Below are 219,071 nucleotides of genomic sequence, written 5' to 3'. Positions count from 1 at the left end.
CCTCCCGCCGGCCGCTCGCGCTCGCCGGGCCGGCGCGAGGCTGTCAGTCAGCCGGGCAGCGCCGCGCGCGCCCCGCTTCCCGCCGGGATCCCAGGGACACGGCCGGGATCCGAGGGACACGGCCGGGATCCGAGGGACACGGCGCCCGCCGCCATGAAGATCTGGAGCTCGGAGCACGTGTTCGGGTGAGGGGACCGGGCGGGGAGGGCCGAGGGACCGCGGCGCTTCGCCGAGCCGGGCCGTGAGGGGAGAGCCGGGTCCCGCCGGGGTGACGGCGGAAATGGGAATGCTGCGGGAGGAGGAGGAGGAGGGAGGCCGGGAAGGGGCCTCGGTGGTGCCGGTCCTGCATCGCCTCGAGCTGCTTCCTGCGCGGCCGGACCCCGCGCCTGGCTTCTCCTATCGGGAACAGCATTCCAGCAGGATGGAGTGGCAGAGCTGGCCGCGCAGCGTGGTGGCTTGGTAAAGGGCTGGGTGTTTAGGAAAAATAGCGTTCACACCATAAGTAAAAATAAATCCCAAGCTGCCGATGTAGCCTCTGATGTATTCCAGGCGGTGCGGGCAGAGTGACGGCGTCCCTCGGGCTCGGGCACCGCCGCTGGGAGCCCGGCAGCCAGCTCGGGGTCCGTGTTCCTTCCTCCCTTCCTTCCTTCCTTCCATCGCTGCTTCCCGCATGGAACGCGGCGCTGGCCGCCCGCTCCCACCGCCGCGTAACGAGGGAGAGGGACCGGGAGTGTGTAGGGAGCTGTCCCGGGAAGCAGCAGGGAGAAGGACCGGGAGTGTGTAGGGAGCTGTCCCGGGAAGCAGCAGGGAGAAGGACCGGGAGTGTGTAGCGAGCTGTCCCGGGATCTGAGGGACACTGGCGTGCAGGGCTCCGCAGCAGCTCTGGGAATGCCACCGCCGATGATTCCCCTGCTACAGGTGTTCCGAAAGTCTTGAGGCGCGAAGAGCACCGGGGGTGATGGTTCTTGAAATATTTACAAAATATCCCTGATGTGTCACTCTGAATGTCTTTAATTACCTCAGCGCTACTGAATTCCTTGCACTGATGCAGGTACTTGGTGCTCCGCTTCAGCACTGCTCTGGTGTAAGTGAACTGTGGTTTCCAGCAGGAAATATCAGGCAGAGGCTGCTCCAGCATGACACAACTCCCGAGTTTCAGTATCTGTCACCTAGGGAGTGCAAAAGCTATTTTTATTTGACATTTTCTCATCAAGTTCTGTATTAGAACATCCCCGTCTTATGGCGTAATGTGTGTGGGTGTAGGTAGTTAATTTGAATGGTTAATAAAATGTTGTTGTGCCTTACCAGATATCTGACTCAGTCCCTTAGGGACATTTAACAGAATTTTGTAATTTTCAGTTTGTGTATCTTCTGTTGATGGAGGTGTAAAGTCACCAAAGATGGAACAAGGAACAATCCTCCAGCTCTCCTTCTGCTGCAGGAACTGAGGGCTCTTATTTCTCCTGCTTGCACCAGTAAAGCTTTCTGACACTTTTCTTGTTAGAAAAATAACTTATTTTTCCAACTTTCTGTTTGTCCTTGTAGTGCTGTGCTGTCAGTGCCTTTCTGTATCAGTCTATTTTCAGACTAAAATAAAATCCATTTAGGGCCCCAAGTGCAACTCCTAAGTGCAAGTTGGCACCCCTAAGCCTTCTTAAGTTAGATACCAATTGTTGAATTTTTAAACATACCTTTAAAGGCTTTAAGGCTGCTCTGTCAGGACAGTCAGTATTCTGAATATAGAAATAATTAGGGACAGAATTTCTCTGTTGGATCAAGTCCATGGTTTCTGTAGCCTCCTCTGTTCCAGAAGGAAATATGTGAAGTACCCCAAGAGCTGCGTGGACAGCCTGGCCTTGAGTAGTAGGACTGCTCCAATCCCAGGAATTTGAGGTTATCAAAATTTGTTTTGTAAAAACAGTTCTGAGAGGACTATCCATAACTGGAATTCATGCTAACAAACTGCTGGAAGCAGTAGTGTAGGTGCAGACATCAGGCTGTGAGCTGGTGAGGTTTCTAAAAATATGTTTCTTTATTTTGAACTTCCCAATCATCCTTTTTTACTAGAATTTAATTTCACTTTGCCTTTTTTTTGATATAAGAAGGAGCAGAAGCTAGTGATGTCCTCTTCAGTTTATTTGGTATGCGTAGAGTTACAGAAAAATGTGTGGTGGAGTGGACTCCTGGAGGTCATGTAGTCTAGCCCTCTTCTCCAAGCAGGGCAAGCTTAAGTGTCAGGTGAGGTTCCTTTCCTGGTGGAGTTCTGGAATGAGCTGAGAGTGCCACCATCTCTGTGGGCACTGCTTGGAATGTCACTTGTAGCAGTGAGTGACTGTTGCCCCTTGCCTTCATTTTTCTTAGCCTTGCGTTAGTAATTCCTTGCTTCAGTCTGGAGAGAAGAATTTATTGTTTCTTCTGTTTTTGTGTCAATACTCTCTGATTGCCTTTCCAAGCATAACTGCATTCCAAAGGGACTTGTGGGAGCTCTGAAGCTGTACAGCCTGCACCATACTGCACAACCTATATCCTGATTTAGTACTGTGTGATTGCTTTTCAGTACTAAATACTTACAAATCCTCTCACCTCTTCCTTTCGCAGGCATCCCTGGGATACTGTGATCAAAGCTGCTATGAGGAAGTACCCCAACCCCATGAATCCATGTGTGGTAGGAGTAGATGTCCTCAACAGGAGCCTGGACAAGCAGGGGAGGCTGCACAGTCACCGTCTTCTCAGCACGGAGTGGGGGTTGCCCAGTATTGTCAAAGCGGTACATTTCTGCAGCCTTCCTTCTTTATTAAGGGTGTGATCCCTTTTGTGCCCTCCTGTGAATTGGAGCTGACTTCACAGTAAAAGCTGAAATCTGTGAATGTAAATGTCTGTAAACGCCTTCCGGGCTGGTCTGTGCCATGCTCTGTGGCTGATACAATCTAGACAATGAAGTCTGGCCTGATCACAATCCTCTGGTATCCGTGAATTTGTATTTATTTGGGGTCACTGAGAACTTGGCGTTTATGTGTTTTAAGGTTCTGTTTGTTTGTTGGATTTTGGGACTTAACTTTTTTTTTCCCCTTTAGATATTAGGAACCAGTAGAACTCTGACTTACATAGAGGAGCATTCTGTGGTAGATCCAGTGGAAAAGAAGATGGAGCTTTGCTCAACTAATGTGAGTGGTGGCTTAAGCAGTTTCTGATAATTAGTTCTGGAAGTTGGATGTTTTGCTCTTAACATTTAGATTAGAAATGTATCTGTGTCTTTCATTGGAGGCAACAAGTTACAGGTCTTAATTAGTGTCTCAGATGACTCTTTTTCCCATCCCTTTTTCTTCTCCTAATTTAAATACTTCACCATCAAACATTTGTGATTCTGCTTTTAATGTAAGATTATTTCTCAGACTGCATGTAAAATCATTTGACTTTTAGATGAATGAGTTCTGTCATTTCCAACTAAAGTTTTAATGTGAAATGCCTTTTTTCATGGAATGTAAATGAAGCATTGTGCTACATTTTGGTATCCTGGTAACTCGCAAGTCTCAGATTTAACGTGGGGTTGTCTGTAGGAGAGCCTTGTCTCTGTACAAGAGGCCTTGTCCTTCCTGAGTGTTAATTTTCTGTCTAGTCCAGGTGGGTCTGGAAGAGCTTCTCTTAATTGCTGGCCATAAATCTGAATGGACATTCAGAGAGAGCTGTTGGTGCTCTTCCTGTGAATGGGAACTTTGATCTAATTGGATCAAGGGTAGGAGAAGATGCATCACCCTTTGTAGGTCTTTTTATTGACTGTGTTCTGGGGTTTATATTCTGTGTACAGTATTTTGACATTAAATTGAGTGCTCTGCTGTTGAGTAGTGCTGCTTATAAGAGAAGAATGAAAGGTGGGAAGTGAGGATTTCAGCTCTGTTTTTGTTTTTAAGATTACACTCACAAATTTGGTGTCTGTTGACGAGAGACTGGTTTACACACCTCATCCAGAAAACCCAGAAAAGTAAGTAGGGAAATTTGTGTGTGTCTTTGTGTCTAGGAGGCAGTTTGTTAGTCCAGTTCAGCTTAGGTGTTAACCTTTCTTTATTCCCTTACAGGACTGTGCTAACCCAAGAAGCAATTATTACTGTTAAAGGCATTAGCTTGAGCAGTTATCTGGAAAGCTTGATGGCAAACACAATATCTTCTAATGCCAGAAAGGTACGTCTTTGTTCTGTTTTCTCCCCCTCTTCCCCACCCAATCACTCTTTCTTTTGAAATAGTAATTGTCAATGCTGTGTGTTGAATGTTATATGTAATTTCTCTAGATTTTGTGTGCAGTGTTTCAGTAGATTTTTTTATAGAACCTCAACAACCCATTTCTAGGAGTTAGTGCTAGTAGAAAATGTAACTTCACTTTCAGCCTTTATAATGTGGATTTATCAGTTAATACCAGCATATTTTCTATGCTGCTTTTGTCAGTTGTTCCAGTTCATATCCATTTTTGAGCTGTCTCCTTGCCTTTGGCAAAAGTAATTTAGTGTAAGCAGGAGCATATTCTTTAAGGAGGTGAGACTGTGCTGGCTCACCTGGGTAACACTGCACTGACTGCTCTGTCCTGTGCTTGCTTTTTCTGTTTTGCCTGCAGCCGTGGAGCTGCTCTTCAGCACAGGCAGAGCTATGGGAGTGTTATTCTTGGGCACTTTGTCCTACAGTTCTTTGGGGAAGAAATGGAATTGCTAGAGAAGCACAGGCCTTGCTGCCTAAGAGCAGGATGAGTGCTGTTAGGAGTTTGAGACTGTGTTCTGCATTGCTGGAGGGGTTCAGCACAGTGGGAGTCTGGGCCAGGTAACTCCTGCTATGCCAGAAATCCTGTTCTTTGGCCACCCCTTCATCCTTGGGAGGGATGCTCCGTGACCAAGCCAGTGTAAGCCAGCTTGCTAGGACCAACTAGATCAGAGAGGAGAAAGTCTCCTTTTCCACCCTTCTGTGTGCCTCTCCTAAGGTGAGAGGAAAACATGTTAAAATCATGGGATGGGGAAGGAGTGATGGGTCGTTTCTAGACACTGAAGAGTACCTTTACCTAGCTGGGTGCTCTCTGTTTGAAATGGAAGGTATTTCAGTTAAATTATGGTTCTGTTCTGATCCAGTTTCCATTTAAAAGTCTGTGTGGAGTGTATATTCTTGAAAGAGAGGAACAAACCCTGGCTCACAACCAAATTTCAGGCTGACCCAGAGGTAGCAAAGCATTGTCTAGTTGGCTTGTGTGCCAGATCAAGTTAGGCACACTTAAAAATGCTGGCAAAATTCCCCTTGAGGCACTGGTTACATTTACATGTCTCTTTTGAAATCGGAGAAACTGTAACTATTTCTTGGTACCTGTTGAGGTGTTGCCTGTGAGAGGGCTCAATTTCTTTTAAGATTGTTCCATTCTGCCATTTCCAAGGAACACACTGGCTTACAAGCTTCTTGCAAATCAGAAAGATCTTCTTGTCCTGTGTATTTTACTGAAAAGTCTCTACAGATTTTGAACTTGGCAGGAATTTGTAATTGCTGTTAGCAGCCCTTTCCTTGCTAACCAGTACCTACTGTGCTGCTACTAGCTCTTCTTGCATGCTCTGCTGTGCCTCTGTGCTCCAAACACCCCTCTTAAACTTCATGACAGTTACCAAAAAATGTTTTGGAGTTCTGAAGAAATAGGAATTATTGAGACTTTGCTCTGAGGTAGCAGTGGCAGGTGATGCATTATTATTATTTTTAATGACGATGAAAGAATCATTTGCTGTTTGTTGTAAATCTTTTTGTGTTACTCTAGGGGTGGGATGCTATTGAGTGGATAATTCAAAATTCTGAAAGCGCTCTAAGCTAGCAGTTCTCCACACCTGCAGTTTGTACTAACTAGTGGTAATGCCAGCCTTCTTCTTCTTGGTACAGCATTTCAGCTTTCTAGCAAATATCTGCATGGACTGTTGTGTGGATTTCATAAATTCCCCTGCATGTCTGTTTCACACACCTTGCATACAGGAATGGCAGACCTGATCCTTGCCCTGCAGCTGTGGAGGGTGAGCACAGCCCCGTCCAGGCTGCATCCATGAACCCGTGCTTGTGCCACAGGGCAGCCAACGTGCTGCAGCCATGTCTTGTGCCACAGTCTGCTTGTAGCTTGAAGACTGCAGACAGCTAGGGATGTGAGGAGTCCCTCCACTGACTGTTTGATCTGGGTTCCTGAGGTTTCAGTATATAAAGCTGGTGCCTAAAGAAATTAATAAATTGGCTAGTGAGTGGAATTGGCTTTATAAAAGTGAAACAGAACTGTGTTCTTAGGATATAAAATTGATTTCTTGTAACAGAAATTGTTGCCTAACAGGGATAATGTTTTGCTTAGTGGAATTGTATTTGTTTTTCTTCTGCCTAAGGAATAGTGTTGCCCTTCTGAGGAAATCTGTGCAAAGCTTGAAGCTGTCAGGATGCCAGACTGTTCCTGTTTTTCATTGGTCTTGTAGTTATATTCATTTTGGTAGTGACATGTCCCTGCAGTTATATAATTATGAACAAATCCTGAGTTCAGGGTTGAGAGAACTGAGTGTATTTGCTTTTATGAGTCCTCTGTGCAGATTGTTTTTCTTCCACAAGTCAGTGTAGCCTGTCCCTGTCATTCCTGTATTGGCTTCTGCTTCAACCAATAAGATTTCTTAAAAAGAAAGAAATCCATTTTGCTGCTTCTCCTAGTTAAGAAAGTTGGGCTTTTTACACTGCTTATTTTGAGAACCATGTATGCCATGAGTGTTTGCTTTTACATTCTCATTCCACTAAGCTTTTATGGCTGTTTTTCTGGAAAACATCAACTACAAAGGCTCAGCACTTATCAGTCATTAAGCTCTACCAACAAATCTTCATATGCAGCGCTTGTTCTGCCAGCCACGTCATGCTGCTGACACCTGCAAAATGAATAACACAACGTGCATGCCTGGGGATGAGTGTGCTTGCTTAATGACTGACTGCAGAACTTGTACAGTATGACACTTTACAGACAGTCCTCTGTCAGATTTTTGCTTATAACTGGGTAGTTTCGTGGCACTTGGAGGCTTTGCATCTGGTTGAGATTTCTAACTTAATTTCCTGTGCAGAATGTTCCTGAAGTCTTCCTTGCCAAAATCATGAGTTTATTCTTAGCTGCAAAATATGGCATATAGTGTATGCAAGTCTAAGGAGATATACACAGATATGTGCTCTCAAAAACTGGAGGAAATATCTTGGTGCTCCAGTTGAATGTCACAGATTTTTAAAATTGGTTTATCTCATCCACGGAGATACCAAGTAAGACACAATGATGTGGTTGTTTCAAGTCAGGGCCTGAAAAGAATCTCAGTGTTTTTCTACTGATTGTTTTCTATGGCCAGGGTGTTTGACCTTCTGACAAGCCTTCTTTCAGCAATATAACAATTGTAACATCCAAGCTGTTGCTGTCTTAGTTCTGTGTGCCTCTGCCACCTCAGAGAGGATATTTAAACTTGACTTTCAAAGGTCCAAATGCCTGCTTAGTGAAAGATGATTCCCCCTCCCTGCCCCCCACTTCTTCCTTAGTGGGCACTCCGTTAATTCACGGCTGGTTACAACTTGTTGCTGTGCAGTAGCTTGCCCATGTCTGGGTGCTTTTGTTTGCACTTTGCTGGCATTCCCAGGTCTTGCACAGCCTGTGGAGAAGTTGGAAATTACTCCCTGCTGAAGAACAGTTACTTTGGTGCTCAAATGGGAGGAGCTCAGAAGTTAAATCTTCCCTTCTAAGGTTTGCTATCAGCAACCTGTACGTAAAGTGGACAATTTCAGTCGTGCTTCCTTGAATATTATTAGTATCTTTTAAAGGCATCTTTTGAACTAATTAACTTAGACATCCTTGTTCTTGAGGTAATTTGGAGTGGAGCTTAATCTCCCTTTCTGAGCCTTGACCAAGAGCTGAACACTTTGTTGTGATACCTGGATGACTTTTCTCAGTTTAACTGCCTGCCAGTGCTGAAGTAGCAATTAGTGCTTATTCTGTGAGTCCTGGAATATGGAAAACCCAAAGAGAAACCAAGTCAGCCCTTCACTGACCTTAGTGAGTCATCTCAAGAGAGTCCTGAGATAACTGTGCTCCTATTCGCAGTAAAACTTCATTTCTTGTAATAGGTTACACTTTGCACTCTGGATCTGGGCTTTTCTTATTATTCCAGACTGATGTTTCTAGCCTGGCAAAACAATCCTTGCAGTGTGTATGAGCTTTCTTCTGACATTCTTTTTTCCTTACGTTTTCAAAGCTGCTTATGCAGATTCTTGTTCATGCTTAGTAGTCTGTAAAGGACAGCAGCAGGTTCTGGACACTGTGATGTTTCTGTGCACTTTATCACCTTTAATGAATACAACAAAATTAGCACATCACAGTTTGGAACAAAACTCTGTCAATGTCTTCACAAGGCTTGAACACTGACAATGGCTCTCCTGAGCATTTATGACTTTCTGGGCTCAAACCTATATCTGCAGAATTCTAAACTTGGCCAGAGCCACATGGCTCCCACTTACTGCTCTCCACTGTTTGTATTTCTTATTCTTAGTAGAGCAATAGAGGTGAATGTCTCCTGACTTCTCTCTAAGTGAAAAAAGGCCAGGTGTTCTCCAGATCTGATCCCATCTGCTTGCTTTGACAAAAGCTGCTACTCTGAGCTTGCAGAGTTACAAAATCTTGACTTTTGTTTAGTTAAAGTCTTTCTCTTTCTTGACTTCATTGTGCTGCTGGCTGCATCTTTGGTCATTGGGGTGCAGCTGCTGCAGAGTCTTCTTCAGGTAAAACATTTTTGCCAGGCTTATTACCCTGGGTTCTCCAGCTCTTACTGAAGCACTGGCTGTGGGTTCTGAGCCTGAGACATTCCCATACCTTGATGTAAAATGTGCAACTCTCAATTAGTCTGATTTAGCTGCTGAAAAGTTACTGTGTACTAATGTAGAATTCAGTGTGAGTCCACTTCTGAACTCTTGATAGGTGTCAGATCACTTAGCTGCTACTTCAGAGAGCACTGGAAGACTTTCATTTTCCTTGATCTTCTCAAAAACTTTCTATGTAACTTGGCTAATAAAGCTGAGAACAGTACCTGGATTTTGCCAGGTAATATTTTGTAATATTCTTTGGGTGGTGAGAGCAGCAAACAGCAATTCTCTTAGGTAAGGAAACTTGACTGCTGAATTAGGCCTTGTGCTACTGGGAGCTCACACCAGAATTGCATTTGCTTCTGGCTTAGGGGTGAAGCAAATGCCTTGCAGTGAAGTTTCCCTAAGATGCTAAGAAATTATCAATGTAATCTGGTGTCAAACTATGCAGAGCATGAGATTGATTTTAAAACAAGTTTCATGTCTGACAGAGGAAGAACTATAGAAACATGAGCAGTGGTGGTGTGTCTGTTGTGATCCTAAATTCTGGTATTTTTCTGGCAGGGGCGGGATGCCCTGGAGTGGGTGATCAGCAAACTGAACACAGAACTAGAAGAGCTGAAGTCCACGCGCGAGGGGATCAAACCAGCCATGGCAGCAGCGTCCACGGAAAAATAAAGCCAAATATTTGGGTTCACCAAATAAAACCAAGCAACTGACAGAAAAGTCTTATTCTGCAGACTGCTCCGTAGAGCTCCCTCCCAAGGCTGATCTGCAGAGGTTTTGTCCATTTATAAGAATACTGGATCAGCAGAGAAGTAACCTCATCTGTCATCTCCACAGCAGCTCTTGTTGCCTACTGAAGTTTAAACTGACCTCCTGCTGATGCTCTTTTCATTTGAACAATTTATGTTTAACACTGGAAACAAAACATTTAGCACATTCAAAGCAGCCTAAATGTACCTTTTCAAACAAAGGTAGAGGGCATGTTATATTTACCATCTCAAACTGAAAAGCTTGAAAAAAAAGCATCTGTGGGATTAAGGGTTTTCTGTGTGAACTTTTGTTCTGTAAAGGGCTGATAGGTCCTAGAGCACTGAATTTTGTCTGGTTTGTAATCTGATAATGTCTTATGGCCAGTTAAAGGGAACTACATGAGTCAGAACATGATACTGTAGAATCTGATATTTATCTGGAGGATCATCTTGAAAGGCTACATCTTGTGTGGAACTAACTCTTCTTGGGTTGTTTAAATGTGCTGCCTGAACATGACACACAGATACTTTACCTCCTAGATGTTTGTATCCAAACAAAGATAAACTTTCTATTGATGTTAATAGCCTAAAATAGTTTTTCTGGTGGGGAGAAGGGTATAATTTATTTTCTTATTTATTAATTTGTTCTGGTTCCTCCCCTCCCTGTGGGGACAGGGGTAGTGATTACTGGAAGGTGCTGGAAAACACTTACTTATCTCTAAGAAGGGTATTTGTAGGCTGCTGGAATGAAGAGACCGTGCTGTTCCATTGGTCCTTGCTCTTCACATCACATCTTAACTGAGGGAGAAACTGATGCAATAAACAAAAGAGCTGAAATGAGAAATGAGCAGAAATTTTTAAATCCAAATGATAAGGTTTTATAAAGAGAAACTTCTAATTTCCTGAGTGGTGAAAACAAGAGTACAAGAACCACAAATGGACTCTCATTTCTAAATGCTGTCTGTTAACTCCTGACTACCAGTGTAACTGAACCTTTTCAACTCTTTTCCACGTGGGTACAAAATGGTTTTAAAATCCTTTGAAATGCTTCTCATTATCTGAACAAATACTCCAATGACTGCAGAAACTTTCCTATTAAATATGCATAAATATATATTGGTGATGACTCTAGCCTTGTCTGATGTTTACAGAATTGTCATGTTTGGTCCAGATGTAGTATATATTTCTCTGACAGAACCCTCTGTTAGGACATTTTAACTTATTTCTTGGTGTGCACACAAAGTGAAACAAGTGTTGCAAGGATGTTTACTTGTTCAAGTGGCAAGCATGTGCTCAGGAAGCTGTTAAAGAGCATGAGTAACTTCTGAAAAATTGAAGAGTAAAATGTTGGTCACTGTTTTGATCTGATAATTTTAAAGTGTTTGTAGCTTAAGGGAGTTTTCAGCATTCCTATTCTGGTTGGTTTGAAAAAACTTGAATTTGGATGTAACTAAATTACATTATTGTAATGAATAAAGCTACTTTAAAAATATGTCTATTGGTTGAAAGCAATTAAATGAATAGCAGATATTTAAATTGCTCTTTTTATGTGGACTATATCCCTTCCTATTTTGGAACAGAAACTCAGAGCTTAAAGCAGCCCATGTCTGGAAAAGAAGATGGATGGCTTTGATGCAGGTCAGTTGTCCCCTTTTCAGAACAGCTCCTGGTGCTGTTCTGCTAGGCAGGGGAGTGTAGCTATGGCACAGCTCTGCAAAAAAAGAGGGAAAAGTTTGTGGCGTGTGTACATTTGGAAACCTGTGGGGCAGTATTTCCATATGTCAGTTTCCTGGATTACTTTCTTGACACTGCTTCTTGCAGGAACTAATCCCTATCTGCTTCTGTTGCAGCATCTCCTTTCCGTTTTGTTCCTCACTGGTTTTGGGCTGCTTTCACCCCACCATTTCCTGCCACTTAGGAAGTATGTGGTTAAATGCTTGGTTTTCCAGTCTGTCTGCTGCTGCATCTGCCAGGCATCAGCACCTTTCCTACTTGTGCTCAGTCCTTTCCTGCTCTTCTCCAGGCTAAAGGAGAGCAGGGACGCTTTGGGTAGGAAAAAGACAAATTTCTTCTGGAGGCCTGTTCCGTCACTTGGCTCCCTCTCATCTTAGGGGCAGGTGCCAGTTGTGCATCCATGGGATTATTGATCTTCCTGTGGCTGCTCATTTTGCCAGTGTGTGCAAAGGACCCTGCAGTGGGTCAGACTGGAACCAGGCAGGCTCCAGTGTTCAGCAGATGAAGTTGTTCTTGATTTCCTGTAAGCTTTCCTGGGCAGTTTTTACCCTGCTCTCTGTCATTGTTGGAGTATCCTTCTCCCTTGGCCATGTGACTGGGATGGGGTCATCACATGGGATCTGGTGGGGTCTCTAGCTGTCTGTGCTGTGCATAACACTGATTTTGAAGCTTCTCAATTCCCATTCCAGTTCTTAGACAGTTCTAGACTGAGGTGGCCCTTGAGGCACAAAAACCTCCTGCCTCTGGAATTGTTTATTTTTGTTGCTCCCTAGAGAAATTCCCCCATCTTCTCTTTCTTTACTGGAAATGGCTAAAAAATATTTCTGGAGTTGGTTTTATGTCACATGCATTGGCTGAGGTGTCTCAAAGACAGAAAGCTGCACGTGAGGGAAAGTGTTAGGCTCCTTGTGGGAGCAGCAGAGCGCAGCTTTTTGGATTGCAGCAGCAGGAGGAAAAGGGATATGTAGGAGGAAAAAAATGTGTAAAGCAGAAATGGTGTAAAGTCAGCGCTGATTTACTTGAAGGGATCTTGAAGTGCTGGGGGCCAAGCAGAAGAAAGCTCAGAGCTTGTAACCGTGTTGATTAATAGGCAGCAAGTGCCATCTCGAGTAAGAATTCTGCACTTTGAGACTTGAAAGTGGAGCTGAAGTTGGGTTTTTGAGTTGTGAGAGGGAGGTTGTGTACAGCAGTTGTTGAAGCTGCAGTTTGGTGTTTCAAGCTGCTGGGTTGCAATCCAAGGGTGTGATGTGTAGGGAGGTGGTTGGATTTTAAGCATTTGGTGCCAGCACACCAGGTCTCCACGCTGCATAGAAGTGTGGCTGCTCTCCCTGTCCCTACAGCTGCGTCACACACGCCTGCTGTGGAGGGAAGGAGCTGGGAAGAGCTGGTTCCTGACTGCAGGGGAAGCAGTGAGGCAAGAGAGCAGCAGTGGTTCCCAGAGCGTGGCAAACTGGGCACGATGGTTCTTGGCCCTGAAGGATTCTAAGAGGTTGAAGATCCCACACTCCAAATAGACTGGCTTCTGGTTGATGTCTGGTTTTTGTGCTGGTGCAGGCTCATGTTAGCAACAAAGGTATTGACTTAAGACAGTGTAGTCAAATGGCCTGGTGTCTAATTAATTTGGTTTGTTTTGACTATCCTTTCTTTTTCTTAATTTGGCCTTATCCTAGAGTGAGTCCTCCATGCTCCCCCATGCTTCTTATTTCTTTTCCTCCATCAGGTCAGCAGGCATGCTGGAGGAAGGGTTATATTTGTTGGGACAACAGGCAATCCTAGTGAAAGCTCCCATATTCTTGAAAGTTTTGCTCAGAGTAAGCAAAGGCATTGAGCAGCAGTGGGTGGTGTCAGGAACTGCTGCAGAGCTCAGACTGGGCACTGATAATGTAATAACTGAGCACTGAGTAAATGACCAGCCATGTTCCTTGATGAGACACTTTTCATTCAAATCCTCAGGTGGAGCAGTGGTGGGTGGGCAACACCATTCCTGCTGCTTTACCTCCCTAGACTGAGAGCTGTGAAGGCCAGGGCTGTAATGTGTCTATGAACTCTGTGGTGCTATCCAAAATAAATGCCATGTGCAGTTTAAAAAAACAGTTCTGGGTGTGACTGTGGTAATATCTAACACACTGTTGAATATCTGAGAAAGCTGCAGAAAAGCAATTTCCATTAGTCTGTGCTGGGTAGGCAGCAGGATCCAGTATGAGTTCCCCTGAGCTTGCTGTAAGCCACACACTGCTCAAAAACTCTGCAGGGGTGCTCTGGGCCTGGACTGGTAACTGCATTTGGGACTGGTGGCTGCTTCATTTTGCATTAGAAAGGAAAGACTCGTCTAAAATCACTAGCCTTGACTTGTAAATAAGATCTTATTTAGCTCATAAATACCTTCTCACCTCACCAACACTGCTTGCCACCTGTCAGAATCATGCAGGTTATGGGCTAAGCCTTTTAATGGCAGCTCCAGGGAGCAGGTCATGCTTTCACTATGGATTTGTTCAGTGAGAAGGCATTTCTGTGGAACACAAGTCCTGTCCTTTTAATTTTCCCGCAGCTAAGGTGATTGAGGTATGATTCTCATTTTACTGGAAGGCACCTGCAAATGAAATGATCAGTAAGGGCTCCTAATGTGGGGTCCTGATGGTACAATACCTTCTCTTTTACTTTGCTAGAATTCTGTTTCTGACCTTGCTAAGATCTGCAGCAGCTAAAGCTCAGAGCTCTGCCTGGCCAAACAAATGTGGGACATGGACAGAGCTGTGCTCTGTAGGAAAAGGTGCCCATGGTCTTTACAGTTCCCTCAAGAAAGTGAGAGCAAGGCAGTAATTTTAAAGAGCTTTTAATTAGTAATGCATGAACAAGAAATTGCATTTCAGTACCACATAACATGGAAACAAGCAGAAGACAATGCTGTGGCCTTTTGCTGTTAGAGCTGCTGCCCCTGGTGTCCCTGAAGATGCGCAGATGGTGCATGCAGTGACAGCACAGAAGCAGGGGGAGCTCGGAGGGGGAAGGTTTGTGCTCTAGGCCTGTTCATGTCCAAAAGTGCACCTCCTGTTTGGGATTATCTTTTTTCTTTATTAAAGAAGGGGGTGAGGGAGATGGAGCCAGCTTTAACAGAAATACAGCTCAAAAACCCTTCTCCTTATCTTAATTTTGTTTTTGATTCACAGATAGTGTAGCCAGCAGCCCTTCAACAGGAACATGCCCACCTGAAATGTCTCAGCTGAAGCTGGGCCGGGAGTGCTGCCTCTCCATAGATCTGTGCCAGCTGAACTGGTCCTCATTTCCACCAAACTTTGGAAGCCTACCTCCTGCAGAACTTACATCAACTCATGTCCGTGCCCTTTAATTCTAGATTTAGCAGATTTCTGAACTCGGATTTCTGAAATGCAGTGTAAAAAATCCCACACTGCACTGTCTGGCCCAGGACCCTGTAAAAGCCAAAGCATTGCTGGCTCCCATTTCTAAGCACTGGTGTCACTGGTTAGAGAAATGCAGAGAGGACTTGAAGCTTAGTGGAAACATCTTCAGCTGCATTGGAGGGACCAAGAATATGTTTTTTTTATACTTGGTGCTCTTATGGGTTGTTTTTTTAAAAAAATCAAATATATCCAGGTGTCACTGGTTAGAGAAATGCAGAGAGGACTTGAAGCTTAGTGGAAACATCTTCAGCTGCATTGGAGGGACCAAGAATATGGTTTTTTTTATACTTAGTGCTCTTATGGGTTGTCTTTTTAAAAAAATCAAATATATTAATAATCAAACAGGTCCTTTTCAGCTCTGAGTTTACAGTAGCAGCCTGGCACTTGAAATATGATCTGCTTACAAATGTATTTTTAATTAGCTACAGTAAGGTCTGTTCTGAAAGGTCTGTTCCAAAGGGCTGTTCCAAAAATCTAGAAATGTTCTACAGAACCCATCTCCTGTTACCTCAGGACACGGAGCCTGGGCTACCTCACATCTGACACTCAGTTCAGCCAGGCACAGCCACTGCAAAACAGCCTGACCAGGGAAAAACCGGAACATCACTGAATTGATTTATTGCAAATAAACAAACTAAGCTACTACTGTATAAAATTTGATACCTGTTTAGCTCCTTCTCCTGATTATGCCCCATGACATTTGTTGAGTGCAGACCTACCATAGAAAAATTCATTCACAAGTCTTTGCTTGTCAGAGTATTGTCAAGTTTCACCTCTGGAATTTGTTTCACCTGGAAGTAGGGCTAATTGTTTCAAGTACTGAAAGCAGATGGAATCTTGCACTGCAGGATCCTTTCAGCTCTAACATCGAGCACTCAGCTCTTTAGCAGCAGCTCTCAAAATTCCTTACACAGTTTGTAACCACTTTGAAGTGTCTTTTTGCAGCTGGGGACTCTGGGACACAGAGCAGCTCACAGCTTGTGCCAGGGCAGCTGAGCAACATGGGCAGCTCTGGGATTTTCCAATGTCAAGGTGAGGGAACAGGGAAAGCCCCATGCTGCCTCTGCTCCGGGCTGCAGGAGCTCACAGGTGCCGCTCAGCACGGGGGTTCTGTGCTTTGAGTGTCACATCAGGCTGAGCTCATGTCCCCCTGTCATGGTGCTCCTACAAGGAAGCTCTGGGGAATAGTAATTCCAGGTACCCAAGAAGTCTAAACCACAGTAGTAAAAATCAGACAGAAACAACGAAAGAGGTTTCTATAGCTGGAATTGGTATTCATAAACATTCTCAGACTGGCCTTAAGATACACATATACAAAAGAAGAAATAAACCAGAGCAGCTCCAAGTTTTCAACATGGCAACAGTATAAAATTTTCTGGTAACATGAACACAATCCATGTGCTGTAGCACCAGTGTAGAGTTGCAGCACCTTTCTCTCGTGCCTGTGTGCTGTCACTGTTTCACAGATGAGACTGAGCTGTAAGACAGACATTCCTAAGAGTTGTGCAGAGCTGCTGGATGAAGTAAAGCAGGAAGGTAGCAATCAGGAGTTTCAAGCTGGAGGTTCTAAATAAGTTTTAACCTGTAGAGCATGCAGCCAGTAACAAACCAGGGAAGCTGATGCTGAACTTGACTGGGGAAAAAGGGATGCTCAGGAGAGAAGAGAGAACAGTGTAAGAGTTGTGATAATAATGTTCTCTCCACTTCTGGTTTAAAAACTAAACCAAATTAGTCAAAAACCTCTCCAAAAGACTGTCAGCATTTCTCTCCCAATGATGAGGGAGGGATGGAGATTTCCCAAAGCCTGTGTTACATGCAGGACAAATGTGCTGCCTGGTACAGCCCGCCAGTGTTGGAAAAAGCAGCACACTGGTAACAGAGGGAGTTGGCTGCAGATGATGACAAGGAGCTAATCACATCACTGGGGTTACACAAGCAGTTTTTATTGCTATTCTAAAGGTACTTCGACAGGTTTTCATCCCTTCATGCAGCCCAGCCAGTGTTCAGCTGTTATGCAATCATTTTTGTTAACAATTCCTTGCCAAAAGAAACATCTGACTGATCTTACAAAACTGTAAAAGCATAAAAAGAGAGAAACGGAACCTTTAAATCAGCTTCCCCATGAATAATTAACACAGACAAAGGTTATAATGGAAAGGTATTTTATTTATAGCAGGTAACACCCCTCCCTGTATAAAGGAAGCAATGGAGAAAGGGGAAAAAAAACCCAACAACCCCTCAAAACACTACTGTCACCATGAACACTTGAAAGGTCAGGTCTGAGAGCTGCAGCAAAAGCCTGCTCACATCCTCCATCACCGCCGTGAGGCAGAGCTGGTTTTGCATTCCCCACAACCAGGTTCACATACAAAACAAGACTGATGCTGCCAGAGGAAATTTTTAGCTCCTTGGGTCTCCTATAATATATTTTAACAGACCTTGGGCATACTAATAAAGCTAAAAAAACCCAAAGAAAATAATTTTAAAATTCGTGGAACAGAGTTCACTGTGCTAGTGCCGCGTTCTTTTCAGCAGTAATTTGCTCTAAGATGTGCAAACTGTATTAGGGGGCTGAAAGCGTTAACTCTAATAAAAGATAACAGCCAATACACATATAAATAAGACTCGTTTCCTTTTTAAAACATCATGGGAAATTCAATTCCCATTGCTTGATTGATGGAGACTTCCTAAATATTAATAAATATATTACAGATATTTACAAGCTTCTGATTTCCCCCTGTGACGCTGACGTGAAGTTCAGCCCGTAACTAGGACATGCTGGGCAGCACCACGGGGTGCTGGGCCAATGGCTGCAGTGGATTTGGGATGCTGGTGCAGGCAGGGAGGAGATGGAGAGCTAAAAATAGCCCCCTCTGCAGAGCCAGGCAACAGCGAGCTGAGCTCCTTCAGGCTGCCTGCGATGAACCAACCCGCTGCCTCTCCGCGTGCGGAATGAAACACCGGGATAACGTGGAGCAACCGTGCCAGGGAGGAAAGGATGGAGCCAAGGGGAGAGGCTGCCCTCCACACCGTGTCTTCTGGAGCCTGCCACAGCACGTGGCAGCAGCTTGGAGGGTTTTTCCAGGGAAAGAGGGAGGTTATCCAGGCCCTGGCCCATGGCAGCTCTGTGTGAGCCATCTGTACAACCACTGCGTTGTTTTGCAGTGTTTGTGCCCTGCTCAGCACAGCAGAGCCTGCCCTGAGCCAAGGACTTGTGGGACTTCTGGGAAGGCACAGGCTGGATCACAAGGCTCTGCCACTGCCCCAGAGCCATCCCCGGACACTGCCAGAGTGGAGCAGGGCACAGGCATGAGAGACCTGTTTGCCTCCACATGCTCAGGAGTTACTTAGTCCTTCATCCTGCCTGCCCTACAACATCCCAAATTCCGCTCCCAAGAGGAAAATAAATGTGCTGGATGCCCTGCACCTTGTGGCTTGAGGACACCAGGGAAGCAGACTGTGAGCAGAGGACTGCACAACTGTAACATGGCTGGGGCATCTTCATGAAAAAATCCTGACAACAACAGGGCAGATGCAAAGTGAGATTTCCTGTGTTTGTTTCTGCCTGGTTCCCCTGGTGCACTGTGCAGCAAACACACGGCCTGGTTTTGGCACAGGAACAAGAAAAAGTGCTGATGTGACTGAGATCAGGTGACCCTTCCAGCAACAGCAGAACCTTTCCCACCATCCAGCCTGTGCTGCTCCCCTGCAATCCTACATCCCTATCCCATGCCAGTACTCCAGGTGCCTTAACAGGCAAGACACTTTCCAGAGGTACCATGAGGAGAGGGCTGTGACACCTGACCTTAAACGGGACAGCAAAGAGGGAGAGTTAGCACTGAGCCCTGCTTTTCCTGTTTGCATTGGTTCAGAAAAAAATAGAAATTATTTCAATATGTGAAAATTCTCATTTCCCAAGGGGGGTTTTAAGAAAAAAATAAGGATGGCTGACTCCCTGGGAAGGTTTACAGAGACTTTTGCATGTGCTTTTCAAATCAGCCTAAAAGGGACGATATGGATGGCTGCTCCAAAGGCTGCCAAATGGAAGCCAAGCAGCCCTGGTGCCTCCCAGCCCGGGCACTGTGCCTTGTCAGGGCCAGAGGGGCTGTCTGCCCTTGGGCTTTTTGGACAGAGGAAGCCGTTTTGTTTAATACACCTTTAAAATTATGTTATGGAAGTCCAGTCCCAGCTACTTTGGAGCAGTTCTGAGGTATCTCTCATTAACTCGAAGAATAGAAATGTTAATAAATAGATCTGAAACTTTTCTGCTATGTCATTCTATAATACACTGCTATATAGATATTAAATATGCCTCAGGGTATTAAAAAATTTATGAAAAAAGTTACAGTAGTTGATTTCAAGTATTAATAACTTGGCTATGTTAGGTTTTAAATACCAAAAAGATCTGGCCCCAAATTATTGACTAAACTCTGGCTATGACTGAATTAAAAAAAAAAAAGTATTTTGAATATAAAAAAAGTGCAAAAAAGCATGAGATGTCAGTTAACATTGTAAAATTGTTGGAACTTCTAAACAATTAGTCTAGCACTCCCTTGTGAGTGAATTAAGAAGGGGGAAAGACTGAAAAAAAGATTAAAGAAAAAAAAAGCGATCGCTCCCAATCTGAGAGAGCACTGTCCCAAATTTCAGCCAAACACAAATTTTTACAGCCAAGTTATAAACCCCAGAAAAAATGGGGTCACTAGTGGATATGCTGTCAGACAGAACTATAGCAGTATCTGTGTGCTCCATTATAATACAAATTTACACCTTACTCACTGCTTTCTCTGAGTAACCACGAGAACAATTTTACAGGTATTCAGTTAAAATTAGAAGCCTCCCTTATTTCCCGTCCTCCCCATAAACTGTACAACTTTGTCTACTACTAAAATTCACTGCTACTAGTAGTCATTATCATACATTCAAGATAGAAAGTAAACTACTAAAACCTGCTCAGGAGTCACTCAGAAGGACACTAAGGCTTAAGAAGTACAGCAGCTCAGGGGTACGGCCGACCACACGGGCGAAGAGCTTTGTCACCTGCTTTGCCCCAGGACACTGCCACTGTAGAGTCCCGTGCTGAACCCTGACCTCAGAGCAACCAAAACGGGTCAAAGGAAGATGGATTTGACTGGAGCTGCTCAGGCTGGGTGCCTGCTGTGCGAGCGGCCCTTGGCTGCCTCAACAAGGGCGTGAGCATGCCGAGGGTGGGAATGCAGCAGGACCTACTGTTTGCTAGGGTGCTGACACTGACACTGTGCTAGATCTGGTTCTCCACCAGACACCTGCTCTCAGCTCATCTCCTGAAAAATTATTCAAAGCATGGTTAAAAAAAGACTGAAAGCAAGAAAAGGCTTTCTCATTTCAATGCACACGTACAAGAGGCAACAATTTCAAACTATTGATTTCTCCCAGTGTGAGCAGCTGCCCCGTTGTGTATCGCCCTGCACAGATCCACACACAGAGCTCTGCGTCTCCAGGAGCTGCTGGAGCAGGAAATCCTGTGACCCAATGCAAACCCAAGCCAGTCAAGTGGAACGAAGCAACGGGGTGACAATCCGGCTCCAGTGACCTCGCTGATGGGTGATGACCTCATGGAGATGAAGCAAAGCAGAAGGCACAGGGCTCAGATCTCATTGATCGTCCTTTCCGAGGGGCAGTACTCCGAGGTTCCTGGAGAGGACATGTAGAAGGACTGCGTTTTCCTTTTTAACCTGGCTCGCTTGTTGGCCAGGGACAGGCTGCGCCGGCTTGAGTTGATGATTTCTGAGATGAACTTCTTGCAGTCCACGCAAACCTCCATTGTGCTCCAGTCCTCCATTAATTCTTTGGGAAACTCTTCGTGTGACTTATCCACAGACTTGGACCTTGAGGTCAACCTGAAAGGCAAAAGAGCAGGATCTGTCACATTATTTGTCAGCTTGGCTGCAGGCCCCAGAAAAAATCACATCAGAAAGGTCTGGATTTAAATTTTCCTTCCTCCTGTCCCCAGTTACTCCAAACACTGGAGAGGGCAGCTTCTGCCTGGATTGGCAAGATTGCAGGGTCACTGACTGAGGGCGTGCGTAACATTTACATCCTGGCAAAAAACAACCTTCCTAGTAACTAAAAATAGCTGATGTCTTTGGCTAATCTACACAGCACCATAGCAATGGTGATCTGTGCACAGGGTTTATACAGCAGATTCCCTCAAAAAGGAGAATTTCTTTTATATTTTATTAGCTTTGACAGCCATCCATGTATAAGATATAAAGCCAACAGATAACTTCACAATACTAAAGTGAAAAAATTATGAAAATTGGACTAAGAAAAATTAGGGGAAAAGATAAATCTGTGCACTAGACATCACTGATTTCTCATTCAGTGGGTGATTTCAGCCTGTAAAATTTATCTCCAAGAAGTCCATTCACACCAGAAAAAGACATGTTAAGGATATTTTCTCAGAGGTCCTACAGAAATACAGTTGTCCCAGACTCTCGTTTTTCAGCTGTAATGTGAAAAAGGTTTAAGACTCTCTTAGGTTGCTATTTCTGTAAATCAAAGCGATGACTGGAAGACACCTGGCTTTTCAGGCCTCAGAAAAGTTACTACAGGCATTAGAAACATGGCCAACTACCAGCAGCATCTTCATGATTGATAACCCAGCCTGAAACATTTGGGGGGCATTTGCAACAGACACAAGCAAGGCCGGGCTGTCCCTCACCTGCTCCGCAGGGAATGGTGGTGACTGGTAGAGGGTTTCTCTGGCCTCATGAAGCTTTCTCCCCTTTGCAAGGTTGAAGGTCCCAGGGAGAAGATGGGGAGGGTGGAGTATGGCTTCGATGGCAGCCGCATCTGTGGGGAACAGCACAAGGCACATGCAGCATCATTACAAAGGTTGCAGCTTTTTAGAAAGGCTCCAAACATAAATTTCCTTACTTACTTTTTTGCAACACTGTGAGCATACAGGCCTGTGTAAAAAAGCAAGAGCATGAATCAGTCCATTGGGAAAACTTATGTTTAAATCAAGAATAAGGGATTTCAGGGATAGAAACCCACCCCCCCTCCATCCTCCCCTTAAACAAACATTTTTATTTTTAAAGCCTCTTCAATATATCAACTTCAATCAGAACATGAAGCCAGAAGGAAGGAGAAATGCTGAACAAGAATGGCTCCTAAATTAAAAAACAGGGGGGAAAAAAGAAAAATATACGGGTTTGTCTCTAAAGAAACTTATTCTGGTAAATGAGATCAAAAGTCAGTGATTGCATAGATCTTCTGACTTATTGTCTCACTGTTAACTTAAAATTTATCATTTTGCCTGCAAATATTCCTTCCTGCATTTCCCCTTCCCCAGTACACCAAAAATAGCCCAAAAAGTAAATTGCCTCGAAATGTTTTCCCCAAACACAGAGACTGTAAAACTTTTGAGTGGGGAGTCTGAGTAAATTCCATCTTGCTTTCTCATAAGCATTAAAAAAAAGAAAAGAAAATGAATGTTTATCGCTTTTAGTTGAGAGTTTCAGTCCAAGGAAGCAATTCAGTCACTTACAAATGACATGTTTCTGTATACTTTTTTTTAACACAAATTGTTACAGAAATATACCCAACCAACAGTATGCAGCAGAAATTTTTTAGGGTTTCTAATGTATAAATCAATAATTTTCCCTATGAAATTGTACTCATTTATTAACAGACATAAAATATTTACCTCTTGCAGAACTGACAAGTGTAAGACCAGGTAAAGAAAGAAAACCTTCTTGTTCGACAGCAAAAGCAGAGCTAGAGGAAGAAGAACAGAGGAGTTCACAGTGTTAAGCAAAGTCCCACACAGTGATGACTTCACTGACCAGTTGCTGTTGGCAAGGTCACAGTGGCAGGGCTACATCCAGTTCTGGCGTCTGAACTTCTAAGATGATATTGAGAACAAGGTCCAGAACTGTATCTTCATATATTTAGAAATAAGCCTTTAATTGTTTTCCCTAAATTAAATACTTGCTCATTAACTAGATAACTTTGGTTAGAAATAAAAGCAAACAATTTTAATAGTGGGGTAAATTAATTAAATCCTCAACCTACTTTGAGATTTGATAAAAGCTCCTTACTAAGCTTTATATGTCATGACAACAGGCAACAGCTGACTCTAATGAATGACATTATAAGATTATTGTTTCTCTGCCTTAAATGTATTAAACCTTTAAAATAAATCTGCACATTTGACACAGGTAGGCCTGTAGATAAAACACACAGTGAAGTCAAAGTAGGCTTTCTGGAGGTGTCCAAGAAGTACAAATTAAAAGTGGGAGAAAAGGATGTTGCTTCTGCTGGGAAGTACCTATCTCCAATCTGCAGTTTACAGAAAAATGCATTATTTAAGGGGTCTCTAATATTAAACCTCCTTCTAGTTGCATCACTTCTCTGGAGGCTTTAATTCCCTCTGTGCTTGATAGTAAGGGTTCATATATGAAGAACTTGTAGTTTTCTGTTGCTATCTGTAATTCTATTTTCTGGAAGAGAAAAGGTAACCAAACATGCAGAAGGCATGGGGACAGAAATCACCTCATTCAATGAAGTTCAAACCAGACACATACAGATACATTCTGATAATTGCAAATGTTACTGCATTTTTATAGGCAATCTGAACAAACAAGGTGCTTCAATGAAAAGTTTTGATGTTTCTGGACACCACTCAAGGAAGTTGACTCATGTGTCACACATTTAGGGGGATGTTTGGTGGATAACTCTTCTTTCTCTCCAATAGAGGATAAGAAACAAGTGTGTAAATGGGAAGCTTGTGCAACTGGCCTCCCTCAGTACCCTTCAGAGCCTCCCCAGACTCAGCCCTACCTTTCCTTTCTTGAGAGCAGTGTAGACATCTTTATATTGCTGGTACTTCTCCAGCTCTGCCTTCACAAGCACCTGACGGATGTGCATGACCTCCTCCACTGTCAGAGCCAGACATTCCACGGGGTAACAGAACTCCTCCTGGAAGCCAAAACCCCCATATTATTTCAAAGACAAAGGGCTTCTTCCAGAGTTCAACCTAGACAACCAGCCACCTGGTTAGTAACTCCAGAAACAGGGGATTGCTCCCATCAAACTGGAATAGCACTGGCTCATTCATGGGCATCACATGGGTGCCAAACCACTGGAAGCTGCATAAATGTCATGTAAATGATTTTATGTTCAGATTTCACATCAATGACAGTTTTCTTCATCTTTCCTCTGAAATCACTTGATCCTTCTCTCCATTTGTCTTTTATTGTGAACATTTGTTTCAAGCCAATCAACATTCAGATTTATAATTTGAAAGGGAAAACATAATATGGTAGATGGCATTATTTTATGTATACTGTTTGAGGTATACATCAAATAATTTCTCTCAGACATTGTGATGCCCAGAGTGGCCAAGGAAAGTTGTTAGTAGCCCATTCTAGCAAAAAATTTTTATTCAGTGGTACCACATCTTGGTGCTCACATGATCAGAATCACACCAAGACTACAAAAAGTTACATCAGCTCAGGCAGAAAAGTTCTTCTTTCTGCCCCAGAAAATAACAGCAGCAATTTAAGCTTTACAGAATAATGCTCCAGTGTCAAGCAGGTGAACTGGTTACCCAGTGTTGCATTATAAATGGTAGAGGCTCAAATAGAGGATTAACAGCACAACTTTCCACTTACAAAATTTTGTATTTGTTCCATGTTGCAGCATTTAGGAGAATATTGAGTGCAAAACTCCTGAATTTGGTACCAGGGAATAAAAAGCACCAACCCAATTTGTAATTCAGCCCAGTAGTTGATTATACATTTCCAAAAGAAAGACAGAAACCTCTGTGGGAACTCCCATTGCTTAATGCTTAGTGAACCTTTTCAGTCAGCCAGAGGGGCTACTGTGCAGTAATGACAATGACAGGCAATGCTCTCTGAATAAACGAAGGAAATTTCTCCTGCATACACAAAGACGTGGCTGACAGTTTGGAGATCTCGTTTACAAATTGAAGTGATGAATCGGATTAGTACGGAAATGCTCCATTTCCATGTACTCAGAGTTCTGTCTTTCCATCAGATTAAAAAGAAAATCCTTCTACATTGCAGACCTGGCAAACATTAGCATTTAGGAACCACCACATTTTTAAAAACTGTTGTCTTACCTATCTAGAAAGGGAACACAAAGAAACGTCACTCTGTTTAGGGTACCCCACAAAAGACTAGAATTAAGTTAACTTCGTTAGATTTGCCAGCTAAACCTTTGGGGAATGGAAATCTAGTTTTCTGGAAAAAAACAAACTATATCAAAAGCAGCTGCAGTTTGCTCTGAGGTGTAAAACTGCACAGCCAAAACAAAGTATCTTCTGTTCCTTGTGAGCAACTTTACAGCTAACCAGCAGCTCTCAGCATTTCCTTCTGGGTTCTTCCCATAGCAACTGCCTTGCTATGGGGAAGGCACGGCTGAAGGCTGGGGCGGCACGGCAGAGGAAGTGGGTGGGAAAGCGGGATGCACACAATGCCAGCAAAACCCCCCAGTCTGCATCGTGGGAGACTCAGGGAAACTATCCGAGGTGAATGAGGCTGACTGAATGCTTGCAATCAACCAGAGCTTTAAGTCCTTTAGAAAGACATTTCTTACTTGAAGCTCTTCCTTCCCCCTCATGAACGCCCATTCCTTTAATTTACAGAACGATGACGTCGGGGAATATTGCTCCTTTGAAGAAATTCTGCGGATCTGCTATAGGTGTAGAGCGCGTACTAGGGGAATAGTGTGGGCCTGTTGTTGTACCAATCGAAAATGAATACCATTAAAACAGAAATAGCCAGCAGGCAGCAGGGGAAACATAGAAAATATTCACATGTTTAAATGCTAATGTTTTAATTCCAGTGGTTACACAAGGACAACAAAATGTTAATGCAACATTAAATGAAAGATAAATAATCCGTTTTCAGAAAACTGCTTGGGTTTTTTTTCCCCTTTCAGAATATAAATAAGTACACAAGAAAATATTTTTTTCTACACTACCTCTAAGGCACTGAAATTAAATTTTGCTAAGCACTGGCTAAACTTCATTGAACAATGATGCTTTGGAGTTACTGCTCAAACTTCCAAACCTGCACCCAAATTCAGCAGCTCCATGTGAAAGTACTCTCTGCAATACTCGCATGTGACAGAACATGGTAAAGACAAAATGTGGTTTGAATGGTCTTGATTTTCCAGAATTACACTCCATACTCTTTTTAATATTAAACACAAGCCAATACACTTATTTTTAAAGGGGAAAAAATATTATTTGCAAATAGTATTTTGAACTTGAAGTGTCCATGATCCTCTTGGGGACTGGCTTAACTCTGACTATGCAATCATTTTGTAAATACTATACCTCAAAGTGTGTATGTGTAATTTTTTATGCAGGAAAAGCAGGTAGTAAGAATTGCATACCCATAATGTGCTTTGTAGGTCATTCTCAGTGTACACACACCTAATAGGTTCTTATGACTAACACATTTTTACTCTAATGTATTCCTTCTTCTCATTAAAGGATGTCACTAGACATTCAAACGAGTTGCATTAGTAAACTGCAAAATGAATGAGCACCAGAGTGGCCTCTAAATTCTGCAATTCACAATTAGTCAGCACTCTGAAGTCTTACTTCTTTTGCAGACTACAAGTTTCTAAAAGATCAGCTGTGTATCTCAACTATAAACTCTCCTACAAATTCCTTCCTCCTTTCACTTATTGGTTAGGACAACAAAAAGAAGGAAAAATTAAATAATTCATCTTCAGTTAACATACGGGTAAATTAATTATTTTTTATTTTCAGTGGATTTGCTGTCCCTGATAGATGGATATGAGCTATCCTGCAAGTTCTGATATATACGTGTGCTGAGGACCAAAACAATACATGGGTTTTCAAGTAAAGCAGATTGCAAATGCCCTCCCATTCTACGTAGTGTACATTGGGAGAAACATAAAACCTCATTCTGTTCAACATAGTCCAAGGATCACAATAGTTTTGCTGGATTTTTGCTGCAGGATCTTCATGTGCTGTAATATTTAAGGTCTGTCCCATTGATAATCTGGTGATGTTGCATTTTTAGTTTGCTGTCCTTTCAGAACTGATTTCTTTTCCCCGTGAGGTGATTGAAGACACACAAATATCCTACACACATTGAAATCAAAGTCAATCAGGTGCAATGTCCCAGCCTAAGCTGTAATTCTTGCCACAGCTGAGGAAGTGCTCCCCTAGGAGGGAACATGCTGGTGAAGGTGATTTCCAAAGCCAGCAAAAAGAGGCAAACCTTTGCGGGTTTCCACCTGCTGGCAAAAGCTCTCTCACAGAGATAGTACATAGCCCCTGCCACCCCACACATGGCTGCTTCAACGGGATGGGAGCTGAGCAGAGAAGCTGTTTGCATAGTTGAAAAAAGTGGTCTGAAAGTCATCCTTGGAAATAAACTGGTTATCCTAGGAACCTGAACAATAGATAGGAAGCAGAGAAGCGAATGCTGTGTATAAATGAAACCATTAGCTTTGGTCCTCTGGGTCATGAAAAAAATAATGATAATAAAAATAATAATTAAAAAAGCAAACAGACTGCAAAGGTGCCCACACGTAAATCTCAGGACACTGAATTGATCTCACTGATTAAGCACCAAATCAGCTCACTACAGCAACCACCAGGGCTGACCCCCCCAAAATCACTGAGCCACCCTGCCTTTCCATGTACCACTGGCAGGGTGACATGTCAAAAGGACTGTGTTTGGCACTTTCCCAAGTTTGTTTCCCCTCCCCACCTACTTGGACCTAACTACCTCTGTCTGATGAGATGCCAGTTTACAAAACCATCGTTAGTATGCAAGACAGAGCAGTTTCTTGCTAATCCTGCTAAGAGACTGTAGCAAACCCCTGCCTGGTTTCACTGGCATTGACAGCTATTTGCTGACAAGGCCTCTTTCACCTTGGAGAGAAACCAGGGTCACAGGAGCTGGTGATAAGAAGTGAAACTCCATCAATCCTGGAGGAAGGGATAAAGAAGCGTGAGGTCAAATAAAAAATAAATAATACTCTGCACTTATTGAGAAGCATTCACTCTGGGAATGGCAATTTCACAGGTGCAACATCTGGCGCAGCCTCTGGAAGAGGTTGGCATCCCTCTGGGAAGGAGAGAGTTGCAGAAAGCCAAAGCGTGGAACTGGGCCAGTGCCAGCATAGCAGAACACATCTCCCAAAATGAAAAACAGGAGTGTCGAGGGAGGTGCCTGTTACACCCTAGAGGGCACTATTGCCAAGTTAAAGAATCAGCTCTCAAGGCGTCAAATAAAATAGGTTCTTATTAACAGAACATCATTTCACTACCAGCTTCCTTCTTTTTCACTTCAAAGACAAAACCGAGCTGGTGACAGTTCTCTAGAGATTAAAAAAAAAAGACCAAAACAAACAAAAAAATGCCCCTAAACACAAAAGAAATTATAAAACCCTTCCCATCTGTTCCCAAATTAGCCTGACTTATCTAATGGCTTTTTCTCCCTTTTCCTTTAGTATTTTTCAGGGGGAATGGAATAATTGAATTAATTTTTCTGCAATGGTTTTATTTTTAATGTATTTTTCTAGGCATATGTCAATGAACAAACTGACAGAGTGAGAGTATGTATGTGGTCAAGAAGGTTCTGGTAAGAACTTGACCTATTTAAAATAACAGCCTCATATAAGATTTTAAGTTGCATGATCCTCTGAAAGACACAAGATTAATATTACAATGTAGCACACTCAGACACACCAGAAGTGGGATGGAGCAAATGTCTCCCTTTGAACTATTTGTCTGTGAATGACACTGGGCTTACCAGAAAATAAAGTCTCATTTTCCACATACAGTGAATGCAGCAGGAGGTGACAGAGCAACCCATTTTATGTGACAGGGACTTCAAACACATGCTGAAGGAGCTCTCCAGTATGGGTCTGCTGCAATACATCCTGCTCCAAGTTCGCTTTGGCAGGAGATGTCCACCTGGGCCGTGCATTTATCAACGTGTTACTACCTGACCTGCAACTGGAATGAGAAACTACATTCTGCTTGGAAGGATGTCATAAAATCCAGCATACCTCTGAAAAGGAAAAGCCTGTTGTGGGAATATTTGGAGGTATTTTCACTAGAACAAATCAGCTTCATCATCGAATAGGTAAAAGCCCATTGTGGGAATATTTGGAGGTATTTTCCCTAGAACTGATCAGCTTCCTCATCTAATATGTTTGGATCCCAGCTGTCATCTCTTGGGCTGATAAAAATGCTCTTCAAAGCCCTTTAATACCACTGCACTACAAGACAGGGCAAGTGAATATTCCCTTCCTTTCAAAACTCAGATGTGTTCATTGATTTCTCTATTCACCAGCACCTCATGGGGCACACCTTGAAACCCTGCTGGTAGGAAAAGAGACAAGGAACATACCCTGCATGAAATTACAATGCACTAATCAGTATGTCAGCATAAACCAACCAGGATTTCATACCCTTTGCTGTTTGTACTCTGCTGGAAAACAGTTCTCAATTAAAGCTAATTGATCAAATGCACTGCACTTTCTTTTCAAGCAGTAAAACAGGTTTTTGCCTCAGTAACTTCAACAAAGTAACACAGACAAATCGTGATTTGGATTACTGAAAGAGCTCTCGTATGTATAAACATTACCAGGCAAGTCTTAAGGTGGGAAGAAAAGAAATCATTCAATTCATCCAGTTATTAGCTGCAATACTTCCAACAACTACAACAATTCCCCCAAATCCCAAAATAGATCCACTGCTTTGGAGTTGTCTCTATTCAAGTGGAATATCAGTAAGGTGAAGTTCATCTGTTTTGGTAACATTCTGAAACAAAAATCAAGACACGTGGTTTACCCGGAGTCCTAATCACAGTGCAAATGTTTTCTGAGGCACCTGTACCTGGGATTTTGGATAAATATGTTAGAGAGACAAAGTTCAAATCTTGATTTCAAAACACTTTTAGTAGCCAAGAGCTGTTTGTGAATTGAGGAGTTTTCTTTGGGTCATGTTCTAATCACACTGAAGCCAAGTTTTAATTTTCATTATACTCTTAGCATTCCTCTTTTTCTCTCTCCTACCACCCACTCCACTTACAAGTGACCTGGAGCTCTGTTTTGAAGGGGGTAGGAACTGTCTCACATTGGTTGGTGTTTCCTTTTCAATGGAGTGTCTTCTCTGAGGCGGCTGCCGTCTCTCGGGCTGTGGCGTGGACGATATGGGCAAGAACTTTGGAGGCACTAAGGATTCAATCAGTAGAAAAAAGTTAGTTCTTCTACAAGAGACTGTTGGCTAACAATGCTCAGTACTTAATCTAACCATTGATTTGCTAGAATTCCTACTACTGGTGGCTGAAGTTACATATCCATACTGAGGTGTTTCAGGATATTGTTCTCATTATTTCACCATCATACACAGAACAAACACATGCACAGATTACACAGCTCATTACAAAACCTTCCCAATGAAACTGAAACACTTCAAACAAATTAAAAATATTGTTACACAGTCAAACCTGCAATAACTGTGTCTGAATAAAAAAGGCCAGATCGTGCCCTTTTCCCAGTAAGTATTATTGGGAAATACTAGCGATTTGTAAGTGTGTTTCAAACACTGCCACAGTGGCAGAGATGGAGGAAACTTTTAAATTGGTCTTAGGTTAGAATACGCTTCCATAGCAAAAAATTATTTTATAAGATGAGCATAGCTAAACTATCCTCTCCATTCACATGTGACTCACTCTACAGTCCTACATAAACTTCAGGGACGAAACCTCCTGTTTCACAAAGATATCCACCCAGAGTGGAGGTTAAACAGCCTTCCAACTGTTTATCACACTTGACCCATTCAGCAGGGTTCAGCTTTAGAAGTTTATTCCATTAAGAACACTCAGCTTCAGCTTTCCATATAAGTGTGAGACAAAGTTCATAGCACAGAGGACAACAGAGGCGAGTAAAAGCAGCCACTGGGCTCTCTCATAACTCACTCTTTCTGCTGCTGGTGCCTTCTTGAGAGGGGTCTTCCACTTGTGAGGGGGAGATGCTGCTGCTGCTTCCTGACTGGTGCACTGATTCCTCCTGTGTGGCAAGAGGGAAAGAAACAGAAATCTTCAGTGACCGTTTTTAGTTCTTCTACTGCTTTTTAGCACACAGAAAACACAAGCTATCAAACATATTTTGGACCATTCAGTCACTCAAAGTCCTAGAAGTCTTGAGAACAACATTGACTATGCACAGTACTGAGCAAACAGAATTTTCAGTGCTCCGTTTTTTTAGAAAGTGAAGTGAAATAAATGGTACACAATTTGAGTTCAGTTTGCATGAAAGAACAAGATCAGAAGAGAGGTGCATGAATCCACTGAAAACTGTTAATTTCCCTTGTATTTAAAGACTTCTAGGGATTTGCAGTACAGCAGATATGTTAACACAGCTTTATATCTCACACTAACAAGGAATTAGCACTTAGATTTCTCTGGCCTCCAAAGGAAGGAGAGCCACTCACACAAGTGACTCAGGTGAAGAGAAATTAAACTGAATTTGACTGCACTGTTCCCTAATTCCCAATCCTGGTGTGTTTTTCCTTTCTTCTGTATTTAAAAGAAATCTCATTCACTGTATCTGCATGCTTCTTCTCAACAGCCAAGGGCAACTCCTGTGAAAGTGAAATGGTCTTTGACTAAGCACCTCTCAGCTATCTAAAGATTTATGCCACCCAAATTATTAAATCCTTTGCTGTCACCTAAAGCCTGTCTTCAGCCACTCGCTACCAGCAAAGAAAGAGATCATCACAGAAGTCTCCCAAATGAAGAGTGCTGAAGGACTGAGCCTGAATGCTCTTCTCCTCTAATGTGGATGCTTTCTACCAAAAGACTTACCATCATTTAGGCTGTCAAGATTTACAGATCAAACAAGTGACCTGCCCTAAAATCCAGCAAGTGGCTAAGCTTCTCTCTCACAGATTTCCTTAGCTGAAAATCTCCACTGGCTGAAAGATTACCTTCTTTGGTAACAGTAAGTCGGAAAGAAAAGCTGGCAGGATCACCTCAATGAGCACCACGCATCACAGGACACAGGCCTCTACAAATTCCCATCAGGTGATCTGTCCTTTAGGCTTAGCCCAAGGGAGCTGCTGTATTTGAGGAAACTGTTCCCACCTATTTGCCACAACACAGTACTCTGCAAGGGATCTTACACCAGCTCACATCCCAAAACAGTATATTCACTTTAACATTTCAGTTGTGACCCCACAAAACACTTGTGATGGGAAGCTTGAGCAGCACATTGAGCTACATCAGCTGTTTTGCTTGCAGAAACCAGTACAGTTCAGCTACAGAGCTGGCTAAGACACCTCTGCATATTGCTGCATGGTTGCCTTAAAAGACCAATGGAGAACTTCCATGACAATTGGATGCACTGTCCTTTAGAAGGGGTGCAAGTGTGCTCACAAGCCTGGAGTAAAATACTTAACATTTTGAGAAAGAGAACAGTGCTGTAGAGAGGGAATTAGTCAACTTTTCACTTTGTAGAAGTCAGACTGTTCTGAGCAGATGACAAGTTTACCATTGCCAGAGAAGCTAATGAGCTAAGATGAAGAACTAAGTAAGCTCTTCTGCTGTTCTAAAGAATGAACTGTTGGAGCCAGTGGCTAAGTATAAAAAATATTAAGTATAAACCAAGACATGGAAAACAGAAGCCAGGAGGAAATTAAATTGGACATAAAATCCTACTTAGACAACAGGTATTCCAGGTTAGTAATTTCAAATTACTACTTCTGTGCACAAACACATGCACTGACAATGCTATTGGTGTCCTACAAAATTTCTCAAACATAGAGGGCTTTCTTTTGAGAATGAAATCTTGGGTAGGAAGTCCTGATTAACCACTGCATGAATTCCTACATATCTATACAGCAACTGTTGATTATTATGTTAGACTATCTGACTTTTTACATTTGAGGTTGGATCAACCAAACATCCAGGACGCTGCACTTCTCCGGAGTGCCAAACAATTAGAATTTTACAGTTACTGAGAAAACTGCAGCTTAAAACATCTAAATATATTACAGACACAATCTGTGGCCAGATAGCTGTAGCTTCATTAGGAAGAGACAATTTTTTAATCTGTATCAAAAGTTACTATTAGATTGCTACTTCTCTTAGCCACACAAATCAAAATGGCACTTCCTGTTCCATGTCCTCTGGAATCTGTGATTTTAGTGGTGATGCAGAAAAAACAAGGACAGAGAGAAGGAAGAATTTATGTAATATTCATCCTTGATAGAAAATGGGCATAGGGCTGTATCAGACCTTGCCTTTCACCTCTGCCTGGCTACACTGAGTATTGGGGCACAGCCTGCATTGCAACATGATGAAAGAACAAAGGGGATGCATGGGGAAGAAAATGCATCTGCATCACAGCTCATTTGGAGGTCCACAGCTCAGCACTGCAGGTATTTCCAGCCTGTAATTTAGGGCACAACACAGTAATAATTTCACTCCCAGTGAGTAACTCCAAATAGGTTAAGCCCAACTCAAACTGCAGACAAAGAGGAGGACAAGTCATTTACAGGCAATCAGAACAACACACACACTCTTCTCTGTGTTACATACAAAGCAAAAGTCAGGGAAGAAATAAAACATTTGGACAGAGCGATCTTCACTCTCTTCCAATGTTCTATGTCCTTCACCACCTTGAAAAACTTCACCCAAACTCCCTTCAGTTTATTTTCACTACCGTAGCACTCTTCCTGAGCCCAACCAGTATTCTGCTGAGCATCTTTATCACCTCAGTTGCTTTACCAGCTATTTCTATTGACTCAAACTAGTCCAGCATCTGTTCTCTGTGACAGCTCAATGTGGTTGATTTATTTTCAATTTATCTTTTGCTGTATGTTCCAGAGCTTGTTCCATACCACTTTGCTTGCCTACACAGTATTCCCTAATCAATAGTCATGTTCAGATGTTTTATTTTTCCCTTCTACAAGAAGCATTTCGCATTTCCCATTACACAATTTTCTTTTACTCACTTCTGCTCATTTTCCTGTGTGAAATGGCATGATGCTTCAGGATACACAGAGGTACAGGCTGTAAGACCCAAGTGTCACTGACTGATCTGGTATTCCTGCATCCTGCCCAGCTTCATTCATATTAACAAACCACATATAGCCTCTATTGTAATTTTAAAGACTGATGAGTGATCTCAGAATGCAAATCTCTTCTGCTTTCAGAACAGATGCATCAAATTATGCACCCACACAAGTCACCCACAGGATAACCCCAAAGAGGGCCAACCTTTCACAGATCAGAAAGTATGCAAAGAGATAAATTTCTCCCCACATATATTTCTTCCCAGCCTCCTATCTTCCAGCATAGACGCCTTTGTAACTGCCCTGTCAGGAAACCCCTCCTTTCCCATTTACAAGAGAGAAAAAGAGTCAGGGAAGACTGCTTTCCCCAGGCTAAAATTATCCTCTGTGAATAAAGCCTGCCTGCATGTGCTTTCCAGACAGCTTAACTTTCAGAAAGGTCCAAACTCAATTAATAACACTACTGGTCCAGAAGACAAAGCTCATTCTTGAGGATGCAATGTTGGTACTTCCTGAGGATATATAATGCAGCTCTGAAGCTAAAAAGCTTTTTATGGTTTTCTCCTTCTAATGTTTTTTTAAATCTTTAACTCTTCATTTAGAGTAGATGAATTCAAAATTATTTCTCCATCTGAGTGGTATTTGCTTGTCCTTACCTGTGAAACATTTTTGGGGTGTTCATTTCCAATCTTATATAGCAAATTAATGCACTGACATTTGCACCACACAGCAACCCCTCTGGCACAGCTGCTGCTCTTTATTTAACAGCTTTTATTGTGAGGCTAGCCCCACATCTGAGTCCTTTAGCAGCTACTGCATGAGTGCCAGAAGGGTGCTATGTACTTTCCTAAATTCCCAAAAGCATAATTGCTACAAACACACTGTGGACAGATACTGGGCATTTAAGAAAGTAAATAATGGCCAAAATTACCATTTAATCTTTTGAAAGAGCATTCTCCTTTTTGGGGTCTGATCTAGTATTTTTGAAGTTCTGTGGGCTGACAAAGCAGCCATGGAAAATTCGGATTATAATTTGCTCAGTCATTTCTCATCTAATCAGTTCAGCAAACTAAGAAGCAAGACGCAGTTCTGACAAATTGAGAATCAAGTTGTGTCCTGATTTTTTACCTCTGAATCTGAGCTGTCAAGTTCAGCCAACGTGGGAGCCTTAAGGAGTCTCTTGCGTTGCACTGTCACTTGCGTGGCCCCGTTCTGCTTTCCTTGGGGAGCTGGGCTGCCATTCACTACAGAGGCATCCACTAATTTTCTTCCAGCCTCTGGCGTCGGTACATCTACCAAAAGAAACAGAACAATTGGTGTTTGCACCTCAAATGTATTTTCCCTTCTCAAATCTTACAGTTAAGGCAATACACGCAAAAGGAAAAAAAAATTATTGTGATAGTTGTAGCTGTGCAATTATTTTACTTTTAGTGATTCACTGCTCAGACAATTACAGGCAATGGCTTGCAGTACAGAAGCAGTATGAAAGCAGTGCAAAAAGCAGCATTGCATAATACTAAAACCCAACCTCACACCAATCAGCTTTAAAAAAATTGCCTGTGTTAACCCGAAAATATTCTTCCTTCAAGGTACAGTCTGTAATTAACTATGTAAAAAGGACCAGAAGAATGCACAACCATATCTGGCCAAGTGGGTTTCCAGTGAATCTGAAGACAACACCACACAGAAATTAGGAGGTTTAGCATGGAGTGAACCCAGTTTTTCCTGTGAGGACAGAATTGCACTTTATTCTGCAGGATACAGAGAAGGAATGAAAATGAGGTAAATAATGAGTGTTCATTACAACTCTTAGGCATGCTTGGCCGTTTGTATTAAAAACAGGTCTGTGAGGTCAGACCTTCATGGAACAGCAAAACATGAGGCTCCAGCTCTATTTTCATCTACACAACTTTTACAAGGATGTAACTCCACTGAGTAAATTCCTCAGGATTTCTGCCAGTGTGCAATGAAGACGCATCTTCGATAATGTAAGCTCTGGGTCTGCTGTGCTTAGCCTAGCTTAGCTTTAGACATTAAGAAAATGACCTAGCCTTTGATATTTTAGGAGAGCTTAGAGTTTGGTCTGATAAATCAGTTTTATCCCTGTAAAAGTACAAAGTACAGTATTCCAATCTGAAGAAAATTATGTTGGAGGGACAAGGAAGAGAAGCTTTTAATCTCCCATCTGCATGTCTGTCTAAGCAGCTGGTCTTTCTATAAATGTGTTTTTCTGCTCACGTAATTATAGGACTCCTTCCCCAGCCTTGTAATAACAAGGTACCTCCAGGTATTACAAGGCTAGAGTAACGATGAGTAATTATTCCCATTTTTATACATGGTGAAAAGAGGCACAGAAGGTCAAGTGACTTGTACCTTAGGTTACTGGGAGGACTGTGACAGGGAAATTATATCACCCAGATATTCACAGTGCCAACAATGCAAGTGCTCACACATCATTTGGAGTTACTTACACAGGTGCCCTGGTACAAACAGACACAGTCACTCCTGCTACAGCACCATGTGCATGGATAAAGACATCCTTGCACCAGGTAAATCAAAGTTACAGACCACACAAAGCACAGCTACAGTAGTAGGTCTGTTTAACAACAGTCTCACCACAGGACCTATTGAAATAAACTAAGAAAAGGAATAAGTTAAACCAATATATATTTTAAAGAATTATCCAGGTTATTGTTAAATGCTGGAAACAGACCCAACAAGGAGAGGGGGTGCATTATAATTGCTATATAAATCATATCTTCAACTGGGAGTATAAGAAAAGGCAATTATTTGGGCTATTAAAGTCACGGTGACATTCCAGGCCTATGAATCTGTATACCAGAGTGTTATTACTGCCTTCAGGTCCTTCCTACAAAGAGCTGCAATCAAAGCCTTAGACTCTCTAACCCTTACTTCCTATCTTCAAAGGCTTTGCTAATGGGTGTCCTGACTACCACAATGGCTTACAGGTCATGGGTTTTCTTCCTCCTAGATTTCTGTGGGTACAGCATGGGCGTCCCCCACATCAAATGCATTCCTGCTCTGACAGCAGCATAATGCAATTCCAGAAAGGGACAGCAGGAAAACAAAACCCAAACTGCCTCCCCTCCCTGCTGCCAGTGACACTTCTTGAGATCTCATAAGTAGCTGGCATGCAGTTGACTGAAGTTCTCAGTTTCCCAAATGAGCAAGAAAAACCTTTGATTTGTCTTTGGATGGCACAGGGCGGTTCCTGAACAGATTGTCCAAGGAAGCAGCCCCAGCACCACCCACACAACAGCCAAAGGTGGTGTCCCTTCTCCCCTAAACCTCCTGGGTGGGGACTGCCCTGCCTGATGGCAGGGAGGGTGAAGAATGGCCTGTGAGCACTGCTGGACCCACTGGAGATAAATGATGGGAAGGTCAACAGCACTGCCCTCCTGCCAAAAAGTAAAACATACAATAGGCCTGGGGAAAGGAAAAAAGGGGGACACCACCAGACACCCCCTATGGCAGGTGATGGAACGTGTTTTCACATCAAAAATTGTTTTCCGGTGGTTTTTGTTTGTTTGCTTGATCTTTTTTTTTCCGGAATTTAGGCCAAATTTCTTGAGGCCTCAGAAGGCAACTGGTCCATTTTGAAAGTAATTTATGTAGCAATCACGACCTAGGAAGCCTAAAACAGATGTTATTTAAAGTCAGGCACATATGAGTTTTTCATAGATATTGAAGAGTTTCTCATATGTTGATTCTAGCCTTCTTGAAACACCAAAGAAATTTTAGGTGAATCAAGAAGACAATCCATCATAGTACTTGTCTTCAAGGTTTCTTCAGTAGGAAATGTGATTTATCACCATTCTTTCCTCTAGAGAAAAAAAAAAACCAGGGAGTTTTTGCAACTTGCAAGCACTAAAGAATAACAATAAAAGAAGAATAAAATTAGAAAACAGTCCAATCTGTAAAATTAATTTGATCAATCAAGTTCAATTTATCATTCTTACACTTACAGTACTAGATTGATGTGAATAAATGAATTATCACAATTCAAGGAAAAGATCGTGAAGCATTGAAATGTTTCAGCTCAAATGTTGAAACATTTGAGTTTCAACAGATTTCAAGAAAAAGTTCTTGTTCTAATATTAAAACCAGAATCTGTTAGCAGACATAGACCAAAAAATTCTTAGTTTGTTTAAGCTGTTTTAATGATCTTTTAGCTGATTTAGTGACAACATAAACATTCACGGGTGACGAATAATCGTACACTGTCATAAACAAGATAAAATTATTTAGGATAAACAAGTTAGAAGCAACAAATACACTAAATCTTATAAATATGAACATGACAGAAGAAATCAATGGATGATTCTTTGAAACAAAATCTATTAAAAAAAATTGGATAGTAGTTTACAATCTCTAGGTTCACAGAACACTTAAATGTTTTGAAGATGATTTCAATGATATTTAAAAAGGCTTGTGTGAGTAATAGCCTGGGGTTAAGAATTTATAGGAGAGTCAGACACACTGGGGGAGTGTCATTTCTCTTTGTTTTAAGGCAGCAAGTACAGTGAACAGTACCTGAAAATTGGATGATTGCGTTAGGTTTCTTTTGAGATTTTCTCTAAGTTTTCATTACAACAGGCAAATGAAAGAAGGCAAAGTCTTGATTTGATTACTTGATCGTTGTGTTGGGCTTCCCTGACCAGCCTTAGCAAGGGGGAGACAAAAAAACCCCACTGCAGGATAATATGAAATGGGCCTTTATTTACATGTAAGATTATGTCTCGTGAAACAAGGAATTAAGCAGACCACAAATTACATGCAAACCTCAGCAGCCATGTAACCATATGCTGTCTGCTTCCTCACCAGCTCTCCTTGGCCAAGAGTGATGACAGAAACCTGAATTTTCTTCTATACAGGAAATGTACACCTTGGGATTAAACTTTTTACACTGGATTTAAAAAAAGGCTAAGATGAATTTGCAGAATCATTATATGTTTGCTTTTTGCTGGCTATTATGTCAATAATATGGTGGGACGTATTGTATAATGAGCAAAAGTAACAGAGATGTGCTCATTTCAGTGGACTTCAGATGCTGAATTCAAACCTGAGAACTAATAAATCAGTCTTTTGCTGTGTTTGCATCCCATGTATCCCTGTGTTATGTAAACTAAAGAATTTACAAAGACCTGGTGGAGCTCCTGCCTCCCACTGGTCTGAGACAGACATAATCTAAAAGTAATAATCCCCATGAAATTTGGTGTTAAATGCTTCAGTTTCCTCTTCTCTCTCTGCACACCTCTCAGTTCCCACCTTCCCCCAAATGTACAAACTGTTTCTGAAATAACAACTTCAAAGCAGCAATGCACACAGCTTTGAGGCAAGAACTGGAGTGGTAAGAGTGGCAATGACTGATCTTTTGAGCTGTATTCAGGCACTGCATTGAAATGAAGCTGCTTTTCAGCTATTTTTCTCTTAGAGGAAGTGGGTAATGACTGCCCTGGCTCCCAGTTGTTATCTGAGTACCTCTCAGGTAACTCACTACAGGTGGCTACCACTGGCTCCTTCTATTCTACCAGAAGGAAAAAGCAGTGGAAAAGGAGACCCCAGGAACCCCTCCTGTCCTCTTCAGGAGAACAGCCGGCAGATGTGTGGAGCTGGGCACTGTGACACACCAACTACACTGGCTTAGTGCCAGCAGAAGTCTTCTCAGGATTCTGCACCCTCCCCATCGGAGGCAGCATGAATAATAGAAACCTGCACCCGTCCTTTAGCACTTAGCAGGAAACACTTCTCTTTTTCAGCTGGTTTGTGGGGTTTTCGTGACAGCAATTCCATCAAGCAGAGTGCAATGAAAGCAGTGAAAAAGCAAGTGTGTGCAAGCAGTGATGAAAGCACAGTACAGCCTCTCTGCCTCTAAAAGAATGAAAAAAGTAAAAGCACGCAAAGCAACAGCATCCAAAATTACTGCTTATCTGTTTATTATCAATATCCCAACCCATCTAATTCACTTGTACTGCTCACCTGGCGTCTCATACATCTACCTAACTGGAATGCTTTAATCATCCTGAATTTTCTTCTAAGGACACTTTATCAGATCCCTCAGTCACGCCATATGATTCTACTTGCTGAGAACCACATGACTTGCAAAAACAAAACCAATCACATTTGGGAGATGGATAAAGAAACCAGGAAGAGTTCTTCAGTGGTCAGTCAAAAACAGCAAATCCAAGTATAGTACAGTTTTTTAAGGCTATTTAGTCAAAATAAAAATATTATGGTTATGAATTAATGGATTACAAAATATTGTTTGGATTTAAACAAATGAAGATGTCTCAGAATTCTTAGAAACTAAAGACAAAAGAAGAAGCAGACAGACACACATAGAAAGACAGATCTGAACATTTCCCTTTAGCTGGTCACTGGCATATTCAGTTTTATCTTCTTAAAACTAGAACTTTCAGCACATCTGAAAAAGCAATACTTTTTGAAAACATAAGTTTGCCTGTTTATGCTTCTATCTGAGGCCCTGGGGACCCTGCAGCTTTCAGTGGAGTAAAATATGATGCCATGTACATATGTAATCTGAATCCCAGCAGACAGCTGTAGTAGCTGCACCATCCACCACGAGTGTAAGGTTTCACAAAAAGGCTTGAGTGGCATTAACAGCTTGTCACCGGCTCTGACAGCAGAGCCTGTTCCTTCCTCCCTTCCACCCCTGCTCATCAGCTGCCCTCCTCAGCCAGCTCTCTGATCATCTGATCAGATAGTAGGCAGGCTTCAATCACTAAAAGAGCAGAAGAACAACCTGGTAAAAAATATTTAAAGTATTTGTTCCTGGGTTACAGGAGTTTAACACGGTCCTCTTGTGCATAAATGAGCAGGACTGACACAGAGAAGGGGAGAATCACATGCTTAGAGGGGAGCCTGGGGAGGAAGGGAGCAGTGAGAGTCTCCTCCCCTCTCAACAGTGGCAAGCTGTTTCCTTGGCTCGGTCAGAACAGGGAGCCACGTTCACAGATATGTCACTTGTGAACTGTGTTCCCGTATTACATAAATGCTGTATTTTTTAAGTTATAGTAATAAAAAAAACTTCTATGTGGTCTTTCTAGTTCACAATATGCCAGCATTTCAGTCAGATGATGCCTTTCTGTGGGGAAAATAACCAGATGAGGCTAAAGGATGCATGGAAAAACTGAGGATGTGAACTGTGCTGAAGTCCTAGATGAGATGTTTCTATCTATAACTCAGAGGAAGGAGGGGAGGTGGTACAAAGAGCATGGATTTATTTGGAGACTTTTTTGAGGGTCACCTAGGGAAAATTTGATAAGAGCTAGCTATCTCCTCTGCCAACAAACCTTTGAGGCTGATGTTGAATATTTCCAACATCAATGATGGAAACTTTGGGCCTGATCATCCTGGAAAGTTAGTGTATAATGAGGAAGGAATTAATTATTTTCTGGCTACTAGGCTATCTGACATTGCAGTATCCAAAGGGCAAGAGGTTCATACAGCTGCTGCATGTCCTAACTAATGGCTGACCAGAGGAAACCTGAACATTTATATTATATAGTTGATGAAGGGTCATCTTTTGGATCCTCTGCACCAGCTATTACCAGCAAACCTTATTTTTCTAAGTAAAGAAGGAAGGTTTAGCCTTTTTGTTGGTGAATGTCTTTGATTTCATACCTCACAAAGCTTTCACTGTAAAGACATTGCAGAACTGACAGTTTCTTTCTAGATCAATATACATAGGTATATTTCATTTAATCTAGAAAGGAAGATGAGTTCAAAGCTAGTTTTAGGATCCTGGTGAGAAATGAAGTACCGCAAAAAATGGTCTAGTCAAAAAGTGAGTGCAAAGATATAGAAGTCAGATTTATCAATAAATAAATCAGACTTGAAGGTGATGCTGAACTCTGCAATCATTTTAAGAGTCTGGAATAGCTCTGGACCACCTTATTTTGTTTATTAATTTAAGCAGAATTGCAGCACTCTGGTGAATACTCTGTATTTCAGGTGAAATGCAGATGTTTCCTGAACCTAAGCATCCTTTTGTGGCAAGGGAAACATAAGTATTAATAACTAATTTATCTAAATTTTTTATTTTCACTGACCATATATTGGAAGAATCCCTTCAAGTTTCTTTCTTAGATGGGAATTCAACAAACAGATGGAACAAATTTCACAATAAGCACAACAACCACGTCAGGTGGTGCAGCACATTTTACCTGACAAGTCAAAACTGTAAGACATGCTAAGTGGCCGCATTGCTGTAAAAAAAGAAACAAACACAACAAAAAAAGAAAATGATTCAGCTCTTAGAAAAGCAGAGGGATAACGAAAACAAAATATTAACTCCACTTGAGACATTTTGGACTCTCTTTCTTAAATCCAAAATGTGTCAGACATACTACTGCTTTACTGTAGTAAAGCTCAAAGTCTGAAAACTACAGTAGCATAAACAGGACTTACAAACAGAGCAGTTATACTACTAGTAAATTAAGAGTTTTGGAATTCAATAAATCAAATATCAAAACAAGAGACAAATATCTAAAAAATCGAATACTTTAAAGTAAAATCACCACAAAGAGAAACAGGAAAAAGGGAAAGAGACAGAGAGAGAGAGAGAGGAGAGAAATAGTTGGGAAAAAAATGAAAGCACAAAGCCACATTTCACACAAGTTTCAGTGACCTGAAATAAAGATATTTCTAATTTTTTTAAGCATAATCTCCAATGATTATAATTAAACTAATAAAGAGAGACACCCAAGCTAAGCTTGCACAGTAGAGCAATCCTCCTTGAAGAGGATGGAAAATAAGGCCAAACAAAATCTGATTTGTGCTGATTCCTGTTCTTTTTAAAAACCTTAGGTGCACTTAGCCTTTAAAATGCATCCATAATATTATTCTCTTCTTCCTGGGTCTCTGATGATTTTGTTGTTAGATAAAAAAGTGGTCAGATGTTCTTAATTTCTGGAAAGACCTATACATCTTTCCAATTAAACAGTGTATTCAGAGAGCAGACCCTCAAATATTCTTCAACTGAAAACAAAATTTCAGTGCACTAATCCAGATAAACAGCCAAGCCCAGTGACAAGAATGTGCAAAAATGCATCAAAATTGAAATCAGCTTATGTGTCTTCCTTGACAGGTGATCAATCTGCAAGCTGGTAGAAAGAGCCTGTCAGACACACAGACCACTGCCCTAAAAGATATTTATAAAAAGGTTGTACTGAGACAAGTTTTGCTCATGAGGATTATTTAAAGTGGTGCATGCAGTAGGTGGCTGACTCAGAGCTAAATCTGGGAGTCAGGGAACTTTTTCTGTATTCATTAACTAGAAGTTATCCATAGGCAATAGCTACAGTAACAGTATAAAAATTTCTGTCCAGACTTAGCATAAAGGCACATACTTCTTAAAGCAGAAGGGTGTTTATCACCTGATGCTGAGACATTGATAAAACCTGCACATGAAACAAAGTTTTCTCCAAGCTCCATTAGCTCCACTTGCTTGAGTCCCAAGTGCATGGTTTTAATGAAAAGCACATGTACCTCAAGGCTGTGCTTGCCTCGATGGCTTACGCTGATGATTTTATGGGGTCATTTGAAAGCTCACTCCAACTCCTCTGCTCAAACCTCTCCCTTTGTGAGCACAGTTCAACCCCATTTCCAAAGAAGGCTGAGACTGAGACTGGCCATGGCAGAGAAGGTCTGACCTGTCCCATTTGTGGTGTAGAGAGAGGGACAAAGCCTGTGGCTGCTGGGGAGCACATGCCATAGGTACAGCCTTAACACAGAGGAGGAACTGCAAGAGTACAGCCCCCACTCACCTCAAGAGCCAAGTGCAGTTGTGCTCTTGACTGTATAAACTGAGCAAAAAGAGTTTGGAACATGTGAAACATGTCTGGGACATGTGAAACACACCTTATGCTCCTGAATACGTCGCTGTAATGTGCTATTTTTTTTCTCCTTTTTAATAGCAGCAAATAGTTCTGTCCAGATGGTGCAAGTGTCCCACATGGTGTCACTACTTAGATTTATAATCCTTAAACCTCATTACCTTACATGTTGTTACACTAAATTACATTCAGTGGTCACTTAAACTGTATGGCAGATGTACTTGTACCATACTGAATGCCACTAACATTGCTCTGTTCCCAAATTGCACAAGCACATTCTTTTTTAAAAGGAGCTTTAGGTGTAACAATCATTCCAATTGTGAGAAAGAATGAAACCTCATATGCCAGCATAAGGAAAATTATCTTAAAGGTCTTTGGTCTTTTTAGTTCTTCATGCCAGCAGATAATATATACTTTGAAAAAAGCTTGCATGCATCCACTTTTACACCTCCATTAACGTGGCATTTAATCCAGTCAATTCACTGGACTTAAGAGGAATTGCCCCAGTTCCAAAACACAAACATTTAATACTCTAACAAAAAGGGAAAAATAAGTGGAAGACAGGTATCCCTCATTGGAGGCAATGCCTTGAAATCAATCCAGAAGTCCTAAGCAGCAGTGGTTCAAAATTTAACATCAATTTTAGAAATTGTTTACTAACTGGGTCTGATGCCATTCATATCAGGTTTATTAGATCAGGTTTGCTGCCCCTGAGACAACATGGTAGTTCGCAGACAGACAAAAAACACTGAAATGGAATGTTTGAAAGAAAAGTAAGGAGTTATTCCACATTTCTACAAGCTTCCTACATTTGGAAAAAAGTCTAGGCCTGTGAGAAATGTTAATTGACACAGCAAACATAAACTGAACCCAAATCAGAAACTTGGAAGGTCCCAAAAAACAATATTTGAAGCACTGCTCTTTTACAAACGCACGCAAGCATTCCCCAAACTCCATCAAGCACTTCAAAAACAATGCAACAAAGTAAGACTGATGAAATTGTTTTGCTCCAGAAACAACGGGTTGTCACAATCCACTTGAATGTGGACCAGTGCCTTTGGGCACATGTGGCAAGTACAAATATCTTTCAAAAAGCAGTGACAGAGAGTACGTATGTGGATTTTTGTACGTGTATACAGTTTTAAGCCACAAAATTCCACATTTCCTCTTTAAAAATTCAGCTACTTCAGTTTTTCTGATACAGGTAAATACAGCACACTTCAAGCAATCTAAGTCACTATGTAAGCCTGCATTTGTCATGCTTTTGCATCAGAACCACTGAACTAATGCAAATGGGTGACTGCTGCATCGCATGGTATTTGCATCATTTTTGTAGTGGTTTGCTGAAAATACACTGCAGGAATGAAATGCTTTGCAGTGCAAGTCAGAATTATTTTCCCATTAAAAGACCTACAAATGCATTTTCCATTACTTGGAAAAGGAAGCAAAGATTTAGATTCAAAATAAATGCAACAGATTCAGTAAACAAAATAAAAACCAATTTTAAATTAAAATAAAGAAGTTGATGATGCTAACACAGGGAAAAAAAAATTATTAAAATTCAACATGTAAAGAATACTTGCAGGTAATCAAGGTATACTGCACCAGAGACAAGCAACACCTGATCCATTCTCAGCAATCTTATGTAAGACCATAAACTGTCATGTGCAACAAGCAATACAATACCATTCCATTTATCTAATACACTAAAAACTTGAATGGAATCAAGGTGAACCATTCAGTTTCCTATTTTAAAATATAACTAAGCACAAAGATTGCACAGCCCTAGAAAAGCTTGTAGGCTATTTCTTTTTCTGAAGGAGTAATTTTATCTTTGGTGACATCTGCACATATGTGGCTAAAACTGCTGCTTCCTATGTGGGAAGTTTTCTGTGGATGCTGCAGGTAAAAACTGGCCACGTGCTTACCCAGCCTGCTCCGCCTGATCTCATCAGGGGAGACGGGACGGAGCTTCCTCTCTGCCTTGATCTCCTCCAGGATCCTCTCATGGAGGCTGCGGGGCCGTGGCGGGGTTGGTTTCAGCTTCCTCGCCGAGGCCTTGGGATACAGGGATAATCATATTTACATTAAAAAGTGCATCCTTGAAAGTAGATTTCACACTTTTTTTTTGAAAAAATGTGGAATGCTGTGATATGATTTTACATATGCTCAATATCAAACCTCGACATAAACTGAAAGAGGGTTTTATGCATCATGGTTCCCTAGAGATAAAGGGCTGCTGGAAATAGCAGCTGTTAATTGGTACATGCAACATACTACACACTGTTCTTTTAAGGGATCCTGTTCTGTGTACAAAAGACAATTATTTTTGGAAGCCCTGGCAGAAAATATTATGTTTATGTATTTGCTGGAACCAAACATGCTTTGAAAAGCCACTATTTTGTAAGGAATGAAGCCCACTGGATTACATACAGGATTTAATGGAGGTCGCGATCGGATGAAATCCAGGATTATTTCATGGGCACTCTTTTTTAATCGAGGTGGGATGTCACCGTTGACCTGGAAAGAGAAAGTGAAATATATATTGCTGTGTTTCACATTTATATTCAGGCAGATGAGATCAACTGAAAACTCACAACAACCCTGACAGAGCTGCAGTGTTCTGACACCTGCACCAGACATAAAACCCCACCAGTTGGGAGCGGAGCAACAATCCATATGCAGAGCACAGGCAAGCAAAGAAGGTACTTAGCAGCTTTTCAGTTTTGCTGATGGCTGCAAAATACCTCCAACTGCAGCAGCTTTAAGCAGCAATATTTAGGATTTTGAAGTAATGAAATCAAATGTCAAGGCTGCAGTTGTGTCTATGGGAGAAGCAGGTTTCTTCACTGTAAATCACATAATTCTGTAGCAGAGGGGCTGGGTGAAGACTGTTTGCTTTTTTTGTTTGGCTTTCTCCAGAGACACTTAGACATTTAGATGTAAGGCCATATACAAGACATCACAGGGAAGAATCATCAATTCACTACATGTACAGGATTTAAAGAAGGCAATGGAAGTTTTCATATCACATGAAGAATATATAAATTGTAAGCTGGGAATATGTGTATGGATTTCCTTAAAAAAAACCACCTGTCAGGTTCAGTTTTCACAGAGCACAGTGCCCAAGCACACTGTCACAGACAATAGATCATCCTATGTCATATATATCCTTCTGCTACCTCCTCTTACTGCACAGTAGCTGGCCATCAGCCCTGTCCTCCAATTTGACAGAAATTTCCATGACACTGTATTGCTTAGACCAAGTATTCCATATTTCAGATTTATCTTTTAAGGGTCAGTTGCCTCTTTTTATTTTTGTGGGACTGTATTCATACAAGCTCTGTAGCCAGAAAACCTATGCAAAGACACATGTCTGGTTTGCCAAATAACATTGTGCCATAACAATTATGCCTTTCTGCTAACCAGAAGGACTGCTGCCATCACAAAAAGAGGTTTAAATGTCCATAAGGTCACCTGAATATGATCCCTAATTGAACTTCACCAATGCCATGCAGCTTCCATACAAGCTCTGCTCACCTCAGGCATACCCTGTGTCCAGGCTGAGGCTGAGTGACAGCCTCCTCGAGAATTCATCCCTTTCTCTCTAAGAAATCAGATGCAGAGTTCCTCTTGGGGAGCATTTAATTGCTTTCCTGAGGACTCTTTCTGGAGATATCTTACCCCAGACACAGTCCAAACTCTGTTTGTTCCACTCTCCTTAGTTTCCTTAGAGTGAATTTCATGTTGCTTGGCAAAGAATTCCAAGCTGCTAAACTCTGCAACATGCATCATCTTCTTAAAAAAAGTGCACAAAAATTAAAATGGAAAAGGTTTATACTAAACTGTGATTTGACATTTCCTGATGAGGAGAATACTATTTTAAGGGGTGTGATTGATTTCTTCTGTTCAAAGACTGAGCAGTTTTTTGAGGCCAGCATGCCCTGGAAGATGGTTAATGAAATGCGAAGTCTCTCTTCCCTGAGCTACTGTTCATCAGATGTCAAAGTTGATAGCTGAAGTTGAGAATTATTACCATCAGAACAGCCGTTTTGTAAACTGATAATCTCTGCTGGAGCCTTGGGGAACAGCCCTCTGTGTGACAATAGTCAATAAATAATACATGGCTCTGAGCCTTTCACCTCAGGGCACTCTAGGCCCTGACTTAATGCCACCAGGGTATAATTAGTATCAGTATTACCATCTGATTGGAAAAAGAGAAATGTAGGATTTGCTTAAGTGATTCCACAGGAGACATGGGGAGCTGGTGGCCAAGCAGGTGGATGCTTTGCAGCCAACAAGCCAAGAAGCCAAGAGCAGGAGCATCAGTGGCAGAACCCACCTTTTCGTACCCAAACAAGATACTGACATGAAAGATACTGCAGGGAAACTTTTATCCTCTCTGTTTAGACTAGATGTATTTATTTACTCAAACTAACTGTCTCTGTAGTGAGCAACTTCAAATGCATTCTTTACTTTTACTTAATTAAAATTCACGGCTCTTGATTAAAGTCTCAATCAAAGACATTGCACAGATGCAGGCATGATACCCAGGCTGCAGAGGGAAAAACACCAAGGAACAAGTTTATATATTCTCATGGCTCTTGATTAAAGTCTCAATCAAAGACATTGCACAGATGCAGAGGGAAAAAAACACCAAGGAACAAGTTTATATATTTTTTTTTTCTCTCCACATACCAGGCTGGGCCTAACTACAAATCAGTATTTGAATAAATACCTCAAAACACAGTAAAACTAGCCTAAGTCTTCATGTGTGTAAAATAGCTTTTGTACAGCAGTATACATTAAAACAGTGTCAAGAAAGCGTAACCAATTATTATAAAAATCAAATATAAATGTAGAGATCTAAACAGCTAATGCACAGAAAAATTAGCATGTCATAATCTACCAACAGCCTGCTACCATCATATTTGAATAAATATGGATTTGCAATTGAAAAATAATGACAAATGTTACTTAGTTACCTTTGGCTGCAGCCCAAAGCTTTAAAAATGGTGATCCCATACAAGAAGTACATTGCTGGTAACTTTCACAAAAAATAACATCACCTATCATTGACACTCAATTATCTTAGCCATTTTTCTGCTCAGCTATAAAAGGTGTCAGCAGTAAGTAGGAGAGTGCTATCTCTAAATAACAGTCAATGGGAAACTGATACTGTTGTACTATCTAGAAATTTTCATTTAAAAGGAAATTGCATGGGCACTGAAACAAAGGGGACACACTACATCATTTCCAGAACAGCTCACGATAAATTTCAGTGGCAAATTAAATTATTTTAAGTAGATATCTATTTACCATCTTGCATTATGCAGACAGTATAGTGTTTTAGTTAACACAGTTGTTATACAGTATTTTGATACCCCACAGCAAGCTCAAACAGCAATGTCCAAGAATGAAGTGCTCTAGTATTTCCCGTCACGAGGCACCGTACTCACACTGCTGTTCCTGCACATCTACTGCAGAAACAAGTTTATGGTACCACATGGTAGCCAGAGAGTCCCTCCTCTGAATACCCTAAAGCACGACTAGGAACTGCAAAGCTCCCTGTCCTACCCTAGGATGATTCTTACCCTTCTGTAGAAACGTGTCATGAAGGTGTAAAATGAAAAGCACAGTTCTCCTGCTGAAAGCAACTCACCACAACCAAGTCAGACTTGTGTGTAAGGGAACAACAAACTCTACAATGTCCAGCTGGATAAAGCGGTCAAAGTCCTTAGCACAGCAAAGCTCACATTCTCTATGTCCTGCTTGAAGCATATGAACTCATGCTTATGAAAATACTGTTTGTGCACAGCTGTTACTGCAATTAACCTAAGTACTCTAAGATGATAAATACTGCAAAGAATAAAAACAAAACAAAACAAAACAAAACAAAAACCACCAACCAAAACAAAACAAAACCAAAACCCCATGCCATGAGATTCTCAGCTTGGACATTCAAATTACTGGATATTCTTGATGATGCCTTCAACCTGAATGTTTAAATTCCCCTTCTGCAACATGGCCAATACCAGTGCATGACAGGTACTTGTGAAGAGCTCAGATATGATGACAAGAGTGCTGTTACCTACAAAGAGTGTAACTTAACATGTGTTATGTAACATAATGCTGAGTTTGGATAGGGCATAAAAGTACCTGACAGGCATGCATTGAGCAGGTAACACAAGAGACATCAGTTACTGTTCAATAAGCACTGCTCAAGAAATACAGTGAATGGTGCATACCTTGGAGGGAGGTGGAGACGAGCAGAAAGCAGAGCTAATTGTGAAGCACTCTGAAATTAAAAACTGTAGCTCAACACATACAAATAATAAAGAAAAATTAGGTCTGCAAGAGTAATTTAATTCTTGCATTTCTCCATCTCCAGGTGTTGACTCTACCAATGACCACAGATTTTAGCTTTTGTGGCAGTGGGCGCTCCATAGCTGAGAAAAGCTATTAAATCTCTCTAAGGTAGATGCTTAAAGTTTATAAAATTCCAGAATGAAAGCCATCTTGCTCCCACAAGAATTGCAGCAATGAGGACTCTTGCCTCAAGATAGAAAGATGACAAATCTGAAATTATTTTCAGATGCACTGAAATAGAAATGCCAACGTCACTGAAACAAATGAAACCAGTTATGCACCAAAAGCCCAGAATGTGACATTTTACATCTTCAAAACATTTTGAATATTTGCACTATAACAATGGGTGAGAACAGGAAGCTCCAGTTACTGCTGTCTCTTAGCACAACAATCTGCAACACTAAAATATGGCCTAACAGGAACATCTGTTCCTTCCCTAATTTCTATGCAGAACACTGAGCAGTCAGCGACAGATCAAGCTACTCTTTTAAACACAGCATCACGTTAATAAAAAGAACAGTAAAGATTTCATGTTGCATTTCATTTATTTAAAGAAATTACTTATTACCTTGGAAATTTACTTAACCTCTTGGTATCATTAGTAGGATATGTGTCCTCACAACCTACCAAGTCTAAAACTACCACCCATAAATTTACAGCAAAATTACTTTTAATACAGATTTTGCTGAACATCCATTTTGAAGGATTGAAAGAAACATAATCCATCTTTCCTAGACTGCCTTAAAATTCAGATTTGGGATCCTTTTCTCCTCAAGAACCACAAGGGTTTCCGCTGATGGGAATCCACACAATCAGCTTCAACCCGTGACAGCCAGTTAGAAGATGCATCTATGCAATCTAATTAAACTTGTAATTCTGTGTGAATCCTTCAGGTTCCACACGCTCCATGTCAAGCTGCAGTCTTATTGTTGAACATGTTTTGCACAATCTTCAAGCAGACCTTGCAGCAGAATCCAAGTTACTGAATATGGTTTCCAGTAAGAAAGAAGAGATTTTTCTGACACAGCGTCATCAGCAGCTGTCAGCTAAGCCAGCAATTGCATCACAGACAGCCTTACAGGTACTGTACCTGCAGCTGACTGCAATCATATTTATTCCCACAGTTCACTTTCAACAATCTATCTAGAAGAGGAGATAGCGGGCCAAAAATAGATGCTTCCAGGGATTTTGTACAGAGCCAGAGTCTGGATAAGCAGAGCAGCAGCTGTGCCCCCAAGATGTACCACATAATGAAGGAAATCTCTTCTGAAGAGGCAGGAGCTTGCTTAGCAGCAGCTGAATTAAAAGCTAGTCTGACAAAAGCAAAATAAGATGACCCAGGGGTTCCCATTCAAATAAAACTACTGTTCTGATTGCATACAGTAATTGAGGTCCTGAGGGGACTGGTCCTCTTTTGCAGAGGGTAGTAGGAACACTTAGCACAGCTTTCTGAATTGTTAGGGGAAAGACAGATAACATCATTACCTGGGTATGCATTTTACCCTACTGATTTAACATTTAAGCAACATCTGCAGCAGAAAACAAATACAATCGGATAGTCTAAATCCAGATCTCGATTAGGAAAGTATTTTCAGCTCAAACATAAAAAGCATTTATACTACACACTTTTTGCCTCTCTCATCTGTTTCACTCACCCCCCCCACTTTCCCCTCTGATTTTTTTTTTTGTGGAATCACAGCTCTCTCACTGTGTGAAGATTTGTCAGGAAAGTAAATACATCTGAATACTGAATATTCTAGGACAATGCTTCCATTCTAACTAATGACAGGTGAAGATAAGTAAGTGTAAGTTATAAATATTGATGTTGACCAAATACACGCCTCTGACAATGGGATTTACAATGTCCTACCAGGGATAAGACACGCTTTAGATCAGTTGCTAGACAATCAGGAAGATGATTTATTGAAAAAAAAAATATAACCCAAAAGGACAGAAAGAACAGGGACACACCAGTAAATAGATTCTGATAAAAAGAATGCCTCAAGTCAATTTTACAAGCACCTTTATGAGGATCTAGGGAGAGGAGACCCATGAACATTCTCTAGCTCGTTGTGGCATATTGTCTTGATTTGAAAGCAACAAGAAAATATCATTAAAATATCTGAGCTCAGCTTCTACAAATGGAAGATTTAATTTAATTTATTTTAATGTAGACTATTCCTTGAAAATTTGTAACAGATCATGGTAGTGTAAGTTTTCAAACACTGTGATACAGGCAGTTTTCAAACACTGTAGGTTTTCCTTTCCCATCACAGTATCATTCATGGTAGCACTTTACATTCTGGAACTCCAAAATCTATGTTGCAGCTCAAGACAAATGTACTGCCAACAAGAAAGATCTAGAACAATCTCTCAGTGGACAGCATGACAGGACTTCTGAGATGATTCTTAAAGTTATCACAAACCCAACACAAGTCATTTGTTCAAGCTTATGATAGATAGGCATGTCTTTCAGAATTTTAAATGCCTGCCACATGGAAAACAAAGTACATTATATGTGCTGGTTTCATGTTCTCTCCCTCAATGCACTGCACAAATTTATGATGCCATAAAAACCCATGAACATCAAGATCCTCAGGAGAAAAAAAAAGACAAAAAAAGATAAAAGGAAAATAACATTTCCAGTTTGAAAAACTCCAGTGACTGTCTTGACTTACCATGACCTTCCTTAAGGTATAGCGTTTGGACCTGATATCATCCATCAGCATCTCATAGGGTGTGAGCTGATATTCTATGGGCAGTGGGTTGTACTGACGCTCTTGAACTTTCTTAAGTTTAACACCATTCCGTAAATCTCTCATCACCTGCACCCAAAAACGGGCCTGAAGACAAATGAGACAGAAATTTTACTTCATACCTTACCCTTGAATACCACCTCACATTAAACCAAAGTTTCCTTCCAGGACACCACCAAATATTTCCAGCTGTACTATTTTATTTTTAACACATCAACCAAATCCCATTTTATTTTATAGAAGCTTATTTTTAACACTCGTGAACATAACAAAACTTTGTTGCAACTCAGCAGGACTGCTGGGTCTCACCTCAAGAATGAAAGGAGGATCTGAAATTCTCACACCTTACATCTAAATTCCCACTTCAAGTATACTGCAAGCACATAATCAAAGCTTTTAGACTTATAGCTAATAGTGTGTGAATTAAAACAGTGATTGAATCTGAAACTTTGTTACCCAGGACTCTCCTGTAAAATTTTCTCAAAAGTTGTTCTTCAAATAGAAATTTTGGAATGGACTCCCAAGTCCTAAGATCTTGCAATAGAAAAACTCAACTTCTTTTGCTCTGCCTGTAAGAGCACTGCATACCAACACCTGCCTCTCATTTTCTGTGAAGCAGAATGGCTGGAGAGAAGAAAGAACAGGTGGTGGATTGAAGATTGGAAATTAAGATCAGGTACTTTTTAAGAACCTTGTAATATTCCTTTATGAACTAGCAAGAACAGTGACTAGAAAATAAATTAAGTTGCTTCCTGCTTAAGAGTTTCCCTGCAGCTTTTCTCTTTGATCAATGATCACTATATCATACTGAAAAATTCAGCTGGTGGCTCTGTCTACTGCCTGACTGCCCCTCTGAAAGACAGTCAGCATGGTACCTGTCTAAATGTCCAGTCTTTAAACTGCAAAAGCTTCTCCATGAAAACAGCCTAAGCAAAAATACATTGCTTGGATACTTGTACTGTTTCATCTGTCTTCAAAGGAAAGTTGGGATTTCATTTAGTTCTAACTTGTAGTGGGTTAATATATACACTAAAAAACCCCAGAGACTGATTTGAACACAGCATCATAGAATGGTTTGGGTAGAAAACACCTTAAAGCTCATCTAGTTCCACCCGCTCTGCACTGAGCAGGGACACCTTTCACTAGGTTGCTGAAACCTGTTCCTGTGCCTCACCACCCCCATTGAAAAGAACTGTTCCTAATATCTAATCAAAACCTCTTTCAGTTTAAAGCCATTCCATCCTGTCCCGTCACTAAATGTCCTTATAAAAAGTCCCTATCCAGCTCCCTTGGAGGCTTCCTTTAGGTACTGGAAGGCTGCTCTAAGGTCTTCTTGGTGCCTTCTCTTCTCTGGGCTGAACAATGCCAGCTCCATCAGCCTGTTTCCATAGGAGAGGTGCTCCAGCCCTCTGAGCATCTTTCTGGCCTCCTCTGGACTCAGTCCAACAGGTCCAAATTCTTCTTATGTTGGGAGCTACAGAGATGGACACTATTTTATTAGGTGGGGTCCCATGAGGGCAGAAGTAACAAAGCCTTAGTTAAGCTTTATAAAGAAAAATAAACTGCCAGTAGTGATGCTGAATCACTATTCCATTGTTGTCTTACCCAGTCAGCATTTTTCAGTTCATCAAGATCCGTGCTGGATTCGTCACTCGCCTCTTTGTCCATTTCCTGAATCTTCCTCAGGTTCTGCCAATGAAAAGGAAATCAGCAAATAAATGAACAGTGGCATTAACTCTCAAGTAAAATTGAAGCTTAATTTTTAATCTCTTGTATCATGTTGTTTGGGTATTCTACTGAATGTTTAATGACTTGAACAGCAATACTGTAAAAGTAACTTGAAACACTATTTGAATATACTTCTCTTCCTTGGAAAGTTAAATGCTGGGAACAAATGTTAAGTTTTTAGTATGAAAGTACTTCAGATAACATGCTGGAGGGAAAAACTACATATTAAAATGTCTATATCCCTGAATTTTTATATGTACAGAAAAAAACCTTAACCACCTATCAGGTCTGTTAAGCTACAACACAGAAAATATTACCAGCTTGACAAGGATCCATTCATACAAAAATTAATGCTTGTTGAATTCAAGGCAGATAATTTTTGTAGAAGGAGAAATAAACTATGAGAAACATTGAATAGTGACAGAATTGCATATATATATATTATAATTAATTAGTCTGCATAACAAGGGTTTAGATTCTGAAATATCCATAATAAAATCATGTGAGGAAGAGAAACTGATCTTTCAAAGATGAAAACTGCTACTTATTAACAAGACCAGATCATGCAAATATGGAAAAGATCGAGTGCAAAGGGGCAAAAAAAAAGCTTTCATACCAACAAGAATATGAAAAACAATTAAAAGTTACAGCAGACCAAAGAACAGGCAAGCCTGAACTCAGAAAACTGTGGCTTTACACAAATTTCCTTATACACATCAACACCTGTTTATTCAAAAGGCTTTTTCTTTTTTTGTTCACTTCTGTATTGAAATGTTTTGGAATCAGTAGTACAAGTAATTTCTCAATAATCTACCTCACTTTTATGGAGTTTTCCAGGAAGTCTTTAACACTGTTTAATTTGATTGATTTTCTAAGTACTCACTAATGTATCTGAAATGGATATTTAAGTCCTCTACTAAAAACTTTTTTTATTTTTATGAGACAAAAGCAACAGGTCAGAGACCTGATAAATGTATCTATCAAAAGTATTTCTATCTTTCAAGCACTTATGCTCTTCTTTTAATGGAACTGAACAATCAGTCTCAATTCAGCTTCTGAGCTTTCCAGAAAAAATGAAAATAAGCATACTCTTAAAAACTCTTTTTTTCCTGGAGGTAGTTCCTAAACTGCCAACATTTCGGAGTAAGAAAGGGAAGCACTGGAAGAGTGCTTAACTTGCACATTCAAAAGTGCAAGCATCTACCAAACCTGGCTGCAGAGACAGGACATGTGAGTCAGCTACCACAGAGGTTTTGGAAAGAGACCAGATGGGTTCTTTATTTCTTATTTATGTAAGTAACACGATTGCTTTAGTATCAAAGAAGAAATACTACCATTGCCCTATTAAAATAAAATACATTATTTACAAGGAGACTCCAAATAAATATAAATCACCCACAGTTAACAAAAGCAGATACATCATGGGACAATGTGGGAAGATTTTGGCATGACTTGCAGCATCACAACAGGATACCAGCTGGGAAAGAATGTCTTTATGGAAACTTCTGTTGGCCCTGGCACTGTGGTCAGTCTGACACTTGCCCTTTCCAAGAGAAAAACAGAAACATGGAAAGAACGGGTAACATAAAGCCCTTGCTTATGTGTACTCTGCTATCCAGGGTTTCTTCTTTTCTGCATCATACAGTTGGAGTAATGATTTCAAATGCAGTCAAATGAACTGTAAATTACTTTCTTGCAAACTGCTAACATCTACTGGTAAACTGCATAATATAACATTTGATATTTTTTCCTTTATCTCTTTGTAATCAAAAATATAACTTCAGTAAATGGGCTCACAACTGTCAGACCTGCTCCTCCTTCCCATACTGGAAGGTTTAACTTAAAAAAAAAATTAATGTGTTCCAGCTGCTTAAACTATACTTCAGCTATTCAACAAGACTGGTGACAATCACCCATCTCAGCAACTATGTTCCCTACTACACGGTTTACAGGGCTGGTTTATGCCCAAAGGCTGATGCTTTAGACTGACATAAATATTTTATGAAGCTAGAAGAGATTACAACCTGGTTTTCTTACCAGCAGAAAATAAGAAGGGGGAAAAACCCACCCTGAGCAGCTGAAAGATCTTTCAAATAAGGCAACCATCTAATTAGTTTCTCTGGAACATAGCTAGAGGGGCAGCTCCTACCCAAGAAAGCAGAGGTGTAAGTGATGCTGGCTACCATGCACCAGAGATCTGCAGGAGCAAAACCTGCCAGCCAAGAGATGAAGTGTCTCAAATGCAGTTTTATGACACAAATGAGCTGGTACAAGCACTTGCTACTGCCAAGGCTGGGCTTCTTTCACTCCCCATTCCTGTGCTGAATGCTTGGCTGCACCCCTGGAACCAGAGACACCCACTTTGTAGGGATAGTTCATTCCCTTCCCTGGCACCTGGCTCTGGCATTTAATGCAGATCACCGTGCAATCAGTAGGGAAGAGTAGGAGATAAAGGAATTTCCATCATTATAGAACTAGCAAAGCTTTGGAAGAAACCAGCAAGTGCTATGTGTTTGCAGGAAGTGTTTAGGAAAGCTTCTTTAGCTTCTCTACACCTGTCAGGTGCTGCTTGGGAAGGAATAAATTCATAGTGACAAATGATTATATTTAAACTTGTAGACTAGATGGAACATGAGGGTTTCCCTCCAGCATCCTCAGTCAGCATCAGTGGGTTTCTGCCTCTGTTTCAACTGTAAATAATAGAAACCAACATATTTAAAATATAATAGACCCTTTGTCAGAATTCAGTTGTGTTCCAAAACCTGCAAGTAACCTCAGCTGCTTCTGCTGTAGCCACTTGCACTTACCCTTGGGACAATGGCTTAAGAAAAGCTATTACAGTACAATAAATACATGGCCTAAATGGATTTCCATTCCAGAAAGCAGAAACGTCTTAAAAGGGTTTTTCTAAATGATCCCAGAACCTCAGACCCAATTCACCTGAATGCTTGGGTATTCATTCAGGCAATAAGGGTTGGATGTGTAGGAAATTACTGTTTCAAGAGCTTTTGACTTTTTAAAAAACCTTTACAGCATCTGGCCATTCTTTTAGAAGACTGCCTTTTGTGGCAAAAGCTAGTAATAAAAACATCAAATGTCTTCAAACCTCTTGCTGTACTATTAAAAGCAGGCAGTTGATTTGCTGCTGCTGTGTGGCCCACATTTGAGATGTGCTCTTCTGTGCTCAGTGACAGATGGGAATTTATGTAAGACTCTTGTCAGCACAGTGCCAAAGACTCCCTTCCATAAAATGCTTTCTAAAAACATGATGCTTTAATGAAATGTGGTATTCTAGGGAATCCAGACCTGGACTTCAACTTTGACCAACTGCAGAGAACAAGTCTACTGCAGTTCCCAGTTCATACTCTAACTTAGGAGTCACTTTTTCACTGATTAAATTGATTTTTACACTGCTATCTGTGAAACTAGTAAAACATTCTTTCACATCTATGTTCAGTTTAAAAATACATAACATTCACATATGGGAAAAATTCCTTTTATATACCTTCAGCTATTCAACACGGGTTTAAATTCCAAGGGCTTAGGCAGTAGCACTGGTCTAGGTCTTTGAAAAGACCCAAACCCCATTTAATTCAAACTGGAAATAGCATCAGTTAAATCAGTCCCTGAAAACCTTGAGCTGATAGCAAAGTTCTTCATGTACAGAGGTATGGGCTGATGCACTTTGCTCAGCTCTGGAGGGGGCAATAGTCACCATGCTGCTCAACATAACTGTGTAAGGAGAGGCAAAAACCCCAAACCAAGGGCATGTGAGACTGACTGTGTGACAGCGGCTGCATCACTCAAGAAAACCAAACCCAAGACAAACCAGCAGTATTTTCCTTTATTAATGGTCCTAAATTGAAGGATCGAACTTATCAGAATGGAGCCACAAGCCTGAAGAAAACACAGCTGAAAAAGTGGAGTCACTGGAGACTTGGAAGTGTAGGCAAAAGTGAAGTTATGAGCGGAAAAGTTTGTGAAGTAATATATTTCTACAGCTGTGCTCTCTGAAAATCCAAGCAGCACAGTATTTGACAACTTATACAGTCACAAGACTTTTGAGCACAACTTGGCTAATGACTCTATTTCCAAAATAAGTTAGCCATTAACATTGTTTAGGTACCTATTAACTACCTCCATTATCATATTTTGTACAAATAATACAGCAGTATAGCCACCTGACCTTTTTCATTAGCTCTTTTGCAACTGAATCTTTGTATGGTGTGAAATTAGGAATAGAAGAAAGGAATAATTTCATTTCATGCATGTCCTTAATTAGAATTTGTATGTTTGCATTTCATACAGATTGGATTGAAATATATCCAGGCAGACTGAAGGAATTATGTTTTTACATTAGAAAGGACAGAAATGCAAGGCAACGTATTTTAAAAGAACAGTACAAAGATGACAGATTGGGAGCTTTCTCTATTTTCTACCAAAAGCCTAATTACAAGGCACGCTGTGGATAATGAAATTATGGATGAGTTTTTGATAAGCATGGATTTTCACTGTAATTAGAGGTGTAGGCAATTATAAAAATATCCGAAGTCTTAATTAGTTTTGGAAGGAATACTAATTTTGATGCTCTAGGGTGTACATCAATCTCTAAAACTTTTGAAGGTATAAGTCAAATCTACTGTGACAGAACTGCCTATTGGACTCTCATCTCCTGTGCTGGCCAGCACAACATGGTGTTTTCTAGCACCACCTGTGCCAGGTGAGGAGTTTATCACCCACAGGTCCACATCCCACATGCCAGTATCACCTTTATTGGTACCACCCACAGTCACAAAGCGCTTGAGAGGGGAAGAGATCTCTGGATGTCAGCTGGACCAAGCCCCCTGCTAAAGCAGGGCCACCAGAGCCAATTGTCCAGCATCATGTCCAGGCAGCTTTTGAGTATCTCCAAGGACAGAGAATCCACAGCCTCCCCAGAAAATCTTTGTCATCCTCAGAGTAAGAACAGTATTTCTGGCTGTTCAGAGGAACCTGCTGTGTTTAAGTTTGTGTCCACTGCCTACAGTCCTGTCACTGAGCACTACTGAAAAGAGCCTGATGCTGTTGTCTTCACACCCTCCCCCCAGGTATTGAGAGGCACTGATGAGATCCCCCTGAGCCTTCTCTTTTCCAGACTGAACAGACTTGGATCTTTCTGCCTTTCCTCACAGGAGAGCTGTTTCAGTTCTTCATCATCTTCCTGGCTCTTCCCTGGACTCTCTCCATGGTGTCACTGTCTTGCCAGTACTGGGGAGCCCAGAACTGGACCCAGCACTCCAGCTGTGGCCTCACCAGTGCTGAGCAGAGGGGGAGGATCACCTGCCTCAGCCTGCTGGCAACATTCCTCCTGATGCAGCCTGGGACACCACTGGCCTTCTTTGCAGCAAGGGCACTTTGCTGGTTCGCTCAGCCATAAAGTGCAAGTGGAACATTAACTCCAGGAGAAGGCAATAACAGGGAGCCAGAGGAGGACTAGGGCAGATATCCCCTCAAAAAAGCAGGCTCCCAATGTGGATACAGGCCTGGTGAATCCTGTCTGATCCAGAGCACCAATTTTGCATTCCTTTGCTTGCGCTTGCAGAGTCTCTCCATGTCTCTCTCAGTCACACTCAATGCCATTTCTGAGCAATGTGTGTGACCTTTTCAGATACTTCACTGCAGGCATATTTGCTTTATCTCGTGGACATAATTTATTTGTGCCTACAGTTCTGTCTATGGCCAGGTGCCACCAAAGGTTACGCCAATGACTTTTGAACAATCCTGAAAAAGATGGATCTTTTCTTTTACATGGGTCAATTTTTAGTAGATATTCAAACTGCCTTGCCCCCTGCCATACATGTGTGCATTTCCTTCACCTTCTAGGCCACTAACCCCCCTCCCAAAAAAAAAACAAAAACAAAAAGAAAATCCCTTTCTGTGGGATTTTCTTGCTGCAATTTTGAAAGCACGCTTTTTGACCTGAAAAACAAACTGTACTCTATGTTTGTTATCAGCTGCAAAAACTTAAACAGCAGGTCACAAGAATTAGGAGGTCTTGGCCCATCAGAAGACCACTCCTGGATACCAGCAGATGGTACCCAGGGTGAGTCTGCAGCAAAGGCACCTTTACAGACCCTGAGCAGCATGCAAGTACTGCCAGCAAGCTGGAAAACACCCCAGTAAACTTGCTAAAAAAACCCTTCACCTTGCAAAATGAAAACTTTTAGTTGCTTACTTATTTAAACTATTGAAACAGCGCTATCACATCTTTCTCAACTCTGCTCATCCTGTGCATCCACTACTTGAATTTTTTCAAGAAGAGAAGTACCATCTCCCTGTCTGCAAGCCAACTTTGCTGCTGACCTTTCATACACAGGAAATCAGACTGGAAATAATATGGCATCAATTATGTGACAAAGTGCCTTAAACATTCTATCTGACATCCATTGAGATGATCTGAACAGCTCACTCATCGCTTCATCATCTCTGATTAATACACTCACCCAAATTAATGCAGTCCAACCCTTTGTGAATCTACGCTCTATTTGTTATATGACAGATGATGACTGGGGAACATGTGACTCCTCAGTATTAAAACACATTACAACCTATAAACCTACCCCTACTACCAATCACTCTACCCCTTTTGAAATCCTGGACTTTCAAAGTTCTCCTAAGTTTTTATAGGGACAAATTGAAAACAGCTTCACAGCAATATTTTTTCCCTGACTCTTTCAGAGCTTATTTCCCATCTAAGCCTGTTCTAGGCTGCAGCATAATATAGGTCAGATTTACTTCCCCCCAAGCAAATGAATTTTTACTGATAAAAATTCTTCCTCTTCCACTACAGCGAAGCTGCCTATTTAAGCATTTACTGACCAAAAAATATGAACCTCATATACCTGGGAAACAGATACCCAGATGCCACTCAGTGGCCCTAGAAGGAATCCAAGTAATTTCAAAGTAATTTTTATCCACAGGAAAGTTACTTTGAATAATTCTAGAGGATTCTTTCCCTTTTTCGGTGTTTTTAATTTCATCTTGATCTCACATCCACAACTGCATCTGGGTCTGAGGGGATCTAAAGGACGATCTCCAAATTAGGCTGTTATTTTTTGAAACAAACTAAAAATTTAAAATTTCTGGCATCTTTAGTGCCAAACCCACAACATTACACAGTATAATTTTTTTTTAATTGGAACTGATATATGTAACTTGGTTATTTATCCCCAGTTCTCTGCCAATGCAATCACCACAAATCCATGACAACAAAATTTCCTTAATGAAGTATTCAGTGTTTATCTCCTTTACACCTATTACTTACATGACAACACCAAAAGGAAAAGAAAAAAGGAATTCACTAGAAGAGTATTTAACTGTACTCCTCATGACTTAAAATTCTGCTGCATATTTGCAAGACAGAAGAACATGTAAACAATAGCACAACTTTTACTGGCACAAACCTAACATGATCATATGATCCCTGCTTGCCTCAAGTATAAACTATAAAGGTCATTTTAAAAGGGTGCAACAAGATTTACAGCATTCCACCTCATATTTTCTTCATACCTATTTTTTTATTTTGTACTTTTGTATTATTTTCAAATTATTTTTTAATTTGTATTTTTGTATTATTTTCAAAATTAAATACCTTCCAAATCTATAGTTAGATAAAAGCTATGACCAAGGACCAAGCACATCATAAACCCAAAGTATTCAGATTCCAAAAGCTGCTTCCAAGATAATTTTCTTGGTAATTTCTTACATGCCTACTGAGGGACTGATCCAGAGTAAAATGAAATCAAAAGGTCAAAATTCTGGCCTTGGTTAGGTGCAGCAATAAAAGTCTTACTGATTCAGTAGGGCCAAAATTCCATCCACAAGGATTACTTCCTTTGACCTAAATGTGCTTTGAATCAATGCCTAATAGTCTGTGAGAGGCAAATGGCTTCTTTCATTTGGGATTAACTCACAGTATTCTCTATGGTGTGTTCAGATGTTGTTGGGTTTTTATGCCGAATGATAAGGTGATTAAGTAATTTGCAAATTCAAAATGCCTTTGCACTTTTAAAAATATTATTGTTTAGCTATGATTTTAAATGGTTATAGCCTACAATATTTTATTTTGACATTGACAACAGAGATGCCCTATTACTGCTCTCTCTGGCCAAGGTGTTTGAGAACTATTGGAAACATAATTCCTCTCTGAGGAGAAAGAAGAACTCTGAAGAGTGCTGTCTTTGAGCCTCACCATGGACATTGCAACAGCTGTTGAGTGAGGTGTTTCCAGCACAGGTCCCTCAGTTAATATATCCAGTAGTTAAAAGCCAAGATGTGAAATTAATGATGTCAAGGTTTGAGAGACAGCCTTAGCATGGAGATCTTGTATCCTGGCTGCTTCCTGTATCAGGGACATTGGATGCAGATGTCCCATAATGCAGGCACTTCAGAAAACAAGTGGCTCTTTAGCCATGCTGACATTGCCAAAATTATCCTTGTATGACACTGCTTTAGTTTAAAAATTGTTTTCAGTTTGAATAGGACTGGAGAAGAAGTGGAGATGAAATGTGACCCTATGCAGCAGAAAAACATCTCAGAAGGATTCTCCCTCCTGGATGATGCATCTCAGGAAGGAAGGGAAGAGTAGTTTGCATCTTCCACCATCAACATGATGAAAGCTCTCTTGTACTCATCTGAGGCTCATCTGACCCTTTAATGAGCTGATTCAGCTCATTAACCTGATAAGGAGTAATTCCTTTACTTTTTGTTTTGTTTGATATTTACTGCATTTATTCCCTAGAACCAGAAGAAGGAAAACAGTGGGAGTAAGTGTGCGTGGGTGGAACAGCTCTGCCTTTTTCAGAAGCAAAATTTTTAGGTCAGCCTGTAAAATCTTATCCTGCTTTTCAAAGGTACTGTAGATCTTGACTTACAAAAGAAAAGAAAATCCTTCAGAGATTTATTAAGGAAAAAAAAAAAAGAAAGCGTTGTTACTTGACAAGTCTGCTTTGGTGAAGAAACCAGCTTTGAGAAATGAGTTTCCCTTCCTGCCCTTTCCCTCACCCACCAGTTTTCCAATGTTACCAGCACCCAGACTATTTTAATACAATTGTTCACGGGGCCATTCTGCAGGCCAGATCACTGAAACTATCTGCAGTATCAACCTTCAAATCACTCTTCAGCCAGACCCGTAAATTGCAACGGTTCACAGGATGGCCTTTCAGCCAACAATAACAGCCAAACAAGCAGTGAACATAAGCATTGTGACCTGAAAGGGAAAATTTTTCTATTTTTAAAGTTGGGTCTGCTGTGAAACCAATATGACAGACAAGAAACCAATCATACAGCAAAAGGTAAGAGAAGCTGCTGACTGGGGACAAAATATGAGCAAGAAGAATCTCAGATAATTCTCAGCAAAGAGAATTCCCTCATGGGAAGGAGCTGAGGAAGAACAGGCAAAGCTCTGATATTTCGTAACATCCCCAAAACACCACAGAAAAGTTTAGACTCAAATACATTGCATACATGCATGCTGGAATGGGTACAGGTATGCAACGTGTTACCCTCCAAGAAAATACTCTGCTTTGCTCCCAAACAGAATAATCAAAACTAGTAACAAATTCTGAGGGATGTAAATGGTTACATGCCAAAACAATAAAAAAAACCTCCTCAGGTGAGGAAGAGTACTCCCTGAAAACTACAGATCATCTCCTCAAGCATCTGACATTCCCTATTGGCTGGGTACAGAAGTGATTTTGTAAGCCAAATTCACATGGTGATGAGTCCAAAAGCAGAAAACCTTCTCAGAATGCTTACCTCTTTTGCACTTTTAATTTTGGCCAGGAAAGTGTAGAGCTCCATTGTTTCAGCAAACAGAGCCCGACACACTGCTTGGTAGTGGTTGGGCGCCTCCGATCGCGTTGGCAGGTGGGCAGCACACAGCTAGGGAGAAAAAGAAATAACAGGATCAAAACAAACCCCCACTGCTCTCATTAATGATACAGAGCATGAGATAACATGAAAGTAAATGCAACTGAATAGCAAGGGCACAAGCATCCATGAGGCATTTAAGCTTAGTCAGGAATTGGGGTGTACTTTCTAAACCTTCTGTTCCTATTTTTTTTATGAGAAGAGTACTACAGGAATGGTAAGGGGACTAACAAGACATTGCCTTTTCATAACAAAAAAAATGGGGGGACAATATAATTCAACATAATTGTCATAACTGTGAAGACAAGCCATCTTGCAGTAGCAAATTTTGGGAAAACATACTTAATTCAAAACAGCTTTAACAGTAAGTGTTAAGTATTCCTACAAACATGGAAGAGAAATGTATCCTTACCAGTTTATAAAAGAATGGAAGGTGAAGCAAGGAAAAAAGTACAGTGTAATCAAGCTGAAACTCTGGTCAGATTTATTTCAAGCAGCACAAAGATTTTAAAAATCAGGAAGAGCTATGGAAGCACAGGCTTATTGTTTTACCTCAGACATTCATGAACATTTTCAAACACAGGCATAGCTAATGCAAAGGAATCCTACAGGTGTTTCCATATATGCTAAACTTGTCAAACTCTGAAAGCCTATTCAAATCACTAAGAATTATTCACAGTTACTGATGAACAGTGACTTCAGCATTACTTCTAGAGCAAAACATGCAGCTCCCATTTCCAACAAGAGAAGTTTCACTGAAACCAGCCTTCACATTTCAAACTCTGAACCTGAATGTTTTGAGTGACATCCAGCTTCATGGACATACCATTTTCATGGAAATATTGGCTGAAAACAGACAGAATAAAATAATATCTGTAATTTGTTTCTAAACACTTTTAAATTTTAAAAATCCCAAAGATGAAACTTGAGTATGGATGGTCATATACTGGTGTATATGTAAAACTAAAGTCTTAACCAAGGCCATAAAATTGGTCTTGCTTATGTGGTTCTATTGTAACTATTTTTTATATATATATAGTTACATTCAGATCTCCAGAACTAAAGCTTGAGACAAAAGCCTCTTTAGCAGAAGAGCCCTTAATTAGCCTAGTGGCATACTTGTCTAAATCTCTCCTGTTATTACAGTGAATGCTGTGGTTACAAGGGGCACGATGCATGTAAAGCTCAGGCTGCTTTTCCACATTGCTTTCCATTTGATTTAAATCCATACTGCCACTGAAAGGTGTGGTCCCGTGGCCTCCAGCTGTAGGAATCCACAGATACCCTTGTGCTGGCACGGGAGTTCACGCTCTAACTCAGAGGATTACTCACCCAGACAAAAATTAACAATGTGAAAGAAGTGGAGCAGGAGACAATTGCTCTTCATGGCATGGACACACTCACAGAAGTGAAGGCAAAAAGGAGCAAGGAGAACATACTGCCAGGTTGGGAAAAGGGAGGAAGGGCTGAACAGATTTAGACTGCCTCAATCTCATTGACAAGTTGCTCTCTGAGGCCAAAGGCCCCTTGCTATCTTTTATTTCTTCCCATTAGAATAACAATACAGAGCTCAGTGGTCAGGTTTGGTCAACTCCTTCAATAAACGTTTACAAGCTCAATTTGGACTCCTGCAATATCCTCTTCTGATTACCCCAATGCATTTATCTCCTTTTAGTTGTAAAAATGAATATGCATACAGAAGTTTATGTGTGTGTGTATTTCTATTCCTTCCTATATATTTTTCTTCCATGTAGGAAATGCAAGGCAGCCATGTTAATGAAATTGCCCTTGATCCCTACACTTCAAATTTTATGCTGTTTTACAATGGATGGCCACAATTTTCTTATACTCTTCAAATTTATTCTGGATAATCACAAGAACGTAGTTGACATATGTCTCCCTTTTTCTCCCCACCCCCCCGCCCAACTCCCCACTTTTTTTCCTTTTTTCCCTTTTTTTCCCTTGTCTTTTTTTCCTTTTTTTCCTTATTAACAAATTGGATCATCTCCTTGGCAGATAAAGGGAGAAAAACCCAAACAGATGCACGCCTAACGTGAGCAATAGCGATAGCACATACCAAAAACATAGCATCTACTAAACATTTTCTTTTAATGAAAATATTAGAACATTAGACCAGTTCTGAGTATGGTTGTGCTCTTTTTTCTCAATAATGAATCATGTTCTTACTTGCCTTACTATGTTTTCATTTTCTAGTTATTAATTATACTACAGAAAAAAGGGTTTCATTCTAAAATACACTACTTACAAAAAAAAAAAGGCAACAGCAATTTTGAAAAAGGTCATAAAATGTTTTAAGTCTTCATAGCTGAGAATAAAATTTTATTATTATACAGACTGCATACAGGTTTTCAAGAATCCTTTTTTTCTTTATTCAGAGGCATGTTAATTAGAAACATTTTGCATCAAATATTGAGAAAGTTAATGAAATGCAGTGGTGAGAAGTTCAAACAGGGAATGGTTATAATATTGATTCTATTAGTGAACACAAAGCAAAGCAAAAAAAAAAGTCAGCTGTTGAACTGAAGTTACAGAAGCAATCACATAAAACCTGACCATTTGCTTTGCAATCATTAGGCTGCAGGCATTAAAAGAGGGCCAGCAGCTCCTACTAACTTTCATGTTCTGAGAAATCATTCTCTCAGTGATCTTATATTATGTAAAGATGCATTACATTATAAAACTTCTTGTGGCAATATTAAGTCAAACAATTCAGCATGAGGTTTTTTTGATTAGGGAAGGTAAGCCTGAAGAAAAAGGAAAATGTAAATAGGACAGGCTGATTTTTTCCCCTTTCATTGTAATACACTGTACTTGCACATTGGTTGAGAACGCCTGACAAGCTGTAACTTCTGCATGAAATACCACAAAATCTAGGTAGGCAAGACAAATCAAGCAGGAAATGTCACTTCTAGCCTGAGTTCAGGATATTTATCCACTTAAATAAATTAAAATCTTATGGTAGTAGTGTTTGAAAAGCTATGTAACTGTAACATCAAAAATCCCAGTCAGTACATTTTAATAACTGAGATATGAAAGAACAGCTACCTAATAAACTCCTCCTCTTACTATGTCATAGTGGTAGTAGTGAAAGAAGGATTAAGATCATATATGCAGTCTTTTCCAGTCATATTGAGGTTGTATTCTTATTCTGACACTTGCCCTTTCATCCCTCATGATAAAACGTAAAACTACCCTAAGGGGAATGAACTTGAGCAGTGCCCAGAGCTTAATACAAGGTCTGTCTGTTCTGCTTCCAAGAAGTCTCAAAAAGTATGGCTCAAAACAGATTATGTGGTCTTTGCAAACTGGTGAAATAATAAAAATATTATCAACTACTGAAACATTAACTAGCTTTCTGTAAATATTTCCACTTGCAATCATTGTGAAGAGCTGAGATTTCTGATTTTTTTTTTCTAACTGAGCCTATCCAAAACCCCAGCTTGACCCAAAGCATTCAATCTTTGCTTAGATCACTAAGAAGATTAGAGGCTGTTTCCATCCACATTCAGGGTTCACAGGAAAAAAAGGCATTATGTAAATATCATAGCCTTGCCAACTCCTCCAACTTCATCCTCAGTTGACTAGGAAACAGGGTGCACCAAGCCAAAGCAGTGCTAACAGGAATCACAATTTAACCATCTGAAGAGATCAAACAGCATTTCTTGCATTTGTTTGAATATATTCCAGCAATATATTCCTCCATAAAGTTACAAGAAACACAACTGACTCTCCCACTAAAATGCAGCTAAGTTTTGTAAAACTGTTTTGGCTAGATATATACTGGAAGCTTCATCAAAACACCTGGGCTGCTGGAATTAAGATTTCAGAAGACAAAAAGTGTTTCCACTTGCAATTATCTTGGGGAATGCACCACAAAGAAGAAAAAGATTTCTTTATGCCATGGGCCACAAAGACAGGCCATTGATATTATGCAAAACATATTACCAGCCTGCAAATGCCAGGCTTGTTAAGTGTTTTGAAAGCCTTGGAGTATTAACAAAGACTTAAAAGATGTGCTTTTTCTTAAGCAACAAGAAGAAATTACTTTAACCAACAGATCACTGAACATGCAAGTGTACTAGGTATTTCCTCATCCTTTGCAGTATGGTACTGCAACAGGTTCACAAAATAAAACTCAGCTTGAGATGCCTTTTCAAGTCAAGGCTATTTTCTGAAAGATTTTCTCTCCATGAAGAAAAACTAGAGTTTATGATTAGGCTTTTGTTTTCATATATATCCCTCTTCATATGAATATGAACTTCAAGAAGCCATATACCTTACCAGAGAAATCTTACCAAGACAGTACCTGCATATTTGTAAAATTCAACCAAGCATTTTGCTTTGCTTTATTTTCCAGAATAACGTTGAGGGATGGGCTGTTGACAGAAATAAGTGTTTTGTCATGAGTTTGTAAGACGTTTCTGCCTGCTAGGACCACCCCTGTGCGTAGTACCCACAATTTAGGCACAGTACAAGTTTTGAGGTGGCTTTCACAACACCTGGAGCCAGTTTCACCTGCTTCCCAGCCCTTCAGAGCTTCTTTTTCAAACATTCCAGGCAGCCACGTGCCCGTGGCTCTGCTGCTTGTAACTGCAGTGGGCCAAGGACTGCCTGGTCCCTGTGATAAGGATTCTAGGGGAATACTGGTCAGGAAAGACTGCAGTAAGATAAAAGGGATGGGAGCAGAGTTAGCTATCAATCCACACAATAAATTAACAGAAAATACAGAAAGTATTCACAGAAAGTTGCTCTTCACCTGCAGAAGTTTGTTGACTTTTTAATTGATATTTTAAAGGATCTCTTGCAAGTGCCATGGAATGTCCAATTGTTCAGTATGTGAGCACCTATTTAATTTGGCACACCTCAAGGAAAAGGTAGGTTTTGTGGAAATTGAAGCAAATTGCTAGTACCAAGCACATCTGCCTTGGTATTTAAGTGTTCTGCAGCACTCTAGTAAGGCCTTCCCTCATGCTGATATTTGTTGTTTTGATCATCACTTTGGGGTGGACAAGGGAAGTATTACACAGTTCCCTACTTTCACAATTTCCAAATTTAATGTTTTGAGTGATCCTCCCCATAAAATCATTTAATAAATATTGTCTTTCTTTACTGATTTTCCTTTCTAGTATGAACCTGCAAATGAGCAGCAAAGCTATTTTCATTTAGCAATAACAGGTATAATTTGAAGAAGTAGTGGTCTTGGTTGGTTCTCTCTTTCAGGACTGTGTAAAGGACACAACAAGCTAGCTGCTGAAATTAAAGCCAAAACTGCAAATGGAAATTGGATGATGCAAGCATTGTAAGTGCTGCTTTGCATAGGATCCTGATCCTTAAAGAAATGTCCACTTGTCTGTATCAGATAATCGTAATCGTCATCGCTAACTACCCTCTGCTTTGCAAAGTCTAAGGATTAAAGGCTTTGAGCAAATTATTTATATATATGCTGAAAAGGAATGGACTAACAAATGTTTACAAATGCCCTCCTGAGTCAAAACTGAAGTCAGCCTGCAAGGAAAATTGAAAGACGCTTGTCATGAGGGTAGCCTGTGCTGAGAAATGCTGCCGTGAGGTTTTGGATGCTGCTGTTGTTTTAGAAACACAAAGCAAAACACACACAGATTCCAAATGTTGAGGATGAAACTGGTTCATAGGTAAGGACTCCCTTCCACTATTTTCTCCTGAACAGAATATCTGTCCTGACAGTCTTTCCTACAGGTACCAATTGCACTGAAGTGCTGAGCACCATGACTCATTTTCTTTCTTAAAATCTTAACACTACACAACTATTTGATGAGTCTTAACTACTTTTCCATGCTAATAGAATGAATTTAAGCAGTGATGAGACTCTTGATAAAATTTCAACAGACAGCAACTGCAAGACTAACAGCTCACTGAACTGTCTCACCTGTAAACTTGAACCTTACCCAACAACAGACAATTAAAGGTGAAGATAATTTGTAATCTGTTACATTTATATGATACCATCTTTAAGTAAATGAGTCTTACAAATATTTAACATAATTACAAACACTTTTGAAAGTACTTAAAACTTACACTGGTGTCAGGAAGAGAAAAACAAACTCCACTATACATTACTGACTACATCTCAATTTTTAAGCCAAATCCTGTATTTTTCATGCCTCGTGAACCCTGTTCTCACTCTTTATTACCTTTCTAAGAATGAAGGAAGACCATGACTATCAAAACAGACTTGACAATGATTATTTCCACTGGACATTTTGATACTAAATTTTCAATGACAGTAATGTTATGTGCTAGTGCAGACTTCTTGACAAAGTGGCACTTGTATAAATTCTCATTTCTACTTGAAAGCCATGAGGATATTTTTACCCCTCAAATACAAGCTGCTGCATACAGCTGTTTCTGGACTATGTGTTAGGTGTATTGTTACACTGTCTTTACACAGTGGACTAACAACATCCTGCTTCTCAAAGAGACTTGTCTCAAAAGAGCCAATTAAGTGAAAACCAATTCTGCATTCTCTCTTAGTTTCAGAGAAACTATGCTCTGTTGTTTCTTAGCAGAATAATGGAGGAATTAATAATATAAATATTCAGTAATCTGAATTTGCTAGCTCTCATTCTTTGACTATTCAGTGGAACATCAATGGGATTATTCATGGGCAAGGAAGAAAACCTACCATTTCTATTTGTCCCATTTTTTTAACACAAAATGTCAATCCCTGCAGCACTTAGCAAAACCACTAGGTAGCCTGTCAGCAACAACTGCTTTCTAAAGCTCTCTGTTTCACAGGTACACAACAGCTTATTGCAACTCTCATCTGTACCACTCACACATCTGCATTTCACGCAGGAACAGCAGAGTGAAGGATGAGACAGAGGCATCTGGGTAAGAAAACCAGCTTCAAAAGCAGAGCAGAGGCATAGATGGGAAAACATGATAAAACTGGATAATTAAAGGAGAAGGGGAGTGGCTGTGCATATTCACAGGGCTACCTGCAGTTATTTAGCTAACAGCTCATTAAGCTGTGGAACCACCCTTCACATTATTAAATAACTTAGACCTGAACAACTGCGAGCAAAGAGCTGCACCCTTGTAATGCTATTTTGTGTGTTTGTCTGCCATGCTGCTCCGGCCCTCCTTAGGGCTGGAGGATGCCTTCTCCTACTCCTGAATTACTGCTTCTGTTCAGGAGAAGAGAGGAGAGCTGGTTTTGTACCAGGATGCTTGGCATATGCAGCAGAGAATGAGGGCAGGATGGACGCCATTCTTTCTTCCCCTCTCCCCAAGACCCCACACAAGCAGCTAAAGCAGTGATTACACCTAGGCTGATGCTTGAAAAAAACCAAAACAAAACGGAGTATCTCAGAAAAAACAGTAGAAAACAGTGAAGTTTTATAACAGTTTAAACGAGAAAACAATTTTATCAAAAGGTACCATAAAATGTTGGGGAATGAACCTCAAATCAGAACCATGTAGAAAATCACAGAGACACATGTAGAAAAGGAAGGGGAGAATACTGCAGAAAAGAGCCTGTATCTCTCAGCTTTTGAATAATACCAATCAATCTCATCACTTCACAGTTCAGATGTTTGTATACATTCTAATTGAGAGACAATATATTAATGTAAGGCAGTTTATTCAGGAGCCACTTAAAATCCAATTAAAATGTATCAACTAAAATAAAAACATGCACTTTCCTTGGCAGCAATTTTCAGTTCACATACAAAGCTTTATAGTGCATGTGTGTGTGGGAAGCTTGTTTGTTTTTATGTAAAGTGTTGAAAGTTCTCTCAGTAGGCATAATAATAATAATAATTTGCTTGCATGTTTTGTCCTGAAGCATGACTTTTTTTATTCCTATCCAAAAAACAGCTTGTGAGCCCCATAACCAAACAGACAGCATTACAAACCATAACAAGCTTTCAAACTTCACTCCCAATGAAAAACTCAAGTAACTTCTAACCAATCTCATTTTGCTTTCATTAGACCTCAGCATATGGAAAGTTCTTCTACTCCTTCACCTATGCCTACTCCTTATTTGTACTACCTTTGTCACGAAAACCAAGTCTTGAAACCCTGATTGCATGAAAAAGGCCTACAGAAAAATTCTTTCTCTTCTTCTTCCAGGCAAGTATACTATAACACTTTTCTCTTAAAATTTATAGCCACTGAATCTACATTGCAATTGTCTTATCAAGCATATCAGTTACATAAATGTTAAACATGCCACTCTAAGATAGGTATGAACAAAATTATTTAACCCACAATTTATTGATTAAATTGATTAAGTAATTTTGATTCAAATATATATTCTTGCTTATTAAAACAGAAAAACAGAATAGATATCCAATAAATCAGAGCTTTAAAAGTGTTATTTTCTCCTCAGTTCCCTCTGTTTGTAGTGGTGGTGCCCTTTTTTGTCCTTTTCCTTACACACATTTCATTCCTGGAAGTTGTCTCCTGTATGGTAATTACTAGAAATTGAATTACCTGGTGCCAATGGCTTTGAAATACTCCCTGAATACAGGTGGGATTCACCACCTGTAGGGACTGCAGATGGTGTTTATACTGCCCTGAATGCTCAGAGGCTTGAGGGAAAGACAACTCTGCTGCTTCATTTTCGCCCCCACACATTTCTTGCCATTGGCAGCATCAGGAGTAAAAGCACCACTCTGTCAGGTATTCAAGGCCAGCTCATGAACCCAAACTGTGTTAAGTCTGCACTGTGGGGACTGTAGCTGTGCTGCTGGGGCTCTGTCACAGCCCTGCAGTCCATGTCCACACATATTCTTTCTCCCTTGTGATATTAGGAATTACGAATTTTATTTATGTCAGTGCAGCTGAGGTCAATGCAAAGCCCAGTGGGCTGGTCAGGAATCTTTTCTGATATGGAAAATAAAAATTTCTGGATCAAAGCCATTGCTGACCAAATCACATATGATGCTATAGCATATTCTTCCCTGCTCTGTTGGTCCATTTGCATTTCTATCTGCTCAAAAGGTCTTGGTCTCCATGTGAACATTTAGGATGGACAGCCATAGTGAATTATTGAGCATCTTGCAGTAATTGATGGTTTTCTTGAAATCTTAGGTCCTGAACTCATAGGAATATATACAAAATATAACCTTCATTATTTCCAATTAAGAAATTATGAAGATCTTAGTACATTTTAAAGGCTGATATCTTGTGCAATCTTAAAATATATTCGTTTCCTCACATCATGACTTCTTGGAGGGGACAGCAATGAGTCTCTGCTTCCACAAGAGACCAACAACACAGACCTCAGCACAAAGATGGGAACCCAAAGATGGAGAGCAAGAGAGATTGTCTCTTGCTAATAAACTGAATACAAGAACATTTCTTCCTCTTCCTTAGGGCTTGGCTGTTCTTTCTAAGAGTTATCTTGTTTATTTCAAAATATGCCACTTGAAGAAGTAGGCCAACCCATGCACCTGGGCCAATCTCTGACTGCACAAGCACAGTTTGTTTTATTTTCAAATAAAGTTCCCTGTACTTTCAAATTCTGAGCATTCTTTTGGAAATTAATTTACTTGCACACTCAGAAAAAGATGCATTGGAAAACATGTACATAATTTAAAGTACTTGAAGAATCTTTCCAACCTTTATTACCTTGCTTTTAATTACCATAAAATAATTTTGCACTCTAGGTTTTTTCAACCATATCAGATAAGACTTACCATTTTTATCTGAGAAGGAACCTTGTAGAAACAAGTATGTTCCTCACTAAAAGGGATGTGGCCCTCAACAGAGAATAGTTCCGGGAAAAAAACAAACAGCAACAAAACCCAACAATAAAAAAACCCCACACACCACTACCTAGCTTACAGCCACCTCTTCATCAAAATTTTATTATCTGAAGGGAAAAATAGAAAATGGAGGTAGGCAAACCATTTTTCTAGTTCTCCAGTCAAGTGCTGCATGCTTTGTTTTCAAACACAGCCCTTAAAATGATTAAACAATTTTGTGCCAAGTACTCTAAGGACCTGCACCACAGGTAATTATTTACCTGTTCTCAGTTACACATCATGAAAGATATATCTCGACAAGTCAGGCAGGAACTCCCAGCTCAGTTCTTCAACTTCAAAGCTACCTTTAAAACCCCTGGCACTTGCAGAGGCATCTACTAAATGTCCATTGAAATTGATGCTTTTACATGATAAGTCTATCAATGCCTTCTAAAGCAGAAATATAAAGGGAATTTTATCTCTGGAAGGCAATAAATACTGTAGTGACCTCAGTCCACAGAGATCAAGGTTATCAAAAGGGTGATCATGGTAGAGCACTCTCCTGCATGTACTCAAAGACCAATTGTTACTCTTGAACAACTCTTTTCTACACTAACATTTTTTCATAATAAAACCTCTTTTGAGGTTTTATTATGATAATAAAACCTCTGGCTGAAAGCCAGAGCAGTTATATTTCTAAAACCCAGGACTTTAGAGCAAAGTACAGTAACTAGAAATGCAAATATATACATCTGTCTCAAATATTGCTATCTTCAGAAAGATGAAAGGCAGTTTAACATCAACTTCATACTGAACTTTATAGCAATGGATAAAGGGGCATACCTAAGACATTGGCAAAGTGTTTCAACTGGAGTTAGTCAACAGCTCTGAACCGAATTCTGGATGTACCATCACATCTACCAAAAGTCTGGTGTAAAACTGATGAGTGGTAAAGCTCGCAGATTGTTCTGTCAGCAAAAATAAAACATCATTCTCTTGTCAAAAAGCCCAAAACTGTTTCTAAAGGACTTTTTGCCAGTATCCTGAAGTACACATCCGAGTCCCACAAGAAAGACGGCTTCAAGAGGAATCTGGGGGAGGCAGGGAAGACAAAGGGGATCAGTTCCCTCAAACTCTGCATGACACCAGCAAGGAGCTGCCAAGAAACCACTCTGCTTGCAGCACCTTCATTGAAAGGCCTAGATAGCTGCCAAATTACCTTCAAAGAGAGGTTATCTTTATCTGCCAGAGTGGTAAAGAAAATTAATAATGCTTTAATTGTGGTAGGCATGTATGACAAAAGAGGTCTGTGGGGGGTGTCTAGTTATCTTGCTGGTTATCTCCCCTCAGCTGCTCGCTGCCCTGCACCCAGGCACAAGCAATACCTGCCCAGAGATTACAAACCTCCTGAGTTTCACCTTCACAGCAGCAAGTGTCTGAACACAACAGAAACGCCTGTCCTGTTCTACCTGCTCGTTTGACCATAGAGCCAGGCTGAGGGCAGGTAGGTGCCATCCAGCCCTGGTCACCAGGAGAGCACCTGGAGGGAGCAGGGATGCTCCCTCTCTCCCTCTCCAAGGTAGGAAAGCAAGTCCAACTCATGGTGTTCCTCGGTAAGTTTTTTTGGTTTTTAAAGGCTTCTGGTACAGACAGATTTCAGCACTTCTGCTGAAGGTGACACCATGAAGCCAAGTGTCTCTGGCAACCAGACTTCACTGGAAAGTCCCCAGCACAGCCCCTTGGCTCCAAACACGGTAGGCACCATTACCAGGGCAAGAAACTGCAATAAGCACCCTCCTTTTCTCACCAGCACACTCAAATGTGAAAAGGACTGACATCACCCCTTTAAAAGGAGCACAGTGGTTACTTTCAAAGTAAAGCTGACCACATGTTGACCTCCAGTTACACTGTCCCAGATGAAAAACCAGGACAACTGTTTAAGACACCAAATGACATCACTTTCATTAATGAAACCTGTCTATCAACATAATTCACTTAAACACTTGTCACGTTCAAAGCTGCTTTAAAATTACTTTGAAGGGATTTATGCGAACTGTCCCCAGCTTTCTTCATCAAGCTAAGGTACAAGAATCCCTTCACTTTCTATATGGGTTTATAACAAATTAAACACAAGGGCAAACACAAGGACAAAATTAACTCACTGAGTCTTTTAATTTCCAAATGTGTGCTGCCTAGAAAACATATTCCTTATTTTTTTTACCTCTGGGCCATTAAAAATAGTTCTAAGTGTGACATGCTGCTTCAGTCCAGACATGAAAAGATTTAAAAAATCTTGCTAATACTGGTCTGAACTTCAGTTTTTTTTTCATTTTTTTTAATATCACATGCTACCACAAAAGATTTTTTAAAAACAAACCCTATAGCTCACCTTCACGTAACACTGTCATGTTTTTAAACATCACCTTATAATTCTGCATTTCCAAAAGGTGGATTGAGGATAGTGATGTCTTACATCAACATATGTAAGTACATGTGGCTGTATAAAATACATAAATGGAGGCTTATTACATACAATGAGATATAACAGACTGGTAGATGTGAATTGATTAGGAGATCAGTTTATAAGGAGATCAGTTTATAAAGAGATTTGGCTTAATGAGAATTTGCTGATTTAAAGCAAGTGTTGATCTTAATGCTCACATCAAGAAATCTTGGCATGCCAAAAAGCAAAAACAATACAATTCCTCATTAGGACCTTCTTGTCCCAACTCCAAGCCTGCTTTTCCTAAGAGAAGGCAAAAAACCCCAAACCTAGCCAACTTGCTTCAAAAACCCCAACCACACAACTCTCCTTTGGCATAAATCAACCAAAGTATCATGTTCTTCCCTGTCAACATGAGTGCAATAACTACAAAACAAATGCCTGTTTTTTCTAGTGCTTAAATAAAGTTTCTAGCCTCTTTCTCTGAGATAAATAATAACAAAACAAAGGGTTTTGTTCTCTCTTCAGTGCAGAGGCAATAAAATGCCTGCTTTCCATTCACCCACGCTTCCGAAAGAATCTTCCCAGTGCCTTCTTTACACGCTTCTCACAAAGCCAGCCGAGAGCAGTGTGTGAAGCTCTGCCACTGTGTGCAGCTGCCTGCCCTCAGCACAATCCCTGAGCTCTCTGTCCTTGTCAATCCCTCAGCTAAATATTCCTCCTGAGAAGGTTTAGTTTGGGTCTCCAAACAACGACTGCTGGTGCTTGCTACTAAGTGATGCAAGTTTGCTTTGCCACCTCACATAAAATCCCTGAATTCTCATGCCTGCTATCTTTCTATAGCACCCAGGCTGCCCTACACCTTCCCTTCAATAAAAGCTTTGCCAAGCTCAGTAGATTCAAGGAATTTATCTCTTGCGACCATTTGATTCAGGTGTGAGTTATCTGAAAGGCTATTAGGTTAAAACATTCAAATAATTTTCCACAATTCTGCATACCCAACCCACGTATGAAGAAGCTTTGGAATGTATGGCTCAAAGTTTGCAGTGAGGCAAACCTGAAAATGCATGAGAAGTGCCCTGAAGCCATCACCTGGAAGAATACTGGTTTTCCCATTCTGTTATTTCATTAAAAATATTTACAGATTGATCACTTAAGACACACTCAGCATGTTATGCATCCTGCAGACAAGAATCTTTTGAAAGCTACCTCTCAGGAGTGCTTCAGTTACAATACTATTTAGGGATGTTGGAAGTAAATGTTTTAAACAAAAACCTACTGTAAAAAACCTTTTACTGAGAAATGCAAAACATGCTCTGTCTTCAGACCAGTCTTTGGGATAAATATGATATCCTGCCTTTTAGATGTGGATCTTCAGGGGTCAACAGAGTCTAGCAGACGCTGTTTATTTCTTCGTATCAAATAGCTTTATCTCACTTAAATATTTTTCTAAAATACAGCATGCAACAGTACACTAAGCAAAAGGGAGCACAAAATAGTATAATGGAAGCACAGTAGTCAAGAGCATACTAAAAAATCACATAGATAAAAGAGAGCAATTATTATTTTGGACAATTAATGGTACTTTTAAATCAATTCTATGACATTTCCTCCAAATGTTTAATTTCTTTTTATACTGTTACTGGCACTGAAATAAATGCACCAAAAGAAATTTTGCCTCAAGCCCAAGGCTCCCTCTTGAATAATTCAAAAGCAAGAAGATCACAGTGGCTTAATTAAAGGGCCCTCCCTCTGTTTCTTTATTTTTCCCATGTTGTGTTACAGGACAATATGCCTCTGTAAGGACTTAAGTAATTTTATAGCATCTATGCTGCTTCTATTTTCTTTGCCAATGCAATTATACCATTAGAAGTGACTCTGGACTAGTAATAGTGACAACTGAAATGCACATAGTTTTTTACGTGGTTGCTATAAGCAAGATAAACTTCCTAGCACGCTCATATTCAGTGATTTGCTTCCTGGCAAGAACTAGAAAAGGCAAAATTTCCACAGCCGTTTTTCCTCTTAACCTCTCTCCTGAATAGGCTGATGGATTGTGAGGCTCTAACACCTCAGAGAAGTTAGGGACTCCACAATTTATAGAGGACAAGCACTTATAGACTCTGCCATTGGACCTTTTCTTTCAGCCTGGAAGCTGTAACATATTTGACCCCAGCTACATCAGTCAGACTAATTACGAAGTTCTCCTCCACCCCACAAATCCTGCATCTCTCATGCCTGTAGAGCACTGGAGCTACAAGAACACCCACAGTGCCTATTTCAAATGAGCTGCAGATGCACAACATAAAAACTGCAGAAATAAGTTCATCTGCTGTTTTGAACTCGAGTGAGCGCAGTGATTGGGAATCTGCAGCACATAACACTACATGAGAAAACTGCCCATCAATTTTGCATGTCACCATTTGTTTACCTGTCCACTGAAACATGTATCTCACACATTATGTATGTAATACAGGGGGTCCTGGGAAGCTACACTGGAAATTCCTCGTGGGTTATCTCCTCTGGGATGCTGGCATTACATGGAATATAAATCAAACACTTGCACCTTCCAGGCACAATAGAAGATGTCGTGAGAGCCTGTGTAAGAATGGCCTTCACTTTTAAAGTAGCTAAAGGAGCCTGCAGAGATAAAAAGCTACCAGCAACACCACAAACATCCAATTCTGCCATGCCTACATGGGTAGAAAGGATTCTGACAAGATGAACCTTTGCCAAATCCTAACGTAAGACAAGCTGCTGTCCTGGCTAATTTTTCTCAGCAGATCGACTGCCTTTACCAGGCTGACAGTGAATCTGAAAAACCCATCATGGCCTTCTGTGCACTTATCAGTTTTAACACCTGGAGAAGAGGGGAGGTTAACAGTTGGAGAGGGAGACTCAGGTAGACCCCTCCAGCTTTGGCCAGGTCAGGCAGCACCGCTTTGCTGAGTGCTGCTGCACTTCTTTGTAGGGCAGAGAAGATATGGGCCCTTTTTCTAATAGTGGCTCTGCTCTTTTCCTACTTGGAGTCTCTACAGCTTTATTGTGTTAATTGACCATTACCCTGATTTCCAGTCATTACTTAGAATTTCAAATTAATCTGATCAAACAGAAGATACCTTGTGAAAGTAAACACTCATTGATCTACTTTAGTCTCTAGGGTATATTTTAGGCAGCACAGGCTCACACAGATTCTTTGATACTTCAGATGTATTATTTCTTACAGAATGCTTTGCATGCTTTCAAATTTGTATTTTTTATGGGCTAACTGGAGCTCTGTCATGACAAATTCTGCCTTTTATGCATTATGGACCACCATTACCACCACAGAATCCTTCCACCTGCAGTAAAATATGGAACTTTATTTTCACCCTTGTATAAATTATTTCTAATAATTACAGCATAAAAGAGACAGAGGGAAAAAGTCCCTGCCCTACTGTGCCTCTTTTAGATGCATAAGGGCCCACACACAAATTTTTGGTGTATACTAACCTCCCTATATAAAAATAATCTGAACACCCCATCTGTGTTTCCTGTTTTTGTTGGACAACTCCTTGGATTCCTCAGACTATTTTAGACCTTAGACAGGTTATACCAGTATAATTATGCGAATTATGGGTACAGGGGTTTTTAACCAGTGTAAATGTGCTACTGTGAGCCATAAATCATTGCAGGAAAGGTCACTCGCTTTTGTCTCCCAGCCTGGAGTAAGACACTCCAATCTATCTAAGCCCGTACTGATGGAAGGAATGTTTCTAAGAATAATTAAAGTAAAAAGACAAAAAGTTCTTCTTTTTAAATGGAAAGACCAAGGTCTTGAGGGACAACTTCCTTGCAAGTACATCAGGTACAAACCCTTCATACCAAAGCCCTATTATTATTATTGTTAAATGTTTTTATTTTAATACCAGCAACATGGAGCTCATGATACATGATAAACACTCAAACATGCAGAGAGACACTCCTGCTTAATTTTGCACAGTCTGTCCTCAGCTCAGCTCTGTGGGCCTGCACAGCATAGGAATTCCAACACTGGATCTCGCCATGACTCAGCCAGGAGCTCTGTTTTCACTCTGCACCTGCACAATGGTTTGTGGCACAAAATAGATGAAAGAACTGATTAAAGAACAAAGGCAAACAAATAAACTTTTGGGATGCTTTGATGACACATAGGTGACAAAGGTCCCAGCAAAGGTGACAGCACAGACATGAGAAACACGCTGTGTTCTGAATGAATAACCACGATGCACAAGGCTGGCTTGGACAAGAGAAAAGCAGCAGGTTTACTGCATTTCTAAGACGACAAGTTCTCTCAAAACGTGGTAAAAGAATAAGAAAATGCCTGTGGATGGGTCCTATTCAGCCAAGATCCATATATTCCTTTGCTAGTCCAGTCTCAGTGATTGTTTTGTAGGAGTCCCAAAGGGAATGGCTGAGCACATGCTCACCTCCTGAGCGAAGGAGATGAGCCCTGGTCCTTGTGACTTCACTGCTGAACTCAGAGCTCCCACTTCTGTCAATGCAGCAGAGAGAAAGGGTGACCAGGACATGTGTTGACACAAGCTGTCTACCTGGTCAGAGCAGCACCATGAAACTCCACCTTCAGAGGCCCACACTGCCCAGGGGCATCGCCCAATGGTGTCCTGTCACTGCAGTGTGATATGGGGCTGTGTTTACAAAGTCACTTTAGGAGATTTTGGGGTTTCTTTCTAGCTGACAGTCCCCAAAGAGTTAAACTGCAAAAAGGGAACAGCCAAAGGAGAGCCTGCCTTCCTCAGAACTTAAGAGGTACAAAAATTAGATGTCTGCACTTTCAGAGACTCAAACAGATGGGACAGGAGGTTTCCCAATATGACAAAAGGGGTCTCAGACATCAGGTCTATGTGACTGAAGATCCACAAGTGGAAAATGATAAATTTTTGTTCAAGCCAGCAAGTATTGTGAGAACAAAAGTGAACTGAGGACTTCCAACCCATTGTAATTTTAATGTCTCTCCATGCACATGAGACAAAAACAATGGTTTTCTAAAATGAGATCCACCAAGATAAAGACTACCACATAAACATGTGAGAACAGGATTCAAGGGAAAGAAAAGGATCAACTGTTGTATTTTTAGAGCATTTTCACAAATGGCCTACATTGCTGCATTCCTTTTTAATATAAAATTAATCAGCAACTCTGGGACTTTACAATCTCAGTAAGTTTCCAAATCATCACCAGCTTCATATACAGTTGCTTGCACACACTGCAAATTGCTTGTTTGGAAATGAAGCACAAATTTCAGGCTCATACAAAAATGCTTAAGCCAGCCCAGCCTTAAACTGAATTACACTCACAGAAAGCTGCACCTTACTAAGCTTGGACTAGACAAAATTATGGGTTTTTGAATTCCAGTAACATGAACTCTTTAACTGTCTGTCATAAACAAATACCCTGACTTGTTTTTAACTGCATTTTCTGGTTCCTCTCTGACAGGTTCCCATATTATACTTACATGGGGTCACAGCATCTATATGATAATAGTCCTCAGACTCAGAAGGGAGTCTCCAAAATACTTAGATCTAAATGTAGATCTTCTTATCCTGCCTATAATTGCATTGAGAAAGGACATACTTTTCTTTTCCCCTATAATCCTACACATGCCATAGATGGTAGATCTGTTCTACTATCAGAGTACTCAAAATAAAACAGAGGCAGATCAATATCACCACTGTAAATTTCAGTTCCTTCCAGCTGAAAGGAGTCAGCCATATCCTTGAACTACCAAGATATATGAGTCACCTAGACATACAAGTTTCTCATCTCATGACCATGCCAATGATTAAAAAAAAATGAAATGGGAGAGGAGGAATGTTTGAGGTTGAAACAATTTATTCTTCCTCCTTGCAAAGCCCAAACATAATTTTCTACCAATAGAAATATTGCAAACCGCATCCTTGTTTACATTTCTTATAGTGAGGGAACACAATACTGACTATGCTGCTCTGAAAAAAAAAATAATGCAAATTAAGTCAGCATGGAGATTTTCTATGTATGATTTTTGTTTATTATGGGACCTAGGACACTTATTCACCTTTGTGAAGCAGCACTTGTATGACAGTTAATTTTTGGTCAGAATTAACAAACACTATTACTGAACTTCTTAAAAGCAATTAGGTAAGACTGGGACTTGAAGCCACTGAGCACCAGAGACCATCCACCTGTATTTGTGTCCTAGACCAAGAAGGTGTGGCTTAGCTACAGCTGTTAAAAGCTCAGTTAACTTCTGGGATGAAAGGTGAACATAAGTAAGAGAAGGATACTGGTTCAGGAAGGGCACTGCCTCCTTTATGTACATTCTACAAAACCTGCAGAAAAAGGTAGTAAGGCAGTGACAAAGGTTAGTGTTGTGACTTGCAAGCACAACTGATAAGACCTCTACAACACCTCTGCTCTGCAGAAGGGCTGAAGTAAAGTCTAGTCTGGCAGAAGTGATTTGGTTACAGTGATGTTCCAATCTGGAAGAAATTACAAGCTAGGATGGCAGCTCAGCCCAGCAAATACCAGCACAGAATAAAACCTGCTATCAAAGCCTTATGAGGTTACCTTTACATCCAGAATTAGAAAGGGCTGTTGACCTAGAATGAAGTATAATACTGTAACTGGATTTAGGGTTGGGGCTCAAGCCAGCAGATATTGATAAATTGCAGCTTAGAAAGTACCTCTGGGTTAGCACAAAAAATGTTGTTGGTTTAAACCATCTGTCTGCAGAGATCTGTGGGATAAGGAGTGTGATAATGTTAAGATTAGGAGTGGAATTAGGGTTTGAGCATACTCTGGAAGAGGTTGATAAACTGCATCATCTTGTCTCAGTATCAGGGAGGGCCCCACGCTGTGATAAAGGTGCCACATGACAGAGCTTCCCACACCCTTAGCAAGCCCAACACTGCCCAGCATGCCAGGCCTTCCCTGTCTATTCTCTGTTGACCAAGGCTTCCCAAGGGATATGTGAGCTGTCAACCTGTGTTCCCAGTCCCTGGGATTACTGTGCCTTGTGTACATGCACAGCCAAGCTGGCACTCCCCACATGTACAGATTTCCTGAACCACAGAGCACAGTGTGTACACACAGTGGATGGGGTGGGGAGAGGGACTCAAACAAGGAAAGCATCTGTCTGAAAATGTCCAGTCTTGCTGTCTCCGTTTCTCCCTTCATTTGCAGCAGGGCTGGCAAATCAGAAATATATCAAAGACTAGAACCTTCTGGTAACCAATGTCTCCTCTCTTCACACATGCATTTTTAAAAACAGTAGGTCAAGTCTGGGCAGCAGGTTGGTCCTGCCAAGGAAATCAGAACCTAAATCAGCCAAATACACCAAGAAGCAGCACAAGAGCTTGTCTGTGTCTTCCCTGCTGGCTTTGCCAATGATAATCTTGGCAGTACTACTTAGCACTTACCCTTTTCCCAGTTCTTGGGAATCAGTGTTTGCCATATTACTTAGCATTTTCCAGGCTAGGGGGAGGGTACAGGATTGACCTTGCTTACTTCCCATTACAGACAAACCTGACACATATCTTAACTACCTCTGTGTTTTAATCACAAAATATGCTCACCCAAGTTAGTGATCAGTGTTCAGTTTTAGCAGCCAGACAGAGACAGTTCGTGGAGGAGGAACCTTATAATCACTTTTCAAGGACAAAATAATTTCCAGACCAGACGCTACATAGTTAAAAAACCTTAAAAATCAGTATTAGTAGCACACAGGCTAGCTCTACCATTTTCCAAGCTTGTGATGTAGAGAATGCAGGGGAGGCAAGAACAACAGTTCTCAATTCAACAAGCAAACCTGCTTCAGCATTCACTACAAACTGTGGAGGAAAAAGCTTCACAGTGATCTTGCCAAGAGGATCTTAAAATAAGTGAACCTCATGGTCACAAGACACTACTGTTGTGAAACAGTCACTGGGTAAATAAGGGTGTAGCCTCTAACATTTTACCACTGCTGGTGGGGGGAAAAATAAGAGAAAATCACATGCAGAATATGGTCTGACCCCTAAAAAGGTATTAAGTCAAGCAAAAAAAGATCTTGCAAATCTGCACTCCTGTCAAAAATATGGCAGAACAATGCTGCCATCCTAGTCCTCTCAATGCAGTAATAACACTGAGTAGGGAATAAAGGTAATTTGCAGAGTTAAGCCTGCAGCACATAATTGAGGCAAAAACAATAACATAAATAAAACAGAATTCCAAGGTATGTAGGAGTAAAAGTCAGGATGATGTACAAATGACAGCTGACCTTCAGTTTAATAAGATGAAGTCACAGAAGCAGTGCATGTCCAGGATGATATAAAACTATTAACAAAATATGATGAAGAAATAAAATGTAAGATGCTGATTTTAAAACATAGAAACAGGCAGATAGCTCAGACTAGCAGAAATATTAACAAAGCCAAATGAACAGGATGTCATTCCATGGCCTTAACTGTTGTAAAACCTGTTGGATTTTCTTATCACTTTTGATTTCAGCAAAGTCTTCCTATTTATATTTTATAGTTTACAGAAATCAAGTAAAGAACTTGCAAAATCATCACTTCCACAAAGCCACTGTCTTCAGCTCTGTGTATACAAAGGTCTTGTCTGCCTCTGCACTAAGTGAAACTTTCATTTATCAATCTAACTGGCCCACTCTGGGGTGGGTGTCAGGGAGAGGCAGAGGGAGGAGAGAGCAAAACACCTGCATGCAGCAACTCAGCAAGGCTGGCAGGGGCTGGAAGGGCAGAGCACTTCAGCCAGCCAGGCCCTCCCCATCACAGGGAGCAAAAGACCATTTCATTCATTTCTCCCTCTGGCCTCTACTTCTCTGAGGCAGGGAGGAAAAACAAAGGCATTAAGCATTTAGCATTACTTCTGATGCAAGGAGGATGCAAAATCATCTTAAAGTTACTTCCTCTCCAGTTTCCTCAGAGCTTCTCTCTACTGTTAACCCAGCAGATCTGAAGGGTTTTAGTGTCAATGTGTTCTGATGGGCTATTTGGGATATTCCTCCAGTCTCAGCTTCCACCATGAGAGCTTCTCTCTACTGTTAACCCAGCAGATCTGAAGGGTTTTAGTGTCAATGTGTTCTGCTATTTGGGATATTCCTGTAGTCTCAGCTTCCACCATTTAATTTATGTGGTACACTAAGCTCCTGGTCCTTAGATATGACTTGCATTTATGAAGAAGCACTATAAATGGCTCAATCCTCTGGTACAAGTTAGCATAATGTTTTCCAACCTGTATTAATATCAGGTTTTTTATTAGTTAAGCCAATTATACTATTTTTTTAAACCATGCTTATTAATATCTCTGTCTGTAATAAGAGCTCACGATATGACTTGCATTTATGAAGAAGCACTATAAATGGCTCAATCCTCTGGCACAAGTTAGCATAATATTTTCCAACCTGTATTAATATAATGTTTTTTATGAGTTAAGCCAATTACACTATTTTTTTAACCATGCTTATTAATACCTCTGTCTGTAATAAGAGCTCATTGGGCTCTAAAACATGCACAGATTACTCTGTAGAAAACAGAAGGTAATACTTTTAAATGATTATCCACAGTCACCCAGATAACATTAAAGAACTTGCCACAATTAAAATTCATAAGCTATATTTCCAAATTTCACAACTCAGGTCAAGAACTGCAACCATAATGATCACCAGTGAAATACTGTATCCTGACTCACTCCATCCAAATAAGCCACTCCTACAAAAGCACTACTGTGCTTCAGGAGGGGAGGGTGACAAGGAAGGAACTGATAAGAAATAATTACACTAATAACCTGCTAATGAAAAGGTGAATTAATTGAAACACACCATGAAGTATACAAGAGTACACAAATTCAACACATGTTTACACTGGAAGCTGACTATCCAGTGCAGGGATTAAATCAGATTGTGATATTAATGGGACATCCAATGCTAAAGTTGATAATGGATTTTCTGTTGCCTACTGTCAAACTTGAAATAATGCTGCATGCCTTTTTCACAAACAAACCTTATAAAAGGAGCAGGAGATCAGAAAATGATACAGCCAGTATCACACAGAATAATAACACAGAAATAGTCTTCTCATTGACAGAACAATAAACTGCCCACTACTGTACCTTCATGACATCTTTATAGGAGTGAATGGCCTCAACTTCTTCTTTGTCATCATTGTCATCCTCCACTCCTTCATCCAGAGCATCATATCCTTCATCCCTACTCCCATCTGTTTCTGTGGCATTAGTCATGTAGTCAATAAGCTGCTCCAGTGGAGGACTTAATTCCCTCTCTTCATTTTCCTTCAAACCATAGTCCAGGGCTTTATATATAATAATCCCTAGTGATTCAATAACCTGTAAAAACAAAAAAGAAATATATATTAATGCCATTTACATGAATGAATAGGTTAAGTGAGGAACAACCTTTTCTGGTGTTTGTATAACAAACCCAGCAACTGAGAGGGCAATAAACATCAAAATTAAAGAGAAAAATGATCTGTTAATATCTACAGTAGCACTTGAGTAAGCATTTGAGTAATACAGCACAGAACAAGCAAGAGCAGCTCATACCACATACCTACAGTTTTCTTATTTCAATATTTGAAATGAAACTTCATAATTTAAAAACAAAGCAGAACTTTTTAAGGCTATTTTCTCTTTTTCCTTCTGATATTGCAAATCTCAAAGTAACATCACTCTACTTTGTAAGACTATATTGCACACAAATGATCTTTTTTTGTGGGGCAGGTAGGAAGAAATTCAAAGAAAGAATAAACTAACATGAGATGCCTTATTCTTCTCACAGCTTAATGACACTTGGAAACTGCCCTTCAGTTTGTGTCTCTTCATTGACCTGAGAGGTGTGTGGACACAGCTGTGGATGTCCCAGTATTACTCACTGGGCACTGGGACAGGAGCCCACAAGAACCCCTTTGCCTGTTGCACAGCTGTGGAGGCCACTGAAACTGCCAGCAACTGTATTCCACAGTGATGAAGTTGTGCCTCAATTTTTCATTGAATTGAGGCTTCTTATTTGTGCCCTGTCAAGAGCAAAGCAAACCAATGACCTCTTACTTAGTGTGAGTTAGGAAAAGATTGTCGTGAACATCCCACAATGATAAACGCACATTTTCTCTCTTGACATTAGCTATTTTCCTTATGAGCAATATCAAAGCCTCTGGAATTTTAAAGATGTAAGTAGATGGCATTTCAAACTGAGGAGTTTGAAAATTGATATTAATGAAGAGGGAAGGGAAAATGGGATTGCAATAGTAAACCACAAGAATGTAATGTCACTGCTGGGAGATCCTTGTCTGACAACGGAAGTAGGACTGGAGTTATTGCATCTAATCTCTGATCTTCCTTGTGTGTTGGGATAGATAGCATGTCACACAAATTAGCAGACTCCAGTGTAGGAGTAGTTGGCACAGCAACAACTTTAATAACAGGAGCATTTCTAAATATACCAAACCTTGTCATCAAATGACATTTTCTCTAATCTGCCTTTTGGTACGATCCTGGTCAACACACTTTTTACTGCAGTTTTGAAATTCTGTTTGAGGAAATAGGACATCACAAAGGAATTCTTAAAACATTGAATTTTACTCTAGCTGCTTACTTATTTCAGCACAACAGAGTATTTTTGGTCTGAGAGGCTGGAGGTTAGCAAAGACTTAAAATTGTTTCCCTTTAGTTTAGACGATTTAATGACAGCTTTATACTTATGTACTTAATTCCTCTGTTGGGATTACTTTGCAGTGCAAATTCACTTTGCAAGACAGTGGCTAATAGACAAAAAACAAATTAAAAACCCAATATATAAACCTCTTTATTTTATAATTTATTTCCAATAATTTTGGTAACTTGGTTCAATAGAAAATTTTGCACATGCTAAGCCCCTGAAATATTTTTATACATATTTATTTTTAAATGCAGCTAGGGAAAGTGATTAGGCAAATTAGTGAAGGAGAAAAACCTGTATGTGTTTTTCAGTTCAAAGAACAGCTTCTGTCTTGGGGAGTGCTATTGAGACAGGAAAGTATGTCAGAGAAGCATCACTGCTCTCTTGCTCAGCCTCATACCCTTCCCCTGACTTCTGCCATGACTCACTTTAGAGACAGGACACTGCACCATACAGACCTTAAAAAAACTCTAAAAGATTAAACTTATATTTGTAGTATATCTTGCTCACTTCTTAAGGAAGCTGTTTTGCAGTAACTGTCTTGTAAAAATTGTATTGTTAAAAAAAATAAACTGAAAATGTGGAGCCACACAAAGTAAAATGTATTAATTCCAATGGTCGATGTGCATTCCCTGTAACTCAGGTGCTGAGTACAATCCCAACATACTGCAACTGAAAGGGAACAAAAAATAGCAGTTTGAAGGAAACTGAAATGAAAATGAAATATAACTGAACAATCACTTTAATACTGTGAGCACCTGGGAATAAACACAAAGTGAGTAATTTCTAACTTTAATAAAAAGTACATTTGAAAGGACTTAGCATACATGAAGACTGAAATGTCCAGATCAGATGCAAAGAAAATTATGTCTTGTGCAATGCAGTGATGGCTGCTGAACACAGCTTCTGGATTTTGCTACCAAAACTTAAAAAAAAATAGAAGAGGAAGTGGATAAAGAAAGTGCACTCTCTCTGCCTTCTTCTGTTTGGGAAGAGGATTAAGGCATTCAAAAGCACCGTGGCTAAAACTGGGTGACAGCTGCTGCTTTCTTTGATGTATCAGCAGTGGGGCTTCTGCAGCTCAGTAATATGGTTTGTGTGTTTTTATGTGCTATGAACAGATTTCATAATGCATGCAAAGCTGACACAAGACAAAACCTGTAACAGCACCAAGTCAGAGCTGCAGTTCAATCTTTCAGCTCCTTATTTAGGACACGTGATCAAAACCATATTTACTTATTGTCTGTATCACAGATTCTTTTGCTGAAAGACAAAGCAGTAAACATCTTAACTAAGTAACTTTGCTTTGACTTGCATTGAGACTGAAACATTCAGTGCTTTCAGGATTATCAGTTTACCAAGGATTCTGTAAACCACACAATTGCCATACAGCTATCAAGCACAAGTCACAGAATTGTCAATGCTTCTTCCCATGGATAAAACCACTAATGCAACTTCATACAAATAAAACTTTTAGGTCTATATAACTAGAAACAAAATATACAAGTCAATTGATTGCTGCTTCAGTGCATGAGTGCTGTCACTTTACCTGTAATACAAATCAAATACAAACAAAAAGAAAAAAGGAAACACTTTTCACAGCTAACTGGATGAATTGATAAATAAGAGGGGTTTTTGAGTTGGATAATCAGAGACTGTTATTTTTAATTATTTTTTTTTAAAGCATCAATTATTTACAAAGAAATCACATGTTCCAAACTCTGCTATTGGCCAATTTAGCAGAAAATAAAAACCTCTGGCACCTAGTAAGTGACAAACACTGAAATCTGTGAAAACAGAGATATATTAAGAAAAACAAGGGTAAAAATGGATCTAGTAAAGCTTTTAAACCCCAAAGTTGCATGTTTACACCCCAAAACAACTGCATAACACTGATATGTGTCATCACTAACAGTAAATAATGCTGCTCAACTCAGGTTAAAAAAAAAAAACAAACAAAAAAAAGAAACAAAACGCATCTTGAATTTTAGAACACATTTGTTCCACATTGATTTAAATTTCGGCAAAGACCTGACCTCTGGAAATCAATAAATAAATTTTTAAAATAAACAAGGAAGCCTGTATTATTAAACTTTACACCTTCTTATCAAGTTCTTTTGAAAGTCATGGCTTCAGACCAAAAAAAAAACCCTAACACAAACATTTCCCACAGATTGAACTTGTACTTCACTGTGCTGAAATCATTAGTGAAAGGGCAACTTTGTCCCACCGTGAGCATTCCCGCAGTTTCTACACCAGTCTGGACTCATACAGTGTTTTTATAATAGACTGTGATAAAGTTGCTGGAACACTTTGACTTTAAAAACAATGTAAAAACAATATCCACACACTGCTTTTACACACATGGCAAAAACAAAACCCAAATTATTTAGATTCTTCTCATGCACAAACACTGCCCATATTTCCATTGCATATACCTTCCTCCAGCACCTCTTGGACAGGGGTGTATTAGTGTTTTAGGATTTTAATATGACCCAAATTACACTCTTCCAATGAACTCTGCCAATTTAACATCCTTGAACTCTTCAAATACACAGCCTTTGTACAGGAACCAAAGAGGTTTGATACTTGCAGAAGTGCAATTATTGCAAGTACTTCACTTGGAGAAAAAGGGTTTTTTCCCTCAACATACACATCTCCCTGAAGCGTAGATGAGAACAGGCAGAATCCACATCTCAGGCACACACAATGGGGCACTGTCTGAGCTTTCATTCCCTTCCTAGGCCTGCCTCAGTTTTTAAACAAACAAAGCCTAAGGACAGGCTTGTACTTAGAGCAGCAAAGGACTGTTTTTCAGCTCAAATGCCTGTCCCTCCCTAAAGTTCTCCCTTCGTCCAAAAGCCACTCAGGTTTTTTGTCCCTAAACCTGGATTAAAGATGCTGTAAAGCTCCAACTCCTTAGGTGAGTTAACTAACTTTGAACTTTCTCACAGAGACCTCAGATATGGCCACCAGCCACAACAATATTTGCATTACTACTGCACTTTCATTAATTCCAATAGTTTTTTTTAAATTAAAAATGTGCAGTACAATAATTATTTTTAAGTGCTTCCACATTTTACCCAGATCTCCAACACACAGGAGAATCATGAAGGAGACGAAGGAGAATCATTCTGCTTCATGGTGAGAGTGCTGAGAGTTCAGGCTGGCACTCCTTAGGGCAGAGCTCCTCTCCACCACCAACTCTGCTGTGTAAAAACTCACCTGTCCTGATGATGCCTTTCAATTGGCCTGCCAGGAGCTCCACACAATGCTTCTGACACCATAACACACGGTATAAACATAGACACAGACACCCTTGAAGTCAAGAGTTAGGTATCATAAATTTTCTATGACATATTGGAAGGCAAACACACACAAGTTTTTCTGCTCAATTTCTGTAATATGGTCTTAAGGACTGGCATGTGAAAATGTTATGCAAAACCAACTTGCTCCTTTCTAACTAGATGACAGAGGGCAAAAACTTTTGCCCTGGGTCTCATTTACATTTGTAACAAGGTAATTTGTTGTTTCTTCAACATTCAATTCTGGAACTGAAAAACACAAGGCTTTTAGGAAAGGTGAACCAATAAAGGGGTTAGGATAACCCCATGCACATTTTTTTGGTTATTTAGCTCATCCTGAGGTGCCCTATATAACTCTCAGGAGCACCTCATGGAAAAGCATGTCCAAATAGGACAGAGATGTGCTGCTGTCACTGCACACCACGGGTACATTAATGTAGTTTTCACCACAGCATTCCCAAGTGGAAATGGGGTAGCATTACCCAGGTTTTAATGGCAGGGGACACTGCTAAATTTAAATGTGACCTTCACTAAATTAGAGCAACGTGCAATGGGCAAATGAGAACAGTGAAAAAACTTCCATGTGCTTCCAGGAAAGCAGCAAGGATTTGGACTACTTCCAACGAATCAAATGAATCATTCATTTCCAAAGAATATAGATATAAGATACAGAATTATTTAACTTCTGGGTGATGTTGGTTTGCTACTGAAATAACGAGGTACTGCTTTCTGCAATATAATGAGCCTTGCTTTTTAAGTCAAAGCAGTAATGAATGCAAAGAAAAAGAAAATCAGAGTATGTCAGGTCTAATAGAAAATAAATATGAGACAAAATTAAATAAATCCTTTTAATTATATTCAGTCTGGTTCAGATACATTCAAAGTTCAGAAAATTTCTCTACCATATTCAGAGTTCTTTTTCAAATGCTTTTATATCCTGAGTCTTTGAATGCACTAAGTGGGCAGACAGACCTACTTTCTGAATTCTTCATACTATTCAGGTGTGTTAAAGAGATTCAGTGCAAGAGCTTTTGATCAAAGACACTGAACAAGCCCAAAACATACAAAGAGGATACTAGCTTTTTTTTTTTGTTTTGGTTTATTGCCATGTCAAAGTGAACATGTGAAAACTGAAACAGTTAAATGTTGCTGGACACAATTGCCTCTAGGAGCGTAGCATTAATGTAACTATAAGTTGATTAAGGATCAAGTGTAATACAACTCTGCAACTTATTCAAAGGTTCTGATAATTATAAATGGTTTTTAGTTGTTAAAGTTGCACTATAGACATTATCTCAGGAGAACTATAATTTATTAGCATAAATGAAAGCAGAATTTTTTTTCTATTGTATCAGTCTCAATTTACATTTTATCTGCAGTGTTTCATTTTAAATAGTGAAACAAAACTGTCAATTTTCTCCTAGCTTTAGTTCAGACATTATTATCCCCAAGATCATGACAAATCATTACTTTGTTACTACAGACTTTATTCAACCTGAAGGAATTTCACCATAGTGACAGTTCACCCAGAGAAAAAATAAAATTAAGTTATGTAATTTAACTGTGGAGACTCTAGCAGTGGTTGAAGCCTCAGTAAAAGAATTAGATGCAATAATTAAGTAACCTCGATGGTGAAAATCATTTGAAAGTTCTGAAATACTCCTCTATTCATATCAGGCTTCAAATACAGGTCATGTTATCCTGATGCCACTTAAATAAGGAGGATATGTTTTTAGTCCTGAGTTAAAGACAGAAAATCCAATCATGTCACAAACTTCTATTTCTGTTGTCTTTTTTTTTAATTTTATTTTATAAAACATAGCTAAAGATATACATATAGTTTTTTACAGAAATAGAAGGCAATCAGGTGATTGCCAGGTGAGGAATCACCAGGTGAGGAACAGAACATTCCAGGTGAGGAAACAGAAGGGGCAAAGACTTCAGCTGACTTCCAAAAACATAACCAGGCCACAGAAAAGCCAGTTCAAACTGTTTAAGAGACAGAATTGCCATTTATCATATCAGCCTTTTGAATAAAGCTTTATCTAGATTACATGAGAGTACCAGATTAACTGCAGCAAAAGATTTTGCAGTGAGGGAGAGAAGTAAGCAGCTCAAGGAGAACTGGTACAAAGGAGAGCGAGACTAGTTCAGTAGCTGTGATGCTGAGAATTCGTGTGTGACTGGTTCAAGTTTGGCTGACATTGCACACCTGCCTATGGTCTGTCAGACAAGATATAGAAGATAGATAATAAAGAGCTTACCAGAGCTTTGATTCAGTTCAATTTATGGTAGTCATGAAGCAATGCAAAATCAATGCCACTTTTATTCAAAACATCTACACGGTTTAACTACTTTACTCAAAGAGTCAGTTTGCATGAATTTTTCAGCCTTCCCCATGGCTTTTATGTCAACCATTACAGTGCCTGCTATAGGCTTGGCCCTCATTTAATTAATCCAAAAATTAAAGTGAGTAAACACCTGGTGCAGTATAAACCATTTGCTCTCCTCTGAGTTAAGAACTTTCTCACACCTATTTTCACCAAAATTAACGACTACAAAAGCCAAGCAAACAAAATACCAGGACAATGAAAGCTATTCTTTTAAATACAAATTGTCGATTAGTTAAAGTTTTACATTTCCATGTACATGTTAGAAGCTTTCCAGAAGCAGCTCACAAGAGACTTTATAAAAGTTAGGCTGGTTTCACCATATTTGTCAGTGCTATGCCTGCATTTCAAGTGTTTCACAGCTAATGAACTTCACAGAGACAAATGAAGCACCTGAACACAGAGTGGGGAACATGACAACTCCTCTGGTTTGACTTTAGCTTTCCTCATATCCATCTTCCTCCATTCCTGAAAAAATATTTCTGTCTCCTAACAGACTTCTCCTGTCAGTCAAACTGTCCTAATTCCAAGATTCCATACATAAAATCACATATGTCAAGAAAGAAGCCCAAATGTAACCACTCAACAGGTCATTTTCAAAGTGATGTGCCACAAAAGAAGGCTGGTCTGAGCTGCTCCTCTCTAGTGACTGCAGTATTCATTAACCCCACACAAAGCAATACTCATTTTACACTGCTTGTGGAGGTACCACATACTCATGGCAAGTCACATAACCACCCATAGGAAGGTTGTCCTTTCCATCCATGCCAAAGGAGAAATTTCAAAGATATCTATGGGATGTTGCATTTATCACACAGCCATCTAACAGAAACCATGTCCAGCTACCTCCACGGTGTTGTGGAAGGTCACTCAGCCATACCTAGGCTTCTTTCCTAAAGAAGCTGATAGGAATTCCACATACAGCCTATGACCAGAAAGGAAAAAATGTAAGACTTACTGAGAGTTTTTTCCTAGTCATAAATGTAAGGAAACATCATCCTGATATAAGGACATGCCTTGATTATGAAGCATGTGAATTTTCACATACACTATCATGATAGTCCAAGGACTTACTAATGAGTCAGACACATGAATTATTTAGGTCACATATGATCTCTGAGTAAGTCATGCAAAATATTACTGCAGGCTGACACAGCCTCCTGATTTTATGAATATTTTTCCAGGCCCTCTTCCCTACAAAAAGCAACATTGGACCAGGCATTTGGATCTCTCAAATATTCATGCAAAACTGAATGCCTAAGTGAACATAAAATATTTGAGTAACAAGCAAGGGGAGCTACTCCAAAATAACCTTCAAGTTCTTGTAATGGCCTTATTGGAAAGACTGGTATTTTCTAAAATAGTTCAAAAAAGCACAAGTAGGCACTGTTGACAAATTACCTACCTATAAAAAGACATTAGCTTGACATTATTTTTTTCATCTGAAATTCATACAATCATAGTATGGAAAGCTGACCTACCCTACACCAAAGAGCAACAGAACATGTGGGTGAAACTCAGCAAAAAGCTCAGCACCTGCTCTTAGGGCCACAAAACGCCAGAGAATCCATTCATGAATGTCACTCACAGATTTCTATTTCCTTCTGAACAGCGAAATCACCACAGAAGAAATACATATTAAGACACACCTCTATCACAGATAAAAGCTATTGATACATAAAGCACACCGTTTATAACCTCAGGCATGAAGTACCTTAGCACAAGATATTCCAGCACCTGCCAGCTGTCAAAGCTGTCAAAGTGTTGAACAGTGACAGTTTATTATTCTTAATGGAAGAGCCATATTCCTGGATTACAAATTGCTGAGCATTGTTTTACTGCTCTCTTCCAGTAATGACATTATCTATGTATTCCAGTACAGTGATGATAACATAGCACACCTTCAGTCACAGGCCAAAAGTGTTACGCCATTAAAAAAAAAATCATATGGATTTTATGCTTAGATTTTTAAAAAACCAAACCAACAACAACAAAACCAACCTCCAAAAACTATAACAAAACCAAAACATTCCTGACTCCGGCTTTCTGCAGAAACTTCCATCCACAGCCAAATTTTCTACAATGCTCAGCACCTTTGAATAGAATACAGATATTATCCAGATAACTTATTTAGCTGCTTAGGTGGCAGCCAAGTTACTAGATATCCAGTGACTGGTGGAGAGGGATTAATTCCAACACTTCCATCTAGTAAGACACTCAAATACTTAGGAACAAAAACACACATCAAAAAAAGCTATATGCATATCAACTAAATAGATTTACTGCCTCAAAAACCCATAATAAAATTATCTGCTCCATTCAGTGCATTTTACACTGCCTGGAAAACCTGAAAGTCTCATAAATTTAGGCCTAAAAGAGGCAATCTTGATTTTCTCCCATGCTGAGACCTTGTTAATGGATGTGCTAAAGTTCCTGTACAAGGAACTCTATACTCTCCTGTGCTCAGCCCAAGGAAAAGAGAGGTAGGTAAAGATGTGTATCCAAGGTAACAACATGGTAGCAAGGGGAAGGGAGAACACCAGGACAGAGCGACCTGTCACATCCATAGGAGCTCTAATGCACAATTGCGCCCTGAATGAAGGATTCACAACAAGCTCCCCAAAGCTTCCTCGCTGGCTTGTAAAGAACAGAGCTGAGTTGAGGTGTACAGGGATTATAAATCCCTTTGGACTTCTTATGCTTTGGAAACTAAAATAATGCTGCAATATTACCCTGTATTTCTAACCACATTATTACCCTTTAAATGACAGAAGGAGATCCCTACCCAGAAAAAGTAAGTAATGGAATTATATTCATATCATGGCGAGTTTCCTGACTTTTTGAAAATTCCTCATTTTTTGAAAATTTTGGGGTAAAATAGAAACGAAAATTAAGGGTTTATAATGTCCAGGTAAGTGTTGTCACAGCACCTCCAAGTCGGAATACAATTGGCCCTGCAAATTTCTTGACACAGAACAGCCAAAGACTTCAAATCCTGTATTTAGTCCCATCTTTACACCCGCAACCTGCCCAGCAAAAGAAGCTGCACTGCCCCTCCTAAACACATCACAAAGCACAGGCATTACCTCTTCTGGAGTACTGCAGCTAGTTTCAAATGTAGGAACTGTATGGGGCTGAAGGTCTGTCCTGTGGGGTTTTCCTCACCACTCCTCCCTGTGAAACGTCCCACTGGTCATTTCCCCTTTCCTATAACAATTTTACCACCTGCTATATGAGGATATTAATCCATTTTCAAAGCTTTGGATAAGAAGTGCTGTGCAAGTCTAAATTATATTTCTGCATGACATACACACAGACTTAAACACAGCTGGAAGTGCTTCTAATCCTCCAGTTTTCCATATGACTTTTGTTCCCAATAAACTAGAGGAAGGAAAAATGAAGAAAAGTACATGCCTGAGGCTAATGGTTAGGCTTATCAGCTGGGTGCAATGCAACACATAAAGCTGCTTTTCTTTGAGAATATAAAGCAAGATGTAAGAGTGGTTTATTTAAATGTAAGTAGCACAGGTAGCCAGAGAAAACAGTTACTAAGGTTAGAATATCAGATTGTTCTAAACTTCACAGGAAATAAATTCTGACAGCATCATCCCTTTGTCTTGTTACACCAATGTAATTATACCTACCAGGCTACACTCTAGAGAATTAATGTCTTGAAGCTTAAGAAATGGGGAAAAAAGCAATGTCTTAATGATTTTTGACACTGTGGCTTTAAATTTTTGCTCCTTAATTTAATTAAGTATCCCTAATTATTTTTAATATCCTTTAAGATTTTAACATTTTACAAACTCTACCATATCACATACCCTTTGGGAATACACATATAGCAAGACAGTTCATATTATTGCTCAAACAGAAATTGTCTGGCAATTTCTAGACCAATCAAAATGAAAAAAATTATTATTTTTTCAGATAGTTCACTAACAAGTGGAAAAATTTTCCTAGAGGAAATAAAAAAAAAAAAGTCATGAATTTAAAAAAAATTAAACAAAAACATTCCCAACAACAACAAGAAAATAACAAAAAACCCCCAAAACACCACAAAAAAACCCCCCAACTACCAAACAACAATGTAACAATCAGAAGGTTCCATTACAGATAAAACATTGAATTCTGATGGACTTTCATAGGAACCCCAGCTTTGGAGTAGCAAAAACATTCATGCCTAGCCGAGAAACAAGTTACTTAAAAGTAATGTCCTTAGATTGGAGAGATATCCATTTGATTCCAAAAGAAAAGAGAGTATTTTCCTTTTGCTCTCCTATTACGTAGCCTCTCAAAAGTTTAAGAAATGAAGAATAAGAATATCATTGGAACACATGCCTAGATTTCTCTCACTAAATGAGCACAGCCATCAATACTCTTGAAGGATGTTAAAGATCTTCAATTAAATCAGTTTGAAAGATCATCTACTCAACTACCTCCAGGGACTCAAACATTCAGTATTTCAAGTGAACAATTTCTATCTGTGAATTCTGAAGCAGAGAGTGACAGCAGAATCTGCTTTTATTTTCTTTTCTTTTCATTCAGCCCGTTGCAGGGATTATTTGCACCAAACAGGCAGAGACACATAAATGTTACTTTATGCAAAGGCAACACCTCCCAAGGGAGAGGAGGCTTTGGAGAGGATCAGCACCAGGAGACAAACTGCAATCCCACAATTTCAGAAAATGCTGCTTGTAAGGAGCTCCTGTTACCTGCCAAAGTGGAGGAGTGGGTAGGTGCCATCCTCCCTGCCCCATGTACCCCCTGCTAACATCACAGGGCTCGTGCTGCAGTGTGGTCTGACAGCTCAGAAAACTGACCTAGCTGGGAAAAGTCACATTTCCCTCAGCAGCTTAGGGAAAAAGAGCCCAACAAACCCAAACTCCAACTCTTTGTGCTTGCACAGATGCATCCTGTGCTACCAGACATCAGTGCTGGCTTTAGGGCAAAAGAAAGCACAGCACAGCAGAAACCTCAGATATGTTCCCACCCAGGAAAGAAATAAATGTCTCTTTAACTGGAAGAGCTAAAATTAGCCTTCAAAAGGAGTGACTGCATGATTGATTTCCATAACAATTTAATACATTTTGATAAAATGCTTGGTGTAATGCAATCCCTCCTCTAACAATTTTTCTATGTTTTTCCTATGTTTGTAGTGTTCCCTAATCTCCATTTTCAACCCATGAACAATGATTTTAGCAAATACTTGTTATGATAGGTATAGCTAGGATGGGTTGGTTGAGCTACCTAGGAAAACACAGGAGGGTTTGCTTTGCATAGTTAAGATTAAAAAAAAACCCCAGGAAATTAAAAGAAGAAATTAAGAAGAAATGATAAATGTTCGGTTATTTTTTCTAATATTTTAAACTAAGACTTATTAGTAAGAGAACTCTTAATAACATTAAAGAGATTTTAAAGTAGAGTAAAACAGTCCAAATACAATGTATTCTTTTAGATTTTTCTTTAAACTTAATTAAATGAAACCCCTTAAAATCATGTTTCTAAGGATTTTTCCATTACACTCAAAGGTGTTTTTATGGAGTATTATGTGACATTTCAGCAAAGCCCAGGTAGAAAGGAATAAGCAGACTAGAAAGATAACCTTCCTTGCTCACTGCCCTTATCTAGTTAAGCCAATACAATTGTTCTACCAGAAGAAATTAAGCTTTTCTCTGTGCTAGAAAACTCTCTAATTTTTTATGGGAATGAATAATGTTTATAATAATTTTAAACACATCTCCCAGCTAAAACCATAAACTGACCAACCAGTGAGACTGGGTGTCTGACCTAGAAACTGGTAAAAATTATTTTTTTTTTTTCCCCTTATGCATAAGGTACTCCTCAAACTCTGGATTACTGCTCACTAGAAAGCATGGCCTCAGGGAGAAACTTCCTCCAGTGAGCAGAGACTTCAGTGGTTGCTGCTCTTCTGGGAACACTACATGAATTCTGTGTTAGGCAGAATTGCCAGCAGCCATCACAGATACAGACAGTAACAATTCTGGAGGAATTTTTAACTGGAGGCAAGCCTTAATGTTCTTAGAACATATGTGATATTTACCCACATCTCTCTAGTCATTTGACTGCAACTAATTTTTCTGGACTGATTTACAGGTGCTTCCTACAAACATAACTCATCCTGCTACGAAATTTCCAGTTAAATCTCTATTGAAGTATTTTATTCTTTTCTAAAGTGTTTTTTTTTAAAAGATGGTTGAATGCTACCATTAAGTTGTTCACAACAGATCACTTGTCACTGTTTTCTAAGGAACTGCAGCCATTAAACCTAGGAAAGGAAACTTGTGATGACTATCAGACCAACCAGGTGTGCTACCAATTTACCAATTTTGCGATATTTGCCCATTTTTATGTGTCTTGCTCAGTCATATTTTTGGGCTACAGCATTAAAAAATATACTGGACCTGTTAAAAAATATTTCTCTTGGAGCTCAGTAACTAAGAAGCAACTGCATACAAATGGTAACTGCATAGAAACCACCCTGTTTCTGCATTCATCGTTCATCTTGTGATGAACGTGCTACCAAGCCAAATGATGCTTTCAGGTTTACTGTGGGCTGCCAAAGTGAGGAAGCACATGCTTGGATAAAGCAGACACAATTGCTAGAGGGTAATGCAGTACTTTATTTCTCAAGCAAAATGGGCTTTTGTTAACCTTAATAGAACAGATTTTTGACTGACCCTCTCCCTTGGGGATCTCACCTTAATGTTTATGCTGACTGATCAGAATAGACCTTTCGAAATGAACCTCTCCATCATCTCTCCCTGAGCTTCTGGCTTGCAGCATGGGGTGCTGTGCAGAATGGGGCTCCTTTTGGATGAAGCTAAAACGTTAGATGAAATCCAAAAGCTCACCTAAGGTACTCATTTTGCTGATGGCACACTCAGCCTAAGTTCTCAGAGGAGAACTCAGCTGAAATAAAGCAACTGGGATATGTATTCCATAGACACGGGGTCCTCAGCACAAACTTTGTTGCTCTACAGACTTGCAAAATGCTATCTGTTAATGCAAAAGACTGAGTTGAGACTGAAATGTCATAAATACCTTGAATGCAAGACTAAAAAGCAACTGAAAAGTTGTAAAAAAACCAGAAAACTATTAAGCCAGTACAGAAAGAATAACAACAGCAGCCATTTTCTTGGGCCAAATTCTGTAACCAAAAAGCTGCAGTTTTAGTTGGACAGCTCAGATATGCTTAGATTTTTTTTCTTGCTGCTACAGTATTGTGAAACTGCAAGTCATTACCATCAGTGTAGAATTACATGGGGAATGTAATAACCATCATAATGTAACAGATCTAAAATATTATTTGGAGCTTTGGATATTAAAAGGTGAAATAATATAGGTACACCTATACTGCAATTCAAACTTAAACCTGCTACCCATTTTTACCCTTTGAAAAAAAATCCTATGTAGACTAGGCTATAGATACCTTAATGTAAGTTAAATAAAAGAAACTAAAACCTAATGGGTAGTCTAACACTCATGGCACATGTTGTGAGGTTTTAAAAGTAAATACTAGTATATATACACATTGCTCAGCACTCTATTTGTCTTCTTTTAGGACATCTATGTTTCTTACTGCAAGTCCAATTTTAATGGGACTACAGGTAATGAAATGTGGATGTAAAAAAGCTGTAGTTACATGCTCAACATTTACAACATCCTGTGAATAAGGTACTAGAACTATAATCCCCCAAGTCACACCATCCCCATATAACATTCTTTGCACCTGTGTAGTACCCAGCTTGCCAGTCAGGGATGTCTTCTCTGCTTAGTCCCTGTCTGCTGGGCAGGGACTGCGAGATGGGAGTGAAACAGGAGAATGGATTCACTGTGATTTGGCCATTTCTAAAACCAGAAGGTGCTTTACATGTTCTAGTACCTCAAAAGAGAGATTTGGGAAGGCCAGAGGGATTCTGGATTCTATGAACTCACCAAATCTAGTCCATCTTTCCACCCCAGGGATAAATTACTTAACACTTCGTAATCAGCAACTGAGAGAATGGCAGCTTCTGAAAGAAAGCCAAGATGAAGTGACACGCTTGATTAAAACATATTAGTTATTATATTATATAATATGATGAGATATATGACAGTGGGGCAAAAATATTCAATAATAAGCACTTGCTTCACAACAACAAATATCAGATTAACCTGAACATGAGATAATATTCTTCAATGTCATCTCACAGTGTTTGATCACTCTGCTTTTCAAAAATCCTCTGCTTTATACCACAGCAATAGGTTGCAATAGGTTAAAATCCCATAGAGACAAAACACCCACGTTTTCACCTGTATGACCCTCACCTGAAATAACCTGCATCCTATAGGAAATGTGTAATCTCAAAAAACCTACACATGTACTGACGAATAAGGGAGCTTTGGAGGGATCAGAAACAGGGAAAGGGGAGTGGGAAAGGGGAGGGGAACTGCCAAGAAACAGGATGCTTAAGATGCTTAAGACTAACTTACACCTCACACAACCTATGAGAAACATTCTTCAGTCTCCAAACAGGATGCTTAAGATGCTTAAGACTAACTTACACCTCACACAACCACTGGCACCTATGAGAAACATTCTTCAGTCTCTGTGGGAAAAGAAAGGATCAAAAAGCCAAGAGAAAACTGATAACCTGCATGAAATGTACCTGAAAATACAGCTATTAATTGTGATACATGGTCCCTAAAACAAATGGCATGGGGAACACAAGTGGATGCAGTACTTTAAGCCATCTTACCACACAGATCTTTACCACGGAGACCCCTCTCAAATGGGCATTTATTCCAAAGGGGAGATAACTTGTGAGCAGATCAGCATTAGTCCAGCATCACCTTGAACAGTTTGCCAGGCTGAATCTACATTACAAGAGACTATAAAGGCTTCTAATGAGGACGACTCACAAAGCAGCATTGATGTACAAATCTCCATTACAAGTAGTTATTGTAGTTATTTCACAAAGCCCAGCCTGTGAGATGCAATCTCAGGTGGTCTACACCTGTTCTGCAGGGCTTGGGGCTGTCAAGGTCAGATATCTCGAGCTGGTTGCAACTTGAACTCTGGCAGAGTTCTGATAAATGCAGTTAAAGAGAGGAGAAAGCTTTAGTGTCTCCCAAGTATCCTATTCCAACAAAGAGCAAAAGGAAACAGAAAGAAAGTTTGTGTTGGCTACACAGGCTTGTCTCTGTCTTTCTTCCTTCCCTCTCCTGTCCCCGAACCCACCAGCATTGTTAGGTGTCTAATTTTAGTTTCAAATAGCAGATATCTTTTTCATGGCTACTCCCAGAAAAATGAAATCATAAAAGGGGGCTTCTTAAAATTTTAAAGGACAGAAAATAGTCTGCTGAATCTATTCTCGTTGCTGTTAATTATAGACACTGAATAAATTTAATTAGAACCAACCAAACAGAAAAATATATGTAATCTATGCCTTTGGCATAGCATAAACCAGGCAAGGGGCAATGAAGCAACCCCCTGCTGGGACACTTTAATTAATTTTATTTTAAAAAGAATACACAGATCAGGATTCAGCAAGGGTATTTCTAGTAACTGATATAAGATTGTTGTTATGAAGGCCAAGTTTTCAGACAGCAGAATGCCTTGTCGTGACACATGCAAATCTTGTTATACAAGTAGAAGAGATTTCCTATTGTGATGGAAGGGGCAACACTAATTTTGCCACTTCCCAACTATCACATGCATGAGATCATAGGTTTAATTTTGGCAAAGCAAGAAGTAAGAAAGGATGGTTTGGGTGCTAACAAAAATTACCTCTGTCAAAGCATTAGTATGAAGACACCTGTAAAATTGCAAGGTTCAACCCTAAAAAAAGGGTTGAAGCCCTAAGCCAATATGAGGCTGCTGCCTTCCACAGGGACTGGTTTATCATTAGCAGTCTCCTTGTTTTCTACCCAAAAAGGCTTCAAAAGTGTATGGCCTGTCTTTCATCCAGCCCTGTGCTTTTCAACCCATTCTTCACCCTGTTTCATTCCCTCATGGGGAGAACAAAGATGCATTGTGTTAAGCTCAGGCAAGTTTTTGTTGGTAAAACTTCAGTCTTCACTGATTGGAAAACTGCCTTAAAACACATCTGGGTGTCCATGGCTTTGGTTTCAGAAATGACTTCTCTTAGCTTTAATAAAATCTTCTACCATTTAGTCACAGTACACCTTTATAAGTATCCAAAAGATCTGCTGCACACACTTAGTACAGTTCATCCCTAGATTTTATACCCCTCTTTTCCAATAAACCTCAGTTTCACTTAGGTCAGAACGACAGAGGCACTGAACCCCCAGAGCTGAAATTAAAGGAAATCAGTGAAAGCTGCATGCTCAGAACTTCAACTGCTGTATAGTGTTAAGTATTCTGAAAATTGGGTTCTAGGTATTCAAAATGGGACACTAAGATTATTTGTGCAATAAAATGAAAGCATATTATGAAAATACATTTGTAAAACCTTTTTAAATTACAGTAATTAATATAATGGCAAAGGCCATGACAGAGCCAACCCTTCTTTGAAATTTGATTTGAATGCTGCAATTATAGCATAGGATGACTCTGTGAAAATCCTGGGGAAAACCTGCAGGATGATGCAAACACTGAAAGGAACCAAACTGCTCTTGCAGAGCCGTCACCGTCAATTATGGGCATTCTCAGTTTGTGAACTCCTGCATGTACACCCTTAATAAGCTTTTCCTTTCTTAAACATGTGTGTGTGAAGAAATAGTTGCACACTAAGATATTCCTTCAAAAATATATTTGAAATACATGAGTGCATAGCCCACCTCACTGATGTTTTTACTGTGCCCACGCAGTGTGCACGTGTGTGAGAGCACAGCACATGCACACAGGCACACACAAGGCTACACAACAACCTAGAGCAGTAAACCACTTTCCTGTCTATCCCCTCCTATGGCTTTGCAGCTAAGCTGCTTATTTTAAAAGAGTTGAACCTATTCTATTTACTCTGAAAGCTTATTACAAGAAGCAGTTTAACACCATAACTGTTAGGGGAATAATTGCTTTCAAAAACAAACCCAGACATAAAATAGGTTAGTCTTTTTCTGAAGACCATAAGGTGTTCAACCTTCCATCTAGTGCCTGGGTGTTTCACAAAGTAGAGACCAAAGGTGCACTTCAGTAGTTCTGTTTCTTTGGGAGAAGCTATTGCGGAGGAGACAGGCAGCCTTTGTGATAACGCTGTCTGAGCCCATTTAGGGCTTTGAACACAGGAGCCCCATTTGCAGCCTCACCCAGGATGCACACACAGGGCGTGGGCATGGCACCAAGCACTCCTTCCAGAGAGGACAATTGGCATTCTCCCCCTTCATGTGGCCTCTCAGCCATGCAGCAGCGAGCTGCAGGCACCATGCTTCAGTCCCTCTCAACAAGACCATTAACCAGAACAGCCAGAGGAGCAGTCAAGAGGAAGGGGTTGGGAGCCCCAACAGCACAAGGTATCGGATGTTAACCATCGCCACTTGTTAGCAGCTTGCTTTAAATTAAAACTAATTAATTTAAAGAAATTATGCAAGCTTTTCTTGACTACCAACTGCTAGTACCACCTACAAATTTCAAGCATTAGGTCAGTTGCACAGAGCTTGTGAAAATCAGCTTAAGCTTTTTTAATGCTTAATTATAGCAAGTCTTCTTTACAAGTGTTTTACAGTGTCATTACGCAAATTATAAGTTCAACCATAGTTTGAACATAAAGAAGTTCCAGTTATGAAATGTGACTTGCAAGGATATTACATGAAATTAATTGGGAAAAAATAAACACCTAGACACAGTAATTACATTTTAGAAACAAAACCCTTAGCCAATTCATAAGTCTCTAGAATTAGGGGGTTCATAGCTAATATATATGCAATGTACTGCTGTTCTTGGTGTTTCTTTTTTTCTTTGAGTTTTTAAAAGGAACAGTCATAAGGTCTGTTAAAATATGAACCTTTAAAATTCTATTGCTCTTTCTAATTAATGATGTCATACAGGGAACAAAGGAGCAATTATTTCTAAGCACTTAAGAGAAGTAAATTTTTTTAAAATCAGCTCTTAGATCATGGATCAACATGAACTTTGACACCTCTCTGTAGATATATGAAGAGAAAGATATGCATTTCAGCATACAAGCATTACCAGCAAGCTGAAATGATATTTATTACAGCAGAATGGCTTATTTTTTTGCACATGCTTTTACAGTGTACCTATTCAGGTCAAAATATTCTGCATTATTCCATTTCAACATAATTTCCAACACTTTTGCTAGCAATGGCTAGGAAAAAAAGGCAGGGATGATTTGGTATGTCCTTTTCCATTCAGAGCTCTTTAAAATATTTAAAATACTACAGAATTTTGAGTGCACAATAGTAGAAGAAAGTAGTTTTGTGTATATATATATATATGCCAATATTCTGCCTGATAAAAAATAATATCACTTGAACATTGATGTTACGAATATACAGAACAGACAGCACCAAAGAGGATTTCTTGGAGGCTTTCAATGAGACAGTTTGTTAGTAAACACACTGAGAAGCAGCACAGCAATTTTGCTCTGTGCCTGCAAGGGCAGAAAGGTCAAGAATACAAAGCTCCATTTTTACAAGCAGGAAGAAAGAAAGTTAAAGAAAGCATCACAAAAGGATTTTTCCCCCTCTTTGCTTTCAAAAAAATAAAGGATCAGAGAAAAGCTTCATTAACTTTTAACCAGAATCAAGGATTTTTTGTTCATGTAAAGAAGAATTTTTGGTATCATAAGTACCTCTACTATTTCGTGTCTATAGTAAAAAACAGTAAATCCCAAGAACATCTTGAACATTATCAGTTTAAAAAATTCAAAACAAAGGATGAACACAATATCAGAATAACTACCAGCAAAATGAATTATAAAGAGCTTTCATTTCTAAAAGCATACAGACCTTCCTGTAAAATATGTTCCTTTCAAACATTCTGCTTTCACAACATGACCTACTGTTTCCATGAGCATTAATTCAAAACTATTGATATATCTCACATGTCTCCACTTCTCAGAGCTCATTTAAACAAAACCTTGACAAAGCAACCCAAGAAAGTCTACAGAAAAAAAAATACATGCCTGCTTACAACGGATAATCAGATAATATGGGAGAGCCTATTATACTGCACGGTTCAAAAGCTTAAAACACCTCCACATTCTGATTTCACTTTTAATCACTAGAATACCCTGCATGTGTATCATAATAAGGTTCTCATGTCTCTGTAAGGCCACATTTCAAAGAGTTTGTTCCTTGGACCAGGGTTTGGCTGTGAATGGGCTGTTTCTGTTCAACTTCACAAAGTTCTGAGGTTTTCCTTTCCAACGCTTCTCCCACATCCTCTGCTCTAATTAGCCCTTTAGTGTTATTTGACAATCCCTTAAAACACAGTTTATTGAAAAGCATGTTTCAAAAAATCATAAAAACCCAAGAATTAAAAATACAAGGAAAATAATCCCTGGATGAAACTGTCCTTTTTTCCTTTATTTTAGATGGTTGGGTACCAGAGCACTTGCCATTAGAGGACAGGCAGATGGGCCTGGCCTTCTTCAAGGCTGGAAAAGAGGAAATGTTGCTGAGGGAGTGAAGCACAGCCTGCTGATACCTGCAAAGTAGTCATGGAGAATACAGACAGACAGACAGCCTTCATTGCACTGCACAGTGTGGGAACAAAAGACCATGAAAACAAAGTGAAACAGGAAAAGTTCAGATTAGATATAATAAAAAAAACCAAACAAACAAAAAACACCTGGAGGACAACAAAGCCCTGGAACTGGCTATCCAGAGATGTTATAGAACCACTGTCCTTGGAGGTTTTTAAAACCCAAAAAAAAAGCCCTGAATAAGTTAGTCTACACTGAGAGCTGAACAGAGGCCCCTTCCAACCTAATGGTTCTGTTAGGAAATTTTGAAGCCAACATTTCTCTTTAAATGTTCATGTTGCAGTTGCAAAGGAAGCAGCAGTTTGCATAAAGCAGTCATACTGATGGCCACAACCTCAACCTCAGCAAATACAGAAATGAGGAATTTCCTTTTTCTAGAAATAATCATAAATCACATTTATGATTAAAAGAAAATAAAGCCTGTCACTTAAAACCCAAGTCTTAGAGGCTTTATTTATATGACAGTATTTATTAGGTTTTGTCTTTTAAGATGGAATCTTGCCATGGGCACATGTTCACGCACATGCATGCAGAATTATTATCTCTTTTATGGCATAGGGGCTATTGTTATGTGTTATTTTAATGAAAATATCAAAGTCATTACATATTTATGTATGGATGTTTTGGAATAAAGCTGTTTATGGGATTGGTGTTTGGTCTGGCTAACAGAGAATAAAGAATTCTCTTGGCAAGCTAATTTAAAATTTACACGCGACAATTCATAATTTATAAATTGATAATTTATACAGTCTGAAAAGTACATTTTACATCAAATAGTGTGAAAATAATTACCTATGAGAAGTCTCCCTCCTTTTTTTAATAGCAAATATAAGCAGCTAATCCTTGCATATTTTCCTATTAGTATTTCAAGTGTCCAGATGACAGCAATGTACTATGCAGAATCTCTAAACACTGTGCTGAACTATAATTTGGTCTTTGGAAAGACCAAATATACCAAAGAACTAAAAGTCCCTAAAAATCTGTAAGATCCAGAACCCACTCCTGACACAGTAACTTCTTTTGTCCCATCTGATTCAGCTGCCTGCTGGGCAGTACCAAACACAAAAGCATCCTTCTTGATCCCAAATGGAAAAAACCAACTTTGAAACATTCACCTTCAAGGGAAGATGGAATGTTACTGTATCATGTTTGAAAGACAGCAACTAGAAATAAACTACATCTAAAGAGAAAAAAAGCTAGGAAGACTCCGGTATATTCAGAATTCCTGACTTTAACAAAAATATTAGTATTGACTCCATTGGTAAGGTTTTCCTCATCTGAATAATTAAAATAGTTTAACTGACTCACAGAAGTGCTGGTGTTTGACAGAGCTGACTCTCTGAAATACATAAATTCATATAAAATCCAGGTCACCTTCTCTTCTCAGTAATTACGGAATGCATTAGATGTTCCCACCAGCACAGCCAGACTGTACCAGCATCACAAAAATATTATTTGTTAAAAGCAGAAATTATGCCAGTATATTCTGACTTTGCCAGATGAAGATTGAGTTTCTGGATATGACCCAGATGTGGTTAATAAAAAAACCCCTTAATTTCTGTGCCCCCAAGAAGATGAGATTTTATCACAAACACATTATTTTGCTGTACTTTAGGCCAATTTTTGTAGTATAAAACAGTTACCTCTTCTCCCTTTTTCCCCCTAAAATATTATGTCTACTTATGATAATATGGTATATTTAAGTTGTAGCAGATGAATATTGTTTTAGGCATTCCACGGGACTTCAACAAAACTTGCACTGAAAACTTTGTAGTGTAAATCTAAAGAAAAGCCCTTATAATACACTGATAGTGATTTAAGACAAAATGATGAGGACTGTAGCACAGCAGGTAGAAAACTATCTAGGCATATGTCTACTAAAACCTGTTCTGTCTTGAGATATATTTGTAATTGCACTTGAAATACTAGCTAGCAGTTTTTATGATTTCAGCAAAAGACTCATGCAATTTAGTCTGTTCCTTACAATTCCTGAGTTGTGCAACAAAGTTTAGGGATTTTTGCTTGTTCATTTTAATGTGGAGATTTTTTTAGCTTTTAAATTCCAGTAAACAAAAACCAAAACCAAACCCAAGGAATCCTAAAAGGCTTGGGGCTTTAGGGAAGAAATTAAAGAATTCCAACTCAAGAATTTCTGAGGGGAAAAAAATAGTTTCTAAAGCCTGACCCAATTTTAAATGCTTTGTTTTTATACTAGTGCTTTCCTTCATTTCAGATTTAGTATTCCCATAGTAATCATTATGTAACTTCTACTTTAACAGCTGCAGAATTTCTAGGGAGGCTGAGGATACACAGGTTCTATATACATTTTACACCAGTTTTATAAGTTCTAGGGAGAAAAATAAAAAAGAAGTAAAAAGCCAAACTCACATTATCCCACTATCAACATTCTCACTCGTAGAACATTAAGCCAGTTTTAAACAGCCATCAAATCCTACCCAAAATGAGCAGATTTAGTAGCCATTACCATTATAATACTTTCTCAGTAATAACTAAGCAAGGCCAAAACATTCAGTATTACAAAAACCAGGCTTGCTGCACCCTGTCTTTTAATGACGTGCAGTAAATTCACAAACTTTCAAGCAATTTACCTAATGTAGCATACAAAATAAATGCAGATAGAAAGAGGAATACACTATTCTTCCAAAAACCATTAATCATTCCAGTTTTTACACTAAACCTCTCCTAAACTTAATCTTAGCTAGTTTTTCACTTCATTGTTTCCTCAGACAGACACCAGGTAGCTCTTTATTGCATCCCAAGGAGTTAAAGAACTAAAAAATATTATCAACAGAATATTTACAGCTGAGGCAGTTGATCTATTTCATTACATTTACCCAAAGGCATGAAAGGCACCACCTAGAAAGCAAAAGATAAGGATTCACATTCCTTATTACTGATTTATTTTTTTTAAAACTATGAGCATTAATCTTCCTTGGTAGGAAGAGTAAGAACAAAGAGGAGCAGCACAGGAATAAACAAGCAAGTCAACAGGAATAAACAAGCAAATCAACACTGTTCTATGAAGAAACCATCTAGTGGGTGCAAGGTGATGGCAAAAATTATATGGACTTTTTTTTCTGTTTCTATGTAGAAGGGAGAATTGTACAAGATTTTTAAAAGTCCCTTCTATTTACATGTTTATGATTCTGTACTTAGTAGAGCTTCAGGCAGTTATAATGACCAAAGTCTCCACAGTGAGTATGCGAGATGTCATGAGACCTAAGAAACAGAATGTTTCTATTGTTCTGATGAGACAGCAATATTCTAAAAAATATTTCTGCTACTCCTCCTAAAAGGCAGACAAAATTTATTTATAGCAGGCCATAGATCTCTTAAAAGTTTATTTATCTTGCAGAATTTCAGGTAAGATCTGCAGTGTGGTGAGATTTCCCACTTCCACATTCTGCTGCTAACAGAAGAAAAGGAAGCTTCGTGCTTGGTGGGATAATTTTTGACTTATAAGATACACCATTAGTTTTGGGCATGTCTGTCAGCTCCAGCAGCCTGAAACAGAGAGCCACAGGTATTCCCTGTGGTTACAAGTCCTAAGCTTGTTGGAAACTGTGGTAGTCATACTCTTTCAGCAAAACAGGACCCCTGCTGACACACTGAAACACACTGCAAGACAGTTGGTGAACCAAGAGTTAGTTATGTTCCAGACTGAGATATCAAGCATTTATACAATTAAGATGGTCCTTTTATATTAGATATTACTATACACACACACATATATATGCACATGGCATAGATGGTAGCATCAGATACACAGATTTTAATTTTTAAAAATGTATGTATATTTGAGGCTTTTCTAAGTAAAAAAAGAACCTCCTCTCTGGAAAAATTGCATGCTCAAATCCAAAGCATTACAATCTCTGCTTCTCTGCCTTGAAGGCAGCCCAAATACATCAGTCAGTTTAGGATGGAAGAATCTCAATTACTACTCATTCGTTGAGGAACTTCTGCCCACTCCACATCAATTGGGAAATTACTCAGTTATGGTGAAGAGAGGTACCTCTTGTAAAATAGCTGCTGAAAAAATATCTGTATGTCAATTCATATCCTACCCAATCTCCCTGGCTCACAGCTTCAGTCAGTGTGTAATCTGTAAATACTTTGGTCCAAAAAAAATTTTTATGTAATAAATGGATATATTGGGTTCTTGTTTTTAATGAAATTTCTGTATTTGTAATATAGCAGCATCTAGTCAGAGGAGCCAGAATGGCACAGAGATGTGAAAGAGGTGGCATCAGATGCTTATGGGATGCTCACTCTGTAGGATTTTTTAAATATAACCACTTGACTAAGTAACAGATTCATCATTTTTCATATTCAGTCTTATTCATAGAGCAGCCATAGCTCAGATAGACAGTGCCATTTTCTTTGCTGGGCTTTTCCAAAATACTGTCTTAGTAATTTAGAAAAGGAAGATTTCTGATGTGCTCTGTTCCCTTACCACTTTAACAACAGTATCATAAGCAAAGCCATCTGACAAATATTCCTAACTGAACAGCTCCACAAATACTTGAAGTATGTGTTCATTCCTCTTTGGGGAGCAATGAAAATGGGCAAAGGACTACTTTGTGTGTTCTGTAGGGTCCAAAGTCAACTCTGGTATTAAAGTACACCTAGTTTTAACTAATACATAAACACTGAGGAAGTTACAAAACTGGGGTTTCTTGCAAACAGCTCCCAGTTTAGATGCTGCAAGAGGAGAAAGGACATTGGATTGACTTTGTTATCCATCCTTGGGAATGTCAGGCTTTTACTGTTTCTCTTTAAAGCAAGTGAAGCTCCCTCTTTGCATGTAATATCTTCTCTTTGAGGGAGAAGGGACACAAAATGTATTAGCTTGCTTTAAAACTATGCTTACAGTAGTGTGTGGTAGTAACACTGCTAGTGAAAGCAAGGGGAGGGCACTTAGAGTATCAGAAGAGTATTTATTGTATTATTTTTTGTTGGCCTGAAAGTTTAAGCCTGCTCGTTTCTGACTCATAAGTAAGAAGACTTATTTAAAGTAAGTCATAATTTCTGTCCTCAGAAGTTACAGTAAAAACATTTCTTTCTAAATATAATTTGCTATGAAACAATTGAGATGCTTGACTTTCCACAAAGGAATTTCTCTCAATCACAAACAAGTCTTTGACCTTCAAGCAAACAGGCACAATGATCCCAGTAACAAACTAAATTTATACTTTGACTAGCTCACAATGGCCACATAAATCACTCATCAAGGGTGGGAAGATGAAAAAATGGATAGGCCACAGCCACCCAGTTGGCTGGTTGGTGGCTCTTCTATGGATATTGGCCCTTTCATCATGGCATCTTCACTGGCCTGGGAGGGGATGCAGATGTTAAATACTGAAACAAGCCTGGAACTAATTTCTCAGGCATTGGGGCATGTTGATTCCTGCCAGCAGTTAGGGTACGGTAATCACTGGGACAAACACAGGACAACTCCTCAGTAGTTTAACACCCCATTATGATACTCTCAAAAAAGATGAGGCAGTAGAGGTATGTGTTTTCCAGATCATGGATAACTTTACCTAAAAAACGTCTGTATTCTGTGTAAACCTGTACTTACATGCATGTGTTGGCAGCCACTGCTGCAGGGAGAGAAAAGAAGTGCATGCATACCCACCTCCAAAGTTCAGCATTTGTGTGTGTCTGTATTTTCTGTACTGGTTTTTCATGTTGTGATCAGGGAAAGGAAATATGCTTCCCTGCTCCTGAATGAGTAAAGGAACTCATGTGAGGAAGCATTTAAGGGCAGCCACCTCCACAAGAGGAGGCAAGTCAGGAGCAGAGGATGACCACAACAGAGGCAGGGGCAGTGCCCTCACTGACCAGGGACGCAGGCACAGATCCTCAAACAGGAAAAGCAGAGCAGGTCTGGTTAGAGAAACCAGGGTCAGCCACAGTCCATGATGACCAAAGTGAGCCCACAGTGACAAGGCAGGTCTGAGGCTTGGCAGGAAGGCAAGCCAGTGGGTCAGGTCCAGCAAGGGATGTGGCTAGGCACAGGACAAGCTGCAGCGTAGCTCAAGAGACAAAATGCAAAGGCTCAGCTTAAATGTTGCCCCTAGAAAGGAGGTGGAATGCCTGCAACAAGGCTTATTCACAGCTCTGACAGAGCTGTTTCCACAGTCACCTGATCCAAGGCTACTGTACCAGCTTTGGGCATGGGAAATCCATCCCTATACCAGAGGTGTGTGCAGAGGATCCTGGCACGGGGCACTGTGCTTTGGTACCAGGAAATACTGAAACACAAAGTGAAAAGTGTGAATTATTCTATTAAACATATGTGGCAATCATCAGTAAAGAAAATATTACTGCAAAAACAGATGCCTGAAGGTAAGAAAAAGAACAATCTAGTACTCAGACATAACCTAGGATATGTAAGACATAACTGAAATATGTACGGACTTGGAAAGTTCACTTGTGAGAAAGCTGCATCAGATTTTTAATCTTGAGGTTTTCTGACTGAGGAGGCAAAATAATAGTGATGGTCTTCAGGAAAAGAGAAACTTCATCCTACAGAATAAAGATTTGCAATTTGCTCACTATGCTTGTTTCATAGCTGTCCATGAGACTACTCACAAGCCTACATTGTTCTTTTTTGTTCTGTTCATTTTTTTAATTAAATGAAGTCTATTGTATTTGGGAATATCCTGGAAAATGTTTGTGATCAAGTCATTGATGGGTTTGTAGGAGCAAACAATGGCCTTTATAATGCAATATTGTTTATGAAACTAACACCAATTAGGTCCATCAACAGTAACAAATAAACAAGACCTTCATTTAAAAGAAATGACACCAACTATTGCAGAAAACACTGAACATGAACATGCATATGATTTTCACATCCACAAACCAGTGTTGGTTATCAGGTGACTGTGATTCCTGCACTGGCAGACTCATTTTGGGTGGCACAATCCTCCCCAGGGCACACAGAGGGGCTGCAACAGCAGGATCCTCCTCCCACTTCTCCTTTGTAAGGACCTCTGGCTCTCTTGAGAGACACTACCCTGGTTTAGCCACCACGATGGCTCATTCCTCCTGGCCACCTGACCATCCACACGCCCAGTGACACTCTGTGAATCAGCTGGCAGTCTCTGAGGCCAGGGCAACAATTCCACCTCCTCCCTGAAACCTCCCTGTGCTGTCTCTGACATCTCATCTCCCTACGCGAAGGCAGCGTGGGTGTTCCAAGCTATTTAAATATTTTAGGACTCCCATGTGTTAGACTCCCTTTCTCTCCTCTCTGAACCTGGAAAACAACCAAACCTTCTTTCCATCAAACACTTGAAGAGGCTAATGCACAGTTAAAATAACCCTGACTCAGAGCATTTAAGGAGCAATAAAAAGGATTGATTTACACACGGAGATTTAGTATTTTTTACATAAATTATTTCATTATGACAAACGAGCAAACAAGCCACCAGTGCTCCAAACAGCATATGTTTAGGCTGGTTTAACAAAATGAGCAGCTAAGAAAACATTACTAATATCTGGAAAATACTTGCTTATCTCAAAGCCTTCTTATTTTAAAACTGAATTATTTGTATAGGCATATATATGAGCAAAAGGTTTATAGCACATTACTTGTTGTTAGGCAGCTGCATTTCTATAAGAAACATTAAATAACCTCAGGTTAAAATCTATACAAATAATAACTGTCAAAGGTCTATCTAAATTTGAGACATCCAGGTGGGAAGAAAAAAGGGATGTATACAACAAAGGCAGAAAGTTCCAGGATATACAAAGAGCTCTTAGTTTATGCAGAAACTGTCCAGGCTCATATGTTCGGAAAATATTTCATCACTGGCTTCACTGCAGGTAAACAGTGATACAATCTAAATCAGAAAATGAAATATATCCAGCTGCCTAATAACAGTGACAGCCTAACAGTCTTTTTAAGATCATTTAATAACATTTGAAAATGGCTACACTATGGTAATGTGTTGGGTATTTTAAACATTACAATCCATAAGACTCATTAAGTAACAACAAACTTTATATAAGTAACATTAGGCTCAGAGAACTGAAGTTTCTTCTAAAACTTGTGATCAGTCACAAGGTTCTATGACTCTTGAAATCATCATTTCACTTAAAGGGGAAGTATTTCATCGCACCTCAGATATTTACATATTCAAAATGAGCACATATCTGCTTACCATACCTACTTAACAAAAAGCTACCAAGCCTCACCTCATTTTTTCCTTGTGCAACCCACAGTAATTCCTGATGTTGTTTTACATGCCTGCAAAGCAAGCAATACCATACTGCTCCTCACAGGAAACACCATTGTGTCCACTCTGCTTTCTTTTGTGTGCTATTCCACCATGACAAAAATAAATATAAATAAATACATACAAAGACTCCTATGTGGTTTTGCTTGCTATGCATTATAAAATATGAGCTTTGTATCCAGAAAACAAAAAGTTGCATAGTTTAAATAAGATCACTCATTGTCTCTAGCTTCAAGAGTACTCCAAGATGGAGCTCATGCCTTTGTCTCTCATGTTGTGCTGCCACATTAATGCTCTGCTCTGAGCACTAACCTCCATGCCCTCAGTATTTCTCAACCTGCAATTCAAAACAAGTGGTGGTAGATTAAAGACAAGACAGAAAGAATGTACTCATACCCATGAATTATATTTTCAAGTAACTACAGCTACCACTAAGAAGTTATTTTTCTGTGTTTGGGTGGGTGGATGTCTGCATATGTGCTCTCCACAAGGAGGGTGGTGAAAGAGGAGCAGATTTCCTGAAGAGGTTGTGGGATGTCCAGCCCTTGATGCAGCCAGGCAAGGTCCTTATCAACCACATTTAACTTGAAGCTGGTATTGTCTTCAGCATGTTGGTCATCCACCCCAGATGACCAGAGGTCACTTCAAACATCCCTTCTAAATATATTATTCTGTGATTCCATAACATTGTAACTTTGGCTGATTTCAAGCCCTGACTCACAAATAATACACAGGCATTAAAATGCAGAGGCCTTCATGCATGCAAGGAGCCTCAGCCCTGCACAGCCCCAGGCAAACACCAGAGTCATCAGCAATGCCACAGTGAATGAAACTGCAGAGATGCTCGTGCCCATGCTGAAGAAGTCAGTGCTGGAAACCTTCCCAACATCAACTCTACTGCAGCTAAGGCTCATGAAATAAATGGCAATCAGCAATGCCAACACAACCACGACTAATAGAATCTGTCTTGGCACAACACATTAGCCATGTGAAAAGGATTTGAGTAGGGATGGGCAACCCCCACAGTTATTCCCTCCACAGTGGAGACTGAGAGGTAATATGAAGGGCTCAGACCCATGAATGTTAAAAGACAATTTTTCACATTCAGAGCAAGTTATAAAGCTCATAAATTTTATGTATCCACAAGAAAAACACAAATTGTCTGTATAGGAACAGTTGTCATAAGATGTTCAATGTCTTCTCATAAGTAACGCTGTGATTAACAGGAAAACCAACTTCATTGAAAGAAACACTAGTGAATATTGCCAAAGGTACAAATTCAGTAAAATGTTGCATCGTTCAGTCTCATGATACAAGAATCAGATTGTTTAGCATCTTATGACCTGGGAGTATTCTCTGCAGGCTGGAAAAGGACAATGCCTGTTTTTCTTGACTCTAGAAATTTTGCAAGACATTCTTAAGTCAGCCACTGTAATGGAATAAGCTGTGGAAATCAGAGACTTTGTGCAGTGGTTATATCTCCAAAATGGAATGTGGCAGCAGGAGTTACTCCTTCACTTCAGTGTCAAGAGGACACAGTGCCCATGAGAGGGCTGGAGGTCAGAGGCCAAGAACAAGTGACAGGCCCAAGGTGTAAGGGAGATCCAGCACCTGTAGGAGTCAGCTGCTCATTCAGAATCCTGATTCTCTGCAGCTGTAGGTGTTGCCAGAAGGTGCAGTGGCAGCACCGGCGAGGCTTAGGGCAACCAGAATTTAGCAGGATTTGTGCTGAGGACAATTCTTTGCTGTATCCATTCATATCTGATTCTTTTGCTGAGAGATTTTTAGCTCAGGATACCCTCATAAGATCTGCAGATGAAATCCTGCACTACTGCTCAGCACTCCTGCCATTTGCAGCCCCTGGGGCCGTGGCAGAACTGGGTTAAGACAGACACAACAATGGAATTAGTTGGAACAAAACCAGGCCCAACATGGTTTAAATAGCCACCCATCACCTTTGCAAGAAAGGATTCTGCAGATGTGGGCTTTGCTTCCTCTATTTGTGGGATTTGAATCCACTGACAGCTCTGCACTTAGTTACTGGAACTCTCTGGAGCAGCAGATATACTCCATGTGTGGGTGGATGACAAGAAGAATGCTTTGAGGAGTCTGTTCTCTGGAGGCAGATTGCAGCAATTTAAAAGAAATTTTAAAAAAAGTAAAACAAAAAGGGGCAGACTGGGATCCTCATTCATGGAGGAGCTAAAGAGATCTGGCACTAAGAGGTGACAAGCAAAGTAATTAGAAAATAATTATTTTAAGGGAGAAAGGGATGTAAAAGAGTAGAAGTGAGTCAAGATAATTTCAACAGAATGAATCATAAAAAAATAACATATAGTTCCTGTTGTACTGGGTGACTGAGAGGGACAGGCATGCTCCTAACAAGACATTAGATCTTAACTAGATCTTGGCTCCTGCAGCCATTAAACAGGGGAAAAGCACAGCAACCAACACTTTTCTATTCTGAAAGCTTTTTGAAAACTTGCTTTCACAGTCACTTTATAAAACCTGTAATAGGCCATGTCAAACAAAAACCCCAGTGTCACAAATTCAATCAGTGGTAAACAACAACACTACAAAAATACAAATGCAATTGTCTGTTAAACCATGTTCAAGTTTCCATGCCAGGAAATGCAAGGCACTCTATATGTGTATCTCCTGCAGTGCCCACTGTCTGCTAAAACCCATTGATCTAGATATTCACACAGACACAAGACTGAAGAAACAAGTTCTCCATACATATATAAGCCATCTTTTCCAAAAACAAAATGACAAGCCACTGACAGGAAAGTGCATGGAATCTTATTAGTCTGACACTTTATGTTTCCATATGACATTTCAAACACTAGAACAACACAAAAATTCTGTTTTACACTATAAATGCACAGTGAGGTTCAAGCTAGATTTAATGATTATATCTTTGTTCATGATACAAGTGCAAGAAAAAAATGATACCAGTCCTCTCAAGCAGACTTTGTGAAATTAAATTCTCTTTTTAGGACTCCAAGCTTGCCCACTTCTAACACAATATTTTGTTAAAGTTCTTCATCCTACTATTTACTATTATAGTAATATCACGCAGCAAAGCTAAATATTATTTAATCCACATTTCAATGACAATAGGCCTAATTTGTTTCACTGCCTTTCCAAACACCACAGTAAAGAAGTTTCCTTATTTTGTATTAGTTCTTGATGCTTCTATCCTTTATTACTGGAATAATTTCCCTTTATTCACACTTAAATGATTCCTACTTCAAATTCCCCACATTTGCTTTTTTCCTTCTATGAAACTATTCATTTTTATCTTTTCCTAACATTTTATATCTGTCTTCCAATGCTTTTTCTGACTGAAATGTGTACAAGAAATTTAGAGGTAAGCTTGTCTTCTTTGTAGGAACAAAGCTCAATTTATCTGAGTTTATCTGTTTCCAGAAAGGGAACAATAGAAAGTAACGTCTGATTTTGTACTAGGATGGCAACATCTACATGCATAAACCTGAAAGATAAGAAATTTATTTTTAAAGAGAATGGGCTACTACTTCTAATGAATTTTAAAGTATTTAAGTTGACACAAGAAATAAAGAATAGCCTAGCTTGAACGTAAATTCCTAGTTATCTTGATGAAATGTCTCTCCAGGGAATTAGTAATTTTTGGCAGTAAAGTAATGGGCTTGTTATTTTAGGTAGTTTTTTTTTAATTTGAAGAAAGATCTTGGAGTTTGTGATTAAGGCTTAAACAATCTAGATTCTATGTTGCCTCCACCATGTAGTCCAAATATCACACCAGGCAATCTGCCTGATGTCTTCAAACTTCAATTTTCTTTCTCTAAAATGAGAACGTTTATTTTCTCCCATCAAAATATTCATCTAGTCTGCTTTAGTGTCCATATAATTAAGTCACTGGAGCAACTCATAAAACCAAAAACTCATCATGCACTTGTTTACTCCTGGTCTTGATTTTAAACTGTGAGGTCTGCTACTACATCTGCGTATATAACTAACAGAACAAGACAGAGAAATCATCTGATGGATCTCAGAGCTGCAGGCAGGCAACACTCCAGAAAGCTAGGAGCCCAGGGATAAGAGATCTTAACTTTTAAACAAACATCTTCCTTCTGTAAGAGAATGAAGTACTTGAAATTGAAAAATAATTTTTCTGTACTGTCTCTAAATAAGTGACAAAACTCTCCCCACAACAATGGAATGTTTTTCTTCCTTTGTCTCATATAACAACCCTTACCTATGTTTTTCAGATTAACTTTTTATTTCTCATCCAGCAATGAGTCCAAAACATGAAAAACAAATAGAATTCCAACACATTTTCCCAGTGCCAATGGTTTAAATGTTACGGGCATAACTGTGCAGCTGACTTTCCATAAACACGCAGTGTTACTGTATGTGTGCCCCTTATGCCATGCAATGGAAGCACCAGACTCTGCATAAAGAGTCAGGTTCAGGTTCAGCACTAGCCCACTCTATCAGATCAAAATGACAGCTCACAAAATTTTGAAACTGGCAGAATTTTGAAGGAAAAGTCACTATAACAAAAAAATTGTGTATTAAATAAAATCAAAAGTTCTTAAGTACATTCAGTTGGTCCATGAAAGCTAAAACTATTATGATAAAGTAATGCTGGATGTTATTATTCTGGCCAACAAAGTTCATTAAGGACATTATTTCTGTCATTGTTCAGACAGATAAAAAAAGAAAGAAGAAAAGGGAGAATAACTATTTTTCTACATGTCTTACTAGTTGTAGATTTAAAACTAACTCCAACACCAAGCAAGACAAAATTATAAAGAAGAGCTCTTTGGAAAATTACAGGGCAAAAAGGTGGCCAAGGACCAGAAACCACCACTACTTGACTGTTTTCAAGCAGTTTCAACAGTATTTCTTTTCTCCATGCCCAGTGACATGAAACATTTCAGGAAGACTTAGGAATTGCATGGAGCTTTCACACTGAGAATGTATGTGAAATACTCAAGGACAGGCAAAATGCTCAGAAAAACAAGGTAATTTGAGATGCTACAAAGTCTATTCAAAAGACAGTGTTGATTCACAACCACCAAATAGTGAAGGAGTTCTAAATATGTAGTTGAAGGATACATGCATGTTTTCCTCATCTATGTTCCTTGAACCATCTGTAAGAGCTTCCCTTCAAAGCAAACAAAGCATGGCACATCTTCCTAACAAACAGACCAGATGGAGCAACTTGTTTACTATGCAGTGAGTGTTTGCTTCAGATCTACAGCAGCAGAAAGAAGATAGCCTGAATGTGTAGGTCACAGGTGAAGCAAAAAGCAACATATGGCAATCCCAAAACCACAACGCTGCCAGAGGAGAGTCTTTCAAAAACTTTGAAGAAATAATTCCTATCATTGCTAAGAAAGGAGTAGGTGGCAGGCAGTTTGCATTAGCCAAGACAACCCACTACAAATACACAAAGCCTGAATTACCATCTTGGCAACAGAGAAGAGAGGGGTGCTTTTAGCAGACAGCAATTAAAGGATTTGGCAAGCATCTGGAGGAAAGGAAAGGGTGCAAGTCAAAGATAACGCCAGTATCATTAGTCCAGATAACAGAGGAAGATAAAGACACAATGAGAAATACACAGCAGAAAAATAATGAATTCAGATAGCAGTACATCATCCATTAGGACCAACAGAAGAAACAAGCAGAAGAGCAGAGATCTGTGAAAGCACACATTTGGAGCAGAGAGTCATCTCAGCAACACTGAGAATCATCAAATATTGTGCAGAGGTAGTAAAACACACCTGCAAAAGCAGATGATTAACTTTTTGGTTAAGGAGAAACAGAAAAAAGGCAGTTAATGAATGAACTAGAAAGGATTTTGGAAGAAAGCAGGAGAGGAACACTTGGAAGTAAAGATACAATACAGGTGAGAAACAGTGATGGGAGACTTGGACAAGGATGTTTCAGGCTTAGGGACTAATAGGTGGAAGAGAAACACTTTTCAATTTAACAGAGTACCTCTACTTTCTTAAATGAAGCCAGAGTAAATCTACTAAGTGTGAACAGCTTGCCTTGTCCTAGTTAATTATTTAACCTTTCCTTCTTGCTGAGGGTGAAATACTAAAAGCATTACAGGTGCTTCATAATTGCCACTGGTTAATAGAAGAAAGGTACATGATGAAATACACATTTAGAATTTAGTCTAATTTTATCTGTGTGCTTAATTTACCCTCTGCATTATCTTTTGGTAAATAAAAGTATTTTGCTTCATCTGCTACAGCTCACAGCAACACTAAAGGCTAATCCAACAGTTCAGCATGGAACATCTTTCTTTCCTTCATGCTATTAAGAAGAAATCTTGGAGCTTGCTTTGTCTTCCCATGATTGACATTACAGACATGTAACTGGCAGACAAAATCAAACAGCTTAAGATGAAAATGTTCACACTGGTAGGTCATGGGGAGCACAGAAACTTACCAGTTGCTATAAAGTTCACTCTGGAACAAAAGCTCAAATGAATTGCACTGTGTCGAGTCCAACAAAAGAAAGCACAAAACTAACAAAACCCCCTTTTGCCTCAGTGAGCCCCAAGACCAAGTCAGGATCCTCTCTGCCAAAGAAAGCATGCAGTGCTGCACACTCTCACGACTCGACTGCAAATCTTGCATTGTTCAATGCCTCAACTTCTCAGGTCAAGAGATTTTGATAAAAAGCTACATGATAAATGTTCAAGTGAAGAAAAACATTTAGTCATACAAGTTCAAAGAAAAAAATGTAGTTATTTGAGTATGTATTAACTAAAATCTAGAAACTAATAAAAAAATGTTACTTTCAACAGATTGTTTTCTGCTGATCTCACTGCCTGCAAGAATAAGCCTTATGGTATTTGGATGCTCAAAGACAGTGTTACAGGGAAGTTCTGAAGCAATGCCATGGCCTCTCCTGTTATTCACCTACTAAAAATGCATATCTTACTAAAATTCCAATTAAGCTTTACTCTTTGTACTTTCCCTAAGTAACCTTTAGAAATCCTGTGAGGGACACCAAATTTCTCTTCCCTTCTCTTGCAATAAAACTGAAGCTTCTTCATGTTCACAAGCACAGCACAGTAGTTCTTGCTTCCAGCAGAGAGACAAAACAACAGAAGGCAGCAAGAGAGACTGAAGACCAAATAAAGATAACAGCACTGTCTATTTGTTCATTAAAAATTCCATGTGTTCATCTGCATTAGGTCAGCTAAAGGTGCATTTAAAAAAAAGCCTTCCATAAGGATTTTTTATTTTCCCAAGTATAAATTGCTAAGGGTCTGATACATGTGAAATATAAAGTGACTAACAAGAATTTAAATGTTAAAACATTATCTACTTCATACAATAATTGTTTAGATGAGCTAGATCAATATTTCTAAGTGCATTCAAAGAAGGAATGTTAGAATGACTCAATGTTAATAAGTTATCACTTGAAAGAAGAGAACAGGTGTATTTAACAAAGCAGCTGGGAGAACTCTGAATTCATCTAATTCATAAACAATAATTTTTCTCACTTTAAATCTCTTCACATTTTGAAAACAACTGTCTTTCAATCCTTACCACATGTTCTCAATGCCTAAATTTAAAACAACGTTTGCTTTTAAATTGGGAAACCTGTGCCTGGTAACTGAACTCCTGAAGTGAAATAAAGTGTTTAGCTCCATTGAGCTCCTGTCTACTTTGACCACTGACCAAATTCAAAACTGATTAACAAGCAATTAGGCTATCTTAGCTATGTTAAAATTTGCCATGGCAGTAATGCATGTTGTTGTTGTTGAAATAAGGCTGCTTAGATTTCCAAGGAACATTATGTTAGAGAGCCTCTAAACCCAGTCATATAGAAATGTAAAAAAATTAGACATCAGTTAAAAACACACAGACACAAAAGGTCTGTTTGAACAACTTTCTCTCTTAAGATTAAGACTGTAACATTTTACAAAAACAAAAAAAATCCAATGTTCTTCATGAAACACCATGAATATCTACTTCAGTCAAAGGAAGTTACTCATGTCATACAACATCAAAAGTAGAATATGGAAGAAAAAATGCAGCACAAAATGAATGCAATATTATGTTAATATACTTAACCAGCCCACTAAAGTGCTCCTTGCTCATCAGAAAAAAAACCTGAAAATTCGCTAAAGTCTCATTTTCCTTGGCTTTCCAAAAATCCAATACCAAACTGAACCCATTCAGTATTCCTAAATTTATCACTGCAAGTAAGCACTGTGTGGACTGAAGTGGTGCAGGGAAAGAAGAACTGTAAACAACAGGAAATCTTCAGAGACTGAACTGCTTTATATGCTTTTCATCTGTCATTTACCTACATTTTATATATTTTATTCTCATCACCTGCGTATCTCCTGCACTTCTTATATTGTGGATGTTGAACTTCTGAGTGAATAGAGACATTCAGGAATAGGGGCTGAGTTGGAGTTTGTCCCCAACAGATCCAAAAGCTAATGCTATCAAGTCAAACTTATCACTGAAACTGAACTTACTGAACTCCAGGGTGTATTTTACCTCAGTTTCAGCACTGCCCTAGGCAAAGTCTTTCAAGCATTAACAAAGAACTCCCACCATGCAACCACACTATTACCTTCCTTTATTCATCCACAGAATGCTCTTTATGTTATTTTGTTTGACTGTTAATTTTTTGGAAATTACCAAAGAGGCAGGAAAACACAGCATCTCTAACAGAAAATTCATAAGTAGCAGAGTTCATAGGAAAATTATGTATAATCTCAGAAGGCTTCAAGAGATTTAGCAGAAAAAAAAGGTATGAGACAGCTTTGCTATTTCATACTGATACTCTAAACTTGTCTTTTATTATACAGAACAACAAAGAAGAACAACACAAAGGGCTGTTAAATTATCAATATGCAAACATCTAAAGCTTCATTTTTTTGTCCAGTTTAAATGAGCAATCAAATTAGTCCCTTGGTCTGAACAGACAGCTAAATATGTCCGCCTGCACTGGTTTACTCAAAAAATAACACCTTAAAGCTAATTGATATGATAGCTATCAATGAGTACATATGATTGCTGCCATAGGTATGCTAGCATGCTTCTGATTAGATGGCTATCTTCTCAAGCACAATTTAATAGAATTTATATGGAAAGGGTTCTGCAAAAACTAAGGAGCTGTAAAAATTATCTTACTCTTCCAAAACTCTGAGCCCTCTTTCAGATTGATATAATCTATAGTTGCAGACTTTTCCTCCTCATCCCACAAAAAAAAAAAAAAGGAATTCTGTAGTTACCAAAAGCCAAAACCAAAACCAAGAAAACCCCCAAAATATCAAACAAACACCAACACCACTTAACTTCATGCTCTATGCTCTACTATTTGTGGTTTTTTGCAGGCAAAATATTCCCTGGAAGGGCCCAAGTTACTGGAATACCTAATTTTCCACCAGCTATTATCTGAAATTGTCAGAAGACAAAATGCTGAAACTGCCTTTGGACTCTTCCCCAGTTGGTTGAAAGATTTATCAGTGGTATCACTGGAATGGAGATTTCATCATAAATCCTGTGTGACTTCAGGGTGTGCAGATTAATATAGGCACATCATACACTGCAAAATTACAAAGCCTTTACAAGGAAGAGCCAAATTCTCTTTGAGAACTCTGGACAGATGGCAGGATTTGACTATCACTAAATCAGCTTAGTCAAATACATTATTAGTTCTCCGACCCAATATTTGCTGTGTATTCCCAATGAAACTGCTGAAAGAAAAAGGCGATGTGTCAAGCTTATAGCAAGCACACATCAGAAATCCATTTTTCTCCAAGATCAATCTCTTCCTGCTGTGCTAGAAACTTATACAAATTACAGAAAGGCAAAGCTCCTCTTGAAAAAGCAGCTGATTACAAAACACTAAAGGTCAAAACCTAAACTCTACTTTTTTGTGCATTTGCTATTTAATTTAAGTGTCTCTTAAGCTGCTTCTTTGCAGCTATGGAGTATTTCAGAAAAATCTGGAGGTCTGACTGCCAGAGAACCCCCACATCAATGAACAAGCATAATGGACTTTCAGGTATCTAAAATAACAGGTCCCTCAAAGGCTAGAGTGCAGCTTCTCTGTGAGATAATTCCATCAGCAAGGGATGAGTGCTTCACTTATCAGAACTGCCACATAATGCTCAAGCACAAATTAATGCTTGCAAGAAAAGATGCATGTCTCTGCTTTGGTTTCTAGAAGGCAATTCAGAGCTCTTGTTAATTTTCCTCTTAAAAGCATAAGGAATCAAAAGCTTTCATAGAATTACCAGATTTGTAACCAAGCATTCACAGGGAAATTTATTTTTTCAGTACACAATGAAAATTTGTTTTGATGGAAGTCACAGGCATTCATATTTTACTAAAAGAAATTATTCTCAAACATTTTTGCCTGTCCTCTGTGCAGTGACATTTCTTCTCCCCTGTCACCATAAGGTTAATGCTCAGGAAGGAGAACAAAGTGACTATTACTGTGCATGACAAGGATTGTTTGCTGCAGCAATTACTCTTCAATCAGAATGTTACTTTTGTTTACACTCAACAAGGATAAAAATATGAACCCTAGATATTACCATATGCTAAATACACATTTTACACTACTTGAATTATGAGCAGGCAACACACTTTAATACAGGTGTGGCATGGCTTTTAATGCAAAATTATGACACCTCTTTTGAAATCCTAACATTCTGTGCTATTAAATACCTGTTCTCATTTTCATCTGCATGAGAGAGGTGGTTAATTTTATTTGCATCAATACACTGAACTAACAGGTATATTCTCATTTGTATGACAGTGAATGCTGTATTCTTATAAGCTGTATATTCATTTCCATTAATTATTATCTAACATACAGTCAATGCTTCAAGTTTCCAATGAAAAGGATTAAAAAAAATTGGCTCCATAGAAAGTACTGTGATTTTCAATATATGTTAAGATTTTTAATAGTGATACCAAGAGCTCATGAATAGAATTTGCATAGACAGCGCACAGTCTCCCCAAAACACTTCTACAATTGATTCCTTCTGTGATTTGACTTTGACTGAACGGTGTCACGTAATTTATTCACCATTGTTTGGGACAGGCTCTTTAATTCCCTTCTGACCCTTGAACAACGTGAGGGTTGCGTGTGTCTCTGTGTTAGCGCACGTCCTGGTTAACTGCACTAATCACACACAACAGGCCTGTGCTCACTTAGGTGGGTCTTCTCAAATAGATGGCAATTAAACCCTCCTACATATGAATCACTTCACATTCACAGAATACTTTCTATGTGAGCACTAAATATTTACAAATGAGGCTGGCATATTTTATATAATTTCACCACCTCGGCTGAGATGACTAAGGAGCGCTATCATTATGTACATAGCAGAGTTATAGGCAGGTGCAGATTAAACAAGGTCACCTTATTCCTCACTCCCATCCTCCTATTATGGCTATGGTACCTGGACTCTGAACTTGACACACCACTCATATTGCTGGCTTGAAATAAAACGTGCCCCAGTTCTGGATACTTTACATGTTTTGTAAAGAAGAAGTTATGATTGTTATTCGTTAAGATTTTAAGAAGTTTTCCACATATCCTAGTATGCTCATTTAGGCTACACTCTCTTCCACAGGAATAAAAAAAATGAGATGAGCTGTCTCTGCTGAATTCCTCGTTCTGAAAAACACAAACATCATCAACTTCAAGTCTAACACTGCAACCCCAAAGGAATTTTGGAGGAGAAAAAAGTTACTGACTCCTTCACAGCCTCCTTCAAAATGACAAAGATAAAGAGAAGAGTCAATATGCTAATGGTCACAGTGCTGCTTGTTGGAGACATTCTAAAGGGAAGCCTCTGTCTCATGGGAAGCTCCAATCTGCTTCTCAACTATCAGCAAATACACTTTTAAAAGATCAAAATTAGAAAACTCTTTTCCCATGGAAGATGAAATACAGCATATTGAGCTGACTCTTACTACACATTTTCATTTGAAGCAAAAACACTTCTACTTTCCCAAAATAAAGTACTTTATGTTTTGTTTAAAACATTTTAACAGTGGTATATTATCTGTATTTTTAGTATTAGGGCCTTTGATTACCTTCCTTTTAAAAAACACAATGCAAAACTGAAAACATATTTACTATGCAAAGCATACGACACACTAGATTATAATTTGTAAATAAGGCACTAGATTTGTGAACAGAGATTTTGCAAATCCTGAAACAACTGCAGGATGTATTTGTTTAAACCAAACCACACAAAGCAATAAAACATGCCTACTTCCAATTTCTGTACTTCTGTTATGAATTACTCCTTACACTGTATCCTGCAGAAAGAACATTTGTAGTTTTATTATTATTATTAATAATACTTGAAAAAACCTGGATAGTCCTAGCATTTTACCATCTGTAGTTGAATTAGCTGGCCTTTCATTTTGTCTTTATAACCAGCCATCATCATGCAGAGTTTATCTATGAATAAACCACTTGGTAACAGTACTTTGTCACCTTCACATATATTATTGATGAGAAATCTGACAAGCTGCCAATTAAGATGCTCCACTGCTTGTCCCATCTCCAGGCTCAGCCTGAGGTACGGATGGAACAGTTGCAGTGAAAACTCAGTTTTACATTTCAAAGAAAGTTCAAAGGCAGTGAGAAAAGGCTGCCCTGCAAAGGACACAAAAATTGTATTAATTGCTGGAAAAGTTTATTTCAGTAGACTGTATTATTTACTCTGTATGATAATAAAAATTAGACTATGAGTCCACATCTTGTTCAACTAGATGTTCTACTTAGTTTTGCATTCAGTCCTGGATTATATCTATGAATCTGACATATAAAACAATTACAACACTAATCACAGTTTAGTATATACAGAAATATATAGATTTAAATAACGGTCAAGATATAAACCAAGCAGATTTAAGTGCATTTGTGTTTCTATTGCTACCCCAGCAAGACATACAACAGTATTTCTTGGACCCCAAAACATTGCCCAGTAATAAATTAAAGGTCATACCAAAAGTATCTGATATCAGGATGCTTTAAAATGAACAAGCAACCCTGAGATCACTTGCATTCCCTGCTTCCACCCAAATTCTCAGGTTGTGAAAAATCACCAAGCCATTCCATAAACACTAAGTATTTATTCCATGACTGATTAGTCCTTTCTAAGGTAAGTATAACAGAATAATTTATCCAACAGAAATTACCCACATTAAATATTATTTAAAATACACATATGTTTTTTAAGATATTAATATAAAATAAGATTATACTGGCTGCATCACAAATCTTTAATCTTGGTTTTGCAAAACCAAACATCCTTTTTTTCCTGTATTTTTGAACATGAGACTAAATATCCCATGTTAAGACACACTTATCAGCTGCCAGTGAAAGTCATAAATACAAGAAACACTACAACTTTGCAATAAGTCCACACTGTAACTATACCACATCTACACTATAAGTTAATGAGAAAGAGCTGAGCTAAATCACCACTAAGAGAGAACACAAAATACTTCTCTTACCTCCATTTCTGTGCAGTGTAAACGCCCTGATTTATCTGTAAGAGAAAAAAAAAAGTTTTCAGATAAAGAGACAATGGAAGAACAAAACTAAAAAGTTGAGTCACTTCTCTTATTTGAGTAATTTCCAAATATTCCTTGTCTTACCTGAATCACACATTTCAATAATATTTGTATTATATATGCATCCTGGTATTAAGAACAAGAAGGCCCTACCCTTTTTATTTGGATCCTTTACAATACTGTCTTTTAAAAAGATGTGTCTTTAATGCCTCGCTTCATTATTTAAATCATATGATTGATGTTTAGCCATGGAGGGAACATGAAAACATGTTGGCTTAAATTAAGCAGTAGCAAATAGTTATTTCAAGAGAATAAGCAGCATTAATTCATAAACTAGGGAAAAGCCACTGTTTCATCTGCTACTTCTGGGATTTCAAAGAGTTCAACAGAAATATGAAGTTCAAGCAAATGAAAGTTAAAACATTACTATACTATTTTTGTAAGTCCCACTTGTCAATTTTTGCATTTCCTCTGAGTTCAGAAACATCACTTAGGAATTTGCATAATAAAGAAAAATTAAGTTTCTGAACTGTTTCATTAAATGGAAATCTCAGTTTTCTGAAACACAAAACAGTTTTATACCAAAGTGGCTTGACAGCTTAGCAAAAAGAAGACTGAAATTTCACAGCACATTAGGAAAGCATCATTTCATTTAAATCACGAAGTTTATAATTTTGTATTAATAATCCTTATCAAAGTAGGGCCAAGAAATCCTGACAGGACGATTTCCTGCTGGAAAAAAAATATTCAAGGAATTTAATTGCTCCACAGTAATCTACCCATTTGAAAGGGGATCTCCCAAAACTTTCATTTCAAAATACACGGATATAAAATTTTACATTTTTTGTCTTAGCTTTTCAGCTTTATTGCATTCACACTGCTGGTTTAGAATTTGCAGCTTTGGACCCAATAGCACAGAGCCTACAAAATGCATGACAGAATTCTGAGATCTCGTGTACTCAAAAACTAGAACAGGATGCGTTTGCTTGACTGTGCACGCGTATTCTAAGAGCACACGTTCAGGTGATGATTAGGAAGGATTTACTGCAGTAGTTTGGAAAAGCCTGTGATTTGTACCCATAATTGGACGGACTATTTTATCAGACTGGCTGACAAGCCCAAGGAAGCTCACCCAACTGGCTGGCACAATGCTGGCACAGAGGAGTGATCCCACTGACTTCATATGACAAATGTGAACAGCAAAACACTCAGCTCTGGGAAGAGTCACCTGCACAGAAAAACTTAATTTTTCATACTGAACTGGTCACCTTCCCTTTGGAACTAAAGGTTAAACACGTCCTGAATTAGTAGGGAACACCCACCTAACACGGTGAAAGTTGTTTACTTTCCTTTTGAGCTGTTGCCAAAGCAAGCTAATGCTTAGCACTGGTGTCTGACTTCAAAACCAAGAGCAAAGAGAGTCTTTAAAAGGCTTTTGCATCGCATATCATCTTTTCTAAAGGACTGGTACCTCTGGTTCATTCACTTTCAGAACCACATAATAATTTTTTTAGTGTTTAAAATGGTAACATTCATGTGATTGTTACAAAATATAAACAGGGGAAATTTGCTGAGAATGTTTTTAACTGATAGGATTATTAGCAGATTTATTAATATTAGGGGCTACTTTTGTGAAATCAAATGTCAGGTGACTAAAACAATGTATCTTTTTGATACAAGATGATACAAGATTAATTCAGAGAAATGTAGTCAAGACTGGGGAAGAAAAAAAGCACAAAGCTTAAAAGACAGCTTTTAAAGCTGTCTTTAAAAAGACATTACTTTAAAAAAATTACTACTTCATTAAGTACTAATTTTAAACCAGTAGCAATGCAGTGCATACACTAGGCCACCAATGTCTGCAATCATTGATAGTTTAAAATATTCGGACTTGCATCTCCTACTGTCTAAAGGAACAGGAGCCAAGCTGTCCACTAGATCCTCTGAGTAGCACCAAGCACTCATTGCTGCACCTCCCAGCAGAGCTGAGATCCTATGAACATCCTTTTAGCAGAAGTCCCAAACAAGTCCTGAAGCACAGGAAACAAATAAATCAGCCGGGACCAAAACAGGAAAGATAAAATTTGAATTTCTGAAAGTAACAGCAAGAATCTTATCTTGCAGCTCCTTTGATAAACTTCCATGAAAGCTGTTCCTCAAGGAAAAGCACTCAAACTCTGGAGTGCTTTTTTTATTATTAAACTCAACTATCTACTCCTATTTACACCAGTATTTTAAACCCCAGTAGAATTGTCATGAGTGCATGTGCTGGGGCAGGAAGGGGGAATAACAAGTCTTTCATGCATGTATCCTAGCTGGTGCAAGTGACTGACTTACAACATTTTAATATACACGGCATTATGGTAATTATAACCATTCCATGTGCCTCTGTACCCTGAGACCAGCTATACACTTAGCACATTTCCCAAAGCTGTTCACAGTCACTTGTGGACTCACTCCATTGGGAATTTACCACATTTCTGAAGAGATCATTAACAATACTGTTGATGCACTCACATGCATCTATCAAGACTGAAATTAATTCGCTTTTATTTGGCCCCTGCAAGCCAGTTTATACTGGCTTTATCTATAGTGGCTGGGAGTAGAAATTTCGTCTCTCTTCAGCTGACATGACTGAAAAAGCAGTAACTTGTAAATGTAGCCTAAGGGTCACACTCCCTTCATTAGCACTGGAGAAAACGAAATTCCCCAGAAGTCATAGAACAGTCTCTGCAAGCAGGATGAAGTGCTTCTCTGGTAAACAGGTGAAGCCTTAATAAATTATTTCAGCTGCTGATTCTTAACATAAATGAAGACTTTTCCAGACTTCAGAACCATTCAACTAGATATTCATCTGTGCAGCATTTTTACCACTCTTACTGCCAAAAAAATTCAACAGTAATTTTCCATGACAGTTTTCAAATAAAAGCTAATGCATTCATTACTAGTAAACAGCATAACTTTAACTGTCAACTGCAGTTTATAAACAAACTTGGTTTGGAAAATTAGATCATTTTTCACTCTCAGTTTGTTGAAATGCAAAAACTGAAGAGTTTTTGAAAGAAGGAAAGTGACTTACATTGGAGGTTTCCTGTATTTCTAAAAACAGTCTTCAGAGAGAAACATTCAATAGAAAAAAAGAAAATTAAAAAGAAACCCCAAACCTTCACATTCATTTTTTGCTCTTCAAAATTTCTATTTGAAAACCCTGAGCAAGAGGAGTCATGACAAACTTTCCTCAAGCACCAGGGAAGACTGTCTCATCCCTTCAGGCAGGAGCTCCCAGTACTCCTACCAATGGTAAGAAGCACACATTTAAGAGTGAGTTTTAAAAGCAACACAGATAAGTCAGTATGTTAGAATAGACTGACCCAGCATATTTGTAGGACAGCATGTGGGATGTGCCAACCCATCTGCACTCCTCTATCTGAAGAAAAACCAGGCTACTAAGTTGACTTTAGTGATGTGACACCACAATCACACAGCCACCATTTGGGCTATAATCAGCAGATCTAAGAGCCCTGCAGCTCAGAGCATCTCCCTAGCCTTCCTCAGTGTCTCAGACTCCTCTGCTCACATCCAAGGCAGCTTCTGCAAGACAGCTTCTTTCAGAATTGAAATGATAAGCGCTGATTTTTCTGGCAACATTGTGGCTGACGCACATATTGGCAACAAACCTGAAACTCATTTTGGGTTTAAAGATTAATACTGTAAGTAAATGTCACTGCCCACTTCTGCAGGTTTGGAGTGAAATCAAGCTGCCACTGCTACAACAACACAACTGAAGTTGCTCTCAGGAATGAAAGACACTGCCTGTATGCACTGGAGGACAGTGGAAGAAGAGGATGAAGAAAGAAAATACGGGCCAACCTAGGGAAAGGGAGCAAGGAAGAACATGAAAGTCACTAACTCAAGTTCCTTGAGTTGTACAGTCTTTAGTCACACCCCCCCAAATTAACAATAAACTCAATTTGCATTTGCTTTCTGGCTTTTACATCTTCAAGAAGCACCGTAGCTACAGTAGAGAGCTTTTCTTTGCCCTTAAGAGAATGAGGATTCCTCAAGTAAAAAAATAAAAATAAGTTCAGACTCACATTTAAACATCCAGAAACTGGAGTTTTGGTAACTTTGGAATTACCAAAAACTGGAGATTTGGTAACTAATGTGAAACTGGTCAGATTAGTTTCCAAAAATGACAAGTTCATCCATACAAGAGTCAAGATGAGCACCAATAAAAGGAAAGGGAACGAAAGAAGAAAGCAAAGGCAATCATACCAGAAAAGGAAAAGAAATAAATATCCAAAGAATAGGATTTGTAATTAAATGAAGGGAGAGGAAAATGTTGATGTAGGAGAAATGAGCCAAGCTGACGAAAGACAGTGAAAACTTGCAAGAGAAAAAGAAACAGGGAAAAAAGTGAAAAATATAAAGACAAATACAGGCAAAGGATATCCTAGGAGTAAGACACACCAGGATGCAGGGAAGAAGGTCAAAAAGAGCAAGAACATGAGAAAGTGGAAGGAAGCAGACTGGATTAGGAGAGGTAGAGACCGCCTCTGAGCAGGAAGCACAGAGACCCAAGTTCTTAAGAAAAATCCTTAGGCTTTGAGTATCAACAAATCCTTCCTTTAAACTGTAATTAGAAGGTAACAAGAAATGGGATGACATTTTAGAACTTGTGGCTTCTTGGCTATGACTCATGATTTCTGTATCAGACTACAGCTGATGACTTAGTAATTATATGCCTCGTTTTTCTGCTTAGGAAAGGAAAGAGAAAACTGTAAAAATTTTAAGAAAATACAAGGAAAATTCTCAGAGATGTTTCTAGACCAATGGCAATCAGGACTTTCCTTCCCTGTGCCAATCTCTTTTCATGCCTTCTATTTTCTCTATTCAACACTTCATGGAAGTTACTACTACTTTTGAACAGTCATAAGCACTTTTTGTCTATTGCACAAAGTAAAGGTAATGACTAAGAGGTCTTCTGTATTAATACCCTGCTAGATTTTGTAATAAAACCATTTTAAATTGCAAATTAACAAATCCAGGCTACCTTAGTGGTAACTCCTAAGATATAATTACATGGTCATTGTCTTGTCTCATTTCTATTCTGCACAAGGCTGTGATGAACATAGGATTTTTCTATGTTCCACTGCTTGCTCTCTTCAGCAAACTTGTAAGTGTTCCTTCGGATCACATCAATTTTTGTTACTCTAAGATTAATATTGCGGTAGTTCTGCATCTCCAAGTGCTACTGGACTCCATTCATAGCTGCCAATCTCTTCTGTAGATACTTAAATAAATACAGATACTGTACTCATCCTCCTCCACCCTGTACAGGTATCAACTCTTCCTAAAAAAAAAGTGTGAATTTGCAGAGTTCACAAGCCTTGATTTTTATTTTTTAAAATTTCTGTTACTCTGATCACATTCTAATTTTTCTTGGAGCTACCCAATTGCCTGCTCATTCAATACATACGTGTGCTCCTGGCAGAACTGTGACTCCATTCAAGTCATCAGCAGTTTCTCCCATCTTTTTTGATGGATCCAGAGCTTCAAGCAGGTTACAGCTTTTCTAAATTGGTAACTCAGCACTACTGGATCTGTTAAGAACTGTCACCAGCTGTTAATAAACTCTCTCAAGTAAATGAAAAAGGAGTTCTCTTAATTCTTCTCTACCTCAGCTGTCTTTGCACTATACAAAACAACTCATCTCCTTTTGTTCCTCTTAAACTGCACACTAATAAAATACAGTAATGCAATCATAGTTGCATGTGTCATGCAAGCCATTTTAAGGTTTTATCAGGAATAAAACAATATTGTCTCCTTATTGGATCTGATGCTGTAATGTGATATACTAATTCAGAAACAAAGAGCAAACACTCCTCAGTTTCCTTTTAACAGATATTATGAAAAACTTTCTCTACTTCCATGAAGGTATGTTCATTGCCAACAAGCATGCAGGATGTTACATATCTTTAATCCTCTTGTTACCTGCAACATTCCTACTGCACACTTGGCAAACACACTCAGGCTTGGGTAAGATCTATCCACAGCTCTGCTGCCATGCTCTGCTGTCATTTGCACAGCCTGTAACTCTGATCCTGTCCTGCTCTGAATCATCCTGTTCAAGGCTCTCTCTCTTTCTCTCTTTCTCTCTTCCCCTCAGTCACATCATACACTGCTATTGCCTTCCTTTTCAAAGCTCTGCTTGTGCTCCCCAGTCCACCCATCACCTCTCACTGAGCACTGTGGGGTAAACTATCACCTGCAGCCAGCCCTGAAGCTGGACTCCATTATCCATTACCTATTCTGCACCCCCTCCCCCCCAAAAAGCATCTTTGTTCTTTCTTCAGCAATGCCCCATAGGGACATGATATTAACTCTCTGCAACATCATGGCAGATGTCTCATTTTTCACTCTTCTCTTCAACTGCTGTTAACAATGACAACTGAAATTCCATTTTCCTTCCTAAAGCAACATTTTTACTGCATTAGAGAAGAAAATGACTGTTAAAGTCTTATCTTTTACTTTAAGTCATTATTAATACCAGGGACCCACAATTCCTCAAAGTTCTCCTTTCTAAGTTCATATTTCAATGTTTTCCTTAGGAATAAATGCAGTTTTCAGACAACACCAAATCAGAGTTAATTTGTTCACTGCATACTTACCATCTTCAATATTTCTCCATACAAATACAGGCAACTAAGGTCACTTATCCCTGTTGGCAATTTCCTTCCATTTCTTTTGTGTAGGCATTTGAAATATGCACCTTTTTTTTTTTTAACCAAACACATTATTTTGCTTTGCTGAGATCTTTTCTTTGCTTATTTTGTCCTCCCCTACCAGAACTGCCTACAATAGGATGCCCAGCATCTGCTGATATTCACAGAGAGCCCACACAACCCCCAGTGCATGGGATGCATCCATATAAGCCATGACTGGAAGGCTTCCAGTTCATGCTTACGTACTGGGAACCACCCTGATGACAGAAAGCCTGGCAAAAATAAAGCCTAAGCTTTCCCTCTTCCACAGATCAGTAGAGCAAGAAGAGATAAAAGCATCAACTCACTGAGGCTCCTCTCTGCTGTCTAGTAGTATTTTCATCCTACTTGATATCCAATATTAAAATATCTACATAGGCATCTATCTTAAAACTCTTGCACAAGAAAGTGAGGCTCAATACATCAAGCCTTACTATTCTTAAATGCAGATGTTTCTGAATACCCTTGAATTAGATTTGAATTCTGAACATAATTAAATCTTCATCCTAAAGGTACTATTTCTTTTAGCACTATTCATAGCAACACCTCTTTCAAAACTTCAAGAAAGGCTACTCCCACCCATCGTCTTTAAGAAGGGTCAACAAAATTAGAAGAAAGATGGTAGTACGTTTATTTTACACTAAAAGTCATGCATATTTTTTTCAGTAATCCACCAGGGACTGACAGATAAGAATGTCTTCATGCACGCAAGTTGAATTTGCAATTATTCTTACTGTTTCTCCATTCTTGCCTTCCAAAATCTGGGCCGTAAAAGGGACATGGAAGTCACTAAAACTGCCAAGACAACATAAACTATTCTTCTCCAGCATGTCTCACCCTGAGCCCTCCAAGTCCCATAAAAGCCACCATGCAGTCAACTTTTCTGTGATCTTTTTCCTTCAAAGCCAGAATACTCCATGCATTATGCCCTCCTGCTGAACACCTGGCAGATTTCCAAGAGAAAAATCTGCATAGTACTCACTTCTGGTAAGGCCAGCAGTAATTTCCCTGTGTGCATTCTCTCTTAGGGCTGGAGGATGAGGCAAAAGAAGGGCCACTGACACTACCCACAGTTCAGGGTCTCGGGAGGGAGATGAAGGCCAGGAAGAGCCACATTCCTGCCAGCCCTGAACAGCCAACAGCTGGAAGTGAGCCCAAATCTATGTTCAAAGTATCCTTCTTTGCCACTTTCCGAGATCCTCATGGCTGTTCCCCTTCAGGAACTCATGCTATGCCCAAAGTCAGGGGCCACCTTTGCTAAGCCAGAGGTCTGGCACTTACAAAACATCCTCATTTTACCAAACCTGCTCACCCCCAAAACTGTTCTGTTTCCCACCTCTGGGAAGGAGGTGGCATAGCCTCTGTGCTGAAAAGCAAGGGCTCCTTATCCAGCTTGCAGCAATGACACAACCCCAATGAAACAGATTGCTCCACACCCTACAGTATCCTGGTGCCCCCAAATCCTGGGCATGATGTCGACTGCCAGCTCTTGTGTGGGTTTTCTGCTCCTCTATCTATCACTTCATTATTGTTTCAAGTTTATAAAAACATGTGTAAATGCAGTTCTGCAAGAAGAGAACTTGAAAGAGTCAAACCACATGTTTACTCCTAACATTTTAGCTCATTCAGAAGTTATTTTTTATTGCATCTGGCACTTTACTGGATGCCACCATTAGCTCTTTTCATATAAACTGCAAGTTACAAAGACTGCTAAAGCATCCATTAGTCAAGATAATTTCTACACTGTATCTCCAATTCCACCACGGGTATTTCAAAGCAACTCACACTTCTGTGGTATTTACATGTCACTAAGACAACCATAGTGAGCTTTATGTTTATTTTGCATATTCACGCAAAATCTTTTCTTCCTTACTTTGGTTCTGGAAAAGTAAAAGGGTTCATATTGCTCTGTAAAAATGGCTTCATGTGCATCTCTAGAGCAAACTCTGTGACATGACTGCATTTGCTCCCGACGTTGCCCGAGCCCCACTGACAGGCGTGACTGATCACAATCCTGGACAAAGCCCGAATGTTCACTACCCAAAGACACCATTCTTCAGGGATTCCTTTATTTGCCCACACAGGATTCTGTTGTTTACTAAAATAGAAACTAACAGCCAATATTTGTTCCTGTGAATTATCCAAACCTATGCACCAACCTACACCTATACATTTTTTATGTATTGCTAGAACAAAACAGCTTTACAACTCAGAGCATTAACCCGCAGAACCCCTATTGCTCTAACAAACCTCCTGACATAGGCATTTAAATCTAAATTGTCTGAAATACAAAGGCAGGAATCCTTCCTGATCCTCCTCTTGTCAGGGATTCAGGTGATATCAATGGTGACACGAAAATGAACAACTGGGCAGCATTTTCATCCCTCATATTTTTACTTATTTTTAACCAAAACCTTATTTTTTTTAAAGATAATGAAATATTAATAGATCACACAGATAAAACTGGAAAGATCTGAAAATCAGTCTCTGGTTTTATTTAAGGATGGGATTCAACTCCAAGGGCATTTTTCTGCCCCACTATCAGTGAAACTCATCTCTTTCCTATCTCAAGGACATTTTTCTTCAATTTCTATGTATTGTTACTTGAAATTTCAAGTATTGAACATGAACTGGTAAACTGTTTCACAATAAACTGCTTTGGAAAAATACCACCAGTTTCTGCATAATCAGTACTTCTTCCTAAGAGAACTTTAATTTGTATCTTGAAAGTTAAATTATTGTGACCATACAGCTTCAGGGCCTGTTATGTTGTACTGCTCCCCAGGCCACAGAGCCAAAGCACTGGTTCTTCCTGAGCTTTCACTGGTGCAAAGAGAATACAGGAGCCTACAAACAAATACCTATTCCACAGGCTCAAGCTGTAACTGGCTGAGGAAGCACATTAATCATCATCCAAAGAGAATGCAGTGAGTAATAAGGAAAAGAATAGGAACAGTTCAAAAGAAACCAATGACAAGCAAGCCTTCTGTCAGCTCCTCAATATTCAGTACAGTGAACTCCCAACATTCGACGTATCACATATATAACAATTTCCAGTGAAAACCTGCTCCAGGTTTCACAAATCAAGAACAAAATCCCCTGTGAAAGCTTGGAGGATGAGAGGCCTCTGTTTCCAAAGTCTGTTCAAAGTTAGGTAGATGAGGAAGGCCAGGGGCAGGGAAAGGTCCCCAGGAGGAATCCTACCTCTTTTCAAATCCAGGCACCTACCAGCCTGCAGATGATGGAAAAGCGAGTTCACCAAGGATGCTTTAGGAATGGACAGCTGGCAGAAAAATCCCTGCCTCCCCTTCTGCTATTATAGGCACTGGAGGGGCTACTCTCCCTGGGATAGCTCCTGCCTCCTGCTTCCCTGGGAGGTCTTCACAGACTGCTTATCTTTGTTTAGGTACATACACACGGTCTTAAGATTCTCAAGATATAAGCACACACATGTGGTGTTATACAAAATAATACATACACTAATAAGGGGGGAAAAAAAAGAAAAATAGACAGGGCTGGAATATTTTTAAAAAATCTCATCCATCCGAAAATTTAGATGTCATATCAACATACACAAGTTAGCACATGTTGATTAAAGCATTTTCACAGTAAAGCTTTCATGTAAAATAAACATGCTGGATATCAGTGAGGGGCCTGAATTCATATCCAAGTATATTCAACACGCTCCTACAGCAAGTAATGATATTGTGTACGAGGAAATAGGTTAAGTCCACCAATAGCAAGAAAAAAGCCACAAAAGAAAGAAATACATAGTAAACTAATGTATTTCCTGCAATAGAAAATGGAAAGTCTTGATGTCATCTCAAAAGACTGTAAGCAAAAGCAGCACACGACATGCAACACAAAACTCTTCAATGCGCTTGTGACATGCAGATGCCTTGGTCAGGAGAGCATGTTCCTGGAATTTCTGGGTGTCGGTCTGGCATTTAATTAACATTACAAAGACCTGGTTTTTAAAACAATTTTAAAAGCACACCAGATCACATTCAAATGGAAGTCATTATTAGACTCATTACAATTGCAGAACTAAATGATGTCCTTTCTTCCACTAAATATATTTTGATATTTGCATGTACCACTAGCTCCAAACTGGATTACTGCAAGTCTCTGCCAAAAGACTTTTCAGACAGGCACTGTATCAAAAGGCTTCATTAAATTGTAACACCAGGCATAATATTCGTGCTCTAAATGCTGAGGGCTCCATTAATCCCATTTTGTGAATTTACCACTGCCTTCTGAATCACACAACTTTAAAGTGCTGAAACCTCTGTCTTCTCAGAAAATTCTGTGACGTTGAATGTGGACTAGGCTGATACTGGGGAACACCATCATGTATTGGCCACATCCTTCTGCTGCCCATCTTTGATTTCTTTTCAAAAATTGAGCTTTACTTGCAACAAAAAAAAATACTGCTGTTCACATTTAAAATCAGAAGCTTTGAAAGGCTGAGAATAAGACATGCCGCCCTCATTTTCCTTTCCAATGCAAAATACGCTTTCCTGGGCATTTTAACGAAACAGATGGTAGGTGCTAAGCCCCTGTACACGGCTTTCTCACTTACTTAGCGTCAGCACACATCTACATGGATATATTTCTAATAGGTGCCTTTTGATGCCAAACTGTTCCGGGAGCCGCTGCGGGATGCACGGCGCGGCCGGAGGAGCCCAAAGGGCAGGGAGCCCGCAGGAGCGGCGCTCCCGGTGCGCGGATGACACGGGACTGATTACGCACCGGGAGAGACGACGCAATTATAAAACACTGGACCCGCATTCGCCTGCCCGTGCCCGCACGCAGGCGATCGCATCCCAGGAGAGGGGCTCTACCTTTGCAGGCACGACACCGAGATGCCACGGAGACACACACACACACAAACACATAAACACACACACGCACGCAGAGCCCCCACAGCCCCCGGCAGGACCGAGGGGCCGGGCGCTCGCCCACCGCGACCCTCGGGCGGGAAGGGCGGTCGCGTCCCGGACAAAGGCTGATGCAGACGGGCGGCCGCCCGCGCCCGGCCCCCGGCTGCTGCGGCGGGGGCGGCCGGTCGGGCCCGTCCTGCTCCAGGGTGACGGCGCCGTCCCGCCAGACGCGGAGCTGCGCGGCCGCCGCCCCCAGCCTGGCGGTCGGGGTCTCTCCGCGGCGGGCGCGCAGCGAGGCGCAGCACTGGTAACACACGGCCCACGCCTGCTCCTCGTTGATGGGCTGGTTGTAGAGCCGGAGGATCTCCTCCAGCGACAGCGCCTCCGGCTGCCCGCCGGACCCGCCGCCGCCGTCCTCCTCCTCCTCGGCGGCCGGGCGGGAGGCGCCGGGCTGGGGCTCCATGCCTGCGTCCGCCGCGGGGCTCCTCGCTCAGTGACCGGCCCCGCCGCCGCGGCAGCGGCTGCTGATGCTGCTGCTTGCGCTGATGCTGCTGCTGCTTGTGCTGCCGCCCGGTCCCGCCGTGCTCATCCTCTCCGCCCCGCTAGTGCCACCAGGCCGCCGGACGGAGAGCCCGGCCCGCGCGGCAGGCAGCAGGAGCCAGGAAACAGGCAGGAGTCAGGAGGAAGGCAGGCACAGGATCGGCGCCCGGTCCGCCCGCTGCCGCCGCCGCCGCCGCAGGGGGAGCGACAGCTCATAGCAACGCAATGGCGTCCTCGTCCTCGCCCGCCCCCGCCGCGCGGCGCCGCCCGCCGCCGCAGCGCCCCCTGCCGGCACGGCACGGCACGGCCCGGCCCGGCCCGGCCCGGCACGGCAGCCATGGAGGGCGCGGGGAGGATTCACTCGGGGCTGCCACGGCAACCGGCGCCTGCACCGCCGGCCGGGCCGCTCGGCTTACAGCTCTGCCGGAGACAACGACAGACGTGGGGCACTCCTCCCACAGCCCTCGGGCCGCTGTTTCTGCGCCGGGTGTTCGTAACCAGCACCGCCAGAAACAAACAACTCCCGGCGGGACGCGGGATGAGACTCCCGGCACTCCCGAGGGTTAAACACTCGGCACCAACCTGCGCCATCACGGATACAGCGAAACGTGTTAGCAGGGCCCCGCTTTCCTAGCGGGAGGGCGAGTGCCTTGGAATTACAGGGTCTGCCCTCCCAAAGCAAACACTTCCCCCGTGAAAGCTCCATCCTCGGCGGCAGCAGCAAGGCTGGAAGTGTCCAGGATACACAGAGAGGCTGGCAGAGCTAAACCAGCTCAGTCTGGAAAGGGAACAACCAGGGAATCGTTTTCCAAGCAGCTGGGAACTGACGTCCCTGCCTCTGAACACACCTGGGCACCACAAGGGCACAGCCCTTCATGCCAGATTCGCCCCAGGCAACCGAGCACTTTCACGCAGAAAAACATCAGGCTAAATAACACTTCAGTTTCAATTTTTGGTGCTGTACCTCTCAGATGTGAAAGGAAACTCGAAATGCCCCGTTCGCACCGGATCCACGGGGAGCCGGGAGGGACTGAGGGACAGCGGCGGGCGCGCCCCCTGGCGCACAGGAGCGGCACCGCGCCCGGGCACGGCCCCGCCGCCGCCTTCCAGCGGCCCGCTCCCTCCTCGCTTCCCATTCCGCTTCCAGCTCCTCTTCCCATTCCACTTCCAGCTCCTCTCTCCCCCTTCACTTCCCGCTGTACTCAACGCCGCTGCTTTTTTCCTCTTTCCCCTTGTGTAACATACAGCGGTGCATACAAGATAAAAGTGGTACCTGAATAATGCTGCTAAATCTGGCGATATTCACCATGCAACATGATCCAGCTTTTCAGGCTATATTTAGATAGAAGGAAATTGGGGGAGAAATTGTACTTGTGAAGCTTTTATCAGCATCCTATATGCTGGATAACAGGCAAACAAATGCATTTTTATCTTTTGGGAATAAAAAAAAAAATTAACACAAAACCAGACTTGTAAAGTTAGCAGCAGTGGTATAGAAAAGTTCAGTAAGCCCATCAGCTTGTCATTTTGCAAAGCATAAAGACCTAAAGATACTCACCAAAAAAAAAAAAAAAATTAACACAAAACTAGACTTGTAAAGTTAGCATCAGGGCCAGTAAGTACATAATGTACTTATTACGTCCTAAATTTAAAAAACCTCAGTGCTGCCATAGGAAGTATTTAACACCTCTTGAAGAAAAAAGACATAAATGGTGTCACACTGCCACACTGCTGATTAAATGTACATGCAAAATGCCAACATTCACTCCTGCCGTATGTGTTCCAAGATTCTCTAAGGTAATTTTTTTTGGTCCAGCAGCAGCAGAAAGAGTTGCCTTTTTCTTACAAGGACAACCAAAGGAGGTGGTCATGGCATATCACTGACACAGAATGGCTTCTACAGAAGGAACCAAACAGTTTCAGATGTTCCAGCCACAAGAAGAGATACCCGGAGTCCACATGGGGAAAAATCTGAGAAGTTTGGTATAGAAAAGTTCAGTAAGCCCAACAGCTTGTCATTTTGCAAAGCATAAAGACCTAAAGATACTCACCAAAATCATCACCCACAGGTTTAAGACAGACAAAATCACAGATGGCTAATTAACTACAGATCTGAGCATCAAAATTAGACAAAATCATGAATGGCTCTAACTTCTACCTCAGAAATTTCTTAAGGTAACAAGAGGCAAAAGACACCAAGTTTAACTACATTATCTAACCCATCATAGCTATTCACATGTTCAGGTACTCAAGTCTTAATGTGTATTTTTGAAATAAATCCATATACTATTAAATTCACAGAATAACAAGTTTTACCTTTATCTGACTGACAAGTTTTACCTTTGAAATATGCACCTTAAATTCACAGAATAACAAGTTTTACCTTTATCTGACTGAACTGTTCTCAGAAGCTGAATGCAGAAGTTATTGTTAGATCCATGAGAGGGAGAAGTAAATTTTGTTGTCTGAAGGACACATGCCTAAACACCAGTATTTCTGGATCTCAGTCACTCACAAAGTACAGCCTGTACACTACAGGGAAAGGTGAGGTACCAAAGAGTCTCTTACCCTGCAGAGGTAAAGCAGACCCAAATAAACTCTTAAACCAATCAGAACTGCAAAAAACAAGCTAATATTTTTTGGACACATTTCAGTAACTTGACTCAACTTCTATAAATATAAAAAGTAACTTTTATTAAAAAGCATAAATTCTCTTTATAAATACAATCATTACTGTGTACACAATCCCCTTCAATACACACACTGTGGTGTTCAAAATCAGTAGCATTTATATAAAATACTATATTTGTTTTTAATGGAATCATTTTACACCCACATACATTATTTTGCACGGCTGAAAAGGTACGAACAGTTTGGGATTTCTTTCAAAGGACAGAGCGGTATTTACAGGCAAACATGATCCAAACAGCACACGCAGATTCAGGGTATGCAAACACTCGTACACGAACTGCAAGTCGCACTTGGTCTCCCCTACAACAGATTACTTCTTCACAAAAAGGAGACCTATATGACAAAAAGAAGCACAAGAATAACAGACAATGCTAAGATAGTGTTAAATCTTTTAATTACATAGTGCAATTTTTTTAAAGTGTGACTAGCATTTAAGTAAAAATTAGTATCATGAGTCTGTCATTACAAATAATAATATTGTTCTATAGTACAAGGGCTGTTGCCTTGGAGGAAAATGACACCACCACTGATCATTTTTAACAAGTACAGAGAAATTAAATAACTCCTCATTTTTCAATTTAATTCAGTCGTCTATCACCACTGAATCACCAATGTACCTCATGGTCCATTACACACACCACACCACTCTTCCTCCAGCTCTAACCTAAGGAAATTAATTTTCTTTAACATTTATAATTTTAAAAAATGAGTTGCAATTAGCAATTAAGGATTATTATTTAGTTTTAACATATACCTATATCTTTACACTTAAACTTACCGAAGACACGTGGCAAATGCTCTCCTGGCATTTCTGTGCACAAAATGGATGGGAAACCCTTTGAAGGTGTGGCCATCGGGTACCGCTCTCCTTACGGCATCCTGAAACTCTTCATTTCCTGCAGAAACACCCGTTGTGCGTTCGAGCTCGTAGGCTGCTAATGCTTGTGACAACAGATAGGACAGCTGGTCATCCCACACAGTTGAAAGGCCAAGATCCTGGGAGGCAAGTCATAGAACGATGACAACTGTGCAGAAGTACATCAGGATACACCTGAACTCGCCTACTGTATGGATTCAGATAAATCCAAGAATCTTTATATCAGCAGTTAATGGCAGTGATTGAAGCAGTGAGATTTGTGTATTGACTCACACACCAGCTGGGAGAAGCAAACAGCACCACCAGAAGCAAGTGACACCACAAGTATCAAACATTTATCAAGGAATGAAGTTAAACTATTAGACTAAAACATAAGGCCAGCAGAGTTGAAACCAGATGTTTCCGCTACAGTATTTCTGCATGAAATGTAAGAAGATATATATAAATACACAGAAAAAAATATGGAAAAGATCAACTAAAATTCACCTGACATTTTTTCAAATGTCTCATGGAAAACCCTTTCTGAAAAAATTATGCACAACAGCTCCCCAAAACACAAAGGCACCTTCTTTCTACCATCCATCTTCCCACCACATATCTGCACCTTCCTCCCAGCATCCCAAATGCAAAGAAGTAGAAAAATCTTCTATGTATGTATTTAACACTGTATGAGACTCATACTCCGAGAATTACTTTGCCACCCTAAAGGCTGAGCATGATGTGGAGAGATAAAACAGAAACAATCAAAAAACCTCATTAAAAACAGACATAAGCTAACAAGGACTTAAAATATCATTGCCTTCATGTCCAGCATAGGAAGTATAATTTCTGGCACATTCTGCCTTGTAAAAATCCTGGTAAAGGGGGAAACTAACTTCTAAAAATATCTCCGATTTTGTAAAGCAGTCAGAATAAGATCATGAAAGCTGAAAGCCTGATTTTATCTAGGAACCAGAAACATTTGTGCTGGATTGGCAAAGCCCACTAACAACCAGATTTCATCTTCCTGGTGCTTTTAGAGACCCCTCATGGGTGGTCTGCAGGTGCCAGTAAGCTGAAGACAACAGACCTAGCATGAGGGGCAAAGGCAGTGTGGGGGGAAGAGCCCACACACGAGTCTAAGGATCACCACTCCAAATAACTGTAAGTATGATGTCTAAACCAGCTCATTACAGTCTTCCCAAACATTTTTTTCAGTTGTTTCACTTTTCCCATATCACATTTCTACAAAAGCTGATGGAAAACACATTGCAAAGACACATGAACTAACAGATGGCTATCCAAAACAAGTACACAATTAACACACAAACCTCTATTACCATGACAGATCACTGCCAATCTTTCTCACCTTTCTGTGTTCAGAGACCAGTATCCTCAGCTGCACCTCCATCTCGTTGCTTGTTACAGCAGCATCTATTGTAGAAGCACACAGAGGAGGAAAAGGAGGAACTGAAGATGTTGCTCCAGGAGCACATACAGATTTTATTGCTTCTCCACTCATGGGTTTCCATTTGGATTCATCATGCAGGTCAAACACACACACCTCCACAGCATCAGAGGGCTGACAATTTCCAAAGAACTTTTCATGGTTGAAGATACAACCTATTGTGCGATATGGATACAGTGGCTTGGGTTGCTCAGCTAGGGGAGGGTCATCAGGGTTGATAGGTCTGTGGATGTACCTAGCCAAAAAGATTCAATTTCTTATTAATACAACTTCTTTCAAGGCAAGGTAAAAATATTTAGATGGGACAGATATAGCCATTTTTCCTTTAAAAATACAAGCCAAGTTTGTCATTAACTTCCCCCCCCCCAAATGGCATTAATTTGTTTACAGAAATGTAATTGCATATGCTTTGGAGGCATAATATACAATCAAATAATACATAATTTTTAGTATTTAAATCTAGAAAAATAAGCTGTTTAATCAAGCAGTTAAATTTTGCAACTATAAGAACATGCTCATACAGTTTCCCTGTTATTCATCACATTTAGAAAAATACACCTGCAAATGCTAATCCCAGTATACACAAACAATGGCAAAAGAGAATTGCTTGTTTTGAACATCAGAAAGAACATGTTCCAGAAGCTTTAGTACACCAAACAACTACATGTGCCCTTCTCAAATGACTCAAGCCAAGAGAAAATCTCAGAGAACTCAGAGAGATTTCTTCAGGGGAAAAAAAAGTAATGCAATACTGATTTCACTGATGAAATCAAGCAAAAAATACGGGTTCCTAAACAATCATGTTAGATTTAATCTCCTTTACAAATGATGGCAGCAGTAACATCGATGGCAATCAGCTGCCACAAGACACAAAACAGTTACCACACAGTATTAAAGACACTGATATATTACAAACTGATGAAATACTTCCCCTCACACTGAATCAGTTATTTTCCAAGCAAAAGCAGTAGACAGAAACAAATTCAAAGACAAATATCACTTGGATTATATGACAGGATATGAAGATTTAAAAAAAAACCTGAAGAGCAGAAATATCCCACACAAACCTCAAGATACACTGTTCCGTTTTCTTATATTCTTTTTACTCACCTATGTCCTGTTAAGCTCTCCCAAAAAGTAATTGTTCCATCAGATCCACAAGTCATTACCCAAGTATGGGGGACTCCTTTTGCTTTTGTTCCAACACACACAAAGGCTTCCAATCCAAACCCAAGAAGAAGACTGCATAGAAGATTAGCATGATCTTCACAGTCACCCTAGACAGTAAATATTAATAAATAGTACTACTAATAATAAAACCTTAAAGAAAGAAAATAGTGCTATTTATCAAACCACCATTTAACAAGTTATGTTACTCTCCTATTTATCTAAAGCATGTATCAAAAGTCAGGATTTTACCATTTAAACTAGACAAGTTTTAGTTTTCTGTAATAGAATACAGTTAAAAATGCATGTTCTAGTTATAGACTGTTGACATGGTTTGTTCAAGTATGGTGCCTGATTAACATTGGGAAACATTTCTTATTCTTATAGAGATACCTTCAAGAAACTCAAAACCAGGATATATTGCCCATGACAACAAAAACAATGTTCTAATTAAATGTAAAAGTATATATAAGGTAAACACCTGAGGCAAGACTAGAAATTACACAGTATTTTCACATAGTCAGGAATTTTTTCACTTAATAAAATGCAATTCTACCGGTATTTCACTTTCTTGAATGTGCTGTCAATCTTAGAAACTAGACAAAGATAAAACAAGGTTCCCCACAGATCTAACTGTAAAACAGCTGGGAATCATGTGCAGCTGTTTTTTTCCTTCAGTCAGAAAAACATTTATCTCATAAACACATTACTACCACTGATAATTCACGAAAACAATTTCCAAATGCAATGTCTAATATCCTTTGTCTCTTGAGTTCTTTACAAATGTTAGCTGTAAAGTAAGAACAAAAATTGCTCAAACAATGAAAGCTTCATAACACAGAGTACAGCATTCAGAAGCAGAACAGTAAGGCTTTTTAGTCAAATAACTATTCAGAATGTTGAAAATGTAAAATTCAGAGTTCTTGGATGTATCAAAACAACACAATCTTGCCCTACCACAGCATAAGAGAGAAATATGCAGAAAGATAGTTTTAAACAAGTTTGTAGTGAACCTGTGTAATTTTAGTAATACTATACCACTTTTCACAAGAAAAATAATGATCCAGCTGGTGTCTCAGGGGCTAAATTCAGTTATTTTCCATACAGATTCCCACTTCTGCCTTAAAGGAACACCTTTGTCTGTGCCTCCAAAGCCAGTGGTCCTCCAGGTCCCTACTGCCATCTCCATCTGAAAGCCAGTGGGCAGCCAGAGCTGCCTTTATACAGCACTTTATACAGCACCTATGCATCATCTGATATTCAGAGACAGCTGCCAATGCCTGTTCTACGTGGTCTTGGAGGCAGATCTAAAATCTGGGATACAGCTCCTGCTGCCCTGAGCACATCTTTTAAATGCAAACACACCAGTGACATTATTTTTGAAGGCAGAAGTATCTCCATGGCAATGAAAAGTACTGACCACTCCAAAGAGGTATCAGAAGCGATCACTGTTACTTCTGCTCATATAACAGAAGAGCTATAAATCAGAACCAGTTACAATTTGTTTTGCTTATTACAGTCATGATATGAATGACTGTAATAGACCACCAAGAACAAAGCTGAAACTTCTAGTGAAAATTCCTATCTTGCAGAAATGGAACATAAAAACTGGCAACATATTTCAGCCCATCTATTAAAAAAAACCAAACCTCACAAACCCAAAACAAAAACAAAACAAAACCCAACAAAAAAACTCCCACCAAATCAGCAAAAGAGACAAGAGCCTAAAGAGACTTTTTCTGCTCTTCCTGGATTAGTCCAGAATTTTAACTAGCATCCGGCACAGTAGCAGGGATTCACTGGATGACAATAAGTGTTCTCAGAAATGCAACAGAAGAGAAGCAATTTCAGTGTCAAAGACATGCATTGGCAAATGGACCCCAAGTACAGTAGTAAAGGAAGTCTGCTCCAAATCCTTCTTGTCTACTATTTAGCACCTGTTCCTCTTTAAAAACACCTCAAGCACGACTGCAACAGAACCTCCCAAGTCTGATTTTATGCAATTCCAGCCTGTTTCAATTCCTGCCCTTGGTCGGAGCAGGCCACCTACCCCGGAGTGCCACACTCGGGGCACCGTCACGCACCTTGCTGGCGCACAGGAAGGCGAGCAGGGTGCACCACTGCTCGTGCTTGCCGCCGCCGCCGCCGATGAGCGCGGCCCGCTCGTGGCCCAGGACGCTGACGAAGCGCGCTGCCTGCCGCGGCGTGTCCAGCAGCCGCCCGGCCCGCAGGGCTCTCACGTAGCAGCACACCGGCCGGTTCACGCCGTTCTCATCCTGGACACGTCAAACGCGCTTGGTTATTGGCCCGCCGCGCAAAACGCTAATCTGAGCTTACTTTTTGCCTCTGGGATGTGTCCTCCCTGGAATAAGGATCACTCAGAAACAGTGCCACACGGAAATACCCCCAGAATTAGGACACAAGACCATTAAGACCACTGATTTAGAGACATCACAGGTTTCAGTCTGGCTCTGTCACTCACAGGGCACTCTGGATTAAATGTCTGAACACCAGGAACAGCACAGGCTGCAATTAATTTTCTCAAACGGGTGAGGAACTGTTTATGCTCTACCTGCTATCAATTTCCACATTATCATAAAGTATAAAAACAAGCCAGAGCAAATCTCACATAGCCAGTTCCATAATGACTGCAAAAATCCCTCCCTCAAAAACACTAAACATTCAGCAATTGATTCTAGAGTTTAAAAGGTGTTTATTTCCTCCTAAATTTGAATACTCTACCTCTTTGCATAACAACAAGCAATAAAAATTGCTCAAAATGAAGTAACTAGATCTACTAAGCAACTAGATCTAGTAACTAGATCTAAACTAAGCAATAATACTAAGAATTTCTAAGTTCTTGTAAAAATTAAAAAATAAGATGACTCTTAAAAATCTGTTTTATTACATGCTGCAGGCAAATACTATGATTATCATCTATTAAAACTATTCCAAGAAGCACAGAGGTCTTCTGTTCCTCACTGGGCTAAATTGGTACTTTTATGCTCATATATATTTTAAAAGGGATCAAAGCCTTTTGAATCTCTGCAGCTTCAGGAGATTATATATTTTTACTGTAGTCACAGATTGTCCCCGTTAAGGTTCTGTCATGCTTTCCCAGCAAGCTGGTGGAAAAAAAGCAGCATTTATTTGAGGCTGACTGGAATCCTGTTGAAAACTATTTCACAGCTCAAAAGCAATTTAAAAAAACCCCACAGGCAGGATTTATTTTTAAATTTTGTCTCATATATATAATGCCTGTTTCTGCATTACTCATCTGAAACTTGCTGGTAACTAAATTATCAAACAAATCTAATAAACTCATTTCTGTCCCCAGAAAGTTTTACTAAGATTTGCTATGCCCAATGGGAAACTCAAGATAAGCTCTAGCAGGGGCCTAGTTCCTATCCTATTTAATTACAGACGTGTTTCTCTTTATACTCTGCCCTGAAACCCTTAAGCCTTTGTATTTGGTCTATTTGGAAGGGAGCTTGTTTTCTTCACAGCAGCCCTCAGGGTACTGTGTTTTAGGTTTGTGACCCGAATGTGCTGTGAACACAGCAGTGTTTTAGCTGCTGCTGATCACGGCCACCTCTGCTTCTCATTCTGCCACCACACAGGTGTAGGCTCAGGGTGGACAAAAAGCTGGAAGGGGACACAGCCAGGACAGCTGACCTGATCTGACCAAAGAGATATTCTATGCCATACAGTGGCATGCTCAGCAATAAAAACAGTGAGGGTGGGGAACAAATTTTTGCTAAACTTGCCCCTGAAACTGTCTGCTCTGGGAGAGATGAGTGACTGTCCTTCCTTCCTTCCTGCCTGCATTCGTTTTATTCTTGCCCCCATCCAACTGATGAGGAGTGGGAGAATGACAGGGTGGGAGCTCAGCTGCTGGCTGGGATTTGGAAGTTCAAACCATTCCTGTGCACTCAGGGCACAGCCAGAAGGGACGCTGTTGCCTCACCAAAGAGGAGGCACAGATTGCTTCAGGGCACTGCTCTGAGATAAAAAGTTACTATGGTAGGAAAATTGCTGCTATGCAGAGTAAATCCATAGCATGAAAAATGCAAGGATCACAGCATTCCTTTTACTGAGGAATAACTAACAAAGTAATTTATCAGACTCAAGTAATTTTGACTGTAGTTTTGTGTGACATAAACCAGAGAGATTGCATTGCAGACGACACAAGAGTTCAAATATTTTCAGGATCTGTTCTACTACATCTAGGAAGTCAATTTTCTGTAGCTGTTTTATCTGGTACAAAACTTATCTGAAATAGTTCGTACAGATCACCTAGTCTCTGCCATTTTTGAGTCTTCAAGGACGAGACTGAGCAGGCTTTTTCACTTGGTACATCAGAGGTAGTCAGAGCAACCCTTCTGTCTGCATCGTTCTCTTAAGCTTCAATAGACAAACAGAAGTTCAGTCCTTACAAATTTAATTTTTTTGCACAATACACCACATTTACCCCTGACCTGAACATAACCACGTGATAAATTTATACAGATTCCACATACACATAAAGTTCAAAATAAAACAAAAAGCTAACTCAAAGAAAGGACTGGTCTTTTTGTAAAATTTACGAACCTGTGCAAAGATCTTTACCAGCCTTGTGTTGTGGGTAGGCCGGATCTGCAGGTATTCTCTCCACCATTGCTTAGCATACACAAGAAATAAACGTTCTTTTTCTGCTGTCTTCTGACGTTCCAAAGTGAACTGCAGGTAGGAAAAACAAAACCAATCCTACACATACTAATTCCAAACAGGAGAAAAAAGCCCATGAATGATGCCTTAAGTTTCAGCTTTCATATTTTCCGGATTCTGTACTGCATTAGTATATAACTCTGAACTCATATAAAGTGTTAGCAAGTTCCCTTCACAGCTTAGTTAAGACAAAACAATCTTTTTCCAGCTTGAGAACCAAGGACACTGTTGCAGCTTCAGGCCCAAAAAGTACAAACAGCAGTGAATTGAGGAAAGCAATCCGAGAGGATGGGACTTCATAACCTGAAGTTGTAATTGGACAATTAACCCGAACACGTAAAAGGACCAGAACTTATAAAAGTGTGAAAACTCGTGATCCAGTGTCCATCTTGGGTGTAGCCATGGCCAGGCTCTTGCACTGCCCAAGGTGCAACCTTTGAAGGCCTTTTTAATAAATACCTACTTTATTCCTTTAACACTGTCTAGCCTTTGTTCTCGGTAGCCTGTCAGGGCATCATACACAGTAAGCAGATTAACACCACATCCTGGCATATGTAAAATAAAGCTTAACATTTTAAGTGTGTCATGAGAATCCATGGTATTTCTAAATGGAAATCCAACTAGGAAAAACTTCAAGCTGTATTTCTTGTTTGTAGGTTCATATATTAGGCTTGACTGTTCATTTTAAGTAATGCATTTCTGCACAGAAGGATTGCTTGGATTTCAATGTGCAGAAAAATATCTGCATGCACCTTCAGGCCAACATTTACTGGCTTCCCAAGAAGAATAGCTAACTTGAAATTACTGTTTCACATGGGAACGAGCAAGAAAACATATATGCTACCTGAAGAAAATTAGATATATCACATCTTTCTTTTTTCTTCAGAGGTACAAGTAATTAGAAGATACAAGTAATTAGAAAAACCTATGACAGTAATATTTTGAGTAATGTTCAGTATAGACAAAGTAGTTGAAAAAAGGTAATTACATTTGAATTTAACAGAAAAAAAAGAAGCATTAAACATTCAAAAACCCCAGTCCTCAACATCTACAATTCTACACTGAGCTTCCGCCCCACCCACAAAAGAATAAGTTAGCCCTCCCCAAAATTACTTACTTGAGTACTAGTTATTTCTGAAGAAAGTGTCTTATTAAGCTGCGGATACATTTCCAGTCTGATGTTTAAAACACCAACAGAAACCTTTGATTCTGTACCTTTGAAACAAAATAAATTTTCATCAATTCTCTCATATTCAATTTGCTTACATTATTTCAGCCATGCAGGGGCAAACCATTAAAATATATATGTTAGTCTTACATAATCACAAAAAGTAACTAAACTTCTTTCAACATAGGCAAAGTGGGAATCTTTATTTAAATTTCAAAGTCAAATGAACCTGTAAGAAAGCACAATATACAAAAAAAAGCACTGGTGTCTACATCCAAACAATTACCCAAGGCCCTATTTGCAGCCAGTACTTGGACATGAGATGAATTCTGGAATGGTATTCTAGAAAAGTCTAGAATAGGCATCTAAAATCTTGTCAGAGAATCACACACTAAATGTGCCTATTTATTCTGATTTCACAAATAGCTCAAATTTAAATAGGTGGAAATAAGTGAAGTTCATCTTCCCCCAGGACACAGCTCATTAATGAAGGACTCTGGCTGTCATACAAAGAGATTCATTAACTTAAAAAACTCCCCAAAACAACAAACAAATGAACAGCAACCCCCCCTAATGCTGAAAATTTTAAATTACATAACAACAATAAGCATTACAAAACAGATTACAGATGGGTCCATAAGCAATACAAGCAATGGAAACCTCACATAGTAGTTTATCTATTTATCTGAGATGCCAGCAACCTTTGATGCTCTTGATTCATTTTGTACAATGATGGGATTTTGAAGAGGAGAAAAAGCACTGGATTTATTGGACTAATACTTTACTACTTGGAAAAAAGCTAATGAGAATTAAATTTTACTTGCTCCATAACCCATCCAAGAATTAAACCCAACTAATTTGTTATGCATTTCCAATTCATTATAGAAAATTAAAATCAGAGTGGCCTGGGTTGGATGTGATCTTAGAGCTCATCTGTTTCCAATCCCCCTGCCATGGGCAGGGACACCTTCCACAAAATCATGTTGCTCAGAGTTCCATCCAGCCTAGCCTTGAACTCAGGATGTGGCATTCACAGCTTCTCTGGGCAACCTGTTGCAGTACCTCACCACCCTGCCAGGAAAGAATTTCTTCCTAAGATCTAATCTACACTTACTCTCATTCTGCTTGTTCACAGCTTCTCTGGGCAACCTGTTCCAGAGCCTCACCACCCTCCTAGGAAATAATTTCTTCCTAAAATCTAATCTACATTTACTCTCATTCTGTTTCAATCCATCCCCCCTTGTCCTGTCATTACCTGCTCTTGTAAAAAGTCTTGTGGGAAGTCGTGAGAGACCTAGTCTTTATTCACTAAATCATATCCTAAAAACTTGGGTTGGAAATCCTAAGAAGAGGACAGGGGACAATGACACACAAAAATACACACGTGTACCAACTGCTAAGCACCTAAACCAAGCCATTCAGAAAACACACTTCCAGCCACTGGGATAAATGGGAGCAGAGCAGAGATCCCTTTCCCCAGCAACTGTTAGTTTGCTATGAAAGGCACACAGGCTGGATTTTACTCCCCAGTGTGCTGACCAGATATATTCCTGGAGATGAACTACTGGATTTTTGCTTGGTTGGTTTGAGTCTGATAACGTAACCAGATTTTACAGACAATCAATAGTGGGAATTCCCAGACACAAGAACCATTCTTACATGGCATCTGGAATACTCATTTTTATCAGCTTGGTAACAGAAAAATCTGACCATTAAGTCTTCTAGGCATTTTCTAAGGATACTTTACAGTTACTTCTGAATTGAAGAAAAAAATTAACTAGGTCAAAAATACTGCTTTAAGCTTGTAAGAAAGCTCAGTAGCCAATATTTTAAGTCCTCATAATATGCTTATTTTTCATCCTTACCTACACCCAGGAGTTCCACAGCAACATTTGTTACTCCGTTCTCTGCAGCCAAGACAGACCTCCACTCCAAGAAATAGGATGCTACCAGTGTGGTCTCACCAAATGTGTCTGTTTTGATCAGAACCAGATGCACTGGGTCACATATAGATAACATAGTGGTTGCATCCACCATCTTGCTTCCATCACCTGCCATTATTAAACCAAAATAAGACAGAATATATACTGTCATCCCAAGTTCTCCACAGAATTTTAAAACTGTATGCAACAAAATGCAATGTCTGTAGTAAGTATAAAGAGGGATTTTGAATCCAGAAGTGTAAGCAATGGTCCTATCTCTAAAACCATACTCATTTTAGGACAGAGCTACAGAGAGACTACAGAGAACATAAAATTATTTTTGTAGTTGAGTACTGCAATGTAACTAGTTCAGATATACAAACAATTAAAATGTAATTAACATTTAAGAATTTATAAAGCTGGTCAACTTCTAGTTACTTTAGAGTGAAAAATAAGGAAAAGAGCAAGAGCAGAGGAAGATCTACAACACAACAGAGTAATCAGTTTCCTCAGGAAAACATGACAAAAAACAGGAAAGAAATCCATGAAGTAATATCAAACATATTTCACAATAACTCTTAGGGAAACATCCCAACAGCATCAGTTGTAAACCCATAATATCCCTTACCTAGGCTATCCTTGTGTATTTCAAGTAGAAAACCATCCTGAAAATCTGGCTCACAGGCACAGGGTACAGGTTTGGAACGGAAGCGCTGGTTTCGAAAATGTAAACACAGAGTGAAGGTAGAACAGATCTGGCCAGGCAGAGGCTCTGGTTCCTGAAGATGTTCCAGAAAAGCTTTTCCACCCAAAACCTGAAGGTAAAGATACCTCCGTGTTGGGTCAATGTTAGCTGTAAAGCGTAGCAATAAAAATGAAGAGACTACAAACAGATCTTAGAAAGCTTAATTTGTTAAATATCAGCTAACTAACAGGAGACTAACAAAAAAAGAAACTTCCTTGAAACGTGCTTAGGAGAAAGTGATTTTAAAATATACGGAAGTTATCTTAGTGTAAAGTAAATGAAATAACAATAAATCATATTTAATGCAACACTGATTGCTGCTGCTTACACGAGTTTACTCCCTGTGGATAAGCAGAGGAAATATCCACCTTTATGCCAGTTCATACTGGTTTACTAACGCAGAGTGCAAAAATCATAGACTTCAAATTTGTTCCAAAACTATGATCCAAACATTTAAATAAAAAAGAAACATACTTTTTTTCAAAACTGGTGGTTCTCTGTCAACAAAATGTGTTGATGGTTTTAGAGTTGAAGTCCTCTCCGTTTCATTCACATCCTGGAATTACAATTAAGACTTTTTAAGGACTCAAGGAACGCAACAGTGTTCTTACCGCAGCCTTCTAACAATTTAAGGACCCTCCATTTCATCTGAACGTCATTCCTTAGGTATGCTTCCTTTTAAAACTGAACAAATATTTTCAGTGCAGTATTATCACCCAACCAACTTCAGCATATGCATTAATATTCTCTGCTCCTATGTCTTAAATCAGTAAGGTCTTTACAAACCTCCAGAAGCAGCACAGTTTCACTTTGTCAAAACACCCACATCAGTAAGAGGAATAAGGAGAAATACTTCCCCCTCTTAAAAAGCTACTTACAGTTACAAATTTAAGTTCCTTCATAACATCATCAATGATTCCCCGCTGTCTCAGGGCTCTTATCAGATCTTCTGTGGACAGCTGCTGATGCTCAGATGCCAGCTCTTCTCGTATAGTCTCAGCAAGAACTTCTCGTATCCTCCCATGGACATCCATCTGAAAGAAAATTCATTATGTGTTACAAACACCAGCCCTGTTGTACGGCAGCAGGTACAACTTACCAATTGAGTCTGTAAGGCTAAGGGGGTTTTCCTAGGATCACAGAAATAACTATATCAAAATACTGATCCTTGCAGGACTAATCAAATGAGCCACTATTTTACAAAAGCAGCTGTCCCAGTAAAAAAAAAATATAAGAATACAAAACCTAGGCATTTTCAGTACTCTTTGACAGCAACTCATCTTGAACCTCCCTCCTTACAAAAAGGTCTGCAAATCCACAAAATGGTTGCTGTTCTGACTTCCCGTCTCCCTCAAAATTCAAGCTTAATATAATATTTCCTTATTTTTTATGGGGAAAAAATATGCTTTTATATAGGTAAGGCACAAAAGTAGTAGATCTCCCCTGCAAGCTTTCCCTATGCTCAAAGGGAAGTCTGAGAATGTCTGCTCATCAGCTGAGCTGTGAAAGCAGATGGATTTATAGAGCTGGAAGGATGTTAAGGACACAGCCACAGGGACCTGAAACAGAATCACAGAATGGCCTTGCTGGAAAACACCTTAAAGAGCATCTCATTCCAAAACCCCGGCCATGGGCAGGGACACCTTCCACTGGATCTGGTCACTCAGAACCCCACCCAGCGTGGCCTTGAACACTTCCAGGGATGGGGCATCCACAACTTCTCTGGGCAACCTGTTCCTGTCCTTCAGCACCCATCACAGTGGAAAATTCTTTCTAACATCTAATCTAAACCTGCTGTCTTTCAATTTGAATCCATATCACCTTGTCCTGTCACTAGACAATCTGGTAAAAAGTCTGTCTCCTTTCTTGCAGGCTCCCTGCAGGTACTGGAAGGCTGCTAGAGTCTCTATTGAGCCTTCTCTTCTCCAGGCCGCACAACCCCAGTTCTCTCAGCCTTTCCTCGGAGCTGCCTCCCTCCGATCATCTTGCTGGCCTCCTCTGGACCCGCTCCAAGAACCCCGTTCTCCTGTGTGACAGGCTGGAATATCCACCACTGCACTAACAAGCGATATAGGAGTCACAGCCTCCTTACTTATTTCCCGACCAGTTCAAGACCCTCGCTCAAACAGCAGCACGAAAGCGACAAGCGGCGCCTGGAAACCACCTGCAGCCACCCAAGTTGGGAAAACAAAGCGGGGCGCCTCAGCGGGCGCGCTCCGCCACCGCCTCAGCCGGGGGACACCGGCACGGGGGCCGGCACAGCTCCCTGAGGGCCAGGGGAAGTCTCTCCGGCGCCGGTCCCACCTTGAGCAGCTGCTGGTGGATGATCTGCTTCAGCTCCGAGGCTTTCTCCGGCGGCAGCGACATGGCGGAGCCGCCCGCGAACGCGCCCCAACCGCCGCGCGGGCAGCGCCGCCACCGCCCCCTGGCGGCGGCGCGAGGGTGCGGCGTCCGCGCCCTGCTTCCTTCCTTCCCTCCCTCCTTCTTCCCTTCCTTCCTTTCTTCACTGCCTGCTTCCCGCCTCCCTTCCCGGCCGGCATGTTCATTCCGTGCGACCGCGGCGGGGGCTCCGCCGCCCCCGACTTTAAAGGCTTCACTCTGCTCATGGTGAGTCACGCTCCTGCCTCCCCTTCTCCCCGCTCTCGGTGGGTTTGAGGGGTCGCTGCTCCCGGTCCCTGCGCTGAGGGCTCCGCTCCGCTCCTGTGGGACGGGACACGGCGGGTTCTGGTGTCGCTCCCTGCCCTGCCCGAGGGTTGTCCCTGGGAACTTGGCCGCGGGATGAGCGGAGAAGGCGCAGGGCAGGCGGTGTGTGTGGAATCTGTGGGGTGTTCTGCCAGGGGAAAGAGGCTTTGGGGGGCTCTGTGTGCAGCAGAGCTCAGCGGGTCTTCTCCGTTTCTGTCAACTTCTCCCTCCTCAGAACCCCGGGTTTGCCCCGTCAAGATGATCCGTGTCGACCTGCAACAGCTGTATTTTATTTTAGAGCAACAGCTATATGCAATTTCGGAGCTATAGCTAGATGCTGTTGCTCTAAAAATTAACGTGCCCTATGTGCTTTTCCTGCATTTGCAGCACCCGTGGGTTGTTACTGCAATAAAAGCTTGGGATTTTTTTTTCATTTAGACGGGATATATAAATGCCTCCAATGTTAAAAAAATTAAAATTCTGCTACATTTAAATCTCGGATTAGGATTGTTTTAGGAGGTGTTTTTATCGCCTTCACACATGGCGTGACATCAGTGTCAGGTCATGTGCCCGCGGTGACGATGCCATTGTGGGACGAGAGCGCCAGCGCAGGCTGCGGAGGGGCAAACGCCGTCCTTTCTCCCCTTGCTGGGTTACCTGCAGGAGCCCATCGCTTCCCGGGCAGGGCTGCAGAGCCCGGCATGACTGTGCAGGCTGTGCAGGAAGGCATTCCCTGTCAGCTGACACGCAGCAGCAGGAAACACATCACTGGCGAGCTCCGCGCCTGGCGCTGCCGGGGAGCGCGCTGCCAGCCGGGGCTGCGGACCGGCCTCCCTCGCCTTCTGTCACCCTCGAATCCGCTGTCTTTCCCCCGTGGGCAGCAGCAAAAGCAATTCTTAGATTTTATTATAAATCAGAAGAAAGCAGCCGAAGGTTTTACGGTTGTCTTCCTGTAATAGTTTCTTTGCAAGGACACAGACTCTTGGCTTTCTCTTTCCGTGCCATCATATTAGCTCAGTATGTTAGGTCAGTATCTGCTTCAATTGATGATAACCCGCAGCAATTCCTATGAAATTAATTTAAGGGCACGCCTGTAATTTTTTTTTCTTAAAAAAATGAAAAACAACCTACTCTTTTCTATGAGTCAGTCTGAGATTTGGAGGCTTAATATGTAATACCAGAGCTGCCTTTGGGCATCATGTCAGCTTTGCCAGTCTCACATCAGTTGCTTGAGTGGCTTTTACCTACTCTCAATCCAAAAATGTGGAAAAAGAGGTGAGTTTCCAAGCTGTTCTTTCAATTTATAATGAGACAGGATTATTCACAGGATGTTTTTTGTCAGAGACCAAATCCTGTATTTACCAATTCTTCTGGTAGGAAATAGTCACCTTTGCCAGAGGATGAGCAGCCACTTTTAGAAATCATGTTTGACCAGATTTTAAGCTTTCACTATTTGAAGAGCACCTTATGCCATCCATGAAGCACAGTGTAATTTGGTTCATTCTGTTACTTCAGCCAGCAGTGTCCGTGGGGAATGTCGGTCAGCTGGCAGTAGATCTGGTGATTTCCACACTTGACATGACTAAAGTTGGTTACTTCTACACCGATTGCCTGGTGCCAATGGTTGGAAATAACCCATATGCAACAGCAGAGGAAAACTCAGTGGAGCTGAGTATAAATGCTGAAGGTGGGTATGAATGCTGAAAGTATTTGCAAGGGGCATAAGATGCAAGAACATCACATTCACTTTTTTGTTGTTAAATTTTGCTGATGTGCTTAGGGTAAGGGCAGTAATAACAGCTGCAGAAACCTACAGATAGGAATTTACACTTCACAAAGGAAACTGTTCCTGTTGTTATTCTGGAAAACCAATTTGACATTTGGAACCAGTAAGAAAAGTTGAATTTGAGCCATATTGTAGTGCAGCAAAAACTCTGTGTGGTGTTAATCTAAAGCAATATCAAGTGTGCATATACTTAAAAAATTATTGGAATAAAAGTTGAATTTCTGATTTAGAAGGATACTTATCCACTCTTCTTCTTTCTTATATACCTCTGCCTTTTTCCCTATGTAATATTTCTCCTATTCCCCTGACAAATTCTTAATTTCTTTGCCTACAGTGATTATTGTATCTTTTTTTTTTACCCTCTTAAACCACAGAAATCTCAGAATAATATGGCAATCTTTGCAAAGATGCCTACATTATCTGAATCATTACAGAAGGCAAATCCTCACATATGTTTCATAATTCAGTCCTTGAATTTAGTACAACTGAAAGTATAATGCACAGAAATACGTGTTCTTAACACGTGGATGTCATCTGGCTTTCCCATATGAATTGATAGCTGAAAAGTTTACTATCCTGAAGTTTGTAAATGGGGTAGTTCTTGATACATTTAAACCCAGATCTCTTTCTCAGTTTCTGCTTAATAAGACAATGATTTCTTCTTGTAGTGTACTCCTTACCTTCAAGGAAACTTGTAGTTCTGCAGATTAGATCACCTTTTATAAAGGTATGTCTGTTCATTGATTGTTCTTACTTCACTCCTTGGTTTGAATAGTTCTGCTGGCAAATACAAAGTGGCCTGGCACTGAAGTATTTTTCTACTTCATGCTGGAACACCTTCCACAGTTGGTCAAGTTTTACTGATTTCTGCATTCATTGAGGCATTTTGTATCATCACTTTCTGCATTTTGTTTTTCCAATCCCCACAACAGCTGCCTGTGTTGGTAGATTTTAGTGTAAATATCTCCTTAGTTATTAAGAGTCATGAAAATACAAAATGGTCTGGGTTTTGTCTATTTTTTACTTTACATTTATTATTTTTCTGTGTTCTTTGTAGTAGCTTTATTTTTGTGTGTCATGCCGATTTAATTATTTCATAGTGTTCTAGATTCATTTTAACAGTGCTCATTTGGTAAAAATGAGGAATTTAGTATTGCTCATTAACTGGGCAGTGGCTATAACTTAAAATAAGCAGAATGCCATTACAGAAAAAAAATTTGTGGTGCAGTATCTTAGCAGTTAAATGTGTGGAAAAATTCTGTGTGATCCTGCCATCCCATCTTCCTCTAAAGCTTTTTCCTTTGGTGTTAATGGCACACAAAACAGGTGGTACTATTGTTGTTGACATGGTCTTAATGATAATTCTTGTAATTCTACATGTAGTTTTGCTTAAGTAAACAACCAGGGCAGTTCTCTGCTTTCTAATAATATACCTGGGGCTGAAGACTAAGTGGATATGAGGAATAATTTACATACTGCTAAACATTATATATAACACCTAGTATTTTTAGGGAAACATTAAATGTTTCACTTTTTTGTCTGTGTCTTTGCATGAAGAACAAGTACAGGCCATTCTGTGAAACCCTGCTTTCTTGGGTGAAGAGCAGCAAGTGTGCCAGGGTTGTCCTTCTGTCCAGCAGCCACGCGTACCAGCGCGACGATGAGCAGCTTCTGGGGTATGCTTGTGTCCTTAAAAGACCTAACTGATGTTTCTGGGGTTTTTTGACTGACATATTTCCCTGTACTTCTATGTCCTGAGTACTTTTGGCAGATGCTTTTGCTTACATGTGTGCATTGGTCATAAAATGCTTAGTATATTGTTAAAACATGACATATTGCAGGATAAGTCACTGAATTTTCTGGGTTACTGCTGTTGAAAGCACTGAACAAATGAAAAGCTGGAAGCAAATTGCACTTAGCCTGCATTGCCTCAGTTTTAACTTCCTGTGGCTGCAGGCAATGTCAGGGATTAACTGCTGACATACAGGTCACAGGTTAGATTTTTAATAGTTGATAGCAGTATTGGTTTGTTTCTGACCTCTTTGTTATCATTCTAGATTTGAAAGGTTTTCTTTGACACAGTAAGTTGTCCTTTTTTTTTTTTTTTCTAATAGGAAGTTATCAGTTATTATTTGTTGGGAGGCAACTGCAGGGATGCAATTGCAGTAATTTTGTACTAGATATTACCCATCCAAAAGACAGGCATTTCTTGATGATTGAAGGCATCATAATTGGTGATTTAATGAGAAACAAAATTAATATTTCTGCAGTTGTTATCCTCAGGCTCTAAAAATATATAGGGACTCAAAGGACCTTTAGATCTGTGCACATCCCAGATATAGTGGTAGATCCATACAGTTGCAGGATGGCCAGCTAACATGGAATGAAATAAGAGGGACTGATGGTTATTTGATGAGGTCTAAGTCATAAGTTGTGATTTAAACCCTCTCAGCTCCCTCAGCACCACAGAACAACTCCCTTATAGCAGATTTACTGAAGAGTGAGGGTAGTGCATTGAGAAAATATTTTCAACTTAACTGAAGTCTGAATGTATTGGTAGTGTGAGTTTACTAAAAATACTGTACCATGGTGAAGTCCAAGTTTACCTGAACATATTTTGAATTAATCACCTCCTATCTGAAGGAAGAAAAAAACACATTTTATTTGTATATTATTTTAACAACCATAAGCAGTTTCCCTATTTAGGTGCTTATGTATTTGGCACTTGCCAGTTAACTGAGCTCCTGAAAGGGTACCTAAACTCTGTTTGTGGCATAAAGTTGAATACTTTGTACAGTTTTGAGGCCACAGACTTACTTTCTAACTTTGGTTTGAAGAGGGAGAGAATGTCAGAGCAGTTCTTCCCTGCAGGTATGAGGTCCTCAGTGCTGGCACCTTCTGTCTGCCAGGAGTGGTAACTGGGGCAGTGTCCTTCCTTGGCAGCCTGAATGCATCCTTGACTTGTTTCTAGGACACCTCTGCGCTACCTGCTCACACCTGATCTGGAGAAAGCAGTTGGAGGCCGCATGAAGGAGCTAAACTGGAAAGAAATGGAAAAAGTAGCAGCTTATCCTGGAATAAATAGTACAGACAAAGTTCTGCATATACCTGGAGGTGGCATCACAAAACTATTGTTTACTGAGAGGTGAGTTGCCTAAAGATAAGCACAGAAAGATATCAGAAGTCTTGTTTTTAGTACTTGGGTAAAATTATCTTATAAATACCTACATTATAGGAAAAGAAAAGTCCTTCTGTTTATAGAACAGGGCTTTATAGGAATAGTATTTCTTTCAGGTCAGGCCCATAATTAGGAGGAAGAAAAGCAGGGAGTCCTGGACATAAAGTTGGAATAAGATAAAAATACAAGGGAATAGGCTAAAGGAAAATAATAAAGTCTTTACAGTTATGATCACAATCAATCTGGCATCTGATATTATCCAAACTACAAATTGTAAATAGTAGAATTCCTGTATCTGTGCTACTTTAACCAAAAATGTTTCCTGAGGCAGATGGTTCCAACGTCAGTTATACAAAACACCCAAAACCAATTCTGAGCGCTATGAATGAGTCAAGATTTCAGGGGCCAGCAAAAAAATTAGATTAGTGGGGATTTTGTTAAAAGGTGTGTGCATCAGAAGTTGTGCTGAAAGCTGAGTTTTTTAATTTTAGAAACTAATACTCATTATAGCACAACTGTGTCATTCTGCAAAAGATGCTTATTGTCTGGTGGAAAATTTAGTTTTATTTTTTAATTATTACTTTTGACACCTGACCACACTGTTGCATTCAACAGCAGCAGAGTTACTAATGCCATGCTTACATTTATACTGACTTCAGAATAGACAATTGGAAAAGAAAAATACTGCCAGGACTTGAGGTAAAATAATTTTAAATAACCATCTTAATATCTAAATTAAAAAATGAGAATATTCTGAGTGAAGCAGTGATATGCAGCCTGCAAAACTGCTGGTTTAAAATACGCAGAAGGATAAGGAATGATTGTATCAAAGGATGTGTACAGGCACCTCACCAGCACAAAAGGCAAACTAAGTGTGTAAAAGGCCTGAATATTCTTGCAAGATGCAGGATTCTTGTCTTGCAAAGTAAAGAACAAATTCAAGACTAAGCAAAAAAGCATAAAGTGTGAAAATGTTATCTAGGAAATCTGGAGGGAAAAAAATAAAATATATATATCCATGCATTTTTCCTTTTTTGTTTTGGCTTTTCACAAGATACACACATATTGTTGCTGCTCTTAATACATAAATATAATTATTGTGGATCTAAAAACTAAATATAAATGCATGCTCATTTTTGTTGCAGCTGTTCAGAGGGAATCCAAATGGCAGTTCTTCTGAAATTTTGCTCAGAAGGAGACAACATCCCTGATGCATTTGTTCTTGTTAACTATCTTAATGAATGGCTCCAGTTAATTAAAAGTGAAGTAAGTACTATTTGATCTAAAGTTCTTGCTGTCATATTTTATATCCATTATTTTCATTTTTCTTCAGTCCAGATGGGTTCATTTTGGCTCTTGGTCATCAAGAATATGCCAAATAAAATATATATTTGTATTAAAATCTCACTGGGCGTTTTCCCACCTGTAATAACAAATCTGAACACCAGTTCTTTTGTTTGACAGGTTTGGGCAGAAATTGTGTAAAGGTTTGATTCAGTTCTCTCTTCCAGTGCCCTTCTCTAAAACCCACTGTGACACTAACATTTGTACTGCTGCCCATTATTTTAATATCCAGTTACATCATTACTACTTAAAACTTAATTATTCTGGGTTTGTTGCAGAGCAACAATTCCACAGATCCTTCTTCACAGTGGAAGATACCAAGTTCTTGGCGCCTACTTTTTGGCAATGGTCTCCCACCTGCCCTCTTCTGATCAGCTCTGAACTCGCTGTGAGTCACGTGTGTGGTCGCAGATGTCCCTTGAGGTGGTGATTACGCAGTAATTGCCAAGGAGCAGCAGCTTGCTTTGGTGTCTACATAAATGCTTTATTTAAGAAAAATTCCTTTTCTGTATGTAGGTTGCTAAAGAAATTAAGGTAACTTTCACAAACTCACCAAAGAAATATGTTTTGTACAGTTGTTTATTGAGTAACTTTGGTTGGAAGTTTTTTCTAATAAAATATTTTTTAAGAAACTTTTTTCCTTGGTTAAATGTTGCTGCCATGGACAAGCTTAAGGTGCTCCTTTTTAATGCAGCTGAGAACTGAGAGTGATGCGAACTTTTTTCCTTGGTTAAATGTTGCTGCCATGGACAAGCTTAAGGTGCTCGCTCCTTTTTAAAGCGGCTGAGAACTGAGAGTGATGCATAGGCATGGATTTTCTTGGAGGATAAAACTCTCCACTTCCATGTCAACTGTGGATCTTAACTTTTTTTTCAAGACTTCCTGGTGAGGTGAGTGAAGGTCAGAAGTGATCTGGTTTTGCCTTCTTTTCCCAGTGATGTAGTAGCTTCAGCTGGGGAGACTGCAGTGTAACAGCCTGTTCTGTCTTTTCTGCCTATACAGAGTCGTAAACAGTGTGGGTTGGAAGGGATTCTGATCCAAGGGATCCTCCAGTTCCAACCCCACTGCTGCAGGCAGGGACACCCTCCACAAGACCAGGTTGCTCAGAGCCCTGGTCTTAAACACTTCCAAGGATGAGGCATCTACAACTTTTCTGGGCAACTTAAGCCTGTGCCTCACCACCCTGAAAGCAAAAGATTTCTTAATACCCAACCTAAACCTACTCTTAGTTTGAAGCCATTTCCCTTTATCCTTTCACTACATGCTCTTGTAAAAAGTCCCTCTCCAGCTCTCTTGTAAAGTCCCTCTGGGAATTGGGAGGCCACAAAAGCTTTAGCTGAAACTAAAGCTTTCTAGGTCAATGAGCCTTCTTAGACTGAACATTAATATAGTGAAGTCCTGAAATATGAAGGAATCAGGAAACCTTGTCTGATATCAGGCACTCTGGTATCTGTGTATTTTACAGCCTTAGTCTGAGAGAGCAGCTGAGTGATGTACAGTTCATATGTTCCATGTCTGTCATGGTACCTGTTGCACTATAGTATTTAGCTACATGTGCAATTTTGACCTTTTGGAAGTGCTTGGTCACATCAGCTGATTTAAAAACAACTTTAAATCATGGATGCAAGATGGTGAGTTCTGGAGTTGAAAAGTGAGAATTAACCAAAATACATTTTTAGGAGCTCGCACAGGTATCCAGACTGGTAAGTCAAATTTGGTGAGTCAAAATGCAGATGCAGTCAAGGAATGCATACAAAAGGCCATGTGTAGCACAAGGCAAGTCTGATAAGCCTAAAGCTAGTTGGAAAAATAACCATATTCAAATTGAGCCAAGTGACTACAAGATGTATATAGAGCAGGAGAGCAAATGAAGTTTTGAGGGACTGAAGGAGCAGACAGAAGCAATGAAAGGGGTGTTACTTGCTTCACAGTATTTTTCTTAAGTGAGCCAAAGATCGAGCGAAACCTCGAGAAGAGAAAAGAAGAACAGTGGAAGCACTTTCTGAAAGAGAAAATGCTCAGGGTTTTCCTGTTCCCTGTGAAGAAGGTAGAGGGCAGTCGGATCCTTGCGGGAGGAACAAGGACGCAGCTTCCCCAAGCAGTTCCGTGGGCGGCGCTGCTCTTGGCCCCGAGCCACTCCTGCCTCCAGTGCCCGGGACAGGAGAACAGCCCCTGCACGCACCAAAACCTGCAGGACAAGGGCTGCGCCTTTGCCCTGCTGCTCAGATGACCAGCAAAAATAAAAACACCTCTGCAACACCGCCCTTGAGCATGGAGAAAAGAAATGGCAGTCAGTAAATCACAGTTTCTTCATTTGGAAAGAAATGCCTTTCACAAGTCTGCTCATTTTAACACCATTTCTTTAAAAGCTACAATTGCACACTCATTTGGTCCTTTCTCTCCCCTTCCTTCACCTTTTTAAATACACTTTCTCAACAGCAGTCAAGAATTGGGGCCTATGTAGAAATAACCAAACAAATATAGAGGTCAGAAAGCAAGACTTCTCCTGTCACAAGGCAGCATTCAACAAAACAGAACAAAGCCCTGGTTTTGGAACTACTTTATCTTCATTTCCTTTGCCAATTCATCAAGTTGGCTAACATCAACTTTATTCCAGCATCTCAGTAGTTGAAAACCATTTAAAAACTAAGGGCAAACAGTATTTTTATTAGGATATTAATCTGTTTATGCCTCACAAGATAAACCAGTTGCATGTGACAGCAGCAGGTAGAATAAGGCAGCACATGCACACTTCCAGTAGTCATGCACTGCATGCTTACTCACAACTCCAAGAGAGAGAAAATAATGAAAACCTAAACCATAGCTAAAGGTAAAAGGAATGAACAGCTGAAAGCCTTATCCAAAGATCTCCCAAGTGGTATAAACAGGCCCTGTTCCTGCAATCAATAATAGCAGGGTTTGTTGCAGTGGTTTTGGCAGAGCTTAATCTCCTGCTATAAACACTCCTGTTTCACAGCTGCACCAACTTGAAAATGAAAACTGAATCAAGTCACAATGTTGTTTTCTCCTCCAGCACAGGCTCAAAACAACGATCATGTAAAGGAAAAAAAATCTGGACAAACCAGACTGGAAATTTAGATTATTTCAGGATGGTGTCAAGAGTGTCTTTAGCTCAAGTAATAGCACTAAGTACTGCCCTGCTTCAGCTTCCCCTTCAAGTTCAACACAACTCTGAATCTCACTGCTTTCATGAATGGACCTCAAGACCAAGTTCTGCTAAGATTTCAGGCTGCTACCATATCAAACCCCACCACATGCCTGTTCAGACAGTCATAGTAAATATATAGTTTTGTGAGTTAAGGTTTATCCAAAACCATCAGAGAACAAGAGCAGAATTGAGATCAGCTCTGTTACCGAAGGCACAGGGCTGGAAACACTGCTGACCTTGTTGGAAGAAGTCCTTTAAGCACCACTCTGGCTTACCCATTTTCAATCCATCCTGACTGTGTCAAGAAGACTGACAGAAGGTGGGAGATGTGAGGAGAATACATGCATAGAACACACGGCAATGGCACAATCCAAAACCTGTTTAATTACAGACACCATTGACTTCTGTGCACTTTGTTTTTGTTCTTCAGTTCCCATTAACTACATGGGACTCTGGGTCAAGAGAGGTGAGGTTCACCTCTGTTTTCCCTTTAAAGCATCACGAACAGAACACTTTCCCATCACAAAGTTACTCTGAACATTCTGTGCATGTTTTATAGCAAACATAAAAAGAATTACCAAACCAACTGGTCAGATTATTAAAATAATATTCTTAGTGGTGTATTACAAAAGAAATGTACAAGAGTTCCTCCTAAATCAAACTACAATACTTAGCATTAATAAAAATACTTTCAAGAAGCACACTCTAATAATTTTGCCATTTTCCAGTTAAGACCGGTATCAGGAAACCTTAAGGCAAAACCCTTCTTTTTCCACAACACACACTCTTAACAGGTTCTCCCTAACATAATGCGCACACAACAGCACATCATCAATTTAAAAAAATATTTAATGCTGCCAAAAAGTATAAAAATACAATAAGAATGGCAGTACAAAACAAAATACTTCCTAATTTAGTTCTTTTACATCTTTCTACATTAATACACGCATTATAAAAACACAAGATGGCAAATTATTTCGTTTTGCAAAGTAGCACACGCTGCTGGTGGTCTTCATCCCCTCGGTGCAGTTTACGCTGTAAACAGATAACTGAGGTCTTCTTGGTACTTAACAGACCTCACTTTTTGTTCCCGAAGAGGGGGGGTCATGTCTCGCTTTGCATGTCAATAATTTGCAGTTTATAGCTGCAGAATATTCACAAGTCTCGAAGGCTTAGGTGTCAGTCAGTCTCGGCCTGCGACATACAACCAAAAGAAAGTCACCGATTCAGTACAGAGTACGGGGATAAAAAACAACAACAAAAAAAAAAGAGCTAAGAACTGACAGGGGATTTGCAGCTCACTGTCAACACCAAACAGCTTCTCATGTGTTCCCTGGAGCAACTACTGCCTCTGAGCAAGTACTCTTGGAAAGCCGTTGCTTTTCCAGAAGGTATTTCCATGTTACAGTGTAAAGCACAGCCTTGCTGGAGAGTTTCAAGTACAGGTCTCAGTCCAGCAAACCACTTCCTCACACATGTAACCACAAGCACTGCAGAAGTCACCTTGGGCCTCAGAGGGACTAAGGCAGGCTGCATCTCAAAACACATCTCCTCTCACAGCTTTGGAGGCCAATCCTGCTACAGCAGCTTGAAAGTAACTGTTTCTAGGCAAAGATTTCCTGTAGTGAGAAAGACACCCCAGCACTGGACATGTTATTTTTAGGCAAAGGGAAAGCTCTACTCCGAGAGTCTACAGAAAGAGACCTTGGTGTTCACAGCACCACACCCCCAAGCTACTACACGTATAATACGTCTGAGTTCTGCAAGCACTACACTGATTCATAAATCAGCTTTCCTCCACCAGTTATGACACATTGAAAGAGGGCTTCCAAGTATTTATCCTTCCAATTTAAATAAAGACTCAGACAGAGATGCAATTTTGAACACATTTATTTTTTGTACATAAAAATGAAAGACTGACTTAAAACTTGGGGGCAAACAAAAAGGCCCAGGAAGACTACTGTGTGTCACATCACCTTTGCAAATACCGTCCTCTAGCTTAAGCCACTCGGCCCTGCAGAAGACTTCCTCTTTTGTCATTGTTAATTTAGTTTCTCGTGCAGTCCTCAAGTGTCTCAGGTTTTACTATAATGCCAAAGAGCAAACTAAATAATTTGGTTTACATTCATTAAACATAAAGCTAACCAGGCTTGTTCATTGCCTGCATGATCCAGTCACACATACATGCATACACATTTACGCCTCTTCCCTTTTCAGGGGGACATAAACTGATGTCAGTAAACCATATTACTCGAGGTTTAACAGAATAAGCCACATTTCACTGGCAACATCTCACTTCCATAACAAATCCAGAGGTTTTTTCCAAATTGCTATTTCACACTGAATTAAATTATTTTACTTAATACATTTCAAAGAAAATACAGATGTACCGTCACTAAGTGGACTGTCCCTGCACCAAGAACATAAATAGGAAACCTAGAGGATTAATTCCAATCTTGCAAACCCCTTGCAGTGGAGGTCCAAATGTTTGCTAGGTATTTCTTTATGAAACAGTGCGTGATTTGTGCACCAAGTGTTCATCTGAGAGCCAAAAGTTTAATCAGAGATGCCCACTATGCATCAAATATTTTGACTGACGCATTTCCAGAAAAGAGGGGGAAAACCAACACCAACCAAACCAAAACCAATTTTGAATCAAGCCCAACGACATTTTTTAGAAGTAGCACGGGACCAGGCAGCAGTTTGCCAGAACTCAGGGAGGGGAAGAGGAGAGGGGTCAGAAGGCATGTCCTTCAATTTCACCCTTCAAGCATTTCCTATGATAGAGATGACTGGGATTGACAGTTCTTCATTTTGGCCCATATTTGTTCCTATTTAACATCCAAGCTGTGTAAAAATGTGGCGAATTTAAATCCTCCAGAATAACAAAGTATCACAAGGGCTTAGTGTGCAGCAAGGAAAACAATCCTCCAGATTTTGGGTTTTAAGGATTAGTGATGGACCAGAAAGAAGATTTTTATCCAAATTATTTCCTGGAATGTAAAAGGAGACCAATAATTTGATTTTCCTTACTATTCTCAGACTATCATGAACAATTCACTGTTCAAAATAGTTTTGTCCAAGGCTTGTACTGGTTCATCCTCCTTAAATTATTAACACTTAAGACTCCCAAGGTACTTGCAATCACAGAACCAAACTTTTACAGAACAACTGCTGAATGTGCAAGTCCTGCTTTATTGCATCAAGAAGGTAACAGAGTATGAGGTGATCTGAATTGGCTGCCCCCTGCCCTGCCCCACCCTGAACTGAGGAATGCTTACTCAGGATCAAGAAAACCGAAAAGCCAGAATTTAGAAGATGGAATCAGGAAAAAAATCAAGTGACAACTTGACAAGCTGCAGTTAGAGCTCAGTGCGTGTAGGATACTGGTAGCCCAGGAAATCCTCCTCATGCCAAAAGAAGGGCAATAAATAACAGTGTGGTATCAGTCCAAGTTTTGCCTGCACTTTTTCCTTAGCTGCTTTTAAGTATCTAGAATAAAATCTGGAATATTTCTGTTACAAAAGCATTTAAATTACATTCCATGTATTTTTCCATAACCAAAATATCTTTATAAGGCACATACATTTACACCTACTATCAGTTACAGCTGATACTGAAAAAAACTATCCTCAAAGGAAAAAAAAAATATTTTGACAGTCTTCTTGCTGGCTAAAAGTTACTGTGGTTGTAAAAATTCTGAAATGTTGTAAAATACATGAGCTGCCTGCCTGTGCTATGTCCCAGCAGTCATTTTGCTATTCAAGCTGCACAGTTGGTCAGCAATGCCATGGAACAAATTGTCTTGTTCTAGTGACGCACAACTTCCCAAATCCAGTACTCCATGAAACGACACTTGTTTTCCTCATCTGGACCCTTCAGCATTTGTTTACTATACAAACAGCGTAGTCCAGAATTGTATTTAGCTATTGCAAAATGAGAATTTTAAAGAGTAAACTGTACTTAGCTTTGTGTAGCAAATGTCAGAGTAATTGGGCCCCATGCCTCGTTTGTGACTACCAAGCTTGGACATACTGGAAAACTTTGAAGTCAGTTCCTTTGAATAAGGAGCAAATAATCATCCAGCTATTTTAGTATTTTTCAGCAGTAAATCCAAGAAGTGCTTTACAAAATGGGGGAGGGGAGTGGAAGAAAACCCCCAAGACCCCACACCCAAGAGAAAACACCAAGCTTAGAAAACGGAAGGAGAAAACATAACTTCTCTGAAGTTACCCAACAAGGCAATGCTTGAATAAATAAAATTCCCATTTCAAAGTACAATCCAATTCTGCAAATTACTAGATCCTAGCTTGAACAAGCTACATTCAGCCATATACCATCTCTGTATTCAAAGGTAATTTAAAGAGCAGAAAGTGGTTTGTGTTGAATTGCTATTTAAAAAGTGTTACTACTCAAGTAATGGAAAGGGAGTGCTCAATAATTTTAAAGGGGCTGTAGCACAGATACTCCCAAAATATTAGTCTTTAAGTGTTTTACTAGCATGTCTAATACAGTGCTGGGGAATCTGAAAAGCAGTTCTAGACTTTGTGAAGCTAACAAAGTGGCTCATACAGTTGAAAACACTGCGTATGGCAGAACACTACCAACATTTCTTTTCTACTAGAGCCACCCTTGGAAGTTCAACTACCATTTCCTTTGATGTGTTTTCTACAACTATTACTGACTAATTAATTTTAGCAATTCATTCTAGCAATTAAAATCTGTAGACGCACAAAACATTATGTTTTACATTTAATGGAATGTCAGAACTTGAGCAATGTTGGCCTTCAAACAGTAGCTGAAGTCTGAATACATTAATCAATAGTATGACTTTCAGGGGGAAGCTAACTTCTCAAAAGCCTTAAAAAAATTCCAAGTCTTAAATAATAAAAACTACAAAAAATAAATAAGGAATGCAAATTAACAGAGTAGAAACTGGCAAGTGCTTCATCAGACCCCTAGCTGCTCACTTCAAACTGGAGAGTCAAATGTGGGGAATGGTTGCACTATTCTTTTCATGCACAAATTATAATTACATTTAGTTTCAAAATGAAATTATTTTGGTCAGAAATTTGTACAAACTGAGCTTTTAAAAGTACAGTGAACTACAAAAAGATTAAATACGCAATTATAAAATATATTTATCCTAGGTCGTAAGAATATAAAATGTTTATGTTCATGTCACTAGTACATTACACATTACACATATTTAAGGATAACTTCTTTGCATTAATAATGTAAATGATACAACACTGTTTATTGCTTATGTCAGGCATGTAAATTTAAATCCAGACAGCCTTCAGTAGCTAAACCTCTATGGTTCAGCATTTGTTCAAGATCTGGTAGAACACCATTTTAAAAAGTGTATAAACAGTTGCAGCAAGTTTGTACCTGCTCATATTAAACAAAAACCATCAATTCTGTGGGGGGCAGCGGTTCATTTTTCTAAGTACCTGCAGTGGAAAGTCCTGAGATGTCGACATGAGATCAAGTTTACATCACTTCTCTATTGTATGTAACAGTCTGTACCCATTCCAGGAATAAGGAATTTATGCTTAAAGTCACACCCCTACTCATTACCTTCCAGCAAAACCAGCTGTTGGAGCAGTCACACTTACTGTTCACTTACAAGGAATGTTTTTGAAAATACATTTTCCAGGAAAAAAAAGCACCAACTAAAATCAGTGCACCAAACCCAACGAGAATACGTTTCCAGTATAACCACCTTTTTCTTTTTCTTTCAGTCTCATTTAGCTTCTGCTTCATCTGCTGCAGCTTCTGTGCTGTGTTTGCTCTTCTATCCTCCCGCAGTCGTTTTCGAATAGAACTTAAAAAGAAAAAAAGGTGAATCTTACACTGAAGAACAGGAAAAAAGGCTATTATAATATTAAAACAAACCTCTTTCCAACACTCCCAATAATTAACCCACCAGTAGCAGTATATAAAATCCAAACCAAGCAATCTTTTATTACATTTTAGCCACCTTGATGTAGAGAGTTTCAGATAGTGAAGCCCCACGAATAAATAAATAACACATGTAAAGATGTACAAGGTACTTAATCTATGAGTTTGACAGAACAGAATTAGTTAAATTATCTGAGCTGAGTCTTTCACCCCTGTCTGTGCCCCATTTGTTGGCTGAGAGGAGTTTGACAGAACAGAATTAGTTAAATTATCTGAGCTGAGTCTTTCACCCAGTCTGTGCTCCATTTGGTGGCTGACATGTTTTGTACTGAGGCTGCCTTTATATGCAGTGCCAGGTACCAGGTGCAAGTGTCACAGTATTTACACAGGTGCCTCCTCTGCAGAGTTCACACCAGCCTCAATGATACGGTGACTCCAACCCCTACTCACAGCTGCAAGCAGGTTTAATAGTATTCATCTCAGAATGCAAACCAGATCTTGATAAGGGACATACAATAAACTCAAGTTCTGTGTGTTACACTAGCAGGATGACCTTGTAATTCTTGTCTCCAAAAGTGCCCTCACAATCTCTAAGACAGCATAACACAAAAACCCCCACAGCCTCACTCCTTCTTGTGAGAGGTTCCTTCAAACAACTACAGAATTGCTGTCATTCTCTCTCAAAACCCTCATGAAGACACATAAAGAAATTCATGGGGGCATTGGGTTAGCCAGGCGTTATTTTGGAATTCCAGCCTATTTACACTGAACTGCTGTGTCTCGTCTCAGGCTGCAGCCCTTTGGGACAGACCCTGCCTTCCTCGGTGCACCACATGGCTCAGTTTGGCACAGGCTGGCTCAGTTTCTGGATCTCTGGCTACGGATAAACATTTGGCAGCCCACATGTGGGAAGGCCTAAGTGATACCATGCCTCCGAGCTGAGGCCTCAACACTCCTGAGAAAGGCAAATTCACCTGACACAGATAAACCACAGGAACCTACTCACAGCAGGTAGATTTAACATGAACAGAGGGTAATACATGGCTCCAATGATACAATTTCAAACACTACACAGAAGTGGTACGTGATAAAACCTTTGTGTTTCTGAGGAACCGTGTAATTTTTGAAACATTAAGTTAGCATTTTATTTAAAAATCAGTATGGAATTATGCTGGACAATTTTAGGACCTCACACTTCACGGTGGAGTTCATTGACATGCTATCAAGAAAATGCTTTCAAAGTGTGAGGTCTAGCTGCTTCAGTTAGAGACACTTGCTTTTCTTCTCTTGACTTCTGAACAGTAAAACTGTATCACAAGGAATCACTGAGGTGGCATTTTTAAAATCATTAAATAAGACAGTCAAATACCACCTGTTCTCTCTTGCTACTGCAGAAAGATGTTGAATGTTTTCACAAAAAGAAAAGCAGCCTAATAATTCAGCCTTTTGAGAAAGTGTGTCTGCCTTTTAAAAGTTTCTTTATCTTGCCTACTTTTCAATGCTCCCATCTGTGATATCTTGAACCTTAGTGGGCAGGTCAGTGTTAATTTTCTCCATCTGATCATTGTTCTCCAGGCCTATGCTGTTCCCATTGTACTTCTCTGTGGTTATTTTGGTTGGGTGTGGAGGAGACTGCTCGGAACTTGGCGCTTGGTCCTCCTTAGAGAGTTCCTTCCACCGTTTCTGAAAACAAGGAGAACACATTTCAAACATTTCCCTAATATTAAAGGGCCCCCTTGCCAAGATGTCTTCCAAAAGAAGAGCCACTGAAGCAGATTAAAGGAACTACCAGATCAAGAAAAAAAATTGCTAGATGAAGAAATAAAGTTAGGCCAAGAAGTGTCTTCTCAAACCATCAATGATCCTTTTTTCTATTTTTCCAGGATGGTGCCACTGCAAAGGCATGGGGCCTCTACCTTCAGGGTTTGTACTGTCCACAGCAGCTTCACAATTAGGAAGCATCCTGTCTTATAAAATCCAGCACTTGCCATCTCCCACTACTTGCTACAGGCCTATGCTGTGATCTTACTTTTTACGGCTTCAATATACAAGACCTTGTATATAAGAACTGCCTAAAAAGAGAGAACTGGGAAATTTTAACAAAGAGTTATCTATGCCAGAGTCATGGCCCACTGTTTAGCTTAGTGGCCCATTAGCCCAGAGGTCTACTGCATCATAAAACAGTTAGTCACCTTATTTTGAGAAGTAATCTGAAATGGGATGGAAGAAAAAAATAAATTGGAAGTAAACCTGTTTTGCTAGATCTCTGTCCTAATGACAAATAGTTTGAAGGACTTGCTACAACAAAATTTCATGCAGGAAACAACCCTAGAAAGTGCACAGGAAAGAAAAGAATCAGCCCTAAGAAACAATCACTTCTCATACAAATCAGCCAGTGCCTATAGATACATAGAATACCTTGTAGGGAAACAATCAGTTACTTTTAAAAGTCTATGATAAAGTAAATGAACTGAAAATTGAATCTTCTCAAAACAAGTAATAGACTCCTGTCCATGGAATGATTTCAAGACTGCTGGTCTAAACTAAATATCGAACTCAGAAAGTGATATAAAAAACCAGCTACTTATAAATGGACTGCTGGCAAAATGAGTTTTAACAATAAACTGACTCCTCCATTAAAAGTCAAAGTTGTGTTTGCACAGTTTACTGCCTTCCAAAATCCAAGGAGACATCAGAGATGAACGTTTGGCTAATGTTAAATAAGAGAGGCCTTCAATAGCTTCAGGTCCTCTCCATAACTAGCAGAGAGAAGCGAATACTTCACACGCTGAAGAGTCAACCATTCCTTATGGAATAAAAATGACCTAGCTGACCTTGAAAGAGAAATATGCTTTTTTGAGCACTGCCAATTGATTTTCTGCACATAATACTACGGCCTAAAGAGAGAAGCATCAGGACAAATGCCTTGCACTGCAGGAAACACTGATTTAAGGAAGATCTTTTGAAGAATCATAACAAGAAAAAGACAAGAAATAAAAAGTGTGCCCTCCTAGGCATTCTCTTACTATGAATAAATAACACACTTGAATGTGACAAGCAGTATTCTGAGTTGACAATGCTCCCTTATATCCAGAAGTAAGAAATCTTGGGATCAGCTGGGTAAGTGTTGGAACCAGAGCTGCTCATGGTTCATGAAACATTAAAAAAAAGCAAAGCAGAACAATACCTCATACCACCAGAAGCAGCTGCCACAAAATGAAGAGACTAAACTGCTGTTAGCATTAGGATGAATCATGAAGCCTTCTAGACATATGGCACAAGTGTCAAACCAGCAGCACACTATCTAGGTGTTGATTGGCAGTTGTGTAAAATTATTTATTTATATACAGCAAGTCAAGAAACATTTTTTTAAAGGGAAGAATCAGACCACTACCAATACCACAAAGAAAGGAAATGTGTTTTAGCTTATCTGCTGTATTCGTTATTTCAAGAAATCAATGAAATAAAAGAACCCTAGCATATAAAAGCAGAATTAAATGTGTTCCAAAGCCTCTCCTCCCACTTCTCCCTCCCACCTAGGCCCAGCCACTTAACAAAGCTGTAAGCTGTTATGTCTGCAAGCTGCACTGATAAAACAGTGAGATTTGGTAATCTCTTTGCACCCAAAATCATTATACTTGGCTAGATTGTACTAACTGTAACACAAATTTTAAAGGCTATGAAGAAACAACACAACTTTACCAATAAATATTATCTGTAGCATCAGGTAACTTATCTGCTAGGAAAATAGCAGAGATTCTAAAACAGATCCTTGCTATCTTCAAAGTGATACTGGGCATTATCTTCCCTTTTTAGTATTGAAAACATCAACTGAACCAATTTTTTCTTTAAACATTTGGACAGACAAATTATTTTAAAATTTTATCTAAGAGGGGACATATACACAGGGTTAAAAGTTTAGTTTGACAGAAGGCACTGAACAGATACCCTTTGATACCTCCTAGGCATCTACTGACAAAGGTTAATCGTTTCAATCTCACAAAATTACATGTTTTCAAATAATCAGGAGCTTATTTTTTACTGTTGTTACAATCCGCTGTTCAAATACACGGAGCTAAACATTTACCTGTATAGTTGAATCCCCCATTATAAATTTTGCTCCTTCTATTACAGCCATATATGAAAATCTTAGTTGATCAGGAGTCTGAATAAGTCCCATTCGATATTTTCTCATATCCAGTAATACCTTCTTAATATCTACAGAAAATGTGTCTTTTTTCTCCATCTGTAAAGCAAGTTACATTGAAAGTGTCAATGGTATATAAAAAATAATTACAAGTAAAAATTAGTCATAAAATTCAGTCTAAAAACTAATTTCTCCATATTATGCTTCAGTTAGTTATAAGGAAGATTAACATCTCAAATGACTTCTAATTTGTTTTTGAAGGAAAAATGCAAACCCATCTAATGAAAACTTAATACATGAGCAAATCAAGGCTCATGTATTAAACAAATAAATTAATACCTTAAGTCTTAAAATTAAGACATAGATATGCTCAATTTTATTCAGGCTTGTATTTGGACCTTGAAATAGCACTGTAAGAATCAGAGCTGTAAAGTAATAGTTCCTACTGCTTCTGAATAGAACAGCAATTCAGACTGACTGACTACGGCAGAAATTTCCTTATGTAAAGCAGAATCCCAAACCCAAGCAATGGACACCCTTATCCCCACATTACATTCACAGGGTGTTTCTGAAGTACAATTGCATCAAAATATAGCCCTATGATTTTATGCATTTTGAAAAACAAAGAAAAACCGAAGTATAAAAAAAAAGAAGTAAGTTGAGAGGATCTAACCAAACCAGAAAATGTGTCTCTTGTAATTAAATTTAAATTCTATTTCAGTTAAACCTGTGCTGTCCTTTTCACTATTACCAAGCACAAAGAGAAAACTCTGTGCCTGGACTTTGAAGTCCACTGAAAATTTTGATTTTTTAAAAATATTATTTAACATTCAAGGTTCACTCATATCATGAGCAATTATATATGATGCAGTTCAATATAAGCAAATAATCTATACATCCATGTGGCACTGGAACTGGCTGCCAAGCCCCACTACCCAGAGGGCTGCACAGCAGGGAAAATTCTGCACCACCCTCCATTACACACTGCAGGAAAATTAGGAGCATGCCTGAGTTGTCATCCTAGTTCAGGTAACAATTTCCTGCATGCTTAAGAAAAGGGCTCTGGAGAAAAAGACTTACAGATTTAATCACCTCAATATATATTCACAAGCTTTTTTCATATGGAAAATACAATCAATCCTCAACCTTTTCTAAGCACATCTTACATAAAAGGAAAAGAATGTTTACAATTTACTTTCCAGGAAGCTTTGAGAATATATAATTGTCCTGGGGTACTTCAAGAGGAATTTGCAAATGTATTTCAAGAGCCGTGTTTCTGCCATCAAAATATGTGAAGAAGAAAAAGCATGACGTCTTAAATTAAGTTTCCACTGGAATGTCATTAGCTTCAATGTTTTTAAAGCCTTCTGACCAAAAAGCCCATATTGGGAAGGTTGGCAGGGTGTCAGGACACGGGAAGGGGTGACAGAGAAAATGCAAACACTTACCAGAACAAGACAAGTATCTACTAATGAAAATGTGCCGGAACGTCCTATTCCCGCACTGCAGTGAACTACTGCAGGTCCGTGTTCGGGACTCAGTGAGCCAGATTCTCTGACTTTAAACAGGAAGTTCAGGAATGAAGCTGGGGATTCAGGAACTCCAAAGTCTGGCCATGTAGTATAATGAAAATGAGAGATCATCCTGGACTCACCACTCTAGAAATGAAAACAAACACTAGAACTAGAAAGCATTCCTCTTTGGCTCAGTTAGCACACATTTCCCCAGTCTCAATCAACAGCTCTGTTCTATTTTAAACCTCTCATTAAGACAACCCAGTAACTTGCTTCAAGCTGGATGACAACCAACAGTGGACTCTGAAACAGTTTTATCTGAATTGGTAATTTTTTCCTTTGTAATTATTACCACACGTGGGGTCTTTTTCTTCTTCTTCTCAAAATTCCAATATTCTGTTTGATTTGCTTTACTACTTACTCCCAAATGTCTTTGTTTACCAATCTCTGACATCAGTTACTAGACAGCTAGAATTAACATGACTGAAAAAACCTATGTCAGCATTGTACACACTCTGCATTCTTGCTTCAAGCAAGTTTTAATGCCAAGAGGTATTACATCTCCTTTATACTAACCACATTACTGAGAGGAGCAGGAAGCGTTTCTTCCTGGAAAAGGCTATAAAATCCATACAGCACGATGTCTAGCAAGACTTCTGCTGGACACATTCTATCTTTTTAAGTAAAAAAGGAGGACTCTAAAATCATACAGCTGCTTTAGAACCACTCTGTTAAGAGTTCCTCTCCTAAGACAATGAACTAACTACAAGTACTGAAATGACAGCAACAGAGTATGTATATGAAATTTGGATCACATTTTTACGGAACTCACTTCAGATCTGTTAAATGCTACTTCTTGCCATGGTGATCTGATTTTAGCTCAAGAATTTTATAAATGTTCCATTATGTTTTAAAATTTATTAATTATGTTATTTAATTTTAATTAAGTTATAATTTATTATTTCAGTTATTTAATTTTCCACATAGACTGACACCACCATAAACTATGGTAAAGTTTGAACACAAAAGGGTTTAAATTCAGTGTATTCCAGAAAAGTTCTTTTTCTTCTTCAGCAACAGTAAAATATAGCCATGAAATAAAATAAATTCTACTGTTCTTCATCTGCTCAGTCTGTTTCTACTTCTTATGAGAGACAACTTACAAAATTACTTTATGAAACTAAAAGAATCTGTTTTATGGTTTCTGCAGTAACAAAAATAAGTCTCCCAACTTGTCTTTTGCCTTCAACGCCCAATACTGCAAGACTGCCAATACTTTCACAGAAAATAGTGGATATTAACATGAGTCCAGTCACTCTAAGATACACAGCTATCTTCCAGAAATATTTCGTCTTTTGGCTAGGTGCTCAACAAGAACAACAAAGTGTGTTCTATGATATTGGGAAAACAAGTTTATGTTAGGATTTCATAGGGGAAAAAAGGAGTATCAGGCCCAAAATTGTATAAATATACTATGACTTCCCTAGAGCAAAGCATTAAAGAGTTTGCATTTGCTCTCCTACTGCTCTTCTGTACCTCATTTTTCAAGTAGCAACTTAACTCACAAATGAACTGAATGACCTGTTTGTTTAAAAATTATGAAGGAGACACATTTTTCATAAGAAATCTGGAAGCCACACTTAAGCAATTTCCTCTATTTCTAAGGAAAAACATTCATCACTTTAGAAACAAAAATAAGAAAAAAAAACTAGAGAGGTGAGCTAAATGCACATGCTAAGTAAAGGCTGAAGTTGTTTCTTGTGAATCTGGATAGTCTCTGTAGGTAGCAAATGATATTCCCTACTTCAACATTCTGAAAGAGCATTCCAGATGAAAGCATCCCTTACACCTCAAGAAGGCAAAAATGCCTTTTTTTGTCACGTCAAAAAAGGTGACCTGTGGCGTTTGTTTGTGTGGGCTTTCGTTTGGTTGGGGGGTTCTTTTGTGTGGGTTTTTTACCCCAATCCCATCCATAACAAGCACTGGCATCTTGTTCCTAAAGAAAAAGAACAAAGTATGGCTAAGTGTCACCCTACTTATACACTAATCTGAAATAGTAATTTCTAAAAGAGAGATCAAACAGTGCTGTTGTACATGTCACTCTGCTCTAACCCTCAGAACTACATTTTTCTTTCCTTTCTTGCATGAAGGCTTTATCCATCCCATGATTTTCCATCCCTTCAGCTCATTCTAGAAATACCTAGTCCCTTCATCTCTCTACAAGAGTCCCATTGCGAGGCATTGGAACCAGCTGGTCATCTTTGAATTTGCAGCCTCTAATCCTACAGCCAAATCCCATTTGAGTATTTCAAACCTCCCACACTACTCTCTTAAACAGAATGGCTCTTTCAAGTGGTGCTTGGCAGCCAAGCTGTACAGCTGAACCACTGCCTTTGTGAGCATCTGTACCACCCTTTCTTACTGAGCCATGCAGCACTTACATGAAGTGACGTGGGACTGTTACGAGAAGAGGTCTGGCTTTTTGATTCACAACTGTTGATGGACAAAAAGTCAAATTTAAATAACAACTAATTTAATTTGAAGTGTTACCAGGAAACTAGCTAATCTTTTCAAATAAAAACCCCTGGACTTCAAGACTCGGGCAGCACCATAAAATTTCATATGTGATATACAAGGGATATAACATAGAAATATTATATATTTCTGCATGGTAGCTGAAAACCAGCTAGTTCTATGGTAACCACAATGTAGTTTTCCAATATTTATTCCCTACAACTAGCTACCACAAAAAAAAATCCTTGTATGACCATGGGACAGCACTTAAACTACTATTTTGACTATTTTGTTTTTTAAATTACCCTAACTAGGGAAGTTTTACTGGAATAAGCTTTCTATAAATAACCAAGATAGCTAAACCTGATGAACTTGTAAAGCAGACACCACATTGCACAGTTCTGCACTGACTGCTGGAAACATCAACAGTATAATCAAAGGACGATCAAAGGACAAGCTCCAAGTTATAGAGATCCACATGAGGACTTGAGCAGAAAAGGAATATCCCATTAGATTAACTTCCAGCAAAACAAGCCTTGCCATAACCTTTTTGCAGTGACTAGCCAATCACTCAAAACAAAAAGGAGCAAAAATCTTGTAGAGTAACTTCAGGTTGTTCAGTCACATGAGTTTGAACATGAATAAAACACTACAAAAATGGTCAAAGGTTAAGTTGGTGCCTTCATCAGGGTCAAGCAAAACAGGGGACAACAAAACAATGCTGGTCTGTCAAGTTTCACACACTGCTTATAAAAGCCATAATCAAAGTGCTACTGAAATGGTCAAATATATGGAGACATGAAACACCTACAACCCTATCGTGTCTCCGTATTTAATGTGCATGCCTTCAGTTCATTAACAACTAATTTGATCATATAAAAATGAAAAGGCATCCTATAATGGCAATATTCTACAAACTGAAATTTAAAATCATAAATCAACTTCTACCAGAGCCTCCTCTGTTTGCTCATTCATGATGGCCAAAATGTTTTCCAAAATTTAAATAAAAATGGCCTTAAGGAAAAGGGGGCCAAATAACTATCAGAAACATTCTGGCTCATCCACAGGATCAGCCACTGAGGGCTGCTCAGCAGCCTTGCATTACCTTAATCTGACAGTCACAGCCACACAGAAGCTTGGTCCTAAGTGGAGAATCCATTTTACTAATGGGTTTTTCCAAATATTTGCTATTTGTGAAGGACTCAAGATTCCACTACAGATTTATTAATGGTCCTTACTCTAAATTATCACACCACCAGTGTCACATCAAATGTAGTTTCTCCTAGACCTTTCTCCACCAACAAGTATTTTCTTCGCAAACCTCTCCTTCTCTTGCTGTATTCTTACTTCCAGAAACCCAGTCTCAGATACATTCACAGAAAGGTTCCTTCTGCAATTTCAAATTTCACTGCTGTTTTCCATCCAAGCAATCCCTGGTTTCCCTGAAGATCTGATGCTCATTTGTGCTTGCAAAGTTTATCTGAATTCCTCTGTACCTGTGTAGTAGCTTTGCTTATAAGCATTCATTATGTGTCACACTGTATCTTTCTCAGGATATCTGGGTTGCACCACCAGAAATTACTGAAAACAAAATTTTCTTCCTCTAAAGACCAATACATAAAGTTGTGACACTGAGGAATAAAAAAGCTAAAGGCAACAATTAAGAATAATATAAAAATACATATTCAACACAAGGCGGAGTCTTTCCCAAGTTAGATGTCAAGATCTAACAATTCTCCTGCAACATTTTGCAAAGGTTATTTTACATATTTAATAGGCTCTCACACACTTTGCTGTCACTTCTCCAATAAGCTTGGAGACTTTGCTTCAAATCACAGCCATTCGACAGCTTCACACATCAATGATTACAAAATTTTAACATGAGCACAGTATCTTCCTTCTCCATTTATTTTCCAAGGGGCACTGGTTGGTGGAAGGCTTCACAGTAAGCATCTATTAAGGGACAGTTCTAATACCTGAGCTATTACAGTAGAAAGCAACACTCAACTTTCAGAAAAGCTGACAACAGACACCATCAAACCCATGGAAGATAGAAATGAACCACAGCGGAAAAGCAGCTGCAAATACCTGTATTCTAAAATGCAGACTGGGTCAGGCAAAAAAATAATGAAATTCTAAAATGATCACCAGCAAAATAAAGAATATGAGGCATCTTTTCAAAATTTTTGGAAAAATACCAATAAACACCATTTTCCCTCCATTTTCTCTGTGCTAGCCCCAAGAACAAAATTTTCCTAGAACAAATATATAAGAAAAAAAAATCAAACTAACAAATACCCTGATACAATCCTGAAAAAGAAATACAGGTGGGATTTGGGGCTGTTCTAAGTAATCTTTTACACAAGCAACAAAACCAATCAGAGATTGTTTCATTGGTAACAACATAAACACTTTACTCTTCATATACCCATATTTTATTTATGTCTTAAAGAGATTTGCTGCAGTAAAGCAAACTTAATTGAGCTCAGAATGCTTGCATTATAAAGATGACCTTGGCTCCCTCTATTTTCAAGGAAATACTAAATTTTAAGTATTCTTGGCATTCAGAGTATATTTTGTTCATGAGTCATCCTATATTCCAGGCATTGAGTGGCTAAATGTCTTACACTCTGCCTCCACCAAAGGCCCCTGCAGAATAACTTACATAAACACAGTTAAGCTCACATTTCAAGTTACTGTGAATACTCAGTTCCCACAAGTTTTATGGTATAATTATCAAATTCTTACAAAAGGCTGCATATAACATTGACAGTGTTAGGCTAGAAACTATGCAGCTTTTTTTCATTTGAGTAACCAAGTATGCTCTGTTTCTTCTACAAAAATTATGCACTGGAGTTAATATTGATGGAGCCTTACCAGAGTACTAAAGATACAAAATAAAAATTCATTACAGAAAGACTGGTATTTGTGAAACTGATTTATATGACTGTCCTGGGTTTGCCAGAACAATGACACACAAGAAACTCTGTAAAGTGCTGACAGGCCTGCACTGCTGGTCCAAAACAAACCCAGAAATTTAAGTGCTCAATAGCTCCAACTCAAAAGTCTACTACAGTATACTTTGTGTTGTTCCTTGAGGCATTTCTGCATTTTCCAGTTCATGTTATGTTCAAACATAAACATGTAAAGAAAACTGTATCCTTTGAAAATAGGAAGTTTAAAAGTAAGGGCCAACATCACCCAAACAATTCCATGAAGAAGCCTTTTTGGTAGTTAGGAAAACTTGCCTCAGCTTTCCAAAAGACAGAGTTGCTCTTTTTCAGGCACTAGCTAGCCAGCATTACTCGTCTTTCTTTTGCCTTTGCTGTCAATAAACAAACTACTCAAGAGAAATTCTTCAGGTCAGCAGAACAAATATTTCATAAAGCTCCTCTAACATGGAGAAGACCAAGCAACAACATGCCAAGTTCAATCCTGTTAATCGCATGAGGGAAGTTATGAACTAATATTATCTCATAATGCCATCAATAGTTACTACAAATTCAAATATTTGGGAACAAATATATGAACAGCTGTATAAAACAACATACATGCAGAACATCTTCAAGCTCTCCTCTCCCAAGTTCTCTGACAACCTTGAAAACTTGCCACACTAGCACTTTCAATTAAAATAAGGCAAGATTTATAGGGAGAGAGAGTATCTTACAAGATATAGCTGGAACAAACAGACAAGCTCTTCAATCCTGTTGTCCACTCTGAAACAGAAGCAGTAAATTCCAACCCCAGCTCAGGCCAGGAAGAATTTTTTTGAGCTTAATTTGGTTAAATTGTCAAAGTGCTTAATTTTTTATGAGAAAAGGGTGATTGGTCCTGTGGAGTAACAGGGGAGGAAAACAAGAGGCGACAAAGTTACCTACCTACAGGTGGTCATCACTCCTCCCCCCAAAAACTTAAAGACAGCTGGACTAAATTACATAGAAAACTCAAGTTCCAGTACAAAATCAGTAATTACTCAGTCAGGTATCTGATATTCAAAGGAAATCAGAATTTTCCACTCTTGTGTTCCTCCCATATGTTAATTCTTACAGCTCCTCTTAGAATTACCACTACCATCGTTTAGAATTCAGCATGTTAAGGTACTGCTGAATGGAAAACACAAGTATACAAATGCCAAAGATGTTATCTCTCCTAATGTATAGACTGAGGTCTAAATCACTTGCTTATTTCCACACAAACATCTTCAACATTCTCAGAAGTAAAGTGCATTAAAATTTCCAGTGTAAAAGCTCACTCAAACCTGAAGTGACATCATGCTAAGTTGTTCTCATGATACCCTTAAGGCCATGAACAGAGCCGTACAGACTGAGAAAAGCTTACGTTGGTATTTTCTAATTGCAGTAGGTGTACTGTGTAATAGGATTTGATGTCTTCAGACACTAGTCTCACACGGAAACCTGTTTCACTGAATGTCATAACTTCTTCTTCTTTTGTTGGCCAGTATTGTGCACACTTCACCTAAGGATTTTTTTTAAGAGAAAGAAAAAGAAGGGAAAAGAAGAGAAAATAAAGAAAATACTTGTTAAATATCCTAGTATCTTAGGCTTTGCATGTGCAGATTCTGAGTCCACATGTTTCAATACGGCCAGTATTGTGCACACTTCACCTAAGGATTTTTTTAAAGAGAAAGAAAAAGAAGGGAAAAGAAAAAAATAAAATCCTTGTTAAATATCCTCATATCTTATGCTTTGCATGTGCAGATTCTGAGTCCACGTGTTTCAATAGAGTAGACTCAAATACCTGCTGCCACTTTGAGGAATTCCTAAAGTCCATAATGTTTACAGCCAAGTTACTACAACTGTTTCAGTGGCAATTATGCATTCCATTTTTATGTGTTTATGCTTTCCTCCATCACATGGCTAATAAAATTTGAGATACATCTTAAGCCTTCCCTCTCCCCCCTCTAGTTCTCTACAGGGAACTGAGATGTCTGCTCAGCTCTTTCAGCATTTCCCCCCTTTGTTTCTGACTTGCACACCTGCACATTTATAGAACTCATCTATCACACCCAGTTCTATCCAGGCTTACTGAATACTGGAAGGTTCTGGTGAAACAAAAGAATTAGCTAACAAGCCAATGCAAAACTACTCTTTGTCTTGTATTCCTCTTGCTCTGCACTCAAGCCTTCTGTAGGAAAATTTTTGCACAAGAAAATAGGTGACTTTTTAACAGACCAGTCTAATTTTTTCATGACTCTGCATTGAATAAAAAACAAACCTCAAATTACATGCAATTATAACAAAAATCTGCAATGCTTTTAGGCACCGTAGCAGAAAAACTACATCATAACAGCAGATCTGTGTATTCTGCATATATGTGTATTCTGCCACTGGTTCTAAAGAATCAAAAATAGCTAGATCAATTCAACAGTTCTTGGGCAGCAGTCTGCCTTCATTGTTACAGCCAACAGCTCTATATAACAGACACTACTCTGTTACATTTAGAAGAATTAATCTAAAGATACTTTTTTTCCCACCTTCCATTTTGTCCTGGGAACATCTCACACTGCCTCTACTCCTCACTGTACATCCTTTCTCAGAATGCTACTTTCACCTTTCAGGATGTACATTTGTTAGATGTTCTTTTCACCAAACTGAACTGGATGTCTTAGCTCCCTCACTTCACTGTCATATTAAATACACATTACAATGCTCATCAGTGAGAACATCTGTTAGTTCTTCTAATGTAACAATCAAACATTGCTCAACTGTATTCAAATTGTGTGGCATATTTTACAACTTCACGCCTAATGTCACTTACCGATTCTTTTTCAACAATCCTGTTCAACATGACAACTGCTTTGGTTTTTTGTTGCCATACCATTAGCCAAAAATGACAACATGTATTAGGTAGTGGACCCTGCATAGTAAAAAACACAAAAATAGGCATGAGAATGTATAGGCAAAGCAGTGTTTGAGCACAGTTAATAGTTCACTGTGGGAAACAGGAAAGAGTCTTCCCCTTAAGTTTAAACAAATTATTAATAGAATTATAGAAATGGCAGGCAAGAAAGTAGCCACAGATCATTCCAGGACATAAAAAGATTGGGGTTTTTTTTTAAGGAAAAAAATACCAAACAAAACCAAACAACAAAACAGTAAGAACTCGGGGAATGGTTATTTTGCTTTAAGCATCCCTACTGTTGGGCTGTTAGAAGAAAAGCTACTGCAGGCATGCTCAGAAGGTACAAGATGGCTTAAGGGGTAGAAGTATTGTTGCAACATATTTACAAAAGAACTGAAGAAAAGTGGAAGAAGTATTTCAGAAGCTTCATATGCAGTAAATTACTCATACTTCAATATCCCCTTTAGCTTTTCTTAAAACATAATCTATTAGCAACTACAACACACTGAGATATTGTAATTCATGTAATAGTGATATATTTTTAATTCATGGAGATAAGAAACAATCCAAATATGAATTAAAACTGTACAAATCCCCCTCCCTAGATTCTCAATCCCTGTAATAACCCAGTAATTGTACTGCTTACCTGTGTTAAAATATAATATCTCTGGGCTTCTTCTATGACCACTAGGCTGGCATTGATATAGTCATTCTCAGTGTTCTGGAGTTTTACACGACTGTGATCATCTAAAATTCAAAGGAAATTAAGAATTAATGACGCATCCATCTTGATGAATACTCTCTAACAGGCAAGTTTAGGTGTAAGTCTAGTCTACAAGCAACTAGTACTAAATTCTGCTGTATGACCCAAACTACAAATAAAAGAGAAACTAATTTCTCAAATAACTTTGATAACTGTCCCATTCTCCCACTGGCATTCTATCAGAGTCATTTCAGACAGCTATTAATAGAAGCTGCTCAGAAAACTGGAATACCTATTTAAAAAAAAAAAAAACCCAAGCAAACAAAATTACCCTCCCACATAAGCCTAAAGGTCCTCACAGTCATCCCTCAACAGTTACATTTCCTTAATACAACAGCACCACAACTCACACCAGACAACACTGCCCTATCACACCAGATCACTCCACAGCATTATTTCCTAAGTTCATTATTTCCTAAATTCCAAGATTTTTGGTGAACTGAAGTTTCAAAGGTTGGCATAGAATCATAAAGTTAAGCTCACACAGCTAAAAAAAAACCCCAGTAAAGTCTACTTGCAGTAGTAATTCAAGCCAGGCTTGAATTTGATAAATTTCATTTTCCCTGTAAGCTGTTGTTAAATATTATACAACACAAAAAATACTAACAAAGGCACATGCACAACCAAAAAGAGTCAACAAATCACCCAATTAAAAGAAGCCTAATCTCACAACATTGTTTAATTTCAAAATTACACAAGCAAGACTGACGATTCCCCTTTTTATGGCAGAGGCAAGCAAAGGACTCTGTTTAAAATTCTACCATTAATATGAGAAAGATTATCATACTGTCAAACTAAAAAACTGCATAATAAAAAAATGTCATTGTGGTTGCTTCTGGAACCTTTTAATATGTGATTTATGAACCTCTAGGAGACATTTAGGTAATCAAGACTTGTTCAGAGTAAGTAATCCTTCAGCCATTTATCAGTCACTGTATTAAATAAACAGTACTTTCAGTTTAAAATTTGTACACAGCAGCATGCTGGAAAATGAGATTCAACTGACTGTAAACCTCCTGAAGCTCAACACCTAGCAAAATAAGAAGAGCAAATAAAAAATAGCAAACTAAAATTACTTTAAGAAACTTCAACATATCTGAGGAAGAGATGGAAGAGATTCCATAAGGAAACTGACAGCAGAGGGAATTATGATGCAATACCAGTTTTTACAACTAAATTCAACTAGTCTGACACACAAAACTCAATTAGGGCCCAGACTGCTGTTAAAATGCCAGTCCACCCATCCTTGCACCAGAAGGCTCACAAACACTTTGGGAAACACACAAAGACATGAGCAACTACCAAGTGTCAAATTCAGCACAACTACAATAGATGAACTCACAGCCAGCCTGTGCAGCACAAGGCTTATCTCAGAAATCATAAATATAAACCTGAATAGGCAAAAAACTAATGGCAATCAAAAACAGTTACTCTTGTATGGTTTAATATGAATACTTTCCATGTGTTTGGAAACCTGGAAAAAGTACATTTACTAGGTCTTGATCCGCCTTTACATTCTACCTCATCTATCTGCTATTGGTAACCACCGAAGATCATCTTGTTGGATTTGAGTAAAGAAGTCAACAATAAAGTGGAATTGTTTTGCTGCTGCTGAAGCACTCAAATTTGGGGCTGTTGCCCCACCTCCCTTAGCTCCTAGCTTTTATATGCAGTCACATATGAATGCGCAGAGAACAGAAAAATACTGAAAATTTATTTTTGATGTAAAAGCATGAGAAAAACACCGGGTTGGTCTGTTTTCATTAGCATTCTAGCTGTAAGACAACACCACTTTAATTTTCAGGAGTCTTAAAAGATTTATGATACCCCTGTGTGAAGAAAAAAAAATATTATCAAAGCCAAGACACAGCAAAATTAAGACACATGTGCATTTTAAAGTAAAATATATCCCTTTGTATTATTTTGCCAGGATAGGAAAGCATTACTTTTTCCTTTCATGTATCACTTTATCTGAAATGTTTCTACTGGAAAGAAACCAAGACCTCTGTAAATATTACATGTCATTTGCCAACAGGAAAAACTTAAGATCTTGTTATAGTAAATCACACATACCGGTACCAGTGTTCTCGGAAAGGTGACGCAAGCAAGCTCTGTTAACAGTTTAATCACCCAGCGGCAGCTGCTGAACTGCTGCCAGGGACAAATAACTGCAGCCTCTAAGGAGGTTTCCTACTTTAATCCTTACTTTCTCAGATTCATTTTTTCCCTTCTTATAAATTTTGCTTTGTAAACATGACAAATAAAGTTCTGCAAGTTGTTTGGTTTTTTTTAAGTCCCTTTAATAACTAGTTCTATGTACAGACAGCCTCCCTCTCCCTCCCCAACTAAAACAGAGGAGATCCTGCAAGTACTCTGGCAGACAGTCCACAGGACAAAAAAAACCCACACTAGAATATATTGATTTCTCTTCTTTCAAGGGATGAGGTTCTTAAAGGACACAATGACCTAGAAACCTCATTCAAATCCTGGCTTGCTTTTCTGAATTAACTGAAGCAAGCCAACTTTTGACAGTGAGTTAGCTGTAATACATTTCCCGTATGTATATAATTTCCAGTTACAAAGTACTTAAGATTTATATGAACGATAAACCTATCTTTAAGATAAGATTTAGCTTGTGTTGCCATGCCCACAGCAGCTAAAATACAGTACTGCTTTTCTGAAGAGCTAATTCCCCTATTTCGACAAACTGAAAAGGAAGTGGAAACCTTAAAAATTATTCTCATTCTGGCTCCTGCACTGAGAAAAAACACTCCCAGAACGACCCTATCTGAGTAAGCAAGTTCTGATTACCCATTTCCAGTGGAACCCCATCCCACTGACAATACCTCCCATGCATCAAATAATGCCAAAACTTCACAACACTCATCAGTCTGCTCACCTCCTGCTTAATAGAAAATGACAGATCCAGTTAAAATCAAGATACAAAATGTTTGGCATTTTACACCACGCAGTTCTTGCAGTTGGTTAATGAAAGGTATTCATTATAAAACAAGTGTGTTTGTAGAACACTGTATAACTTCAAAATTATCTTTTATCGAAGAGATGTGTCTGATCCCCCAAATATACAGCTATTAACAATAGAGGAAGGAGAAATGCTACTTAGTGGATTAAAGAAAGTCATAAATCAAACATGCAGCCACCGCAAGCCATCCTAATGACCCTGGCTAACCTTTCCCGCCTACCAACAAATCCCTTCCATTTCACTAATCTAAATCTAGTCTAGCTGAGCTGCTAAATTATTAAAATTGCAATAGTCCGTCACTAGACTTCCAGTCTCAAGTTTCAGAGGTAGCTTAAGGCAAAGGAAAGGCAAAATGACTTCTCACCACCCTGTCACTGGCTGTACACAATGAATGCCATCGTATCAGTCATGGCCTAGCTCACCACTGAAACGTATTCATACCGAAATATGCATGTCACTACTGCACAGCATCCTTACAATTGTAAGCAGGATTACAGGAAAAAATATTAAGGCACATTAAAGTTTATATCAGCATGTGCTATAAAATTCTCCTCTTCCCCAACCTCAAAGGAAGAAATATCTCCAAACTCAACAGAACCTTGAGTTTATTTTGCAATGTTTCATGTGGTAAGACGTTTTAGAGAATCGTTAGATAACGTCATAAAAATCACTAATGTCAGCTTCTAATACTTCAAGAAATGCAGCAGGCTTATTCTGGGCTGAACACCTCCCTGTTCTCAGCACATCCACTTGAAGCACAGGACAGAAAGGGAACAAACATTCCCGCAATGATAATTAATCAGCACCAACTCTGCTCCCTGCAAAACACAATTCTCTTCATGTTCCTCTCCTGTACTCCATGCCAATTGTAAGCCTATGGTTGAAAGATCTGACACAAAATCTACTCAAGGCCACAGGAAGAAAACATGAGAAATCACTACCTTGCAAGATCTTCCAAAAGCAACACGATCTATCAGCAAAAATGCTCAGATGACCCAGGTTCTTGAGCAACACACCATATTACAAAGGAAGGCTGAAGAGAAAATTGTGTAAACCCCCATCTACCCTTCCAAAGCAAAAAGCAAAAAAAAAATACTGCCAATTTTGCTGAGGGGATTTCCTTCTTGCCTGTAAATCTGGGACCTCAGGTCTAAAGGTGTTTACAGTCAATCTGAGACACTAGACTCCTCTGGTAAGAACTGAGGTTAAGATTTAGAAGCAAAGTTAATTACAGAAATCTTTGGAGTTTCATTAAAATTATTAATAAAGAATAACAACCTCACAAGTTACTTTCCTCTGTTAACAACATTTTCTGAGAAATGGTTTCATCTGTCCGGAAATGACTGGCTGTCAAACCAAACCTATTTCAGATTAACTTCCTGTTTCAGTACTATGAAGCCAAAATACTCCTCTGCCTATTCTAGACTAATACCAAACTATTAGACTGCTATTTTCTTTCATCTAGGCAGTAATTCTTGAGGGCTTTTACCAAACCAAACTTACATATGCTACAGATCTTTAGCCAACAAAAACGGACACTAACAGAAATACTCATGAAACAGGAAACAGTGTGAAACTCAACCGTAATGGGCAGAGATGCTTAGCCTTTCCCAGCAAACAGAAAAAAATTTTTATCCAGAAATGTATGTAACAGACAGAAGTTTGTTTCAGTGTACTTGTCCCAGGTATCACAGTTGAAATGGGGCAAACCAACACAAAATATTTTTCCTGGACTTGTAATTGACATATTTCCCGTAAAATTGAACAACCTTTGCACTTCCTCTTGCAGACACACCACCTCAGATTCTAGACAGGCTTAGCAGCTACCACAGTTAACAAACCATTTTCTCATTGCTTTTGGAGAAATAAAACTCTTTCTTTAAAGTATGTCTTTCAGTATGATTAAGTAGCTAGATATTAAAAGTCCAACAGCTGGTTCTGAAGGCCTTTGGCTATTTGAGAATATTAGTACCACCCATTTTTCATCTAAACACTGTTAAAAAGCAGCAAAATTTACAAAGTGAAGGACTGAGACATCAAGATTGTGTGAGACTGAGTTGTCTCACATTTCTGCAACACCAAGTCCTTGCACACACGCACCACAATTAGATGTGTTCACCACAGTTATCAAACCATGCAGCTTTTATCCCAGCTGCTTTGAAATTTAGGCACTGCTACCTTGAAATCTTATTTATCATACACTCCCCTCCAGGCCTCCTTCTGCTCCTGACTCTCATCGTTCTAACTGATGCAACTGAGTCATATTTAAAAATACAGAAGTGAAATTCAGGAGGAATTAACTAGTTCAAATACAGTGTTTTGCTCTGTTCTCCTCATACAGCTTTGTTCCTAGTGCCCAGTTCTGCAAGCTATCTAGGTGGACCAATTCAAACCATCCTTCTTTCATAAATGCTAGAAACTGACACATTATTCATAAAATTCACCATCTTATTCAGTTCATTCATCATGTAATAATCTATGTCAGAGTGTGACAGAAAAGCTCTAGCTTTTTCCTAAGCCAAACCACTACTTCAATACTAGATTTTATCTGTCTTTCTGCTTTTGCACTGGGTCCAGGAATTAACACAATCATTTGTATTTTTTCTACTGGCTAAATATGCATTTCAGAAGCAGGTTTTGCCATGACTAAAGCAGAAGCGTTTGATGTTCCTCACTACTATAAAAGGCATGCCATGATTAAGGAAAATATTGAGCTGTACATAACTGCAGGAGATGAATACAAGTCACATCCGTAAGGTATTACTGGAGGCATTATTAGATATTACTTAAATAAAACCATGTATTTTTATTTCTTTTAAAAACACTGTTTTTAAAAAGAAAAAAGCACAAACAGCTTGAAAGTATATTTTCACTCTGTACATAAATTACAGTCATGTATGGGAGAAAAAGTAGATAAATGCACAGATACAGTGTTTGACATGGAAATTGTACAGGATGTTAGACCCAGGACTAGAACCTAGGACTTCTGGGCTCACATCTCATTTTCTACCTTCTCATCTTAAACCCCCACTGCAACTTAGATATGGAACAGAAATTGAATAAAACATCTCTTTCAGCACTGGTAAGATGCCAGTGCTGTGCTGCAACAGGACAGCAAAGCTGGGACACCCAAGTGCCTCTGCACAGACCAACACGTGTCCACCAGAGGCCTGGCTCCATTTCCTGAGCCTGTGGTGGAAGTCAGTCAGCCTTGCCTCATCTGAGGCATCTTCCCAGTGCTGGACTTTCCTCCAATGCACTGAATTCCTAGGCTGAGTTCCATCAGCCTGTGTGGGAAATGGATTTATAGAAAATTTCAGGGGGGGGTCAGCACCATGCCAGACTGGACCCATTTGGTAGGAATTCTCTGTGCCAGTGGAGCATCCTGGCAGCACCCTAAGGAGCAGCACTGCATCTGAGCAGTGTGACTCAACCCAGGACCCTTTCTGGGCCATTTTGAGAAGTGCTATGCACATGCTGTCACCACAACTCTCAACTGGAAACAAGGAGCTCAGCACTTCTCCAAATCTCAGAAGAGGTATTCAGATCAACTGAAGCAAAAAGCCCCAGTATACCAGCAACCCTCCAAAAACTCTAGATCCAGTAAGAAGGTGGTTTTCAGGACCCTTCAGTATTCTGGGAAACTTCATAAGGAACACAAACATGTTATCTGTCCCAACTTTAATATACTGAAAAAAAAAATTAAAGCTGTATCATTTCCCCCCTATCTGTAGCTCACATATCTTTTTGCAGTAATTTTGGCTTATAATTTCTGAAGTAAAATGCTGATGAAAAGAAGCCCACAGCATCTCTGCAGCAGAGAAGCTGGTCTAAAAAAAGTTTTTTTTCATGTGAGACATAAGTTCATTAAGTCAAAAAGACCATTTTATGGCAATTAGTAGAAGTAAAAAGCACTCCATACCTTATTTACTATACGAGCAAAACCAACAAAATTTCAAGCATTTTTTAAAGCAACAGTAGAAATTGAGTGGCATTTATCCACACCATCTTAAAAACGGTGTTTTTTAAGTTCAAAAAGAAAACATTTCTTTTAGTCAAGGTGTACTAACTTAATCTCTATACTCATTTTTTACAACAGATAAAGCAAATTAAATAAATCATTTCCCCATGAGAAAAACACTTCTAAAACATTACTCTGCAGCTCACAAAAATTTACCTATACACTAATACCTTTGATTTGCAACCATCTCTCATTCACCATTCAGCACAATGAGCTTAACATGCAGAGTCTTCTCCCTCCTGTCATACACATTTGTGTGTGTTACCAAAAATCCTATTTACATTTATCAGAGGACACATGCCTACAGAAATAAACAAAATGCCAAATTTGCAATGACCATGATTTATCACCTCCAGTGATGGCAGGGTAAGAGAAGGTCTAATAAGTTTAGTTGCAATGATTGCAGAAAAGGTACTCACATGGACTAACATCTCTGTATCTGTTTCGATTTCTGTTTTCTGGATATTTTGCAACTCTGTGAGGGTAGTCACTGGATTTATGTCGGATTTCCTTAAAAAAGACAAAATAAATAATTGACTTATAGCCAGCAACCTGATTAAGATTAACATTCTACACATATTATTAATTAAGCAGCATTACTAATAATTAACATTTGTTTAAACCAAGTTTTACTGCCCCTAGTGTCATTTTTCACTCAGAAGATGCATTTCATTCATGGCCAAACTGCTACCATTTAAATCTTCCTACATTTGGCTAAAACTACCAAATGTAAGCACCATCTGACAAGCAACTGATGCATCAGGATCCAAGGGCAAAAAAAACCCCTAATCCCAGATATTTATTATGCTTACAGTTTACCTCAGAGCTGCACATTATCTCCCAAAGCAGTAAGGGACTCAGATGCAACAGCAGTATTCTGCTGGCTCCTTTAAAGCAATTGGCAGCATAAAACCCCACAAACTTCAGTGAGCCAGTTAATGGTTTTATGGCTGCTATTAAGGCCATAGGATTATTCTTGGTGGTTTGATGGCTCATCCCATACAGCTGTAGTTAAATATGAACCAATATAAGAATTCTGGAGTCACAAATATCAATGGGAATCAAAGCCTGCTCTCCTCACGCATTAACACAAACCTTCTAATAATGTAAGAGATATTCAGACACACACACTATTTTAAGGACCCTACTGTTCACACGTTCTGAATGTTCTGCTTTATTGATTTCTTCCCTGAGGGCACCTTTTCTAAGGCTTCACTGGGATATACAGAATTACCTTATGTAGAAAACTGAAAATGTGTATTCTGCTCTGTATTTATAGCTCTGTACTGATGCCATCTCAGCAGAAATTCTGCACAGTACAGAATTAACAATATTTTACTTTGAATTCTCCTTCTGTTTTTAGATTATGTTGCTACATTTGATCATTATGTCCCAAAGGGCATTTAAACTTCTTATTACAACTGAGCATTCTTTGGTCTTCTCAATGTTCCCACTATCTTTGTCTTCAAACTTCCTAAATAGTCTAGTCTATTCCCAGACAATGAACACAGCCAGAAAGGGCATCAGCGGAAATATAACGTACAAAAGAAAGCTCCAATTTTTAGCACTGGTTGCATGACCTTTCTTTAAAATGCACTGCAAAGAACATAAATCAACAATGTGGAGCAGCAACTGCCAAGCACCAATACTCCACATATTTGTATAAAAACCTCTTGATCTATTCGGTTTTCTGTTTTGAAACAGACACTGGAACTTCTCTTGTTTACATGGCTGACAAGCTTTGGGAACTTGCTCGTGGAACGAATGGATCTGGCAGGCATTCATATCCAAGTTTCCAGGAAAGGTAAATTTTGTATTACTCAGTAACAGGATACAACATATTTTGTTTCTTACAGCACCTGCACCATCAGTGCACAGAAACAGACCCATGTTTTGGTAAAGAAACATTAAAATAGCTAGAAACACTTCTACAGTGATGGTGTGGGAGGGTGGGCTTGCTAAAAAGAATTAAACAAATGTAATGAATAATTCAGAAATCAGTTTTCCCACATAATATCCAGCCACCGCACAGAATCAAAGCACGTCCTGACCTGGAAGGGACCCACAAAGACCAACAAGTCCAACTCCTGACTCTGCACAGAACACCCCAAAGAAGCACAGCATGTGCCTGAAAGCACTGTCCAAACCCTTCCTGAACTCCGGCAGGCTTGGTGCTACATCCTACTTATTTTGTAATACAGATATATATACAAAACTGCAACAGCTGAAATATTACAGTAGAGATACTGTATTCGAATAATATATAAAACAAATAAATTATTAATTTAACATAGAAAAAGCATAATTTGAAGTCAGTAAAGAAAACTTTGGGGTTCAGTTCTCTTCCCTCATTTGAGAAATAGTGCTATAAAATACTGTGGGCTTAAATAACTGCTCTAGCGACACCAGCTGATACATAATGCCTGTTTTATGGGACTGACTGTTCTCGGAAGTTCTTAATCTCCTTAAAAAATATCGCAAATACTGCATTTTATTTACTGGCACAGGCGCAGAGCCCCCGCAGCAGACGCCGAGCTGGCCAAGGCAGCGGGAACGGGGGCTGAGGAGGCAGCACGGCTGCCTGAGGAGCCGCACGAACCAGCGCAGGGGGGGGGCACCCAAGCCCTGGCCGAACCCGTACTATGGGGCACGGGTTCCCACACGGCCCGCAAGCCGCGGCAGTCCCCGGGGCACTGTCCCAGGGGGCAGTCCCAGGGCGCTGTCCCGGCTCGCTCCGGCCCCGCTCCGGGAGCCCCGGGCGCAGCGCGGAGCCGGAGCCGCCGCCGAGCGCCCCGCGCCTGCGCGCCACCGCCCCCCGCCCGAGCCCGCCCCGAGTGCGCACGCGCAGCGCTTGCCCACGGCTCCGCTGCTCGCACCTGAGGGCGAGAGTCGCGTTGGCCCAGCGACTTCCGCTCTCCCCGCTGCTGAGGCGGCGGCGGAGCCGCACGCCAGGCACGGGCGCTGCCGGCCCCGCGGGTCTCTCCCCCCCCACCCCGCCCTTCCTCCCTCCCTGCTGCTCTCCGGCTAGAGCCGGCCACGCCGCTCGGCTCACCAGATAACGCGCCTGCCAGTCGTTCGTGGCGTCGATCTCCTGGAACTCCTGCTCGATGGCGGCGGACATGATGGTGGCGGCGGCCGCCAGGGCGCGCGAGCCTGTCCGCAGGAGGCCGAGCGGCGAGCCCGCACCCGCTCGCGCGCAGCCCCCCGCCTCGCGGCAGCGGCGGGCGCGGCCAAACGCTCCCGACCGGGTGTCCCGCAGCCGGCGCCGGGCGCATGCGCGGCCTTGGCCCCGCCCACCGAGGGCCGTGGAGATCACGCCTCCCCGGCACGAGGAGGCGGGAAGCACCTGGGGTGACGTCACTGGCGCGGCGGGGGGCGGGGCCGCACTCAGGTGTCGCGGGGCTCGGCAGGGCCGGGGGCTGCGGTCGCCAAAGGAAAAATGTCACAAAAATCACGGACTCAGTTCGGTTGGAAAAGATATCCGAGATCATCGAGTCCATCCTTTGGCCGAACAACTAGACCATGAGCACCTGCAGGCACGGTGACTCCATCCCCTCGCTGGGCAGTCCGTCCCAGTATTTAATCGCCCTTTCTGTGAAGAATTTCTTCCTAAAGTCCAACCCGAACCGCCCCTGGTGCAGCCTGAGGCCATGTCTTCTCGCCATGTCGCTGGCTGCCCGGGAGAAGAGACCGACCCCCAGCTGGCCAAAATCTCCTGTCAGGCAGGTGTAGAGAGCGATAGGGTCACCCCCGAGCCGCCTCTTCTCCAGGCTAAACACCCCCAGCTCCCTCAGCTGCTCCTCACAGGCTGTGCTCCAAACCCTTCACCAGCTCCATTGCCCTGCTCGGGAGACGCTACAGAACCCCAATGTCCTTCTGTACTGAGGGGCCCAGAACTGACCTCGGTATTCAAGGTGCAGCCTCACCAAAGAGCGTGCAGGGGGACAGTCACTGCCCTGATCCTGCTGGCCACACTATTGCTGATACAAGCCAGGATGCCACTGGCCTTCTCGGCCACCTTCACACTCTGCTGCTCTCGTTCAGCGGCTGCTGACCAGTGGTTCTTTTCCACTGGGCCACTTTGCAGCCACTCCGCCTGTAGCGCTGCGCCGCTGTGCCGATGTCCCGGAGCGGACACGGCCCCGAAGGCTCCAAGAGCTCTTCCAGCCGCCGGCGAGGCCCCAGCCCGGCTCCGCTTCGCATCCCCGGCAGCCGCTGGCCCAGAAAAGCAGAAGTGCGGGGACACGGGCGTGTCGGACAGACAAATCCCAGCGGGGCTCGCCCTCCCGAAAGCAGAAACGCCGTGTCCCGCAGCGCCTGCCTCTCTGGGAGAGAAAGTCCCTTAAGGGGCGGCTCCGGCAGGCGCTGGGCAAAGCCAAGGGTCGGGCCGGCTCAGAGAGCGCTGCGCTGTGCCGGGGGACACCAGCCCGAGCCCCCGGGCAGGCGGGGCCAGCACACGCCGTGGCTCAGCACAGAGCGGGGGAAACGCCCGGCTCCTTAAAAATGTGTGAATTGGTGCCACAAAGGGCCGTGTCCCATCAGTGTCAGTGTCTGAAGGGAGGGTGCCAAGAGCCAGGCTCTTCTTGCTGGTGGACAAGAGGCCACGGCAGAAACTGATGCGCAGGAAGTTCCACCTGGATATGAGGAGGAACTCCTTTATTGTGCCAGTGCCCGCGCATGGAACAGATGGCCCGGAGAGGTTGTGGAATTTCCCTCACTGGAGATACTCAAGAATCGTTTGGACGCAATTCTGGGCAATGTGTTGCGGGATGACGCCGCTTGAGGAGGGAGGCTGGATCAGATGATCTCCCCCATTCTTCCACATTTTGTGAGAGGTTACAGCGCCGCCCCGCACGCCGGTGACGGTCCTGCCGCGGGTTCCTGTCCCGAACCTTCACTCCTGGCACGCCCTTTCCCTGCTTGAGCAGGGAGGCTGGATCAGATGATCTCCCCCACTCTTCCACATTTTGTGAGAGGTTACAGCGCCGCCCCGCACGCCGGTGACGGTCCTGCCCTCGGCCCCGCCCCAGCTCCTCTGCCGCGGGTTCCTGTCCCGAACCTTCACTCCTGGCACGCCCTTTCCCTGCCGCAGGCTCTCCCCCACCCGCAACACGGCCCCTCACGGGCTGGGAGGTTTCCCTGGAAACGTTTGTCCCTGCCCTCTCCCACGCCCGAGGGGCCCTGCCGCTCCCCTCGTCTTCCCTGCTCGGGCACACCGGCCCCGCTGCCTCGGAGTGCCCGACCCCAGGCTCGTACCCACGGGCAGGGGCTGGGAGTGTCAACTGAGGTGTGACCGACAGCTGAAGGACGCGATGCCATCCAGCGGGATGGCATGGATCCGGACAAGCTCGAGAAGTGTACCTACGGGGACCTCGTGAGGTTTAACAAGACCCAGTGGTCAGGTCAAACCCCAGTATCAATACAGACTGGGGTCCAAATGCATGGAGAGCAGCCCTGCCAAGAAGCACTTGGAAGTGCCGGTGGGTGAGAGGCAGGACATGAGCCAGCAGCGTGAGCTTGCAGCCCAGAAAGCCAACCACATCCTGGGATTCTGCCCCTCTGCTCTACTCTTGTCAGCCCCCACCTGGAGAGCGGCATCCAGCTCTGGAGTCCCCAGCACAGGAAGGACATCAACCTGTTGGAGCAAGTCCAGAGAAGGGCCAACAAGTTGATCAGATGAATGCAGTCCCTCTCTTATGAGGAAAGGCTGAAAGCATTGGGATTGTTCAGCCTGAGAAAGAGAAGGCTCAGGCGTGATCTATTCACGGCCTTCCAGTACCTGAAAGAAGCCTACAAGAAGACCTGGATAGACACATTTTAGAAGGGCATGTAGTGATAGGGCAAGGGTGAATGGCCTCAGATTGGACTTGGATAGACATATTTTAGAAGGGCATGTAGTGATAGGGCAAGGGGGAATGGCCTCAAATTGAGAGTAGGTTTAAATTAGGTATCAGGAGGAAGTTCTTTGCTCAGATGGAGGTGAGACAGTTCTTTGCTCAGATGGAACAGGTTGTGCAGAGAAGTTGTGGATGCCCCATTCCTGGAAGTATTCACTGCCAGGTTGGATGAAGCTTTGAACAACCTGCTCCAGTGGAATGCAAAGGGGTTGGAACTAGGGAATCTTTAAGATCCCTTCCAGACCATAAGATTCTGTGATCTACAGCCCCTGTGATAACCAGCTGAGTGTGGCTGTGCCATCACTCTGGTTCCTCGTGTGCTGTCACTGCAGCCCCACACCAGCCCCTGCCTCCTGTGGGCCTCACCTGATGTTTAAGCACAACAACAACAAGCATTTTTTTTGAAACAGACTTTTCATTTTGAATACCTGTCACTGAATGCTGCTGTATTTCCTTTCTGCCACACAATGCTCCAAGTCCACTGGCTCATGTGCTCCCCCAAGTCCTGGAAGAAAAGCTGGAGTCCTGGACACCATGGGAGTCTGTGATGCCTTTGAAGTACAGCAGATGGAACAGCATGGATCAGTAAGTTCATAACAAGTTTTCCCAAGTAACTCAAGGAAATGTTGCACAAGATTTTCTTCAACTATGGGTTCAAGCTTTGAAATCAATGTAGGGAATGGCTTTCTTGGTTTTTCTGCCTGCACGACTGAGGCATGGGTCATGTCTGAAGTTCTGCTGGTGCTCTCTAGTTAATCAGTGTTCTATGTATGATCAGTTATGAAACAAGCAAATAAGAAAACATTTGTGAATTATGTTTGTGATTTAAGAGTACAGAAAAGCGTCCAAGTGCCCATCCTCAAGGTAATGATTGATTTTCATTTGAAATAGATTTCTTTTAATTCAATTATTTAAATTGTTCTTTATATCAGAAAACTTATGTTGCACAAGCTGGCTGTAAGAAAGTAACTAGGTACATGGAAGCTGTCTGCCAAATAACATATTTTAATAAAGAAATTAAAATAGGCATCTTCTTTGCTGATTTTAGTCTTTGGCAAGCTTTTCCCTGTATATAAGCTTGCTGATTGGTCTGGATTTATAGCATTTATGACATGATGTGCTTTTCACTCGTGCTTGTGATATTTGGGGATGTAGTTAATATTGGGACAGCAATGTAATTGTCTGGTTAGGAAAGGCAGTTTTATGGTAGCAGCATCCATCTAGAATCTCTAATGCAGATCAGTGCCCAGACACATCTCGTGGAAAGCTAAAAATGTTTATTAGTTGGTATTTGGAGCTGGTTTAGAAAAGCAATAACTTGTAAACCAGAGTTTTCTGAAGAAATTGCTATTGTCCAGATTTGGGTTACTTAATTTTTACTGCAAATATGCTGAAAATGCAGCACCAGTTCTCTGGCTTTTAGTATCTGAGCCTAGGATAGGCCCAAGATTACATTTCTAATGGTCTCTGAAGGAGAACTGTATATACAACATAAACAAAGTACACTCATTAGACAATTTATTCTGCCAATAGTAACCTCCCATTCTGTATTAGCTGTGCAGCCAAGTCCAGATGAACCCTACATAAAGTCTTATGCCCTTGGGACCATGTGAGACATGCAAAGAGGGACAACACAGTTGCTGGAAAGTCTAGTATATTGTAGTGTTTTCTGTCTTAGTATAAACAGAAGCAAGCAATGTTTTTTAATTAAAATCTCTGATAATTTGAGAAGCCCATTGCTGTACTGACAAAGCAGTCACCCCAAAGTAATTGGTATCTGCAGTAGTTTTGATTTCAAAATTGACTTTGGTGCCCATGAAGACCAATCAAGTTAATTTTAAATGTTTTTGTCCAGTGACCTTGGCTGAACAATTATTTTAGTACCAGTCTGGAACAGACTAAGTGTTTGTTCCTCTGTGTGTACTTTTTTGGGTCATTCACTGGAACTACTTAAGCACCATTTATTGGAAATGATCTGGTTTGTGCTGCTTTTCTGAGAACCATTTTAGATATTGGTAGATGAAGAACAAATTCTTCCCTGAGGTAGTTTTATTCACAAATACACTCCACATCAATTTTAATTGTTAAGGAAGAGAGCTGTAATGTGCTTAAGCTTGCCACTATGTGAAAGGAGGAGAACATATAATTCCTGATTTAAGTTTTATAGCCCAAGGCCTAAAGAAGAAGAGGATCCTCCCTTCCCCGATGAACTGGATAGGACTTGAAACACAGAAGGGCTGGCCACTCCTCTGGCATCTGGTAGGGAGTGGGAGAAGCTGAATGAAAAGGTCCAGTGGTCAGGATAAAACAGGTTTCATTTTTTATGTTCATTACAGTGCACTCTTATTTCAAACTTTTGGAAGCTGTGTTCGTTGCTCAAGTGAACATTAAAATTCCCATTACTGAAAGTGGGTGTTGGTGCAAATACTTTTCCTCAACTCTATTATTGCTTTTCTTCCCCTGCCCAAAATTGTATTCTAGCATACAACAAGAAGGGGGGAAAAAAAGAAAGAAAACACCCAGAAACCCATAGCAAACCCTTCAAAATGTATGTAGCAAAATGCAAATCCTTGAAGGCTGCTACAAAAGTAGAAGTGCAAGGGCCTCAAACAGGTTTGCTTTTAGCTCAGGAGGTCTTTCACATCAGTCAGAAATCCACAACAGTGGGATCCTATTGTCCAGTGTCTGATAAGAACCAGCTCTGTAGTAAAGGTGATGGGATTGTGGAAGAGGAGGACAATACAGCTGTGCCCAGACTACACAATTGCCCAAACTGTTGTCTGGAGTTCTGTGTAGAAGAAATCCATGGCCAAGGAAGAAAGGAAATATTAAGAACTATTAAGGAAGTCTGTTTCACGGTCTAGAGATTTGTGCAAGTCTGTATGGCACTGGACTCCCATGGTGAAGCTGAAATAATTGTGGAGTATGAAAAGAAAAGGGTAACTGGCAGAAGTGCTGTCACGAGTGAACGGACACACCAGCTGGCAGAAAAGGCAGCCAGCCAGGATGTCTGAGGGATAGAACAACTTTAGGCTCTGCTGTGGCTTTGTGAAACAGCCCTTCCAGCAACCTAAGCTGGGGTGTGCAGTCAGCCACAAAGCCTAATGCCGATGAGTCAATGCAGGGGTGTTGGGTACGGCTACGGGAAGAAGAAAAGAGCCAGTTGCCAAGAGAAAGATGACCCCGAGTTATTATTTTTCTCACTTGTAGAGAGGATCTTGTCTGCTGGGGATGGTTTGTGTATGTTACTTGACTTTCTCTTTCCTTTTTACCCCTAACTACAGAGACATTTATTGAAATCATCATTTGCAAGTGAGAAACTCTTAATTCAGTGAGTGTGGCTTAGTGTCATTCCATGGTCCTTGTCAGAATGTCAACTTTTGCTAGAAATGGCATCTATAGTAACTGCCTATAGCTGACAGAGTTTTCATGTTGAAAGTTTGTTTGAAGATCATGGGTGTATTAGACTTTAAAATTGCCTCACAAACTGAATAGGGCTGTTCCTTGCTTACACTATTTATAATCTCACAGCTATTGTTTCAAAGCATTACTTTGTATAATGGCATAATGGTTAATGAGCACTTCTGGAAACAGTTCTGGAGTAGTTCTTTATGCTGGCCAGTGAGTCTTTCACTCAATTTCTCTTACAATTGTGAAGTGATAGTATCATGATCTTGTAACTTGTTTCTAGCACAGATTCTGTATTTTAGTGGTTTCTATGCTTGATTATATGTATCTTCATCCATATTCAAGCTTATCTTCCAAATTACAAAATTAAGGTAGTTTTCTGAATTACAGCAGGAAACACTGTGATGCACCAGACCACTGCTGTTTGCTAGGAGAAGCTCTGGTAAGAAAATACTGTTTTAGCAGAAGAAGACTTTCTCCTGAGGAGTAACAGTAAATGTTTCTATTATAAACTTGTATTCTCAGTTTTATGTTCCAGTTTTCCTTTGGGTTTCCCAGCATCAGGACAAAGCAATTGTGACTATTTTCATGGATCTAACAATCTCTGAATTGTTTTGCAATTTTTTTTGCCCCAATTGTTCAAAATAAGAGTCTTCAGATTGTAATCCATGCTTGTAATTTATGCCTCTGCATTAGACAACCTGATATGCCAATAACAGGAAAGGATTTTCTTGTACTACTGACTGTAACAGGGATTTAAAATATCTTATTGTTACCAGCTTCATAGATACTAAAATTTACCACGTGGTGGTGAGCCTTTAGCTTTTATTAAAATAATTACTTCTGTCTTTCCTGTGATAGCAGAGGTACGTCTGTACAGGATTTGTGATAGCTTTGCCTGTTTTTAAGTTGACATTAATATATCGAATTTCATACAATTTCCCGTAGAAGCTTGTCCTCTTGAGATAATGAGCAGCCCTGTAGGAGCCACATTCTCTGAGTCACTGTTTTGATGGCAGAGTTCCATGAGTGTGTGGCTCATTTCGCCTGCTGAGATGTCCTTTGGTATGTTATAGAGAACAAGGTGTTCACACTTGTGTCACTGTGGAAACCTGAGCACTGGATCTCGTAAGGACCATGGAACACTACAGCAGAATTTGCATTGCTGCACTTGCTTGGCAAGGCAGGACTGCCATATTCAATGCACCTCTATTTTTACCTCCAAAGTAAGTCAAAAAGCAAGGAGGAAAATAGATTTTGCCTGTAGGTGGCAAAGAGCCATGAAGAAATTGTTAATTTTAAGCAAGGAGGAAAATAGATTTTGCCTGTAGGTGGCAAAGAGCCATGAAGAAATTGTTAATTTTTCAGGCAGCATGATTTCCTAACAAAAACAAATTAGTAGTGCATGTAAAATTTACCTTTCCTTTTTTTAATTTGATAATGTCTCTTATAAAAATGTCTTTGAAATTAATCTACTAAAGTAAGGAGTCTTAAAAATCTGGTTTGCAAAACCAGTATAATAGAGCTTTTGAATGTATGCTATGTTTCCTTTGGTCCAGACATTTCAAACCTCTAATTCATACCCTTGTGGCATACAAATAGGCTATAACTGCTAAGCCAATTTGTTTGTTTTCTCAAAGAAAAGAAAAACTGAATGTAATGTACTCAAAGAAGGATCCATAACACACGTTTTCCAATTGGAATGCTGTCAAGGTCTTTAACATCTTATTTTAGCCAGTGGAACAGTTCCAGCAGTTCAAGTCATGACATGACCACTTACTGGAATTAACAACCCAGGGAGAAAAGTGCCCTTATGCAGAACGTGTCCAGTATCAGAATGGCTGTAGGAAACTCTCTGGATCTTTTACATGTTATACATTTTAATTTTTTTTTCTCCTACTCTCTCACTGCATATAAAGTTACATCACTAAAAGACACTATTTTCCTTTTAAAACCTCTGTGGAACCCCTCCTCAAGCAGAGCTCTGCAAGTTCTTTAGTGGCAGACTTTCTAACACAGATTTGCAGTAAGGAAAAAATGTTACAAAGAAAAAAAGAAACAAAGTATGTTATTAAGATCGTATTTGTCAAGAAATATCCCACATGGTCACTTCAACATCTCAGGTAGCTTCTAGCTCCCATTCTCTTACACTGATTTTGGAAGCTCTATTCACTTGAAATTAATTTTCACTGTCCAAGATGACTGCTTTCTTCATAGCAGCCCCCCCTGAAGCACTGAGCAGGAAAGGTAAGGTGCAGAGTCAAAACAAAGATGTTTGGGGTTTTTTATTTGTTTTGTGCTCATCAAAGACCACCTCAGTTTTCCCTTTTGTTTTTCTTAGTTAAGGAAGAACATTTAATTGAATGTGGTGACTGGCTTCCTGAAAGTGATACTGTGGGAAGGGGATTAGGAGATACAACTGCCATAAGCCCATATCTGCATTCCCTAAATTGTTACATTAACATGTAGGTCATAATCAGAACAGTCTGGATTTCCCATTGCTTCTCAACACATTGGTAATACCTTATGGATACTGTTATCAGAAGTTATAAATGCACAATCTAATTTCTAGATTCAGAATATATTTTGGCTGGTAAATGCCATACAAGGAACAATATGTCAGCAACAATCATTTGTGAAACTCTGCCACATGCACGGTCTTTGTCCTGGGGTTTTCTCTGGGAAACATCACAAATCATGTGATGACAGTATTTCCTTGTCTCAGAAAAAGGTGTAAGGATAATTCTCACCTAATTTCCAGAGTTTCAGCAACCTTGGAAAGCAGGATGAGGCAGACAACTGAAGGAAGTGACTGTATCAGTCATTACAGCTAATTCTGCTGTCAAATGTGCATCAACAGCGTGCAATATTACTATTGAATTTACACAATTCTGTCACAGCAAATGGCATAAATCCTGAATTTCTTTGGACAGGAGGTTCCAATGAAATAATGCAAGGATTACATTTCTAAAACATAAACATATATGCTTCTCAGGGTGTTATTAAAACTTTCCCATCTCTTTCTTTTACCTCTCACTTTCCTCAGAGAAGAAGAAGTGGGGGTGCATTGTTCACACAGAGGAGTGAGTCATTAATAGGTTTGATAATTAATCAGATTAATGAAATCTATGCTGCATGTTATAGCCCTCTGGTTACTCTAACTGGAAACTCATATACACAGCTTTTTATACAATTGTTTTTCTAATGGGAATTTCATAGATGTGTATCTTTAAATCTACCATTCTAACACAATGTGATAGAAATTAAATTAGCTAAAACTATCATGTGCTGAATTATATTTTTCTTGATAATTTAAAAATATTTATATAAGAAGTAAGGCAGATACTTTTAATGATCATGCAGATAACTGCATGATTAACTCTTGGAAGTTTACTTCTTTCATCAGAATACAGCATTATTGGGGGAAAAATGAAAATAATATTTTTGCTTTAATCTGTGCAAGTCAGCAGATGGTGGTTAAGTAGTCTCTGTACACTGTTCAGTGTTCCATTCGTATGCTTATACTTTGTGCATGATACTTGTGTATATAAATATCATCTGCTCCTGCTGTCCTCCCACAGAGTGCTTCAATGCACTGGGTATTTTCTTTGTATTTCAGATATCTCAAGGGCAGGGGCTCAGAAGAGATGCTCAGCACTTAGGGATGGAACATAAGCCACTCACCAATGACACATGTATCTGAAATAGTTGTATTTCATCTTATTCAAAAGCATAATGGTGGGGGAAATACCAAAAAAGCTGTGTGGGTAAAAATTATGTCTTTTAGGCATGCACTGTTTCCTCCACAATGTAGCAATGGGTTACCTTGGGCAGAAAGCAGTCACTGGCAATCAGTGTCACTGACTTGACCTTGGCTGAAAGCAGCATCCCCTGTGCAGCAGTTGCTAGTACGCCTCCACAATGGAGCTGTGTGGGAATGTTCAAAGCACCATTAATCCTGCGGCACGAAGTGAACATTTCTTAAAATACCCAAGTACTTTTTTCAGCATGTTCGTATGGTGGATGCTCTCTCAGATTTGGGCTGTGTGTGCTTTGGCATGAGCCTTGAGTCTTCAGTTTAACTTATTCCTGTAAGGCCAACTAACCATGCTAATTTGTACAAGATTGTAGAAAAGAGACTTAACAACATGCAGACTTGATGCTTCTCTTGCAACAGTGAAGTTTCAAGATTTAGAAATAATTTAATTAAAAATATGTTAATGTAAACTATGACCATACAGTTTACACAATAACATTTTAAAATTATATAAATTCTTTGCTGCTTCTAATGATTCCCTTGAGTAATCTGTCCTCATAGCAGTTCCTGCTGGGAAGTTCTCCTTGTTATGATTCTGATCTAACAGCATTGCTGAGTTGAGACATAAGATGAATAAAGTGACTGGTGATTAATATGAAGTCACAGTACACTTTCTCCTTACAGGGAGTGCACCCTCACATCTGACAGTAAGGCAGCATTTTTGCTAGTGAGAATTTCATGGGCAGAGGGGACCATAACTGAGCACAACAAAATATTTTCAAAATTTCCAGTGAATGGGAAATTAGCTTTTGTAGTCATGTGTCTTCCAGAAATTCAAGTATGCTTCCCCTGGAATTTTGTCTGGGATTTCATTACATGTTCTTAATCCAGATGTTTCAAATGCTTTGGAAACAATGAACTATTATTATTGTCAGAATAAATTAATCACATTTCCTTTTAGAAATGTCAGAGGGAGGAGGAGTGCTTAGCACATCTCTAGGGAGCCTTTTGGTGTAGACTCTCTGCTGGAGCCTGAAACCTCCCTAGACAAATATGTTTCGCTTCTCCTAATGGTGGTCAAAGCAGAAAATTACTCTAGCACTGCCCATTTAAAATTTGCTGATATATATTATCTGGACTATATCCCCAGACTGTTCCTTAGTCAAATTTACTCTGTCTTGTTATGCCTCGTGATTAAGCTATATATATAGCATGTGACATCCCTAAATATGTGATTCCATATCTATACCATAGTCTCCCCATGCACCTTGCAGAAATTTAATTTGAAATCTGAGATAGAGAGATGGGGTCTATGCTTCATAAGAAGAGACTGAAGGATCATCTAACAGTTTGAAAATCTTGGCTTATGCCCTTTCATAAATATTCCTTAAGTCTGAAGCTGCCTGTAGGTACTGCCACTTGCCTCAGCTGAGATTCCTGTTACCCCCCAAGCACATAATAGGTCTTTATTTCTTATGCATCTTCTTTTAGATACACTGAATGTCTCCAAGAGTTATTATTTTGCTAGAAGACAGAAGTATATGGATGGACCCTGAGTTCGTTGAGCTGCTCTGCCTGTAGATGCAAAGATATGTTAGTGTTCTGTATAGCTGCTTAAGTAATATTTTTTTAGAATGGGTAACCCTGTTGTGTTTGGGGAATATGTGGTTTTCCTAAAACACTGATTTCAAAAGCTCTTTAGCCTATTATAGCTAAATAGCATTTTAATGAAGGATGTTTGTTACACTTAACAACAACAAAAGTATCAATCTTGTAATGAGTAATAAGCAAGTTACTTCACCATGTTGTTATCATCCTTCAAACTTCATTGTACCATCTCTGCTGCATTATAAACTAAGACTGGTTTCAGACAAACATTTGGATATTACACCCTAGTATAAATATTTATTCTTCTTTTTCCAAATGAAAAAGAAATTCTTAAAGAAAATTATTGCTGAGCTTTCCATTTTAAATTTAGAGTTTTTATTTTATTTGAACAGAAAACAGCAGGGCCAGCTGCAGGAATAGGCAATGTAGGCAGGTTGCCTATGGATGCAGCTGTTCAGGGTGGCACAAGGGCCCCAATAAAGAGCAGCCAAGTTCTGCTCTTTCCTCTGCCAAGGCATTTCTCCTATGGATAGGAAGACCATGCATTTGAGCTGTTCATATCATGTGAGCAACTTATCTCTACCTTCTGACAGCAAACTCGCTCAGCCTAGGTAATTTGTAGTTTTATACTCTAAGGATGTATGTGTTACATTGTATGAGTGTGTGCTTTATTCTCACTCTAAGAGTGAGTATGCATCAGCAGCAGTAGCAAACCTGACCTTCTGAGCCAATCCTATTCCTGCCCCTTCCTTTGCCAGAGCAGCTGAGCCCTGGAAGCAGTGGAGGAGGTGTAATGATGAGATGTTTCTGCTTGAGAGGTGAGGAGTGTGGGCAATGAGAAGAACAATCTCCTGAAACTAGAGACCAGAGAGCTGGGATCCAGTGACTGATGAAGTAGGTGTCTTAATTCTACTCCGGGTCATCCCAAAACTTGCTGAGTGGTCTTGACAATGCATCTCCCTACACCTCCCTCTCCTCTTTCCTCCATGCTCTTCTTCATGCACATCCACCTTCTACAACCTTCACGTTCTTTTCTGTAGAGTCTAGTACTGCTGCAAAATTTGAATTTTCCTGTACGAGGAGAAGACTTGAGTCAGCTCCAGGAACCAGCTACTTAAAATTTTCCAATCTATTAAGCAGATCACATTAAGCTGTACGCTCACTTTAAATATGTGAGAAAGAAAAACTCCAAATAAAGGAAAAAATAATCTAAATATATACCTGTAGTAAATGAAATTGTCACATTCAGAATGGATGGCATCATGATGTGCATTTGGCATCAAACACTATGTGGTGCAGCCCTGCTTTTTGTGGCCCACCACAGCTGTGCCTCTGTCTCCACAGAGCAGGAGGACTGCCATCCTGCAGCTCCATCCATGGTGAGAGGCTGAAGGGGAAAGGCTGCAGCATGTGCTCCTTCCCTTAGCACTGCTCTCCCCCTTCATAAGCACACTGCTGAAGGAAATTGGAGCTGGCTCATCTCTGAGGTCACTGAGAGGCTATGGAACCTAGAAGGCAGAAGTCCTTCTTCAAACCCAACTCGCCAAACCCTGCCTGACCACACTGTCCAAATCATTAAATATTACTGTGGTAACTGGTGGTGCTGGGAAATCTTTTTATAAGCTAGTGAAAGATTTGTGTTTGCACCCACCAGTAAAGGCATTAAAGGCTTTCTCAGCCCATAAACAAGCATACACAACCATTCTGTAAGCAACAGCTATAATAATGCGTTTGATATTCTATCATAATTGTAGTCTGCAAAAATGATTTAACTGGTAACTTTGTCAGCATTTATACCCTGTTTTCTACTTCTGATCTTTCTTTCCACACTCCAGAACAGACGGAGGAAAGCCACCGCTGCTAAGTTTAGACTTTTCTGTCTGTTCTTACTGTGAAAACTCTCAGGGCCAGTTATTTTCTACTTTTTCTCCTACAAGCTGTTTCTATTTCCCAACTTAAGATCACTAGTTTAAAGATAGCTCTGATGTAATTATATCATCTGAGATCAACCTTCATATTCATCTGTTATGAAGCCATCAGTATTCCCTTCCTAGCTGTCAGTTATGTTGCTTGTCAACTTGTCATTCCAATTTTCCCTCACATTTCTTTGCACATTCATATGACTCAGAACAGTTTCCCATCCATAAGCCACTTACTTACACATAACACCACTTCTGTTTCTCCTTAACTCAACTTTATGTGCTGCCACAGCTATACTTGGTCATGACTGAGTAACTGCTTTGCTTGACTGTCATTTCTAATAATTATTTTGCTTACTTTCTCTTCCTGTACTCTTTTGTATGTTAAGTGGTAAAACCTAATTTTATAGAGTTGAAGCTGATATATTTTTTTCTTGCATCTTTCTAATAGTCCTTTTTTTAGATAAAACAGTAAGTTTTAAATCCTATTTGGGAGATTTTGTTGAGTTCCTGGCAAAATAAATCACAGGTTCTAAGTGGAACTCTGCAGCAGCAACAAAGCAGGGTGATACATAAAGGTTCACTGTTCTCTTTAGGTGCCTGTTTTACTCTCAGGTTACTCACATAAAGGCTTTGGGACTTTACCCTCATTTTTGCCCACAAAATAATATTTTGCTATTAATTTCTTGCCATGATAGGCCAGTCATGCCTGGCAAGTGATCCTCCTAATTTGTCTTACTCTTCATAACAATAATTGCTGGTATTCTTTTTTCTGAACAGGAATTCAACCCACATCTTGCACACACTGTTGTGATTATGCATGCTTTCCTCTGAAACATTCCCCTTTAGATTTCCAGTTTGTATGACACTTTTGTTACACATACAAGACCACTTGCTAATATTTTCAATCTCTTTCCAAGTTTTAAGCCTCAGATTCTCAAAGAAAAGCAAACTCCTAAATGACTGGGCTTACCAGTCATTTTTTCCCCCTAATCTAATTGCTCAATAACACCAGTTCATATTTCTACATTGCCTTAATCCAGGACATACAATAATATATATTATTTCACTCTCTGTGAATTATTATTAATTGTTGTGAATCCAGTTTTTAAGGGTTGTACCATGTTAAGGAAAACATGGTACAAAAAACTGTGTGGATTTCACGGGATCAGGCAGGTCTTCCTTGCCAAAAATAATATTTTTTAAAAGGTTGTCAGGAACGGAACCTTTAGCTCTGCTGAAAGCTGTTTGCTGTGGGCATGATAATCCATGAGTGCCTGTAACAGACCAGCTTCTAGTGCAGACATGAGTGAAGCATGTAACAGTGGTAGCCATTTTAAACAGGCTTCCTCGCCCTCTATCCCATGCTGATACAAACATTCTTAATGAGTACAGTTCATAATTTTCTTTCTGTTTGGTAGGTCTTTGCATTTTATAAAATGTCTCTCTACAGGCAAAAGCAGCTTTTACTTGAAGAAGGTAGTCAAAAGGGAGAAAAGGAAAGTACTAACTGTATTTTTTTAAAATTCAAAGCAATGCCAGTTAAAGTAATTTTGAATGAGAATATCTCTACCAATGCTAATACACTTACACTAGACTTCCAGCAGAAATAAATTAAGTTATGCAGTTTTATAAAGTCAAATTGAGAACAAAATTGGCCTACTGTGTCAAAAGTGAAAAACTAACCTTATTATAGATGCTTTTACTTCTTCTTCTGTGCTGTGGTTCAATTTAATTTAATCAAGGTATAATACTGAATCAAAATGCTAAAAAATATGCACCAGCATTGCCATAGTTGTGTGATCTTCCTCTGCACATCATTATGCAAATAGTAATGCTAAAATACAACTGTCTTTTCCACCTCACGCACATCATCAGCACAAACAGAATGTCCTTCCTTACTGTTCAGCTGTAAGAGGAAGTCTCCAAGGTTAGCTGGTAGCTGAATCCCGATTCACGTCTCAGCTAACTGGAACCTGCAAGCTTCCTGTGGTTTCCCTGAGTTCCAGCATGCTTCCCATTATCTCGCTATGTGGCAGGAAGTGTTCTGGTTACCATCAGCAGCAGATGCTTGTGCCCCCCTGACCTGGCCGTGGTAGCTGCCAAACACTGCTGTGCACTGGGGACTGTCCCTTTGTGCTCCGACTTCACAACCCTCGGATACTCTGGACATGCAGCAGGGAGCTGCTGTAACTTTCCAGCACTAAGTGTCTTGCTTTCTGGATTTGTTATACCAGTCCAAGGGGAATGTCTCACTCGGCAGTAGTCTTGAATTTGTTATTAATTTCACCTAGATGACGATAGAAATAAATTGAAGTATTCGTTCATAACAAAGGTTTATATTAGACCTAGGTGGGAAGCAAAGTGCTCACATGTTCACACTATTTCCATCTTATTTACCACACTACCCCAGATGTCAAGACTTCTGTGGTCCAAGATAATTTGTGTTCATGTTACATCATTGGAAAATCCCTCTTTTGATGTAGCATGTTAGCTTTTATAGCCAATTTTTGGTAACATTTTAAATCTTCCTGAAGAAGTCCAGAGAGATTTGATTTTATTCAACAAATTTTGTTTTACTTTTAATGTGAGAGATACTCTGGCCATTTAAAAGAATTTAAACAAGTGTTGTTTCATTTCCCAGAAAATGTGAATGCCTCTTTAGTAGTCTGCATGCCTTCCATCCTAATAGGCTGTCTATTTAATGACTGCTGGCCTTCACAAAGGCTGTATCTTGTCCTCTCATCCCTTTGCTAATCCTGGTGTTTCACTATGAAGTGTTTCCTCTATTGAGCCTTCATTCTGTGTCAGTCTTTCTACTAACTGAAAACACCAGATACAATTGTCTACATGAGGTGAATGTATTTATCTCATTCCTGGGCACTGACTAAAACCAGACACCAGAGTAAACAAAGATTCTGGGATGACAATCATCCATGTTTCCTGGATTTTTTTAAGTAAGTGATGATTTTTGACCCTGTTTCTAAATAAATCTAAACTGACCTAACTTGCTTTGAATCTAGGGAATGAGGTCAGGAGCCGTTTTATTTTAAAATGGACAAATATTTGTGTATGTGTACATGTATTTAAAAAAAAAAAAAAGCTATTTGGGTTTAATTTTCCTTTTTTTTGCTTACTGACCAAACTAAAATGTCAGAAATAAAGCCTAATCTTGACTTGAAGTGTACAATTTTTGTGTCTTGTCAGAGAAAACAGACATTTTAGGTCATTAGTGCCTTTGTGATACATTTACATATTTATATACTGTTCAAATGAAAATGATTGATGCTAATTATTTGTGATTCTGACAATTTTGCCCTGCTCCAACTATACCAATATTACTGGCTGAAGAAATAAACTAAATTTGAGCAGGTGAAAGATATTCATTCACTAGCTGAAATGTACTCAAGTCTCAACAAAACCATTACATTAGTAAAATTGCAAAAGAATTTGGTTTTGACAGCTGAATCACTGACTGGAAACAATTGTTCTGAAAAAAAAAGGCAGTTTTTTATAAACATAGTCAGTGGTTTACAGTAAAAGACATTTCCCCAAATAGCTAAAAAAATCGACCGTTTACATACACGGTCACAGACTAAAGAACTTAAAAGTCAGCTTTAATATTTTTATTAGGCACTGTCTCTCCAGCTGTTTGAATGAAGCAATAACTGAAGTTTCAAAGTACATGTCTCTAATTATGCTGAAAGATTTAAAAAAATAAAAATCTTCCTCCTTAGCAATCTAAATACATGCATTACTACTATTTGTTGGGGGGTTTTTTTTGCCTTTTTTTGTTTTTCTTACATATAAGGATAGCATGAAACACTTACTATCCCTCTCATTACAGCACCGAAACAGTCACAGTCACATTTGCTTGCTTCTTCTATTGCATTACCTAAAATTTAGCCATTGTTTAGAAAATACTGAAATTTCAGCTTTGCATGTGATTGCAGGGGAAAAAAAGGGTATTTGTACTACAGCCCTAGAGCCCAGAGTGAGGTTCCCTCTAGGAGAGGAATTGTGCAATAACAATTCATCTTCAGAAATGAGAAAATATTAACCTCTTCCTTTCCTTAACTTCTCTTTTTTAAAAATGCTTTGCAATTTTTCTCTTATTTGTAAATGCTAACTAAATTCCTCCACTAATAGAAACAGGTAAAGCTTAGATATCTAAATTTTCTTGACAATTTTCTTGCAAATTCCTCTTTTCAGCTCCAGATGTTATCTATTGAGATTTAGCTCTGTAGTATTTAAAATATATATTTTTAAAACTAATATTGGCCAACGTGGACAAGAATGTAACATCAGCTGGTGATTTTTCTTCCAAATTCTTCCACATTTTTGACCCTCTGTAATTGAAAGCACTTTTTATCATATTTGCGGTACGTGGGCAAAGATATATTTTTCAACATGTTAACTTTTCCTTACCCAGTATCACTAAAATAATTGAATCCTAGCATTTTAAAGCCATGGTGTACCTTCAAATTTGTTGTAATTTACCTTAATCTATTATTCTCTCTCTATTATAATTCCTTATCACATTTGTGTACCACCATATCTACTCTTAATATAAGGCCTACCAATGAAACTCATGCATTAGGATGCTAAATACTGGCATATTTTTGTATGCAGATTATGCAGAGAGAATGAAAGGATCCCTCTGGCACATGGTAACAGCACCTCCATCAGTCCCTACTGAATGTAGTCTGCAGTTTGTAAAAATAAATGCATTAAATAGCAAACTGTCAGGTTTATTTCACAAGCACAGAACAGTTTCTTTACAATTCTGTGAAGAATTTGGACATCTCCAAACAAAGTCCATTCACTGAGTGGACAGAAATTGACTTCTCATTGCCATGAACGTGAAAATTTTAAATGAGATAGTGAGAAGCAAAAGTCTTTTTGAAAATGTCAAAACTAATTTTCTGTTGAAGCTGTAGTTACCAAAAATCTTCTAGAAAAGGTCTGAATCTGACTTGAATCCAGAGAATTTGAATATATCTGGTATCAGGGAATTTCATCCTTTCCCCTTTTCACTTAATAGATGATTGGAAAACTGGATCATGGCTTTAAGGCACTGGAGGTGTTCTGATGACTTCAGTACCGTTTTGGACCTGAAATATAAACCAGTTAAATACAAATGTATTTGCTTTTGTTGTCTACTGCCATGATAATAATTTTATTATTACTTTTTCTCTGAAATCTACTGACTGCATTATTGCTATTTGGAATACAGTGCACGAATTATTTTCTCTTTGCTAATACTTGTCCACTACTGTAGTTATCTTCAGAACAGTCAGTAAATAACACAGCCTGCAGATGAAACATTCCTTAAAAACAAGATGCTGTCATGGTCTTGTGCTCAGTGATCCAGCAAATGAATGGTGTTTAAAAGGTATTGGCATGTGAGCTGCATGACCCAGATTGTGACAGGATACTGCAGGACACAAACTGGAAGAAAGGTGCTAGGTCGGGGGTGAGAGTATTGAGCCCTCAGGAGTCTCCATCTGCTGTGGTTCATTTATTTTGCACATTTATTTTTTCTGAGTACAGACCAGTCGTTACTGGTCTCTAGGTCCTGCAGAGCTCAGTCACTCGTGATGTGTTTTCTACCACATGCCAGGCTCTATTCCGCTTCTGCTTCACAGTCTGGATCTTATCCAACACCCATCATGTCTCACTTTGAATCACTGGACACCCTGGCTTGGAAAGGACCTTAAAGACCATCCACTTCCAACCCCTTGCCATGGACAGGGACATCTTTCCTAGACCCGCTCGCTCGAAGCCCCAGCCAGCCTGGTCTTGAACACTTCCAGGGATGGGGAATCTACAGCTTCCCTGCACAACCTGTTCTGGTGCTTCACCACTCACACAGCAAAGAATTCATTCCTAATATTTAATCTGAACCTCTTCTCAGTTTGAATCCATTCCCCCTCGTTCCGTCACTACACATCCCTGTAAAAAATCTCTCCATCTTTCCTGTAGGCTCCCATTCAGGTACTAGAAGGCCACAATTAGGTCACCCCTAAGCCATCTCTTTCCCAGACTGAACAATCCCAATTTTCTTAGCCTTTCCTCATAGGAGTCTCTCAG

The 219,071-nt window shown here is 39.9% G+C and overlaps 5 protein-coding genes and 1 long non-coding RNA gene across 12 annotated transcripts; 2 read left to right on the top strand and 4 right to left on the bottom strand.

Annotated features, from left to right (window-relative positions):
* Positions 1-19: 19 nt before the first annotated feature.
* PRELID3A (PRELI domain containing 3A) lies at positions 20-11,102 on the top strand. 2 transcript variants are annotated; one of them, XM_039706280.1, is made up of 6 exons: positions 20-185; positions 2,599-2,767; positions 3,075-3,164; positions 3,909-3,979; positions 4,074-4,176; positions 9,418-11,102. In XM_039706280.1, exons 1-6 carry the CDS (start codon positions 154-156, stop codon positions 9,529-9,531), a joined length of 579 nt encoding a protein of 192 aa, XP_039562214.1. In that variant the 5' UTR covers positions 20-153; the 3' UTR covers positions 9,532-11,102. The 2 variants fall into 2 exon arrangements, with proteins under 2 accessions (XP_039562214.1, XP_039562212.1); XM_039706278.1 differs by lacking the exon at positions 20-185 and adding an exon at positions 212-459.
* A 3,888-nt stretch (positions 11,103-14,990) lies between these two features.
* SPIRE1 (spire type actin nucleation factor 1) lies at positions 14,991-142,036 on the bottom strand. 4 transcript variants are annotated; one of them, XM_039706204.1, is made up of 19 exons: positions 141,429-142,036; positions 141,086-141,090; positions 129,552-129,589; positions 86,809-87,042; positions 64,372-64,497; positions 54,454-54,537; positions 52,771-52,935; positions 46,157-46,243; positions 45,652-45,781; positions 42,053-42,094; positions 34,974-35,137; positions 30,748-30,838; positions 29,859-30,001; positions 27,031-27,204; positions 23,588-23,725; positions 22,452-22,522; positions 21,684-21,711; positions 21,465-21,595; positions 14,991-20,640 (listed from the first exon to the last, which is right to left on the bottom strand). In XM_039706204.1, the coding sequence occupies exons 1-19, from the start codon at positions 141,719-141,721 to the stop codon at positions 20,388-20,390; spliced, it is 2,397 nt and encodes a 798-aa protein (XP_039562138.1). In that variant the 5' UTR covers positions 141,722-142,036; the 3' UTR covers positions 14,991-20,387. The 4 variants fall into 4 exon arrangements, with proteins under 4 accessions (XP_039562138.1, XP_039562140.1, XP_039562139.1 ...); XM_039706206.1 differs by lacking the exon at positions 27,031-27,204 and having other exon boundaries at positions 14,992-20,640; XM_039706205.1 differs by lacking the exon at positions 42,053-42,094 and having other exon boundaries at positions 14,992-20,640.
* Positions 142,037-144,469: 2,433 nt separating this feature from the next.
* On the bottom strand, positions 144,470-159,036 carry CEP76 (centrosomal protein 76). The gene is made up of 12 exons (XM_039705954.1): positions 158,827-159,036; positions 157,401-157,556; positions 156,997-157,078; positions 156,406-156,630; positions 155,721-155,906; positions 153,805-153,902; positions 152,571-152,699; positions 150,065-150,256; positions 147,924-148,090; positions 146,715-147,048; positions 145,268-145,485; positions 144,470-144,822 (listed from the first exon to the last, which is right to left on the bottom strand). The coding sequence occupies exons 1-12, from the start codon at positions 158,887-158,889 to the stop codon at positions 144,684-144,686; spliced, it is 1,989 nt and encodes a 662-aa protein (XP_039561888.1). The 5' UTR covers positions 158,890-159,036; the 3' UTR covers positions 144,470-144,683.
* Positions 158,997-166,144, top strand: PSMG2 (proteasome assembly chaperone 2). The gene is made up of 7 exons (XM_039705960.1): positions 158,997-159,129; positions 160,720-160,891; positions 161,659-161,717; positions 162,548-162,666; positions 163,962-164,135; positions 165,314-165,434; positions 165,791-166,144. The coding sequence occupies exons 1-7, from the start codon at positions 159,061-159,063 to the stop codon at positions 165,881-165,883; spliced, it is 807 nt and encodes a 268-aa protein (XP_039561894.1). The 5' UTR covers positions 158,997-159,060; the 3' UTR covers positions 165,884-166,144.
* Positions 163,296-199,658, bottom strand: PTPN2 (protein tyrosine phosphatase non-receptor type 2). Of its 3 annotated transcripts, none has more exons than XM_039705956.1 (10): positions 199,442-199,658; positions 196,809-196,899; positions 189,269-189,369; positions 188,539-188,637; positions 187,099-187,236; positions 180,181-180,390; positions 178,673-178,831; positions 176,078-176,268; positions 174,407-174,508; positions 163,296-164,030 (listed from the first exon to the last, which is right to left on the bottom strand). In XM_039705956.1, exons 1-10 carry the CDS (start codon positions 199,508-199,510, stop codon positions 163,982-163,984), a joined length of 1,209 nt encoding a protein of 402 aa, XP_039561890.1. In that variant the 5' UTR covers positions 199,511-199,658; the 3' UTR covers positions 163,296-163,981. The 3 variants fall into 3 exon arrangements, with proteins under 3 accessions (XP_039561890.1, XP_039561891.1, XP_039561889.1); XM_039705957.1 differs by lacking the exon at positions 163,296-164,030 and adding an exon at positions 168,160-169,875; XM_039705955.1 differs by lacking the exon at positions 163,296-164,030 and having other exon boundaries at positions 170,554-174,508.
* A 2,666-nt stretch (positions 199,659-202,324) lies between these two features.
* Positions 202,325-215,443, bottom strand: LOC120500814. Its single transcript, XR_005627178.1, has 3 exons — positions 214,665-215,443; positions 209,520-209,621; positions 202,325-202,837 (listed from the first exon to the last, which is right to left on the bottom strand). It is a non-coding gene; the product is annotated as an uncharacterized LOC120500814 (long non-coding RNA).
* Positions 215,444-219,071: the final 3,628 nt, after the last annotated feature.

This window comes from Passer montanus, unplaced genomic scaffold (genome assembly GCF_014805655.1).
Source record: "Passer montanus isolate IOZ18808 unplaced genomic scaffold, ASM1480565v1 scaffold19, whole genome shotgun sequence".
In the NCBI taxonomy this organism is placed as follows: Eukaryota; Metazoa; Chordata; class Aves; order Passeriformes; family Passeridae; genus Passer; species Passer montanus.
Note: the sequence above shows the minus strand (reverse complement) of the source record. Positions and strands in the feature narration are given on the sequence as shown.

Coding starts and splice junctions, on each gene's coding strand:
- PRELID3A (XM_039706278.1), top strand. CDS start 281: ATGGGAATGCTGCGGGAGGAGGAGGAGGAGGGAGGCCGGGAAGGGGCC. Junction 460..2,598: donor CCGCGCAGCGTGGTGGCTTG/GTAAAGGGCTGG, acceptor TTCCTTTCGCAG/GCATCCCTGGGATACTGTGA. Junction 3,165..3,908: donor TGGAGCTTTGCTCAACTAAT/GTGAGTGGTGGC, acceptor TTTGTTTTTAAG/ATTACACTCACAAATTTGGT.
- CEP76 (XM_039705954.1), bottom strand. CDS start 158,889: ATGTCGCTGCCGCCGGAGAAAGCCTCGGAGCTGAAGCAGATCATCCAC. Junction 148,091..150,064: donor CCTTCCTGTGCGCCAGCAAG/GTGCGTGACGGT, acceptor TTTACTGTCTAG/GGTGACTGTGAAGATCATGC. Junction 144,823..145,267: donor GCATTTGCCACGTGTCTTCG/GTAAGTTTAAGT, acceptor TTTGTCATATAG/GTCTCCTTTTTGTGAAGAAG.
- PSMG2 (XM_039705960.1), top strand. CDS start 159,061: ATGTTCATTCCGTGCGACCGCGGCGGGGGCTCCGCCGCCCCCGACTTT. Junction 161,718..162,547: donor TTAGATCACCTTTTATAAAG/GTATGTCTGTTC, acceptor CTTTGCATGAAG/AACAAGTACAGGCCATTCTG. Junction 164,136..165,313: donor AAACTATTGTTTACTGAGAG/GTGAGTTGCCTA, acceptor TTTTTGTTGCAG/CTGTTCAGAGGGAATCCAAA.
- SPIRE1 (XM_039706204.1), bottom strand. CDS start 141,721: ATGGAGCCCCAGCCCGGCGCCTCCCGCCCGGCCGCCGAGGAGGAGGAG. Junction 22,523..23,587: donor CTGCTCTCAAGAAAGGAAAG/GTAGGGCTGAGT, acceptor TTCTTCCTCTAG/CTCTGCTTTTGCTGTCGAAC. Junction 20,641..21,464: donor CACCATTCCCTGCGGAGCAG/GTGAGGGACAGC, acceptor TTTGCCTTTCAG/GTTGACCTCAAGGTCCAAGT.
- PTPN2 (XM_039705955.1), bottom strand. CDS start 199,510: ATGTCCGCCGCCATCGAGCAGGAGTTCCAGGAGATCGACGCCACGAAC. Junction 189,370..196,808: donor ATACAGAGATGTTAGTCCAT/GTGAGTACCTTT, acceptor TTTGAATTTTAG/ATGATCACAGTCGTGTAAAA. Junction 176,269..178,672: donor TGGGGGATTCAACTATACAG/GTAAATGTTTAG, acceptor CCTTGTTTTCAG/AAACGGTGGAAGGAACTCTC.